The sequence below is a fragment of the Oncorhynchus kisutch genome, linkage group LG14 (genome assembly GCF_002021735.2).
Source record: "Oncorhynchus kisutch isolate 150728-3 linkage group LG14, Okis_V2, whole genome shotgun sequence".
Classification (NCBI taxonomy): Eukaryota; Metazoa; Chordata; class Actinopteri; order Salmoniformes; family Salmonidae; genus Oncorhynchus; species Oncorhynchus kisutch.
In genome coordinates, this window is record NC_034187.2 from 68,492,114 (window position 1) to 68,725,218 (window position 233,105).

General features: G+C 43.3%; 1 protein-coding gene across 1 annotated transcript; it reads left to right on the forward strand.

The window, feature by feature from the left end:
* Positions 1-737: 737 nt before the first annotated feature.
* Positions 738-158,131, forward strand: LOC116353477 (uncharacterized protein DDB_G0271670-like). The gene is made up of 4 exons (XM_031789257.1): positions 738-831; positions 1,643-1,934; positions 156,500-157,199; positions 157,976-158,131. Exons 1-4 carry the CDS (start codon positions 738-740, stop codon positions 158,129-158,131), a joined length of 1,242 nt encoding a protein of 413 aa, XP_031645117.1.
* The last annotated feature ends 74,974 nt before the right edge of the window (positions 158,132-233,105 follow it).

Here is a 233,105-nt window from a genome sequence, read left to right on the forward strand (position 1 = left end):
GGTAGAGTGGCGGGTGAACGTCTCTTCCATCTGAGGCAGGGGACGAGGAGCGCCCAGGAGTTCGCCATGGATTTTCAGACTCTGGCCGCCGGCATGGGATGGAACGAAAGGGCCCCGATCGACCACTATCGCTGCAGTTTGCGCGAGGACATCGGTCGGGAGCTGGCCTGAGGGACACCACCCTCACCTTCGACCAGTTGGTGGACCTGGATAACCTCCTGCGTTTCCCGTGATGCTATGCATACTCTGGTTAGCTTGTCATGACCCCACTGTTTCTTGGCAACGGAGGGCTCTCACCGGGTGGTCGCGAGAGTGCTCAGGGAGGTGTTTAAGGGTTTCCGTTGGTGGTACTACGGTGGAAAGTCCAGACCAGGTCTCCACCATGCATATTCCCTCTGAATATGCCGATTTGGCTCTCGCCTTCTCCAAAAATAAGGCGACTCAATTACCACCCCATCGATGGGGCGATTGTGCGATAAATCTCCTGGTAGACGCTGCACTTCCCAGGAGTCACGTGTATCCCCTCTCACAGGCGGAGACGGCGGCTATGGAAACATATGTCTCCGAATCCCTGCGTCAGGGGTACATTTGGTCCTCCACAATCACCCGCGTCCTCAAGTTTCTTTTTTGTGAAGAAGGAGGGAGGTCTTTGCCCGTGTATTGACTACCGAGGCCTAACTCAGATCACGGCGAGGTACAGTTACCCTCTACCTCTTATCGCCACGGCGATTGAGTCAATGCGCGGGGCGTGCTTCTTCAACAAACTAGATCTCAGTAGTGCTTACAACCTGGTGCATATCCGGGACGGAGACGAGTGGAAGACGGCATTCAGTATGACCTCAGGGCATTATTAGTATCTCGTCATGCCGTACGGGTTGATGAATGCTCCATCAGTCTTCCAAGCCTTTGTAGACAAGATGTTCAAGGACCTGCACGGGCAGGGTGTAGTGGTGTATATTGACTCCGCTACATGCTCAGAGCATGTGTCCCTGGTGCGCAGGCTGTCCATGACCTGTTGATCTATTGGGCCCACACGTCACCCTCCTCCTCTCATCCTGGGATCGGTCGGACGGTGCGCTGTTTGGTTGGGAAGTACTGGTGGCCTACCTTGGCCAAGGACGTGAGGGTTTATGTTTCCTCCTGCTTGGTTTGCACTCAGTGTAAGACTCCTAGGCACCTGCCCAGAGGGAAGCTACACCCCTTACCTGTTCCACAGCGGCCTTGATCACACCCGTCGGTGGATTTTCTTACTGATCCCCCCCCCCCCACTCACAGGGAAACACCACGATCCTGCTCGTTGTGGATCTGTTCTCTAAGTCCTGCCGTCTCCTCCCTATGCCCAGTCTCCCTATGGCCCTAGAGACTGCGGAGGTCTTGTTAACGTACGTCTTCCGGCACTACGGGGTGCCTGAGGATATAGTGTCTGATTGAGGTCCCCAGTTCACTTTGAGGGTCAATCAGCCTTACCTCTAGGTTTCATCCTGAGAGTAATGGGCAGGTGGAGAGAGTGAACCAGGATGTTGGCAGGTTTCTGCGGTCATATTGCCAGGATCGGCCGGGGGAGTGGGCAGTGTTTGTGCCTTGGGCCGAGATGGCTCAGAACTCGCTACGCCACTCCTTCACTAACCTCTCTCCCTTCCAGTGAGTACAGGGGTACCAACCGGTTCTGCGGTGGATGACTGGTTCAGGCGCGCGGAGGAGACATGGGACGCCGCCCATGTTCACCTCCAGCGCGCCGTGATGCGCCAGAAAGCCAGCGAAGACCGTCACCGCAGTGAGGCGGGTCTGGCTCTCGACCCGGAACCTGCCCCTCCGCTGCCCTGCCAGAAGCTGGACCCGCTTCGGTTTGTGGGGCCCCCGGCGTATTCCGTTCGCTCTATACTGGATGCGAGGTGTCGGGCGAGGGGCCTTCTGTACCTTGTGGAGTGGGAGGGGTACGGTGCGGAGGAGAGGTGCTGGGTTCCGGAGGAGGACGTGTTGGACCCTTCAATGCTGCAGGAGTTCCACCATCTCCGTCCGGATCGCCCTGCGCCTTGCCCTCCAGGTCGTCCCAGAGGCCGGCGTCAAGTGGGGGGGTACTGTCACGACTTCCGCTGAAGTCGGGTCCTCTCCTTGTTCAGGCGGCGGTCGGCGTCGCCGGGCTTCGAGCCATCGTCGATCTACTTTTCATTTTCTATTTGTTTTGGCTTGTTTTTCCACGTAATTCCCTCATTTACTTGTTGTGTATTTAACCCTCTGTTCCCCCATGTCTTTGTGTGGGATTGTTTATTGTAGTGCTTGTGCACGTTCCCCGTGAGCGACCGACGGGTTATTTTTGTGCCCATTTATCTTGTTGTTCTGGATGCCGTTGGTTTTGCTTCATAAATCTCCGGTTATTACCCAGTTCTGCTCTACTGTGCCTGACTTCTCTGCCGCCAATTACGTACCCCGCTACAAATACAACAATATACAAACAAAACAACAAAACAATTGTGTGTGTTTTAGAGTGTGTCTGTGTGTTCATGTGTTTATGTGTGTCACCTCACAGTCCCGCGATTCTATGGGATATGTTTTAATCCGTTTTTTAAGGTAATTTTGCTGTTTAGTTGGAGATGGGAGTTCCATGTGATCATGGCTCTGCATAATACTCTGTGTTGTCTTGAATTTGTTTTGGACTTACTGTGGCGACATGTCTTGTGGGGTATGACTGGGTGTCTGAGCTGAATGTTATTTGATTATACAGACAATCTGGAATTTTCAGCACAGTAAAATGTCTTATAAAAACTAGAAGAGAAGCAGTTAATCTCTCGTCAACCCTCAACCAGGAAAGTCTGGCATGCAAGTTGTTGATGTTAGTTCTGTATTTGCAGTAAAGGGCAAAGCGTGCTGCTCTTTTTTGAAACAGCCGCAGCTTTTCTAGGTCTTTCTTTGCTGCATTTGACCATTTTACCGGACAGTAATCAAGACCAGAGCCTGACTAACTACAGTTGTGTGTGTTACTAGTTCATTAGTGAGTCAGTAGTAGCTGATTAGGGAGTTATTCGTGCTTCCCTAGGATCAAACTCAAGTATTCCTAGTAGAAGGCAAGAAAAGGACAATACAACACCTATCTGTAAAACCTCTTATAAATTAAGTTCCTTTTTACAATAAGTAGTTTTACGCTCCTGTTTTAATTTGACTGAGTATCTGGCAGATAACATAGACTCACTGAATATGATACCATATCTGTCTCTAAATCATAGCCTTCCTCTATGAGATAACCTATAAGTCCTCGGGTCCATAGACTGTGTGTTAGAGTAGATTCCATCCAGAGGTTATGAGTCAGTGGCCCAGGCTAGCATGGCTTTGGTGATCCATTCTGTGTCCTAAATGGTACGCTATTCTCTTCATACTGCACTACTTTTGACAAGAGCCTTCAAGTAGTGCCCTATATAGGAAATAGGGTTCCATTTGGAATGCACATCAGTAAGTGTCCTTACATGCTCCCCTAGATAATAGCTTCACTACAGCTTAATTTACACACCTCCTTAATTGTCGTCTCACCTCGCAACTCTGACAAGGTGCTGGTAGGGGAGTGGCGGTGCTCCTGTACGATTGGGAAGGATGCATTCCCTTATATATATATATATGTGTGTGTGTGTGTGTGTGTGTGTGTGTGTGTGTCTGTGTCAGCAGATACACTTATCTGTGCTCGGCATGCTTTGCCCCTCAGCACTCGCCTTGCCTCCCTCCTCCTCACTTCCTCTCACCCTCCTCTGCTGGCAGGTCTTTAAGTGAAGCTGGAAGGCTCTGTGGAAGGATGGAGGGATGGCACGAAGGCAGGGGTGACGTGAAGGGGGTCCTAAGAGGGTTTGTTTCGCACCGTGGCAACTAAGAGGATGAAAGGGCCTAATGCTGCTAATGACTTGCAAAGGTCATCAAAATTGTTAAATGGTCATTTTTTTAAAAGAAATGCAACAGTTGGACAATAGATGAGGATACTCCAAACTTGTAAAAAAAATTATACATCAGATAGTGACTGAATTAGAGCACATAAGATAATTTACTGGCACGGACAAATATTGAAGATCAGGGATTTTGGTGGGAATTCATGTTTTCAATTTATTGTCAAATTTCACTTTTGTTTTCTTAGAATGCAGTCATATATACTTGTTCTAATGGTATCAGGTATGTTTTTGTACAAATATTTTGTGGTAAAATAAAGAAAATTATATGTGCCTCATTTGCATAAATACATTGGATGTATTTGCACATTTGAAAAGATGACCTTAAAGGTGTGGAGAAGGGCTGCAGCCACCTAAAACATGCTCTGTCTATGCTACCTGCACACACCTGCGCTGTCTAGACTACCTCAGTAATCAAATCACATCAAAATCAAATTGTATTTGTCACATGCGCCAAATACAACAGGTGTAAACCTTACCATGAAATGCTTACTTACAAGCCCTAATTACTGTTGTTGTCACGTTCTGTTGGATAATTCAACAAGTGTTTCAATGGCAGGATACCCTCAGATTAAATATCAACAGGCTTGGCTCTAGATTACACCTATCTATAATACTTTACATTGTTTGTGAGATCAGACATAATATCACAATAGTGTTCATTTTCGGAAGTTGCTCTAATTTCAATGCATCTAATTTGTAAACATTTCAACTGTATTAAATGATAACTTTTTTAAAGTCCACAAAAATGAACACCCATCAAAATAAAGTTATCTTACTTCTCTTTCTTGTGATGTAAGTGTCTAGATGATGCGTTAAATCCCATATGGAGTGTTCTTATAGATGCAACAGAAAGACAATGTATTCCATTGAGCCCATTTCAGCCATTACCAGGGTGTGTTTGACAGATTACAAACATTTCCGCTGATAAAGACAGATCCTCAGGTGGGCGGGGCATGCACATTGCTACTCATAGACAAGCAAACAGACTAGCCATGATCAACACACATACGCATGCACACACACACACACACACACACACACACACACACACACACACACACACACACACACACACACACACACACACACACACACACACACACACACACACACACACACACACACACACACACACACACACATACACACACACGCACACAAACACACACACACACACACTTCTTCAGCTGTCGGTTAAGCAGCGACTACACTGGCTCATTGAGTGACTCGGTGCCACTGAGCATGGTGTAAGGGTGCATGTGTGTGCATGCGTGTGTGTGTGTCTATCAGGGTTTGTTGATGAGGGAATCAAGTAAGAGAGAGAGGGACAGAGAGTGAGACAAAGAGATGGGGTGGTATCTGTGTTTAGCTAACTTAGCCAGTCTTTTAGTAGTGTTCTCAAAAGAGAGGAGAGGAGATCACCCTCGAGCCAGACTCAACTCCACTCCTCCCCTCTCCGTGGAGAACAGAAAAAAGAGGGAGACAGTGGGAAATTAGTGAAATGCACTAGGAAAAGAGAGTTTACAAATGTGAGATTAGTTGAACCATGGAATTACTAAAGTGATGTTAAACCAAAAGCTAGAGCTCTCTGGTCTGGAAGGCAAATTCCAAATCACAACGGCTCCTCTCATGCACGTCTCCAAGGTCATGCTAGCTGGTGTGATTCTAATTAACAGTATAAGAGCACATCAGAGACAAGAGCCAGAGTTCAATCAGAGGCAGCAGCTGCTATTCAGTATGTATCCCCCCCTCCCTCACCCATCCTGATCACAGGGCAACTACAACAAACACAGCCACCCAGCCTGCCCTGCAGTGACCTGCGTTCTCACCCCAGAGAGACCTCTATGTTCTGGGCCAGCTGACTCCAACAAGAGGGTCGAACGTTCTGGTCATCCATCCATTGCTGTTTGACGGCCTGTGTCTGGTTCAGCCTGGAAGAATGCATTGGAGATGTGGGAGGAGCTAATTAGTGTCATGGCAACGGAGGCTGCAGCAGAAGTTGGAACCTAATATCGCCACGGTAATATAGCTAATGCTATCACCATGTTACTCTCTAATTAGTTGCTAATGACCCGTTAATGAACTAGTGACACACACACACACACACACACACACACACACACACACACACACACACACACACACACACACACACACACACACACACACACACACACACACAGAAACTCTTAACACTTGACTGTGAGTGAAACTGGTGTTCTTGTTTGTATGTACAGTATGGCTTGTTGCTGCTGTGTGTGTCTCTCTAGCCTGCTAGCTCTCCAGTTGTTCTGGGTGAAGCCTAGCTGGAGGTAAAGTTGCCAGAACAAAGCTCCTGTGGACACGTACACAAATACTGGCACCACTGGCTGCCTATTGAGCTGCTAGCCTCATACCCCCTTAGCCCAGTGCCCAGTCAAACGTGAGGGGTTGTGTGAATGTGTGTGTGTGTGCGAGAGAGAAAGAGAGAGCATGTGTGTGTGTCTGTCTGCACTATCCAGTCAGACAGGGGAGCATGTCAGAGCAGAGCAGGGTAAGGCTGCTGAGTTACAAACATAATTGAGGGGTCTTTGAAACATATTTGAAATGTTCAGAGATTATTTTAGTAAATGGGTGGAAATAGAGGATCTGGCCCTTGATCCACAGTCCAAACAAGGTAACACAGTTTCTTATCAGGTACAGCTGGTCAGGACAAGCCCGATTGATTAAAATGGGACTGTCCTTTATTGCCTCAATGGGAGCTTGGAATATGTATGATAATTTTGACTTGTTTCAGGAAACTAGGCGTATGTCGTGCGTCACTACTTCAGAGGAGAGCCATTTGAACATAAACGTAAAAAATCAAAATGTGTTTTTTGAAAAATATATAAACAGCCTAACCAGCTCTGCTAGGGCAAGTAAAATGGTGAGAGTGAGCTGTTCTCTCATTTGTGTCTGGAAGTAGCTAGCAAGTTAGCTAACGTTAGCCAGTTAGCTTGTGTGCTTGACTGCTGTTTTTAGGTCAGAACGCTCAAATCAACCCTACTCCTCTGCCAGAGCGTCCAGTGTGATCTCGGAATGCTTCGAGAGCGAAATGCTCTGAATTTACGAACGGGCAATCTGACAACGCTCTGAGTTTGCGAACGCCCAGAAAACACTCTGGCACTCCAGATTAAATTTAGGAACACACAGTTTAAGAGGGTGTGAACAATTCTGAATGGGTGTAGACAAAGAAGAGCTCTCCAGTATATGTACCAAAATATTCAAGGGACATTTTCTCAAAAGTGATTTTACAAGATGATCAACTTTCAAAGCAGAATTATTTTCCTATTGTTCCTCAAGTGTGGTGTATGATATACCATGTTCTAGCTCAGATTCTCTACTTTTATCCAATGTAAAAAACACAATTTCAAATTTTGCTTCATAAGACCAAATATGTGCCCTGATTTCCTATCTAAGATTTATGCAGGGAACTGCACTTAATGCTGCCCCTTACTTAATTCTTAGCTGATCTCATGGGAACTGACATAAATTGTGGAATCCTCTACTATTTCCCTGCTACCATGATGACTTGATCTTCTTCTTCTTCTTCTTCTTCTTCTTCTTCTTCTTCTTCTTCTCATTTACATTTTAATCTGCACCGAGACCTTCTGGTTTCTGTCTCTTTTCCCAGGCTGTGTCTGGGTCATCAGTGAGGCCCATATGAGAGGGTTGACCGGAGTCGCGGGTTCCCAGAAACTGCCTTATCACCGCACCCGTCCCTCCCTCCTCCTTCCCCATCCTCCCCGTTCACCACAGATGACTTTCTAATGGTGGGCCCCTCTAGTATGTTATTGTGCTGTGTGTTATTTTCAGGGGCCCTGTGTGTCATAAAAACAGGCGTCTCTCCTCGGTCTGCTGACAGAAAGCAGAGTTGGTTTGGGATGTCTGTGTGTGAGGCATGTGTTTGTGTGTATGTTTGTGTGTGTGTGTGTGTTCGAGATGCGTGTGTGTGGTTTGGGTTTACTATCCTTGTGGGCACCAGAAGTCCTCAAAAGGATAGTAGAACAAGGCAAATTCGGACAAGTGGGGACATTTCGCCAGTCCCCACAAGCAAAAAGGCTATTTTAGGCTTAGGGGGTTAGGTTTAGGGTTACAGGTAGGGTCAGGGGTTAGGTTTAGGGTTAGAGTTAGGAGTTAGGGTTAGGCTTAGTTTTAGGGTTAAGGGTTAAAGGTTAAGGGTTAAGGTTAAGGTTAAGGTTATGGTTATGGTTAAGGTTAAGGTTAAGGTTAAGGTTAAGGTTATGGTTATGGTTATGGTTAAGGTTAAGGTTAGGGTTAGGTTTAGGTTTAGGGGTTAGAGAAAATATGATTTTGAATGGGAATACATTTTTGGGTCCACACAGGGATAGTAAAACAAATGTGTTTGTGAGGGATGTGAGTGAGGTATGCTGTTTTCTCAGTCAGTCAATGCTGGGTTTTGGGTTTGACTCTGGGCTGAGGGGAGTTACATGTCTCTGTCTCTATCTCTCTCTCTCTCTCTCTCGCTCGTTCTCTCTCATTCTCTCTGTCTCTGTCTCTCGCTCTGTCTCTGTCTCTCGTTCTCTCTCATTCTCTCTCTCTCTCGCTCGTTCTCTCTCATTCTCTCTGTCTCTGTCTCTCGCTCTGTCTCTGTCTCTCTCTTTCTCTCTCTCTCTCGCTCGCTCTCGCTCATTCTCTCTGTCTCTGTCTCTCGTTCTCTCTCATTCTCTCTGTCTCTGTCTCTCGCTCTCTCTCGTTCTCTCTGTCTCTGTCTCTCGTTCTCTCTCATTCTCTCTGTCTCTGTCTCTCTCTTTCTCTCTCTCTCTCGCTCGCTCTCGCTCATTCTCTCTGTCTCTGTCTCTCGTTCTCTCTCATTCTCTCTGTCTCTGTCTCTCGCTCTCTCTCGTTCTCTCTGTCTCTGTCTCTCGTTCTCTCTCTTTCTCTCTCTCTCTCGCTCGCTCTCTCTCATTCTCTCTGTCTCTGTCTCTCGTTCTCTCTCTCTCTCTGTCTCTGTCTCTCGTTCTCTCTCTCTCTCTGTCTCTGTCTCTCGTTCTCTCTCTCTCTCTCTCTCTCTCTCTCTCTCTCTCTCTCTCTCTCTCGCTCGCTCTCTCTCATTCTCTCTGTCTCTGTCTCTCGTTCTCTCTCATTCTCTCTCTCTCTGTCTCTCTGTCTCTCGTTCTCTCTCTCTCTCTGTCTCTGTCTCTCGTTCTCTCTCTCTCTCTGTCTCTGTCTCTCGTTCTCTCTCTCTCTCTGTCTCTGTCTCTCGTTCTCTCTCTCTCTGTGTCTCTGTCTCTCGCTCTCTCTCGTTCTCTCTCATTCTCTCTGTCTCTGTCTCTCGTTCTCTCTCATTCTCTCTGTCTCTGTCTCTCGTTCTCTCTCATTCTCTCTCTCTCTTTCTCTCGTTCTCTCTCATTCTCTCTCTCTCTTTCTCTCTCTCTCTCGCTCGTTCTCTGTCTCTTGTTCTCTCTCATTCTCTCTGTCTCTGTCTCTCGCTCTCTCTCGTTCTCTCTCTTTCTCTCTCTCTCTCGCTCGTTCTCTCATTCTCTCTGTCTCTCGTTCTCTCTCATTCTCTCTGTCTCTGTCTCTCGCTCTCTCTCGTTCTCTCTCTTTCTCTCTCTCTCTCGCTCGCTCTCTCTCATTCTCTCTGTCTCTGTCTCTCGTTCTCTCTCATTCTCTCTGTCTCTGTCTCTCGCTCTCTCTCTTTCTCTCTCTCTCGCTCGTTCTCTCTCATTCTCTCTGTCTCTGTCTCTGTCTCTGTCTCTGTCTCTCGTTCTCTCTCATTCTCTCTGTCTCTGTCTCTCGCTCTCTCTCGTTCTCTCTCTTTCTCTCTCTCTCTCTCTCTCTCGCTCGTTCTCTCTCATTCTCTCTGTCTCTGTCTCTCGTTCTCTCTCATTCTCTCTGTCTCTGTCTCTCGCTCTCTCTTGTTCTCTCTCTTTCTCTCTCTCTCTCGCTCGCTCTCTCTCATTCTCTCTGTCTCTGTCTCTCGTTCTCTCTCATTCTCTCTGTCTCTGTCTCTCGCTCTCTCTCGTTCTCTCTCTTTCTCTCTCTCTCTCGCTCTCGCTCATTCTCTCTGTCTCTGTCTCTGGTTCTCTCTCATTCTCTCTGTCTCTGTCTCTCGCTCTCTCTCGTTCTCTCTCTTTCTCTCTCTCTCTCGCTCGCTCTCTCTCATTCTCTCTGTCTCTGTCTCTCGTTCTCTCTCATTCTCTCTGTCTCTGTCTCTCGCTCTCTCTCGTTCTCTCTCTTTCTCTCTCTCTCTCGCTCACTCTCTCTCATTCTCTCTGTCTCTGTCTCTCGTTCTCTCTCATTCTCTCTCTCTCTGTCTCTCGTTCTCTCTCTCTCTCTGTCTCTGTCTCTCGTTCTCTCTCTCTCTCTGTCTCTGTCTCTCGTTCTCTCTCTCTCTCTCTCTCTCTCTCTCTCTCTCTCTCTCTCTCTCTCGCTTGTTCTCTCTCATTCTCTCTGTCTCTGTCTCTCTCTCTCGCTCGTTCTCTCTCATTCTCTCTGTCTCTGTCTCTATCTCTCTCTCTCTCTCTCTCTCTCGTTCTCTCTCATTCTCTCTGTCTCTGTCTCTATCTCTCTCTCTCTCTCTCTCTCTCTCTCTCTCTCTCTCTCTTTCTCTTTTAATCCCACTCTCTCCTCTTCTTTTTTGTTTACCTTGCTCTTGCGTTCTCTCTCCATTCCTCTTCCCCTTTGCTCCCACCACTTCTCTCTCTTATCCCCTTCCTTCTTCCTGACATAGGGATGTATGAGACAGACATGATTGACAAGTAATGAGTTGTAACCTCTCAGAGCTGCACTGCTTAGCACCGCTTAGCTCTCCTAATTGGCCAAGGTTCTGTGGTGGAGCCCGCTGCTAGCTTTGGGGCATAGCATTTAATTGACTGCGATTCGGTGTCCTTGTTGCCATTGGGGCTTATCTCTCTCTCTCTCACACACACACACACACACACACACACACACACACACACACACACACACACACACACACACACACACACACACACACACCACACACACACACACACACACACACACACACACACACACACACACACAGACTTTAAGCACTTTAAACACTTGACTGTAGAAGGTGAATACTGTACTTAAGTAATAATGTCCGAGAAGCCGGTTTTTGGAGGATATATTGACAAGGGTGTTGTTAGGCCTGAGACGAAGTTGAGGGCTGGCAAACCGTGCAACTGTATCCTCCAAACACCGGCTTCAAAGACATTATCACTTATTTACAAAGGTTTACCAACATATTCAAATGATGATTGTTATATTTTCCAAATTTTTTCCTAAACCTAATTTATTTTATTTATACTATTTCATCCTTCCACAAGACATAGTTCCTACACAAATCTAGGGTTGCTACCCAAGCCGTCTGGTAGTTCATTCTATCGGTTCGGTTGCCAGAGAAGTGACCCAGTCATTCAGTCTTTTTGTTCTGTATTTACTGTATGGAAGCAACTCGGTCTTTCGTTCTAAGTGTTCCATTGCTATACTGGCTGTCGAAGTTCTTATCTCTTGCTTGCTAGCTAGCCAACTATGGCTAACTTTGGCTACAGTCAATTCAAGAAGTTCAGCCAGAATAACAGTGCATAATAGTGCATTTGCGTTTGTTTAAGCTGTTTTCTAGTGACATTTATTTGGATGCATCCATATCAATGAGCTAATGAGGCGCGATTTCGCCTGACATAAAAAATGTGTTCACTCATCAAGAAACTGTTGTTCAGAGGAGCTAACTAACAACACAGCTAACACAATCACTTCAAACTGATGCTGGAAAGACTGCAAACTAGCTGCACTTCATTTCGTTTGACCTTTTTTCAATTTACATTTCTTTGTATATACAGTATATCCATAAAAATTGTGCCAGCAGATTCATGATTTCGACTGGCTGAGAAACGGTGTCTGTCTGTCTGTCTGTCTCTTCCCGATTCCCGACATGTTAATCACTATGGGACAGCTGGAGATCTAATTTGAATATTGAAACAATGTTGCAAATGTCGGCGAGACAGACAGCAAGGTTAATACAAATCTCTTCATTGAAAATGACATGTTAGTCTAAAATAAATGTCAGATAATGTCTAGCTAACTTTTACAGTGGAGATGAAGTTTATAAATTGTCTGGCTGGGCTAATGAGACAGTGGACTGAGCAGTCAGATGGAACAAGTGGTTACTTGTGGAATAGACACTGGCTGGAATGCCGTTTTAACCAGTCACCATTCATGATTAGACTCACCTGTTGTATAAATAGTGAATAACATAGAGATCCCAGTAAATTACTAGAAGGGCTATGTCATCATCCCTAAAAGTTCCCGGAATTGTGTCAAAATGGCAGCCATGTTGGTCAGGGAGAAATCCAACCCAGTCTAATTGGAATTAATGGCAGTAGAGGCATAATTCTGATTTTACTTATGCAGAAAAAGAAAAATAAGGAATATGATATATCAGAAATTGTAAGTATTATTGCCAACAATAAATATTGTCATATAAGTACATTTTATATGGGTTTTATACACATTTTCTGTATAAATAGCCTCTAAAATATATATGTACAGTAAACTGACCATAAATGTCAATTTTTTTGTTTTGTTATAAGTGCTATTATATGATGCAATATCAGTACTTGTCTAAATCCTATCCTCAACTGATTTCAGACAGTGTACTGCTGTGGATTTACTGCATTGTTTGAATGGAATGTTGACATATTGGCAGTTAATTTGGCTAGCTAGCTAACAAACATACAGTGCAGATAAATTCTTCAAATGCATTATTTTATACAATATCTTATCATAACACTGGCAAACCAAGGTTGACCATCACCCTGACCAACATGGCTGACCTTTTGACCATCATAAGAAGTTTCATCGCCGTTCTAGTATTCTAATTCCTAATTATATGGTGAAGAACTGCATTATTCCACACAGGAGCATTGATAATGTATACAGCTGTGGGGCTTCTATCTGTTAGTATGCATAAAGAGCTGAGAAAACCCCCCCCTTATTCCCCCATCTTTCTCCCTACCCCCAGTCATACTAATTTCACACAGATTCACTAGCTCCTTGGTGTGTAATGCCTCAACATTTGCTCTTCATGTCTTCCTGTTAAGGGCCAGGTCCCAGGCTGGTTGTATAGATCGCCCTTTAGGTGTTCTGACCTTCACCCAAACTAGTCATCTACTTCCCCCTTACTCACTCCTCCCTCCCCCACCCCCTGTCCATACCATAACTAGACTTCACTTCCTCCTTACTCCCTCCTCTCCCTCACCCCTGTCCATACCATAACTAGACTTCACTCCCTCCTCTCTCTCCTCTCCCTCACCCCCTGTCTATACCATAACTAGGCTTCACTTCCTCCTTACTCCCTCCTCTCCCTCACCCCCCTGTCCATACCATAACTAGACTTCACTTCCTCCTTACTCCCTCCTCTCCCTCACCCCCTGTCCATACCATAACTAGACTCCACTTCCTCCTTACTCCCTCCTCTCCCTCACCCCCTGTCCATACCATAACTAGACTTCACTTCCTCCTTACTCCCTCCTCTCCCTCCTCTCCCTCACCCCCTGTCCATACCATAACTAGACTTCACTTCCTCCTTACTCCCTCCTCTCCCTCCTCTCCCTCCCCCCTGGCCATACCATAACTAGACTTCACTTCCTCCTTACTCCCTCCTCTCCCTCACCCCTGTCCATACCATAACTAGACTTCACTCCCTCCTCTCTCTCCTCTCCCTCACCCCCTCTCCATACCATAACTAGACTTCACTTCCTCCTTACTCCCTCCTCTCCCTCCTCTCCCTCACCCCCTCTCCATACCATAACTAGACTTCACTTCCTCCCTACTCCCTCCTCTCCCTCACCCCTGTCCATACTATAACTAGACTTCACTCCCTCCTCTCTCTCCTCTCCCTCACCCCCTGTCTATACCATAACTAGGCTTCACTTCCTCCTTACTCCCTCCTCTCCCTCACCCCCCTGTCCATACCATAACTAGACTTCACTTCCTCCTTACTCCCTCCTCTCCCTCACCCCCTGTCCATACCATAACTAGACTCCACTTCCTCCTTACTCCCTCCTCTCCCTCACCCCCCTGTCCATACCATAACTAGACTTCACTTCCTCCTTACTCCCTCCTCTCCCTCCTCTCCCTCACCCCCTGTCCATACCATAACTAGACTTCACTTCCTCCTTACTCCCTCCTCTCCCTCCTCTCCCTCCCCCCTGGCCATACCATAACTAGACTTCACTTCCTCCTTACTCTCTCCTCTCCCTCACCCCCCTCTCCATACCATAACTAGACTTCACTTCCTCCTTACTCCCTCCTCTCCCTCCTCTCCCTCACCCCCTCTCCATACCATAACTAGACTTCACTTCCTCCCTACTCCCTCCTCTCCCTCACCCCACTGTCCATGCCATAACTAGACTTCACTTTCTCCTTACTCCCTCCTCTCCCTCACCCCCTGTCCATACCATAACTAGACTTCACTTCCTCCTTACTCCCTCCTCTCCCTCACCCCCCTGTCCATACCATAACTAGACTTCACTTCCTCCTTACTCCCTCCTCTCCCTCACCCCCTCTCCATACCATAACTAGACTTCACTTCCTCCTTACTCCCTCCTCTCCCTCACCCCCTCTCCATACCATAACTAGACTTCACTTCCTCCTTACTCCCTCCTCTCCCTCACCCCCCTGTCCATACCATAACTAGACTTCACTTCCTCCTTACTCCCTCCTCTCCCTCACCCCCCTGTCCATACCATAACTAGACTTCACTTCCTCCTTACTCCCTCCTCTCCCTCCTCTCCCTTACCCCCCTGTCCATACCATAACTAGACTTCACTTCCTCCTTACTCCCTCCTCTCCCTCACCCCCTCTCCATACCATTACTAGACTTCACTTCTCCTTACTCCCTCCTCTCCCTCACCCCCCTGTCCATACCATAACTAGACTTCACTTCCTCCTTACTCCCTCCTCTCCCTCACCCCCTCTCCATACCATAACTAGACTTCACTTCCTCCTTACTCCCTCCTCTCTCTCCTCTCCCTCCTCTCCCTCACCCCCTCTCCATACCATTACTAGACTTCACTTCCTCCTTACTCCCTCCTCTCCCTCCTCTCTCTCACCCCTCTGTCCATACCATTACTAGATTTCACTTCCTCCTTACTCCCTCCTCTCCCTCCTCTCCCTCACCCCCTCTCCATACCATTACTAGACTTCACTTCATCCTTACTCCCTCCTCTCCCTCCTCTCCCTCACCCCTCTGTCCATACCATAACTAGACTTCACTTCCTCCTTACTCCCTCCTCTCCCTCACCCCCTGTCCATACCATTACCAGACTTACCCAGGGATGGGTACTGAGGTGCAGACATTTCCTTTACACCCAGAGTAAGCCTCCTCCACAGTGGTAGCTAGCTACGCCCCCGTGCCCAGCAATGAGTCAGGTACCTACCTGCGAAGCTGAGAGGAGCCTGGGTCTAAAGCCAGGGTCTTTACTGTACCGATGGTGGTGGTGGTGGATGAGATGATTTCTCCTATGAGTACACTACAGTTCAAAAGTTTGGGTTCACTTAGAAATGTCCTTGTTTTTGAAAGAAAAGTTCAGTTTTTGTCCATTAAAATAACATCAAATTGATCAGAAATACAGTGTAGACATTGTTAATGTTGTAAATGACTATTGTAGCTGGAGATGGCAGATTCTTTATGGAATATCTACAAAGGCATACAGAGGCCCATTATCAGCAACCATCAGTCCTGTGTTCCAATGGCACGTTATGTTAGCTAATCCAAGTGTACCATTTTAAAAGGCTAACTGATCATTAGAAAAACGTTTTGCAATTATGTTAGCACAGCTGAAAACTGTTGTTCTGATTAAAGAAGCAATACAACTAGCCTTCATTAGACTTGTTGAGTATCTGGAGCATCAGCATTTGTGGTTTTGATTACGTACTGAAAATGTCCAGAAACAAAGCATTTTCTTTTGAAACTCGTCAGTCTATTCTTGTTCTGAGAAATGAAGGCTATTCCATGTGAGAAATTGACAAGAAACTGAAGATCTCGTACAACGCTGTGTACTACTCCCTTTACAGAACAGTGCAAACGGTCTCTAACCAGAATAGAAAGAGGAGTGGGAGGCCTGGGTGCACAACTGAGCAAGAGGACAAGTACATTAGAGTGTCTAGTTTGAGAAACAGACGCCTCACAAGGCTTCAACTGGCAGCTTCATTAAATAGTACACGCAAAACACCAGTCTCAGCGTCAACAATGAAGAGGCCACTCTGGAATGCTGGCCTTCTAGGTAGAGTTGCAAAGAAAAAGCCATATCTCAGACTGGCCAATAAAAATAAAATATTAAGATGGGCAGCATCAGGCCTCCAGTGCACCTCCACAGTCCAGAGCTTCCGGCGACAGTCCCCAGTCCAGAGCAGTTCCCAGTCCAGAGCTTCCGGCGACAGCTCCCAGTCCAGAGCTTCCGGCGACGTTTCACAGTCCCGGAACCTCCAGCGACGGTCCACAGTCCGGAACCTCCAACGACGGTCCACAGTCCGGAATTTCCGAGACGGCCTGCAGTCCGGAACCTCCTGAGACGGTCCGCGGTCCGGAACCACCAGCGATGGTCGGCAGTCCAGAGCCTCCAGCGACGGTCTGCGGTCCAGAGCTTCCAGCAACAGTCTGCGGTCCGGAGCTTCCAGTGACGGTCTACGGTGCAGAGCTTCCTGCGACGGTCTGCGGTCTGCGGTTCAGAGCCTCCAGCGACGGTTGGCAGTCCAGAACCTCCAGCGGGAGTTCCCAGTCCAGAACCTCCTGCGAGGATTCCCAGTCCGGAGCCTCCGGCCTCGATCGGCAGTTCAGAGCCTCCAGCGACGGTCTGCAGTCCAGAGCCTCCAGTGACAGTCTGCAGTCCAGGTGTCACCAGCGTGGGTTCCCAGTCCAGAGTCTCCTGCGAGGGTTCCCAGTCCGGAGCCTCCGGAGACAGTCCATGGTCCGGTTCCTCCGGCGACGAGCCACGGTCCGGTTCCTCCGGCGACGAGCCACGGTCCGGTTCCTCCGGCGACGAGCCACGGTCCGGAGCTTCCGGCGACGATCCCTGCACCAGAGCTGCCATGGAAGATGACGTATCTGCGAGCGGAGTGGGTACTTCGCCCCACACCAGAGCTGCCCCCGACGGTAGATGCCGCCGGTTTTGCGGTCGGAGTCTGCAGCTTTGGGGTGGGGTTGGGCGGTACTGTTAAGCCCTGACCATAGAGAGCTGTTTATTCTCTATGTTGGTTGGGGCATGACAGTGACTAGGGTGGGTTATCTATGTAATTAATGATCTATGTTTGCCTGGTATGGTTCCCAATCAGAGGCAGCTGTTTATCGTTGTCTCTGATTGGGGATCATATTTAGGCATCCATTTCCCCATTGTGCTTTGTGGGATCTTGTCTAGGTATAGTTGCCTGAGAGCTCTTCATTGAGCTTCACGTTTCGTTTACGCTTAATTTGTTTTTTCTTTGAGTTTCTTTTCCTAATAAAGAGGATGGAAACATACCACGCTGCATCTTGATCCAGTCCTTATAACGATCGTGACAACGAGACCTTCAGTTTCTTGTCAATTTCTCACATGGAATAGCCTTCATTTCTCAGAACAAGAATAGACGGATGTGTTTCAAAAGAAAGGTCTTTGTATCCGGGCCATTTTGAGTATGTAATCAAACCCACAAATGCTGATGCTCCAGATACTCAACTGGTCTAAAGAAGGCCAGTTGTAATTGCTTCTTTAATCAGAACAACAATATTCAGCTGTGCTAATATAATCTCTAAAGTGTTTTACAATGGTAAATTAGCCTTTTAAAATGATAAACTTGGATTAGCTAACACCATGTGCCATTGGAACACAGGACTGATGATTGCTGATAATGGGCCTCTGTACGCCTATGTAGATATTCAATTAAAAATCTGCCGTTTCCAGCTACAATAGTCCTTTACAACATTAACAATGTCTACACCGTATTTCTGATCAATTTGTTGTTAGTTTAATGGACAAAAACTGAACTTTTCTTTCAAAAACAAGGACATTTCTTAGTGACCCCAAACTTCTGAAGGGTAGTGTATATACTGCGTGTGTGTGTGTGTGTGAGTGAGTATGCACAAGCAAAAAAGTATTCACTAGATGGCGACATGACCCCTTCCCTTCGGAGGCTAAATAAGGGTTTAGAAAGCATGACTACAGCAGGAGGCTGGCAGACAGATGGCAGCACACAGTGCCTCTTTAAAACCCCTTCAGGTCCACCTCTTCATCTCCTTTATTCTCCACTCTTCTCTTCTCCACTCTCTCCACCTCTCTCCTGTCTTCCCCTCTGTCTCCGCCATATTGACTGAAGTGTGTATATGTGCTGATATGACAAGAGACACTGGGCCACCCTGACACCAGTTGAGCTACCAAATCCATCTTGCTGGCCACAGCTCTGGAGATTGTTGAGATATGAAAGTTAAAGGGTAGCCTTAGAACATTGCAGAGGAGGATGATTCTCTCTCTCTATCTCTCTCTCTGTCTTTCTCTCTCTGTCTTTCTCTCTGTCTTTCTCTCTCTCTCTCTCTCTGTCTCTCTCTCTCTCTCTGTCTTTCTCTCTCTCTCTCTCTCTCTCTCTCTCTCTCTCTGTCTCTCTCTCTCTGTCTTTCTCTCTCTGTCTTTCTCTCTCTCTCTCTCTCTGTCTTTCTCTCTCTCTGTCTTTCTCTCTCTCTCTCTCTCTCTCTCTCTCTCTCTCTCTCTCTCTGTCTCTCTCTCTCTGTCTTTCTCTCTCTGTCTTTCTCTCTCTCTCTCTCTCTCTCTCTCTCTCTCTCTCTCTCTCTCTCTCTCTCTCTCTCTCTCTCTCTCTCTCTCTCTCTGTCTTTCTCTCTCTCTCTGTCTCTCTCTCTCTCTCTATGGCTCTCTCTCTATCTCTTTCTCAAAGCAACACACAGAACAGAACAATACTGCCCCTGTGGTAAGGAGGCAAGGAGCCATGATGGTGCCTCTGTGCCACAGATCACCGGAGAGACACACAGGCACACACAGCCATGCAGGCACAAAGCCCCATACTGTATGGTAACTGCAGGCCCACAGAACCAGAGGCACAGAAGCACGATGGCACTTAGGGCTGAGCAGCACATCTGGCCTGGGTACACACACATACACACAGGCCCTGCGATGAAGCTGCCAAGAGCCTCTCACACACATCACACAGGAGGGGAGAAGAGAGCAAAGTCTGTCAGTCTGAGGATCTTTGATTCAAAATGGATGGGCATACAGTACAAGGCCACATATGTGTTCAAAACGACACAGCTATGGGGGAGAAGCTGTGAAGAGAGAGGCACATGTATAACACTTTCTCTGCTACATCTTCCACGCTGACATCCTCTTTGATGTTGAGTTACTGGTATGTTCCCAAGTTCACCTACTCGTTTAGCTCTCATACAAAAAAACAGCGGCCACTTTCAGTGAGTCAATTCCTCATTAGCTGAAATGGCACCCTATTATCTACATAGTGCACTACAGTAGTACTCTATTCCGTATAGTACAGTAGTGTCCTTATTCCTTTATAATGCACTACTAGAAACAGAGCAGAAGACACCTTGCTGTTGTTGACCGTAACATATGGACAATAAAGTTGTATCCTATTCTTGTCTTCTATTCTATGAGGAATAAGGTGCCATTTCAGACACACTTATTGGCTTCGTGCGGACCCAGGCAGTGAACAGCATAGAAATAGAATGAATAGAACTGACGTCCCCATTCAAGTTAATGATGGCAAAATGGGTGAACTGGCGGCCATTGCGAGTGTAACCATAGGAGCAAAGCAGGAAATAAAAGCAGGAAGTGTACCCCATCAATTTTTGCTGTGATTTGTTGAATCAACTTCAGTTGAATCAACTAAATCAACTGTTTTTACAAAAAACACATCCCATTGCATGAGTCACATCAGTTAGCATCATTTGAATGAACATTCTACATTACCAATCTAAATGATTGTATCACAAAACCAAGGTTAGAGGTTCCAAGACGGTTCTATTCATTCTATTTCTATGGTGCACTGCGCAACAGTCACATGCTCTGCACTCACATGCAGTACAGCCCCATAGCCCATGGATGAATTTGACACAAATGAGGGTGGCAGTAGGCAAATCTATTTCTCCTACCTCGCCTCTCACACTGCACAGCCACTCTCCTAAACTAATGGGCTCACAATGCAGCCAGCCAGACCAGGCCACACTTAGCACTGAGCTGCTAAGCTATGATCCCCCTATGCAGGGGTTTAAATATACAGCAAGAGCAGCGCTGTTTTCAGGGCTGGGATCCCAGCGAGGCTCCACAGTAATATCATCACCTCCACTGTTGATGGAAGTGTAGAGAATAGAATGAACAGTAAACCTATTTGTATTTGGAGGGAAACTGCCTTTCTCCCTCTTTGCCTCTCAAAACATTGAAAATAGTCTTCACTGGGAAATGTTATGTTAATGTCCATAAGGAAGACGTTAGTGACGTAGAACAGTAGCTCTGCAACTTCATAATGTGGTTAGTGATGTATTCCTGACTGAAAGATCTATCAAGCACAACAAAGGAACTCAGAAGCAGATTTAGGTGAGTGATAGTGGTGTAAAGTACTTAAATAAAAATACTTTGAAGTACTGCTAAAGTCATTTTTTGGGTATCTGTACTTTGCTATTTCTATTTTTGACAACTTTTACCTCACTACATTCCTAATGGTGCTGTCTGTTTTGCTTAATAAAAGGAATTTGAAATTTGTTATACTTTTTATACTTAAGTATATTTTAGCATTTAAATGTACTTTTGATACTTAAGTATATTTAAAACCAAACACTTTTAGACTTTTGCTCAAGTAGTATATTACTGGGTGACTTTGACTTTTACTTGAGTCTTTTCTATCAAGGTCTCTTTACTTTTACTGCAGTATGACAGTTGGGTACTTTTTCCATCACTGGTGGTGTGGCTCAGAGATCACACACACATGCAAGCAGGCAGGCACTTGCACTCACACCCTCTCTGTCGCTTGTCTATTAGCCGTGTGGGAAAAATGTCATCTCTTCTACATCTTCTTTTTGTCCTCTTCTTCATCCCCTTTTGGTCTTCTTATTTCCTCTCCTTCTCCTGGTAGACAATCCTCTCAGACAGTCAGTGAACTGAATCTGGATTGATCACAGGCAACGTGAGAGTGAGAGTGAGAGAGAGAGAGAGAGTGAGAGTGAGAGTGAGAGTGAGAGTGAGAGTGAGAGTGAGAGTGAGAGAGAGATAGAGAGAGAAAGAAAGAGGGAGAGAGAGAGAGAGTGAGAGAGAGAGAGATAGAGAGAGAGAGAGAGAGAGAGAGAGAGAGAGAGAGAGAGAGGATCAGCAGTTGAAGAACCACTAGTAACAATCTCAGACTGCAGTCACTGTTCATCATAACCTAGAGGTTGTTTGGCAAGATTTAGTCGATTTATCAAGAGTCAGTATTTTGTCCACGGTATGCATAACAAATATATAAATGACAAGCAACAATTTTATAGGTTTTACTGAGTTACAGTTCATATGAGGAAATCAGTCAATTGAAATAAATTCAGTAGGCCTTGATCTATGGATTTCACATGACTGGGAATACAGATATGAATCTGTTGGTCACATATACTTAAAAAAATGGGCCTCAGGATCTTGTCATGGTATTTCAGTGCATTCAAAACAGCACATTTTAGAGTGGCATTTTATTGACCCCAGCACAAGATGCACCTGTGTAATGATCATGCTGTTTGGTCATCTTCTTCATATGCCACAGGTGTGGCTGTCAGGCTGTCAGGTGGATGGATTATCTTGGTAAAGGAGAAAAGCACATTAACAGGGATGTAAACAAATTTGTGCGTATGGAAAATTTTGGGGATCCTTTATTTTAGCTCATGAAACATGGGACCAACACTTTACATGCTGCGTTTATATTTATATTTTGTCCCACCTCACCCCCTCCCAAAAAGCACCTTGGAAGCCTGCAGTCAGTGTACTGTAAATTAAGATTTTTATGACAAGCCTCAAACGCCATTTGTAATTTTCTAGTGAAACGCCAATTTCTTACATGTTGATATATGGTGGATTTTGGCTTTCTTTGAGGGTAGTGTGTTCTTACTGAGAATGTCAGATAATTACAGGATGAAATCAGCTAGACTCTCATTATCTTGTTTTTTTGTGTTGTTGTTTCAAATGTTTTGGTGGTTTTCTGGGTTTGGAGTTTTGTCTTAGGCCTACACACATCTAGTCTGTCCTTGAGAAATCTGGGTTGCGGCTCAAATCTATGCAACACATTGGAATGCCAGTGAGGCTAGCCACTTCTGAAGTAGTGTGTGCGTGCATTTTGTAAGACGCGTTGTTACTAGTTTCTCCCTCTCAGATGGCACAGCCAGTTTCCCCTCACACCATGGCAGTAGAATACATGTTGTTGGCTGAAATGAATATCTTGATGCCTGAGGAAATGAGACAAACAACATCTAATCCGCCATTGGTGGTCCCCATTCCTCCCCTAATGTAATTTGCCACAGTTCTCAGCTCTCTCATTATTCCATCGATTGCAAGTCAATGGACCCCATATCATGTTGAACCATTCTAGCTCTTCAGGCTCTCTGATAGCCTATTCTTCACTTTAATTCTGTTTATTTAGTCAGGATGGTCCACTCAGACACAACTGTCCCTTTAATTAACCGGGTAGGTTCTTTCACACCACCCTGTTAGACCAATCCCCACATTTAGAAACAAAGCTTGTGAAGGAGCACTGAGCTCTTGACACTCAAATACACGTTTGACTTTCGATCTCAAGTCTGGAAAGGTTAATAAAAATACTTGTCTGTATTTGTACACTTCACTGTCTGTACCTGACCACACTGACATGTACTGTAATTGGTGGGTGTAACAGGAGGCACAGTGTACGTATTGTATCATGTGGATGCTCCCTCCTTGCCACTCCTGATGTGGCAGCCTGCTGCTCTGTTTGGTGTTTGTGTGTGTGCCCAGCGGGTGGGTGGGTGTACAGTATGCCCAGCAGTGTGTGTGAGTGTGTATGTGCAAATGTGTGTATGTGTGTGTGTGTCCAGTGTGCCCATGGTGCCGTCCGCAGGGCAATTTATGGCTGTGTTTTCCGAGACGTTGCCAGAGTTGGCACGGCGCGTGACGGACAGTTCAGCCCGGATAAGACCACGATACTAAAATATCCACCCTGCAGCCCACAGTCTGCCCTGTCTGTGTGTACTGTGTGTGTATGTGTCTGTGTGTACTGGTATGTGTGCTCCTACAGCAGACCCAGTCCACACAAAGCACCACTGCCCCCCAACCCCCCAATCCTCCCTCCTACAGTCTACAGTCCAGCCCGCAAGGCACCTACTGTCCAAACTGTGCACAAGCAGAAGCCTGGCCCTCCATCTTTCCTTCTTCCACCCTCCCTCTCTCCCCCATCCTTCTCTCCACATATCACTGTTCTGTCAGAAAGCTCAGCTGGCTGGACTGCGCTAGCTGCTTCTTGGGGTCAGCATTGTTGTAAACGAATGGACGGGCAGGCAAAATAAAGACAGGCTGTCCTTAAAAAGCCAAGGGCCTTGCCTTGCCTGGGTCCATACTCCACCTGTCTAGAATACACACAGTGTCTGAGAGGGGATAAAGCAGGGATAGAGGGGATGTCTGTCTTGTTTAGCTTTGCTAGGATGAAGGGACAGATATATCAGAGGGTCATTCCAGACAATCTTATCGAGTCTGAGTGCTTCTTAAAAGACAAGTTCAATAGACTTCCTCATACTCGTTCTGCAGTTGCAGGGGCACAGATAAAGCACGAACAAAGGCTCCAAAAAACACCCAAATACATCATTTGAGAAACGGCAACGCTCTCAGTATAGTGATGCAGGTCTTAAGATGTTGTACACATAAAGTTGTTCAGTGTTGAGGAAGCTACTCTAAAAATATAGTTTACCAAGCTTACAGTTACTTCAAACTGGAAGAAGTTAAGCGACAGTAAAGCTATCCTGAAGAAAAATATAGTTTGCTTAACCAAAGCTACTTTGAAAAAGTAGTTCACAACATCCTAAGTACTTTGTGGTGGCTGGTGGGCAGAGATATCGGAGGATGGGTCATTGTAATGGCTGGAATGGAGTAAAAAGAATGGTATCAAATAGATGGAAACCATGTGTTTGATGCCTTTCCATCCATTCCATTACAGCCATTATGATGAGCCTGTCCTCCTGTATATCTCCGACAACCAGCCTCCACTGAAATGATCATATTTATATCTGAAATGTCATAGACTACAAATTGCAAGAACACATCACTTTGGGGGTCATATGTTAATAGAATGTGTAATTTAGTCTATTAAACACAAAAATGATGTTTCAAGTGAGAATTAGGCAAGTCTGATGCGGAAAAGAAAGGAAATGATTGCCTAGTGTGTAGTTCCAGTAGTTAGCTACACCGCTACATGGCAAAAAGTAATGAACTACTAAAAGGACCTAGATTTGAATTCAGTTCATGCAAAATGTAGTTAATAGTTTAACAACATGTAGTTGTAGTTCACGACTCACTAACACTGAAGTTGTGTCACTCCGAACTTTATCCGCAACGTTATATTCCATTTTGTTAGACCCTTGCATGCACACACTAAAAAGCATCACTCTCGTCCAACAGCATAGTATATAACACTGCGGCAAAAGTTAACTTGTTCTTTAATTTAGAATCCCATCCCTGGGACTGTGAGCCGACTGTCGAACCAGGTCTACTGTGTGATACAAGGCTGCTCTTTAGCCTGCTGAGCTAAAACCTAGGCATTGGCTCAGGTAGTTAAGTCAACCCACCTCTGTTACAGAACTTTACAGTACCCTCTGTAGGATAGGTCACTTGATTAATGTGGGGCAGGAACGACTTTCTGAGGAGATGGCCACTGGATCTGTTTGTACCCCACCAGCCACTGTAGAGCAGTAGAGTGGAGTTTATTATCAGTGTACTGTAGGCTAGTTATTCAAGGTTCTCTAAAAAGCCTATATCTGTATTAGTCTATGGACTCCTGCTTTACCTCTCCTACAGAAGCCTTATCTCCCTCCCTAATTTCTATACTGTACTTATCAGCCCTTTAATAATGACCTATTTTCTCCTTCTTCATCTATCATTGCCTTTTCTTTCTGTCCTCTTTCTCCCTCCTCCCTCCGACCATCTCCATTTTTACTTTCTATCTCTGTCCAAATCTCCACTTTCTGGTCCTTCTCCCTCTCTTCTTTCTTTCTTTCTTTCTTTCTTTCTTTCTTTCTTTCTTTCTTTCTTTCTTTCTTTCTTTCTTTCTTTCTTTCTTTCTTTCTTTCTTTCTTTCTTTCTTTCTTTCTTTCTTTCTTTCTTTCTTTCTTTCTTTCTTTCTCTCGCTCTCTCGCTCTCTCTCCCTCTCTCCTTGGCTGTGCTTGGCAGTCTCCCCTTTGTGTAAATAGCAGGTCAGTGTGTGCAGCAGCCCCAGCAGCAGCCCCGTCTAGACAGGGTTTCCTCCGCTCTGTTTATTTTTCTTGCTATCGGAGTGCTGATGTGTACCTTTAGGAATGCCGGAGGGGTGCTGGCTCGCTCCTGGACCTGCCCCCCTCCTCATTGTGACGGTAGGGACCCTTCTTGACCCTCCATGCTGATGACGACCCTCGTCTCACTGTGGATCTCCACCAGATGTCTGCCTCCTCCAGCCTTCTCTCTGAGGCAGAAAGAGGGAGATGGGTGTGGAGGGGAGGGGTGGAGTGGGATGAGATGGGATGGAATACCTAAAGCAGCATTTATGACATGGCGGACTTATACCCCTCAACCCTTCTCCACCCCCCTTCTCCCTCACGCACCGGCTGCCCACCTACCTCCATCTCAGGTCTCTGATTACTGGACCGATTGTGGAGTGGATTGGGTGGGTAATGTGTGGGGTGGAGGGAGGTACGTGGTGGGGTGGCTGTGTCCAAACACAAAACCCTAACTGTTGTATCCCCCCCCCCCCACCCACCCACACACCCCCACACACCCCTGTCCTCCTTCATCTCCCCTCTCTGTAAGTTTCCTCTCCGGTTCCCCTTGTTCCGATGTTCCAGATGTGGCTCGGTATCAGAGTCTTAGGTCACCCACTTCTTTTTAATTCCATAAGGCAAGGCCTGCAGTAACCATCCCCTCCTTTTCATAAGGCAAGGTCTGCAGTAACAATCCCCTCCTTTCCATAAGGCAAGGCCTGCAGTAAACATCCCCTCCTTTTCATAAGGCAAGGCCTGTAGTAACAATACTCTCCTTTCCATAAGGTAAGGCCTGTAGTAACAATACTCTCCTTTCCATAAGGCAAGGCCTGCAGTAACCATCCCCTCCTTTTCATAAGGCAAGGCCTGTAGTAACAATACTCTCCTTTCCATAAGGCAAGGCCTGTAGTAACAATTCCCTCCTTTCCATAAGGCAAGGCCTGTAGTAACAATACTCTCCTTTCCATAAGGCAAGGCCTGTAGTAACAATTCCCTCCTTTCCATAAGGCAAGGCCTGTAGTAACAATTCCCTCCTTTCCATAAGGCAAGGCCTACAGTAACAATCCCCTCCTTTCCATAAGGCAAGGCCTGCAGTAATAATCCTCTCCCCTCCCCTCAGCCCATCCACCATACCACATGCTCCACACGGACAATAAAGGCATTCAGATGGCCGTTGGGAGTGTGTGTATGTGTATGTGTATGTGGGTGCTGAAACTGCCGGGAAGATTGGCACGAAGGTGACAGATCTCAAAGAAACTAAAATAATGGAGAAAGGACTGCTAGCTGCTACTAGCCAGAGCCCGTGCCTGATTCAGAATGAGCCTTTTGTTTGTTTAGTACAAGTTGTAGATGTAATCCAGTACGGTGCATGTTTCAAACCGATTAGTCCTGTACACTCTGCGAATATATTAAAGCAATATTTTTGGGGCTGGCAACTTATGGCGTTGATGTGTGTATTTATTCATTCGACAAGATATTTAAATACACTACCAGATTAATATTTGTGTGTGTGTGTGCCTTTATGCCATGTTGTGAGGGGGCGCTTGGCAGTATGTTATGTCCTTTTCTGCTGTGTGTGTGTGTGTTTGTGTGTGTGTCACTGGCATCAAGGCAGGTTGATTCTGGCCATAGGGCCATTGCAGCTAAATCCCTGATGTTTGAGAGTGTGTCAGAGAGGGTGTGTTCTCTTCACTATCTCTAAGGGTAGACGTTATCCTCTTTAGTGGCTGCTGCATACCCAGCCATGGATTAAAGGGGCCTGCCTGCTTAGGTAGCAAGGAGAGCATCCATTAGAGTGGGGAGAGGATCCTCTGCCATTCTCACCACCAGTTGATGGTTGAAGGAAAGAGTAGGGGAGGGAGGAGGTATTGTAGAAGTAGCATCACGTCAATGGCGTAGTTACGTACAGTACCAGTGGGGTAAAGTACTTCAGTAAAAATACTTTAAATCACATTTTATTAGTCACATGAGCCCCTAACCAACAGTGTAGTTTAAAAAAATCTGAGGACCCATGCCAAATATTTTCAGTCTCCTGAGGGGGAATAGGTTTTGTCGTGCCCTGAGGAAGGAACCAATGGGAGTGACATATAGTGAAGGTAATCAGGGAGGTGATTGAGTCGTGGTGAGTCTGAAGACACGCAGGTGCACGTAACGTTGGTGACAGGTGTGCGCCATAACGAGCAGCCTGGTGACCTAGAGGCCTGGGAGGGAGCACACGTGACAGCCTGGTTAACTTAATATAAGGAATTTCAAATTATTTATACTTTTACTTTTGATACTTATTTTAGTAATTACATTCACTTTTGATACTTACATATATTTTAAACAAAATACTTTTAGGATTTTACTCAAGTAGAATTTTACTGGGTGACTTTTACTCTTACGTTTTCTAATAAGGTATCTTTACTTTTACTCAAGTATGACAATTGGGTACTTTTTCCACCACTGTACAGTACCAGTTCTTGGAGTTTTCAAGAATTAAGATGACTTTTGAGTAGTAAGACATGATTAAAAGCAACAGATACCATTAATAAGAAGGGGCTAGAAGCTACCAAGTGGCTAGGACAGGTAAGCCCCATACTATTGTTGAGAACTTAATTCTTCCTGCTGCTGTGGATATGGCTGGGACAATGCTGGGGAGAAAGGCCAAAAAAAACATACAGACAAATGCCTTCATCAAACAACTCTTTCATGACGCATCAATGACATGGCAGGAGATGTTCTGAATCAATTACTGCTTCACATACAAGCCATTGAATTCTATGCGTTACAGCTAGATGAGGCAACAGACGTGGTGAGCCTGGCACAGCTCCTTGTATATGTCCGATACGTTTATGGGGGGTCAATTAAGGAAGCCATCCTCTTCTGCAAACCACTGGAAACCAGGACAACAGAATAGGATATTTTTTAAGTACTGGACAGCTTTGTGACATCAGATGGACTTTGGTGGTCAAGATGTGTTGGTATCTGTTCTGATGGTGCAAAAGCCATGACAGGGAGACATAGTGGAGTGGTAATGCTCGTGCAACCCGTTGCTCCCGACTCCACTTGGGTCCACTGCAGCATCCACTGAGAGGCTCTTGCATTCCAAGGGAATGCCTGACAGCTTGAAAGACATTTAGGAAACTTTGTTAAAGCAAGGCCCCTGAACTCTCATGTATTTTCTGCACGATACAATGATATGGGCAGCGACCACGTAATGCTTTTACAACATACAGAAGTGCGCTGGTTATCAAGGGGCAAAGTATTGACACGTGTTTTTGGATTGAGAGATGAGCTTAAAGTTTTCTTTACTGACCATAATTTTCACTTGTCTGATCGCTTGCATAATGATGAGTTTCTTACATGACTTGACTTTCTTGTTGATGTTTTTTCTTGCCTGAATGATCTGAATCTAGGATTACAGGGACTCTCCACAACTGTATTCAATGTGCGGGACAAAATTGAGGCTATGATTAAGAAGTTGGAGGTCTTCTCTGTCTGCATTAACAATGACAACATGCAGGTCTTTCCATCATTGTATGATTTGTTGTGTGCAAATGAACTCAAGCTTACGGACAACGTCAAACGTGATGTAGCAGGTACCATCCCAAAACGGATGACACAAACAAGTGGATTTGTTATGCCTTTCATGCCCTGCCTCCAGTCCACTCCAGTCCACCATCCCAATTTCAACTTTTTTTTCTTTCATCACATTCCCAGTGGGTCAGAAGTTTACATACACTCAATTAGTATTTGGTAGCATTGACTTTAAATAGTTTAACTTGGGTCAAACATTTTGGGTAGCCTTCCACAAGCTTCCCACAATAGGTTGGGTGAATTATGGCTCATTCCTCCTGACAGAGCTGGTGTAACTGAGTCAGGTTTGTAGGCCTCCGTGCTCGCACACGCTTTTTCAGTTCTGCCCACAACTTTTCTATAGGATTGAGGTCAGGGCTTTGTGATGACCACTCCAATACTTTGACTTTGTTGTCCTTAAGCCATTTTGCCACAACTTTGGAAGTATGCTTGGCGTCATTGTCCATTTGGAAGACTCATTTGCGACCAAGCTTTAACTTCCTGACTGATGTCTTGAGATGTTGCTTCAATATCTCTACATAATTTTCCTCCCTCATGATGCCATCTATTTTGTGAAGTGCACCAGTCCCTCCTGCAGCAAAGCACCCACACAACATGATGCTGCCACTCCCGTACTTCACGGTTGGGATGGTGTTCCCTCGGCTTGCAAGCCTCCCCCTTTTTCCTCCAAACATAAAGTTGGTCATTATGGCAAAACAGTTCTATTTTCGTTTCATCAGACCAGAGGACATTTCTCCAAAAAGTATGATTCCTCAAGCATCTTCAGAAGGTCCTTTGTTGTTGTTCTGGGATTGATTTTCGCACCAAAGTATGTTCATCTCTAGGAGACAGAACGCGTGTCCTTCCTAAGCGCTATGACGGCTGCGTGGTTCCATGGTGTTTATACTTGCGTACTATTGCTCCCAAGGATGAACCAGACTGGTGGAGGTGTACAATGTTTTTCTGAGGTCTTGGCTGATTTCTTTTGATTTTCCCATGATGTCAAGCGAAGAGGCAATGAGTTTGAAGGTAGGCCTTGAAATACATCCACAGGTACACCTCTAATTGACTCAAATTATATCAATTAGCCTATCAGAAGCTTCTAAAGCCATGACATAATTTTCTGGAATTTTCCAAGCTGTTTAAATGCTCTTCAATGACTCTAACCTAAGAGTATGTAATCTTCCGACTTCAACTGTACATGTTATTCTATCATTGTACCCACACTAACGAGCATCTGCGTTGCTAAGTGCTAAAATAGTTCTGTTTGTGACACTGAACACAGTGCAAGTCCTGCCTCTCCCATCTCCTGGAAGCAGATACCGACATGCCATCTCCTCATTGGTTGTACCCATGTGGGTGAATGAACGGATGAACTGTGGTCGGTCTGTCGTGGTACTATACCTATGAATGTCATATCCAAATCGCCATATATAGTCCATAGAAGGAAAATCCTGGAAGTAGGAGAGATGACTAGAAATTATTTGGTTGACCGTTTTATGTGTGGATTAGTTGTCGGAGTAGAAGCTTGTGCATTTCAGGTAAAATTCCAAGACAATATAGGACAAATTGCAGCTGCTAGCTAAATTGCCATAAATGTTTAATGCTTTTCGACCTGTCCCCTAATTAATATAATTGGTTCAGGGTTTGTTTTAATATTTCAACTTGCTTGACGTGATCGCGTTTGGTGTGGGGGGACAACATCTTTTTGTGCACGTTGGCTCACGTGCTTCTGGTTTGGGCATGGTGTTAGAGTTAGCTGCACCTCAGATTGCAGCCCAAATAAATCCTTCACAGATTTCAAGTAAGAGACACATCTCAGCACCAACTGTTCAGAGGTGACAGCGTGAATCAGGCCTTCTTCTACTTTGAAGAATCTAAAATATATTTTGATATGTTTAACACTTTTTTGGTGATTCCATATGTGTTATTTCATAGTTCTGATTTCTTCACTATTATTCGACAATGTACAAACTAGTAAAAATAGTTAGAAACACCCTTGAACGAATTGGTGCTGCAGTAGTTTATGTGTCGGGGGGCTGGGGTCAGTTTGTTATATCTGGAGTACTTCTCCTGTCCTATTCGGTGTCCTGTGTGAATCTAAGTGTGCGTTCTCTAATTCTCTCCTTCTCTCTTTCGGAGGACCTGAGCCCTAGGACCATGCCCCAGGACTACCTGACATGATGACTCCTTGCTGTCCCCAGTCCACCTGGCCATGCTGCTGTTCCAGTTTCAACTGACCTGAGCCCTAGGACCATGCCCCAGGACTACCTGACATGATGACTCCTTGCTGTCCCCAGTCCACCTGGCCATGCTGCTGCTCCAGTTTCAACTTCCACCTGACTGTGCTGCTGCTCCAGTTTCAACTGTTCTGCCTTATTATTATTCGACCATGCTGGTCATTTATGAACATTTGAACATCTTGGCCATGTTCTGTTATAATCTCCACCCGGCACAGCCAGAAGAGGACTGGCCACCCCACATATCCTGGTTCCTCTCTAGGTTTCTTCCTAGGTATTGGCCTTTCTAGGGAGTTTTTCCTAGCCACCGTGCTTCTACACCTGCATTGCTTGCTGTTTGGGGTTTTAGGCTGGGTTTCTGTACAGCACTTTGAGATATCAGCTGATGTACGAAGGGCTATATAAATAAATTTGATTTGATTTGATTGGTGTGTCCAAACTTTTGACTGGTGCTGTATGTGCTGTACGATGTCTTAATGAGAACATGTAGATGGGTTATGCACATCTGACTGTGAGCGCTGCTCATCAGTGCAGGAACAAAGCTGTGTGGGCCTGAAATTAAGATAAAACTTGGACTTTTCCTATTCATTTACTCATTCATCTCAACATCCTCCCATCTCTCTTTTTGCAGGGTATATCTTGCAGGGTTCTGTAATAGATAACGTTCACAGGAGGGGGGGTGGGGTTAACCTCTAGTCTACAGGAAATGTCTGAATCTTGTCTTAGTTTGAGTCGGTCGGGAGGTGAGGACAACTGACAGATCTGCTGAGCTGAGCCTAATTGGAAAGTTTATAAAGCCTTATAGACTTAAAGCGTCCTCTTTTTGACAGGCAAATGAATCCACCAAGACTCACTGACAAATCATTTGACACTTGCGACGTATGCCTGTGTCTACACACATCCTTTGGAGCTCGATAACCCAGATTCACATTTTCACATAATAAAGCTCTCCATGTGTCTCCTTAACTGCTATGTTGTTTTCCAGGTGTACATTTGGGCAGATTCATTGGGAATGATGCATTCAGACAAGCTCATCAAAAACCAGGTCTACAGTGGTGAATTAAGGCTCTAGTTGAGTGTTTTTGTCACGTTCGTTATAAGGAACGGACCAAGGTGCAGCGTGGTATGCGTACATTCTTATTTATTTAAAGAATGAACACTGAACAAACTAACAAAATAACAAAATGAAACGTGAAGCTATACAAATGAGTGCTGACAGGCAACTACACATACACAAGATCCCACAAACACCAAAGGGAAATGGCTACCTAAATATGATCCCCAATCAGAGATAACGATAAACAGCTGTCTCTGATTGGGAACCATATCAGGCCAACATAGAATTACAAAAACCCCTAGACCTACAAAACCCTAGACAATACAAAACTAGTGTACCCACCCTGGTCACACCATGACCTAACCAAAATATAAGAAAACAGAGATATCTCAGGTCAGGGTGGGACAGTCTCTCTCTCTCTCTGTCTCTCTCAATTCAATTTGCTTTATTGGCATGATGTAACAATGTACATATTGCCAAAGTTTACTTTGGATATTTACAATATTAAGATAATAAGATAATAAGAATCAAAATTGTCAACGGGACAACAGTAACAACAATAACCAAGGGTCAAAATAACCATACATTCAACAATAACAATAAGCATTCAGTAGAGGACATGTGCAGGTTGATTGGTCTGTCAGACACTGTCCCTCATCTTATGGCAGGCAGCAGTGTAGTGCGCTTCCAACCCACAGCTCTCTGCGTCCTCCCCCAACAGGACGGGGAGCCTATTCTCATCAGAGACGTCTTTGAAACCTTGAATAAGGGTTTCAAATTTGGGGAAATGACACTCTAATTGTTTTATATTTTTTACATTTTGTCAGGAAATGCAGCTCTTTCTCAGGTTCCCTGACAGATTCTGCTGTTGTGCAGTGGTTGCATAGCCTTTCCTCTACAGGGAGCCACATTTTCCTGTGTCTACCCTTCTCAATGGCAAAGTTGTGTCCACCAAGCCTATACTTTGTCAAAGTTTTTCTAAGGTTTTGATCAGTTACCATGGTCAAACAGTTAGCCACGGTGTACTGTCGATTTAATGCCAGATAGCACTGCATTTTGTTTTGTGCTCGTGTTTACCAATAATTGATGTAGTTTTGTTTGGATTGTGTTGTAATTTGTTTTATTCTGATTGGTTGGATGTTCTTGTCCTGCGGCTTCAGTGCTCTTGGCATTGCAGGGCTTGGTAATGATATGAGAGGGGGTCATTATTTTAGATGTTTGCAAAACTGAATTGCTATTTTTTTAGTTTGTATTATTAGTGGCCTAATTCTCTCTCTCTCTCGGGTTGTGCTTTCTCTACCTCCTCTCTCATTCCACTGATCAAATACACTTGGATGTTCTCTTCCATCTGACTATTCAGCACTGAGGGAATCATGGGCTCATTTGATGTAAGTAATGTTCTCTCTATCTTAGCCCCTCAGACCCCTATATCTGGAGGGCAGATCACTCAGACCCCTATATTTGGAGGGCAGCACACTCAGACCCCTATATCTGGAGGGCAGGCAGAGCAGCCATGAGTCCAAGGGCAGAAAGCTTTCTCATATAGTAATTTGACCCCAATTTAACTAGGCAAATATTCCAAAACCCAAATGCTGAATGCTGATAAATCCTTTCTGATGGAATGTATTGCCCACTTTAGCAATGGTATTAACTATATGGACTTCTGTTACCTAGCAGGGTTGGGGAGCAACGGATTACAATTTTTTTCAACTTACTTTACCAGCAAAAATATTGTAATCCGATTACAGATACTTTTGAAAAAGTAGATGATTACTTTGAGGATTACTTTAAAATTCAGAAAGGATGTTTGCGAAAAAAATCTTTGACACTTCTTTGTTTTCTCAATGACATTCAAATCAGCATTGAAATGAGCGCAAGATTCAATTTGTTCCACCTGAGCGTGTCTGACCACAAGTCAGCGACCACTATGGTGCGACTGCTGTCGGCATCCAAAGATTATCCATCTTGAATAAAGGCTTGGAGGTAAGGATGACAGCAGTGGTTTAGTCTACGGCGACACGGATATCACTTATTATTGATATCTACAAGGCGCATTGATGTGAACCACACTGCTGCTCTCTCATTTAGCTATTTGCGCCTTATGGATTGTGGTTGTTGTGGATGGCTGTTCACAAATCTAAATGTGTATTTGAACCCAATAAAGGTTGAATTCAAGAAGTTTAAGCTGCCTATTAATTATTGTTTTTGAAACTAGTGGACAGCCAGTGAAAATGCACTCTTGCAACAGCTGCACAGTGCGGATCCAAGTCTATGGAATAAAAGTGGGGCTTTTATTTCTCAATCTAATTCATGCTGATAAAAAAATTAATCCATAGGTCTAATGGACACATGCTCAAACTCCTACACTTTTGATAGATTTAAAGGGGAAATCTGTAGTTGCTACATACATTTTTGGACTTCTAAATGATATATATTAATGTAAAGATATAATTGAATCATATTATTATATGTAGTAGAAAGCGATGGGTTAGAAGAAGCCTACACAACCAACCCATATAGTAAAATGTAACATCCATATATGGCCAGCTATGTAAACTTTAACATTGATTTATCCTGTAATAGATGTTGTTCAATTGGTAACATACATTTTTGTCTTCTTCCAATGCCTCTTAAGGGGAAAGTAACTGAATGTAATCAGATTACGTTACTGAGTTTGGTCGATGCAAAAGTGACGTTACTGATTACAATTTTGGACAGGAAACTAGTAACTGTATCGGATTACATTTAGAAAATAACCTACCCAACCCTGCCTATCTACTGATAATTACAAGTGGTAATAAGAGGTCATTGTATAATTTCCTGTCTCCATAGTTACTGGGAATAATGCTACTGTGATATAGTGTTAGTGAGGAGGGAGGTGAGAGGTCAGATCTGTTAGAGTTCAGTGTAGGGTTATTATGACTCACATGATAATGTCAACGCATCCAACCAAATGGAGACATTTGCCATAACTGCAGGCAACAGAGATTATAGTGAGTTGCCCTTTTAATTAAGTAGTGTGGTGCTGTCTGTAGATTATGTAGTGTGTTGCCCTTTTAATTATGGAGTGCGGTGCTGTCTGTAGATGATGTAGTGTGTTGCCCTTTTAATTAAGTAGTGTGGTGCTGTCTGTAGAGCTAATACAGTGATGATTCCCCCTGAGGAAGGCTAATTGAGTTTTAAAAAAGTGATGATTCCCCAATAGGAAGGCTAATTGAGCTAATAAAGTAATGATTCCCCAATAGTAAGGCTAATTGAGCTAATAAAGTAATGATTCCCCCTGAGAAAGGCAAATTGAGCTAATAAAGTAATGATTCCCCCCGAGGAAGGCTAATTGAGCTAATACAGTTATGATTCCCCAATAGGAAGGCTAATTGAGCTAATAAAGTAATGATTCAAATCAAATCAAATCAAATGTATTTATATAGCCCTTCGTACATCAGCTGATATCTCAAAGTGCTGTACAGAAACCCAGCCTAAAACCCCAAACAGCAAGCAATGCAGGTGTAGAAGCACGGTGGCTAGGAAAAACTCCCTAGAAAGGCCAATACCTAGGAAGAAACCTAGAGAGGAACCAGGCTATGTGGGGTGGCCAGTCCTCTTCTGGCTGTGCCGGGTGGAGATTATAACAGAACATGGCCAAGATGTTCAAATGTTCATAAATGACCAGCATGGTCGAATAATAATAAGGCAGAACAGTTGAAACTGGAGCAGCAGCACAGTCAGGTGGAAGTTGAAACTGGAGCAGCAGCATGGCCAGGTGGACTGGGGACAGCAAGGAGTCATCATGTCAGGTAGTCCTGGGGCATGGTCCTAGGGCTCAGGTCAGTTGAAACTGGAACAGCAGCATGGCCAGGTGGACTGGGGACAGCAAGGAGTCATCATGTCAGGTAGTCCTGTGATGATTCCCCCTGAGAAAGGCTAATTGAGCTAATAAAGTAAAGATTCCCCCTGAGGAAGGCAAAATGAGCTAATAAAGTAATGATTCTCCCTGAGGAAGGCAAAATGAGCTAATAAAGTAATGATTCCCCCTGAGAAAGGCTAAATGAGCTAATAAAGTAATGATTCCCCAATAGGAAGGCTAATTGAGCTAATAAAGTAATGATTCCCCCTGAGGAAGGCTAATTTAGCTAATAAAGTAACGATTCCCCAATAGGAATGCTAATTGAGCTAATAAAGTAATGATTCCCCAATAGGAAGGCTAATTGAGCTAATAAAGTAATGATTCCCCCTGAGGAAGGCTAATTGAGCTAATAAAGTAACGATTCCCCAATAGGAAGGCTAATTGAGCTAATAAAGTAATGATTCACCCCAAGGAAAGGCTAATTGAGCTAATAAAGTGATGATTCCCTGTGAGGAAGGCTAATTGAGCTAATAAAGTGATGATTCCCTGTGAGGAAGGCTAATTGAGCTAAGAGCTGAAGATAACATTTTACTGGTTACAGCTATCGTTGCTTAGCCTGGACCCAGATCGGTCCTAACTCCTATGGTAATTTTAAGCCAAACGTGTTTTCAAGGCAGCACATACTGATCTGGAACCAGGCTACAACTGTCCTTGTTTATGAAGGTAGTTAGAGTGGATCATGTCCAACTGGTTGTGTTTGTGAGGATAGAAGTACAGGGTGTAACAGGAAACTCAAAGACAATTTCAATAAAGAGGTCCAGAAATTGTTTCTCCAAAAGTAGCAGAAACGACAGTTTTTTTAAATCTAGATTATGCCTTTAGATTTCAAGAAAATGTACAAATGAATGCTCTCAGTGAACATACAGTGCCTTGTGAAAGTATTCGGCCCCCTTGAACTTTGCCACCTTTTGCCACATTTCAGGCTTCAAACATAAAGATATTAAACCGTATTTTTTTGTGAAGAATCAACAACAAGTGGGACACAATCATGAAGTGGAACGACATTTATTGGATATTTCAAACTTTTTTAACAAACAAAAACTGAAAAATTGGGCGTGCAAAATTATTCCGCCCCTTTACTTTCAGTGCAGCAAACTCTCTCCAGAAGTTCAGTGAGGATCTCTGAATGATCCAATGTTGACCTAAATGACTAATGATGATAAATACAATCCACCTGTGTGTAATCAAGTCTCCGTATAAATGCACCTGCACTGTGATAGTCTCAGAGGTCCGTTAAAAGCGCAGAGAGCATCATGAAGAACAAGGAACACACCAGGCAGGTCCGAGATACTGTTGTGAAGAAGTTTAAAGCCGGATTTGGATACAAAAAGATTTCCCAAGCTTTAAACATCCCAAGGAGCACTGTGCAAGCGATAATATTGAAATGGAAGGAGTATCAGACCACTGCAAATCTACCAAGACCTGGCCGTCCCTCTAAACTTTCAGCTCATACAAGGAGAAGACTGATCAGAGATGCAGCCAAGAGGCCCATGATCACTCTGGATGAACTGCAGAGATCTACAGCTGAGGTGGGAGACTCTGTCCATAGGACAACAATCAGTCGTATATTGCACAAATCTGTCCTTTATGGAAGAGTGGCAAGAAGAAAGCCATTTCTTAAAGATATCCATAAAAAGTGTCATTTAAAGTTTGCCACAAGCCACCTGGGAGACACACCAAACATGTGGAAGAAGGTGCTCTGGTCAGATGAAACCAAAATTGAACTTTTTGGCAACAATGCAAAACATTATGTTTGGCGTAAAAGCTACACAGCTCATCACCCTGAACACACCATCCCCACTGTCAAACATGGTGGTGGCAGCATCATGGTTTGGGCCTGCTTTTCATCAGCAGGGACAGGGAAGATGGTTAAAATTGATGGGAAGATGGATGGAGCCAAATACAGGACCATTCTGGAAGAAAACCTGATGGAGTCTGCAAAAGACCTGAGACTGGGACGGAGATTTGTCTTCCAACAAGACAATGATCCAAAACATAAAGCAAAATCTACAATGGAATGGTTCAAAAATAAACATATCCAGGTGTTAGAATGGCCAAGTCAAAGTCCAGACCTGAATCCAATCGAGAATCTGTGGAAAGAACTGAAAACTGCTGTTCACAAATGCTCTCCATCCAACCTCACTGAGCTCGAGCTGTTTTGCAAGGAGGAATGGGAGGAAAGGAGGAAAATTCAGTCTCTCGATGTGCAAAACTGATAGAGACATATCCCAAGCGACTTACAGCTGTAATCGCAGCAAAAGGTGGCACTACAAAGTATTAACTTAAGGGGGCTGAATAATTTTGCACGCCCAATTTTTCAGTTTTTGATTTGTTAAAAAAGTTTGAAATATCCAATAAATATCGTTCCACTTCATGATTGTGTCCCACTTGTTGTTGATTCTTCACAAAAAAATACAGTTTTATATCTTTATGTTTGAAGCCTGAAATGTGGCAAAAGGTCGCAAAGTTCAAGGGGGCCGAATACTTTCGCAAGGCACTGTATATAAATTAACCAGTGACTAGCAATTATTCAAAATCTCTGTATGTAATTTTTCTATCGCATTATAAGAAATGAAAAAAATATGTGTTCTCTCTCAGCTCAAAGAAAAAGAGTTGAATATTTTCAATTAGTATTTTAATCTTTTAATTATGCTCAGTGAGGGCTATGGTTGAGGTGATGCTTTCGGCAATAAAAATATACATTTTCTGTCAGTTTTTTTCTTATTGTCAAAGGTTCAACAGAGGCTGAAGGTCTCTCCTCCCAGCCAACTATAAAGGGAATTTTACCTTTTGATTTTGTCTCTTAACTGGTGTCCAATATAGTTTTCCTTGATCAAAGGGGGAACTTTCTCTGCTCTGTTTAGTGCCTGAACTAATATCAATATTTCCTAAATCTTCTTATATTGTTTAAAGCACCTGTGCAGCACACCAGGATTGGGATCAAATCCGTTTTTAACTTGCAATTAACTCAGGAAGTGATTTCAAATTGAATTAATGAATAACAAAATTGTGGTAGAAAACAAATGGGCATTTGTGTTTCAGTGGACACATGGCTCTCGACCTTCGCCTCTCCCGAGTCCATACGGGAGTTGCAGCAATGAGACAGTAACTACCAATTGGATACCACAAAATTGGGGAGAAAAAGGAGTAAAAATATATATCAATTTTTTTAATTTAATTTTTTTAATAATGTGTTGAATTTCAATGCTCTTCCTGAATTGACTGAGTTGAACACTAAATTGAATCCGTCACATCAACTCATATAATGATGGCACCATCCCCACTATAAGATATTGGGCCCCTGCATTATCTCTAAAATCTCCCTCCATATGTTGACAAATGTGGTAAAGCCAGGTGATTGTGTGTTTATTTGGATTTGCATCTTGGCCTATGATGACCTTTATGGGCTTCTTCTCAATCAGTCATGTATGACATTTGCTCTCTTCGCCAGATGAGAACGTACATTAGATATCTTATGAGGGATTTGGCAATGCACTGATGCAGTATCTCTGCCTCCCTCTTTCCCTATCTCTCTCTCTCTCTCTCTCTCTCTCTCTCTCTCTCTCTCTTTCTCTCACACAATATTACACTCCCTTCCTCTTTATATCTCCATCCTTCTATCTCTCTCCCCCTCTTTTCTCCTGCTGTCTCGTTCTCTCCTCCCGAATCTCTTGCTTCCTCTCATTTCCCCGTCTCTCTCTCTGGGCATTCTCCCCTGCTCTTGAAAGAAAGACTTGAATAACCAAAAAAAGAAGGGAAAAAAACATTCAGACACGGCAGATTTATCAGTGGCTTTTCTCTTTGGTTATTTCCCCGTTTTTCCCTCGCTCTCTCCCACATCTGTTTAAGTTATCTCTTTGCAGTCTGGTGTTACCCTAGAAACCAAAGCAAACAGTGAGCCATTGCAGCCTTGTAGCACAATACCTCCCTGTCTCCCTCGCTCCCTCGCTCCCTTTCTCCCTCTGCTTGCACTCCATCCCAGAGGCTGCACTGCTGATCAGACCTCTAAATGTAATTTATTTTTTTCTCCAAAATAAATGAAAAAATTATTATTAGTTTTACAGTGTGTAGGGGGAGCGGGGTGGAGGATAGCGCCGACTCTGTGGGAATCTATAAGTCTAGGGTTTAGAAAAGGAAATATGAGAGTAGCATTTCAATATACTGTAATATTATACAAACACAACTTTGTGGAGGGCTCTTTCACTCCTAGTCTCCCACTCATTAGTGTTTTGTGTAATACAGTATTCATCCAAATATCTATCACCACATGAATGTCAGTACTGTTCAGACAAAGGTTAAATCCAGGGCCTACACCTCTATCTAAAGTCCTGTGTGCCATGCAGTCTATATGTGTCTATAATCCTTACACCCCCCCTTTCAATGCCATCAATCTTCCAGTATTTTATAAGACTTAGGAGTGGGGAGGGGGTGTTGGGGGGTGTTGTGGGCAGCCACAGGAAGAGGCGAGGGACAGGGAGGAGGGGGAAGAACATCATCTGAAAGTTAAATCAGCCTCATGCATGAGTAACAGATCCATCTTGTTCCTCTCTGTTGTGGCACTGTGCTCGCTCTCTTCTGGTTTCCATGGAGAGGGGAGGAGTGGAGTCTGGCTTGAGTGTGGTCTCTCCTCTCTTCTGAGAACACTACTAAAAGACTGGTTAAGTTAGCTAAACACAGATTACCCCCCCTCTCTATCTCGTTCTCTCCTTTCTCTCCCATTCTCTCTCTCCTTTCTCTCTCTCTCTCTCTCTCTCTCTCTCTCTCTCTCTCTCTCTCTCTCACTCTCCTTTCTTTCTTTCCTTTCTCTCTCTCTCTCTCTCTCTCTCTCTCTCTCTCTCTCTCTCTCTCTCTCTCTCTCTCTCTCCTATCCTATCCTATCCTAAACTACCAGAAGAACTCAAATGCCCCTGGTTGTTGACTTTGCTCGATGATCTGAACTCAGAGTGGACAGGGCTCAGAAGGCTAACTGCTCAGCTGAAAAGCACTCTGTGTTTGTCAAACACCGCAGCCAGGTGGCTTTCTTTGTTTCTGTCGTCCACATAAATTGAGTTGACCACTGAGCTGTGCTGACAATGTTTTCACTCTCGTAAAGCTCCTGGCATAGTTTAAATGTATTTCTTAGAGTCATGCAGCTATGCTATCAGAATATCTGTTGTATTTTTCTCATAATTGTTTTGGAGGGTGGGGGTAAAAGGAATGCGATGGGGTGTCTTCCTGCTACCCCATCCCTGAGGGTCCACCACCCACGCCTCCCATCACAGCCATTTTACCACCTCTATCTTTGTGTCTGTCTCCTCTGCCCAGTTGGCTGTGCCTCTTGATTCCCCTGCCATGTGTTTCGGTTTAAGTCATTGTACACTCAAGCATGGTTTCTCTACTGTCTATTGTGGTGTGTTTGGTATCATGTGTTTTGGTTTAAGTTTAGACTCAAGTCTCTCTGTACTGGAGCTGTTAAGCAGCCTGGGAAAACACCACAGTCTTAAAAACGCCTCAAACGTTCAATCGTTGACATCCTCTGTGAACACAAGAAATGTAACTGTCTGTTGAATGATGTGGAATGTCTCCCTCTTTTCTTTGTTGAGGTGACGTTTATCTAGGAACACACAGTTTCAAGGATATACAGTCAGTAATGGAACTGGATAGGTGGTGTGTGTGTGTGTGTGTGTTTGTGTGTGTGTGTGTGTGTGTGTGTGTGTGTGTGTGTGTGTGTGTGTGTGTGTGTGTGTGTGTGTGTGTGTGTGTGTTTGAATGATGTGGAATGTCTCTCTCTTTTCTTTGTTGAGGTGACATTTATCTAGGAACACACAGTTTCAAGGATATATAGACAGTAATGGAACTGGATAGGTGGTGTGTGTGTGTGTGTGTGTGTACCTTTGTGTGTTTATGAAGGTGTGTACATACCTTATTACTCTCTTCTCTTTGTTTTCGCACACACACACACACACACACACACACACACACACACACACACACACACACACACACACACACACACACACACACACACACACACACACACACACACACACACACACACACACACACACACACACATATATACACACTCACACAGACACTCTCATACACAATACACACGCCCACACACACACACACACTCATTTCCCATCTCTGTCTTTTGGAAAAACTTGCTGAGTAATCTAAATTCATATTATTGTCCAGTGGGGGAAAAATGAAAAGAAACGGATATGAGTCATTGAAGACAAAACGTCTGATTATATTGCAGCCAGGTCACCCTTACAAGTCAGTCTCTAGGAGTTATTGAATATTGTGTAAGTTACCAAACACAGGTCCTACAGCAGAATAAAGGCAGATATGACAGAAAAGTTGTTCCCTAGACATCTGTATAGCTCCACACTAGATAGGACTACAGGATTTCAGGTGCTTTTAAATCCACCTTTCATATTTACTGGGATCCAAACTTTGGAGCTGCAGAAAGTTATTTGAGGAGCATTGTCATGGTGGCTCCAGGAGTCTTCAGGTGTCTTCATACACTAGCTTCTAGGGCTTTCTAACTTTGCTGTATCAAATGGGCTGCGGAGACCAGACTAGTGTAGGCTACATTTGTTGCGGGAATCTGCTGCTGCTGTGTTGACGGTCCGATAAACCATTTAAAGTGGAATTGACCACATTTTAGCAACATGAAATATTGTTAAAATCTGTTCATATATACTAACAGGAAGAATAGGACAGTTAAAATAAAGTTCTGACAAGTGATCACTTAGATATGGTCATTTTCACATTTTCATAAATTCTTAGAATGTTTGGGAATTACATCATCTAAGGCATTTGTGATAATTCTATAGCAATATAGAGTGCGAAAGAGGCTGTGCATTTGGACAATTAATGGACACTGCAGTAAATAAAACCTAATAAAAACATCTGTCTCGTCCAGGACCGGAGTCAACTCAGACTGGTGCACTATAGCCAATCAGAGCTACAGTAGGCCTTTATGCAAACAAGCCATTTGCCACACAGGCCTGCCATCAATCACTTTGAACTGGACTGTGTGTTTACAGGCAGTTGCAACAGCGTGACTTTAGATCATTAGAACGTATTTGCCAAAAGCCACAAAATACACTTGAAAGGATTTCTATGAATACCACAGGAGTCCTCTTACATCTGAGAACTTTGCAGTCCTATTGATCAAACAACCATGAAAAGGTAGGCTATCTCTCCCTCAGTTATGCACATCAACAACAACAAGATCAACAACTAATGCTAGCCAGAGCAAGATGTGCTAAAATCTAACAAAAGAACATTAGATAAACCCTCTCAAATGTTTTCAGCTAGTTGTCCATTGACATTGCACCGATAAATTATGGGGAATTTTAGCCTACTCATCCTTCTGCAGCTTGCCTGCCGATGCATGCTTGTCCTAATCAAGCACCCAAGCTAACTGGCCATAGTTGGCTAGCTTGCTAGCTAGCTACGTCCAGACACAAATGAGAGAACACCTCACTCTGGGTGTTTTCACACTTGGTCCCTTTCAGACAATTTTTGTGAACTCAGTCCGGTTTGCTTTAATTTTTGTGCTGTGTGAACACTCCAAAGGAACTCAGACACTTCAAAAGAGCCCCCGAAGCAATTTGAACTGAGACCATCTCCAGATGTGGTCTGAGTTCGGTCTCAGTTCGGTTCGCTTGAATTCCATGGTCCAGTTCCCTTTTTTAGGGCAATGTGAACGCAAAATCATTATTCCCACACCACACACTAGACTACTGCAACTACGTGTCCCTTGACCTAAACCCTCACATTGGTGTCACAAAAGAGAAAAGATGATGATGTGCAGGTCCGGGTAAAAAAAATCTGTGCTGCTTTTGGATATTGACTAGTGATTGTGAAGGACGCACAGACATTCCAAAATGTGTGGAGTTTTTAGTTCAGATTATTTGTTTGCAATGTGATCTATAGTGTGATCAATGTGATCTGATCTATATGTGATCTATAGGCTAAGAGAGCTTCATAAGCTGTTTATTGATTGCAGGGTTTGAATAGTGTGAGAAGACACCAACATATTGGTTGAGAACCACAAAATAGCATACAAAATCTATTCTAGCTCTTAAAGGGGCAATAGCCTACCTTGGGTGTACATTTTCTTATTACAATAACATTAAATTGATCAGAAATACAATGTAGACATTGTTAATGTTGTAAATGACTATTGTAGCTGGAAACGGAGTCCCAATATCAGCAATATTCACTCCTGTGTTCCAATGGCACGTTGTGTTAGCTAATCCAAGTTTATCATTTTAAAAGGCTAATTGATCATTAGAAAACCCTTTGGCAATTATGTTAGCAAAGCTGGAAACTGTTGCTCTGATTAAAGAAACACTAAAACTGTCCTTCTTCAGACTAGTTGAGGATCTGGAGCATCAGCATTTGTGGGTACGATTATAGTCTATTCTTGTTTGAGAAATGAAGGCTATTCCATGCGAGAAATTGCCAAGAAACTGAAGATCTGGTACAGCGCTCTGTACTACTCCCTTCACAGAACAGCGCAAACTGGCTCTAACCAGAATAGAAAGAGTAGTGGGAGGCCCCGGTGCACAACTGAGCAAGAGGACAAGTACATTGGAGTGTCTAGTTTGAGAAACAGCCTCACTGGCAGCTTCATTAAATAGTACACTCAAAACACCAGTCTCAACGTCAACAGTGAAGAGGCCACTCCGGATGCTGGCCTTCTAGGCAGAGTTGCAAAGAAAAAGCCATATCTCAGACTGGCCAATAAAAATAAAAGATGGGCAAAAGAACACCGACACTGGACAGAGGAAGATTGGAAAAAAGTGTTATGGACAGACTAATCTAAGTTTGAGTTGTTTGGATCACAAAGAAGAACATTTGTGAGATGCAGAAAAAATTCAAAGATGCAGGAGAAGTGCTTGATGCCATCTGTCAAGCATGGTGGAGGCAATGTGATGGTCTGGGGTGATTTGGTGGTGGTAAAGTGGGAGATTTGGACAGGGTAAAAAGGATTTTGAGGAAGGAAAGCTATCAATCTATTCTACAACGCCATTCCATACCCTGTGGACGGCGTTTAATTGGAGTCAATTTCCTCCTATAACAGGACAATGACCCAAAGCACGCCTCCAAACTATGCAATAACTATTTAGGGAAGAAGCAGTCAACTGGTATTCTGTCTATAATGGAGTGGCCAGCACAGTCATCGGATCTCAACCCTATTGAGCTGTTGTGGGATAAGCTTGACCGTATGGTACGTAAGAGGTGCCCATCAAGCCAATCCAACTTGGTGCTTCAGGATGCATGGCGAGAAATCTCTTCAGATTACCTCAACACATTGACAACTAGAATGCCAACGGTCTGCAAGGTTGTAACTGCTGCAAATGGAGGATTCTTTGACGAAAGCAAAGTTTGAAGGACAAACTTTATTTATAACCTTGTCAACATTTTGACTACATTTCCTATTCATTTTGCAACTAATTTCATGTATGTTTTCATGGAAAACAAGGACATTTCTAAATGACCCCAAACTTTTGAACGGTAGTGTACATGTTAATTATATCTTCTGATTACAATTATTATGACTCATATTTTATTTAAATGCAATCTATTAGTTTCCAAAATGTAAGTAGGTATATCTAGCTGTCCGATAACACATTCTGATTGAATGGCTTGTTCTACACTGAGATTGGTTCTTTTGAAGTGGAGTATATGTGAAAACCCCCTTTGACCATTTTACTCACTTTAGCAGAGTTGGTTAGGCTTTTTCAGCCTCCTGAGGTTGAAGAGGCGCTATTGCAACTTTTTCAACACACTGTCTGTGTGGGTGGATCATTTCAGTTTGTCAACGATGTGTACGGCGAGGAACATCAAACTTTTCACCTTCTCCACTGCCGTCCCGTCGATGTGGATAGCGGGGTGATCTCTCAGCTATATCAATTGTTGATGCAACAGCATACCAATCAGGAACCAATAGATTAAAAAAATATATACAGTTGAAGTCGGAAGTTTACATACACCATAGCCAAATACATTTAAACTCAGTTTTTCACAATTCCTGACATTTAATCCTAGCAAAAATTCCTTGTCTTAGGTCAGTTAGGATCATCACTTTATTTTAAGAATGTGAAATTTCAGAATAATAGTAGAGAGATTGATTTATTTAAACTTTTATTTATTTCGTCACATTCCCAGTGGGTCAGAAGTTTACATACACTCAATTAGTATTTGGTAGCATTGCCTTTAAATTGTATAACTTGGGTCAAACGTTTTTGGTAGCTTTCCACAAGCTTCCCATAATATGTTGGGTGAATTTTGGCCCAGTGTAACTGAGTCAGGTTTGTAGGCCTCCATGCTCGCACATGCTTTTTCAGTTCTGCCCACAACGTTTCTATAGGATTGAGGTCAGGGCTTTGTGATGGCCACTCCAATACCTTGACTTTGTTGTCCTTAAGCCATTTTGCCACTACTTTGTGAAGTACGCTTGGGGTCATTTGTGAAGACCCATTTGTGACCAAGCTATAACTTCCTGACTGATGTCTTGAGATGTTGCTTCAATATATCCACATAATTTTCCTCCCTCATGATGCCATCTATTTTGTGAAGTGCACCAGTCCCTCCTGCAGCAAAGCACCCCCACAACATGATGCTGCCACCCCCGTGCTTCACAGTTGGGATGGTGTTCTTCGGCTTGCAAGCCTCCCCATTTTTCCTCCAAACATAACAATGGTCATTATGGCTCAACAGTTCTATTTTTATTTCTCCAAAATATACAATCTTTATCCCCATGTGCAGTTGCAAACCGTTGTCTGGCTTTTTTTATGACGGTTTTGGAGCAGTGGCTTCTTCCTTGCTGAGCAGCCTTTCAGGTTATGTCGACAAAGGACTCTTTTTACTGTGGATATAGATACTTTTCATCTCTAGGAGACTGAACGCGTCTCCTTCCTGAGCTGCATGGTCCCATGGTGTTTATACTTGCGTACTATTGTTTGTACAGATGAATGTGGTACATTCAGGCGTTTGGAAATTGCTCCCAAGGATGAACCAGACTTGTGGGGGTCTACAATTTAATATGTTTTTTAATTAAAAAATTCTGAGGTCTTGCCTGATTTCTTTAGATTTTTCCATCATGTCAAGCAAAGAGGCACTGAGTTTGAAGGTAGGCCTTGAAATTCATCCACAGGTACACCTCCAATTGACTCAAAAAGCCATGACATAATTTTCTGGAATTTTCCAAGCTGTTAAAAGGCAAGTGTATGTAAACTTCTGACTCACTGGAGTTGTGATACATTGAATTATAAGAGAAATAATCTGTCTGTAAACAATTGTTTGAAGTATTACTTGTGTCGTGCACAAAGTTTGGGGCGGCAGGGTAGCCTAGTGGTTAGAGTATTGGACTAGTAACCGGAAGGTTGCGAGTTCAAACCCCCGAGCTGACAAGGTACAAATCTGTCGTTCTGCTCCTAGGACAGGCTGTCCTAGGCCGTCATTGAAAATAAGAATTTGTTCTTAACTGACTTGCCAAGTTAATTAAAGGTAAAATAAAAGTAGACCGACTTGCCAAAACTATAGTTTGTTAACAAGAAATATGTGGAGTGGTTTAAAAACGAGATTCAGTGACTCCAACCTAAGTGTATGTCAACTTCTGACTTTAACTGTACAACTGTAGGCACATAGCCTACCTTAACCGTCCTCACGCTTTCTCGCAGCTTAGATAGAAAGTTTATGTTGTGTAAAACTGCATAGGGTGGCGCACAGTTGTCCAGGTTTGGCCGGGGTAGGCTGTCATTGTAAATAAGAATTTGTTCTTAACTGACTTGCCTAATTAAATAAAGATGAAATAAATATTAGTATGACATTGTTGCCGCCAATAGCATTGAAGGCAAGGGAAGACAGTGAGCATTTGGCCTCCCTTCACAAAAAAAGCTCAGCTGTGAATAGTCCTGGCACATCAAAAAAAAAAGTGTCAAGAGAAGCCATTGAGAGCATACGTCATTGACTGAATTGTTGCATCTTGTTGTGTTGTTGTCCATTTCCTAAATTAGCCATGGATGGAGATTGGGATTTGGACTTGTGGTTTTAGTTCATTCTCCACACTGGCCAATGATTATAATGTCGATTCTGATCCAACCATTAATTCATACATTGCTGTGCCCCTGGCCTGAGAGGATGGAAGTTCAATATGTAGCTAGATGTAGAAGGCTAATGTTAGCGTTGCCCATGAACAGAAGTTAGGCTAGCGAGCAAGCATTTTAGCCAGGTAGCCAAGGACAAAAAAATAAAAATGTGTACTGTATGACAGAGTGATAGACCATTTCGTCAACATGAAAGAGAGGAGGACTGCATTGGCATTTCTCTACAAGTAGAGTCAACATGTTTTCTAATTGCACGAACGCACCCGCACGCATACACACGCACACGCACACACAGAAATCAGAACCATGGACAGCCACATCATATTTAGCTTGGATGATATTTGATGATATTGAAATCTGTGGTACTAAATCCATAGTTGTTTAGTGGCCCAAAAATATCGGAAGCATTAACTTGCTGGACCAAGCTGTAGGTCAAGTAACTGTCTGTTACTGTCAGTTTAAACACTTCGAAATGTGATTTTTGGAATAACTTCGAAATTTGATGTTTAAGAAACATGGATGAACGTCTAATTCTGACGTGAGACTGTAAAAGCTAGTTGGGCTTTCCACTGTTCACAGAAAAGGGTTTGCGCTCATGAGCGCCGCTGGTTCTCTGGAGAGGAGGATTAAGAGGAGGGCTGCAACTCGCACGAGAGGAACTGTCACTATTCTCGAGGGGAGGAAGAAGAGGAGGAGCAAGGCCACTGTCATTGCCGGGCCCGGGCAGTGAGATCTCTGTCGGGACTGGAAGGCTGTTAGGGCTAGCTGCTGCATATGTAGGCCTACTAGCGTCCACCTGCCATCCATGGTGTTTTGTCAGTCGAGGACAAGGTGGTTATCTTTGGTAATTTGGCACGAGCTTGATCAGATAAAGCTTTTTATGCTACATTTTTGTGCACCACTTGGTCTGGTCTTGTCCCCAAAATGTTCCCACCAGACTGTTCCCACAACCGAATTAAACATTAAAGAACAGACAGAATGTGTTCTGAGAATGTTCTTATAACATCAGGTGGGCCCTAAAAGAAACTTGTGGGCCCCCACACTTTCCGCAATGCCAGTGGTGTGTGTGCGTGTGTGCGTGTGTGTGCATGCCTGTGTGTACATTTGAGATTTCTTCAGGTTATCCCTCACACCTCCCTCCTTTCATCCTCTCCTCCTCTCCTCCACACACATCTAACTCTTCGCCTCCTCTCTCCCACACACCACCCACCTCTCCTCCTTTCCTCCTCTCCTTCACATACCTCCCTCCTTTATCCTCTCCTCCACACACACCTTCTTCTCCTCCTCTCCACCACACACCTCCCGTCTCTCCCCCACACATCTCCATCTTCTCCCCCTCTCCTCCTCTCCTAATTTCCTCCTCTCCTCCACATACCTCCCTCCACTCCTACACACACCTCCCTCCTCTCCTCCTCTGCTCCTTTTTTGCTCTCCTCCACACATCTTCCTCCTTTTCTCCTCCATCCCTCCTCTCCTCTCCTCCTTTCCTCCTCTACTAATTTTAAAGGAGGCATCCCCAGTGTCATTTCAGAATTACCCTGTAAGATTAATGGGCCACATTATGGTGGCTAACGTGCTGCTAATGTAGATTCATGTTATATTGAAGGTAAAACTCAGGGCATAGGGTATGTGGAATAGTATAAAGACAGGTAAAGTCCTCTCTCTTCTCATGAAAACACGCTGTTGGACTGTTATCTGTTTGTGCCGGATGATGTGTGTGTGTGTGTGTGTGTGTGTGTGTGTGTGCAAGTGTGCGAGTGTGCGTGCATCTGTGTGTTTGTGTGTGTGTGCATGTGTGTGTGTATGCCTGTGTGTATGCGTGTGGTTGTGAGTACGCGTGTGTGTTTCTAAGTGTGATGCTTGTCTGTGTGGCTGTTCTCTGTCTATGCCATTGTTTGTGTGGGTGTGTTAAGCCTCTGTTATACTCTAACGATGTGTAGATGCTACTGAAAATATTGTTTTGATAGAGTGCTTTCATTAGCAGCCCTTTCCTGCAGTCAAATGACCTAGTGGCCTCATGGGTGGAATGTTATTAATATTTTTCATAATTTAATAATTATTAAACATAATTTATACATAATTTAAAAAGCAGAAAATACGATGTTTCTATGTCAAACGGTTTTGTTATATTTCAGTCTTCTCTGATGTATATAAAGAGTAATAATGTAATACATTTCAACTCTATATCTGACATGGTAGAGGGGTCTTATTTCTTTAAACCCATAACCATGTGTCTGAGGTGTATACCTTTGTTTCAAAGTAGATTTGTTTAAGTCTACCAAGAAACACTCTGTGTGACCCTGATTTACGGTAGCCCACTGCAGTAAAAGGTAATTAATGGGTTCCCAACTGCCTCTTACCAGTATATTACCATTGCAAACTTATGCTATACACGTATATAGGCCTTTTGTATGTAAATATATGGCCTTGGGTTACGGGTGATGCTTTGATGTTTTCCCTTTATAGATTCAGTTATCTTTTGCTCAATAAAGCTGCTCTGTGTCATTTTATTTAACAGTTGTCACACTGGTTTCTATATGGTGCTTTTGGTTTATCTCTATTTATGTTCTCAGGGAGAATTTCCGTTTTGAAAGAGAATTCTGATACTGTCACGAACGTCGTCAGGGAAATGACCAGACCAAGGTGCAGTGTGGTGAGCGTACATTTCTTTTTTTTATGAATGTCGCCAACAAAAAACGAACGTGGCACTTACTAGGGCTATACAGGCCACTAACAAAGTCAGCTACCCACAACTAAGGTGGAAAAACAGGCTGCCTAAGTATGATTCCCAATCCGAGACAACGATAGACATAACAAAATTTCCAAAACGTAGAAATAGAAAACATAGAACAGCTTTTTGTGTTTTTGTAGAAAATAATACAAATAAAGAAAAACCCTTGAATGAGTAGGTTTTCTGAAACTTTTGACCAGTAGAGTATATGTTGAAGAGGGTGGGGCTTAAGCTGCATCCCTTTTTTCACTCCACAGCCCTGTGGAAAGAAATGTGTCTGTTTTTTGCCAATTTTAACAGCACACTTGGAGCTTCCGAGTGGCGCAGCGGTCTAAGGCACTGCCTCTCAGTACAAGAGGTGCCACTACAGTCCCTGGTTGGCCGTGATTGGGAGTCCCATAGGGCAGCGCACAATTGGTCACAGCGTCGTCAGGATTTGGCCGGGGTAGGTCGCCATTGTAAATAAGAATTTTGTCACGTCCTGACCATAGTTCCTTTAAGTATGTTTCTATTTTAGGTTGGTCAGGGCGTGAGTTGGGGTGGGCATTCTATGTTTTGTTCTTGTGTTTATATTTCTATGTGTTTGGCCTGGTATGGTTCCCAATCAGAGGCAGCTGTCAATCGTTGTCTCTGATTGAGAACCATACTTAGGTAGCCTGTTTTCCCACTCTTGTTTGTGGGTGGTTATTTTCCGTTTCAGTGTTTTTCACCATTCGGGACTGTTTAGTTTTTTCTAAATTCGCTTGTTCATTTGTTTCCTGTGTTCAGCGTAATAAATATGACGAACACTTACCACGCTGCATATTGGTCCGATCCTTCCTACTCCTCCTCAGACGACGAAGAGATTCGTTACAGAACCACCCACCACAACCGGACCAAGCAGCATGGTAACCAGGAGCAGAGGGTTCTGGACTCCTGGACATGGGAGGAGATTTTGGACGGTGGGGGACCCTGGGCACAGGCTGGGGAATATCGCCACCCTAGGGAAGAGCTGGAGGCAGCTAAAGCCGAGCGGCGGCGTTATGAGGAGTTAGCACGGCAGCTCAACAGGGACGAGAGGCAGCTCTCAAAATTGATTGGGGGGAGCACACATGGAGATTGGTCAGGTAGGAGACCTGAGCCAACTCCCCGTGCTTACCGTGGCAAGAGGTGGACCGGGCAGGCACCGTGTTATGCCGTGAGGCGTACGGTGTCCCCAGGCATAGCCCGGTGCGCTACATCGCAGATCCTCGTATCGGCCGGGCTAGAGTGGGCATCGAGCCAGGAGCAATGAAGCCGGCTCAGCGCATCTGGTCTCCAGTGCGTCTCCTCGGCCCGGGTTATATGGCACCAGCCCTACACACCTTGTCCCCGGTTCGCCAGCACAGCCCAGTGTGGTCTGTTCCACCCCGCCGCACTTGCCGGGCTACAGGGAGTATCCAGCCAGGACAGGTTGTGCAGGCTCGGTGCTCGAGACCACCAGTGCGCCTACATGGTCCGGTCCATACGGTGCCTCCTCCACGCACCAGGCCTCCAGTGGCAGCCCCACGCACCAGGCTGTCTCTCCATCTCCTCCCTCCAGGTGCTCCCTCCTGTCCAGCACTTCTAGAGTCTCCCTCCTGTCCAGCGCTTTCAGAGTCTCCCTGCTGTCCAGCGCTTCCAGAGTCTCCCTCCTGTCCAGCGCTTCCAGAGTCTCCCTCCTGTCCAGCGCTTCCAGAGTCTCCCTCCTGTCCAGCGCTTCCAGAGTCTCCCTCCTGTCCAGCGCTTCCAGAGTCTCCCTCCTGTCCAGCTGCCAGAGTCACCCGTCAGTCAGGAGCTGCCAGAGCCGCCCGTCTATTCGGGGTCCGCTGAAAGGGTCCCTAGTCCGGGGTCGGCGGCTTTCTTAGGTGTTTGCATTCTTCATTAAACCTTTTGTCATTGTTGTTAATTTTCTTACAGTAGGTTGTCTGCTTGACATTTTTTTATTTGATAGGGAAGCTGAAAGGTCAAATATACTGTTTAGGTTTTCTACTACCAAGTCTAGACCTTCACTGTTACAGTGTAATATTTTGTCCAGGAAATTGTCTAGAGGGGTTTGGATTTGTTATTGCCAAATTGTTTTTTGGTAGATTTCCATGACTCTCCTTCCATCGATAGCATTTATTAATATTATTAATTTAATACTATTTGCCTTTGATGCCTCATGATTGAGCAAAGCTCTGTTCAAGTAGAGTATGCATTTGTTGTGATCTGATAAGGGTGTCAATGGACTGACTTTGAACACTCTAAGAGACTTTGTGTTGAACTCAGTGATAAAGTAGTCTACAGTACTACTGCCAAGAGATGGGCTAAATATGTACCTACCATAGGAGTCCCCTCGAAGCCTACCATTGACTATGTACATGCCCAGCGTCCGACAGAGCTGCAGGAGTTGTGACACGTTTTTGTTGGTAATGTTGCTGTAGTTGTGTCTAGGGGGGCATATGGAGGAAGGAATGCTGTCACCTCCAGGTAGGTGTTTGTCCCCCTGTGTGCTGAGGGTGTCAGGTTCTTGTCCAGTTCTGGCATGTAGGTCTCCACAGACTAGTACATGTCCCTGGGCCTGGAAATTGTTGAACTCCCCCTCTAGGATTGATAAGCTGTCAGCGTTAAAGTATGGGGATTCTATTGGGGGGTATAGGTAGCACACATGAGGACATTTTTCTCTGTTGAGATAATTTCCTTATTCATTTCTAGCCAGATGTAAAATGTCTCTGTTTTGACAAATTAGCATACCTCCTGAATCTCTTCCCTGTTTCAAACCTGGTAGTTTGGTGGATGGGACTAGCAGCTCTCTGTAACCCAGAAGGCTATCAGTGGGTCCATCTCCTTTATAACATGTTTCTTGGAGGATGACATGTTTCTATTTCTAATTTATTTTCCTGTTGCTCTGCTCACAGCCTTAGCTCGCTGAGGTGTGGCTGGTAATGCTGTGGTCTGGGTGTAGGTCCTCTTGGCATGGGTTGTCTCGGTGCTGGTCCTTCAGGAGGGGGTATTGCAGATCTGGGAGGGTGTCTCACTGGTCTATGCAGGGTGTCCGTTGTTCTGTTGCTCCTGTGTGAGGTGCTGGGGCTATGGTTGAGGGTGACGTCCTTCAGGGTTCTGGCAAAAGTTGGGATTGCTGCTTTGTACAGGTGGACCTTGTCGTTAAGGCTGTTCAATTCCAGGGAGGAGTGGTGGGCCAGGTAGACATGAGGTTTTGAGGCACAGTCTCGCAAAATGCTTGCATTCACTGGCTGTATGGTGACAGGGTGAAAGTATTTTCATGGTAGCAGGGTGGAGAGCGGCTGTTAGGAGGGAGTAGGGTCTGTTGGGCTGGTGGGTCCTGTGTTGTCTGTTCCATTGTGGTGTTGAGGTTGTGGTCGGGGTCTGAGGTGGGCTGTTCTGCTGGCTTCTCTGGGGGAGTGTCCTATTCTCTGTCACACATCAGCTTTCTGACCTCTTCCTTTAGTGCCATGTGTGACTCTTTAAGTTCTCTAACCTCAATCCGAAGAGCAGCCAGCTCTCTCAGACAGCCGTCCATCTCTACCTTCTGCCCTCCGGGTCTTGTTGGGGGGGGGGGGGGGGGTGAAGAGGTGTGATGGCCTCTACATTTGGGTGGGGGGGCTGTGGAACTCTCCTGCCATTGTTAGGCTCAAGAGTTTTCACACCTCTCACTTCACACTTCAGTGCCAACTGATCAGGTTAGTTTCCACCTTGCTTAGTAGCATTATTTATTAAGCTTTTTATAACAAAATTCCCTATAGATTATTATATTATACTTATACTTCAGAAGTCGGTTCAGACTGAATATTACTCACTCAGTCTTGTGTTGGATAGTATTTCCAGGTTCGAATGTGTTTCTTCTGCAGGTTTTGGTTTGTTAGAAGTTTTTTCTTGATTGTCCTTGGTAGTAATAGTCCATTCAGGTAATTTTGTCCAAAATCAAGGTTTAAGGTGTGGAGGTTAGTATCCTGTATAAGTCCTTGCAAAAAAATTCAAGTTTGTCTACATTTATCCTTTCTCTAATTCCATATTTTGTTTCAGGAGAACTCAGGAGCCCATGCTCTCGGTGTTTCACTCTCTCTCTCTCTCTCTCTCACCACCTCTCTATTTTTCTTTCCCACTACAGTATTCTTCTCCTGCTGAGAGGCTTGCTGCAGCTACTATGTGGATATTATGAGTTAGGACGTTGTGTACATAACCAACGCCTACAGCCACAACAACCTGAGGTAGAAACAGCAGGTAACTAACTGCCTCTAGTGATACAGCTGTCCACTCTTCCAGCACCCCCCTACCTTCACTCCCATTGGTCTTACATAATCACATCTGAGATGTTAGACTAAAAAAAGACCTAAAATAGTGTGACGTTTGCTTGCATGGTTTTGTTGGCCTAACAGCCATTCTACACTAAGTAGACTGTCAGACAAACTATATTTTATGTTAGAATGGTTGGAGAGTTCTTTACAGAACCTCTTTCAGGCTTTCAATAGTATAGACAATGAGATTCTGAGATCATCATCATCATGAATTTATTTCAGGAGGCAAAATTTGGAAGAAGAACAACAAGAAGACAAAAAGATTTTCAAACTACATCATGAATATTTATCACATTCTGTCCGTCCCAGGTTTACATCTGTGTTTTAAAGATCAATCTGTTAATTCAGGCAGTGTGTTTGGCCTTTTGAATAGAGAAAATAGGAAACTTGAAGACTTTCACTTCCATAGCAGTCCTATCTTTCACAGTGCTAACACTTCTCCTCACGTCGTCAAAGACAATCTGTAGTCTGAACGAGGCATTCAGAGAGTGGATCCAGATTGATTGTGTCGAGGACGTCATCCAGTCCGACCTAAATGTCATTCTCCAGACTTCCTCTTTGACTCTATTGCGTCTCTATATTTGCCCTTGGCCTTTTCATTTACCCAGGTCCATCCATGCAAACCAATTTTCCCACACACACGCAGGCACACACACGGACTCACAGACTCACGGACTCACTCACTCACTCACACACTCACACACTCACACACACAATGTTCTCCAGCAGACTAACACATTTTCTCCTATTACCAACAGGAAATCGTAGTTTAAAGTTTACCTCAGAAGCCTCTGCTGTCGTTTATCTCATCTAATTAAATTAGCTGTCAGTGTGGAGTCGTGGGGCTGGGGAAAAGGGTGTATGGGGACAAGGGCTGCTGGGGCTACGGTGTAGTGGTGCAGTGAGTGCCCCCTGCTCAGATGTATGCAGGGCTGGGTAATGGGAGGACTGCGTCTGATAAGAGGACACGTTTCTACTCTTGTGTGCTTTGATGTTGGTGCACTCTGCTTGTCTGCCATGAGGCCCAGGGACCTGTGACGCACTGAGACAAACGAATGCTGGTACCTCCCCTCCTCTCCTTCCTCTTCCCACTCTTCCCTCTTACATTTTCTACACTTCTACCTTCTGTCATCCTCTTCTCCTTCTTCTTCTCCCTCCTCTCGCTCCCTCCTCTCTACCCCTCTCCCTCCTCTTGCTCTCTGTCCCTCTTCTCCCTCTTTTCCCCTCTCCCTCTTCTTGCTTTCTCTCCCTTTTCTCCCTCCTCTTGCTCTCTCTCGCTTCTCTCCCTCCTCTCCCCTCTCCCTCTCTCCCTCCTATTGTCCTCTCCCACCTCTTCCCCTCTCCTTCCTCTCCCCCTCTTACTCTCTCATCCTGCTCTCCCTCCTCTCTCACTCGACCACCTCTTGCTCTTTCTCCCCCTTTCCCATCCCCTATACCCTCACACCAACCTCTCCATCCGCTCTCTTTCTTCCTCTCCCCTACTAATACTTATTTTCCACCATAATTTGCAAATAAATTCATTAAAAATCCTACAATGTGATTTTCTGGATTTTCATTTTGTCTGTCATAGTTGAAGTGTACCTATGATGAAAATTACAGGCCTCTCTCATCTTTTTAAGTGGGAGAACTTGCACAATTGGTGGCTGACTAAATACTTTTTTGCCCCACTGTATATACTGTACTGTATGTTCAGTCTTAGACTATATGCCTTACTACTCTAACCGTATACATAAACATGAGGTCATGAAAAATGTAAAGGAAATACGTGTGCCATTTTGTACACTGATTTACTTCCTGCTATTATGCAAATCGGCAAACAAAATATACAGTACAGCAATTTTACATTCTCGCTTGCAGATGATATACACACATTTTGGTATTCAAGGTCCCATCATTACTGTCCTACTTGCTAATGCAGTCTTTCAGCATACATAATAATACATAATAAAGCGTTGATATACCATAGTGTTGTGTTCTCTATGGGCTAGTAGGGTGGGTGGTGGTGCTTGTAATTATTCTATAAGGAGGTAGCTAGTGTCCCTGGTTTTGTTGCCTCTTCAAGGCCAGGGTGTGAGTATGCGTGCATGCATGCTTGTGTGCATATGTGTATGTGTGTATGCTTACATGCTGTGTGTGTAATTCAATGCTAACAGGGCCTAGGATCTGTTAGAGTTGCTCAGGGAACTGAGTGCAGTGTAAAATTAAGAGATTTCTTGTGCTATCCTGTACCAAGGCCTTATCAGGGATACAGGGCCGAGGATGAGGGCCAAGGAGTAGCCATGTTAGAGAGTAGCCTGCTGGCCGGTCAGGAATCTGCACTATTGTTGGACGGAGGAGAATCCACAAGTAGCATTGTGCTTCTAAAAAGTGTTCCAAACTTCCTGATTTACCTCTGTAGATTTTTAAAAGATTGGATAGTACAACAGAAGGATACACAATGGAAGAGGAGGAACAAGTTGGACCACCATGGCAGTGTGTGTGGTCCTGAGTTGGGAGCTTAACCACTGCACCAGACTCCGGAAGTGTATTCTCAATAGGAGCACTAACCTATTGGAACTCAATAGGAGCACTAACCTATTGGAACTCAATAGGAACACTAACATACCTTAAGGGAACATTTTGACATTCGCCATATGGTTAGTGAGAACGTCCACATTGCAAAAGTACGGTCCCTTACTAGACGTCCGAAAACGTTTGTAAAATTTGCGGACGGCGTCGGGCCGTGCGGCAGGGCCGGATCATCCGGGAAGTCATCAAACGAACTCTCTCGGACATTCGGTTTCCGTTTTATAAAATAATCAAATTTTGGTCATTTTTCCGCTGTCCCGGTAAATCCCACAAGAGGGCGAATGCAATCATATTGCAAATGTACAAAACATCACGAATCACGACGTGGCCTTATCTCCTAAACTGAAAATATTTCGAAGCCGAAACTTGGTGAGCATAGGTTTGGCATAACGGGCAGTTGGCCCCGAACAAGATGGCATCTAGGCCTCAATGGTTATTGAGTTATGGCCATTTTTCTGGGATTAAAGGTCCAAAATGAAAATATAGCAATTATTTTTCCGCTTCACGTCAAAGTCAAGGAACCTCCAGTGTCAATAAAAAAGAACCAGCCATTTATCTATCGTCATTTAAGAGAAATCGTACAATGTCAAATTGGTGATGTTCAAAAATAGTTACAGATCCAGTTGCAGCGTGTTCATACTAATATTTTTAATGTGTGCTTCGGAGCTCTGCGAGATTTCTGTGATTTTCTGAAATAACACACACTCACTAAACCCTCCCTTCTTAACATAAAGACTTAAAACTCAAAATTCTATAATTGCCTTCCCCAAGGAGGATATGTGTTCACTTTCAGCTTCCTGTGTAAATCGGAAGTGCCTTAAAATGGTGTCATAGGTGCTGGTTCGAAGGGTTAAAAAGGTCAGATCTTTTCAAAACTTCATATGTGTGATTAGGCTACCCCCATGAACTGTAAGTCAGTCATTTCTCCCAACAGGTGTCAAAGAAAAGCTCTCTCACACACACACACACACACACACACACACACACACACACACACACACACACACACACACACACACACACACACACACACACACACACACACACACACACACACACACACACACACACACACACACAGCAAGGATGGAGTGACAAAGTGTGGTGCTTAAAGACACACAGAGCCTGCAATGGCATTTCCATATTCTCTAGGCCGTGCCGAGTTCAACGAGATGCCACTCTTGACCGTAGCTCGCTCTGAGTGCAGCGACCGTGAAAAAAGTAGGCCCAAAATGAAGCCTGGCCCTAAATGTCATTTGCTTTTGGGTGACAGTGAGAGAACCGTTAGGGTGAGAAGCACAATTCGACCTCAGGTACGATCCTAAGGTGCTCCCGATCTGTGCAAGCCGTGTGGCATTGACCCTTAACAGTAAAACAGGGTTTTTTGATCTCACAGATTACAATGACATCTCTCCCCATAGGAATACATTGGCTGCTCCTCTAAAGTCAACCTGAAGCCTATGTGGGTTATGAATGCCTTATGAACCTGTCTTCAATGACAGTCCATCAGGACACTAGGAGGTCTACCTGTGTAGATTCTAAGCTTCCTGAAGCAACCGGAAGTGGTTAAAATCACCCTAAACGTGTTTTTCCATACCCAAACCAGCAGTTTGTGATAAATAGTGCATTCAACCCTGTGTAAACGTAAACACTTAAAACTCAGGATTCTGTAAAGGCATACCCCAATGAGGATATGTGTTTACTTATAGCTTCCCGTGCCAACCGAAAGTGCCATAATTGGTGTTACAGGGGCTGTCTCGAAGGGTTAAAAAAGTCAGATTTTTCCAAAACTTCATATGTGTGATTAGGCAACCCCCATGAACTGTAAATCAGTAATTTCTCCCATAAAATGTCAAAGAAAACTAAATCAAAGGTAACTACTCTGTCTGAGAAGTAGTTGGTGAACCAGGCGAGGCAGTCATTTGAGAAATGAATGCTGTTGAGTCTGCCGATACGAATGTGGTGATTGACAGAGTCAAAAGCCTTGGCCAGACCGATGACTACAGCTACACAGTATTGTCTCTTATTGATGGCGGTTATGATATTGTTTAGGACCTCGAGCGTGGCTGAGGTGCACCTATGACCAGCTAGGAAACCAGATTGCATAGGGGAGAAGGTACAGTGGGATTTGAAATGGTCGGTGATCTGTTTGTTCACTTGGCTTTCGAAAGACCTTAGAAAGGCAGGGTAGGATAGATATAGGTCTGTAGCAGTTTGGGTCTAGAGTGTCACCCCCTTTGAAGAGGGGGATAACCGTGGCAGCTTTCCAATATTTGGGGATCTCAGACGATACGAAAGAGAGGTTGAACAGGCTAGTAATAGGGGTTGCAACAATTTTGGCTGATCATTTTAGAAAGAGAGGGTCCTGGAGGAGGCTTTTAATGTTAACATGCATGAAACCAAGGCTTTTACAGATACAGAAGTAAACAAATGAGAGGGCCTGGGAGTGGGAGTGGAGATAGGCACTGCAGGGCCTGTATTAACCTCTACATCACCAGAGGAGCAGAGGAGGAGTAGGATAAGGGTACGGCTAAGGGCTAACAGAACTGGTCATCTAGTACGTTCGGGACAGAGAGTAAAAGGAGCAGGTTTCTGGGCGTGGTAGAATAGATTCAATGCATAATGTACAGACAAAGGTATGGTAGGATGTGAATACAGTTGAGGTAAACCTAGGCATTGAGTGACGATGAGAGAGGTATCGTCTCCAGAGACATCAATTAAACCAGGTGAGATCACCACATGTGTGGGGGGTGGGACAAGAGGGTTAGCTGAGGCATATTGAGCAGGGTTGTAGGCTCTACAGTGAAATAAGACAATAATTACTAACCAAAACAGCAATGAACAAGGCATTTTGACATTAGGGAGAGGCATGCATAGCCGAGTGATCATAGGGTCCAATGAGTAGCTGGACGGGCTGAAGACAGGGCGATTCAGACAGCTAGCGGGCCGGGGATAGCAGGCTAGCAGAAAGGCCTTAGAGGAACGTCGCAACGAAGAAGTCAGTTGTTATAGCCCCCTCCTGCGGTGACGTCGGCACACCAGTCGTGCTGGATCAGCAGGTGTCCGTGTAGTAAAAGGGACCAGGCCAAATAGCAAAATAAATTGATTGATGGGCAACTACAGCTAACAGTCCGGTATGCTCTAGATAGCTAGAGGGCCGCGACTAGCAGGCTAGCAGATGGGCATTCAGAGGACGTCGCGACGAAGGAGCCAGTTGAAAATCCCCCTCCGGGCGGATTACGTCGGTAGTCCAGTCGTGATGGATCTGCGGGGCTCCGTATCAGCAATAAAAGGGGTCCAGGCCAATTGGCAAAATAGGTATTGTAGCCCAAGGAGTGGCTGATGGTCCTCTTCAGCTATCCGGGAGATGGGTTTAGCATAGGCTAGTTCCAGGCTAATTGGTGCTTGCTTCGGGACAGGGACGTTAGCCAAGAGAAGCCAATCGGATAGCAGCTAGCTAGCTGCGGTGATCCAGGTGAAGAGTTTCAGAGCTTCCGGTGATTTGGAGAGAAACAAGTCGGATAAGGTCTGGGTTGAAACACGCTGTACAGACTGACAGGAGTTGTCCTGGCTAAAGGTTAGTTGATGACTGCTAGCAGTTCCGGTTCCAGTTCAGAGGTAATTAAAATAGCAGATCCATACCACATTGGGTGAGGCGGGTTGCAGGAGAGTATGTTGAAGTTAGGGTTAAGACAAATGTAAAAAAATATATGCGAATGAAAAAAGATAGATAAAGTTATATACACGGGACACGACAAGACGAAGACAAAAGACGTCTGACTGCTACGCCATCTTGGATTTTTGTTGTATGTTATTTTTTTTAAATCAGGATGTTTGTTGTGTGGTTTTGCATATAGCTCTGTCTCCCTCCACACATACACATGGCTGACTTGCACTCACCTTTTCTACAGACCTGTCTCTCTCTCTTTATTTCAGCTCTCCCTCTTCATTACATCTACAGTATGTGTGGTGACACCAGTAGTGCCACCAATGAGGAGGGACGTATTTGTGGCCTGTTGGTACTGGATGAACCGTTAATGATGACTGTGCATGGAGAAGAATGGAAGCGGAATGCCAGAGGTCCGGGGTCACACTATCTAATATTCTCTCTCTTTCCTCTATCTACTCCCTTTCTCCTTCATTGCAGTGACCTCTCCCTCCCTATTGGTGAGGGAGAAGAGGGAGAGCGGGAGAGGGAGGAGAGAAGGGGGAGAAAGAGAAAGGTAAAATTGGATCAGCTGAGGCCACTCTGAGGTTAATGACAAAGAAGAGTGTTATCAGATTAGAATAAACTGTTTGCATGTCTCTTTCTTCCTCCTCCTCCCCTTCTCTCCCCCTCCCTTGCTCACTTCTCGCTCCCTTCTGTAGGTTCAAATATTGTCAGATGAAAAGATCTAATCCATCCACATACCTGTAAGGAAGACATATTACTGTACTAGAGGAGTGCCCCAGAAACATGCCATAAGACACTATTCTCATCACTGGTGAGGTTATCTCTTCACACTATGGTGAATGAAGTGTAGTCTATCAATATGACAACATCCTCATCTGATATAGTCCACCCACTGGACCTACCTGTTTAAAGTCTAGTTCAAATCAAATTTGACTGGTCACATATACATATTTAGAATATGTTATTGCGTTTAATTTACTGCTCTCCTCTACGAGGGTTGAACGACTGAGGAGGTGTCACTGTGAATACGGACATCACCGTGGAGTGTACGCCCATGATGCCACAGTCTTCCAGCTGGCATTGGAAATTCACTATAAACTTTAAATTCATGATGCCTTCTAGGTTGAGTAATGTGCAAAAACGGAGAGTATCACTTTCTACACAGCCTGGAGAGGAGAGTGTGGGGCGATGTTGCAGAGAGACGAGTGGCTGGGCTGACAGTCCGGCAGGCAGTGCGAGAGCCAGAGCGGGTGGTGATCACTGGCTAATAATTTGGGTGAATTATTTTGGATTTGATAGGGATTTATCCCCCACTCTCCTGGAGCATGGTAAGCGAGGGAGGCAGAGTGAGAGAAAAAAGAGGGCGAGGGGGTAGTGAAGGAGACAGAGATACAGACACAAAGAGAGACAGAGAGAGACAAAGACATACAGAGAGAAAGAAAGATACAGAGTGCCAGAGAGCTATTAGACTGCAAATGTTTAGATTTTTTTTTTATTCAACCTTTATCTAACTAGGCAAGTCAGTTAAGAACAAATTCTTATTTACAATGACGGCCTACACCAACCCTAACCTGGACGATGCTGGGCCAATTGTGCGCCACTCGGGAGCCCAAAAGTAGAGAGCTACTAGACTGGAGAGACAGACAGAGACACTGTATGTGTAATGTTTACTGTTAATTTTTGTTGTTTTTCACTTTATATATTCACTTTGTATGTTGTCTACCTCACTTGCTTTGGCAATGTTAACACATGTTTCCCATGCCAATAAAGCCCTTGAATTGAATTGAATTGAGAGAGAGAGAGTGAGCTCATGCGCTCTTGAGTTCCACAAAAATATAGAATTAGAGTTGAATAAATGTAGATAAAATATATTATTTTTTTTGCAAGGAATTATACAGGACAACATGATGGAATATTACTACCAAGGACAATCAATAAAAAACTTCTAACAAACCAAGACCTGCAGAAGAAATGCAGCAGAACCTGGAAATACTATGCAACACAAAACTGAGTGAGTAATATTTAGTCAGAAACTACTTCTGAAACCAAAAAGTAAAAGACAATCATTTCTAGGTAATTTTGTTATATAAAGCTAAGTAAATAACAGAACACTTCAATTAGCACTGACGTGTGAAGTCAGATATGTGAAAACACTTGAGCCCAACAATGGCAGGAGAGTTTCACAGCCCCCCCCCCACCCAAATTCAGAGGCCTTTGAAGCCCCCTTTGCAGAGGTCATTACAATACAGTACCCCATGGATATTAAAAATAACACTGCGAGGAATAAGTACAAAAAAGCTCCTCAAGGACAGTACAGAGACACTATTAGCTGACTGCTACAAAGAGAGGAATCTAAGCAACTTCCTTTTCCACACAGACCATCCCCTGGCATGGCACAGTGCTAAAAGAGCACACTACCCCTATGTCAAGAGAGAGGGTATTGGCCCCGAGTGGAAACTCAGAATACTAGACATTGAGGAAATTGAAACAACCTGTACAAGTCTAGGACAGTAATGGTGCAGGGCATCCTCATGCAGTTCTAGCAGGACTTTTACAGGATCAAAGAGAGAGCATAGCAGGAAAAGTTCTCTGTCTGTAATGACTCCACCATCCTGAGTCTGATCACACCTCTTCAAACTGTCCTGCAGACGAGGATAGTCACCACCCCAGAACTGAACACACCCAGGTCCCACAAATGCACATGCACTGCTGGACTGAGGTGAGAGAACTTAAAGAGTCACACATGGCACTGAAGGAAGAGGTCAGAAAGCTGAGGTGTGACAGAGAGCAGGACACTCCCCCAGAGAAGCCAACAGAACAGCCCACCTCAGACCCCGACCACAACCTCAACACCGCAATGGAACAGACAACACAGGATCCACAAACCCAACAGACCCCACCCCTTCCTAACCGCCCTCCTGTCAGCTCCCCCGATAGCCCTCCTGACAACCCCCCCACATCTAACGAGGACACACACAGATTGTGCTCCTCATTGACTCAAAGGGCAAATACATTCAAGAGGATAAACTTTTTCCCAAACACATAATTCACATGGGCACAAATGACCTGAGGGCACAGCAGGAAAGGGTGGCCACAGCTCTCAAGGGAGTGATTGAAAAGGCTTCTTTCATTTTCCCAAACGCAATAAGTGGTTATCTCCACCCTGCTACCACAAAGATACTTTTACCCTGCCACCATACAGCCTTTGAATGCAAGCATTTTGCGAGACTGTGCCTCAAAACATAATGTCTACCTGGCCCACCACCCCACCCTGGACATTAACAGCCTTTACGACCAGGTCCACCTGAACAAGGCAGCAATCCCTGCTTGGAAGATGTCACCCTCAACCGTAGCCCCAGCACCTCACACAGGACCAACAGAGCAACAGACCACAGCGTCACCAGCCACACCACAACCAGCTAAGACCACCCCAAGCAAACCCTGGCCACACCCTATATAGGCCCCCCCCATATTAGATCTATGCTCCTTCTGCCCACTCCATGCCCCCCGCCCCTGTGGAAAGAACCTCAGTGTGACAGCAGGACATATGCCCAGGCCGTGAGCAGAGAGGTGTGTATCAGATGCTCAACATGCTCTGCTCACACATACTGTGATAGCCCGGGCCTAAACCACACAAAAACAACACTAGAGACTATGGAACACAAAGCTTTTACTATCTCATCCAGGAATATGGAAGGTCTGAGGTAATCTACCTTAGGCCTAAAGAGCAGGAACCCAGACTTCATCAAATAAATTCCGACAAGAAACATGGTATAAAGAAGACAACCCACTGGTTGCCCTCTAGATTACAAAGAGCTGGTAGTCCCATCCACCAAACTATCAGGTGTAAATGAGGGAAGAGACTCAGGTGGTAAGCTAATTTGGTATAAAGCAGATCTAACCCACTCCATTAAATTACTCAAAACAGGAACAATTTAAATATGGATAGAAATTATTAAGGAAATGATCTCAACAGAGAAAAATGTCATCATGTGTGCTACCTATATCCCCCCAATAGAATCCCCATACCTTTTACAATAACAGTTTCTCAATCTTAGAGGGGGAGATCAACAATTTCCAGGCCCAAGGACATGTACTAGTCTATGACAACCTAATTTCCAGAGCTGGAGAAGAACCTGACACCCTCAGCACACAGGGGGACAAACACCTACCTGGAGGTGACATCCTTCCCTGCGCCATATGACCCCTAGACACAACTACAACAACATTACCAACAATAACGTGTCACAACTCCTGCAGCTCTGTCGGAGGCTGGGTATGTACATAGTCAATGGTAGGCTTCGAGGGAACTCTTATGGTAGGTACACCTATAGCTCATGTCTTGGCAATAGTACTGTACTGTAGACTACTTTATCACTGACCTTTACACAGAGTCTCTTAAAGCGTTCACAATCAGTCCACTGACAGCCCTATCAGATCACAGCAAATTCACACTCCGCTTGAATAGAGCTATGCTCAATCATGAGGCATCAAAGCCAAAGTAACTGAATAATTTAAAGAAATGCTATAGCTTGAAGGAAAGTAGAGTGGAAATCAACCAAAAAACTATTAGGCAACAACCAATTTTATCCCTTTGAGACAACTTCCTGGACAAAATGTTCACTGTAATAGTGAAGGCGTAAACTTGGCAGTAGAAAACCTAAACAGTATATTTCACTTCTCAGCTTCCCTATCAAATTTCAGGCAGACAACCTAAGAAAATGACCAACAATGACAAATGGTTTCATGAAGACTGCAAAAACCTGAGAAAGAAATTGAGAAACATAGCCAACCAGAAACGTAGAGACCTAGAAAACCTGAACCTATGGCTTCATTATGGTGAATCACTAAAACAATACAGAAATACATTACGGAAAAAGAATGAACAGCACGTCAGAACTCAGCTCAATGTAATTGAAGAATCCATAGACTCTAACCTCTTCTGGGAAAATGTAAGAACTCTAAACCAGCAACCTTGGCTTGGCTCCTCTGCATTATCATTAACAGCAGAAATACATTTCCTCAGCGAAGACAATGTACTGAACAAATGTCAACTTGGCTTTTTATCAGATTTCTGTATGACAGACCACGTATTCACAATGCACATGTCACGCCCTGACCATAGTTTGCTTTGTATGTTTCTATGTTTTGTTTGGTCAGGTTGTGATCTGAGTGGGCATTCTATGTTGGATGTCTAGTTTGTCTGTTTCTGTGTTTGGCCTGATATGGTTCTCAATCAGAGGCAAGTGTTAGTCGTTGTCTCTGATTGGGAACCATATTTAGGTAGCCTGTTTTGTAATTGTGGGTGATTGTCTATGTTAGTTGCTTGTGTCAGCACAGTTCTTATTAAAGCTTCACGGTCCTTTTGTATAGTTTTTTCAGGTGTTCACTGTTCATTAAATTCACGATGAGCACATACCACGCTGCATTTTGATCCTCCAATCCTTCCAACTACTCCTCCTCAGACGAGGACGACGATCGTGACAGCACACCCTGATTGACAAATAAACAAACCAAAACAAAGGCTATGTTTTCTTATGCTTTGTTGATTTAAAAAAATCTTTTCACTCAATTTGGCATGAGGGTCTGCTATACAAATTAATGGAAAGTGGTGTTACGACATTATTATACGACATTATAAAATCCATGTACACAAACAACAAGTGTGTGGTTAAAATGAGCAAAAAACTAACATTTCTTTCCACAGGGCCGGGGGTTGAGACAGGGATGCAGCTTATGCCCTTCCCTCTTCAACATACTGTATATATCAACGAATTGGCGAGGGCTGCAGCACCCGTCCTCACCCTACTAGAATCTGAAGTCAAATGCCTACTGTTTGCTGATCTGGTGCTTCTGTCCCCAACCAAGGAGGGCCTACAGCAGCATCTAGATCTTCTGCACAGATTCTGTCAGACCTTGGCCCTGACAGTAAATCTCAGTAAGACAAAAATAATGGTGTTCCAAAAAAGGTCCAGTTGCCAGGACCACGAATACAAATTCCATCTAGACACAGTTGCCTTAGAGAACACAAAACTATATATACCTCGGCCTAAACCTCAGTGCCACAGGTAAACTCCACAAAGCTGTGAACGGTCTGAGAGACAAGGTAAGAATGGCCTTAAACGCCATCAAAAGGAACATAAAATTCCACATACAAATTAGGAACTGGCAAAAAATATCCTCAGTGTACAACGTAAAACACCAAATAATGCATGCAGAGCAGAATTAGGCCGATACCCACTAATTATCAAAATCCAGAAAAGAGACATTGAATTCTACAACACCTAAAAGGAAGTGATTCCCAAACCTTCACCTACATTAACCCGGAGAAGAGCCCCCTAATTAAGCTGGTCCTGGGGCTCTGTTCACAAACATAAACAGACCCCACAGGGCCCCAGGACAGCAACATAATTAGACCCAACCAAATGATGAGAAAACAAAAAGATAATTACTTGACACATTGGAAAGAATTTACAAAAAAACAGAGCAAACTAGAATGCTATTTGGCCCTAAACAGAGAGTACACAGTAGCAGAATACCTGACCACTGTGACGACCCTCCCACTCTGTCTGCCGTATTCTCTCTTTGTTCTTGTTTCCTTATTAGGATGCCGGTGGGCGGAGTGGGGAGGGTCGTCAGCTAAAATGAAGGATATCTTAGACACACGTTTCTCTCAGATTACACATACCCACAAAGAATTAGAAAACAAATCCAGTATTAAACTCTCATTTATATTGGGTGAAATACCACAGTGTGCAATCACAGCAGCAAGATTTGTGACCTGTTGCCAAAAGAAAAGGGCAACCAGTGAAGAACAAAACCCTTGTAAATACAACCTATATTTATGTTTATTTATTGTCCCTTTTGTACTATTTGCACATCATTACAACACTGTATATAGACATATGACATTTGAAATGTCTTTATTCTTTTGGAACTTTTGTGAGTGGAATGTTTACTGTTAATTTTTTATTGTTTATGCAAAAATCTCTGAAGCTGGAGACTCACATCTCCCTCACTAACTTTAAGCACCAGCTGTCAGAGCATTTTACAGATCACTGCACCTGTACTTAGTCTATCTGTAAACAGCCCATCTATCTACCTACCTCATCCCCATACTGGTATTTATTTATTTATTTTGCTCCTTTGCACCCCAGTATCTCTACCTTCACATTCATCTTCTAGCATTCCAGTGTTTAATTGCTATATTGTAATTACTTCGGCACCATGGCCGATTTATTTCCTTAACTTACCTCTCTGTCGTCCGGCGCCGACAGAGATGGCCGCCTCGCTTCGCGTTCCTAGGAAACTATGCAGTTTTTTGTTTTTTTACGTGTTATTTCTTACATTAGTACCCCAGGTCATCTTAGGTTTCATTACATACAGTCGAGAAGAACTACTGAATATAAGATCAGCGTCAACTCACCATCAGTACGACCAAGAATATGTTTTTCGCGACGCGGATCCTGTGTTCTGCCTTACAAACAGGACAACGGAGTGGATTCCATGCAGCGACCCAAAAAAACGACTCCGAAAGAGAGGGAAACGAGGCGGTCTTCTGGTCAGACTCCGGAGACGGGCACACCGTACACCACTCCCTAGCATTCTTCTTGCCAATGTCCAGTCTCTTGACAACAAGGTTGATGAAATCCGAGCAAGGGTAGCATTCCAGAGGGACATCAGAGACTGTAACGTTCTCTGCTTCACGGAAACATGGCTCACCGGAGAGACGCTATCCGAAGCGGTGCAGCCAACGGGTTTCTCCACGCATCGCGCCGACAGAAACAAACATCTTTCTGGTAAGAAGAGGGGCGGGGGCGTATGCCTTATGGCCAACGTGACATGGTGTGATGAAAGAAACATACAGGAACTCAAATCCTTCTGTTCACCTGATTTAGAATTCCTCACAATCAAATGTAGACCGCATTATCTACCAAGAGAATTCTCTTCGATTATAATCACAGCCGTATATATCCCCTCCCAAGCAGACACATCGATGGCTCTGAACGAACTTTATTTAACTCTCTGCAAACTGGAAACGGTTTATCCGGAGGCTGCATTCATTGTAGCTGGGGATTTTAACAAGGCTAATCTGAAAACAAGACTTATCAGCATATCGATTGCGCAACCAGGGGTGGAAAGACCTTGGATCATTGTTACTATAACTTCCGCGACTCATAATTTTGCATGCCCAATTTTTCAGTTTTTGATTTGTTAAAAAAGTTTGAAATATCCAATAAATGTCGTTCCACTTCATGATTGTGTCCCACTTGTTGTTGATTCTTCACAAAAAAATACAGTTTTATATCTTTATGTTTGAAGCCTGAAATGTGGCAAAAGGTCGCAAAGTTCAAGGGGGCCAAATACTTTCGCAAGGCACTGTATTGCGTCAGATAACAACATTGACGAATACGCTGATTCGGTGTGCGAGTTCATTAGAACGTGCGTTGAAGATGTCGTTCCCATAGCAACGATTAAAACATTCCCTAACCAGAAACCGTGGATTGATGGCAGCATTCGTGTGAAACTGAAAGCGCGAACCACTGCTTTTAATCAGGGCAAGGTGTCTGGTAACATGACCGAATACAAACAGTGCAGCTATTCCCTCCGCAAGGCTATCAAACAAGCTAAGCGCCAGTACAGAGACAAAGTAGAATCTCAATTCAACGGCTCAGACACAAGAGGCATGTGGCAGGGTCTACAGTCAATCACGGACTACAGGAAGAAACCCAGCCCAGTCACGGACCAGTATGTCTCTCCTTCACTGCAGCCGAGGTGAGTAAGACATTTAAACGTGTTAACCCTCGCAAGGCTGCAGGCCCCAGCCGCGCCCTCAGAGCATGCGCAGACCAGCTGGCCGGTGTGTTTACGGACATATTCAATCAATCCCTATACCAGTCTGCTGTTCCCACATGCTTCAAGAGGGCCACCATTGTTCCTGTTCCCAAGAAAGCTAAGGTAACTGAGCTAAATGACTACCGCCCCGTAGCACTCACATCCGTCATCATGAAGTGCTTTGAGAGACTGGTCAAGGACCATATCACCTCCACCCTACCTGACACCCTAGACCCACTCCAATTTGCTTACCGCCCAAATAGGTCCACAGACGATGCAATCTCAACCACACTGCACACTGCCCTAACCCATCTGGACAAGAGGAATACCTATGTGAGAATGCTGTTCATCGACTACAGCTCGGCATTCAACACCATAGTACCCTCCAAGCTCGTCATCAAGCTCGAGACCCTGGGTCTCGACCCCGCCCTGTGCAACTGGGTACTGGACTTCCTGACGGGCCGCCCCCAGGTGGTGAGGGTAGGCAACAACATCTCCTCCCCGCTGATCCTCAACACTGGGGCCCCACAAGGGTGCGTTCTGAGCCCTCTCCTGTACTCCTTGTTCACTCACGACTGCGTGGCCACGCACGCCTCCAACTCAATCATCAAGTTTGCGGACAGCACAACAGTGGTAGGCTTGATTACCAACAACGACGAGACGGCCACAGGGAGGAGGTGAGGGCCCTCGGAGTGTGGTGTCAGGAAAATAACCTCACACTCAACGTCAACAAAACTAAGGAGATGATTGTGGACTTCAGGAAACAGCAGAGGGAACACCCCCCTATCCACATCGATGGAACAGTAGTGGAGAGGGTAGCAAGTTTTAAGTTCCTCGGCATACACATCACAGACAAACTGAATTGGTCCACTCACACAGACAGCATCGTGAAGAAGGCGCAGCAGCGCCTCTTCAACCTCAGGAGGCTGAAGAAATTCGGCTTGTCACCAAAAGCACTCACAAACTTCTACAGATGCACAATCGAGAGCATCCTGGCGGGCTGTATCACCGCCTGGTATGGCAACTGCACCACCCTCAACCGTAAGGCTCTCCAGAGGGTAGTGAGGTCTGCACAACGCATCACCGGGGGCAAACTACCTGCCCTCCAGGACACCTACACCACCCGATGCTACAGAAAGGCCATAAAGATCATCAAGGACAACAACCACCCGAGCCACTGCCTGTTCACCCCGCTGTCATCCAGAAGGCGAGCTCAGTACAGGTGCATCAAAGCTGGGACCGAGAGACTGAAAAACAGCTTCTATCTCAAGGCCATCAGACTGTTAAACAGCCACCACTAACATTGAGTGGCTGCTGCCAACACACTGTCAATGACACTGACTCAACTCCAGCCACTTTAATAATGGGAATTGATGGGAAATGATGTAAATATATCACTAGCCACTTTAAACAATGCTACCTTATATAATGTTACTTACCCTACATTATTCATCTCATATGCATACGTATATACTGTACTCTATATCATCGACTGCATCCTTATGTAATACATGTATCACTAGCCACTTTAACTATGCCACTTTGTTTACATACTCATCTCATATGTTATACTGTACTCGATATCATCTACTGTATCTTGCCTATGCTGCTCTGTACCATCACTCATCCATATATCCTTATGTACATATTCTTTATCCCCTTACACTGTGTGTAAGGCAGTAGTTTTTTGGAATTGTTAGTTAGATTACTTGTTCGTTATTACTACATTCTCGGAACTAGAAGCACAAGCATTTCGCTACACTCGCATTAACATCTGCTAACCATGTGTATGTGACAAATAAAATTTGATTTGATTCATTTGCACTCACTGTATATAGACTTTTTGTTTTCTTTTGTTCTACTGTATTGACTGTATGTTTTGTTTATTCCATGTGTAACTCTGTTTGTGTCAAATTGCTACGCTTTATCTTGGCCAGGTCGCAGTTACAAATGAGAACTTGTTCTCAACTAGCCTACCTGGTTAAATAAAGGTGAAAAAAAATGTAACTTTTGTTTATCTATTTCACTTGCTTTGGCAATGTAAACATACGGTCTGAGGCACTGCATCTCAGTGCTAGAGGCATCACTACAGACCGCCTGGTTCGAATCCAGGCTGTTTCACAACCGGCTGTGATGGGGAGTGGTGCACAATTGTCCAGGTTTGGCTGGTATAGGCGGTCATTGTAAATTTGAATATGTTCTTAACTGACTTGCCTAGTTAAATTTATAAATAATTATAAATATGTTTCCCATGCCAATAATGCCCATTAAATTGAGAGGCAGGGTGGCTGAGAGGCAGGGAGGCTGAGAGGCAGGGTGGCTGGGAGGCAGGGTGGCTGGGAGACAGGGTGGCTGGGAGGCAGGGTGGCTGGGAGGCAGGGTGGCTGGGAGGCAGGGTGGCTGGGAGGCAGGGTGGCTGGGAGGCAGGGTGGCTGGGCGAGGGACTGGGTTACTGGGTGATGTAGTACACCTGGCCAAAGAGGTAGGAGCTGTCATTCTTCACTCTCCCTTTTAACAGCTGTTAGAACAGCAGAGCGAGTGTCTGATCGTAACCTGCTACGAGCGGCATCCCGCCTTCTTACTCCGCCAAGCAGAAAGCCAATCACTTAAGAGCTGTGGTTGACGCTGCAGCCAAGCCCAGAAACATAATGGAAGGCATTAACACTGAAGCGCTCCACCAACTCTCTCTGTCATAACTCCTACTGCCGACTGCCCTCAAAGAGCTCAGCTCACCTGGGTTTCTGCCCTTTCGCTTTCTCTCTCCCTCTCTTGCTTCTAGTGGCCAAATCAAGCTGATGCTAAAGCTGATGCTTTCAGGAAGTGGTCAGTAGAGAGGGTGAAGCGCCTCGTGGTCAGACACTAGTCAAGGTCACAGGATGACACTGTCTGGATGACAGTGTCTCCTGACCCCTCCTGTCTCAGCCTCCAGTATTTATGCTGCAGTAGTTTATGTGTCGGGGGGCTGGGGTCAGTTTGTTATATCTGGAGTACTTCTCCTGTCCTATTCGGTGTCCTGTGTGAATCTAAGTGTGCGTTCTCTAATTCTCTCCTTCTCTCTTTCTTTCTCTCTCTCGGAGGACCTGAGCCCTAGGACCATGCCCCAGGACTACCTGACATGATGACTCCTTGCTGTCCCTAGTCCACCTGGCCATGCTGCTGCTCCAGTTTCAACTTCCACCTGACTGTGCTGCTGCTCCAGTTTCAACTGTTCTGCCTTATTATTATTCGACCATGCTGGTCATTTATGAACATTTGAACATCTTGGCCATGTTCTGTTATAATCTCCACCCGGCACAGCCACAAGAGGACTGGCCACCCCACATAGCCTGGTTCCTCTCTAGGTTTCTTCCTAGGTTTTGGCCTTTCTAGGGAGTTTTTCCTAGCCACCGTGCTTCTACACCTGCATTGCTTGCTGTTTGGGGTTTTAGGCTGGGTTTCTGTACAGCACTTTGAGATATCAGCTGATGTGCGAAGGGCTATATAAATACATTTGATTTGATTTGATTTGATGACATGAGAGGAGAGGAGGGTTAGGGGAATGGAGGAGAGGGGAAGGGAGAAGAGGACAGAAGAGGAGGGGCGAGGTGTGACAAGGAGAGGAGAGGATGACTACAGGAGTTAAATGAGTCCAGTATCTGGCACCAGAGTTAAGAAATGTATAAAAATGATATTCTCTAGAGAGAACCTGTCAACATAGTGTGTTTGTTAATTAGACTTCTTACCAATAAATGATGAATTATTTTCAGTTTGACTTTCTTCACTCTTTCCAGAGACATTACAATGAGCGCCTTGATTGCCCCCTTAATGGTCCATTTGGTTGCTTGTTTCAGGTTGGAGCCTAAAATAACCAAGATGTGCTTCTGATATAAGAAGAGCTCTTATTTTTGTTCATTGTCCTGTCTACTCTTCCCTACAGCCCAGACAAACTGTCACTGGAAACAAAGGCTTCTTCCACTTCCACAGTTTTTACTGGAGCCATATGGAAAATTAAACACACACATATGATCACAGAAGCACGAACACCCATGCACAAATGGACAAACGCACGCACAGACGGACAGACAGACAGACAGACAGACAGACAGACAGACAGACAGACACACACACACACACACACACACACACACACACACACACACACACACACACACACACACACACACACACACACACACACACACACACACACACACACACACACACACACACACACACACACACACACACTCATCAGTGATGCTCTCATAAATCCCTCTTTGAAGCTAAAGTCTGGTGATAATCATATTCATATTCTATTCAATAGAAAAGGACCAATTTACATCTTCTAAAAATGCAACGTCTGCATGGGTCCCTGTGTGTGTTGGCCAAAGACCAGGGTAGTGTTGAAGTTTATAATTACACAGTCGTAAAAACAACCCCTGAACCTGTCAGCCATTAGTGAGCATTTTGCAACGGGCATTAATTTCTTCCTCCCACGTCTCGCTGTTATGGAATAGTGTCACAACTCTGGGAGTTCAAATAGCTTTCACCTCCTACGAGTTTTTCTTCTTTTTAACTTTTTTTTTTACGGTCTGTGACCAGGTGAGAAAAACGTTTCCAAACCAAACCTTTATATAATAACCGCTAACCGCTATACCTTCTTGCCCTTTGTGCTGTTGTCTGTACCCAATAATGTTTGTACCATGTTTTGTGCTGCTACCATGTAGTGTTGCTACCATGTTGTTGTCACATGCACATGTTGCAAAATGCTTATGCTTCTAGATCCAACAAGCTAGATGGCGCTGACGAACATGGCTGAATTTTAACATTCCCCAACCAATTGTGCAATTTTGTCATTTTTTTCATTTTGTGTAACTTATTTTTTAACTTATTGTGTACATAATGTTGCTGCTACTGTCTCTTATGACCTAAAATAACTTCTGGACATCAGGGAAGCGATTACTCACCACGGACTGGAAGAAACCTTTTCCGTTAACGAGGGTGACGAGAAGGACATTCCGCTTTCACTGGAACAGGCCCAGATCCACACCTTTTGCGTGAAGAAAAGACGCCGGAAAAGGGGACGCAGATCGGGGATCCTTCTGAGAATCCGGAGGCGAGGAAGCAAACTCCCAATGCCTTCTATTCTCCTTGCTAACGTGCAATCGTTGGAAAATAAAATTGATGACCTACTATTAAGATTATCCTACAAACAGGACATTAAAAACTGTGATGTCTTATGTTTCACCTAGACATGGCTGAATGGACAATATAGAGCTGGCAGAATTTTCCGTGCCCCGGCAGAACAGAGACGCTACCTCTGGTAAGACGAGGGGTGTGTGTCTTTTTGTCAATAACAGCTTGTGCATGATGTCTAATATTAAGGAAGTCTCGATGTATTGCTCACCTGAGGTAGAGTACCTCATGATAAGCTGTCGACCACATTATCTACCAAGAGATTTCTCATCTGTATTATTTGTAGCCATCTATTTACCACCACCAAGCGGAGCTGGCCCTAAGACCACTCTCAACCAACTCTATAAGGCCATAAGCAAAGAAGAAGATGCTCACCCAGAAGCGGCACTCCTAGTGGCCGGGGACTTTAATGCAGGCAAACTTAAATCAGGAAACCCAGACAGAAGCTGACCAGTGACGCGAGCCTACCAGACGAGCTAAATGCCTTTTATGCTCGCTTCCAGGCAAGCAACACTGAAGCATGCACGAGAGCACCAGCAGTTCAGGATGACTGTGATCGGTAGCCGATGTGAACAAAACCTTTACAGGTGAACATTCACAAAGCCGCTGGGCCAGATGGATTACCAGGACGTGTACTCAAAGCATGCGTGGACCAACTGTCAAGTGTCTTCACTGACATTTTCATCCTCTCCCTGACCGAGTCTGTAATACCTACATGTTTCAAGCAGACCACCATAGTCCCTGTGCCCAAGGAAGCGAAGGTAACCTAAATTATTACCGCCCCTTGGAACTCACGTCGGTAGCCATGAAGTGCTTTGACAGGCTGGTCCAGGCTCACATCAACAGCATCACATCAATTCGCATACCGCCCAATTCGCATACCACCCAAACAGATCCACAGATGAAGCAATCTCAATCGCACTCCACACTGCCCTTTCTCACCTGGACAAAAGGAACACCTATGTGAGAATGCTGTTCATTGACAACAGCTCAGCGTTCAACACCATAGTGCCCACGAAGCTCATCACTAAGCTAAGTACTCTGGGGCTAAATACCTCCCTCTGCAACTGGATCCTGGACTTCCTGATGGGCCACCCCACCCCCACCCCCAGGTGTTAAGAGTAGGCAACAACACGTCTGCCACGCTGATCCTTAACACTGGGGCCCCAGGGGTGTGTACTTAGTCCCCTCCTCTATTCCCTGTTCACCCACGGCTGCGTGGCCAAACATGACTGCTACACCATCATTAAGTTTGCTGACGACACAACAATGGTAGGCCTGATCACCGACAGCAATAGGACGGCCTATAGGGAGTTGGTCAGAGAACTGGCAGTGTGGTGCCAGGACAACAACCTCTCCCTTAATGTGAGCAAGACAAAGGAGCTGATCATGGACTACAGGAAAAGGTGGGCCGAACAGGTCCCCATTAACATCGACGGGGCTGTAGTGGAGCGGGTCAAGAGTTTCAAGTTCCTTGGTGTCCACATCACCAATGAACTATCATGGTCCAAACATACCAAGAAAGTTGTGAAGACGACAAAACCTTTTCCCCCTCAGGAGACTGAAAAGATTTGGCATGGGTCCCCAGACCCTCAAAAGGTTCTACAGCTGCACCATTGAGAGCATCCTGACCGGTTTGCATCACCGCCTGTTATGGCAACTACTCGGCATCTGACCGTAAGGAGCTACAGAGGTTAATCGATCGGCCCAGTACATCACTCGGGCCAAGCTTCCTGCCATCCAGGACCTATATAATAGCCACCCTACCAGTCACTGTTTTCTCTGCTACTGCACAGCCAGCGGTACCGGAGCGCTAAGTCTAGGACCAAAAGGCTCCTCAACAGCTTCTACACTCAAGCCATTAGGCTGCTGAACAATTCATAAAAATCGCCACCAGACAATTTACATTGACCCACCCCCCCACCCTTGTACACTGCTGCTACTCACTGTTTGTTTGTCACCTATGCATAGTCACTTCGCCCCCACCTACATGTGCAGATTACCTCAACTAGCCTGTACCCCTGCACACTGACTCAGTATGGTGCCCTCTGTATATAGTCTCATTATTGTTATTCTTATTGTGTGACTTTTTATTATTACTTCTTATTTTAGCCTACTTGGTAAATATTTTATTCTTCTTGAACTGCACTGTTGGTTAAGGGCTTGTAAGTAAGCATTTCACTGTAATGTCTACACTTGTTGTATTCGGTGCATGTTGCAAATAAAGTTTGATTTAATTTAATTTAATTTAACAGTGCAGCAGTATCTAACAGGTAATATCTAATAATTCCACAACAAAACCTAATACACACAATCTAGTAAAGGAATGGGATAAGAATATATAACTATAAAAAAAATATATATCTTTTTTTATTTAACCTTTATTTAACCAGGTAGGCTAGTTGAGAACAAGTTCTCATTTGCAACTGCGACCTGGCCAAGATAAAGCATAGCAGTGTGAACAGACAACACAGAGTTACACATGGAGTAAACAATTAACAAGTCAATAACACAGTAGAAAAAAGGGGAGTCTATATACATTGTGTGCAAAAGGCATGAGGAGGTAGGCGAATAATTAACATTTTGCTGATTAATAACACTGGAGTGATAAATGATCAGATGGTCATGTACAGGTAGAGATATTGGTGTGCAAAAGAGCAGAAAAGTAAATAAATAAAAACAGCATGGGGATGAGGTAGGTAAAAATGGGTAGGCTATTTACCGATAGACTATGTACAGCTGCAGCGATCGGTTAACTAAATATATGGATGAGCAGTGACAGAGCGGCAATAGATAGTGAGTGATGTCAGATGTCAGATCATGCTGCAAGAGCTCTGACATGTTGAAGGAAATACTCCAAAAGTTGTCATAATTGCTTTGTAAGTCTATGGAAGGGGATGAGAACCATGAGCCTCCTAGGTTTTGTATTGAATTCAATGTACCCAGAGGAGGACGGAAACTAGCTGTCCTCCGGCTAAATCATGGTGCTACCCTACTGAGTGCTGTTGAGGCTACTGTAGATCTTCATTGCAAAACAGTGTGTTTTAATCAATTATTTGGTGACGTGAAAATATTTACTATAGTTTTATCTTAAAATGATAACTTTTTTAACGTTTCACTATTTTTTATTTAATTTTTATGAAATTCACTGAGGATGATGGCCCTTTCCTCCTCTGAAGACTGCCAGGGGTGGAGAAGGCAGGCCAAGTGTTTCTATCCAAGGTGCAGAGACATCTCAGCTGAAGACTGCCAGGGGTGGATAAGGCAGGCCAAGCGTTTCTATCCAAGGTGCAGAGACATCTCAGCTGAAGACTGCCAGGGGTGGATAAGGCAGGCCAAGCGTTTCTATCCAAGGTGCAGATACATCTCATCTGAAGACTGCCAGGTGTGGATAAGGCAGGCCAAGCGTTTCTATCCAAGGTGCATAGCGAGAGACGACATAAGATATGATGTGCAAAACAGTAGCCTCAACAGCACTCAGTAGGGTAGCACCATGATATAGCCGGAGGACAGCTAGTTTCCGTCCTCCTCTGGGTACATTGAATGTCCTGTGTGAATTTAAGTGTGATTTCTCTAATTCTCTCTTTCTTTCTCTCTCTTGGAGGACCTGAGCCCTAGGACCATGCCCCAGGACTACCTGACATGATGACTCCTTGCTGTCCCCAGTTCACCTGGCCGTGTTGCTGCTCCAGTTTCAACTGTTCTGCCTTATTATTATTATTCGACCAAGCTGGTCATTTATGAACATTTGAACATCTTGGCCATGTTCTGTTATAATCTCCACCCGCCACAGCCAGAAGAGGACTGGCCACCCCACATAGCCTGGTTCCTCTCTAGGTTTCTTCCTAGGTTTTGGCCTTTCTAGCCACCGTGCTTCTACACCTGCATTGCTTGCTGTTTGGGGTTTTAGGCTGGGTTTCTGTACAGCACTTTGAGATATCAGCTGATGTACGAAGGGCTATATAAATAAATTTGATTTGATTTGATGTGGAGGAGAACATGTGGCCAAATGCTGAAGATCGTAGAGTTTAGAACAGGACTGTGCATGTTTATTTCCCTTCTGTGCCTTTTCTTTTACTGTAATCATGTTTTATTTTTACACATTTGGATCCAAAGGCCATGTATGTTGGATGTGTTGTTGAACCAAAGGCCAAATGCCATGTATGTTGGATGTGTTGTTGAATCAAAGGCCATGTATGTTGGATGTGTTGTTGTACCAAAGGCCATGTATGTTGGATGTGTTGTTGAACCAAAGGCCATGCATGTTGGATGTGTTGTTGAACCAAAGGCCATGTATGTTGGATGTGTTGTTGAACCAAAGGCCATGTATGTTGGATGTGTTGTTGAACCAAAGGCCATGTATGTTGGATGTGTTGTTGAACCAAAGGCCATGTATGTTGGATGTGTTGTTGAACCAAATGCCATGTATGTTGGATGTGTTGTTGAACCAAAGGCCATGTATGTTGGATGTGTTGTTGAACCAAATGCCATGTATGTTGGATGTGTTGTTGAACCAAAGGCCATGTATGTTGGATGTGTTGTTGAACCAAAGGCCATGCATGTTGGATGTGTTGTTGAACCAAAGGCCATGTATGTTGGATGTGTTGTTGAACCAAAGGCCATGTATGTTGGATGTGTTGTTGAACCAAAGGCCATGTATGTTGGATGTGTTGTTGAACCAAAGGCCATTTATGCTGGATGTGTTGTTGAACCAAAGGCCATGTATGTTGGATGTTTTGTTGAACCAAAGGCCATGTACGTTGGATGTGTTGTTGAACCAAAGGCCATGTACATTGGATGTGTTGTTGAACCAAATGCCATGTATGTTGGATGTGTTGTTGAACCAAAGGCCATGTATGTTGGATGTGTTGTTGAACCAAATGCCATGTATGTTGGATGTGTTGTTCAACCAAAGGCCATGTACGTTGGATGTGTTGTTGAACCAAATCCCATGTATGTTGGATGTGTTGTTGAACCAAAGGCCATGTACGTTGGATGTGTTGTTGAACCAAAGGCCATGCATGTTGGATGTGTTGTTGAACCAAAGGCCATGTATGTTGGATGTGTTGTTAAACCAAAGGCCATGTATGTTGGATGTGTTGTTGAACCAAATGCCATGTATGTTGGATGTGTTTTTGAACCAAAGGCCATGTATGTTGGATGTGTTGTTGAACCAAATGCCATGTATGTTGGATGTGTTGTTGAACCAAAGGCCATGTATGTTGGATGTGTTGTTGAACCAAAGGCCATGTATGTTGGATGTGTTGTTGAACCAAATGCCATGTATGTTGGATGTGTTGTTGAACCAAAGGCCATGTATGTTGGATGTGTTGTTGAACCAAAGGCCATGTATGTTAGATGTGTTGTTGAACCAAAGGCCATTTATGTTGGATGTGTTGTTGAACCAAAGGCCATGTATGTTGGAAGTGTGGTTGAACCAAAGGCCATGCATGTTGGATGTGTTGTTGAACCAAAGGCCATGTATGTTGGATGTGTTGTTGAACCAAAGGCCATGTATGTTGGATGTGTTGTTGAACCAAATGCCATGTATGTTGGATGTGTTGTTGAACCAAAGGCCATGTATGTTGGATGTGTTGTTGAACCAAAAGTGAAAGAGTTGGATGTGTTGTTGAATCAAAGGTCATGTATGTTGGATGTGTTGTTGAACCAAAGGCCATGTATGTTGGATGTGTTGTTGAACCAAAGGCCATGTATGTTGGATGTGTTGTTGAACCAAATGCCATGTATGTTGGATGTGTTGTTGAACCAAAGGCCATGTATGTTGGATGTGTTGTTGAACCAAAGGCCATTTATGCTGGATGTGTTGTTGAACCAAAGGCCATGTATGTTGGATGTTTTGTTGAACCAAAGGCCATGTACGTTGGATGTGTTGTTGAACCAAAGGCCATGTACATTGGATGTGTTGTTGAACCAAATGCCATGTATGTTGGATGTGTTGTTGAACCAAAGGCCATGTATGTTGGATGTGTTGTTGAACCAAATGCCATGTATGTTGGATGTGTTGTTGAACCAAAGGCCATGTATGTTGGATGTGTTGTTGAACCAAAGGCCATGTATGTTAGATGTGTTGTTGAACCAAAGGCCATTTATGTTGGATGTGTTGTTGAACCAAAGGCCATGTATGTTGGAAGTGTGGTTGAACCAAAGGCCATGCATGTTGGATGTGTTGTTGAACCAAAGGCCAAATGCCATGTATGTTGGATGTGTTGTTGAATCAAAGGCCATGTATGTTGGATGTGTTGTTGTACCAAAGGCCATGTATGTTGGATGTGTTGTTGAACCAAAGGCCATGCATGTTGGATGTGTTGTTGAACCAAAGGCCATGTATGTTGGATGTGTTGTTGAACCAAAGGCCATGTATGTTGGATGTGTTGTTGAACCAAAGGCCATGTATGTTGGATGTGTTGTTGAACCAAAGGCCATGTATGTTGGATGTGTTGTTGAACCAAATGCCATGTATGTTGGATGTGTTGTTGAACCAAAGGCCATGTATGTTGGATGTGTTGTTGAACCAAATGCCATGTATGTTGGATGTGTTGTTGAACCAAAGGCCATGTATGTTGGATGTGTTGTTGAACCAAAGGCCATGCATGTTGGATGTGTTGTTGAACCAAAGGCCATGTATGTTGGATGTGTTGTTGAACCAAAGGCCATGTATGTTGGATGTGTTGTTGAACCAAAGGCCATGTATGTTGGATGTGTTGTTGAACCAAAGGCCATTTATGCTGGATGTGTTGTTGAACCAAAGGCCATGTATGTTGGATGTTTTGTTGAACCAAAGGCCATGTACGTTGGATGTGTTGTTGAACCAAAGGCCATGTACATTGGATGTGTTGTTGAACCAAATGCCATGTATGTTGGATGTGTTGTTGAACCAAAGGCCATGTATGTTGGATGTGTTGTTGAACCAAATGCCATGTATGTTGGATGTGTTGTTCAACCAAAGGCCATGTACGTTGGATGTGTTGTTGAACCAAATCCCATGTATGTTGGATGTGTTGTTGAACCAAAGGCCATGTACGTTGGATGTGTTGTTGAACCAAAGGCCATGCATGTTGGATGTGTTGTTGAACCAAAGGCCATGTATGTTGGATGTGTTGTTAAACCAAAGGCCATGTATGTTGGATGTGTTGTTGAACCAAATGCCATGTATGTTGGATGTGTTTTTGAACCAAAGGCCATGTATGTTGGATGTGTTGTTGAACCAAATGCCATGTATGTTGGATGTGTTGTTGAACCAAAGGCCATGTATGTTGGATGTGTTGTTGAACCAAAGGCCATGTATGTTGGATGTGTTGTTGAACCAAATGCCATGTATGTTGGATGTGTTGTTGAACCAAAGGCCATGTATGTTGGATGTGTTGTTGAACCAAAGGCCATGTATGTTAGATGTGTTGTTGAACCAAAGGCCATTTATGTTGGATGTGTTGTTGAACCAAAGGCCATGTATGTTGGAAGTGTGGTTGAACCAAAGGCCATGCATGTTGGATGTGTTGTTGAACCAAAGGCCATGTATGTTGGATGTGTTGTTGAACCAAAGGCCATGTATGTTGGATGTGTTGTTGAACCAAATGCCATGTATGTTGGATGTGTTGTTGAACCAAAGGCCATGTATGTTGGATGTGTTGTTGAACCAAAAGTGAAAGAGTTGGATGTGTTGTTGAATCAAAGGTCATGTATGTTGGATGTGTTGTTGAACCAAAGGCCATGTATGTTGGATGTGTTGTTGAACCAAAGGCCATGTATGTTGGATGTGTTGTTGAACCAAATGCCATGTATGTTGGATGTGTTGTTGAACCAAAGGCCATGTATGTTGGATGTGTTGTTGAACCAAAGGCCATGTATGTTGGATGTGTTGTTGAACCAAAGGCCATTTATGCTGGATGTGTTGTTGAACCAAAGGCCATGTATGTTGGATGTTTTGTTGAACCAAAGGCCATGTACGTTGGATGTGTTGTTGAACCAAAGGCCATGTACATTGGATGTGTTGTTGAACCAAATGCCATGTATGTTGGATGTGTTGTTGAACCAAAGGCCATGTATGTTGGATGTGTTGTTGAACCAAATGCCATGTATGTTGGATGTGTTGTTGAACCAAAGGCCATGTATGTTGGATGTGTTGTTGAACCAAAGGCCATGTATGTTAGATGTGTTGTTGAACCAAAGGCCATTTATGTTGGATGTGTTGTTGAACCAAAGGCCATGTATGTTGGAAGTGTGGTTGAACCAAAGGCCATGCATGTTGGATGTGTTGTTGAACCAAAGGCCATGTATGTTGGATGTGTTGTTGAACCAAAGGCCATGTATGTTGGATGTGTTGTTGAACCAAATGCCATGTATGTTGGATGTGTTGTTGAACCAAAGGCCATGTATGTTGGATGTGTTGTTGAACCAAAAGTGAAAGAGTTGGATGTGTTGTTGAATCAAAGGTCATGTATGTTGGATGTGTTGTTGAACCAAAGGCCATGTATGTTGGATGTGTTGTTGAACCAAAGGCCATGTATGTTGGATGTGTTGTTGAACCAAATGCCATGTATGTTGGATGTGTTGTTGAACCAAAGGCCATGTATGTTGGATGTGTTGTTGAACCAAAGGCCATGTATGTTGGATGTGTTGTTGAACCAAAGGCCATTTATGCTGGATGTGTTGTTGAACCAAAGGCCATGTATGTTGGATGTTTTGTTGAACCAAAGGCCATGTACGTTGGATGTGTTGTTGAACCAAAGGCCATGTACATTGGATGTGTTGTTGAACCAAATGCCATGTATGTTGGATGTGTTGTTGAACCAAAGGCCATGTATGTTGGATGTGTTGTTGAACCAAATGCCATGCATGTTGGATGTGTTGTTCAACCAAAGGCCATGTACGTTGGATGTGTTGTTGAACCAAATCCCATGTATGTTGGATGTGTTGTTGAACCAAAGGCCATGTACGTTGGATGTGTTGTTGAACCAAAGGCCATGCATGTTGGATGTGTTGTTGAACCAAAGGCCATGTATGTTGGATGTGTTGTTAAACCAAAGGCCATGTATGTTGGATGTGTTGTTGAACCAAAGGCCATGTATGTTGGATTTTTTGTTGATCACTGGCAGCAATTTCATGTTGCTAATAAAGCGTTTACTGCAGCAGTTCTGTCACTTACAAGTTTTTTCTACTGTACATTCTATAAAGTAAAGATGACTCTTTCACTTTTAGATAGTATGAAGTGAATTATAAAAAACAATGGATTTCATATTGTCTATTGTATGCAGGTAGAACTGAAACATGAAAAGTAATACAGTTTTTGTAATGCCATCAGCTGTTAGTATTTTGAAAGTAGTTTTGATAGAATGATTAGCTATTGAGTCAGGTTTGCCGTGTTTTGATAGAGTTAGTGTACGTAGAGAAAGTTTTTTTGCATTTTGAATTGTAGAGTTGGTATTCAACAAAATGTGGTTTTGAGCAGATAATTAACTATTTGGCTAATTGTGTGATGTACTGTAGGTGTGTTGCTGTGTTAAGAGTTTAGAAAAAGTATCTTAAGTATAGGTAAACTCTTGTTAGCAATTGGAAAAAAACGGTAAACCTTATTCCCTATTTACTGCACTAGTTTTGACCAGGGCCTATAGGGCTCTGGTCAAAAGTAGAGCACTCTTAAAAACCTCCACTGGATCGGTGTCTCCCCGCGGGACGGTTGAGCTAATGTTAGCATGAGGTTGTAAGTAGCAAGAAAATTTAGTAGGACGTAGACATATTTGATATGGGCAGGTTTTAAATTCATGTTATAACTGCGCAGTCCAATTTACAGTAGCTATTACAGTGAAAGAATACCATGCTTTTGTTTGAGGAGAGTGCACAGTTATGAACTTCAAAATGTATTAACTAGGCACATTTGGGCAGACTTGACACAACATTTTGAACAGAAATGCAATGGTTCATTGGATCAGTGTAAAACTTTGCACATACACTGCTGCCTTCTATTGGACAAAATCTAAATTGTGCATTAACTGGAATAATACATTGTGGCATTTCTCTTGCATTTTAAATATGATGGAACAAAAACAAAATAAATCATGTTTTTTTCTTTGTATTATCTTTTACCAGATCTAATGTGTTATTTTCTCCAACATTAATTTCACATTTCCACAAACTTCAAAGTGTTTCCTTTCAAATGGTGTCAAGAATATGCATATCCTTGATTCAGGTCCTGAGCTACAGGCAGTTAGATTTGGGTATCTCATTTTAGGCAAAACATTTTAAAAAAGGGTACGATCCTTATTAAGCAAATAGGATGCCATTTGGGCCGCAAGCAAACTACACTGAAGTGAATAAAAGCAACATGCAACAATTTTCTTTTACTGAGTTACAGTTCATGTTACATTTCAAGGAAATTAGTCAATAGAAATAAATACATTACGACCTAATCTATGGATTTCACATGACTGGGAATGGTGCCAGAGGGGATGGCTGCCATTTTACGGACTCCTAACCAACTGTCCTATTTTGTCAGATTTTTCGCATTGTTTGTAGCTTATTTTGTACATAATGTTGCTGCTACCGTCTCTTATGACCGAAAAGAGCTTCTCTACAGCAGAATGATTCTATAATGAGTCCGAAATATACTAAAGGATATACTGTTTCTCTGAGACCAAGCCCAAATCCCTGTCATTCTCGTGAAGAAAAGACAGAGGTACAAGGGGCAGAGATCGGGGTGCCTTGTGAGAATTCGTCGGCGAGTGTGCAAAAATGAAAGCAGGAAGTACCAGTGACTCACTCAATTCGGAAGTGGCATGGCATTAAGGAGTACACGACCTCAGTCACCGGCTCCATCAATAAGTGTATCGATGACGTCGTCCCCACAGTGACTGTACATACTGCACATATTCCAACAGAAGCCATGGATTACAGGCAACATCCGCACTGAGCTCAAGGCTAGAGATGCCGCTTTCAAGGAGCGGGGACACTAATCCAGATGCTTATAGGAAATCCCGCTATGCCCTCAGACGAACCATCAGACAGGCAAAGCATAAATACAGGACTAAGATTGAATCCTACTACACCGGCTCTGATGCTCATCGGATGTGGCAGGGATTGAAAACTATTACGGATTACAAAGGGAAACCCAGACGCGAGCTGCCCAGTGACGCGAGCCTACCAGCTAAATGACTTTTATGCTCGCTTTGAGGCAAGCAACACTGAAGCATGCATGAGAGCACCAGCTATTCTGGATGACCGTGTGATCACGCTCTCCGTAGCCAATGTGAGCAAGACCTTTAAACAGGTCAACATTTACAAGGCTGCGAGGCCATACAGATTACCAGGATGTATACTCAAAGCATGAGTGGACCAACTGGCAAGTGTCTTCACTGACATTTTCAACCTCTCCCTGACCGAGTCTGTAATATCAACATGTTTCTAGCAGACCACCATAATCATTGTGCCCATGAAAGAGAAGGTTATCTGCCTAAATGACTACTGACCCGTAGCACTCACGTCGGTAGCCATGAAGTGCTTTGAAAGGCTGGTCATGGCTCACATCAAAACCAACATCCCGGAAACCCTAGACCCACTCCAATTCGCATACCGCTCCAACAGATCCACAGATGACGCCATCTCAATCACGCTCCACTCTGCCCTTTCCCACCTGGACAAAGGAACACCTATGTGAGAATGCTGTTCATTGACTACAGCTCAGCGTTAAACACCATAGTGCCCACAAAGCTCATCGCTAAGCTAAGGACCCTGGGACTAAACACCTCCCTCTGCAACTGGATCCGGGACTTCCTGACGGGCCGCCCCCAGGCGGTAAGAGTAGGCAACAACATGTCTGCCACACTGATCCTCAACACGGGGGCCCCTCAAGGGTGCGTGCTTAGTCCCCTCCAGTACTCCCTGTTCACCAAGGAATGCATAACAAAGCACCACTCCAACACCATCATTAAGTTTGCTATTGACACAATAGTGGTAGGATTGAGACAGCCTATAGGGAGGAGGTCAGATGCCAGGACAACGTCTCCCTCAACGTGAGCAAAACAAAGGAGCTGATCGTGCACTACAGAATTAGGAGGGCTGAACACGCCCCCATTCACATCGATAGGGCTGTAGTGGAGCGGGTCGATGGCTTTCAAGTTCCTTGGTGTCGACATCAACAACAAACTGTCATGGTCCAAACACACAGATATGCATCTGTTGGTTACAGATACCTTAAAAAAGGTAGAGGCGTGGATCAGAAAACGAGTCAGTATCTGCTGTGACCACCTTTTGCCTCTTGCAGCGGGACTCTTCTCCTTCGCATAGAGTTGAATCCATGAATCCAGATCCTTGCGACATGTGGTTGTGCATTATCAGGCTGAAACATGAGGTGATGGCGGCGGATGAATGGCATGACAATGGGCCTCCAGGATCTTGTCATGGTATTTCTGTGCATTCAAATTGCCATCGATAAAATGCAACTGTGTTCATTGTCTGTAGCTTATGCCTCCCCATACCTTAACCTCACCACCACCATGGGGCTCTCTGTTCGCAATGTTGACATTAGCAAACCGCTCACCCACACGACGCCATACACGCTGTCTGCCATCTGCCCGGTAAAGCTGTATCCATGATTAATCTGTGAAGAGCACACTTCTCCAGCATGCCAGTGGCCATCGAAGGTGAGCATTTGCCCACTGAAGTCGGTTGAAACGCCAAACTGCAGTCAAGTCAAGACCCTGGTGAGGATGACGAGCACGCAGATGCGCTTCTTTGAAACGGTTTCTGACAGTTTGTGCAGAAAGTCTTTGATTGTGCAAACTCACAGTTTCATCAGCTGGTCTCATTGGCTGGTCTCAGACGATCCCGCAGATGAAGAAGTCGGATGTAGAGGTCCTGGGCTGGCGTGGTTACACGTGGTCTGTGGTAGTAAGGCCGGTTTGACGTACTGCCAAATTCTCTAAAACAACATTATGGTAGAGAAATTTGCATTCAGTTATCTTGCAACAGCTCTGGTGGACATTCCTGAAGTCAGCATGCCATTTGCATGATTCCTCAAAACCTGAGACATCTGATTCATTGTGTTGTGTGACAGAACTATACATTTTAGAGTGGCCTTTTATTGTCCCCAGCACTACCTGTGTAATAATCATTGCCTTGATATGCCACACCTGTCAGGTGGATGTATTATCTTTTACAACCCCTTTTCATTAAATCCAATTCGTAGTTACAGTCCCATCATTGCAACTCCCGTACAGACTCGGGAGAGGCGAAGGTAGAGAGCCATACCCTCCCCTAGCCCAGATGACGGTTCTGATAATTGTACGCCGCCTCATGGGTCTCCCGGGCAGGCTGCGACACAGCCTGGTATCAAACCCGGGTCTGTAGTGACGCCTCTAGCACTGCGATACATTGCCTTAGACCGCTGCGTCACTCAGGAGGCCATGAATGGATTATCTATCCGAGGAGAAATGCTCACTAAGAGGGTGTAAACAAATGTGTGCACAACATTTGGGAGAAATACGCTTTTTGTGCATATGGAACATTTCTGGGATCTTTTAAATCAGCTTATGAAACATGGGTCCAACACTTTACATGTTGCGTTCATATTTCGGTTCAGTATATTAAAACCTGTCTTTTCCAGAATTCTTCTGACCACTGCAGTTGAATTATAGTAATCACAGTGCTCACCATGTCCCCCGGTAATTATAGATTATTTCCTGTCACACGGAAGGGAAATGATTGCATTTCTTTTGGGAAATGGAATGACATTTAAAACGGTGGTTATTGAAGATATAACGGACGCCTGTGTCTATTAACAGAGTAAATGTAGCTCAAAGCCATTCGACTCCGAGGCAGGTTTCACCTCTTTCTTAAGCTGACGTCTTCATCACTCCCACAGCAAATGATTATGAATGTGCAGGTGAGTTTCTTTGAAGTCTCTACCACTGATCCTAATTCATACAACTTCTAACTATGACAATGATAGTGTTTTCAAATTTAAAACAACTGACATTTCTTCAGCTGGGTATGATGACGTTCACTTGACAAGAAATTGCCTCCAGGTATGGCATAATAAGTGCTGCTGCATTATCCCATCAAATACAAACAGGCTCAGAATTCAAGTATTGCCTTTATTTGAATTTAACAGAAAGAAAAAATGAAAAAACTGGAGGGAGATTATGACTTTTGCTCTTTTTCTCCAGCATCCAAATAATTCAGGGCAATTATATATTCATTAGGAAGGTCAATGGAATTAAATTCATCACTGTGCTGCCTTTGCCCAATTTCTCATAAACCTCATGGTATTATAAATTGACCGAAATCTCTCCTTATAAACAAGCAGTTTGTTGCCTGTATCACTTGATTCCGCTATTGGGTAGAGGTGTATTCTGTGTGGTTCACAGCATTTGTGTTTATGTGTGGGGGATAAAGTGTGTGTGTGTCTGTGTCAGCGCCCGTGTGTATGTCTAAACAGTCGGGCAGCATAAACATCAGAAAGGAATCCATTCCCTTTCAACCGTTATTGATTTGTTTGTCTGAGAACAATCAGCATCTGTTTGAGCATTGATTCCATGGACAATGTTACCAGGTCTGACTCATACAGTTAGATCTCAATATAGGTCCTTGCATTGCAATATACAAAAGGATGGGTATTGTGGTGTACACCATTGCAGATTGTTAAGTGTATCAGTTGATACTTGCATCTGTAGCACCAACAGCTGTTATGTTCTTTATTGGCCTCTCTCAAACTGTCACTGCATGTTACAACTTCAGAAACACTATATACTGTATCAGGGTCATCAAAGGGGCGTGTGCGTGTGTGTGAGTGGTCAGTGGATCATATCTGTGGTGTTGTTAGCCAGCTGTTTGCCACTTATTGTGTGGGGGAGCACGGTTTATTTGTGTGTGTGTTTCTGTGTGTGTTTGTATGGGTGTATGTGTGTGTGTGTGTTTGTATAGGTGTGTGTGCGTGTGTGTGTGTGTGTGTGCGTGTGTGTGTGTGTGTATTAGAGGAAGCTTTGGACAGTTTTGCAGTCCATCACACAGTGTCACCAATAATCATTTCATCATTGCTTACTACCTATCTCTACTATAAAGTACTAAACTACCACTACTGTACTAAGTCAGTATTCAACGTCCATCTGAGGACGTCGGAAGATGAAAAGAAAACCGCCCACCAGGGTCAACAGTGAGCGCTGTTACCTGCAAGTAAGTTTTGCTTTTGCTAGAGTGTTGTGGATGGGGATGGTGGCTTCCCATAAGCAGCTACCTCCGATTCTAAAGGTATCAAGTTGAAATCTAGTGATAGAAAGTTGATTTGTGATTTTTCTTTTAAAGCTTATCCCAAACCTTAACCCTTACCTTAACCATTCAGTTAATGTCTAATCTTAAAATGTCAGAGTTAAAACTTGTTATGGCTGCAATCCCGATATCGGGATAAGTGTCATCAACAACCGCTGAATAACATAGCGCTACATACAATAAATATGACTATAAATATTTATATTCATGAAATCACAAGTGCAATGTAGGAAAACACAGTTTAGCCTTTTGTTAATCCACCTGTCGTGTCAGATTTTGAAATGATGCTTTACAGTGAAAGCAATCCAAGCGTTTGTGTAAGTTTATCGATCGCACGATAAACATTAAGTACACTTAGCATCAGGTAAGCTCGGTCACGAAAATCAGAAAAGCAATCAAATTAATCGTTTACCTTTGATGATCTTCGGATGTTTTCAGTCACGAGACTCCCAGTTACACAACAAATGTTCAGTTTTTTCCATAAAGATGATTTTTATATCCAAAATACCTCCGTTTGTTTGTCGCGTTATGTTCAGAAATCCACAGGAAAGAGCGGTCACGACAACGCAGACGAAAATTCCAAATAGTTTCCATAATGTCCACAGAAACATGTCAAACATTTTTTATAATCAATCCTCAGGTTGTTTTTAAAATATATAATCGATCATATATCAACCGCAAATGCCTTTCACAGTAGGAGAGGGGAAAACAATGGCTGTCCAAATTCTGTTGCGCGAGCAAAACTCATGTGACCTCTTGACGCGATGTTATCGTTCTGGCTCATTTTTCAAAATAAAAGCCTGAAACTATGTCTGAAAACTGTTGACACCTTGAGGAAGCGATAGGAAAAGGAATCTGGTTCAATATCCCTTTAAATCCAGCAAAGGGAGGCTCTGGATCATGGAGTTTTCAAAATAGAAGCCACTTCCTGTTTTGATTTTCCTCAGGGTTTCGCCTGCAATATCAGTTCTGTTAAACTCACAGATAATTTTGACCGTTTTGGAAACTTTAGAGTGTTTTCTATCCAATACTAATAATAATATGCATATATTAGCAACTGAGACTGAGGAGCTGGCCGTTTACAATGGGCACCTTTTCATCCAAGCTACTCAATACTGCCCCTGCAGTCATAAAAAGTTAAGGCCTATACTGAACCCTAACCTTAAAAGAAATCAGATGTAATGCCTAAACTTGACCTTAAACAGTTAGTTTGACAAAACAACATAATTTGACTTTTTAGAAACATGGATGAATGCCCAATTCTGAAGTAAGACTGTGAGAGCTAATTGAACTAAGCACCCATTGCACAACAACTTCCTCACCAGCCATAGACCCACCCTCACACTAAACCTGTGGTGCTAAGATTCCCTTCTGCTTCACAAAAGACCACTTCTCTCTGCACTTTGTCCAGCACCTTGCCTCTGTTACCTCTGTTACTTCTGTTAGCCCTATTACCTTTGTTACCCCTGATACCTCTGTTACCTCTCTTACTTTTGTTACCCTTGTTACCTCTGTTACCCCTGTTATGTCTCATACACCTGTCACACCTGTTACCTCTGTTACCCCTGTTACCTCTGTTATGTCTCATACACCTGTTACACCTGTTACCTCTGTTACCCCTGTTACCCCTGTTATGTCTCATACACCTGTTACACCTGTTACCTCTGTTACCCCTGTTACCTCTGTTATGTCTCATACTCCTGTTACACCTGTTACCCCTGTTACCCCTGTTATGTCTCATACACCTGTCACACCTGTTACCTCTGTTACCCCTGTTACCTCTGTTATGTCTCATACACCTGTTACACCTGTTACCTCTGTTACCCGTGTTACCCCTGTTATGTCTCATACACCTGTTACGCCTGTTACCTCTGTTACCCCTGTTACCTCTGTTATGTCTCATACACCTGTTACACCTGTTACCTCTGTTACCCCTGTTACCTCTGTTATGTCTCATACACCTGTTACACCTGTTACCTCTGTTACCCCTGTTACCCCTGTTATGTCTCATACACCTGTTACGCCTGTTACCTCTGTTACCCCTGTTACCTCTGTTATGTCTCATACACCTGTTACACCTGTTACCCCTGTTACCCCTGTTATGTCTCATGCACCTGTTACACCTGTTACACCTGTTACCTCTGTTGTCCCTGTTATGTCTCATACACCTGTTACACCTGTTACCTCTGTTACCCCTGTTACCCCTGTTATGTCTCATACACCTGTTACACCTGTTACCTCTGTTACCCCTCCTACCTCTGTTACCCCTGTTACGTCTGTTACCTCTCTTACTTTTGTTACCCTTGTTACCTCTGTTACCACTGTAATGTCTCATACACCTGTTACACCTGTTACCTCTGTTACCTCTGTTACCCTGTTACCTATGTTACCTATGTTACCCATGTTACACCTGTTACCTATGTTACCCCTGTTACCCCTGTTATGTCTCATACACCTGTTACACCTGTTACCTCTGTTACACATGATACCCCTGTTATGTCTCATACACCTGTTACACCTGTTACCTCTGTTACCCCTGTTATGTCTCATACACCTGTTACACCTGTTACCTCTGTTACCCCTGTTACCTCTGTTATGTCTCATACACATGTTACACCTGTTACCTCTGTTACCTCGGTTACCCCTGTTATGTCTCATACACCTGTTACACCTGTTAACCCTGTTATGTCTCATACACCTGTTACACCTGTTACCTCTGTTACCCCTGTTACCTCTGTTATGTCTCATACACCTGTTACACCTGTTACCTCTGTTACCCCTGTTTCCCCTGTTATGTCTCATACACCTGTTACCTCTGTTACCCCTGTTACCCCTGTTATGTCTCATACACCTGTTACACCTGTTACCTCTGTTACCCCTGCTACCTCTGTTACCCCTGTTACGTCTGTTACCTCTCTTACTTTTCTTACCCTTGTTACCTCTGTTACCCCTGTTATGTCTCATACATCTGTTACACCTGTTACCTCTGTTACCTCTTTTACCCTGTTACCTATGTTACCTCTGTTACCTATGTTACCCATGTTACCCCTGCTACCTCTGTTACCCCTGTTACCTCTGTTACCTCTCTTACTTTTGTTACCCCTGTTACCTCTGTTACCCCTGTTACCCCTGTTATCCCTATTATCCCTATTACCTCTGTTACCTCTGTTACCAGTGTTACCCCGTTACGCCTTTTACGATACATCTGTAACCACTGTTAAGCCTGTTCTCTTGTTACCCCTGCTACCTCTGTTACCTCTGTTACCCCTGTTACCTCTGTTACCAGTGTTACCCCATTACGCCTTTTACGATACATCTGTAACCACTGTTAAGCCTGTTCTCTTGTTACCTCTGTTACCCCTGTTATCCCTGTTACCTCTGTTACCTCTGTTATTCATGTTACCTCTGTTACCCTTTTTTCCTCTGTTACCCCTGTTACCTCTGTTACCTGTTACACCTGTTACCTCTGTTACCCATGTTACTTCTGTTATTCATGTTACCTCTGTTACCCTTTTTGCCTCTGTAACCCCTGTTACCCCAGTTACACCTGTGACCTCTGCTACCCATGTTACCTCTGTTACTCATGTTACCTCTGTAACCCTTTTTGCCTCTGTTACCCCTGTTACCCCAGTTACACCTGTGACCTCTGCTACCCATGTTACCTCTGTTACTCATGTTACCTCTGTAACCCTTTTTGCCTCTGTTACCCCTGTTACCCCAGTTACACCTGTGACCTCTGCTACCCATGTTACCTCTGTTACTCATGTTACCTCTGTAACCCTTTTTGCCTCTGTTACCCCTGTTACGATACTCCTGTTACCTCTGTTGCCTCTGTTACTCATGTTACCTCTGTAACCCTTTTTGCCTCTGTTACCCCTGTTACGATACCTCTGTTCCCTTTGTTACGATACTCCTGTTACATCTGTTACCCTGTTACCTCTGTTACCCCTATTACCATACATCTGTTACCCCTGTTACCATACCTCTGTTACCTCTAGTACCCCGTTATCTTTGGTACCCCTGTTACCATACCTCTGTTACCACTGTTACCTCTCTTACCCCTGTTACTTATGTTACCCCTGTTACCCCTGTTACTTATGTTACCTCTGTTACCATACCTCTGTTACCCTTGTTACCTCTGGGGCAGCAGGTAGCCCAGGTGGTAGCCCATCCCAGAGCAAACAAGATTAAAACAAATCTGTCCTTGAGCAAGACACTAAACCCTAATTGCTCCAGGGATGCCACTGATAATTGCAGACACTGGCTGTGACCCATTCTCAGGGGGTGTTGGGATATGTAAATAAGATATTTCCAATTAATACCAAACTTGTACAAATAGGACAAATATAAGCACCCACCAAATTATTATTATTAATATTGCCTGTTACGCCTGTTACCATAATCTCTCTCTGTACCATATCATATGACCCCGAAGGATGCTATTATTTTGACTGTCTGTCTTTCTGACTTTCTGTTGTGGAAATTCCACTTCACTTCAGTTTGCTCCTCAATACCTGCACATTGGTTGGAGAGCAAGGTAGCAGCAGTGTTTCCTTCCCTTCTGTCTGTCTTTCCGCCCAAACCTCTATTTCTCCTGGTCTTGATGATGTCCTCTCTGTCTCTCTATGGTCTTGATGTGGTCCTCTCTATCTCTCTATAGTCATGATGTGGTCCTCTCTGTCTCTCTATGGTCTTGATGTGGTCCTCTCTATCTCTCTATAGTCATGATGTGGTCCTCTCTGTCTCTCTATGGTCTTGATGATGTCCTCTCTGTCTCTGTATGGTCTTGATGATGTCCTCTCTGTCTCTCTATGGCCTTGATGTGGTCCTCTCTGTCTCTCTATGGTCTTGATGTGCTCCTCTCTGTCTATCTATGGTCTTGATGTGGTCCTCTCTGTCTCTCTATGGTCTTGATGTGGTCCTCTCTGTCTCTGTATGGTCTTGATATTGTCCTCTCTGTCTCTGTATGATCTTGATGTTGTCCTCTCTGTCTCTCTATGGTCTTGATGTGGTCCTCTCTGTCTCTGTATGGTCTTGATGTTGTCCTCTCTGTCTCTCTATAGTCATGATGTGGTCCTCTCTGTCTCTCTATGGTCTTGATGTGGTCCTCTCTATCTCTCTATAGTCATGATGTGGTCCTCTCTGTCTCTCTATGGTCTTGATGTGGTCCTCTCTATCTCTCTATAGTCATGATGTGGTCCTCTCTGTCTCTCTATGGTCTTGATGATGTCCTTTCTGTCTCTGTATGGTCTTGATGATGTCCTCTCTGTCTCTCTATGGCCTTGATGTGGTCCTCTCTGTCTCTGTATGGTTTTGATGATGTCCTCTCTGTCTCTCTATGGTCTTGATGTGGTCCTCTCTGTCTCTCTATGGCCTTGATGTTGTCCTCTCTGTCTCTGTATGATCTTGCTGTGGTCCTCTCTGTCTCTGTATGGTCTTGATGTGCTCCTCTCTGTCTCTGTATGGTCTTGATGTGGTCCTTTCTGTCTCTCTATGGTCTTGATGTGGTCCTCTCTGTCTCTGTATGGTCTTGATGTTGTCCTCTCTGTCTCTGTATGATCTTGATGTGGTCCTCTCTGTCTCTCTATGTTCTTGATGTGGTCCTCTCTGTCTCTATGGTCTTGATGTGGTCCTCTCTGTCTCTCTATTGTCTTTATGTGGTCCTCTCTGTCTCTATATGGTCTTGATGTTGTCCTCTCTGTCTCTGTATGATCTTGATGTGGTCCTCTCTGTCTCTCTATGGTCTTGATGTTGTCCTCTCTGTCTCTGTATGATCTTGATGTGGTCCTGTCTGTCTCTCTATGGTCTTGATGTGGTCCCCTCTGTCTCCGTATGGTCTTGATGTGGTCCTCTCTGTCTCTGTATGGTTTTGATGATGTCCTCTAGGTCTCTCTATGGTCTTGATGTGGTCCTCTCTGTCTCTCTATGGTCTTTATGTGGTCCTCTCTGTCTCTATATGGTCTTGATGTGGTCCTCTCTGTCTATGTATGGTCTTGATATTGTCCTCTCTGTCTCTGTATGGTCTTGATGTGGTCCTCTCTGTCTCTCTATTGTCTTGATGTGGTCCTCTCTGTCTCTCTATGGCCTTGATGTGGTCCTCTCTGTCTCTCTATGGTCTTGATGTGGTCCTCTCTGTCTCTGTATGGTCTTGATGTTGTCCTCTCTGTCTCTGTATGATCTTGCTGTGGTCCTCTCTGTCTCTCTATGGCCTTGATGTTGTCCTCTCTGTCTCTGTATGATCTTGCTGTGGTCCTCTCTGTCTCTGTATGATCTTGCTGTGGTCCTCTCTGTCTCTGTATGGTCTTGATGTGGTCCTTTCTGTCTCTCTATGGTCTTGATGTGGTCCTCTCTGTCTCTGTATGATCTTGATGTGGTCCTCTCTGTCTCTCTATGGTCTTGATGTGGTCCTCTCTGTCTGTATGGTCTTGATGTGGTCCTCTCTGTCTCTCTATGGTCTTTATGTGGTCCTCTCTGTCTCTATATGGTCTTGATGTGGTCCTCTCTGTCTATGTATGGTCTTGATATTGTCCTCTCTGTCTCTGTATGGTCTTGATGTGGTCCTCTCTGTCTCTCTATTGTCTTGATGTGGTCCTCTCTGTCTCTCTATGGCCTTGATGTGGTCCTCTCTGTCTCTCTATGGTCTTGATGTGGTCCTCTCTGTCTCTCTATGGTCTTGATGTTGTCCTCTCTGTCTCTGTATGATCTTGCTGTGGTCCTCTCTGTCTCTCTATGGCCTTGATGTTGTCCTCTCTGTCTCTGTATGATCTTGCTGTGGTCCTCTCTGTCTCTGTATGGTCTTGATGTGCTCCTCTCTGTCTCTGTATGGTCTTGATGTGGTCCTTTCTGTCTCTCTATGGTCTTGATGTGGTCCTCTCTGTCTCTGTATGGTCTTGATGTTGTCCTCTCTGTCTCTGTATGATCTTGATGTGGTCCTCTCTGTCTCTCTATGTTCTTGATGTGGTCCTCTCTGTCTCTATGGTCTTGATGTGGTCCTCTCTGTCTCTCTATTGTCTTTATGTGGTCCTCTCTGTCTCTCTATTGTCTTTATGTGGTCCTCTCTGTCTCTCTATTGTCTTTATGTGGTCCTCTCTGTCTCTATATGGTCTTGATGTTGTCCTCTCTGTCTCTGTATGATCTTGATGTGGTCCTCTCTGTCTCTCTATGGTCTTGATGTTGTCCTCTCTGTCTCTGTATGATCTTGATGTGGTCCTGTCTGTCTCTCTATGGTCCTGATGTGGTCCCCTCTGTCTCCGTATGGTCTTGATGTGGTCCTCTCTGTCTCTGTATGGTTTTGATGATGTCCTCTAGGTCTCTCTATGGTCTTGATGTGGTCCTCTCTGTCTCTCTATGGTCTTTATGTGGTCCTCTCTGTCTCTATATGGTCTTGATGTGGTCCTCTCTGTCTATGTATGGTCTTGATATTGTCCTCTCTGTCTCTGTATGGTCTTGATGTGGTCCTCTCTGTCTCTCTATTGTCTTGATGTGGTCCTCTCTGTCTCTCTATGGCCTTGATGTGGTCCTCTCTGTCTCTCTATGGTCTTGATGTGGTCCTCTCTGTCTCTGTATGGTCTTGATGTTGTCCTCTCTGTCTCTGTATGATCTTGCTGTGGTCCTCTCTGTCTCTCTATGGCCTTGATGTTGTCCTCTCTGTCTCTGTATGATCTTGCTGTGGTCCTCTCTGTCTCTGTATGATCTTGCTGTGGTCCTCTCTGTCTCTCTATGGCCTTGATGTTGTCCTCTCTGTCTCTGTATGGTCTTGATGTGGTCCTCTCTGTCTTCGTATGGTCTTGATGTGGTCCTCTCTGTCTCTGTATGGTCTTGATGTGGTCCTTTCTGTCTCTCTATGGTCTTGATGTGGTCCTCTCTGTCTCTGTATGATCTTGATGTGGTCCTCTCTGTCTCTCTATGGTCTTGATGTGGTCCTCTCTGTCTGTATGGTCTTGATGTGGTCCTCTCTGTCTCTCTATGGTCTTTATGTGGTCCTCTCTGTCTCTATATGGTCTTGATGTGGTCCTCTCTGTCTATGTATGGTCTTGATATTGTCGTCTCTGTCTCTGTATGGTCTTGATGTGGTCCTCCCTGTCTCTCTATTGTCTTGATGTGGTCCTCTCTGTCTCTCTATGGCCTTGATGTGGTCCTCTCTGTCTCTCTATGGTCTTGATGTGGTCCTCTCTGTCTCTCTATGGTCTTGATGTTGTCCTCTCTGTCTCTGTATGATCTTGCTGTGGTCCTCTCTGTCTCTCTATGGCCTTGATGTTGTCCTCTCTGTCTCTGTATGATCTTGCTGTGGTCCTCTCTGTCTCTGTATGGTCTTGATGTGCTCCTCTCTGTCTCTGTATGGTCTTGATGTGGTCCTTTCTGTCTCTCTATGGTCTTGATGTGGTCCTCTCTGTCTCTGTATGGTCTTGATGTTGTCCTCTCTGTCTCTGTATGATCTTGATGTGGTCTTCTCTGTCTCTCTATGGTCTTGATGTGGTCCTCTCTGTCTCCGTATGGTCTTGATGTGGTCCTCTCTGTCTCTGTATGGTCTTGATGTGGTCCTTTCTGTCTCTCTATGGTCTTGATGTGGTCCTCTCTGTCTCTGTATGGTCTTGATGTTGTCCTCTCTGTCTCTGTATGATCTTGATGTGGTCCTCTCTGTCTCTCTATGTTCTTGATGTGGTCCTCTCTGTCTCTATGGTCTTGATGTGGTCCTCTCTGTCTCTCTATTGTCTTTATGTGGACCTCTCTGTCTCTATATGGTCTTGATGTTGTCCTCTCTGTCTCTGTATGATCTTGATGTGGTCCTCTCTGTCTCTCTATGGTCTTGATGTGGTCCCCTCTGTCTCCGTATGGTCTTGATGTGGTCCTCTCTGTCTCTGTATGGTCTTGATGTGGTCCTCTCTGTCTCTCTATGGTCTTGATGTGGTCCTCTCTGTCTCTGTATGGTTTTGATGTTGTCCTCTCTGTCTCTATATGATCTTGATGTGGTCCTCTCTGTCTCTCTATGGTCTTGATGTGATCCTCTCTGTCTCTCTATGGCCTTGATGTGGTCCTCTCTGTCTCTCTATGGTCTTGATGTGGTCCTCTCTGTCTCTGTATGGTCTTGATGTTGTCCTCTCTGTCTCTGTATGATCTTGATGTGGTCCTCTCTGTCTCTCTATGGTCTTGATGTGGTCCTCTCTGTCTTCGTATGGTCTTGATGTGGTCCTCTCTGTCTCTGTATGGTCTTGATGTGGTCCTTTCTGTCTCTCTATGGTCTTGATGTGGTCCTCTCTGTCTCTGTATGATCTTGATGTGGTCCTCTCTGTCTCTCTATGGTCTTGATGTGGTCCTCTCTGTCTCTATGGTCTTGATGTGGTCCTCTCTGTCTCTCTATGGTCTTTATGTGGTCCTCTCTGTCTCTATATGGTCTTGATGTAGTCCTCTCTGTCTATGTATGGTCTTGATATTGTCCTCTCTGTCTCTGTATGGTCTTGATGTGGTCCTCTCTGTCTCTCTATTGTCTTGATGTGGTCCTCTCTGTCTCTCTATGGCCTTGATGTGGTCCTCTCTGTCTCTCTATGGTCTTGATGTGGTCCTCTCTGTCTCTGTATGGTCTTGATGTTGTCCTCTCTGTCTCTGTATGATCTTGCTGTGGTCCTCTCTGTCTCTCTATGGCCTTGATGTTGTCCTCTCTGTCTCTGTATGATCTTGCTGTGGTCCTCTCTGTCTCTGTATGATCTTGATGTGGTCCTCTCTGTCTCTCTATGTTCTTGATGTGGTCCTCTCTGTCTCTATGGTCTTGATGTGGTCCTCTCTGTCTCTCTATTGTCTTTATGTGGTCCTCTCTGTCTCTATATGGTCTTGATGTTGTCCTCTCTGTCTCTGTATGATCTTGATGTGGTCCTCTCTGTCTCTCTATGGTCTTGATGTTGTCCTCTCTGTCTCTGTATGATCTTGATGTGGTCCTGTCTGTCTCTCTATGGTCCTGATGTGGTCCCCTCTGTCTCCGTATGGTCTTGATGTGGTCCTCTCTGTCTCTGTATGGTTTTGATGATGTCCTCTAGGTCTCTCTTTGGTCTTGATGTGGTCCTCTCTGTCTCTGTATGGTCTTGATGTTGTCCTCTCTGTCTCTGTATGATCTTGATGTGGTACTCTCTGTCTCTCTATTGTCTTGATGTGATCCTCTCTGTCTCTCTATGGCCTTGATGTGGTCCTCTCTGTCTCTCTATGGTCTTGATGTGGTCCTCTCTGTCTCTGTATGGTCTTGATGTTGTCCTCTCTGTCTCTGTATGATCTTGATGTGGTCCTCTCTGTCTCTCTATGGTCTTGATGTGGTCCTCTCTGTCTCTGTATGATCTTGATGTGGTCCTCTCTGTCTCTCTATGGTCTTGATGTGGTCCTCTCTGTCTCTATGGTCTTGATGTGGTCCTCTCTGTCTCTCTATTGTCTTTATGTGGTCCTCTCTGTCTCTATATGGTCTTGATGTGGTCCTCTCTGTCTATGTATGGTCTTGATATTGTCCTCTCTGTCTCTGTATGGTCTTGATGTGGTCCTCTCTGTCTCTCTATTGTCTTGATGTGGTCCTCTCTGTCTCTCTATGGCCTTGATGTGGTTCTCTCTGTCTCTCTATGGTCTTGATGTGGTCCTCTCTGTCTCTGTATGGTCTTGATGTTGTCCTCTCTGTCTCTGTATGATCTTGCTGTGGTCCTCTCTGTCTCTCTATGGCCTTGATGTTGTCCTCTCTGTCTCTGTATGGTCTTGATGTGGTCCTCTCTGTCTTCGTATGGTCTTGATGTGGTCCTCTCTGTCTCTGTATGGTCTTGATGTGGTCCTTTCTGTCTCTCTATGGTCTTGATGTGGTCCTCTCTGTCTCTGTATGATATTGATGTGGTCCTCTCTGTCTCTCTATGGTCTTGATGTGGTCCTCTCTGTCTCTATGGTCTTGATGTGGTCCTCTCTGTCTCTCTATGGTCTTTATGTGGTCCTCTCTGTCTCTGTATGATCTTGATGTGGTCCTCTCTGTCTCTCTATGTTCTTGATGTGGTCCTTTCTGTCTCTATGGTCTTGATGTGGTCCTCTCTGTCTCTCTATTGTCTTTATGTGGTCCTCTCTGTCTCTCTATTGTCTTTATGTGGTCTTCTCTGTCTCTATATGGTCTTTATGTTGTCCTTTCTGTCTCTGTATGATCTTGATGTGGTCTTCTCTGTCTCTCTATGGTCTTGATGTGGTCCTCTCTGTCTCCGTATGGTCTTGATGTGGTCCTCTCTGTCTCTGTATGGTCTTGATGTGGTCCTTTCTGTCTCTCTATGGTCTTGATGTGGTCCTCTCTGTCTCTGTATGGTCTTGATGTTGTCCTCTCTGTCTCTGTATGATCTTGATGTGGTCCTCTCTGTCTCTCTATGTTCTTGATGTGGTCCTCTCTGTCTCTATGGTCTTGATGTGGTCCTCTCTGTCTCTCTATTGTCTTTATGTGGACCTCTCTGTCTCTATATGGTCTTGATGTTGTCCTCTCTGTCTCTGTATGATCTTGATGTGGTCCTCTCTGTCTCTCTGTGGTCTTGATGTGGTCCCCTCTGTCTCCGTATGGTCTTGATGTGGTCCTCTCTGTCTCTGTATGGTCTTGATGTGGTCCTCTCTGTCTCTCTATGGTCTTGATGTGGTCCTCTCTGTCTCTGTATGGTTTTGATGTTGTCCTCTCTGTCTCTATATGATCTTGATGTGGTACTCTCTGTCTCTCTATTGTCTTGATGTGATCCTCTCTGTCTCTCTATGGCCTTGATGTGGTCCTCTCTGTCTCTCTATGGTCTTGATGTGGTCCTCTCTGTCTCTGTATGGTCTTGATGTTGTCCTCTCTGTCTCTGTATGATCTTGATGTGGTCCTCTCTGTCTCTCTATGGTCTTGATGTGGTCCTCTCTGTCTTCGTATGGTCTTGATGTGGTCCTCTCTGTCTCTGTATGGTCTTGATGTGGTCCTTTCTGTCTCTCTATGGTCTTGATGTGGTCCTCTCTGTCTCTGTATGATCTTGATGTGATCCTCTCTGTCTCTCTATGGTCTTGATGTGGTCCTCTCTGTCTCTATGGTCTTGATGTGGTCCTCTCTGTCTCTCTATGGTCTTTATGTGGTCCTCTCTGTCTCTATATGGTCTTGATGTGGTCCTCTCTGTCTATGTATGGTCTTGATATTGTCCTCTCTGTCTCTGTATGGTCTTGATGTGGTCCTCTCTGTCTCTCTATTGTCTTGATGTGGTCCTCTCTGTCTCTCTATGGCCTTGATGTGGTCCTCTCTGTCTCTCTATGGTCTTGATGTGGTCCTCTCTGTCTCTGTATGGTCTTGATGTTGTCCTCTCTGTCTCTGTATGATCTTGCTGTGGTCCTCTCTGTCTCTCTATGGCCTTGATGTTGTCCTCTCTGTCTCTGTATGATCTTGCTGTGGTCCTCTCTGTCTCTGTATGATCTTGATGTGGTCCTCTCTGTCTCTCTATGTTCTTGATGTGGTCCTCTCTGTCTCTATGGTCTTGATGTGGTCCTCTCTGTCTCTCTATTGTCTTTATGTGGTCCTCTCTGTCTCTATATGGTCTTGATGTTGTCCTCTCTGTCTCTGTATGATCTTGATGTGGTCCTCTCTGTCTCTCTATGGTCTTGATGTTGTCCTCTCTGTCTCTGTATGATCTTGATGTGGTCCTGTCTGTCTCTCTATGGTCCTGATGTGGTCCCCTCTGTCTCCGTATGGTCTTGATGTGGTCCTCTCTGTCTCTGTATGGTTTTGATGATGTCCTCTAGGTCTCTCTTTGGTCTTGATGTGGTCCTCTCTGTCTCCGTATGGTCTTGATGTGGTCCTCTCTGTCTCTGTATGGTCTTGATGTTGTCCTCTCTGTCTCTGTATGATCTTGATGTGGTACTCTCTGTCTCTCTATTGTCTTGATGTGATCCTCTCTGTCTCTCTATGGCCTTGATGTGGTCCTCTCTGTCTCTCTATGGTCTTGATGTGGTCCTCTCTGTCTCTGTATGGTCTTGATGTTGTCCTCTCTGTCTCTGTATGATCTTGATGTGGTCCTCTCTGTCTCTCTATGGTCTTGATGTGGTCCTCTCTGTCTCTGTATGATCTTGATGTGGTCCTTTCTGTCTCTCTATGGTCTTGATGTGGTCCTCTCTGTCTCTATGGTCTTGATGTGGTCCTCTCTGTCTCTCTATGGTCTTTATGTGGTCCTCTCTGTCTCTATATGGTCTTGATGTGGTCCTCTCTGTCTATGTATGGTCTTGATATTGTCCTCTCTGTCTCTGTATGGTCTTGATGTGGTCCTCTCTGTCTCTCTATTGTCTTGATGTGGTCCTCTCTGTCTCTCTATGGCCTTGATGTGGTTCTCTCTGTCTCTCTATGGTCTTGATGTGGTCCTCTCTGTCTCTGTATGGTCTTGATGTTGTCCTCTCTGTCTCTGTATGATCTTGCTGTGGTCCTCTCTGTCTCTCTATGGCCTTGATGTTGTCCTCTCTGTCTCTGTATGATCTTGCTGTGGTCCTCTCTGTCTCTGTATGGTCTTGATGTGCTCCTCTCTGTCTCTGTATGGTCTTGATGTGGTCCTCTCTGTCTTCGTATGGTCTTGATGTGGTCCTCTCTGTCTCTGTATGGTCTTGATGTGGTCCTTTCTGTCTCTCTATGGTCTTGATGTGGTCCTCTCTGTCTCTGTATGATCTTGATGTGGTCCTCTCTGTCTCTCTATGGTCTTGATGTGGTCCTCTCTGTCTCTATGGTCTTGATGTGGTCCTCTCTGTCTCTCTATGGTCTTGATGTGGTCCTCTCTGTCTCTATGGTCTTGATGTGGTCCTCTCTGTCTCTCTATGGTCTTTATGTGGTCCTCTCTGTCTCTATATGGTCTTGATGTGGTCCTCTCTGTCTATGTATGGTCTTGATATTGTCCTCTCTGTCTCTGTATGGTCTTGATGTGGTCCTCTCTGTCTCTCTATTGTCTTGATGTGGTCCTCTCTGTCTCTCTATGGCCTTGATGTGGTCCTCTCTGTCTCTCTATGGTCTTGATGTGGTCCTCTCTGTCTCTCTATGGCCTTGATGTTGTCCTCTCTGTCTCTGTATGATCTTGCTGTGGTCCTCTCTGTCTCTGTATGATCTTGCTGTGGTCCTCTCTGTCTCTCTATGGCCTTGATGTTGTCCTCTCTGTCTCTGTATGGTCTTGATGTGGTCCTCTCTGTCTTCGTATGGTCTTGATGTGGTCCTCTCTGTCTCTGTATGGTCTTGATGTGGTCCTTTCTGTCTCTCTATGGTCTTGATGTGGTCCTCTCTGTCTCTGTATGATATTGATGTGGTCCTCTCTGTCTCTCTATGGTCTTGATGTGGTCCTCTCTGTCTCTATGGTCTTGATGTGGTCCTCTCTGTCTCTCTATGGTCTTTATGTGGTCCTCTCTGTCTCTATATGGTCTTGATGTGGTCCTCTCTGTCTATGTATGGTCTTGATATTGTCCTCTCTGTCTCTGTATGGTCTTGATGTGGTCCTCTCTGTCTCTCTATTGTCTTGATGTGGTCCTCTCTGTCTCTCTATGGCCTTGATGTGGTCCTCTCTGTCTCTCTATGGTCTTGATGTGGTCCTCTCTGTCTCTCTATGGTCTTGATGTTGTCCTCTCTGTCTCTGTATGATCTTGCTGTGGTCCTCTCTGTCTCTCTATGGCCTTGATGTTGTCCTCTCTGTCTCTGTATGATCTTGCTGTGGTCCTCTCTGTCTCTGTATGGTCTTGATGTGCTCCTCTTTGTCTCTGTATGGTCTTGATGTGGTCCTTTCTGTCTCTCTATGGTCTTGATGTGGTCCTCTCTGTCTCTGTATGGTCTTGATGTTGTCCTCTCTGTCTCTGTATGATCTTGATGTGGTCCTCTCTGTCTCTCTATGTCCTTGATGTGGTCCTCTCTGTCTCTATGGTCTTGATGTGGTCCTCTCTGTCTCTCTATTGTCTTTATGTGGTCCTCTCTGTCTCTCTATTGTCTTTATGTGGTCCTCTCTGTCTCTATATGGTCTTTATGTTGTCCTCTCTGTCTCTGTATGATCTTGATGTGGTCCTCTCTGTCTCTCTATGGTCTTGATGTGGTCCTCTCTGTCTCCGTATGGTCTTGATGTGGTCCTCTCTGTCTCTGTATGGTCTTGATGTGGTCCTTTCTGTCTCTCTATGGTCTTGATGTGGTCCTCTCTGTCTCTGTATGATCTTGATGTGGTCCTCTCTGTCTCTCTATGTTCTTGATGTGGTCCTCTCTGTCTCTATGGTCTTGATGTGGTCCTCTCTGTCTCTCTATTGTCTTTATGTGGACCTCTCTGTCTCTATATGGTCTTGATGTTGTCCTCTCTGTCTCTGTATGGTCTTGATGTGGTCCCCTCTGTCTCCGTATGGTCTTGATGTGGTCCTCTCTGTCTCTGTATGGTTTTGATGATGTCCTCTCTGTCTCTCTATGGTCTTGATGTGGTCCTCTCTGTCTCTCTATGGTCTTGATGTGGTCCTCTCTGTCTCTGTATGGTCTTCATGTGGTCCTCTCTGTCTCTCTATGGTCTTGATGTGGTCCTCTTTGTCTCTCTATGGTCTTGATGTGGTCCTCTAAATCTCTGTATGGTCTTGATGTGTTGTCCTCTAAGTCTCTGTATGGTCTTGATGTGGTCCTCTCTGTCTTTGTATGGTCTTGATGTGGTCCTCTCTGTCTCTCTATGGTCTTGATGTGGTCCTCTCTGTCTCTCTATGGTCTTGATGTGTTGTCCTCTCTGTCTCTGTATGGTCTTCATTTGGTCCTCTCTGTCTCTGTATGGTCTTGATGTGGTCCTCTCTGTCTATCTATGGTCTTGATGTGGTCCTCTCTGTCTCTCTATGGTCTTGATGTGGTCCTCTAAATCTCTGTATGGTCTTGATGTGTTGTCCTCTAAGTCGCTGTATGGTCTTGATGTGGTCCTCTCTGTCTCTCTATGGTCTTGATGATGTCCTCTCTGTTTCTCCATGGTTTTGAATGCGAACACATTCTGACTATTCTGATTGGTTCCAGAAACCGATGGGTTGGGCCAGAGCCAGCCTACATTATGACATTATCAACTTGGTTAGATTTGTTAGAGGCAATCCAGTTTTCTACAATGTCGCTCATTTTGAAGTCACGACATCTAGGATGGCGGTTTCAGACTTGCATGTAGTGATTGATTGACCAGCAGAAAGGCAACTCTCTCTCTCTCTCTCTCTCTCTCTCTCTCTCTCAAACACACACGCATGCGTGCATTCACGCTCTCTCTTGTGGTTGAAGGCTGGTGTATACACTCTTGGAAAAATGGGTTCCAAAAGGGGTCTTCGGCTGTCCCCATAGGAGAACCCTTTTTGGTTCCAGGTAGAATCTATTTTGAGTTCCATGTACAGCCCTCTATAGAAACGGTTTTACATGGAACCAAAAATTGTTTTTCAAAGGGTTCTCCTATGGCGACAGATAGGATTTTTTCCCCTAAGAGTGTAGTGACAATGTCCTTTTGGAAAGGAAATTAACTTTGGAGAAGTGCCCCTCTCATTTGAAAACAATATTAACACTGTCATTTTCCTCTCCTATATCTATCAAAAATGTCATGTTTATGCCTTGGTTGTCTGCCATAATTTTTTGTACATCAACAAGTGTCTTGACTGGTATTGGAGAGCTTGTTGATTTGATTTCCACGCAGTTCCTTGAAACACATATTCACTTTGACTGAATTAAAAAGCTTCATACGTGGCAGACAGTATCCCCCAGCAAGTCTTTTTCTCCATATTTCAATTATTCATGAAATCTATCTTAGTTTCACGATTGGATAGAAAAGTTTCTATTTCATACAACTTTCTGCTCATTTTTTCCCCTTTTTATCTGGCAATGGCCTCATACTTAATTAACATTTCAAATCCTTGCACAGAGGGCTCGAACGGGACCACGGGGGCAGAGGATCGGCTTGAACTATTTACAAAGTTACTAGAACGTTTTCGATAGTATCTAACAACCAAGGTAACTTTTGTGAAGCAGAAGGTAGAAGAAGATATCTTGTTAAAGTGTGGGCTGCGTTTGAAAATGTACTTTAGGGTAATTCAATACTGTATTCAGACTGCATATCGGAAGTGGGCTGAACAAAAGATGGCCGTCCACCTCTATAGTTTCTGGTTGGCTGCTTTACAGACAGGATGTGGAGATGATAAGACGTCCTTTGGATGCATCCCGGGTGTGTTCGTGTGTGTATTTATGTGTGTCTATGTCTGTGTGTGTGTGTGTGTGTGTGTGTGTGTGTGTGTGTGTGTGTGTGTGTGTGTGTGTGTGTGTGTGTGTGTGTGTGTGTGTGTGTGTGTGTGTGTGTGATCCAGACTTGAGGGCTTTAAGATGTGTGATCCTGTCATATAGAAGGTGTTACAGGAAGTTGACAGGGATTAGTGGCTGAGTATAGAATGTTGCGTCCCACTCCAGCTTAGTGTTAGTGTACCGTAGGAACAAAAACCCAGAACCAGGATGCTTCAGTCAGGGATACTACAAACAAGTTGCTATAGGACGTATGTGTGTACTCTGTGTGTGTGTGTGTGTGTGTGTGTGTGTGTGTGTGTGTGTGTGTGTGTGTGTGTGTGTGTGTGTGTGTGTGTGTGTGTGTGTGTGTGTGTGTGTGTGTGTGTGTGTGTGTGTGTGTGTGTGTGTGTGTGTGTGTGTGTGTGTGTGTGTGTGTGTGTGTGTGTGTGTGTGTGTGTGTGTGTGTGTGTGTGTGTGTGTGTGTGTGTGTTTGTGTTTGTGTTGATGATGATAACGAAGTAAAGATTATGGCCAGTTGTGGAAAAAAGTGATCATGATCAGCTGATATGAACTCCAGCTTCACTCTATTGTTTCACCAATCTGCAATCTTCCTGACAAAGGTGAACATCTGTATGTTCACAACAAGTATGACAGGAAACTGCCTAGAGTGGATGTCATCAGGGTACTGTATTTGATTCCATCCAACACTACATCCTTCAGAATGAATCAAAACATGTTTTAGCGCATCAGAACCCCAGAGCCCCTTTTCTTGCTTAGTTCTTGGTATTTTTCTGGTGCTCAAGTTTGGCTGCTTTTTGAGATCCTCAATGTTTGTTTTGTTTTCTGTTTTATATTTATTTCCCACCCAGATTAATTCATTGGGGGAAAACTAAATGAGAAAGGAGATGGGGCACGCTAACAAATTCCCTCAATATAAGAACCCCTTTTCCAAGCATTAGAAAAGGGCCAGAGATATGGACATCCCTAATGGTATTAGGTGCACAGAATGCATTTGGATGACAAAGGAAGGGATGGGAGAGGGAGGGCTGAGTGAATGGCAATGAGTTGGTGCAGTGTTTAAGCTGTGTGACAGAATCTAGATTAAAGTTGGACTGAAGTGTGAGGCTACCTGCCAGGCAAAGCCTACAGGACAACAGGGTATATTGATGACGGCTGGGGGGTATATTGATGATGGCTGGGGGGGGGGGGGTAATGATGTGGGTTTAGTGCGGGTCATGGGGATTGGCTAATGAAGACTTATGTGGCGAGGTAGAGAAAGCAGTACTTCAAATCTATTTCAGTCTGAGACCGAGACTGGATCACCTTGGTTCAGAATTAGCAGGAAGACCGTAAATGCTAAACAGTGCCGGAGGAACTGCCTTGTCAGAAGTGCAGCCCCCCTCCCAGCCGCCCCCCAGGCCCAGAACCTCCAACCTTTAATTCCTGAGTCGGTGAAATTACATCAAAAGTGATTTAATGTGTGGTCTGTAAGCTGCGCATGTGCATATGCGTGTGTACGTCTGAGGAAGAGAGAGAGGGAGTGGTGGAAAGACTGGGAGACAGAGAGAGGGTAGTGAATCAACATATCGCTGAAGGTTGACAAGAGCGTCACAGAATGTGAACATTCCTGTCAATACAAAAACTATACAAAAACTCTGACACTGACTGTGGGATATGAGAAAAGGGTGGCCAACTGCTCGTCCTTAATGTAGCTACAGTCGGTATATGCGGACCCCTTGCAGGCCACCCCTGAAGTCTAACACCAGAGAACGATTACAGCTGCATGTCGACTCTCTCTCTTTGTACTGAGTCATCTCTGTGGGGTATATGGGAGGCCTATCCCGGGAAGAGCTGCTTTGATGTGGAGGGGAAGGATATCAGGGAGTCAGTAGTAGTAGTGATCAGTCACCATCGCCTCCCAATCAAATCATGAATACTTTTATCTCTACTTCCACTCTCCTATCGCCATGGCAACAGCCAGAATGTAATGTCAAAGGCACTATAGTTTAAGGTTTCACACACCCATTCTACACTCATCCTGGATATCATATCTCCCTCCAAAAACTTCAGAATGATTGATTACAGGAGAGGGAGAAGAAGAGAAGTGAGACAGATGAGGCAAGGTGAAGATATACAGTACTGCATGTAAGAAAAGGGAAGCGGAGTAGGGTAAAGATGAAGTCCAAACGGTCTAACTGTAAACTCAAAGAGCCTGTAGGTATTATTTACCACATCATAATGTAATACAACTCCAAATGTCAAATGCATTAGAATGCCTCAAATCTGGACAATTAAAAACAATGGGTGTGAATATCCATGTCCTTACATGGCACAGAAGCAGCTTCTATCTATCTATCTATCTATCTATCTATCTATCTATCTATCTATCTATCTATCTATCTATCTATCTATCTATCTATCTATCTATCTATCTATCTATCTATCTATCTATCTATCTATCTATCTATCTATCTATCTATCTATCTATCTATCTATCTATCTATCTATCTATCTATCTATCTATCTATCTATCTATCTATCTATCTATCTATCTATCTATCTATCTATCTATCTATCTATCTATCTATCTATCTATCTATCTATCTATCTATCTATCTATCTATCTATCTATCTATCTATCTATCTATCTATCTATCTATCTATCTATCTATCTATCTATATCTATTCAAGTGGCTTTATTGGCATGTGAAACATATGTTAACATTGCCAAAGAGAGTGAGGTAGATAATACACAAAAGTTAAATAAACCATAAAAATGAACAGTAAACATTACACTCACAGAAGTTGCAAAATAAAAAAGACATTTCAAATGTCATATTATGTATATATACAGTGTTGTAAAAATGTACAAATGACTAAAGTACAAAAGGTACAATAAATGAGCATACATATGGATTGTATCTACAATGGTGATTGTTCTTCACTGGTTGACCTTATCTTGTGGCAACAGGTCACAAATCTTGCTGCTGTGATGGCACACTGTGGTATTTCACCTAATAGATATGGGAGTTTATCAAAATCGTGTTTGGTTTCAAATTCTTTGTGGATCTGTGTAATCTGAGTATATGCGTCTCTAATATGGTCATACATTGGGCAGGAGGTTAGGAAGTGCAGCTCAGTTTCTACCTCATTTTGTGGGCAGTGTGCACATAGCCTGTCTTCTCTTGAGAGCCAGGTCTGCCTACGGCGGCCTTTCTCAATAGCAAGGCTCACTGAGTCTGTACATAGTCTGTACAAAGCTTTCCTTAAGTTTGGGTCAGTCACAGTGGTCAGGTATTCTGCCACTGTGTACTCTCTGTTTAGGGCCAAATAGCATTCTAGTTTGTGCAGTTTTCTTGTAAATTCTTTCCAAAGTGTCAAGTAATTATCCTTTTGTTTTCACATCATTTGATTAGGTCTAATTGTGTTGCTGTCTGGGGACTCTGTGGTGTGTGTTTGTGTTTGTGAACAGAGCCCCAGGACCAGCTTGCTTGGACTCTTCTCCAGGTTCATCTCTCTGTAGGTGATGGCTTTGTTATGGAAGGTTTGGGAATCGCTTCCTTTTAGATGGTCGTCGACTCTTTTCTGGATATTGATCATTATTGGGTATCGGCCTAATTCTGCTCAACATGCACTATTTGGTGTTCTACATTGTACACATAGGATATTTTTGCTTCAATACCTGCATTGCTTGCTGTTTGGGGTTTTAGGCTGGGTTTCTGTACAGTACTTTGAGATATCAGCTGATGTACGAAGGGCTATATAAATACATTTGATTTGATTTGATTTTGCAAAATTCTACATGCATCTCTCAATTTGGTGTTGGTCCCATTTTGGTGAGCGGACCCCAGACCTCACAACCATGAAGGGCAACAGGTTCTAGAACTGAGTATAGTATTTTTAGCCAAATCCTAATTGGTATGTCGAATTTTGTTCCTCTTGATGGCATAGAATGCCCTTCTGGCCTTGTCTCTCAGATCGTTCACATTTGGTATGTCTCTGTCTCTCTGTCTCTCTGTCTCTCTGTCTCTCTGTCTCTCTGTGTCTCTCTCTGGCTTTTGAAGGCTTCAAACCTCTGCATAGCTTCCCAGTTGTATCTCATGAATCTTGTGATAAAAGAAAAGAAGAGATGTGTGGTCTGATGTGCGGGGAAGGTGGGATTAAAAGATGGTGCATGAGGGGATGACACGAGACAGGAAACTCAGCCAGGTCGTGGGTGTCTGACATAAGTTAACTCTCTATCTTTCTCTCACTGCTTTCATTTGGTTTTCATTCTAATAACACTAATGATACTAAGGAGAGGAAGTGAGAGAGCTTTCAAAGTAACAATGTGTGTGTAAGTGTGTGTGTGTGAGTGAGTGAGTGCGTGCATGCGTCCCCTTCAGGGCATCACTTTGAAAGACACACACTAAGCGTGCATGAATCTATACTTACCCTTCAGGTAGCATAGCTCTCAAATCACAACCAACCCTAAACTCAACTCACAACTCTTACCCTCTCCACCATCTGGTCTTCATCCTGATAATCCTTATGTGCACAGTATACATACACATTTGTTCCAGTGTCGGTTGACTTGCCAAATGGACTCGGTCATTGCCAAGTCCCTGTGGAAACTATTTTATCAGCCACAGGCATCAATCGCATACAGGTCCTCTCTCAGTCCGCCCTAGAGTGGTACAGTAGATATACCACTAGAGTGGTAGAGTAGGTACACCACTAGAGTGGTACAGTAGATACACCACTAGAATGGTACAGCAGATACACCACTAGAATGGTACAGCAGATACACCACTAGAATGGTACAGCAGATACACCACTAGAGTGATACAGTAGATACACCACTAGAGTGGTACAGTAGATACACCACTAGAGTGGTACAGTAGGTACACCACTAGAGTGGTACAGTAGATACACCACTAGAGTGGTACAGTAGATACACCACTAGAATGGTACAGTAGATACACCACTAGAGTGGTACAGTAGATGCACCACTAGAATGATACAGTAGATACACCACTAGAGTGGTACAGTAGATACACCACTAGAGTGGTACAGTAGATACACCACTAGAATGATACAGTAGATACACCACTAGAGTGGTACAGTAGATACACCACTAGAATGGTACAGTAGATACACCACTAGAGTGGTACAGTAGATACACCACTAGAGTGGTACAGTAGATACACCACTAGAATGATAGGGTAGATACACCACTAGAGTGGTACAGTAGATACACCACTAGAGTGGTACAGTAGATACACCACTAGAGTGGTACAGTAGATACACCACTAGAATGATACAGTTGATACACCACTAGAGTGGTACAGTAGATACACCACTAGAATGATACAGTTGATACACCACTAGAGTGGTACAGTAGATACACCACTAGAATGATAGGGTAGATACACCACTAGAGTGGTACAGTAGATACACCACTAGAGTGGTACAGTAGACACACCACTAGAGTGGTACAGTAGATACACCACAAGAATGATACAGTTGATACACCACTAGAGTGGTACAGTAGATACACCACTAGAGTGGTACAGTAGATACACCACTAGAGTGGTACAGTAGATACACCACTAGAGTGGTACAGTAGATACACCACTAGAGTGGTACAGTAGATACACCACTAGAATGATACAGTTGATACACCACTAGAGTGGTACAGTAGATACACCACTAGAGTGGTACAGTAGATACACCACTAGAATGATACAGTTGATACACCACTAGAGTGGTACAGTAGATACACCACTAGAGTGGTACAGTAGATACACCATTAGAGTGGTACAGTAGATACACCACTAGAGTGATACAGTTGATACACCACTAGAGTGGTACAGTAGATACACCACTAGAGTGGTACAGTATATACACCACTAGAGTGGTACAGTAGATACACCACTAGAGTGGTGCAGTAGATACACCACTAGAATGATACAGTAGATACACCACTAGAGTGGTACAGTAGATACACCACTAGAATGATACAGTAGATACACCACTAGAGTGGTACAGTAGATACACCACTAGAGTGGTACAGTAGATACACCACTAGAATGATAGGGTAGATACACCACTAGAGTGGTACAGTAGATACACCACTAGAGTGGTACAGTAGATACACCACTAGAGTGGTACAGTAGATACACCACTAGAATGATAGGGTAGATACACCACTAGAGTGGTACAGTAGATACACCACTAGAGTGGTACAGTAGATACACCACTAGAGTGGTACAGTAGATACACCACTAGAATGATACAGTTGATACACCACTAGAGTGGTACAGTAGATACACCACTAGAGTGGTACAGTAGATACACCACTAGAATGATACAGTTGATACACCACTAGAGTGGTACAGTAGATACACCACTAGAATGATAGGGTAGATACACCACTAGAGTGGTACAGTAGATACACCACTAGAGTGGTACAGTAGATACACCACTAGAATGATAGGGTAGATACACCACTAGAGTGGTACAGTAGATACACCACTAGAGTGGTACAGTAGATACACCACTAGAATTATACAGTTGATACACCACTAGAGTGGTACAGTAGATACACCACTAGAGTGGTACAGTAGATACACCACTAGAGTGGTACAGTAGATACACCACTAGAATGATACAGTTGATACACCACTAGAGTGGTACAGTAGATACACCACTAGAGTGGTACAGTAGATACACCATTAGAGTGGTACAGTAGATACACCACTAGAGTGATACAGTTGATACACCACTAGAGTGGTACAGTAGATACACCACTAGAGTGGTACAGTAGATACACCACTAGAATGATACAGTAGATACACCACTAGAGTGGTACAGTAGATACACCACTAGAGTGGTACAGTAGATACACCACTAGAATGATACAGTAGATACACCACTAGAGTGGTACAGTAGATACACCACTAGAGTGGTACAGTAGATACACCACTAGAGTGATACAGCAGGTGAAACACTAGAGTGGTACAGTAGATACACCACTAGAATGATACAGTAGATACACCACTAGAATGATATAGTATATACACCACTAGAGTGGTACAGTAGATACACCACTAGAGTGGTACAGTAGATACACCACTAAAAGGATACAGTAGATACACCACTAGAGTGGTACAGTAGATACACCACTAGAGTGATACGGCCACTGTCTGCCTGTCTGCTACCGTGATGACTGGAGGCTTATAGAAGTTGGTGTGTGTGTGTGTGTGTGTGTGTGTGTGTGTGTGTGTGTGTGTGTGTGTGTGTGTGTGTGTGTGTGTGTGTGTGTGTGTGTGTGTGTGTATGTGTGTGTGTGTGTGTGTGTGTCAGGGAGGAGTGTATACTGTGCAGACTGGGTGTAGAGTGACCTTATACAGTCTGTCTCTGTTTCTTACTTAGTGGTGTCTTACTTCCCATGATGCCAGGGATGCATTATAAACCACCTGTCTGTCTGTGTCCTGAATGCCTGAGAGAAGAGACTCTGGTCTGCAGTAAGAGCAGGTCCAGACACTCTCAGTAACACTACGTAATATTATTAATAGAACAAGCCGGGACACTGCTGCCATTACAGTAGATACAAATATTACATTCAAATTCCTGCTCTTCCATGATGATACCTTACTGGGCTAGGACCATTCTTAGAACTCACTCGGTAGAGATCTGGATTCCTGGGTATGTGTGATTTTTGGGAAAAACTGTACAGTATTTCATATCATATTGAAATGAAGGCAGTATTGGTGTGAGTCTTCCCTACTGGAAAACATGACATGTGAAACGACTTGATAACCTGCTTCCAAAACATTTTGAATGTATTTAGGAAATAAAAATGCAAATGGGCTTTTCAGGTGTAAAGACGGTGTAGAATTACATTTTTACATGTTCCAATTCATATTGTGTTATAACACAGGCAGCCTGTCACCCCAGGTTGTTGGATCAGGCAGCCTGCATGCCTGTCTCTGTGTGTGTGTGTCCTGTTCCAGTGACCTTCTCTTATCTAATTGAAAATGTTCAAATCCATCAGTGGTTCATCACCTCCTGAACTCAGATAATACCTTTTAGGTTCCCATCGTTCTCCTCCGCTCCTTTATCTTCCCAGAGCCCCTCCGTCAAAAATGAGCTTAGCAAATAACCTTGGCAAGGATTATACTCACAGAAAACTTCAGTAGAAAATGAATTGCGGACAATGTAGAAGTGAATTGTTATCATCTCTGTGTTTATTCATTAGCAGTTGCATTATTGATGATTCTGACTGCCTTTGTCTATCTGTATGTCTAGCAGAATGTTTTGTCTGTCTGTCAGTCTGTGTTTAGCAGGATGTTTTGTCTGTCTGTCTGTGTGTCTAGCACAATGTTTTGTCTGTCTGTCTGTGTGTCTGGCAGAATGTTTTGTCTGTATGTCTGTGTGTCTAGCAGAATGTTTTGTCTGTCTCTTTGTTTAGCAGAATGTTTTGTCTGTCTGTCTGTGTGTCTGGCAGAATGCTTTGTCTGTCTGTCTGTCTGTGTGTCTAGCAGAATGTTTTGTCTGTCTCTGTGTTTAGCAGAATGTTTGGTCTGTCTGTCTGTCTGTCTGTGTGTTTAGCAGAATGTTTTGTCTGTCTCTGTGTTTAGCAGAATGTTTTGTCTGTCTGTCTGTCTGTCTGTCTGTGTGTTTAGCAGAATGTTTTGTCTGTCTCTGTGTTTAGCAGAATGTTTTGTCTGTCTCTGTGTTTAGCAGAATGTTTTGTCTGTCTGTGTTTAGCAGAATGTTTTGTCTGTCTCTGTGTTTAGCAGAATGTTTTGTCTGTCTCTGTGTCTAGCAGAATGTTTTGTCTGTCTCTGTGTTTAGCAGAATGTTTTGTCTGTCTCTGTGTTTAGCAGAATGTTTTGTCTGTCTCTGTGTCTAGCAGAATGTTTTGTCTGTCTCTGTGTTTAGCAGAATGTTTTGTCTGTCTCTGTGTTTAGCAGAATGTTTTGTCTGTCTCTGTGTTTAGCAGAATGTTTTGTCTATCTGTGTTTAGCAGAATGTTTTGTCTGTCTCTTTGTTTAGCAGAATGTTTTGTCTGTCTGTCTCTGTGTTTAGCAGAATGTTTTGTCTGTCTGTCTCTGTGTTTAGCAGAATGTTTTGTCTGTCTCTTTGTTTAGCAGAATGTTTTGTCTGTCTGTCTCTGTGTTTAGCAGAATGTTTTGTCTATCTGTGTTTAGCAGAATGTTTTGTCTGTCTCTTTGTTTAGCAGAATGTTTTGTCTGTCTGTCTGTGTGTTTAGCAGAATGTTTTGTCTGTCTCTGTGTTTAGCAGAATGTTTTGTCTGTCTGTCTCTGTGTCTAGCATAATGTTTTGTCTGTCTCTGTGTTTAGCAGAATGTTTTGTCTGTCTCTGTGTTTAGCAGAATGTTTTGTCTGTCTCTGTGTTTAGCAGAATGTTTTGTCTGTCTCTGTGTTTAGCAGAATGTTTTGTCTGTCTCTGTGTTTAGCAGAATGTTTTGTCTGTCTGTCTCTGTGTCTAGCAGAATGTTTTGTCTGTCTCTGTGTCTAGCAGAATGTTTTGTCTGTCTCTGTGTTTAGCAGAATGTTTTGTCTGTCTCTGTGTCTAGCAGAATGTTTTGTCTGTCTCTGTGTTTAGCAGAATGTTTTGTCTGTCTCTGTGTTTAGCAGAATGTTTTGTCTGTCTCTGTGTTTAGCAGAATGTTTTTTCTGTCTGTGTGTTTAGCAGAATGTTTTGTCTGTCTCTGTGTTTAGCAGAATGTTTTGTCTGTCTGTACCTTTTACCTTTTATCCTTAGATTTTGCCATTTTTGTAACTCAACCTGGATTTCGTATTTTCTTTACCATTACGAAATATTCTGTCATTTTCCCCAACACTTTAGTAAAGGGCACTGAGTCCAGCTTGTGGTTCACCAGCCTTACAATGGATACACTCAGAGAGAAAAAAAGAGAGTGGAGAAAGTTGTGCCTTGTTATTGGTGGACCGCCAGGAAAAGGCCCAAGCTATTTTAGTTTTGTTATGATGTGATAATTAGCCACCAGCACCAGCACAACATGCAGAGATGGATGGAAAATAGTCTTGGCTCTTTCATGGCATCATGGCATCATGGCACCCCCCCCACACACACACACACTCGCATTTTTACTTTGACTTGACCATCGATGGAAAAGCTCATATTGACTAATGATAATAATCTTGATAATAATCAATAGCTGGCATGCCCATGTGCTTGTTCATGTTGTCTCCAGGATACTAGTTGTGTGTGTGTATGCCTGCGCATATGCATGCGTGTTTGGGTGCATGTCTGCGTGCCTGCGTGTGTGTGTGTATGTGTGTGTGTGTGTGTGTGTGTGTGTGTGTGTGTGTGTGTGTGTGTGTGTGTGTGTGTGTGTGTGTGTGTGTGTGTGTGTGTGTGTGTGTGTGTGTGTGTGTGTGTGTGTGTGTGTGTGTGTGTGTGTGTGTGTGCGTGCACAAGCTTGTGTATTTGTGTATATGTGTGTGTATTTGTGTGTGTGTTCATCTGTATTCATGTGCATGGTAAACGCAGAGGCCGTAAATGAGATAGGTCAGGTTGACTGATTTGTGGCACATTATGTCTGATATAGAGTCTGTCGGGGCTTTAAAGCTCCACTGTGCTGATTGCCTGAGTGCATGGTTTCAGTGTTTGCATTAGATATGGGTTTTGTTTCAGGAAAACTATGGAGTATGGTATGTGGCTCTCCTCAGGTTCTCAGCTGAATTGAAATGTATTTCATGGAAATAGTAATTGGTAGTATATTATTCACTGATTCTGAGAAAGAAATGTCATTTTCATACCAAATCATAATTGACATTTTCATAGTAATAGCCCAACACAAGCCCATAACGAAAGCATTTGTTTTGGGGGAAATAATAACCTGTATTTGCCTGAAAACATTTTTCAACATAACTGTTTAAAGGGACAGCATTAGGGTGAAGTGGTGGATTGAAGTGATGTTAGCTTGTAGAGAGAAAAAAGAAGGTTGTAACGCAATTTTAGATTCAACTGTTTAATATTCACTGGGGCATGCTTCATATGAGACACAGTAAAGCAAACACTAAACAACGAATTCAAATAATGTCCCCCATCTCTCTCTCTCTCTCTCGCTCCCCCTCCTCTGCATCTACCATAACCCCTCTTTTTGCACCATTCAGCATGTGTGTTATTAATGTAGTGCCTGTTCCTTCTCAAAGACAGATCAATGGGGGGAGAGATCAACCTGCTGCATTTTCGGTGATATAAACCATCCACTACCTCATCCTAAATAAGTACTGTATGCCATGTGGAGATTGTGAGAGTGCACGTCACATTATTCCACTTCAGACATGTTTTTCACTGTTTATTGTCTAACAAACAAAGTTTGACGGTTGACAAAATCAGTGTAGTCGTCCCATTTCATTTGACTGCTGCTCAGGAACAGTCACAGCGAAGCCAAGACCATCTCGTAACAGGATAAGTTGAGAGTGTGGAGGAAGCCGTGAGTGCATTATAATTTGGTAAAAAGCTGTACAGCATATTATAGTGCTATAGTGTGCGTGTGGGGCCCAGAGAGAGCGAGAAAGAGCGAGAGAGAGAGAGCTCACAGGTTTGTTTGTGGTGGTGAGAGTCTTTTTGGCTCCTGCGGTGGCCATGCTAAGGCACAGCTTGCGGCGGAGGCAGGGCCTATTGTCAAGAGCCTCGACTGCTGATGTCAGCTCTTCTGGCTACTGGCTCTTTTATTCCGGGTGATTGCGTGCCCCTTCTCAGGCACTCCAGCCTTGCTTCACAGGGATGATTTATCTGTTTTTTAGTGGACAGGGAAAAAACATATGACGGGCCTACGTGTTCAAAGGCATTAGTTTAGCAGGGCCATTTGACCATTTGGGAAAATTCCATCTGCAATATTATGGAGATATTGTGGAGATATTGTGGAGATATTGTGGAGATATTGTGAAGATATTATGGAGATATTGGGAAGATATTATGGAGATATTGTGGAGATATTGAGAAGATATTATGGAGATATTGTGGAGATATTGGGAAGATATTGTGGAGATATTGTGGAGATATTGAGAAGATATTGTGGAGATATTGAGAAGATATTATGGAGATATTGTGGAGATATTGAGAAGATATTATGGAGATATTGTGGAGATATTATGGAGATATTGTGGAGATATTGGGAAGATATTATGGAGATATTGTGGATATTGTGGAGATATTGTGGAGATATTGAGAAGATATTATGGAGATATTGTGGAGATATTGGGAAGATATTGTGGAGATATTGTGGAGATATTGAGAAGATATTATGGAGATATTGTGGATATTGTGGATATATTGTGGAGATATTGTGGAGATATTATGGAGATATTGTGGAGATATTGAGAAGATATTATGGAGATATTGGGGAGATATCGGGAAGATATTGTGGAGATATTGTGGAGATATTGTGGAGATATTGGGAAGATATTGTGGAGATATTGTGGAGATATTGAGAATATATTATGGAGATATTGTGGAGATATTGAGAATATATTATGGAGATATTGTGGATATTGTGGAGATATTGTGGAGATATTGTGGAGATATTGTGGAGATATTGGGAAGATATTGTGGAGATATTGTGGAGATATTGTGGAGATATTATGGAGATATTGTGGAGATATTGAGAATATATTATGGAGATATTGTGGATATTGTGGAGATATTGTGGAGATATTGTGGAGATATTATGGAGATATTGTGGAGATATTGTGGAGATATTGAGAAGATATTATGGAGATATTGTGGAGATATTGTGGAGATATTGTGGACATATGATGGAGATATTGTGGAGATATTGTGGAGATATTGTGGAGATATTGGGAAGATATTGTGGAGATATTGTGGAGATATTATGGAGATATTGAGAAGATATTATGGAGATATTGTGGAGATATTGTGGATATTGTGGAGATATTGTGGAGATATTATGGAGATATTGTGGAGATATTGTGGAGATATTGGGAAGATATTGTGGAGATATTGAGAAGATATTATGGAGATATTGTGGATATTGTGGAGATATTGGGAAGATATTGTGGAGATATTTTGGAGATATTGTGGAGATATTGTGGAGATATTGTGGAGATATTGTGGAGATATTGGGAAGATATTGTGGAGATATTGAGAAGATATTATGGAGATATTGTGGATATTGTGGAGATATTGGGAAGATATTATGGAGATATTGTGGATATTGTGGAGATATTGTGGAGATATTGGGAAGATATTGTGGAGATATTGTGGAGATATTGAGAAGATATTATGGAGATATTGTGGAGATATTATGGAGATATTGTGGAGATATTGGGAAGATATTATGGAGATATTGTGGAGATATTATGGAGATATTGTGGAGATATTGGGAAGATATTATGGAGATATTGTGGATATTGTGGAGATATTGTGGAGATATTGTGGATATTGTGGAGATATTGTGGATATATTGTGGAGATATTGTGAAGATATTGTGGAGATATTGTGGAGATATTGAGAAGATATTATGGAGATATTGTGGATATTGTGGATATATTGTGGAGATATTGTGGAGATATTATGGAGATATTGTGGAGATATTGAGAAGATATTATGGAGATATTGTGGAGATATTGGGAAGATATTGTGGAGATATTGTGGAGATATTGTGGAGATATTGTGGAGATATTATGGAGATATTGTGGAGATATTGAGAAGATATTATGGAGATATTGTGGATATTGTGGAGATATTGTGGATATTGTGGAGATATTGTGGAGATATTGTGGAGATATTATGGAGATATTGTGGAGATATTGTGGAGATATTGAGAAGATATTATGGAGATATTGTGGAGATATTGAGAAGATATTATGGAGATATTGGGAAGATATTATGGAGATATTGTGGATATTGTGGAGATATTGTGGAGATATTATGGATATATTGTGGAGATATTGTGGAGATATTGAGAATATATTATGGAGATATTGTGGATATTGTGGAGATATTGTGGAGATATTGTGGAGATATTGTGGAGATATTGTGGAGATATTGGGAAGATATTGTGGAGATATTGTGGAGATATTGTGGAGATATTGTGGAGATATTATGGAGATATTGTGGAGATATTGAGAATATATTATGGAGATATTGTGGATATTGTGGAGATATTGTGGAGATATTGTGGAGATATTATGGAGATATTGTGGAGATATTGTGGAGATATTGAGAAGATATTATGGAGATATTGTGGAGATATTGTGGAGATATTGTGGACATATGATGGAGATATTGTGGAGATATTGTGGAGATATTGTGGAGATATTGGGAAGATATTGTGGAGATATTGTGGAGATATTATGGAGATATTGAGAAGATATTATGGAGATATTGTGGAGATATTGTGGATATTGTGGAGATATTGTGGAGATATTATGGAGATATTGTGGAGATATTGTGGAGATATTGGGAAGATATTGTGGAGATATTGAGAAGATATTATGGAGATATTGTGGATATTGTGGAGATATTGGGAAGATATTGTGGAGATATTTTGGAGATATTGTGGAGATATTGGGAAGATATTGTGGAGATATTGAGAAGATATTATGGAGATATTGTGGATATTGTGGAGATATTGGGAAGATATTATGGAGATATTGTGGATATTGTGGAGATATTGTGGAGATATTGGGAAGATATTGTGGAGATATTGTGGAGATATTGAGAAGATATTATGGAGATATTGTGGAGATATTATGGAGATATTGTGGAGATATTGGGAAGATATTATGGAGATATTGTGGAGATATTATGGAGATATTGTGGAGATATTGGGAAGATATTATGGAGATATTGTGGATATTGTGGAGATATTGTGGAGATATTGTGGATATTGTGGAGATATTGTGGATATATTGTGGAGATATTGTGAAGATATTGTGGAGATATTGTGGAGATATTGAGAAGATATTATGGAGATATTGTGGATATTGTGGAGATATTGTGGAGATATTGTGGAGATATTATGGAGATATTGTGGAGATATTGAGAAGATATTATGGAGATATTGTGGATATTGTGGAGATATTGTGGATATTGTGGAGATATTGTGGAGATATTGTGGAGATATTATGGAGATATTGTGGAGATATTGTGGAGATATTGAGAAGATATTATGGAGATATTGTGGAGATATTGAGAAGATATTATGGAGATATTGGGAAGATATTATGGAGATATTGTGGATATTGTGGAGATATTGTGGAGATATTATGGAGATATTGTGGAGATATTGTGGAGATATTGGGAAGATATTGTGGAGATATTGAGAAGATATTATGGAGATATTGTGGATATTGTGGAGATATTGGGAAGATATTGTGGAGATATTTTGGAGATATTGTGGAGATATTGTGGATATATTGTGGAGATATTGGGAAGATATTGTGGAGATATTGAGAAGACATTATGGAGATATTGTGGATATTGTGGAGATATTGGGAAGATATTATGGAGATATTGTGGATATTGTGGAGATATTGTGGAGAGGGAAATAAGAAGTTGTAATGCAATTTCAGATTCAGCTGTTGTTTAATATTCACTGGGGCATGCTTCATATGAGACACAGTAAAGCAAACACTAAACAATTAATTCAAATAATGTCCCCCATCTCTCTCTCTCTCTCTCTCTCTCTATCCAAGCCCTCCCTCCATCCCTGTCTCCCTGCCTTCTCCCTCCTCCCCCCTTTCTTTCTGTCTGTCTGTTATTGGCTGTCATCATAGTGATTAGGGCTTGCCTTGACCCGAGCAGGCAGCACAAAGCTGGATGGCCAGGTCAAACTTTTACAAGATCGGGTCATGTCGGGTCAAATTACCCAATTTCCCTCGGCTGTCCTCGGCAGCGAGGCTTTTGTTCCAACTCAGCTAAAAAAGAAAGAGAAACTGTACTGTGTAACACTGTCTGGAAAATATGAATCCTGCCAAACATGTGCCAGCCGCGGTAGCCTACAGCTCACAGCAGGGCCTTTGTCCTCCGACCGCCCTGCTTTACAAGTTGCACACCTGGAGCAGGGAAGGGGGGAAGTTGAAGAGATAAACGAGAGATCGGAGAGGGAGCGGGCCACTCACGCCACATGCAGGCTATAGGGTCATTAGTAGGACTGTAGAGCACCAGTATGCTCCCACCCTCCCTCTGTAATTAATCACTGCATAATGGAGTTACATCAGCCCCAATCAGCCCAATGTTGATTCTTTGTCCCTTTCTGAATTTTCATTACAATGAAAGGCGGTTTAGGAAAATAGAAGAATGGAAGCCATAGCTTCCAGGTTTAGTGAAGGGTAACGGCATGTAAACGGCTCAAGTCATTTCCTCCTATTTCATCTCAAGATAATTAATATATACCCCACACGGTCTCTTCCCTGCTTTCCTCTCCTCTCCTCTCCTCTCCTCTCCTCTCCTCTCCTCTCCTCTCCTCTCCTCTCCTCTCCTCTCCTCTCCTCTCCTCTCCTCTCCTCTCCTCTCCTCTCCTCTCCTCTCCTCTCCTCTCCTCTCCTCTCCTCTCCTCTCCTCTCCTCTCCTCTCCTCTCCTCTCCTCTCTCCATTTCAGTCAGCTCTGCACTACCAGAAAACATGGTTCTCATTAGCAACAAAAACAAAGCAGAGAAACCCATATGTCAAAACAAGTGCACTTTATTTTCTTTATAAACAGTTCTGACAAAACAACCACAACAAATGAGGGGGAAACTGGGGGGAAATTCTAATGTATCTGAATGTGCTCAGACGTACTGGGATGTCCTTGCCTTGACTATATACAAAATAATCGTTATTTTTAGATTTTCTTCAATTTGCATATGAATCATTTACTGATGGGATTTTATGAGTTCTTTGAAAAAGTATTATTCATTTAGTTATAACTGAACATTGTTGTGACTTTCAATTTGAAATATAGGCTATTTAATATTTCATGGCTGTAATTAAGAGCAGTTTATGTGAGAATGAATACATATACTAATCACACGATAAAAGCAAGATATGAATTGGAATTGACGGAACTGATTTATTGAAGTGAATACGATGATCAGGAAAGTACTTCTGTTCCAATATTTCTGAAACTATTTTTGAAAGATTGTAAAATGCATTTTTTAAGTAATAATACTATGTAAAAAAAATAGTAGCATTTTGTTGAAATAACACAATTTAAAAAATAAAATTATTGTATATTTCTGTCAGAACGAAATTGAATCAGAATTAGAATTAGAATCAGAATTATTTGAGGGTAAATTATACTTCAGAACCTTTATCATAAATTACATGAAATACGCTCAGAAAATGTAAGATACAGATTCAAAGTCAATTAAAAACCATCAAACTGTTCAATATAAATAACACCTGAATAAAATATACACTGACCGAAGACAGTCTCTCCCTCCCTGTGTAGTACTGAAGTGCCACCTCTCCAGGACAGACTGACTGACCAAGGTGACCGGGGGATTAAATGGACCTTGTTAACCCAGAAACTGACCCTTGACCCAGGGCTGCTGCTCTATCCTCTCCACCCTCTCTTGTACTCTCCTATCCTCGCCCTCCTCTGTGTCCTCAACTCTGGTTCACTGTAAAATATCCTACAACAGTTGTTTTATGGCTCCCCCCCCCCCCCCCCCCCCCGAAAACAACCGTCTAATCCGTTTTGAATTGTATGTATTGTTTCACTCCAGGATTTAAATCTAAACCTGGTCCTCAAACAAAGGGCCATTATTAAAACAAAAGGCCTTAGGGAAATAATTGGCTGCTGTACAAACAAACAGGGAACAAGCGAATCAAGCAACATAGCTAACCCCGTAAAATAAATTGACTAGAGTAAATAGTGTCCTGTTTTTTCGAAGGAGCCTGCCGTTGCCTCGTTGTGATGAAGTATATAGATATGCAATTTCCAAGGCCAGAGGCAAGCCCAATAAACTTCATAATAAAGTGGGCAGGTTAACATTGGGGTTACTTTCACCTAGCTCCCCCATAACTATAAATACTGGGGCTAACGGGCTCCTCGCATCCAGCCCAGAGGGTTATTTATTGCCCAAAGCACCTACACGATGGACCCCGTCCCAGCCCCAGGACAGTGTTGTAGCACAGTGTATATTTTATAGCCCTCTTTTAAGATTATATTGTCCTAGGTATAGTGCTAATCAATATGTGCATATCGGACATGTAGACGTTGTCATTCAATATTGAAGTGAGACAAATTTCATTGTACCATTCCAATAAGGCAACAGACAGGGTTTATTTTGTTTGCTAAGGGCACTTCATTATTATTCGGTGTGATGTGATATTATTACTAGAACTGCCCCCACCCTCAACTCTGACTGTCACCCCCACACCTGACTGTCACCCCCCACCCCTGACTGTCACCCCCACCCCTGACTGTCAATCCCACCCCTGACTGTCACCCCCACCCCTGACTGTCACCCCCACCCCTGACTGTCACCCCCACCCCTGATTGTCAATCCCACCCCTGACTGTCACCCCCACCCCTGACTGTCATCCCTACCCCTGCCCCTGATTGTCACTCCTACCCCCACCCACACCCCTGACTGTCACCCCCACCCCTGCCCCTGATTGTCACTCCTACCCCCACCCCTTGCCCCTGATTGTCACTCCTACCCCCACCCATTGCCCCTGATTGTCACTCCTATCCCCACCCCTTGCCCCTGATTGTCACTCCTATCCCCACCCTTGCCTCTGACTGTCACTCATACCCCCTCCCATGACTGTCTCCTCTACCCCCACCCCAGACTGTCACCCTATCTCCCCAATGATCTCAACATGAACCTGTGATCTCTTTTTATCGCACTGGGAGAAAAAGACATGATCATTCTGTTGTTTATCACTTATACTGATGGTCCCGGGCAGGCCTGGTTTCTCACTAGGAGAGAAAGACATGATCATTCTGTTGTTTATCACTTATACTGATGGTCCTGGCCAGGCCTGGTGGAGGGGTGGTTTGGGGCCTAGTGTGCCTGGCTCTCTCTGAGAGAGGGGTTGATGATGATTACTGCTGGGGGCTGGGAGAGGGGTGAGGTGGAGGGAGGACAGGGGAGGACAGGGGAGGTTGTTAGGCCGTGTGGGAAGTGACTGTAGGGACTTATTTATTTACAGTGGCAGACGGGTGCATTTTCTATCTGTCTGTAGGTGGTGCGGTAAATCCGGCTGGCCCCTCGGCTCCGTGGTTTGCTGTGTGTCATGTCGCCCAGTGGCTTGCTGTATTTCATAACAAAGAGTGAGGGAGAGAGAGAGAGAAAGGGATAGAGAGAGAGAGAGAGAGAGAGAGAGAGAAACAGGGAAAGGGAGGGAGAGGGAGCGAGAGACAGAGACAGAGAGAGAGACAGAGAGAGAGAGAGAGAAACAGGGAAAGGGAGGGAGAGGGTGCAAGAGACAGAGAGGGCGAGAGAGAGCGAGAGAGAGAGAGAGAGAGCGAGAGAGAGAGAGAGAGAGCGAGAGAGAGAGAGAGAGAGCGAGAGAGAGAGAGAGAGAGAGAGCGAGAGAGCGAGAGAGAGAGAGAGCGAGAGAGAGAGAGTGAGAAACAGGGAAAGGGAGGGAGAGGGAGAGAGAGCGAGAGACAGAGAGAGAGAGAGCACAGAGGTGAGTGTTGGAAGACACGTTCACTGTTATGTAAAGGAAAGGGAACTTTGTCCATGCTGAAAAATGTGGTTGCTTACTTTTTTTTTACAAACATTTAATTAAATATTTTCAATAAATAACAAAACAAACATACAACATACAACCTAAACACAAAACACAAAATACATAAAACAACAGTGATGTCCAGTTCTTCCAAAAGCAAATAAGAAAATACTGGTATTGTGTTCCACTTAACGTTCTCTTTACGGTTGTCTTCTTTGTTGTTGTGGCTGCTTTTATTCATGGTTGGTTACATATCGACTTGTACACACACCATGTATTCTTGATCAAATAGTTAATTGATTTGCAATAATACAAGGTCATCCATATTGAGTAGGCAAGCATACAAGATCGTCTTGAAAAATGACATAATGTGTTTCAACATGAAAAATGCATGTCAGGCTGTTGCCTTGGGATGCTCATATTGATATTTGCTAGTGAAGATTCTATACGAAGTTTGGATTCCCACAAGGTTTTCGAAATGGGTTCCAATTCCAACACTGCTTCTCTCTCCTCTCTCTCTCTCTTTCTCAATGTCTCTCTCTCTCTCTCTCTCTCTCTCTCTCTCTCTCTATTGCTATGGGAAACATTTGTTTACATTGCCAAAGCAAGTAAAATAGACAATAAACCAAAATGATATAAACAATCAGAAATGAACGTTAAACATGTTAATTTAATTGGCTATGTACAATGTGCAAATAGTTGAAGTAAGAAAGGGAAAACAAATAAACAGATAAATATACACTACCTTTCAAAAGTCTGGGGTCACTTAGAAATGTCCTTGTTCTTTCACAAATTGATCAGAAATACAGTGTAGACGTTGTTAATGTTGTAAATGACTATTGTAGCTGGAAACGGCAGATTTTTGATGGAATATCTACATAGGCGTACAGAGGCCCATTATCAGCAACCATCACTCCTTTGTTCCAATGGCACGTTGTGTTAGCTGATCCAAGTTGATCATTTTAAAAGTCTAATTGATCATTAGAAAACCCTTTTGCAATTATGCTAGCACAGCTGAAAACTGTTGTTCTGATTAAAGAAGCAATACAACTGCCGTTCTTTAGAGTAGTTGAGTCTCTGGAGCATCAACATTAGCATCAGCATGGTTTCTATTACAGGCTCAAAATGGACAGAAACAAAGAACTTTCTTCTGAAACTTGTCAGGCTATTCTTGTTCTAAGAAATTAAGGCTATTCCATATGAGAAATTGCCAAGAAACTGAAGATCTCGTACAATGCTGTGTACTACTCCCTTCACAGAACTTAGCAAACTGGCTCTAACCAGAATAGAAAGAAGAGTGGGATTCCCCGGTGCACAACTGAGCAAGAAGACAAGTACATTAGATTGTCTAGTTTGAGAAACATACGCCTCATAAGCCCTCAACTGGCAGCCTCATTAAATAAAACACCAGTCTCAATGTCAACAGTGAAGAGGTTGTATTTGCAGTGGTGTTTGTAGCTATACTCTCTCTCTTCTCTACCTCTCTCTTTTCTCCCTCTCTCCCCTCCCTCTCTCATCTCCCTCTCTCCTGCTCTCTCTCCTCTCTCCTTCTCTCCTCTCTCCGCTCTATTTTCTCTCCCTCTCTACTCTCTCTGTCTCCTACAGCAGCGGCCGGCTACATAGGTCTTTGTTTCTGGTTATACGACAAAGGCACTAAGCCAGGGTGATGATTTTATTAATACTCAATACATAGCGCGGACAAACCTGTAACACATATGTTTTATATACAGCTGGCTCCCCGATGAATCAAAACCCGCGGCCTTTCGGGAAGGAGAAAATAAAATAAAAATATATTGTAAATAATAGTACAGTTGTCTGCGCTGGGCCCAGGGTGGAATAATATGTTTATTATACTAGCAATCGAGTGCCACTGCCAGGAAATACAGAATACAGTATGTATGTAGAGGCCTGGTGTTGTTAAGGAATATATTACTCATCCCATGTGTGAGTGGCGGGCTGCAGGCTGCAATGCTGCAGGCTGCTAATGGATCCAGCACATGGGCTTGGAACTAATCCGTCTCCGGCTTGCAGTATGGTACCTCCAATGAGACAACCCTCTCATATTACAGATAGCATCTTTGATTGAGCAACAACGTCTGAGGTTACAGCAGTACTGTCAGTCTGAGGTTACAGCAGTACTGTCAGTCTGAAGTTACAGCAGTACTGTCAGTCTGAAGTTACAGCAGTACTGTCAGTCTGAGGTTACAGCAGTACTGTCAGTCTGAGGTTACAGCAGTCCTGTCAGTCTGAGGTTACAGCAGTACTGTCAGTCTGAGGTTACAGCAGTCCTGTCAGTCTAAGGTTACAGCAGTACTGTTAGTCTGAGGTTACAGCAGTACTGTCAGTCTGAGGTTACAGCAGTACTGTCAGTCTGAGGTTACAGCAGTCCTGTCAGTCTGAGGTTACAGCAGTACTGTCAGTCTGAGGTTACAGCAGTACTGTCAGTCTGAGGTTACAGCAGTACTGTCAGTCTGAGGTTACAGCAGTCCTGTCAGTCTGAGGTTACAGCAGTCCTGTCAGTCTGAGGTTACAGCAGTACTGTCAGTCTGAGGTTACAGCAGTACTGTCAGTCTGAGGTTACAGCAGTACTGTCAGTCTGAGGTTACAGCAGTACTGTCAGTCTGAGGTTACAGCAGTACTGTCTGTCTGAGTTTACAGCAGTACTGTCAGTCTGAGGTTACAGCAGTACTGTCAGTCTGAGGTTACAGCAGTACTGTCAGTCTAAGGTTACAGCAGTACTGTTAGTCTGAGGTTACAGCAGTACTGTCAGTCTGAGGTTACAGCAGTACTGTCAGTCTGAGGTTACAGCTTTACTGTCAGTCTGAGTTTACAGCAGTACTGTCAGTCTGAGGTTACAGCAGTACTGTCAGTCTGAGGTTACAGCAGTACTGTCAGTCTGAGGTTACAGCAGTACTGTCTGTCTGAGTTTACAGCAGTACTGTCTGTCTGAGGTTACAGCAGTACTGTCTGTCTGAGTTTACAGCAGTACTGTCAGTCTGAGGTTACAGCAGTACTGTCAGTCTGAGGTTACAGCAGTACTGTCAGTCTAAGGTTACAGCAGTACTGTCAGTCTGAGGTTACAGCAGTACTGTCTGTCTGAGTTTACAGCAGTACTGTCTGTCTGAGGTTACAGCAGTACTGTCTGTCTGAGTTTACAGCAGTACTGTCAGTCTGAGGTTACAGCAGTACTGTCAGTCTGAGGTTACAGCAGTACTGTCTGTCTGAGGTTACAGCAGTACTGTCAGTCTGAGGTTACAGCAGTACTGTCAGTCTGAGGTTACAGCAGTACTGTCTGTCTGAGTTTACAGCAGTACTGTTAGTCTGAGGTTACAGCAGTACTGTCAGTCTGAGGTTACAGCAGTACTGTCAGTCTGAGGTTACAGCAGTCCTGTCAGTCTGAGGTTACAGCAGTACTGTCAGTCTGAGGTTACAGCAGTACTGTCAGTCTGAGGTTACAGCAGTACTGTCTGTCTGAGTTTACAGCAGTACTGTTAGTCTGAGGTTACAGCAGTACTGTCAGTCTGAGGTTACAGCAGTACTGTCAGTCTGAGGTTACAGCAGTACTGTCAGTCTAAGGTTACAGCAGTACTGTCTGTCTGAGTTTACAGCAGTACTGTCAGTCTGAGGTTACAGCAGTACTGTCAGTCTGAGGTTACAGCAGTACTGTCAGTCTAAGGATACAGCAGTACTGTCATTCTGAAGTTACAGCAGTACTGTCAGTCTGAGGTTACAGCAGTACTGTCAGTCTGAGGTTACAGCAGTACTGTCAGTCTGAGTTTACAGCAGTACTGTCAGTCTGAGGTTACAGCAGTACTGTCAGTCTGAGGTTACAGCATTACTGTCAGTCTGAGGTTACAGCAGTACTGTCTGTCTGAGTTTACAGCAGTACTGTCTGTCTGAGGTTACAGCAGTACTGTCTGTCTGAGTTTACAGCAGTACTGTCAGTCTGAGGTTACAGCAGTACTGTCAGTCTGAGGTTACAGCAGTACTGTCTGTCTGAGTTTACAGCAGTACTGTCTGTCTGGGTTTACAGCAGTACTGTCAGTCTGAGGTTACAGCAGTACTGTCAGTCTGAGGTTACAGCAGTACTGTCAGTCTGAGTTTACAGCAGTACTGTCAGTCTGAGGTTACAGCAGTACTGTCAGTCTGAGGTTACAGCAGTACTGTCAGTCTGAGGTTACAGCAGTACTGTCAGTCTGAGGTTACAGCAGTACTGTCAGTCTGAGGTTACAGCAGTACTGTCAGTCTGTGGTTACAGCAGTACTGTCAATCTGAGTTTACAGCAGTACTGTCCTGTCTGAGGTTACAGCAGTACTGTCTTGATCAATCTCTGCCATGAAAAGATGCAGTTTATATATCTACAGTAGAAGTCGGAAGTTTACACACATCTTAGCCAAATACATTTAAACTGAGTTTTTCATAATTCCTGACATTTAATCCTAGTAAAATTCCCTGTCTTAGGTCACTTAGGATCACCACTTTATTTTAAGAATGTGAAATGTCAGAAGAATAGTAGAGATAATGATTAATTTCAGCTTTTCTTTCATCACATTCCCAGTGGGTCAGAAGTTTACATACACTCAATGAGTATTTGGTAGCATTGCCTTTAAATTGTTGAACTTGGGTCAAACGTTTTGGGTAGCCTTCCACAAGCTTCCCACAATAAGTTGGGTGAATTTTGCCCATTCCTCCTGACAGAGCTGATGTAACTGACTCAGGTTTGTAGGCCTCCTTGCTCGCACATGCTTTTTTCAGTTCTGCCCACAAATGTTCTATGGGATTGAGGTCAGGGCTTTGTGATGGCCACTACAATACCTTGACTTTGTTGTCCTTAAGCCATTTTTGCTACCACCGTGCATTTTGCCACCATGATGCTTCCATCACCGTGCTTCACGGTTGGGATGGTGTTCTTTGGCTTGCAAGCCTCCCCCTTTTTCCTCCAAACATAACGATGGTCATTATGGCCAAACAGTTCTATTTTTGTTTCATCAGACCAGAGGACATTTCTTCAAAAAGTACGATCTTTATCCCCATGTGCAGTTACAAACCGTAGTCCGGCTTTTTATGGTGGTTTTGGAGCAGTGGTTTCTTCCTTGTTGAGCGGCCTTTCAGGTTATGTCGATATAGGACTCGTTTTACTGTGGATACTTTTGTACATGTTTCCTCCAGGATCTTCACAGGGTCCTTTGCTGTTGTTCTGGGATTGATTTGCACTTTTCACACCAAAGTATGTTCATCTCTAGGAGACAGAATGCGTCTCCTTCCTGAGCGGTTTGACGGCTGCATGGTCCCATGGTGTTTGTACTTGCATACTATTGTTTGTACAGATGAATGTGGTACCTTCAGGCGTTTGTAAATTGCTTCCAATGATGAACCAGACTTGCTATTTAAAGGAACAGTCAACTTAGTGTATGTAAACTTCTGACCCACTGGAATTGTGATAAAGTGAATTATAAGTCAAATAATCTGTCTGTAAACAATTGTTGGAAAAATTACTTGTGTCATGCACAAAGTAGATATCCTAACTGTGCATGACAGAAATTTGTGGAGTGGTTGAAAAATGGGTTTTAATGACTCCGACCTAAGTGTCTGTAAACTTCCAACTTCAAGTGTATATATATATTAATTTTTTTGGAATACAAAGTCAATAGATGTGTGATTCATGTATCCACCTCATTCTACGTACTCCAAGTCTTTCTCTGGAGAGGGAAAAGTAGTATTACCTTTCCTATGTGATTAGATTCAGTTCTTACCTCAGGACTATTGGGTCCAGCATATAAAAGTACTGATTACGTTATATGATCTAGCGAAACTTTTTTTCAACATGTTTGAATGGAATTGTAATGCAGACAAGTATTTGGTACTCTACGAAGAGATCTTAATGACGTGGTCTCAGTTCACCACGGTCTAGCGCCATATCCAGGGAACTAGGTTAAACATGATAAATAAAATAAATAAAAATGTTTTTCTTTTCATCCATATTCAAACCATTTTGGATCCCCCATAATCCATTGTAGATCAATAACCTGCAGATGAATTTCACAAAGATGATTTTGCAGTACCACTTTAAAAGCATCTTGATAAAAAAAAAAGCACTTAATCTGCCTGATCTCGCCTGGCAGGCTATTCCAAAATCTAGGGGCCCTATTGGCAAATGCCTGGTCGCCTTGGTATTTCAACCTAGACTTTGGAATGGTCGACATTGGCCTGCTAGAGGATCACAGGCTCGTAGGGAGATTAAAGAGCTGAGATATAGGATGGGGCTAAAACAAGCCTTAAAAGTGATTCATAACTTTTAAAAAATCTATTCTAAAAGTGACTGGTAGCCAGTGTAGAGAAGCTAAATTGGGTGTGATATGATTTCTGGTGCCTGTTAAAAGCTGAGCTGCAAAGTCATGAACTAACTGTAGACGATGGAGTGACTTCTGACTGAGACATGTATACAAAGAGTTGCAGTCCTCTACAGTGTATGTGTGAGGAAATAAAAGCATGTATGTTTCTCCAGATCAGTGACAGAGATAAAAGACTTGACTTTAGCTCTACATCTTAGATGATCAAAACAGGAGTGGGCAACCTTTTTTTACATGCTGCCTGAGGTTTAGGTCAGGGTCAAAGAAGGTTTCTGGCCATATACTTTACATTTGTGGACAAATGTACAGTGGACTGTGTCGACTAACACCCCCATGTCGCCTTAATGCCTCCTTATTCTGGCCGACCAGAACAGCCGCTCCATTTGCGTGTCTGCTTCATGAAGGAGAGCCATTGATTCACAAATAACGGCAGCCGTCACATCAACGTTTTGGTCTAGACACCCTTGGCTCTGAGAAAGGGATTTCACAATATGATTTTCCATGCATTTAGGACAAACTTCCTTTAGAGTGTGTGTGTATATATGTGTGTGTGTTTATGCACGTGTGTGTGTTTATGCACGTGTGTGTGTTTATGCGTGTATCTGTGATCATTCTAAAAAACCTGCACAGTAATTACCAGCAGACGTCTGCTTATTTTATTTTATTTAAAAAATGAATTATGCAACGAATATTTCAGCATCAAATCAATTTGATCCAACCTTCTACAGAGAATCAAAGGGTGTCACAGGATTCTCCATGTAGTACAAATGACAGATTTCTTTTCTGATGATTACTCACAGCCTCCAGCTGATAGAACTTTGAAATACATCAAATGTTCTATAGATAGACAGCTGCATCATGGACCCCTTTCTCCCTCTACCTCCCTCTGTGAGGAACCCATTGACATACATACTCTCAGCCACAAGGTGGCGATGTGAGGATTCACAGGGCCGTGAGCACAGTGGAGTGGAGATGTAGAGCAAATCACCACCTGACTCTGCTCTGGTCTCTCACACAGGCAAAGGCTATTCTATATATGAGAGAGAGAGAGAGACAGAGAGAGAGAGAGAGAGAGAGAGAGAGAGACCACAGCAACAGCAACAGCAAACACAATTAGATCCAACCAAATCATGAGAAAACAAAAAGATAAATATTTGACACATTGGAAAGAATTTACAAAAAAACTGAGCAAACTAGAATGCTATTTGGCCCTGAACAGAGAGTACACAGTGTGCAGAATACCTGACTACTGTGACTGACCCAAAATTAAGGAAAGCTTTGACTATGTACAGACTCAGTGAGCAAAGCCTTGCTATTCAGAAAGGCCACTGAAAGCAGACCTTGCTCTCAAGAGAAGACAGGCTATGTGCACACTGCCCACGAAATGAGGTGGAAACTGAGCTGCAATTCCTAACCTCCTGCCAAATGTATGACCATATTAGAGACACATATTTCCCTTAGATTACAGAGACCCACAAATAATTATAAAACAAATCAAATTTTGAGAAACTCCCATATGTATTGGGTGAAATACCACAGTGTGCCATCCCAGCAGCAAGATGTGTGACCTGTTGCCACAAGAAAAGGGTAACCAGTGAAGAACAAACGCCATGGTAAATACAACCCATATTTAAGTTTATCTTTAACTATTTGTACATCATTACAACACTGTATATAGACATTGTATGACATTTGAAATGTCTTTATTCTTCTGGAACTTTCGTGAGTGTCATTTTTACTGTACATTTTTTATTGTTTATTTAACTTTTGTTTATTATCTATTTCACTTGCTTTGGCAATGTAAACATATGTTTCCCATGACAATGAAGCCCCTTAAATTGAAATTTAATTTAGAGAGAGAAGGTGTAAAGAGGTGAGATCAGGACTCTACTGCTGTCACAGACAAGGAGAGAGAGAGAGAGAGAGAGAGAGAGAGAGAGAGAGAGGTAGAGAGAGAGAGAGAGAGAGGTAGAGAGAGAGGTAGAGAGAGGTAGGGAGAGGTAGAGAGAGAATAAGGGAGGGTGAGAGAGAGGGAAAGGGAGAGAGAGAGGTAGAGGGAAAGGGAGAGAGAGAGAGAGGTAGAGGGAAAGGGAGGGAGGGAGGGTGAGAGGTAGAGGAAAGGGAGGGAGGGTGAGAGAGAGGGAAAGGGAGGGAGGGAGGGAGGGAGGGAGGGAGGGAGGGAGGGAGGAGGGAGGGAGGGAGGGAGGGAGGGAGGGAGGGAGGGAGGGAGGGAGAGGTAGAGGGAGGGGTGAGAGGGAGGGTGAGAGAGGTAGAGGGAAAGGGAGGGTGGGTGAGAGAGGTAGAGGGAAAGGGAGGGAGGGTGAGAGAGGTAGAGGGAAAGGGAGAGAGAGAGAGAGAGAGAGAGAGAGAGAGAGAGAGAGAGAGAGAGAGAAAGGGAGGGTGAGAGAGGTAGAGGGAAAGGGAGGGAGGGTGAGAGAGGAAGAGGGAAAGGGAGAGAGAGAGAACATAAATCAAAGGCATGAATCCTTCACTGAACAAGTGCACCTCTGTACATGTCTGTTCTGGTCTCCACACGGTGGCGCGTCTCACTGCTACCATCCTCTGATGCATTCCCTCTGTCTCCACGAAGAAGAAGCCATCTTTGAGGAATACTTTAGAAGATTTCTCCAAAAACAAGCCATCTTTTAAGAATTTATTTTAAAAGGGTTTTTATTCCCTCAACATCTTCTGCTTAGCTCCAGGACAGTTCCAGTGGCTCATTAACTCAACAGTAGGGAAGATTCAACAGTAGTTTTGCCACGCTCAAACATAATTACAGCTATAATGAAAGCTAGTTTGTTCTCTCTTTCTCTGTGATTGTGTTGTTGTAAATACTATACGGTTATTCATTAAATCATGTGAAACATGGTATCCACTGGGCTTCCTATGAGGCTGTCTGTTTTTGCATTTTCCCTTTTTTCAGGGGAACCAAAATAGCCTGACATTTCCCTCCACTTCTCTGTAGCGTATATCCTGCGGCAGTGAGCACTCTTTCTCCCTTTCTCTCTATTTCCTCACACCAGCCCCATTCTGTCTCTCAAATTTGAGATGGTACCTAGCTCTCTTCTCTGACCAGTAAGGGGAAATCTGTTGATGGTGTCCTTCGTGTCCAGGAAATGGGGGTTACCATGGTTACTACAGAGGTCATCATGATCATGACAGGTGACCCTGTACTTCTATCAATCGTTAGTATAGAAGTCTTTTACGTTTATAATAATAATATAACTATATGACAATAAATATAAGTTCATCTAACATAGCCAATGTCAGAAGTTGGAGGTCAGGGTTAGAGATCAGGGTAACTACATTATTGATGTACTGTCAACAGAGCTTTCATGTGCTGTATAACTGTCATAAAAAGCTCCCAAACAGTTTTAAGATGTGGATGATTAAGAGAGAGAGAATATACATCATATTTCTTCCTTTCTCATTTCTTCCTCCATATACAGAGTTTGTTAAGGGAATATGTTTGACATACTGTCATTTCTGTTTACTCATATACAATAGCTACCATCCAGAGCTGGTAAATACAATGTTCGGATATTAGAGTGTCGCGTCTCTCACAGATAAAGAGATTACGCTCCAAACATCAATATCCTGCAAGTGATCTTGGTCCGGAGGGATTTTGTCTGCCTCTTGTTGGAATCCTCTATTAAGGCGGAAAGCAGCTTTTAACCCAAGCCAGCATAGCCTACCTCATTCCCAGTGGCTCTCTAAGCCTTCAGATAGTAATGACACTGTTCCATTTAGAAGTAAAAGCATCTCAATGAGCGCTTCGTCCATTACAGGAATGAAAAGTGCCATGCCTTAGGAAAACGATGACAGTAGCATCAGTGAAAACTCTTACCAAGCAGTAAACACATTATCAACTGACTGGGGTAAGTAACATGCATGCAGATTCATTTTTTTTCAAAATGATATGAGATTTACAGTACCAGTCAAAAGTTTGGACACACCCACTCATTCACGGGTTTTTCTTTATTTTGTTTTCTTCATTGTAGAATAATAGTCAAGACATCACAACTATGAAATAACACATTTGGAATCAAGGAACTGTAGTAAACAAAAAAAGTGTTAAACAAATCTAAATATACGTGTCACCAGCAAAGCACCTCCACACCTCCTCCTCCATGCTTCACGGTGAGAACCACAAATGCGGAGATCATCCGTTTACCTACTCTGCGTCTCATAAAGACACAGCGGTTGAAACCAACAATCTCAAATTTGGACTCATCAGACCAAAGGACACCAGTCTAATGTCCATTGCTCATGTTTCTTGGCCCAAGCAAATCACTTCTTCTTATTGGTGTCCTTTAGTAGTGGTTTCTTTGCAGCAATTCGACCTCTGAACAGTTGATAACGAGATGTGTCTGTTACTTGACCTCTGTGGGTCTTCCTTTCCTGTGGTGGTCCTCATGAGAGCCAGTTTCATCATAGTGCTTCATGTTTCTTGCGACTGCACTTGAAGAAACTTCTTGAAATTTTCCAGTTTGACTGACCTTCATGTCTTAAAGTAATGATGGACTGTCGTTTCTCTTTGCTTATTTAAGTTGTTCTTGCCGTAATATGGACTTGGTATTTTACTCAATCTTCTGTATACCAACCATACCTTGTCACCACACAACTGATTGGCTCAAATGCATTAAGAAGGAAAGAAATTCCACAAATTAACTTTTATATGTACATGTCTTTATGTTTCTCTTCTCTCAGGCCATGGATATATTCGTATCAGTTATACTTGAGCATCATCACCGTTTTCGTAATTGTTCCCATGCAGTTGAATATTATGTGATGATACATACATGAACAAGATGTTGGCTGGTTGTTGTGATGCTGTTCTGTTACTGATTTCAGAGAGGTATTGGAGCCAGGGATAACAAATGTTCCTGATCCACCTTGCCATTACATTGCGTGATTGGGCCTTAGCTGTGTAGAAGTGCAGACCACGTTCAACTATGCGTGACGCTAGTATGTCCCTGTTAATGAACTTAATTGATTCATTGTTTGTAGTGTTCTCTAGTCGTCGTTGGTGTCCCTTCTCCATTATATATTGTGCATATGTATTCAATTGAAGAAACATGGGAGGTGGAAAGAGGTTCACCCGAATGCTTAGAAAATTATTTGTGGAATAATCTGCTTGTGAAATTGATTTACATGCCGTCATTGAAATGGAGATTAGGCATGTTTAGAAATGCCTAATTATTGTCCTACCACAAAGCTCAGCAGAAAATGTTAGGATGAAGTTGAGAACAAAGAATCTGGGAGAGAAACAAGACCATGAGGAACAGTCGACATCAAAGATAGTTTAGCAGCGCGCTAAAACCAAAACTCTGAAAACCAAAACTATGCATAGCAGGGGGAAAAAAAATCCCATAATCATTGCAACATCACTGAGGAAATAATATTTGTAAATAGTTTCTGTATTTACTGTATGTCATCGGTAATGTGGAGCAGGGTGGTGGAGCATATTGCAAATGGATTTAGTGCCTTCAAAGATCCTTCAACGACTTTTATCTTCTAGGTGCTGATGGTGTTTTTCTATGCCTGGGTAACATCTGAAGGGTGAGTGTGTAGATGTGTATATGCATGTGTGCGTGTAAAAACCTTTGTCTGGGCATTGGCTGGTGAAGAAATTCTCTGGGGAGTGTTTTAATGCCTTACCTCGTTTTGCAGCAATTAGATTTTTACTCTTCACTGGGGTATGTGATTGTAAGTGCTGGAGGCGATTGAGTTGCAGTACCCAAGGCAGATGGCTCTCTAGATGTAGCTGAAACCCCTGGAGCTTTAAGAGCTGTCAATCACAGCCTACACAGAGAATACAACCAGCACCAGCAACTGGCTGCTAACTCACTCACTGAGAAGCACTACTAACACTGACAGGCAACAGTCAGTCTTTAGCTGGGTGGTAAATGCTGACCATGTCCAACAACGTGGTCTGAAATCTCTCAATTCAGGAGTATACCCTGTACTGTGGGTATTCTGCAATGTAAAATATGGAACAATAAGGGAAATATGAGGATTAAGGCCCAGTGATCACCAATTTATGGACTAACACAAATGTAAACCTGAATACGTACAATTTTCCTGTTGCTAAGACAGGCACTGTGAGCTTACACACTAAATTAAATAATTTTATTAAACTATATTAAATTATAATTTGATTTATATTGTAACTATTCTTTGACAATATCAGTGAGGAGGAGCATAACTTGACCAGGGCATCTTTTCCCAGTTATAATGTAGCTTAAGTTAACCAGGGCATCTTTTCCCAGTTGTAATGTAACTTAAGTTAACCAGGGCATTGTTTCCCAGTTGTAATGTAACTTAAGTTAACCAGGGCATTGTTTCCCAGTTGTAATGTAACTTAAGTTAACCAGGGCATCGTTTCCCAGTTATAATGTAACTTAAGTTGACCAGGGCATCTTTTCCCAGTTGTAATGTAACTTAAGTTAACCAGGGCATCGTTTCCCAGTTATAATGTAACTTAAGTTGACAAGGGCATCTTTTCCCAGTTGTAATGTAACTTAAGTTAACCAGGGCATCGTTTCCCAGTTATAATGTAACTTAAGTTAACCAGGGCATCTTTTCCCAGTTGTAATGTAACTTAAGTTGACCAGGGCATCATTTCCCAGTTGTAATGTAACTTAAGTTGACCAGGGCATCATTTCCCAGTTGTAATGCAACTTAAGTTGACCAGGGCATCGTTTCCCAGATGTAACATAACTTAACTTAACCAGGGCATCATTTCCCAGTTGCGATATAACTTAAGTGTTTTACAAACAAGCACGTAGAGAGAACGTTTACTAAGTGCAGCATTAGACCGTGTCGATACTGATAGGATCAAAAGAAAGGCAGCGCTGCTCTCAGATCAGCCATATCTTACCTTAACATTAGAATTATTCCACAATACTGACAATGGATCAGCTCCTATAGAGATATTACCACCTATGGCTGCAAATATTGAGGTGGATTATTATGCACTAAATCACAGATCATGAAACATATTGCGGCACAAATTACAGACAGTAGCCTAGTAATGCAGTGTCAGAGCTCCCGTTATTTAGATTGTGCGGTGCGTTAGTTCACAGCTGTGTCTATCTCTGGATGTCTGGGTAGCTGCTGTGGCCTCTCACTATTTCTCTCTGTCTCTCTGTCTCTCTGTCGCTCTCTTTCTCTCTGTCTCTCTGTTGCTCTCTCTCTCTCTCTCTCTCTCTCTCTCTCTCTCTCTCTCTCTCTCTCTCTCTCTGTCTCAGTCACTCTCTCTGTCTCTGTCTCTCTGTCTCTGTCTCTCTGTCACTCTCTCTCTCTGCCTCTCTCTCTCTCTGTCTCTCTGTCACTCTCTTTCTCTGTCTCTCTGTTGCTCTCTCTCTCTCTCTGTCTCTGTCTCTGTCTCTGTCTCTCTGTCTCTCTGTCACTCTCTCTCTCTGCCTCTCTCTCTCTCTGTCTCTCTGTCTCTCCGTCACTCTCTCTCTCTCTCTCTCTCTCTCTCTCTCTCTCTCTCTCAAGTGGGGCTGGTGCTGTGAAAACTCCCAACTAAACAAGATCATGTCAACTGGGGTGAACATGAAAGATGGCCTGCGACCAGCGGCGTGCGAGCCATGCGTTTTATCCTTTCACATGATCGCCGTATAAAATCTGCCCATAAACAAATTAGGGGTGCAGACTTTGCTTTTTTCTCCCTCTCAGATTCCTCTGATGCTAAATGGCCCTGCCCAGTTGGCGAAGGTTGAAAGACGGCAAAAGGGGGAAGCTTAATGCGACAGAGCGGTCAGCTAGTTAGACGAGTGGAAAAACAGAATGGGTATGACAAACACACACACACATACAGACAAGAAAACACACATGCACTCACAAAAACACACACACACAGTCTCACTGTCACAGATCACACAGTAATGTCATAAAAAAGCCGTCTCAGTACAGAGTGGAAGGGAGCCTGGGTTAAAAGGCCGGTGTGGCACTCTACTCCTCTGGGCATGGAGTTGGCAGCGGGAACATGGTGTGACTGATGATATGAAGTTGGCAGCGGCAGCATGCAGTGACTGATGATATGCGTGCCATCCCATCGCAACACCCTGCGTCCCTTGCATGAGAAAGAGGAGGCGTCCCGGGCCTGAGAGAGAAGAGGCGTTTATTGGAAACAAACATCAGAGGGAGCTGCCCGTGCCAGACACAAAGTAAATCACTCTCAAGGCGTGTGTGTGTGTGTGTGTGTGTGTGTGTGTGTGTGTGTGTGTGTGTGTGTGTGTGTGTGTGTGTGTGTGTGTGTGTGTGTGTGTGTGTGTGTGTGTGTGTGTGTGTGTGTGTGTGTGTGTGTGCGTGCACTAGGGGCAGGACGATACCAGTATCTCAATATCTTTTCTGTGTCTAAATTGAAAACACGAAACAGACCAAACTCTGGTCTTTGAAATATAATGTGCTATATAATGTGCTATATCTTGGAAAATAAATAAATGTGACTCTGGATGACAACATAATGATGTTTGTTTTCAACATTAGAGCTGTTTTCCTAAAGACGTTTGGGTTTTGTTTCCTTGCCATGCCACAAACGAGTATTGCGATACTGGTATCTTCCCTGCCCTAGTGTGTACTACGTGTGTGTGTGTGAGTGTGTGTGCACGCGCGCTAGCCAGACAGACACTGCCAACTCTGTGCCCACACCACATTGTCGCTGTCACCATGATGTAACACATTCTTATTCACATCGAGACCCCAGCCTAATTTGGTCACAAACTCTTTTGTTCTGATCTGCCAGAGGATGCCCCGTCCTCTCTGCCAGTACCAGGCTTCATCTCTCTCTCTCTCTCTTTCTCTCTTTCTCTCTCTCCCTTCTCTTTTCTCACTCTCTCTTTCTCTCTCTCCCTTCTCTCCTTCTCTTTCTCTCTCTCTCACTCCCTTCTCTCTTTCTCTCTCTCTCTCGCTTCTCTTTTTCTCTCTCTTCCCCTCTTTCTCTCTCTTTCCCTCTCCCTTCTGTTTCTCTCTCTCTCTCTCTCTCTCTCTCTCTCTCTCTCTCTCTCTCCCTTCTCACTTTCTCTCTCCCCCTCTCTTTTTTAAAAATCATTTTGTCTCTCAAGTTCTGCCTCTCTGTTTCTCCCAAACCTAGAAGAGGGTTGCTACAATATCATCACTCTAACCTACGAAACCGATGTTACTACCCATCTATGCAATGTACTTGTTTGTTACAGTACATGAGGTGAACCATACAACAACATGACTGTTGCAACGATACAGTAGATTTTGACAGAGAGATGGGAGCTTATGGATGTCTGTCATCCCTAACTAACGGTTCACGATGGTCTATCATAATCCTTTAACAGCTATACAGGGTTAGAGGAGGGGAGAGGTTCTTCAAATAATCCCAGAAAAAGAGGGACTGTACTCGGGCAACCCAGAACCAGATGTCCCCTCTGTTTATGTACTTGTACATATTTAGCCGTCCCTTTTCCAGTGATGCAGATTTTGCATGTTTGTTTTCCGATACTAATAAATATGTTTTTGATTTACGTTTTTTAAAAATGGAAACTTTAATTCTCTCTCTCTCTCTCTCTTTCTTTTATCCTTTTGTCTCTCAAGTTCTCTCTCTCTCTCTCTCTCTCTCTCTCTCTCTCTCTCTCTCTCTCTCTCTCTCTCTCTCTCTCTCTCTCTCTCTCTCTCTCTCTGGACTGTGTAATGACTTCCAGAGAGGACTGATCTGTTGTCCTCTTTTAACCCTTAATCGTTTTAACAAGACACACTGTCTTGAAAAGACCCCCTTTGTCTTCCTTAAAGTCAGCTTCATTAAATTGCCTGTTTTTTGTGTGTGTGACATATTTGTATATTTTTACTGAGTCTTTTCTTTGGCCACTTAAAAGCCTCTTTCCAGCACAGACTGAAAGCACAGAAAGATTCTAAAGCTCAAAGAAATTAATTTACCATTGCTTTAACATGTGGTACAACTCCAAACGCTCCACCAAGAGGATATTTATAAAATAATCACCAAATGTTTTAGTGGATCATGCTTTCATAAATATTTAAGACCACTCATCTATCTATCACAGTGCAGTTGAGTTATGAACTTACTCCCTAACACAATATATTAGCATATTTTAATTGCCGAGCTCTGTGCATATTAATGTCACATTACTGTTCACATGGAACTCAGTGGCAATGTTCTCTGTATTTGTAAAACCTATTAATGTAAATACACACCTGACACTGATGAGGCAGCATAACTGAGCATGGGCTAGAAGCAATATTTTATTACGGTTTAATAAACTACTAATAATGAACTATTAATAATGTTATCCAGCTCAGTCAGTAAAATAACAATTAGTGATAATGTTTTGATTTGAAATTGTCTCAGAATTTTGAAAGTGTTAGTAATGAACACTAACATTTAACAAATTTAACGAACAATCGACAAATTTCGATTTTGAAACCCTATGTATCTGCCTCCCCCTCACCCCAATCCTACACACACACACACACACACACACACCACACACACACACACACACACACACACACACACACACACACACACACACACACACACACACACACACACACACACACACACACACACACATACACACCCCTACACATACACAGCCCTACACACACACACACAAACACACAAAACACCTACATACACAAACACACCCCTACACACACACACACACATACCCCTACACACACCCCTACACACACACACACCCCTACACACACACACACACACACACACACCCCTACACACACACACACCCCTACACCCCCCCCCCCCTACACACACACACACAACACACCTACATACACACACACACCCCTACACACACACACCCCTACACACACACACCCCTACACACACACACACACACACACACACACACACACACACACACACACACACACACACACACACACACACACACACACACACACACACACACACACACACACACACAGCCACCATCATTACAACAATCACCACCCCTCCATGTCCCCCCACCCTCCCTCTCCTCCTGTCGCTCCACTTTGGGACATTTATGTTGTGGGCTTGCTGCTTGCCATATTGGAGCTGGCCTGGCAGGATAATTGCCTGTTAAAGTGTTTAAAAAGCAGGTGCAGGTCGGTCTCTGCTACCCCAGCGTTTGGCCCCTTCCACCATTACCCCCTCTCTCCAGATCTGAATGGAACCTCTGTTCACACACAGGCCACTGCTTTGAAAATAAACGGCCTGCAAAAATACGAGAGGTTTTCATAGGTGTGTGCCGAGAATTAGAGTCAGGAAGGAGCCAGCCAGAGGGTGAAAGATTTGGGACTCAAATGCCGCCGGCGTAATTTATTCCTGTAAGTCATTACCGTTACATATACTGAAACTCGCTCGCTGCCTGCTGCTTCAAAACACGACAATAATATCCCAGCAAATGCTAACCAGTTGTGGTTTCTTTCGGCGGTCATGGAATCTACGTTTGTTTTTATTTTATGAAATTGATTGACTAATGCGAGTGAGGTCAAAACAATAGTTCCTTTCTCTCTCCTCAGCTCTATAACGTAGTCCTTACAGCTGGTGTGTCATGCAAAGAAACGATTACATGGTATATAAATACATAAGTGATATGATGTTTAGTTCCACACATGTATTCCATTTCATTGCTGCAGATTTAAGAGAGAATTATCTGAAACGCGCCTCGCGGAAAGTCATGTCATGTTGCAGAATGTTTATGCCTCTTTTCTAGACATATCTTACCATGTCCAGCAAGAGGCATGTTTACAGAATGAGCTAGAAATGCAACAAAAGAAGTCATAAAACACAGTTTAATAATTATTACTACATTACTACAATTATAACCACATTAACGGACACAATTATACAGAGTTCAGAGTTAGCTTTTATTACTTAACAGTTTGTGTGTTTCAAGTTGTATTAATTGTATGTATGGGATACACATGGTATACACCATCCAACAAAATTATTACGTGTGTGTGTGTGTCATTAATCACTGTACAACCATCTGTCGGTCTATCAGAGGCTATAATGAGGCTAAGGACTGTGTAGCTTCAAATGTGTGTTTTGTTGTTGAATATTTTCCCCACCATTCTACTGAAAAGCATAATGTCCTGTTGATTATCAGCACTACTGTTAAAAGATTAGAACACATTTACTTTGTCTCCATTTACAATCCACTACATTGTTTAATTTGAATCTAAAAGTTTAATATGTTTTTAGCTAAGAAAACATTTGGTTTTGCTTAGTATATCTTTGTTCAGTATTTCATTGCATCCTCATATTTATATATTTTTAGATTTAATTTGTGATTGTAAACAGTGTTGACATCGTCTTTGATGGATTGTCCAAACTGGAATACTGCATGTTCTTTATAAAGTGATTCTGGTTTGGTGACCAGACTATGATTAAGATATCAAATATCATAGAAGCAGAAATAACACATGTACTCCGTTTATCCCCCCTGTCATTTACAACAACATTGAACACAAACAAACCAAATGTTTCTCCTATGCAAAGAGATCACCAACTGATTGATTAGTACCTACGTTGAAAAATTATGTCTCCTGAAGTTATGAAAACACTTTTTTCTTGTTTGGAAAGTCAAGACGCTGGACTGTCATGAAAATGTAATAGACGGCAACAGCTGTTAATCATTTTCTAATATATTTTTGGGTTGTTCTAAAATGTTATGATTTTTAAATACATTTTCAGAAGTTAAATCTGAGTTATTTGCTGTTGGAGACACCAAACTCAAACATTCCATTGCATAGATATGCCACAATGGCATTTGCATAATCTACATTCTCGTTATCCTATTGTATTTATTTGGGGTTTGTTTGCAGTTGAAACAATACTATACAGTGTACAATACAATGTCCAGAATGACAACGGAATGAGACTCTATACAGTCAAAGCCTCTTTTTATATTATCTATGTAGCCTCTATGTAGCCCCTATGTAGTCTCAATGTAGCCTTTATGTAGCCTCTATGCTCTATGTATCTCTATGTAGCCTCTGATCTATGTAGGCTCAGTATAGACTCCATGCTATGTGTAGCCTATATGTAGCCTCTATGTAATCTCCGTGTGCCTCTATGTAGCCTTTATGTAGCCACTATGTACCCTCTATGTAGCTCAATGCTCTATGTAGCTGTTTATATTTATATGTTATACACTGGATAATATTGTCCTGCTGCAACTGCTTACAATCAATTCATAGCGTATATTTACAACGTGGAATTGGCGTTTTCCGTGCAAGCGGGTCGAAAGCATGCAGTTAATTCAGCCTAAGGAGCGTGTTCTAGACTGACTTTGATGTGCTCAAGCACGGAGTGAGCAGGCTTAGCATACTCTAGGATTAGCATGGAGAGAGTGTGTACGGTATTTAAATTGGAATGCATTATTATTTGACTTACTCACTGGTATGTAGTTCTAGTAATTAATCTACTTAATCAATGCTCTGAAATAAAGCAGTAAATAGTTAATAAATAGTAATTAAAAAATGTTTTTAACCAAAAGCCAATATGTATTTTTTGTGGCTCCGAGGGTTGTTCAATTGTGTAACAGAATCATGTTGCATGGCTAACTCCTTAAATCATTCACTTGCTGTATGACATGCCATCATGACAAGTAAATAATGCAACACACAAAAGCAACACACAAAATCCTGTTTTCCTTGTCCGTTTTAATTGGGTTTAAACAACCACCATTTTAAAACGCATCATGCTTTGTTACACACAGTTGAAGTCGGAAGTTTACATACACCTTAACCAAATACATTTAAACTCAGTTTTTCACAATTCCTGACATTTAATGCCAGTAAATATTTCCCTGTCTTAGGTCAGTTAGGATCACCACTTTATTGAAAGAATGTGAAATGTCAGAATAATATGAGAGAGAATAATTAATTTCAGCTTTTATTTCTTTCATCAAATTCCCAGTGGGTCAGAAGTTTACATACACTCAATTAGTATTCATTAGCATTGCCTTCAAATTGTTTAACTTGGGTCAAACATTTCGGGTAGCCTTCCACAAGCTTCCCACAATAAGTTGGGTGAATTTTGGCCCATTCCTCCTGACAGAGCTGGTGTAAGTGAGTCAGGTTTGTAGGCCTCCTTGCTCACACACGCTTTTTCAGTTCTGCCCATTTTCTATAGGATTGAGGTCAGGGCTTTGTGATGGCCACTCAAATACCTTGACTTTGTTGTCCTTTAAGCCATTTTGCCACATCTTTGGAAGTATGCTTGGGATCATTGTCCATTTGGAAGAATCCATTTGCGACCAAGCTTTAACTTCCTGACTGATGTCTTGCGATGTTGTATCAATATATCACCATAATTGTCCTCCCTGATGATGCCATCTACTTTGTGAAGTGCACCAGTCCCTCGTGCAGCAAAGCACCCCCACAACATGATGCTGCCATCCCCATGCTTCACAGTTGGGATGGTATTCTTTGGCTTGCAAGTCTCCCCCTTTTTCCTCCAAACATAGCGATGTTCATTATGGCCAAACAGTTCTATTTTTGTTTCATCAGACCAGAGGATATTTCTCCAAAAAGTATGATCTTTGTCCCCATGTGCAGTTGCGAACAGTTGTCTGGCTTTTCTATGGCGGTTTTGGAGCAGTGGCTTCCTCCTTGCTGAGCGGCCTTTCAGGTTATGTCGATAAAGGACTCGTTTTACTGTGGATATAGATACTTTTGTACCTGTTTCCTCCAGCATCTTCACAAGGTCCTTTGCTGTTGTTCTGGGATTGATTTCCACTTTCACACCAAAGTAGGTTCATCTCTAGGAGACAGAACGTGTCTCCTTCCTGAGTGGTATGACGGCTGCCTGGTCCAATGGTGTTTATACTAACGTATTTGTCACGCTCATCGTAAAGAGGAGACCAAAGCGCAGTGTGATTAGAATACATACTTTTTAATGAAGACGAAGAACACTTAACAAACTATACAAAAACAACAAACCGAACGTGAAGCTATATAAAACTAGTGCAGACACAGGCAACTAGACATAGACATAGATAATAACCCACGAAATACCCAAAGACGATGGCTGCTTAAATATGGTTCCCAATCAGAGACAATGATAAACAGCTGCCTCTAATTGAGAACCAATCTAGGCAACCATAGACATACATAAACAACTAGATAGTAAACAACCCCATAAACCTACAAAACCCATAGACAGTACAAAAACACAAACATCACCCATGTCACACCCTGACCTAACCAAAACAATAAAGAAAACAAAGAATACTAAGGTCAGGGCGTGACAGTATTATTGTTTGTACAGATGAATGTGGTACCTTCATGCATCTGGACATTTTTTTCTGAGGTCTTGGCAGATTTCTCTTGATTTTCCCTTGATGTCAAGCAAAGAGGCAGTGAGTTTGAAGGCAGGTCTTGAAATACATCCACAGGTACACCTCCAATTGACTCAAATGATGTCAATTAGCCTATCAGAAGCTTCTAAAGCCACTGCATAATTTTCTGGAATTTTCCAAGCTTTTTAAAGGCACAGACAACTTTGTGTATGTGAACTTCTGACCAACTGTAATTGTGATTGTTGGAAAAATTGCTTATGTCATTCACAAAGTAGATGTCCTTACCGACTTGTCAAAACGTGTCACACCTTAGAGATCCTTTTAATTCTCTATTTGGTTTGGCCAGGGTGTGACTAGGGTGGGCGAACCTATGTTTTCTAGTTCTTTGTTGGCCTGGTATGGTTCCCAATCAGAGGCAGCTGTCTATCGTTGGCTCTGATTGGGGATCATATTTAGGCAGCCTTTCCCATCTGTTGATTGTGGGATCTTGTTTTTGTGTAGCTGCCTGTGAGCAGCCCAGAACGTCACGTTTCATTTTCGCCTTTATTGTTTTTGGTGAGTTGCATATTTATTAAACATTTGGAACTCTAAGTATGCTGCGCCTTGGTCCATTCATTCAGACAATCGTGACAAAACTATAGTTTGTTAACCTTTCTAGCGTTTCTTAACCTTTCTAGTTCCGCTAGCGAAACCCCTCGACAACATTCCGCTGAAAAGGCAGGTAATTCAAAAATATTTTTTGGAAATATGTAACTTTCACAGATTAACAAGTCCAATACAGCAAATGAAAGATAAACATCTTGTTAATCTACCCATCATGTCTGATTTAAAAAATGCTTTACAGCTAAAGCACAACATATGATTATGTTAGGTCATAGCCAAGTTGAAAAAACACAGCCATTTTTCCAGCCAAAGATAGGAGTCACAAAAAGCTGAAATATAGATCAAATTAATCACTCATAGGACATCATGTTACACAATACATGTATGTTTTGTTCGATAATGTGCATATTTATATCCAAAAATCTCAGTTTACATTGGCTTCTTACGTGCAGTAATGTTTTGATTCCAAAACATCCGGTGATTTTGCAGAAATACTCATAATAAACATTGATAAAAGATACAAGTGTTATTCACAGAATTAAAGAGGCTTCTCCTTAATGCAACCGCCCTGTCAGATTTTTTAAAAACTTTACGCCAACTTTACGAATATCCGCCATTTTGGAATCAACAACGTTAGAAACAACACCATAAATATTCACTTGCCTTTGATGATCTCCATTAGAAGGCACTCCCAGGAATCCCAGTTCGACAATAAATAACTGATTTGTTCCATAAAGTTCCATCATTTATGTCCAAATAGCCACTTGTTGTTAACATGTTCAGCCCAGTAATCCATCTTCATGAGGCGCAAACATTTCGTCCAGACAAAAACTTGAAAAGTTCCGTTACAGTCCTTTAGAAACATGTCAAACGATGTATGGAATTAATCGTTAGGATGTTTTTTAACATAAAACATCAATAATGTTCCAACCGGAGAATTCCTTCGTCTTCAGAAAAGCATTGGAACGAGAGGTAACCCTGTCGGGAGTGCACATTATGAGACAGAGGCTCTCAGCCAGACCACTGACTCAAAGAGGTCTAATGAGCCCCTCCTATATAGTAGAATCCTCAAACCAGTTTCTAAAGACAGTTGACATCTAGTGGAAGCCCTAGGACGTGCAACCTCATCCACATCTCAATGTGTATTCGGTAGGCCAAGCTTTGAAAAACTACAAACCTCAGATGTCCCACTTCCTGGTTGGATTTTTCTCAGGTTTTCGCCTGCCATATGAGTTCTGTTATACTCACAGACATCATTCAAACAGTTTTAGAAACGTCAGTGTTTTCTATCCAATACTAATAATAATATGCATATATTAGCATCTGGGACAGAGTAGGAGGCAGTTCACTCTGGGCACGCTATTCATCCAAAAGTGAAAATGCTTACCCCTATCCCAAAAAGAGTGGTTGAAAACTAGTTGTAATGACTCCAACCTAAGTGTACTTAAACTTCCTACTTCAACTGTATATGTATATCCTTTTCTTTAAAAAAATATTATTCAATGAATGAAATTATAACTTTGTATTCCATAAAGAATTATAAAAGAACCGTGCATTTTAGGACATCAAAGCTGTTATCAAAGAAATGGGAATGCTCCATTCAGAAGGCATTTGAGTTAAAGATCCCAAGAGGATTTATCTGCCATTGTAATCCTCTATATCTGGAGGAGAAGCGCAGGATCGTGACTCCCCTGTGGATTCTGTTGAAATGACTCATATTGATATACTCCGATTGTATTTATGAATATATGAACAGCATTGAACCAACATTTAAATCAAATGTTTGAAAAATAACATTATCAATAATTTATTAAGTACTCTCACCCACACACCCACAGGCCCACTCAAACACACACACAGGCACGCACATACACACACATACATTCCGTAACCTTAGTTTCATCACACACACACACACACACACACACACACACACACACACACACACACACACACACACACACACACACACACACACACACACACACACACACACACACACACACACACACACACACACACACACACACACACACACACACACACACACACACAGTACATTCCCAAAGGCATTGTGTGTCATCCTCACATTCAAACTTTTATCATGATTATTTTAGCCATGGGGATGTATGGGATGACTGATGATATCATTAGCCTGCAATACACTCACCCGGGACTAACATGCGAAATATAGCAGCAACGCTATTTCACTTCCTATACCCTCTGCAGGTTTGAAATATGACACTAACTGCACTGTAAGGACTGCCAGACATTAATGGCTCTACCCTTCGGAGCACAGCACTGTCTTATCCTATGCTAACTCAGTTACTATACTTGTGAGAGAGCTACCACTCTCCCTACACCTGTAAATCAGAATACACAACAACAACCCAAGCAGCCTGGATAGCACAGCGCTGTGAGACAGAGGCCAGATCCCAGAGTCCAGAGGCCAGAGCCCAGAGCCTGCTGCAAGCTTGCTGACCTGCTGCATATCACATTTTACTGCCAGGAGCCAGCTGCTTTATGAAACCTGGAAACATGGTTGTGACTGTATCAGAGGCAGGGCCTTCCCCCTGAAGGTGTGTGTGTGAGGCTACATCTAGCTGAATAATAATGCTTTGATTACAGCCAGATACGGTCTGTTGATTGGTCCAGTTGACTAGGTGGTAAGAGGTATGGCTCTGTTCACACATAGCTGCCAATGGCTAGTGCATTTTGAAGGGGAAAGACAGAGGGCAGAGAGAGGCTGGCAGGGAGAGAGAGAGAGAGAGATGAAATCCACAGTGTCAAGACATTTGGAGAAAGAGACAGAGAAAAGGAATGCTAGATCAACAGGGGGCACTCCCCCTCTCACCAATACAGGCCTTCTCTAAGTTTAGTACCTCACCCTCATTCTAATTCTTTCATTTAAAAAAATGTGATTTTCATTTATCAGACTTATGTGAGCAGGCACACGGTTTTCATTACCAGGCCATCTGCTCCTGTTTCAAGGCAGGAGAGACGACGAGGGAGAGAGAGAGAGAGAGAGAGAGAGAGAGAGAGAGGGAGGCCAACAAAACGGCTTGCCTCCCCCTAAAATAATTTGTTTGCTTCTCGGCGCGTATTTTTTAACTTGCAAAACCTTGCTGAAATTGTTAGTAGGCAATTGGAGAAGCAGTGACAGCCTGACCTCTAGTCGCCCAGCCATAAACATTGATTGTGTGCCTCAGATCAATCAGATTAGTGTAGAGAGAGAGAGCTTTGAGGAGAGAAAAGAGGAGAGGAGATGGGAGGAGAGGAGAGGAGAAGGGAGGAGAGGCACCAGGCTGCATGGAGGAACAGATTTTACATCAGACTCACTCTCAGACTCCACTACACTCCACCACAGCCCGGCCTGCTAGACTATATCCCTGGCTGATTATAGGATCTAAAGTGTATTCGGAAAGTATTCAGATGCCTTGACTTTGTATGTTACAGCCTTATACAAAAACTTATGAAAGAGTTTTTTAAATCATAAATCTACACACAATACTCCATAATGACAAAGCAAAAACAGGTTTTTAGAAATGTGGGCAAATGTATCATTTAAAAAAACTGAAATATCACATTTGCAGTAATATTCAGACCCTTTACTCAGTACTTTGTTGAATCACTTTTGTCAGCCATTACAGCCTCGAGTCTTCTTGGGTATGACACTACAAGCTTTGCATACCGGTATTTGGGGTGTTTCTCCCATTCTTCTCTGCAGATCCTCTCAAGCTCTGTCAGGTTGGATGGGGAGCGTCGCTGCACAGCTATTTTCAGGTCTCTCCAGAGATGTTCGATAGGGTTCAAGTTCAGGCTCTGTCTGGGCCACTCAAGGTCATTCAGAGACATCCAGAAGCCACTCCTGCCAGTCTGAGGTCCTGAGCGCTTTGGAGCAGGATCTCTCTGTACTTTGCACCGTTCATCTTTCCCTCGATCCTGACAAGTCTCCCAGTACCTGCCGTAAACATTGCTACAGCATGATGCTGCCACCACCATGCCTTACTGTAGGGTTGGTACTGGTGGGGTGATGAGCGGTGCCTAGTTTCCTCCAGACATGACGCTTGGCATTCAAGCCAAAGAGCTCAATCTTGGTTTCATCAGACCAAAGAATCTTGTTTCTCAGTGTCCTTTATGTTGCTTTTGGCAAACTCTAAGTGGAATGTAATGTGCCTTTTACTGAGGAGTGGCTTCCATCTAGCCACTCTACCAAAAAGGCTTGAGAGCTGCTGCAGAGATGGTTGTCCTTCTGGATGGTTCTCTCATCTCCACAGAGGAACTCTGGAGCTCTGTTTGAGTGACCATCGGGTCATTGGTCACCTCCCTGACTAAGGTCATTCTCCCCGATTGCTCAGTTTGGCCAGGTGGCCAGCTCTAGGAAGAATCTGGGTGGTTCCAAACATTTTTCCAATTAAAAATGATAGCCACTGTGTTCTTGGGGACCTTCAATGCTGCAGACATTTTTTCGTACCCTTCCCCAGATCTGTGCCTCGACACAATCCTGTCTCTGAGCTCTAGGGACAAATTCTTCAACCTAATGGCTTGGTTTTTGCTCTGACATGCACTGTCAACTGTGGGACCTTATATAGACTGGTGTGTGCCTTTCCAAATCATGTACAATCAAATCAAATCAATCAAATCACATCAAATGTATTTATATAGCCCTTCGTACATCAGCTGATATCTCAAAGTGCTGTACAGAAACCCAGCCTAAAACCCCAAACAGCAAGCAATGCAGGTGTAGAAGCACGGTGGCTAGGAAAAACTCCATAGAAAGGCCAAAACCTAGGAAGAAACCTAGAGAGGAACCCGGCTATGTGGGGTGGCCAGTCCTCTTCTGGCTGTGCCGGGTGGAGATTATAACAGAACATGGCCAAGATGTTCAAATGTTCATAAATGACCAGCATGGTCGAATAATAATAAGGCAGAACAGTTGAAACTGTTCAACAATCAATTGAATTTACCACAGATGGATTCCAATCAAGTTCTAGAAACATCTCAAGGACGATCTGTGGAAACAGGATACACCTGAGCTCAATTTTGAATACTTAGGGTCTGAATACTTATGTAAATGTCATATTTCAGTTTATTATTTTTTATACATTTTCCACCATTTCTAAAAATCTATTTTCACGTTGTCATTATGGGGTATTGTGTGTAGATTGATGAGGAAAAATGTATTTAATCCATTTTAGAATAAGGTTGTAATGTAAGAAATGTGGTAAAAAATGTATACTTTCCTAATGCACTGTACATCATCAAGGTCAGTGGCCCAAGAATGACTTACAGTCAGAATGTTACTACTATATGGTGATAACGATGAGGAGGAGGAGGACAAGAAAGAGAATGAGGATAATTATAATGATGATGAGAAATATTGTTATCACTATAAGATAATTATACTATCTCAAGACCATCAGACTGCTAAACAGCAATCAATAACTCAGAGGCTGCTGCGTACATTGAGACCCAATCACTGGCCACTTTAATAAATGGATCACTAGTCACTTTATACAATGCACTCTAAATAATGCCACTTTTATAATGTTTACATATATTACATTACATATACTGTATTTTATACTATTCTACCTTGTCTATGCTGTTCGGCCATCACTCCATATACTTTTATATAAATATATATATATTTTTTTATTTCACCTTTATTTAACCAGGTAGGCTAGTTGAGAACAAATTCTCATTTACAACTGCGACCTGGCCAAGATAAAGCAATGGAGAAGGGGATGAGGTAGTTATTTACAGATGGGCTATGTACAGGTGCAGTGATCTGTGAGCTGCTCTGACAGCTGGTGCTTAAATGTCATGGCTGTTTGAAGGAGAGGACCAAGGTGCAGGGTGGTGAGCGTACATTATCTTTTAATGATCAAAATGACGCCTACAAAACAATAACAATACAAAAACAAACCGTGAAACTCAAAGGCAAAGTGCCATACAGAAAGTCAAATTCCCACCAAGACAGGTGGGAAAAAAGGCACCTAAGTATGGTTCCCAATCAGAGACAACGATAGACAGCTGTCCCTGATTGAGAACCATACCCGGCCAAAACATAGAGATAGAAAATCAGAGAAACACAACACATAGAAATGCCCACCCCAACTCACGCCCTGACCAAACCAAAATAGAGACATTAAAAGGATCTCCAAAGTTTGGCGGAAAATATGAAGCGAGGGCCAGCCAACGACAGCATACAGGTCGCAGTGGTGGCTAGTATATGGGGCTTTGGTGACAAAACGGATGGCACTGTGGTAGACTGCATCCAATTTGCTGAGTAGAGTGTTGGAGGCATTTTGTAAATTACATCTTACATGATACTTACATGTACATATTCTCATTCACCCCTTTAGATTTGTGTGTATTAGGTAGTTGTTGGGGATTTGTTAGATTACTTGTTAGATATTACTGCACTTTTGGAACTAGAAGCACAAGCATTTCGCACCACTCACATTAACATCTGCTAACCATGTGTATGTGACAAATAAGATTTGATTTGATTTAAGAGTAGTAGTATTAGTAGTAGTCTTAGTTGTAGTCATAGTCAAAGCAGTAGTACTAGTAGTAGTAGTAGTAGTAGTAGGAGTAGTAGTAGTAGCAGCAGTCACACTCGCAGCAGTAGTAGCAGTAGCAGTAGTAGTAGCAGTAGCGGTAGCAGCAGCTGTAGTAGTAGCAGTAGAAGGAGCAGCAGTCGCACTCACAGCAGTAGTAGCAATAATAGTAGCAGCAGTAGTAGCAGTAGCGGCAGCAGAAGCAGTAATAGTAGTACTATTAGTAGTAGCAGCAGTAGCATTAGCAGCAGTAGTAGGAGGAGGAGCAGCAGTAGTAGTAGTAGGAGGAGGAGCAGCAGAAGTAGCTGCAGCGGTAGTAGTTGTAGTAGTAGTAGTAGCAGTAGTTGCACTAGTAGTAGTAGCAGCAGCAGTAATAGCAGTAGTAGTAGTAGTAGTAGCAGCAGCAGTAGCAGTAATAGCAGTAGTTGTACTAGTAGCAGTAGCAGCAGTAGCGGTAGCGGTAGTATTAGTAGTAGTACTAGTAGTAGTAGTAGTTGTAGTAGTAGTAGTAGCAGTAGCAGTAATAGCAGTAGTATCGGTAGCAGTAATAGCAGTAGTAGTAGTAGCAGCAGCAGCAGCAGTAGTAGCATTAGTTGTAGTAGTACTAGTAGCAGTAATAGCAGTAGAGGTAGCGGTAGTAGTACTAGTAGCAGTAGCAGTAATAGCAGTAGTGGTAGCGGTAGTATTAGTAGTAGTAGTAGTAGCAGCAGCAGTAGTTGCAGTAGCGGTAGTAGTAGTAGTAGCAGTAGCAGGAGCAGTAGTGATAGTAGTAGCAGTAGTTGCAGTAGCGGTAGTGGTAGTAGCTGCTGTCAAGGCGAGACCCAGATGTAGCCACAAGAGGTAGATGGTTGGAGTTTTACAATGTTTATTAATCCAAAAGGGGTAGGCAAAAGAATGGTCGTGGACAGGCAAAAAGGTCGAAACCAGATCAGAGTCCAGGAGGTACTGTGACGATCGTCATTGGAATGAGGTGAGGACCAAAGTGTATTTATTAAACCGAGAACACTAAACAAAATAACAAAGGAGAAACTAAACGAAACAGTTCTGAAAGGTGACATACACATAACATAAAATAATCACCCAGGTGGGAAAAGGCTACCTAAGTATGATTCTCAATCAGAGACAACTAACAACACCTGCCTCTGATTGAGAACCATACCAGGCCAAACACAAACACACCACATAGAAAAAGGAACATAGACAAGTTACCCAACTCACGCCCTGACCATACTAAAACAAAGACATAACAAAAGAACTAAGGTCAGAACGTGACAGTACCTCACCCCCAAAGGTGCGGACTCCGGCCACAAAACCTGAACCTATAGGGGAGGGTCTGGGTGGGTGTCTGTCCGTGGTGGCGGCTCTGGCGAGGGACGTGGACCCCACTCCACCATAGTCTTTGTCTGCCTGTTAACGTGCCTCCGTGGCCTCTTTAGAGCGGCAACCCTCGCCGCCGACCGGGGACCCTAGCTACGGGTCCCGAATGGACGGGAGATTCCGGCAGCACCGGAGTGACAGGCGATTCCGGTAGCACCGGAGTAACGAACGGCTCTGGCAGCTCCCGACTGACAGGCTGCTCTGGCAGCTCCTGACTGACGGCGGCTCTGGCAGCTTCTGACTGACGGGCAACATGCAACAATTTCAAAGTTACCGTTCATATAAGGAAATCAGTCAGTTGAAATAAATGAATTAGGCCCTAATCTATGGATTTAACATGACTGGGAATAGAGATAGCTTTAAAAAAGGGTAGGGGCGTGGATCAGAAAAACAGTCAGTATCTGGTGTGACCACCATTTGCCTCATGCAGCGTGACACATCTTCTTTGCATAGAGTTGATCAAACTGTTGATTGTGGCCTGTGAAATCTTGTTCTACTCATCTTCAATGACTGTGCGAAGTTGCTGAATGTTGGCTGGAACTAGAACACACTGTCGTACACATCAATCCAGAGCATCCCAAACTTGCTCAATGGGTGACATGTATGGTGAGTATGCAGGCCATAGAAGAATTGGGACATTTTCAGCATCCAGGAACTGTGTACAGGTCCTTGCGAAATGGTGTCGTGCATTATCATACTGAAACATGAGGTGATGACGGTGGATTGATGGCACGACAATGGGCCTCAGGAACTCGTCACCGTATCTCTGTGCATTCAAATTGCCATCGATAAAATGCAATTGTGTTCGTTGTCCATACCTTATGCCTGTCCATATCATAGCCCCACCGCCACGATGGGCACTCTGTTCCCACCGTTGACATCATCAAACCACACGACACTGCCATCGGCTCAGGACATTTGAAAACGGGATTCATCCGTGAAGAGCACACTTCTCCAGCGTGCCAGTAGGCATCGAAGGTGAGCATTTGCCCATTGAAGTCGGCTACGAAGCCGATCTGGTGTCAGGTCAAGACCCTGGTGAGGATGACGAGTATGCATATGAGGTTCCCTGAGACGGTTTCTGACATTTTGTGCAGAAATTCTTTGGTTGTGCAAACCCATAGTAGCTGGTCTCAGAAGATCCCGTAGGTGAAGAAGCCGGATTCGGAGGTCCTGGGCTACACGTCTGTGGTTGTAGGGCCGGTTGGATGTACTGCCTAATTCCCTAAAACAATGTTGGAGGTGGCGTATGGTAGAGAAATTAACATTCACTTCTCTGGCAACAGCTCTGGTGGACATTCCTGCAGTCAGCATGCCAATTGCACGCTCCCTCAAAACTTGAGACATCTGTGGCATTGTGTTGTGTGATAAAACTTTAGATTTTAGATTGGCCTTTTATTGTCTCTAGCACAAGGTGCACCTGTGTAATGATCATGCTGTTTAATAAGCTTCTTGATATGCCACACCTGTCAGGTGGATGAATTATCTTGGTAAACAAGAAATTCTCACTAACAGGGATTTAAACAAATTGTGCACAACAATTGAGAGAAATCTACTTTTTGTTGGAATATTTCTGGGATCTATTATTTTAGTTCATAAAACATGGGACCAACACTTTACATGTTGCATTTATATTTTTGTTCAGAGTAAATGCATGGGCCTATTGTAAATGTCCCGAGCTATGAAATTCAAATGAATCCTATGAATCATGCTGCACCTCATGAATCCACTGACTCACTTCTCCACCTGGGTCAATTACCGGACTATTACTGCAGGCAGCCTGGGTTATAGGGACTGGTATCACTGCAGGCCAGACCTGGGTTATAGGGACTGGTATCACTGCAGGCCAGACCTGGGTTATAGGGACTGGTATCACTGCAGGCAGCCTGGGTTATAGGGACTGGTATCACTGCAGGCAGCCTGGGTTATAGGGACTGGTATCACTGCAGGCAGCCTGGGTTATAGGGACTGGTATCACTGCAGGCCAGACCTGGGTTATAGGGACTGGTATCACTGCAGGCCAGACCTGGGTTATAGGGACTGGTATCACTGCAGGCCAGACCTGGGTTATAGGGACTGGTATCACTGCAGGCCAGACCTGGGTTATAGGGACTGGTATCACTGCAGGCCAGACCTGGGTTATAGGGACTGGTATCACTGCAGGCCAGACCTGGGTTATAGGGACTGGTAGCACTGCAGGCCAGACCTGGGTTATAGGGACTGGTATCACTGCAGGCCAGACCTGGGTTATAGGGACTGGTATCACTGCAGGCCAGACCTGGGTTATAGGGACTGGTATCACTGCAGGCCAGACCTGGGTTATAGGGACTGGTATCACTGCAGGCCAGACCTGGGTTATAGGGACTGGTATCACTGCAGGCCAGACCTGGGTTATAGGGACTGGTATCACTGCAGGCCAGACCTGGGTTATAGGGACTGGTATCACTGCAGGCCAGACCTGGGTTATAGGGACTGGTATCACTGCAGGCCAGACCTGGGTTATAGGGACTGGTATCACTGCAGGCCAGACCTGGGTTATAGGGACTGGTATCACTGCAGGCCAGACCTGGGTTCAAATACTTAAAAAATCTATCAAATACTTTTAGCATTTGCTTCAGCCTGTCTGGAATGCGAGGTGGGCAGGTTTGGCTATTTTGTGACTATTCTATTGGTTCCATTCCATTGCTAAGGTCAGTTACAGTAAGCACAGTATTTGAAATGATATCAAATGAGTATTTGTACCCAGGTCGGACATTTCTGAGCTTGGTTACGGCAAAAACAGAACCAGGCTGACGTGGTAAAGCCACTGACCTTTCCTCTAATCCCAAGACATCTCCATTAACAGTACAGTATGTGTGTGAGAGACTAACTTCGCATGTTGCTCCTACGGCCTGCCGGAGACAGTGCAACTCAACAACAGATTCTTCATCCAAAGTGACATGCCCTCAACCTAAAGAGGTCCCACTTGAACCATAAAAATGTTATCTAGCTGTGATTGTTGGTATGATTCTCCCTTGAGAATTTCTCAGAGCAAATGGTATGGCTTCTCTCCTTACTATTGTCTGTTGAGTATCAAATACAAATCCGGACATTCTAAGTGTGGTGGGTACTGTTCTTCACAATATAAAATTGAGCTGATATTTTTATTTGTCTAGTTTGGTTGTTTGGTGCATATTTTCAGATCCATCCATGAACTTCCAGCTGTCACAGCTATGAGAGATGAGGACGTATACTACAAATGCCGTCTTAAACCAGTTCTGACGCAGTTCAGAAAGCCCCCAAAGCCTGAATGTCTTGCAGGCCTAAGTGAGATCCAGCTTATTGTGTTATTATCATTTTTTCCCTTTGAATTCCATTGTGGTTGTATGTTTTCTGTTGCCACACCATGTAATGTTTTCCTGAAAAATGTGCTGCATAAATGATTGGCCTAGACTTCATTTATCATTTGAGATGCACGGACAAAATATCCTTCTTCCCTGCGATGAAAAAACTATGTTATCTTCAATAAGCAAACTCTTTTCCTGGGGGACTTTCAGACTTCATCAGTGGCGCCTTATTGTTGAATTTCCATTCTCTTGGTTTTGAAGATAAAATAAAGGCTGTCTGATGCTGTGTGATGTGGTTTAGTCCAAGAGCAAAACAATCCTTTATTTTTTAAGTAAATCCCATATTCCCAAATGAGTTGATAATTACAAACAGGATTGACGGGATCTGTGGCTTGTGCAGGGCTGAACAATATGGTCGCTTTGTTGGAGGACATGTTTTATGAGCTTGAAAGGGGGAAATAATTAGAAATCCTTATGACAGTTCTTGAGAGAAAGGGAGAGAAAAAAAGACAACTCACAGCTTGACTTTTGACACTGAAGTGCTTTTGACACTGGGCTTGTGTGTGTGTGCATGCTTGCACGCACATGTGCACGCATGCACACACGCACGCATGCACACACATTCCATTGTGTACAGTACCTGTGCGTGTGTTTGCATTTGTGCGCATAGCAACTCTCCTCACAAGAAGTTCACAGACTAATCCATTGTTGGCTACACTCACTTTTCTTGAGACACTCTGTCATTGTAAATGAATTTGGTTCAGACTGGGTGCATAAAAACAATGCTTTTCCAGCCTGTCAATACCTCAGGAATAATGCCATTTTAATAAGACTAACAAAATTATATTCTAGCCTTGTACTTTCCTTTCTGCTGGGGCAGCAATAAACTAAGAATGCCTGTTTTTCATTGCATAGATTTTGTGTAGGATGAACTTAACACTGTTGGGAGGTGTGGGTAGAGTTGGAAAAGTTCAAGGCGCAGTTGGTGCACTTGGGGCCAATTACGATTTAGGAATTTAGGCCTTTCCTACACTCGTCTTTCCTACACACTTCTCAGTATTTGGTTTTCAGACTTACCTTATTCAGTCACTCAGCAGTTGTGGCTACCTTGAAGGCTCTGAATAAGTTTAATTCAACTGGTGATAACCCTCCCACTTGCTGGCTAGCAGATTTTCTCATGGAGTTTTCATTCAATAGAGTTTCCAATACATTTATGTTAAGCCATCCATATGAATATGGTGTACGTTTAATTACAATTTTGTATAATTAAAGGTTGAGAGAACAGGTTCAGAAAATAGGGATAAATGAAAGAAGGCCATCTATGCATCTTCATCTCAGTTTCAGCACCAAAATTACTCTGATAGTGTAGATTAGTTTGGCACATTTTAGGGTGAGGAAAGTACAGTATGTATGAATCATAAATATATTGATTAAAAAAATACTGTGGTATGATTCATCCTGAAAGTTGTCATATTCATGTTCAATCCCATGAAATATTGGAAGGTGGAAAAAAGTGTACAATAGGGGTTGAACAATAATCCTATAAATCTATCCTAATCCTCACTAATCATGGAACTGTGTGACAACAGTCCAGTCATGTGAACCTCGCACCAGGCTCCAGGTTTAACCTGGTACACGTGGTCTTAGTGTGGTGTCAGGAAAATAACCTCACACTCAATGTCAACAAAGCAAAGGAGATGATCGTGGACTTCAGGCAACAGCAGAGGGAGCACTCCCCTATCCACATAGACGGGACAGTAGTGGAGAAGGTGTAAAGTTTCAAGTTCCTCGGAGTACACATCATGGACAAATTGAAATGGTCCACCCACACAGACAGCGTCAGGAGGCTGAAGAATTTTGGCTTGTCACCTAAAACACTCACAAACTTTTACAGATGCACAATCGAGAGCATCCTGTCGGCCTGTATTACCGACTGGTACGGCAACTGCTCCGCCCACAACCGTAAGGCTCTCCAGAGGGTATTGAGGTCTGCACACCACATCACCTGGGGCAAACTACCTGCCCTCCAGGACACCTACACCACCCGATGTCACAGGAAGGCCAAAAAGATCATCAAGGACAACAACCACCCGAGCAACTGCCTGTTCACCCCGCTATCATCCAGAAGGTGAGGTCAGTACAGGTGCATCAAAGCTGGGACCGAGAGACTGAAAAACAGCTTCTATCTCAAGGCCATCAGACTGTTAAAACAGCCATCACTAACATTGAGTGGCTGCTGCCAACATACTGACTCAAATCTCCAGCCACTTAACAATTCAAAATTGTAATATTGTAATAAATGTATCACTAGTCACTTTAAACAATGCCGCTTTATATAATGTTTACATACCCCACATTACTCATCTCATATGTATATACTGTACTCTATACCATCTACTGAATCTTGCCTATGCCGTTTGGCCATCGCTCACCCATATATTTAAATGTACATATTCTTATTAATTCCTTTACACTTGTGTGTATAAGGTCGTTGTTGTGAAATTGTTAAATTACTTGTTAGATATTACTGCATGGTCGGACTAGAAGCACAAGCATTTCGCTACACTCGCATTAACATCTGCTAACCATGTGTATTTGACCAATGAAATTAGATTTAATTTGATTTGATAATGATTCAAATGGGCTACATGTCCCAAATTATTGCACAATGTCAGCATAATATGATCCACTAATGCTAGCGACCCTCAGGAACAACTTACACGGACGTGATAGAGGAAAGAAAGGTACACGGAATGGAATGATTCAAAAGGTAAGCTACAAATTGAAGAAAGCTAACACTGAAGTGACCGTTATAAATGTATGTGGGTATTAGTGATGGTTGCTCCTGATAGTGGCTGATATTTAACATGATTAAAACGCTCTTAAGCACATGCATCAACTCAGCAGGCTCAGCCCTACAGAAGTCTATATCTTGGGCGTCCAACTTTCATCCACGCAAATTATGAGGGCACACAATTCAAATTTGGAATAACGGCACAGCTATTTATAGCATATTTCACTGTAAAAAAGGGGCCGCAATAAGTTTCGTGTTGAAATGATTTTCAGTTGGCTTCCATACGGCTGGTTTCACATTAATTTCCAGAGTTCACAAGGAAAAATCTTCTAAAACAGTTTCTATGTGTACCTAGCTCTTATCAATAGCTCATAAACCACTTAGAAATGACAGTGCATGGAGAACGCTGTTATTTCTATCAGAAAAAAATTAAGTAGATGCTTTTTCCACTTGGAAAAGGCAGGTTCGCTCGACCTTATTCATGGTTTCCTTGGACGTAAAGTTGATGGAATAATGAAGGAATTAAGTCAAGGTCAGAATACGGCGTATCTGTAGACACACCCCAACAGCCTTTATTTCTTAGATCTCCACCCTGAATGAATAGCGGGTGAATAGCATGCTATTCTCGTGCTTATGTTTAAGGTCAGAATACCGAAAGAGAGAAAAGTTCATAAAAAGGGAATTATGTTCCATTTACTCACGCTCAACTCGGGTCGGAATCGGGGCTTTGAGCAATAGTGTAGTATACATTGGAAGCTGAAATGGCAATGTAAATAAATTGTTCAGATTTCGAGTTATTTGTATTTGAACAAGTTTCTCCCTTAGTCTTGACTATCATCATGGTTCCTCTCTTTTCATATTTATGAGCAGAGTACCAAAATAAACGTTTTTAACATGGACATGATGAGTTATTAAATGTGTGACGTGACTCCATAATGGATACATTTAAAATATTGTTTAACAAGATGGGAAAGCAGTGCATTAATATTAATGGCCTATTATCATTGTATGCACGGATGGTAGTAGAATAGGTCAAAAGCTCACTATCAGAATATGTTTGTCATTTATTTATTTTTCTAGTCTTTTTGAGTTGCAGCTCACAGGTGAATATGATGTTATATGAATTTGTATATTGTACCTGTAACCACCCTCCCATGATTTCTTTCTCTCAAAATAAATACAAATTTGGTATGCTTGTACTCCTATGAGAGGTCAAAACTGTCTCAAACATTGTCCTTAGTACTACAAATGAGCAAAGCACGTCAAAAGGGGAAAATGGGGAGACTTAAAAAACTATAGGCCTTCAAGCTAGAACTCCAACATATTTTCGTGTGACATTTAAAAGACAACAGCCAAGTTTTGCGCATGGACATTACACTTTAAGGGGCCTGGGTGGCAGGGAAAAACGTTTTTCCTCTCTTTAGCATGCAATGAGACATGGATCTGTGGTTTTCAGGGAAGAAGCCAGAAACGGACTGACCATAGGGCAGGTCAGGAACAAATGATGTATGTGCTGGTCCTAAATTGTTGATGTTGTTGCGCAGCATGGTCCCTATCTGGCTAATAATGGGGGCCTCAGTTGTGAGGAAACAAATTGGCGGATGTGTGTTTATTTCTGGTCCCAGTCCATCCCTGGAAGAAGTAAGCATGAGTAAATAAATCAGGGGATTGGAGGGTGCCCTTTAATTGTCATTATGTGTTTTAGCCAAGTGGTGGGAGGTATGAAGATGACCCTAGCTCACCAGAGAACCATTTGCTCCCAATCTGATGGGAGACGCTGCAAGTAAAATGAGGTCAGCGCTGGAAATGAAAAAAAATATTAAAAAAATATATACTCGGTCCAAATGTCAGAGTATAGCATCTCTAGAAGGCCAAAGGCCCAATGTGAAGGTGTAGTTTAAATAATGCATCCACTGTATAGGGGTGGACATGTAGGCGTATGTGTTGTGTTGATCGTATGTGAGGGAAAGGTTGTCATGGTAACCTTTACCATTCACTAATATTCTTCACTGTAATCTATGGTTTTCATTTTCTTCGGTTTACATTTTTTTTCCTGAAAATCTCTTGCTAGACATTATGGTCAGGCAGGCATTTCAGATAGTTTGAGGTTTACTGAATTGTTGGATGGACATTTCGGAAGTCTCCAAGAAAGTTGTTGTTCTTGTTATTTTGACTCACCATTTCCCAAAGCCACTGGAACGAGATGAATAACTTCATTATTTCACAACCACACAGCCTATGCTGTATCGCAGGGCTATTCAACTATATTCTTACCCAGGCCAGATGTAAAAAGGTTAATTGCATTTCCACATGCTATTATTCTTAGGAAGAACTGTATATAAAAAGCAACACACACACACCAATAAAGTACTTTTCTTCAAATGAAATGGTGCTAAAAGTATTAAGGAAAGAAGTGGAGGGCGAAGTTCAGCCATTTTTTTTTATCACCATTGAAAATGCGCAACGCTCGCTCACCATTTTTAAAAAGCTTCTTAAAAGTAAGTTGGACATTTTTAAATAATCAGAAAACTAAGCATCTCAACAAATAACACAAAGATATGTCAAATCAGGTAATGCCAAATTCCAGTCTGAAGGATGTATGCTTTGAATTAATTTCCCTCAGTCATTAGGTGAATTTTTGGTCACACTCCCTTCTAACAAGTACTTGTGAGAGTCAGATAGGGAAACAGATGCTGTAGCCTAGTGGTTAGAGCGTTGGGCTGGTAGTTGAAAGGTTGCTAGATTAACTCCCCGAGCTGACAAGGTAAAAATCTGTAGTTCTACTCCTGAACAAAACAGTAAACCCACAATTCCCTTTTAGGCTGTCACTGTAAATAATAATTTGTTCTTAACTTGCTTGCATAGTTAAATAAAGGTTTTTTAAAAAGCTTTCAGAAATGGGATCATACATTTTGTAGCTTAAACCACTCAAAAGCTAGAGCCAAATGTATATGAAGAAAAAACTATTATTCAATTTTGGAGAATGCCTAATACTGAACACGATTAACTTTTCTCTGTTTCATCATTCTACCGTGTTAATTCAGGTATCTATTGTGCAAAAGTGCAATACGACTCACAAAATATTGAGATAACTTGGTTAACTACATAGTCCATGAGCTTGATGATGTTTGAAGGCAATTGAATGGAGTATGAGTTTTAACCGAGTGAAAAACGTTTTGGTATATTCCCCATTATAAGTAATGGATTTTTGCTAGGTTGCTAATGATTTAATGTAAGAAAAGGGAATAAGAACTTTGTGTATTTTTTCAACAATGTTTTTAGCACCAATTTGGTTTATTTTCTATGAACAAATGTTAAGTTTACTTCAGGTAATATATGTAAATATTGCAATGTGGTGATAGAATGTGTTGAAAATGTTTATATTTGTTAGAAAATAGCATTTAAAAATTCCCTAGCTTTATGCTTACCGAATTTAGCTTTACTAAGCGCTAGCTAGCTCTAGGCTATTAGGCTTAAGCTATTGTTAGCTCACATGTTGATGGTTTAGAATGTACTGGTTGTAGCACTGTTTAGCACAGGCCTCCAGTCATTTGTAGCTTTATGGAAATTGACACTGCTAGTACAGTGAGCTCTGTATAATGTAATTCACCTTTTTATGCACAATTTGATGGTTTTACATGCCAAATATATTTTTTTGCTAAATGCTAAATACTACTGATTGAATAGCCTCAGGTTATATGCACTATTAATTTTAATATTAGTGAAAGGTAATAGGTGAATGTGTATGTATTATATTCAATATGGAATATGAAAATACTTAATACTACCATGCAGTTATAATGTATAATTGATTTTGGCAACAAAATAAAACTCTATTTTAATAGATCTTGGAGAATGCCAAACATGCTTACCACACCGCTCACATCACATACGCTCGCGTTGCAAAATAAATCAATGTTATTCAATCATTGGACCCACATTGCTCGCGTGCGCCACCTAGCGTCGGCTTGGCCAGGCGCTAAAATAGAAATTGGTTCTATTTGTGACGCTCAAGGCGTTAGAAGTCTGACCTCTCCCATCTCCTCATTGTTTTTTAAGAGCATACACCCACGTAGGTGATTGAAAGATAAACTGAGGTCCTCACTCCAGTTGGTTGTAGAAATACACGTAAAGTTGGTAGCCAAAATTCATATAAAGTCCAAAAAAGAAAACGAAGCCTGAAGGAAGGAGGAGATGATGAGAAATGAATTCGGTTTACCGTTTTATCTGTGAATTAATTGTTGTCGTGGACCTTGTGCATTTCAGGTAAAATAACAACCCAATGTTTATATCCCAGGACAAATTAGCTCGCAACAGCAAGCTAGCTAGCTAAATTGCCATAAATGTCTAATCCTTTTTAACCTTTCTCCAAATGTATATAATTGGTTCAGAGTTTATTTTGATATGTCAACCTGTGTGTCCTGATCGATATGTCAACCTGTGGGTGTGAACAAAATCAACATGCGTGCGATGGCGCACGTGGATGCACATGCGCGTCTGGTTTGATCAGCATGTACTACTGAACACTACTATTTTCTCCATCACATCATTCACCTTGTTAATTCAGGTCTATTTTCTGCTGGCCACGTCTCAGTCCGTAACACATCCTACTATTACAACTTTCAGGAGTAAATTGAAAGCTGGACTGAGTTCCCATAGTTTGGGAGCCACTGCTATAGACAACAACCATAGTGCTTGAAAATTTTTGCACTCAACGTTGGATTTTGGCAAATCTTTTAGTAATGTTCAGAATGTATCAAAGGGCCAGTGTAAATGAATAAATAGACCGGATCTGGCCTGCCAGTTGAATGGCCCTGCTGTATCCTATAGTGGTGCTGTTGGCCTTACAAGCCTCCCGAAGCACAGTCAGGTGGAAGTCTGAAGGAATGAGCTGGCAATTTGAGTGACTATCACATATCTCACTCTACGGCAGTGTCATAAATGAGAATGGGCTTCTCTGCCAAGGCCTATTGCTTCTGATTCATGAAAAATGCAATACTTGATCTCATGATGACTGTTACTGAACACATATTGAATTTGTGTTTGGATTCAATTGATAGTTTTCTACCAGATGTGAATACCCTAACTCATTTTGAGAATGGATGACTGTAATGAATGCTTGGTACAAGGTCACACTATCAACACATGCCATCAATCATAAAAACTGGTGACTCAGTTGACCGCTCAATGACAGCGCTGCCAACTCTCAAGCATTGGCCATGAGACACACACATTTGACCCTCTTCTCACATTCTCACGGCACATGCCTTATATATCATGCATTGAAATCCACTGCTTTTATTTTTCTAATTAGTCTATTAGCACGTTCAATTTACAACTGTGCTTCATACTTAACATTTAATCCCCCCCAAATCTCAAAGTACCAAATGTCAAATTTTGAGTGTTTATTTAATGTTCAAAGCATCCTGAATACACCTGGCCTGTGGATGTATTTATTTGTATTTTCCACCATGGTCATAGGCCTCTGCCAGGTCAAAATATGTAGAATTGCAGGAAATTAGCTTTAAAACAGTACACTTTTCCCAGTACCCCTTCTAGGGATTGTGCCAGGTTGGTAATGAAATTCACATAGCAAATCTCACTCCAAGCTTTTTTCAAAAGTTGCCAGCCCCACAATTATATCATGGCAGAGAGATCTAAGGCATGACTCTCTCTCTCTCTCTCTCTCTCTCTCTCTCTCTCTCTATCCATTTCTTTCTCCCTACCTCTCTGGCCTTTTTCATTCTAATTCACCACCAGGCCTGTTTCGGGGTAACGCCGCCTGTCACACAGCGTCACGATCAGGCAGGAAGCTGATTGATGCTCCCTGCGGTCCGCCATGACACAACTAATCTGTGCCTGAGACTCTGGAAGGATCCCCCTGAGAATTACTCTGGACCCCCACCACCACCACTGTCTACCCTTCACCAACCTGGCCTGCTCCACTGAAGCAGGAGCCACTGTCAGGTAGTATACTGTATGTCAGGGCCTAAATGAAGGCCCCATGGCTTCTGGTACTGCTCTCTTGTCTCCATGGGCTCCAGCCAGGTTTGACTTCAGAGGATGTGATAGGTCCATTTGCTATCTGGTTGTTATCCTTAGGGGTGGGGCCTGGTGGGGGGCAGGGAGTCGGGGGTCTGAGGGGGCACTTCAGGACTAGACAAACTACTAATATTTGCTAATGAAGCTAGAAATTATTGAGCTCATCATGACTGAGAACGTATTGCTCCTTGCAGTGCTGTACAGTACTGTATATGAGCTGATGAAGCCATAATTGCTGGGCAACATTTTACAGGCTTGTTTCCACCCTGGGCCGTGAATACATTCCCTCTGACAGTGTTTACTCTTTATAAGTAAACAACACGGCTGTTGGTCTCCTCGTTTGCATAATGTTAATTTATCAGGAGTCTCTATGCGCTGCTGTGACAGTACCACTCTAAACCCCTGTGTCAAACAACATGACGCAATTATTCAGCTCAAGCCTCCATGGCTCCAGCTCGCTGACATGTTAGCATTTGTCTCCAAAATGCCAGGCCACGGATGTGACAACGGTGGACAGGCCGCTGTCGGCCACCGCCTGATGCCTTCCCCGGGTCTGACAGCAGTGATGTGCGTGTGTCGCACCCAGCAGTCCCCACCTCGCCCTCGCCGAATCCCGCAGTGAGAGGCTGCATGTGAACTAGCCTTTGACAAATTGAAAGCCAAAGCCGACCAATCACCAACCTTCAGGTGGCAGATTTATTTTATTAAAGATATATGCTGGACTCAATTTGGTAAATGCCTTTCTGATGAGAGAGAGTGTCCGTGAGAGCAGTGGTGGCCTGTGACAAGGAAGATGAGGGTTAATGTCAGTTAGGCTGTAGTGGCCTGCTGTGCACCAACCAATAACCTTCTGTGAGAGTGGGACAGGACGAACTGCTGGGACAGCTGTGGGACACCACCCAAACCTGTCGTACCTTTAGTATAAAATACTATTTTGTGCAGATTCACTGACAGCTAACAAATGACAAAATACTCTGTAATTAATAGGGCAACACACTCCATAATCTACAGACTCCTCACACTCCTTAATTAAAAGGGCAAAACACTCCATAATCTACAGACTCCTCACACTCCTTAATAAAAAGGGCAAAACACACTCCATAATCTACAGACTCCTCACACTCCTTAATTAAAAGGGCAACACATTCCATAATTAGAAGGGCAACACACTCCATAATCGCTCTTGCTAGCCGTTATCTTAATTTGCTTTTGAGGATGTGTTGAAAATACTATGTAGGAGGAAGTTATATTCCCTATCCTTATTTTGAAAATGAATGCTAAAATGTACAACATAACAATTTATCATGAAAATAGTTATTCATGCGTCAGTCAAATTACTAACCAATGTATCTGTAATTCTGTTTATTGTGAAAGGTAATAACAGCCTTATTACTAGGTAATAGTGCATTTCTAAGCAACATAAACCTACCTCAGACCCATCCGGTCAATACTTCCTCTGCCTACTGTGGCTTTAACACACTTGCAACAGACAAGGGTTCAGAGAATTGACGACACAAACATCCCATTTCGTCTGAAACTCATTTTAGACATGTCTCCATTTGGTATTACAGCATTCTTCCTCGAGTTCCATTTAAACAGTTTCAGAAGTTACTTGTTTCTAAAAGTCTCTCTTTTTCGACAGTTTTGTTGTTGTTTCTTTCCACTTGGTGATTGGTTGTAGTGCTGGCTACACTGGCTGATGCTGAAGGTAGAGTAATGGTACTATAGAGAATCTCGCCAAGCAGGACTGTATTGCAGCCATAAACCTGCAGGGAAACGCACTTTTGTTATTGTTGTTATTGACAGGGTGGAGAGGGTATAATACAATACATTCAGAACAACATGAGAAAAACCTGAGAAAAATAATGTGATGCTGAAGAAAACAACTTGGGCTTTTGTGGTTTTTAAACAGACACCCATTTTTTTTTACTAACAAAAAGAGATTGGTGGTATGATTGTTGCTCTGCTATTGATGTCATCAATGACACACAACAACCCAAACACAATCTTTTGAAGTGATCTTTCTTTTTTTCTTTTTTAATTTCTTTCTTTCTTACAAATAAAAAGCATGTGACCAGAGTGAATTGGGATCAGACAAACACACAGACACAGTCCTCCCTTCTTCCCAGGGAATAGAAACACATGTACTGTACGGGCTGGTCTGACTCAGAGCATAGTTGGCCAAGCAGCATCTTTTTACCTCTGACTGTGCTGGGGAGTCATTGGGGAGTTGATACAGCCCTTCACCTGGAGAGACCAGGATCATGATCCCTTGACTGCATTGGAGAGTGGGTACAACCTTTCAACTGGAGAGGCCAGGATCATATTCTGTAAGACACAGCAGCAAAACATTTTGCAAGAGAAAAATGTGTGTTCTTATTGGGCAAGTTTAGGTAGTACCCTTTATTTCAGGGAAGGGCTAAACCCTTAACCCTGACCCTAACCTAAACCCAATTCTAACCCTATTTCACTCTGTTTTATCCTTACTTAACAGGATCCAGGGAGACATTGGCCAGTCAACAGGCCAGTATGCTGAATATGGTGCTTGAGGCCTGACAGAATGGTGGTCTGAATTTGTGACATAATGGCGGTCTGAAGTCCTGGCATAATGGCGGTCTGAAGTCTTGACATAATGGTGGTCTAAATTTGTGACATAATGGTGGTCTGAAGTCCTGACAAAATGGCGGTCTGAAGTCCTGACATAATGGTGGTCTAAATTTGTGACATAATGGCGGTCTGAAGTCCTGATAAAATGGCGGTCTGAAGTCCTGACATAATGGTGGTCTAAATTTGTGACATAATGGTGGTCTGAAGTCCTGACAAAATGGCGGTCTGAAGTCCTGACATACTGGTGGTCTGAAGTCCTGACATAATGGTGGTCTGAAGTCCTGACATAATGATGGTCTAAATTTGTGACATAATGGCAGTCTGAAGTCCTGACATAATGGTGGTCTGAAGTCCTGACATAATGGTGGTCTGAAGTCCTGACATAATGGTGGTCTAAATTTGTGACATAATGGCGGTCTGAAGTCCTGACATAATGCTGGTCTGAAGTCCTGACATAATGGTGGTCTGAAGACCTGACATAATGCTGGTCTGAAGTCCTGACATAATGCTGGTCTGAAGTCCTGACATAATGCTGGTCTTCCCTTCAGGGGGAACAGGATACTGAGGGTCATACTGTATCTCTTTCTACCTGACACAACACTTCCTGTCTGCAGGAGCTCCAAGACAATTGCTATGTTTTCCACTGCTAGGCTAGAGAGGACAGAGACAGAGTATGGAGTCCACTAGAGAGGAGAGAGAAAGAGATAGAGAGTGGTGGTGGGGGGGGGGGGGGGGGGGGGCGGTGAAATCCACCGTGTCAAGACATTTGGGGAGTCATTTGGGGATACAAGCTGCAGCATTTGCTCCATTTAAAACAAAGCAATGTTTAAAATGAAAAGAGTTGACTCTGACTTTAAAACTCTAAATGAACTTAGCATCACTAGAAGGTTGAATATAGAATTTGATCCAGCTGCTTTAAACAGACAGATTTCCTAGAGATCGATACGGGGATGATGATGTCTTTTGGCTCTTTCCTGCTTGTTTCGTTTCCAGTGATTAGTGGACTTTGCAGAGTGTGTTTAATAGTTTAACTTTTTCTGACTTACTTTATATAATTGTCTTAATGTCTTTCCCCCAGACAGAATGTTATTATTGGAAAAGGTCTGTGTAAAGTGCCTCACAATGTCTGTCCCCGAGGTCCCACATGGCTGTATTGTTTCCCTTGATTTATTTGTCTTATGTGAAAAATGATGGGTTTTCCTGCATTCATTCAATTATTTGTCCAAAATGTAAAATGCATGCTCTTAACATAGATTATAAAGGAGGACAATTTATAGCATCAGACTCACAGGGAAATATGGGCTTAAATACAGACTCCACTGTGATGGAAAGAAATACTACTACTTTTTGGACACAATTGTCCCCCAAAACCAATAAAAAGCACTATTATTTCCATCATTTAACATTGATGAATGGCACCACAATCGAGTCAATTTGAAAGTGAGCAGCCATTTCTAGCTAGCCATATTTCACAGAAATAATTGTCCCTTTTTCAATATACTTTTTTTGTCATTGGTACCCCTCTCTGTGCCATATCCTTTTTCTTGTAATAACCTTCCAAGAGTGGGTTTTGATTCATTAAAGGTGCGCAGAAATACCAACAGAGATTCTGGGAGGAGTTCTGGAATGTGGAACCCCAGTGTACTCTGAAAAATATAATTGGCAGATTCTGATTATTTTATTTACCAGTGATTCTCAAAGAGCACATACATTTCTACCACAGTGTCAAAATAATGAATTGTTGGCTTTGATAAGGGGGATATCAGAGCTCAGAGCTCAACAACACAAAGCAAATATGGAGAGACGAGCAGCGGGAGTTTTGAATACTTATCATTGTCTGGATGGTCCGCGGTAAATGAATTATTGCTTTTATTTGGCACCCTGTGCCCACATTGGATCTGGCTAACTGACTGCAGAGAATACTGGCGGGCCAAATTAAAATTATATATGTACATATGTTTTGTTTTGTTTTTGTTGTGTTTTTTCCGTCTGCTGGCTTCCCGCAAATAGTTTCATTCATAACACAATGCTTAATTGGGTATCAAAGTGTATCCTGCTTAAAGCCTATAGATGTTCTCTTACCTCAACGAACCACTTAATAACCGGACCAAAATCTTTCTTTGATTGTAAGTGCAGAACAGATCCACTGAGGCATTAGAGCCCTCATTATCATCTTCTGAAACCAGACTATTCATGTAAATTACATCTGTATCATATCAAATCTTCATCAGATGATTTGCCATGTGAAAACTTTTGCATTCTTCTGGTTTCTTAAGGGCTCAATCCTGCAGGTCTGTGGACTGGAAACAAGTGAGCTGAGGTTTCTAGAAAGTATTTTTCATTCTGATTGAGACTTTCTCTGAGTGCCTGTTTGTGAAGTTTTCTTATTTACGCAGCAGAGAACATCAATGATCCATTTTCTCGGGAAGCAGGAATTGGCATCTTAGAAACTGTCCAATTCTGCTGCTTCTGCATTGACTGAAATGTCACTCCAAAGAAGCAGTGTTCGTTTAATGGGCTCCTGAGTGGGGCAGTGGTCTAAGACACTGCATCTCAGCGCAAGAGGTATCACTGCAATACCTGGGTTGAATCCAGGCTGTGATTGGGAGTCCCAGAGGGTGGTGCACAATTGGACTAGGTTTGGCTGGGGTAGGCTGTCATTGTAAGTAATTTGTTCTTAAATTATTTGCCTAGTTAAAAAACTGATTTCTCACTATTGTATTTAATTAGAACCATACACTCTCTAAACATAGCTGAGATTCTTTGAAAGCAGTTGATGTCAGTCCAAATCCAGTTAAAGGTGATGAGTATGATGGTAATGCATAGTAAGAAAAAGTAAATTGCTCACAAAAGTGTCTGTCTCTAAAAGTGTTATCCCTGCCATTCAAGTCAGGTAGCAGTGTATTACTGTATAGCCATTATCAGCAATGCATTCATCCATTCTTACTCACTTGGATTATCCAAGTCAGTTCATAGACGTGAACTGATTCACTGTGTCTTTACATTAGACACAGACGGGTCTTTCAGTTCTTTACACCCCTGTGAATACCAACCTGCTAAAGTCATTAAAGCCTGGGAGATTAAACCGTTCCAGGTCTCAACAATCTGACGATTTAATAGTGATCTATAAAAATGGTGTTTGGAGCTCATGGGGAGAGGGGCTAAGACAGCCCGGCGGGCCCGATGAGACTCAGTGGCTCTGGGGTTGAGAGAAGGCGTCTGGAGGGCCGTCGTTGGGCTAGAGCCAGGAGACCAGTATAGTATACCACTGGCTAGGCAGACTAGCTGTATGTGTCTGTCTTTGTGGGGCTCCCGAGTGGTGCAGTGGTCTAAGGCACTGCATCTCAGTGCTAAAGGTCCCTGGTTTGATTCCAGGCTGTATCACAACCGGCCGTGATTGGTAGTCCCTTTGGGCAGTGCACAATTGGCCCAGCATTTGGGTTTGCCAGGGCAGGCCGTCATTGTAAATAAGAATTTGTTCTTAACTGACTTGCCTAGTTAAATAGATAATAGGCTGTTTTTCTTCTTTGGCTCTCTTTCTCTTCAATGTTTTTTCTATCTTACTTTCTTTCTTTCTCTATCTCTCTCTGTCTCTCTCTCTTTCCCTAATCAAGTGAAGGATTGAAGCAGACACCTAACACTGTGTTAGAAAGAAGTAACATATATACAGAGTGACTGACAGGTAGTAGTATAGATAGAGGTGGTTTCATTAAATGTAGTCACACACACACACACAAACATGCACACACACACAATTAAAAGTTGCAGAGAGAAGGAGCTGTAAAAAACTATCACTCTTACTCAAGCGGAATATATCTCTTAAAGTGCGACTGCGCTTCCTGCTTTGGAAGGTTTTTTGATTAAATGTTAGTGTCCATGACTGTGTTATGTTCGCATGTCATATCCTGGCAGGTAGTGTTGTTTGTCGCTCCTGAGTCACCGTAGCAACAACATAGGCATTTCTTCAAAATAGTAACTTCCTTAAAATAGTCCAAATTAATCTAAGATAAACCAAGAAATATATAACCAATTTAGACGTTTTTGCATAAGAGGTCTTAATCGAGCTAAGGTGTTTCGTGCAGTATTTCTCAAGTAAAAGAACGTGCATGAAAAACTAGTGCACTACCGAGTCGGGAAAGTTTGGCTGCATACTCAGAACTGATTTCTGAGAACAACAAGATTTACAACTTCATCTGCAAGCTGTCAAACGATTGTAAATAAATCACAAGCTACACGCTGTTAATCAGTGCCCAAAATGACTTGCTAACTGGCTATGTTCCGACTCTGTGTTTTGTCAATGAAGCTAGCAAGAAGGCCTAGTAGCTAGCAGGCACATTGAGCAGCCGGATGCTCGAGAATGCCTGGGTTATGAAAAATGTACAATTTGCAGTTGCGATACAAGTGCGCTCTGATCGTCTCAATTACAATTTTGCCCAAAAAAGTGGCAGACTCAAGTGATTTACATTATCAAACACATCAGCAAGTGACAGAGGACTCCATGCTGAAAGGTAGAGGCCCCTGAAGCTGGCAAGCAATTTAAGACATTAAGCTAATTAATGAATGGTTAACACACTGAGACAAGTGAAATGTAACACTAATGTTTCCACACTGAAGAGGGGTGAGAATCCCCCTCCATGTCTGCAGAGCTGGCCATTCATAATTAGTGTCCAATTTTGGCACCTTTATTTAATATAGTTTAATAATCCAAGATGGCGTAGCTGTCAGACTTCTTTGTCCTTCGTCTTGTCGTGTCCCATGTATATATCTTTGTATATCTATTTCTTTGCATATCTTTAAAAAAATATTTTTCTAAACCTCAACTTCAAAATACTCTCCTGCAACCTGCCTCACCCAATGTGGTGTGGATCTGTTTTTTCTAAAGTATTTTTATTTACCTCAGAACCGGAATCCCCCAACAGAAGTAAGCCAGCTCACTAGCTACTAGCTAGTAGTCATCAGCTAACCTTTATCTGGGAAAGCTCAAGCTAGTTTGTACAACGCGACTCATACCAGAGCATACCGGACCTATTTTCTCTCCATATCCCCGGAATCCTACTGCAAGCTCTGAACCTTTTCACCGGATCATAGCAGCTAGCTAGCTGCAACCAGAGAGACTACTCCTGGCTAATATCTGTCCCGAAGAAAGCACCAATTAGCCTGGAGCTAGCCCATGCTAGGCCCATTCTCCGGGCTAGCTGAAGAGGCCCATCAGCCACTCCTGGTCTACAATAGCCGGACCCCTTCTACTGCCGGTACGTGGCACAGAACCCCGCCGATCCTTCACAACAGGACAACCGATGTAACCTGCTCAAGGGGGTACTCAACTGGCCCCTACGCCGTGACATCCCCTGAATGCCCACGCTCAATGTCCTAAACAATATCACAACCGCTAGCTGTCTAGAGCATATTGGACTGTTAGCTGAACAGATCCATCGGCCAATTTCTTGGGCCTCTATACCTATTTTGCCAATTGAACCCCTCTGCTACTCGGAACCCTACTAATCCATTACGACTGGTCTATCAACGTCACGGCATGCGGAGGCTAAAACAGACTTTCCTCCGTCGTGACGTCCTTCGAAAGTCCTTTTGCTAGCTTGCTAGTCCCGGCCTGCTAGCTGTCTGAATCACCATGTCTCCAGCCAGCCCAACCACTCACTAGGCTACGCATGTCTCTCCCTAATATCAATATGCCTTGTCCATTAATGTCCTGGTGATTATTGTCTTATTTCACTGTAGAGCCTCTAGTCTTGCTCAATATACCTTAATTAACCAATCATTTAGTTCCACCTCCCAAATATGAGGTGACAACACCTGTTTTAAACGTCTTTAGAGACAATACCTCTCTCATCATTACTCAAAGCCTAGGTTTACCTCCAATGTACTCACATCCTACCATACCTTTGGCTGTACATTATGCCTTGAACTTATTCTATCGCGCCCAGAAACCTGCTCCTTTTACTCTCTGTTCCGAACATGCTAGACGACCAGTTCTGTTAGCCTTTAGCCGTACCCTTATCCTACTCCTCCTCTGTTCCTCTGGAGATGTAGAGGTTAATCCAGGCCCTGCAGTGGCTAGCTCCACTCCTACTCCCCAGGTGCTCTCATTTGTTGACTTCTATGAAACTCCTTGGTTTCATATATGTTAACATTAGAAGTCTCCTCCCTAAGTTTGTTTTATTCACTGCTTTAGCACACTCTGCCAACCCGGATGTCCTAGCCATGTCTGAATCCTGGCTTAGGAAGACCACCAAAAACCCTGAAATTTCCATCCCTAACTACAACATCTTCCGACAAGATAGAACTGCCAAAGGGGCGGTGTTGCAATCTACTGCAGAGATAGCCAGCAGAGGTATGTCTTACTATCCAGGTCTGTATCCAAACAATCCAAGCTTCTACGTTTAAAAATCCACCTTTCCAGAAACAAGTCTCTCACCGTTGCCGCTTGTTATAGACCAACCTCTGCCCCCAGCTGTGCCCTGGACACCATATGTGAATTGATTGCCCCCCATCAATCTTCAGAGCTCGTGCTGTTAGGTGACCTACACTGGGACATGCTTAACACCCCGGTCATCCTACAATCTAAGATTGATGCCCTCAATCTCACACAATTTATCAATGAACCCACCAGGTACAACCCTAAATCCTTAAACATGGGCACCCTCATAGATATCATCCTAACCAACCTGCCCTCCAAATACACCTCTGCTGTTTTTAACCAAGATCTCAGTGATCACTGCCTCATTGCCTGCATCCGTAATGGCTCTGCGGTCAAATGACCACCCCTCATCACTGTCAAACGCTCCCGAAAACACTTCAGCGAGCAGGCCTTTCTAATCGACCTGGCCCGGGTATCCTGGAAGGATATTGACCTCATCCAGTCAGTGGAGGATGCCTGGTTATTCTTTAAAAGTGCCTTCCTCACCATCTTAAATAAGCATGCCCCGTTCAAAGAATATTGAACCAGGAACAGATATAGCCCTTGGTTCTCTCCAGACCTGACTGCCCTTGACCAGCACAAAAACATCATGTGGCGTTCTGCATTAGCATCGAATAGCCCCCGTGATATGCAACTTTTCAGGCAAGTTAGAATCCAATATACACAGCCAGTTAGGAAAGCCAAGGCTAGCTTTTTCAAGCAGAAATTTGCATCCTGTAGCACAAACTCAAAAATGTTCTGGGACACTGTAAAGTCCATAGAGAATAAGAGCACCTCCTCCCAGCTGCCCACTGCTCTGAGGCTAGGAACCACTGTCACCACCGATAAATCCACGATAATTGAGGATTTCAATAAGCATTTTTCTACGTCTGGCCATGCTTTCCACCTGGCTACCCCTTCCCCGAACAACAGCCCTGCACCCACCACAGCAACTCGCCCAAGCCTCCCCATTTCTCTTTCACCCAAATCCAGATAGCTGATATTCTGAAATAACTGCAAAATCTGGACCCCTGCAAATCAGCCGGGATAGACAATCTGAACCCTCTCTTTCTAAAATTATCTGCCGAAATTGTTGCAACCCCTATTGCTAGCCTGTTCAACCTCCCTTTCGTACCGCCTGAGACTCCCACAGATTGGAACGTTGCCGCGGTCATCCCCCTCTTCAAAGGGGGAGACACTCTAGACCCAAACTGATAAAGACCTATATCTATCCTACCCTGCCTTTCTAAGGTCTTTGAAAGCCAAGTTAACAAACAGATTACCGACCATTTCAAATTCCACCCTACCTTCTCTGCTATGCAATCTGGTTTCAGAGCTGGTCATGGGTGCACCTCAGCCACGCTCAATGTCCTAAACGATATCACAACCGCCATCGATAAGAGACAATACTGTGCAGGCATATTCATCAACTTGGCCAAGGCTTTCGACTCTGTCAATCAGTCTGTCACAGTGCCATCCGTTTTGTCACCAAAGCCCCATATAGTACGCACCACTGCGACCTGTATGCTCTCGTTGGCTGGCCCTCGCTTCATACTCGCCACCAAACCCACTGGTTCCAGGTCATCTATAAGTCTCTGCTAGGTAAAACCCAGCCTTTTCTCAGCTCACTGGTCACCATAGCAGCTCCCATCCGTAGCATGTGCTCCATATCTCTCTGGTCACCCCCAAAGCCAGTTCTTCCTTTGGCTGCCTTTCCTTCCAGTTCTCTGCTGCCAATGACTGGAATGATCTGCAAAAATCACTGAAGCTGGAGACTCATATCTCCCTCACTAGCTTTAAGCACCAGCTGTCAGAGCAGCTCACAGATCACTGCACCTGTACATAGCCCATCTGTAAATAGCCCATCCAACTACCTCATCCTGATACTGTATTTATTTATTTATCTTGCTCCTTTGCACACCAGTATCTCTTCTTGCACATTCATCTTCTGCACATCTACCATTCCAGTGTTTAGTTGCTATATTGTAATTACTTCGCCACCATGGTCTATTTATTGCCTTACCTCCCTTATCCTACCTCATTTGCACACACTGTATATAGACTTTTTCTACTGTATTATTGACTGTATGTTTGTTTATTCCATGTGTAACTCTGTGTTGTTGTATGTGTCGAACTTCTTTGCTTTATCTTGGCCAGGTCACAGTTGTAAATGAAAACTTGTTCTCAACTAGCCTACCTGGTAAAAAAAATATATATATATATATATATATATATATATATATATTACTGTCTCTTTCCCATACTTGACAGACTGGGAGGAGGCCTCCTTCTTTGTCACTCAAAACACTTCACAGTACTCAATGTACTGTGCTTGATAATAGCCTAAAACAAAAGGTTTTATGTGCAGGTAACTTACCCATCATGGATGGAAAAAGTGATCCTCTCTTTATGAAATACCACAATTCAACAAGTCTAGGACCCTATTTCTTTAGGGTCTTACAGACCATTAATGCGCGATTCAATCTTTATGAATATTTGAAATAGAAAAACCCAGTACTGAAAGTGAATAGATAATTATTATCACGGTCACTAATAACATCAATTATACTTTTGTCTTGCTGCTCATTCAATCTCATGCTGACACTATGATATATGTGAACTCCTAGAAATATGGCATTCATTTCCTTTTTATACAATATACTTTATTTCAGAGGGAAGCCCCAACTGCTGATTTGTCTGTTTTCTGAGGAAAAGTTGAGACCCTGTCAGACATTTACCATGGGATCAATTTCTCCTGGCGCTGTAGTTACATAACTCACTGGATAATGGATACAGAAGAGATGTGACGCTTTATAGACCTCCTCCCCTTTCCTCTCTTGCTCTTGCTCTTGCTCTTGCTCTTGCTCTTGCTCTTGCTCTTGCTCTTGCTCTTGCTCTTGCTCTTGCTCTTGCTCTTGCTCTTGCTCTCTCAATCTCTTTCTCTCTCCTCTCTCTCTCTCTCTCTCTCTCTCTCTCTCTCTCTCTCTCTCTCTCTCTCTCTCTCTCTCTCTCTCATTCCATTCTTTCTCCCCTCGCGCACTGGACCTCATTAGGCTATCACTAGGATGAATTAGCTGGATTGCTGCACAAGTGAATAATCGCGGTCTAAAAGACGTCATCCTGGTGTTCATCATTAATTGAGGAGGGATTGATCGCTGCAAGGCGTGGTGGAAGAAGGAAGCAAAGGTTTGTCTGGAAGTTGGCAGGCTCACCGCTAGATTTATGCGAGAGACTGCCTGAGTGTTGAGTAGGAACACCTCACTGACCCACCTCACACACCCTCCCGAAGAAGTCCGCAGGAAGGAGTGCCTGCTGAGAATTTATTAACACCCTCTTCTAGTCCGATTGACACTGTTGCTTCACTCCCCACCTGCACACAGAGTAGGACGTGAACTCAGAAGATAATCACACATTTATACCTCACAGAACTCATTCTGACAAGTTGTTGTTAACAGCCACTATCATTGACCAGCATCTTGGTTCTCCTCATCAATCATTAGTATAAGTGCTTGACCAAGGCTCCATCAGTGTGTTGGTTACACTTACTGTAAGACAACACAACACAGAACAACACGAGTAAACATCCTTACTTGGGTTCGTAAGCTATACTGTATGCTATGATTACAACACAGTGCTAACCCAGACTCAGCTCTGGTCTACAGACTCCTTACCAGCCTGAATAAGTCAATATCAACCAGCCGCTGGTTAAACAAAACCCAACTCTTACCCCCGAAGTCTGCCTGGAAAATATTAGCGACCTCTCTATGGCCCACCTGTCAGCCAGTTGCTCTCTTAAATCTTTTTTCGTTCTACACCAGCATAACATGCCAAGACACATTTATCACCGTCTTAATCTGCATGGAATAGGGCACTTTTTATGACATAGTTAGGGTTACCATGGTGAGAGAGGGAGAGCAGCGCAGGGCTGGATGGTTGGACTGTCAGCTTCAATTAAGCCAGTAGCTCTTCAGTTGCCTGCCATGCACACACAAGCCCAGACCAGTGGCGGTTAGTGCCGTTCAAGATTAGGGAGGATGAATGCTTTGTTATGAGCATGGCCTTATTTCTATTACAGCATATTGGATGACTGTCATTTATGTTCCATTCACCCAGCTAAATGTAACATCGTTCGGTTTAAGCTACTACATGACTCTCAAATTGCCCCATACCCATCATGAGGTTGTTTATATTTGTATTTATTATGGATCCCCATTAGCTGTTGCCAAGGCAGCAGCTACTCTTCCTGGAGTCCAGCAAAACTAAGACAGTTAAACAATTTCTACAAACGTTACAGCGTGTGAACTCAGGCCACTACTCTACTACCACATATCTATACAAAATGTTTGTATGTTATCAAGTGTGTGTGTATGCATGTGCCTGTGCCTGTGTGTGTGTCTTTTCACAGTCCCCGCTGTTCCATACGGTGTATTTTTATATATTTTTTTATCTGATTTTACAGCTTGCATCCGTTACTTGATGTGAAATAGAGTTCCATGTAGTCATGGCTCTCTGTAGTACTGTGCGCCTCCCGTTGTCTGTTCTGGATTTGGGGACTGTGGAGAGACTAGTGGCATGTCTTTTGGGGTATGCATGGGTGTCTGAGCTGTGTGCCAGTGGTTCAAACAGACAGCTCGGTGCATTCAACATGTCAATATCTCTCACAAGTACAAGTAGGGATGAAGTCAATCTCTCCTCCACTTTGAGCCAGCTAAGATTGACATGCATACTTAATGTTAGCTCTCAGTTTACTTCCAAGGGCCAGGCATGCTGCCCTGTTATGTTCCAATTGCACATTTCCGAAGTCCCTCTTTGTGGCACCTGACCACACGACTGAACAGTAGTCCAGGTGTCACAAAACTATGGCTTGTTGGACCTGCCTTGTTGATAGTGCTGCTAAGAAGACAAAGCATTACTTCATTATGGACAGACTTCTCCCCATCTTAGATACTGATGTATCAATATGTGATTCTTTTCCAGATACTAGGTGTATGTCACGCGTCACCACTTCACAGGAGCGGCATTTGAACGTAAACTTTTGGCCAGATATGCCTTCTGGAACATGTGAACTTACATGTGACTTACTAACAAACTTGTGTGTTATCTGTTAATACAAATTAAATTGTTAAATTACGAGCCAAGTTTGTTTACCCACGAGAAAAGTTAGTATCCTGCCCGCTAGCCATGATTGGCTGAGATAATGAGTGGTCTGGACATGCCGAGAGATTCAGATTGGTCTGCCATGTATTTTTTTAAACAGTGGTTAGAGCGTTGGGTCAGTAACCGAAATGTTGCTGGATCAAATCCCCGAGCTGACAAGGTAAAAATCTGCGTTCTGACCCTTAACCCACTGTTCCCCGGTAGGCCGTCATTGTAAGTAAGAATTTGTTCTTAATTGACCTCCCTAGTTGAAAAAAAAGGTTAAAAAAGTGTTGCTCTCCACTTCCTGGAGAACTGAGTTGTGGAATTAGAGTATGATAGCTAAGGAGACAGTGACTGGCATTTGATTGCAAATATACAGATGGAGTCAAAAAGAGGACACCTGTCTCCGGATTACATCTTCAAACTAAGGGCAATCATGGCAACCATGACAGAGAGGTAGAAGTGTCCATCCATGTACACGGGTAAGAGAGTATAGATAGCTACACTTTCAGATATGACACATTTCAAATTTTGTCAGAAAGTACTTTTCATTTGAAGTAAAAGTGAACTGTTAGCTAGCAAGCTAATGTTAGCTGGCTGGCTAGCTAGCTAATGTTATGTGTATGATCTGTGTAATAATATTATTCGTATCTCAGAGCAATTAGTATTTTTAGTTATCCTCTTACCTTTTTTCACCTAAAATGACATACCCAAATCTAACTGCCTGTAGCCTGCTCTGGACCTGAAGCAAGGATATGCATATTCGTGATAACATCTGAAAGGAAACACTTTGAAGTTTGTGGAAGTGTGAAATTAATGTAGGAGAATATAACACATTAGATCTGGTAAAAGATAATACGAACAAAAAACATGCATTTATTTTAGTTATTTTGTTCCATCATTGTTGAAATGTAAGAGAAAGTCGATACTTTCAGATAGGCCACCAGATGGCAGCAATGTGTGTGCAAAGTTTCAACTGATCCAGTGAAGAATTACATTACTGCACAATATTTTGTATCAAGTCTGCAAGGATTTTGCCCAATTGTGCCGAATTGGTCAATTCAAATCAAATCAAATCACAATGTATTAGTCACTTGTGCCGAATACAACAGGTGAACAGTGAAATGCTTACTTACAAGCCCTTAACCAACAATGCAGGTAAAAAAAATATTTAAAAAAATAAGAAAAATAAATAAAAGTAACAAGTAATTAAAGAGCAGCAGTAAAATAACAATAGAGAGACTATATACAGTGCGTGGGCACCGGTTAGTCAAGGTATTTGAAGTAAAATGTCCATGTACAGTTGAAGTCAGAAGTTTACATACACCTTAGCCAAATACATTTAACCTCAGTTTTTCACAATTCCTGACATTTAATCCTAGTAACAATTCCCTGTCTTAGGTCAGTTACGATCACCACTTTATGTTAAGAATGTGAAATGTCAGAATAATAGTAGAGAGAATAATTTATTTCAGCTTTCATCACATTCTCAGTGGGTCAGAAGTTTACATAGTAATTGAGTGTATTGGGTAGCATTGACTTTAAATTGTTTAACTTGGGCAAACATTTCAGGTTGCCTTCCACAAACTTCCTACAATAAGTCGGGTGAATTTTGGCCCATTGCTTCTGACAGAGCTGGTGTAACTGAATCAGGTTTGTAGGCCTCGTTGCTCGCACACGCTGTTTAAGTTCTGCCCACAAATTTTCTATAGTATTGAGATCAGGGCATCGTGATGGCAACTCCGACACCTTGACTTTGTTGTCCTTAAGCCATTTTGCCACAACTTTGGAAGTATGCTTGGGGTCATTGTCCATTTGGAAGACCACTTTGCCACCAAGGTTTAACTTCCTGACTGATGTCTTGAGATGTTGCTTCAATATATCCACATAATTTTCCTCACTCATGATGCCATCTACTTTGTGAAGTGCACCAGTTCCTCCTGCAGCAAAGCACCCCTACAACATGATGCTGCCACCCCCGCGCTTCATAGTTGAGATGGTGATCTTCAGCGTGCAAGCCCCCCCTTTTTCCTCCAAAACATAACGATGGTCATTATGGCCAAACAGTTCTATTTTTGTTTCCTCAGACCAGAAGACATTTCTTGAAAAAAGTATGATCTTTGTCCCCTACAAACCTGATTCACCGTAGTCCAGCTTTTTTATGGTGGTTTTGGAGCAGTGGCTTCTTCCTTGCTGGGCGGACTTTCAGGTTATGTCGATATAGGACTATTTTTACTGTAGATATAGATATTTTTGTACCTGTTTCCTCCAGTATCTTCACAGGGTCCTTTGCTGTTGTTCTGGGATTGATATGCACTTTCCGCACCGAAGTACGTTAATCTCTAGAAGACAGAACGTGTCTCCTTCCTGAGCAGTATGATGGCTGTATGGTCCCATGGTGTTTATACTTGCAGATTATTGTTTGCACAGATGAACGTTGTACCTGCAGGTGTTTGGAAATTGTTCCCAAGGATGAACCAGACTTCTGGAGGTCTACAGTTTTTTTCTGAGGTCTTGGATGATTTATTTGGATTTTCTCATGATGTCAAGCAAAGAGGCACTGAGTTTGAAGGTTGGCCTTGAAATACATCCACAGGTATACCTCCAATTGACTCAAATGATTTCAATTAGCGATCAGAAGCGTCTAAAGCCATGACATCATTTTCTGGAATTTTCCAAGCTGTTTAAAGGCACAGTCAACTTAGTGTATGTAAACTTCTGGCCCACTGGAATTGTGATACAGTGAATTATAAGTGAAATAATCTGTCTGTAAACAATTGTTGGAAAAATTACTTGTGTCATGCACAAAGTAGATGTCCTAACCGACTTTGCCAAAACTATAGTTTGTTAACAAGAAATGTGTGGAGCAGTTGAAAAACAGGTTTTAATGACTCAAACCTAAGTGTATGTAAACTTCTGACTTCAACTGTAGGTAGAGTTATTAAAGTGATGATAACAACAGTGAGTATCAGCGGTGTAAAAGGGGGGTAATGCAAATAGTATGGGTAGCCATTTGATTAGATGTTCAGGAGTCTTATGGCTTGGGTGTAGAAGCTGTTTAGAAGCCTCTTGGACCTAGAATTGGCGCTACGGAATCGCTTGCCATGTGGAAGTGGAGAGAACAGTTTTTGACTAGGGTGGCTGGTGTCTTTGACAATTTTTAGGGCCTTTCTCTGACACCGCCTGGTATAGAGGTCCTGGATGGCAGCAAGCTTTGCCCCAGTTATGTACTTGCCCATAAACACGACCCTCTGTAGTGCCTTGCGGTCGGAGGCAGAGCAGTTCCCTTACCAGGCAGTGATGCAACCATGCTCTCGATGGTGCAGCTGTAGAACCTTTTGAGGATCTTAGGACCCATGACAAATCTTTTCAGTCTCCTGAGGGGGAATAGGTTTTTTCGTGCCTCTTCACGACTGTCTTGGTGTGCTTGGACTATGTTAGTTTGTTGGTGATGTGGACACCAAGGAACGTGAAGATCTCATCCTGCTCCACTACAGCCCCGTCGATGAGAATGGGGGAGTGCTCAGTCCTCATTTTCTTGTAGTCCACAGTCATCTCCTTTGTCTTGTTCACTTGAGGGAGAGGATGTTGTCCTGGAACCACACAGCCACGTCTCTGACTTCCTCCCTATAGTCTGTCTTGCTGTTGTCGGTGATTAGGCCTGCCACTGCTGTGTTATCAGCAAACTTCATGATGGTGTTGGAGGCGTGCCTGGCCATGCAGTCATGAGTGAACAGGGAGTACAGTAGGGGACTGAGCAGGCACACCTGAGGGGGCCCTGTGTTGAGGATCAGCATGGCGGATCTGTTGTTACCTACCCTTAGCACCTGGGGGAGCGGCCCGCCAGGAAGTCCAGGATCCAGTTGCAGAGGGAGGTGTTTAGTCCCAGGGTCCTTAGCTTATTAATGAGCTTTGAGGGCACTATGGTGTTGAACAATGAGCTGTGGTCAATGAATAGCATTCTTACATAGATGTTCCTTTTGTCCAGGTGGGAAAGGGCAGTGTGGAGCGCAATATAGATTGCATCATCTGTGGATCTGTTAGGATGGTATTCAAATTGGAGTGGGTCTAGGGTTTCTGGGATAATGGTGTTGATGTGAGCCATGACCAGCCTTTCAAAGCACTTCATGGCTACAGATGTGAGTGCTTCGGGTCAGTAATAATTTAGGCAGACCATCTTAGTGTTCTTGGGCACAGGGACTATGGTGATCTGCTTGAAACATGTTGGTATTACAAACACGGGCAGGGAGAGTTTAAAATGTCATTGAAGACACAATTGATACATTTTCAAGTACAAAACTGTGGAGAAGATACAAAATGCTACGGTAATAAAAAAGTGAAGTTTACACATTCCCAGGAATGTCATACTTGATGGATAATTAGCTCTAGATGGCCGGGAGGGGTGGGTGTGGAGCCAGAGACTGCAGTGGGTTCAAACTGTGGACCTCAGTTCCTATGCTTGAAAATAAAATGTATTTTATCAAACAAAACTATTCTACATTTTATCTCTGGGACCCTAGGATGACAAATCAGAGCAAGATTACTGTATGTACACTACCGTTCAAAAGTTTGGGGTCACATAGAAAAGTCCTTTTTTTTAAAGAAAATAAAATGTCCTGTGTCCCAATGGAACGCTGTGTTAGCTAATTGAAGTTTATAATTTTAAAAGGCTAATTGATCATTAGAAAACCCTTTTTCACTTATGTGAGCACAGCTGAAAACTGTTGTCCTTATTAAATAAGCAATAAAACTGGCCTTCTTTAGACTAGTTGAGTATCTGGAGCATCAGCATTTGTGGGTTTGATTACAGGCTCAAAATGGCCAGAAACAAAGAACGTTCTTCTGAAACTCGTCTATTCTTGTTCTTGTTCTATTCTTGTTCTGAGAAATGAAGGATATTCCTTGTGAGAAATTACCAAGAAGCTGAAGATCTCGTACAACGCTGTGTACTACTCCCTTCACAGAACAGCGCAAAATGGTTCTAACCAGAATAGAAATACAGTGGGGAGAAAAAGTATTTGATACACTGCTGATTTTGCAGGTTTTCCTACTTAAAAAGCATGTAGAGGTCTGTCATTTTTTATCATAGGTACACTTCAACTGTGAGAGACAGAATCTAAAACAAAAGCCCAGAAAATCACATTCTATGATTTTTAAGTAATTATTTAGGATATTATTGCATGACATAAGTATTTGATACATCAGAAAAGCAGAACTTAATATTTGGTACAGAAACCTTTGTTTGCAATTACAGAGATCATAAGTTTCCTGTAGTTCTTGACCAGGTTTGCACACACTGCAGCAGGGATTTTGGCCCACTCCTCCATACAGACCTTCTCCAGATCCTTCAGGTTTTGGAGCTGTCGCTGGGCAATACGGACTTTCAGCTCCCTCCAAAGATGTTCTATTGTGTTCAGCTCTGGAGACTGACTCCTTAGTTGCCCTGGCTGTGTGTTTCGGGTAGTTGTCATGCTGGAAGACCCAGCCACGACCCATCTTCAATGCTCTTACTGAGGGAAGGAGGTTGTTGGCCAAGATCTCGCGATACATGGCTCCATCCATCCTCCCCTCAATACGGTGCAGTCGTCCTGTACCCTTTGCAGAAAAGCATCCCCAAAGAATGATGTTTCCACCTCCATGCTTCACAGTTGGGATGGTATTCTTGGGGTTGTACTCATCCTTCTTCTTCCTCCAAACACAGCAAGTGGAGTTTAGACCAAAAAGCTCTATTTTTGTCTCATCAGACCACATGACCTTCTCCCATTCCTCCTCTGGATCATCCAGATGGTCATTGGCAAACTTCAGACGGGCCTGGACATGCGCTGGCTTGAGCAGGGGGACCTTGTGTGCGCTGCAGGATTTGAATCCATGACGGCGTAGTGTGTTACTATTGGTTTTCTTTGAGACTGTGGTCCCAGCTCACTTCAGGTCATTGACCAGGTCCTGCCTTGTAGTTCTGGGCTGATCCCTCACCTTCCTCATGATCATTGATGCCCCATGAGGTGAGATCTTGCATGGAGCCCCAGACCGAGGGTGATTGACCGTCATCTTGAACCCAGCCTTGTGCAGGTCTACAATTTTAACCCTGATGTCCTTACACAGCTCTCTGGTCTTGACAATTGTGGAGAGGTTGGAGTCTGTTTGATTGAGTGTGTGGACAGGTGTCTTTCATACAGGTAACGAGTTCAAACAGGTGCAGTTAATACAGGTAATGAGTGGAGAACAGGAGGGCTTAGAAAAACTAACATGTCTGTGAGAGCTGGAATTCTTACTGGTTGGTAGGTGATCAAATACTTATGTCATGCAATAAAATGCAAATTAATTACTTAAAAATCTTACAATGTGGTTTTCTGGATTTTTGTTTTAGATTCTGTCTCTCACATTTGAAGTGCACCTATGATAAAAATTACAGACCTCTACATGCTTTGTAGGTAGGAAAACAAGCTAAATCTGCAGTGTATCAAATACTTGTTGTCCCCACTGTAGGTGTGGGAGGCCCCGGTGCACAACTGAGCAAGAGGACAAGTACATTAGAGCTCTAGTTTGAGAAACAGATGCCTCACAAGTCGTTAGTAAGTATTGATTCTACCTGGATTATGTAGGAGATGCTTCCATTAAAGAGCACCCTCTGGGTTCTGTTAGACAGGTAACTATTTGTCCACAGTAGGTAACACATAGGTTTTTTCAGCAGCAGACAATGATCGATAATGTCAAAAGCTGCACTGAAGTCCAACAAAACAGCCCCCACAGTCTTTTATTATCAATTTCTCTGAGCCAATCATCAGTCGTTTGTGTAAGTGCTGTGCTTGTTAAATGTCCTTCCCAATAAGCGTGCTGAAAGTCTGTTGTTCATTTGTTTACTGTAAAATTGGATTGTATCTGGTCAAACACAATTTTTACTAAGTTTAAAAAAGTTTATTAAGAGTTGGTAACAGGCTGATTAGTCGGCTAATTAAGCCAGTAAAGGGGACGTAATAACTTTAGCTTTCCTCCAGGCCTGAGGGCACATGTCACGCCTTGGTCATTGTATTTTGTGTTTTCGTTATATATTTGGTCAGGCCAGGGTGTGACAGGGGTTTATGTTATTGTATTTCGTATTGGGTTGTAGTATTTGGGATCGCGGCTGATTAGGGGTGTTGTATAGGCTTGGCTGCCTGAGGCGGTTCTCAATCAGCAGTCAGGTGATTCTCGTTGCCTCTGATTGGGAACCGTATTTAGGTAGCCTGAGTTTCGCTTTGTCTTTCGTGGGTGATTGTTCCTGTCTCTGTGTAGTGTTCACCAGATAGGCTGTAATTAGGTTGGTGGGTGATTGTTCCTGTCTCTGTGTAGTATCACCAGATAGGCTGTAATTAGGTTGGTGGGTGATTGTTCCTGTCTCTATGTAGTTTCACCAGATAGGCTGTAATTAGGTTGGTGGGTGATTGTTCCTGTCTCTGTGTAGTATCACCAGATAGGCTGTAATTAGGTTGGTGGGTGATTGTTCCTGTCTCTATGTAGTTTCACCAGATAGGCTGTAATTAGGTTGGTGGGTGATTGTTCCTGTCTCTGTGTAGTTTCACCAGATAGGCTGTAATTAGGTTGGTGGGTGATTGTTCCTGTCTCTGTGTAGTTTCACCAGATAGGCTGTAATTAGGTTGGTGGGTGATTGTTCCTGTCTCTGTGTAGTTTCACCAGATAGGCTGTAATTAGGTTGGTGGGTGATTGTTCCTGTCTCTGTGTAGTTTCACCAGATAGGCTGTAATTAGGTTGGTGGGTGATTGTTTCCTATCTCTGTGTAGTATCACCAGATAGGCTGTAATTAGGTTGGTGGGTGATTGTTCCTGTCTCTGTGTAGTTTCACCAGATAGGCTGTAATTAGGTTGGTGGGTGATTGTTCCTGTCTCTGTGTAGTTTCACCAGATAGGCTGTAATTAGGTTGGTGGGTGATTGTTCCTGTCTCTGTGTAGTTTCACCAGATAGGCTGTAATTAGGTTGGTGGGTGATTGTTCCTGTCTCTGTGTAGTTTCACCAGATAGGCTGTAATTAGGTTGGTGGGTGATTGTTCCTGTCTCTGTGTAGTTTCACCAGATAGGCTGTAATTAGGTTGGTGGGTGATTGTTCCTGTCTCTGTGTAGTTTCACCAGATAGGCTGTAATTAGGTTGGTGGGTGATTGTTCCTGTCTCTGTGTAGTATCACCAGATAGGCTGTAATTAGGTTGGTGGGTGATTGTTCCTGTCTCTATGTAGTTTCACCAGATAGGCTGTAATTAGGTTGGTGGGTGATTGTTCCTGTCTCTGTGTAGTTTCACCAGATAGGCTGTATTAGGTTGGTGGGTGATTGTTCCTGTCTCTGTGTAGTTTCACCAGATAGGCTGTATTAGGTTGGTGGGTGATTGTTCCTGTCTCTGTGTAGTTTCACCAGATAGGCTGTATTAGGTTTCACGTTCCGTTTGTTGTTTTTGTATTTATCGTTATTTCATGTACCGTCACTTTTTTCATTAAAGACATGAGTAACCACCACGCTGCATTTCGGTTCCGACTCTCTCTCAACAAACGAAGAACGCCGTTACAGCACACACCTTCGAGTAGGCTTAAATAGAATATATGGCAAATACGACTGGCAATATCGTCCGCTATTATCCTCAGTAATTTTCGGTACAAGTTGTCAGACTCCGATCGCTTGTCATTGTTGATGGACAACAATAATTTTACAACCTAGTCTAAAAAATGTACGTTTATAGCGTAGGTTGCCAAGCCGAAGGACAAATTGGAGTAATCAAGGTGACAGACAGTGACACATTAAGTACCTCTTTGCACACTCTTGCCTGCATATAGCTTATCTAGGGTGTAATAATTAGTGGAACGTTTCTATTGGACAAATTAATGTATGTCCATCCCCATTTCATTCCGTTTGCTTCCATTTAAGAAATGTTTTGCAACAGAATCGGTGGAATGAATACTCCACTGATCACCCACATAGTTCACTTTCAAAGCAGCCAGATACTGTATCATCACTTTGCACACAGCATCACACACACACACACACACACACACACACACATACACACACACACATACACACACCACTGCACCCCCCACAGCTTTATTGTAAGCCCTGTGAACCATGGAACTCCCCTACATGTTGCGTGAGAGTGGAACTTGCCAAAATTCTATCAGTGAATCTGTCACTCCAATGGTAAGTGCAGGAATCGACTGTAGATGACCACAGGGAGTCATGGTCTCGTTAACCACAAAATCAACAGGGCCACTGGAAATAGTACAGTACTATAGATGCCATTTAACCAGAAGGAGACATTACTATAAGAGAACGTTGGCTGTGCGAAGGTGTTTAAGTTATACAGGAACATGCAAATTAACCAACTAACACAAAAAATGCACAGATAAATGTACATTTGTGAATGAATAGAAAAATTCTCCACAGAGCTTTTTCCCATGAACTTTTTTAGAATATATAAATCAACTACAGGGCTACACACCTGCTGTTCCAACGTTCTAATCATGTTTCTCCTCATTACATGACTGCACACTGCCAGCCATATAAGTAGCACTCAATGATTTGGGATGCCTGCTTTGATATGTATGTACTGTACATTCTGTAACAGCTGCTCCTCATGCCTGTCACTGCAATCTCCATGTCTGTCACTGCAATCTCCCTGTCTGTTACTGCAATCTCCATGCCTGTCACTGCAATCTCCATGTCTATAACTATAATCCCCATGTCTGTCACTGCAATCTCCATGTCTGTCACTGCAATCTCCATGCCTGTCACTGCAATCTCCATGTCTATAACTATAATCCCCATGTCTGTCACTGCATTCTCCATGTCTGTCACTGCAATCTCCATGCCTGTCACTGCAATCTCCATGTCTGTCACTGCAATCTCCCTGTCTGTTGCTGCAATCTCCATGCCTGTCACTGCAATCTCCATGCCTGTCACTGCAATCTCCATGTCTATAACTATAATCCCCATGTCTGTCACTGCAATCTCCATGTCTGTCACTGCAATATCCATGCCTGTCACTGCAATCTCCATGTCTATAACTATAATCCCCATGTCTGTCACTGCATTCTCCATGTCTGTCACTGCAATCTCCATGCCTGTCACTGCAATCTCCATGTCTATAACTACAATCCCCATGTCTGTCACTGCAATCACCGTGTGTTTCAATACAATCCCCATGTCTGTCACTGCAATCACCATGTGTTTCAATACAATCCCCATATCTGTCACTGCAATCACCATGTGTTTCAATACAATCCCCATGTCTGTCACTGCAATCACCATGTGTTTCAATACAATCCTCATGTCTGTCACTGCAATCCCCATGTCTGTCACTGCAATCTCCATGTCTGTAAATGTAATCTCCATGTCTGTCAATGTAATCTCCATGTCTATAACTATAATCCCCATGTCTGTCACTGCAATCTCCATGTCTGTAAATGTAATCTCCATGTCTGTCACTGCAATCTCCATGTCTATAACTACAATCCCCATGTATGTCACTGCAATCACCGTGTGTTTCAATACAATCCCCATGTCTGTCACTGCAATCACCATGTGTTTCAATACAATCCCCATATCTGTCACTGCAATCACCATGTGTTTCAATACAATCCCCATGTCTGTCACTGCAATCACCATGTGTTTCAATACAATCCTCATGTCTGTCACTGCAATCCCCATGTCTGTCACTGCAATCTCCATGTCTGTAAATGTAATCTCCATGTCTGTCAATGTAATCTCCATGTCTATAACTATAATCCCCATGTCTGTCACTGCAATCACGATGTGTTCCAATACAATCCCCATGTCTGTCACTGCAATCCCCATGTCTGTCACTGCAATCTCCATGTCTGTAAATGTAATCTCCATGTCTGTCACTGCAATCTACATTTCTGTAAATGTAATCCCCATATCTGTCACTGCAATCTCCATGCCTGTCACTGCAATCTCCATGTCTATAACTATAATCCCCATGTCTGTCACTGCAATCTCCATGCCTGTCACTGCAATCTCCATGCCTGTCACTGCAATCTCCATGCCTGTCACTGCAATCTCCATGTCTATAACTATAATCCCCATGTCTGTCACTACAATCCCCATGTCTGTCACTGCAATACCCATGTCTGTCACTGCAATCCCCATGTCTGTCACTGCAATCCCCATGTCTGTCAATGCAATCCCCATGTCTGTAAATGCAATCCCCATGTCTGTCACTGCAATCCCCATGTCTGTCACTACAATCCCCATGTCTGTCAATGCAACCCCCATGTCTGTCACTGCAATCCCCATGTCTGTCACTACAATCCCCATGTCTGTCACTGCAATCCCCATGTCTGTCACTGCAATCCCCATGTCTGTCACTACAATCCTCATGTCTGTAAATGCAATCCCCATGTCTGTCACTGCAATCCCTATGGCTGTCACTGCAAACCCCATGTCTGTCACTACAATCCCCATGTCTGTCACTGCAATCCCCATGTCTGTCAATGCAATCCTCATGTCTGTAAATGCAATCTCCATGTCTGTCACTGCAATCCCCATGTCTGTCACTACAATCCCCATGTCTGTCAATGCAACCCCCATGTCTGTCACTGCAATCCCCATGTCTGTCACTACAATCCCCATGTCTGTCAATGCAACCCCCATGTCTGTCAATGCAATCTCCATGTCTGTCACTGCAATCCCCATGTCTGTCACTGCAATCCCTATGGCTGTCACTGCAAACCCCATGTCTGTCACTACAATCCCCATGTCTGTCACTGCAATCCCCATGTCTGTCAATGCAATCTCCATGTCTGTCACTGCAATCCCCATGTCTGTCACTGCAATCCCTATGGCTGTCACTGCAATCCTCATGTCTGTAAATGCAATCCCCATGTCTGTCACTACAATCCCCATGTCTGTCAATGCAATCCCCATGTATGTCAATGCAATCCCCATGTCTGTCAATGCAATCCCCATGTCTGTCAATGCAATTTCCATGTCTGTCATCCTTGAGAAGTTTCTACAACTTCATTGGAATCCACCTGTGGTAAATTCAATTGATTGAACTTGATTTGGAAAGGCACACACCTTGACAGTGCATGGGAAAGTTCCCACAGTTGACAGTGCATGTTAGTGGACCTCTGAGACAGGATTGTGTTTCGGCAGAGATCTGGGGAAGATCATCATGGTGTGGGGATGTATTTCAGCTGCAGGGACTGGGAGACTAGTCAGGATTGAGGGAGAGATGAACAGAACAAAGTACAGAGAGATCCTTGATGAAAACCTGCTCTAGAGCGCTTAGAATTTCAGACTGGGGCGAACCTTCCAACAGGACAATGACCCTAAGCACACAGCCAAGACAATGCAGGAGTGGCTTCGGGGAAAGTCTCTGAATTTGAACCCGATCAATCATCTCTGCAGAGACCTGAAAATAGCTGTGCAGCGACACTCCCCATCCAACCTGACAGAGCTTGAGAGGATCTGCAGAGAAGAATGGGAGAAAATCCACAAATATAGGTTTGCCAAGCTTGTAGCATCATACCCAAGAAGACTCAAGGCTTTAATCACTGCCAAAGTTGCTTCAACAAAGTACTGAGAAAAGGGTCTGAATACTTCTGTTAATGTGATATTTATAAATTCGCAAAGATTTCTAAAAAAAAATTTTTGCTTTGGTATTTTGGTGTGTTTATTGTGTGTAGATTGATGAGGGAAAAAAACTATTTCATCAATTTTCAAATAAGGCTGTAACGTAACAAATTCAAGGGGTCTGAATACTTTCCAAATGCACTGTCTTTGCGGTATGACACCATCATGTTCAACAGATCTGGACATCCCTTTACATATGAACTTTGTACTCTCTCTCTCTCTCTCTCTCTCTCTCACCCTCTCTCTCTCTCTCTCTCTCTCTCTCTCTCACTCTCACCCTCACTCTCTCTCTCTCTCTCTCTCTCTCTCTCTCTCTCTCTCACCCTCTCTCTCTCTCTCTCCTCTCTCTCTCTCCCCCTCTCTCTCTCTCTCTCTCTCTCTCTCCCCCCTCTCTCTCTCTCTCTCTCTCTCTCTCACCCTCACTCTCTCTCACCCTCTCTCTCTCACCCTCACTCTCTCTCTCTCTCTCTCACCCTCACTCTCAGAACCATGCAGTGCTTTCAATTAGGATAGGTTGAATGTTTCATTATGTGTGACATTGTTGGGTGGAAATACGAATTGTTGGGTGGAAATACGAAATAACATGTTTCTGCTCGGTTGTGTATGATTGGAAGATTGGAGAGAATCTTGATAATGAATTGTAAACAAGTCCCTCAGAAAGGACGGTATCTCTATTGTGTATATGACTACTTGACATACAAATACAAATGGATGTGTCAGTCAGTGTCTTTCCTATCTACCTTTAAATGATGTGAATAATATTGCAGTTAGCTAGCTAAGGGAGATTTAAAAGATCATTAGATGTGGCCTTGCACACACCCCGAAAAAACCTAAATCAGTAATAGCTTTATTAGTTTGCAGGAGGATTCAAACTCCACCTACAGTATATAAACACTTTGGACTTTGTGATTTGCAGACTCCGTGCAGTGGCCAGTCCCCCCAGGCAGCGTCCATTCCCCCCACGCAGAGGCCAGTCCCCCCCAGACAGAATCCAGTCTGCCCTAGGCAGAGGCCAGTGCCCCGCATGCAGAGGCAGAGGCCAGTCCCCCCCAGGCAGAGTCCAGTCTGCCCTAGGCAGAAACCAGTCCCCCGCAGGCAGAGGCCAGTCCCCCGCAGGCAGAGGCCAGTGCCCCGCATGCAGAGGCAGAGGCCAGTCCGCCCCAGGCAGAGGCCAGTCCGCCCCAAGCAGAAGCCAGCTCCCCACATTCTATTTCAGATGAACGTGCGAAGGTAACAGACCTTTTGAAGTGATTTGTTTGACAATCAGTTTAGAACATCATAAATGGTTGTGTTCATGGGACATTTTAAGGTAATATATTTTTACAGCTAAATTAAAGCGGAGCAGAGGGGGGCCTCAAGCGGAGAAATCATTATACAAAAATATTACTAGTATTATTATTTTTAATTATGCCTAGTTCACAAGGCCCCTTCGGCCTAGTGGTAAGTCCGCCACTGGGCCTACACTGCAGACTACAACACCTTAATATGGTAGCAGGGACAACTGAGACAAATCGATTGAGACACTTAGGTGTAATCTTGGCTTTACCATACCATATTAACCGGTTATGAGACATTCAGTCAGACTCTCCCACCCCTCCACCCCTTCCCTTTCATCACGTATAGCTCTCGGACCAGACTTAGGAAGATGGAAAAAAATATATCCTGGACGGAGGAGGAAAAATAACAACACAAAGAGCTGATTGTATGGGTCATTCAGTTAACTAGTCTCGTTTTCTCCAGAAACGTACTACGGCTCTCTGCTCCTAGTTAAGGTGAGGTAATGTTTATGTATCATTATGCCATGCCACTTTCAAAATTACATGAATACAATAGACATATTCACACACAATTTCTCTCAGAAAATGAAAGAGGGAGGGAAGGGGGAAAAAGTCTTCAAATAAACGAAACAAGTCCTATATTTCTCAGTCTAATAGGCATAATTATATTGGTGATATGGTAATGCTGCACTGTTCTCCCCCCAGTCTGGTGCAGTAGAGGAACAAAGAGGTGGTTGTCAGACGTTTTCGAAATCAGATGTTAATGATATTTCAGGACTTTGTTGAGTCTGGACAGAGAGGCTGGAGCACCTAGAGGGGAAATGACTTCCATGCCTAACCTATTTCAGCCTGTCTGTCTGCGCTGCTGCGATACAGTGGAGAGACGGGGTGGGCCCGGCCTGCATGGGAACGGGGAAGGTTGGGGGGTGTTGGCAGCACAGCTCGCCTTTTTTACAATCTGAGTAAAGTGTGAAATAAGGCTTTCAAGGCGACTATTGACACATTTTTTCCAGGCATCGCAAAATTCTGAAGATTTTGGTTCACTAATGTTTAATTTTTATTTTTTTTATTTTACCCAATTAGGAAAAAAGCTTCAAACAGGTAAAGTACATACACTATGTAGTTTAGTCAAATAGTTATTACTGTGTTATTTTTTTCCAGCGTTCATTTTCATTTGGCACAACGTCATTAAGGCCTCGGAAAGTGCCAGATGGATTTTCCACAGTACTCCCCTTGATGGGGCATAGCAATACAGATCAAGCCAAAAGGCCAAATCCAGGGTGAATTTACGTACCACAAAGAGAACTATTGTTTCAGAAAGAGACACATTTCCCCCTTAAACAAGAAGAAAATGCAAGCTGAAATACATCAGGAATGTGATGGTTTCATATACCTATGGTATCTAGGCAACAGTTTTCTTTTCAACACTTTCCACAGTTATTTTTTTGTCCTACTGTAGTACAGGCCTAAGTGACCGAAAATACGTAATTTCTCTCACAGCGCACTCTCAAGATTGAATCCAAGAAAAAAAATGTGATGTCTTACATGTGCAACATACTGTATGTAGAAACGACAACAGTATGACATATATGGTCCTTGAATTTACATACTTACCTCAGGAGAGTCCCAGGAGCATACAATACATTAAGTTAACTTAGCTTTTTTATGGAGTGTGTTTACATCTATGATTAGGACTGAGTCAGGCCCTAGTCAAAAGTAGTGCAGTATATAGATGGAATAGGGTGACAGTTGGTACACAGTTTAAATAGTAGAGGCTGTTATTAATCCCTTACTAAGGCATGGAAGAGCAGCATCACAACAAAGACTCAGACAGGCAGTCAGGGAGGGAGGGAGGGAGGGAGAGAGAGAGAGAGAGAGAGAGAGAGAGAGAGAGAGAGAGAGAGAGAGAGAGAGAGAGAGAGAGAGAGAGAGAGAGAGAGAGAGAGAGAGAGAGAGAGAGAGAGAGAGAGAGAGAGAGAGAGAGAGAGAGAGAGAGAGAGAGAGAGAGAGAGAGAGAGAGAGAGAGAGAGAGAGAGAGAGAGAGAGAGAGAGAGAGAGAGAGAGAGAGAGAGAGAGAGAGAGAGAGCGAAAGAGAGAGAGAGAGAGAGAGACAGAGAGAAACCGGGTGACTGATGTTTAGCGTAGAGGAGTGCTGGTTAAAGGCCTTATTTGTATCAGTGATCCCGATTCACAGAACAGCATTATGGCACATACTCTAATTTCCCCCTGCTCCAGCCACCTGGAGGCTCTTACAGTAGCAGTGTGGGAGCCTGTTCGTCTGGTCTGTGATGTCACTAGGAAGTCATATCAGATCGCCATCTTGTTAAATCCACAGGACAGAAGCAGGATAGAAGGACAATGCTGAAACGAGCCTGTACCACTTCAGAGAGAAAACACAAATTATTATCTATCCTTAGTCTTAATGGCCAACGGCAGGGATAAGATATTCCACATGCTTGTGTTTAAATGCTCTTAGTGGGTGACTGTAGCTTACTAGAGACCTTCCCAATGAGTGATTGTGGCCACTCAGTGATGCCTCATAATATAATGTATCATACCATCATCAAATAACCTCTGATCCTGGCTAGAGGGGTGGGAGGCTTTCTAATCTCTTGTGGACAGACTACGTAACATAAATGGTTCTGCGCATCTGTCCCTTTTGCGCAATATTTTAGTTCTTGGTTTACAGAGATAAGAGGCTTTCAGCATATCTCTCATTCAGCCTTTCCTGAGTTTTTATTAGTAATATTTCTTTAAACATTTCAAGTATTTCCATGATCCACTTGTTCTGAAGGATATAACATGTGTTATTATGTTGAAACGTGGTGATTTTTTGTTGTTGATCACATGAACAAATTCCCTCCATTGTCAGCAAGTAGATTTTTAGGTTGAAGTAGGGAGATCTTTTACAAATATGTTAAGAGGTATTTTATTGAAGTTTGTTGATATGGTTCTGCGTGCCACTTCTCCTGTGGATTTTAACATTATGCAGAACTAACAACTGTAACATTCAATTATTTACAACGCTGGGCACACAATGCGTTCCTGATCTGTTTGCGGTGATGTAATAACATTTGACAATTGAAAAACGATCTGATTTGTTGATAGCCATGGAAGTGTGTCACTTGTACTGTAAGTACTTTGAAGGAATGTGTTTTTTCCCCTCTTTTGAAAGAAAGACTCAAGGACTTTCCATAACAATACAGTATCATTTTATTTCCATTGTGAGAAGTGAACTCAGTGAACTTATGTAGAGAAGTGATCTTATGTAGACACAGCTCACTGGCTACATTCTATGTTCTGTTCATTACTCAAACATTGCAGCTTACTACCGGTATACAGTATTTTTTATTACATGATGCTCTGTTGCTCTTAATTGCTCTTCCTAATCTCTGCCTCATATTTGAATGACTGATTGATTTATTTTCTTTACCAGTTAAAATAGTTTAATATACACACAGTAGTAAATGCATTTTAAAAACTTGACAAGGATAAGTGTAAAAAGGTCATTACTTATTTTCATTGTGATTCCTTAAAGTGAATGGTGAAAAACATTACACAGGTCTACTTCACCTGAGGAGTTTCAGAATGAATGTACCACTTCTGATATGACTCATTATCAGCCTTCTGTACTTCTGTACAAGGAGGCTTACTCCCCTTCTACTCCCCTTCTACGTCCCTTTCTGCTTTTACTTTGTAAATGGATCTTTCATGTGTTGCATTGTCAAACACTCGGTGGAAACTGAAATGTGTTACACCATATGTTACTGCTGCAATTCATTACTTCACTGTCTGCCTTCAAAAGAAGTGCAACAGATTGATCCTCCTCTCTATGCTTGGGCTGAATTACAACGGAAGCAGGATTTCTGGAAGAAATGAGTAGGACCTGAAAGCATATTAATCTACAACATGATGATTGTTTTCTGTTACCATCAAAAATCCTTGAATGGTAATACAAGAGCCTTTGATTCATCTATGGTTTTGAACACAAACAAATCCTAGTCCTTTTGAGTGTTTGTGTCTCTGATGTAGTCCTAGCACCTTGAGCAGTATCCCTGTTGTCTTTATTCCCACTAGCTACTCTGAATACGATAGATATAATAGATTGTTGTGGTTCAAAAGAACATTTCACATGATGGAAAATACCTGAAGCTGAAACAGTTTTGGGATCTGTTAATAATTGATGTGCTCTTAGGAAAGGCAGCACTTCCAGGATTCCATGCATGACCATGCATTCTCAGATACAGAGGATGCCAGTGTAACGCGCCCGTGTGTGTGTGTGTGTGTGTGTGTGTGTGTGTGTGTGTGTGTGTGTGTGTGTGTGTGTGTGTGTGTGTGTGTGTGTGTGTGTGTGTGTGTGTGTGTGTGTGTGTGTGTGTGTGTGTGTGTGTGTGTGTGTGTGTGTGTGTGTGTGTGTGTGTGTGTGTGTGTGTGCGTGTGTGTGCGTGCTTGTGTATGTACAGATAATTTAAAGCTTTAGAGCTGCTCTGAACTGACTTGTCAGAGACAGATGAGTTGGATACCCACAGGTTGTGGGGCTCTTCTGCCTTCCCATCTGGTATATCTTAAAGCCATTGTAACTCTGCTACTTTTACAGGCATATTCATTTTGGGTGAGAAAAATCATGTGCATTACCTTATGACTGTAAAAGTCTCCAAGATTTTTGACTGCTATACTTTCACAAGTGAATGACTGCTGTGTGGAAGAGCCTAGCATTGCAGGTCTCTCAAACCGTTAAAAGTCATTTGAATTTCAAAACGTCATTCTCAATGCAGTTGAACCATATGTTGGCGCTGCTCATTTTGTCTTCCACGTTCTTCCAAAACAGTCTTCCACGGTTAACAGTTTTTCATCCGAATAACATTTTAACCTGAGTTATTCTATCACAGGGACAACGGTGTGAGAGATGACATGAGTTTACATAATATGTGATCATGCAAAATTATCTCATTGGAATATGTAAAAATAGTACCATTTAACCATTGATGTTATATTGCATGCCATCTCTTGGGGTGACATTCTGGAGCACATGCTGGTACGGAGGGGTGTGTGTGTGTGTGTGTGTGTGTGTGCTGTATCAGTGGGGCATTCCTCCAGCCCTAGATTTATACAGTGTTTACATTGAAGCAGATGGTTCAGTGTGTTCTGCTGATGTTACCTGCTGTTTACCAGGGGCCCAGGGGTGGAGCTCTGTATAATAGATTCTTCTTCAACAGAACTATAGGCAGTCAAATATGAATAAACCAATACCCCCCCCCCCCTCCACACACACACAAAAAAAATTGGTTCATCTTCATAAATGTATCAGCTTTAGCCCTGGGTTATTCAACAGTTTTCATTTTCTGAGTGATATTACAGCTGTCTAGTCTGTCTACGCTGGATCTAGTGGACATTCTCAACAGCTGGCATTGGACAGCACAGATATGTTAAAAGGTGATGAGCAGTTGGAATGAAGAGATGAACAAGAGGTGAACAATAGTGAAAACATTCTCACAAATTACATTGACCACGACTTAGGGCAGAGGGTTGACATGTTCAGGCATCTGGCTCCAGAATATGATTTTCTCTTCTTTTTGATTAGAAAACTTGAATCAGCCGCCATCCAGTCCTGCTCGATTTATTCCAGAAATGTGGCTCTTGCTTTTATGTCTTTACACGCACAACTGGGCTCTCTCCAGACCGCGTCTCTGACGTGGCATATCTGTCTGTGCATCCCCCATGAGTAACATATGTGTCCTATTTGTGAGGCCGTACAGTAACATGCCATCTGTGTCTAGGCTTGTAATTGTATGATTAATATTGGAAGTAACATCAGACACTCTGGCTGAGGGATTTAGGCAGCGCTATCAGCATGGATCCGTCTCTCACTTTGATGCACAGCTCTGCAAATTGAATCCAAATGCACTAATGATGTGTTTTTTGAAAATCGGTCTTATCTTCTCATATGTGGTTATTGTCTAAAAAACATTGAGGGGTCATATGAGGTTGCTTTTTCGTCTTTCCATGATTCTGTCGAGGTAAAACAAAATGTTGCTTCTTTGTCAGACATCTTCGCTCACTTTTCCAAAGATAGCAAGGCGTGCCAGTCGTGTCGTGTAAGTCCATCAAGACATTTAAGAAGGAAAGTGTAGCCTGTCGGGATATGAGTTTATGGTCCTGGAGTAATGTAGAACTAAATGTTTAAATGATGACTGTCTACGGTAGGCGTCCAAGCAGTAAGCAGCCATCGTAAAAGTCCAAGAAAGGTGCAATAGGATATGACATATTCAAAAAGTGACTCAACCTCAGATGGATTGGACAATAACAAAAGGACATGGATAATTTAGAAAACTGAGTCACACTAAATATCAATTTAATGACGTGCAAGCAAACAAGCCAAAACCCCTGTGTTGTAGTTTATGGTAAACCTCTTGATGTAAATCTCTGTGTTTAATTGCTTTTGAACAATTAAAATGAGCATCAGCATCTGACGGGACCATTAGTGAGACTGAGCACTGTGCAATCACCAATGTAATTACTGCTCTTATACAAATGGCTATTTACGAGGGGATTGAACAAAGGCCGGCCGCAAAACTTTATGATTGAGATATGATTGTTACTAGTTGCACATAGAATGTCTTTAAAAGTAAAAGTGTTACGAAACCATCAAACCATCACATAAAAAAAATACAGATATGAAACTGTCACGTAATATTAAGTTGTTGTTTATCTTATCCCCTAATGTGCCTGAATTAAAAGTTCAATAATGAATGTAGGCGGACTAAATGGCTCTTAGCCATTAAAGGCACAGTGCAGCCAAATGTATGTTTTTCCTGTGTTTTATATCATATTGTACAACAGCTAATGAGACTAGCACTGTAAAAGTGTGAAAAAATCGGATCAGTGTAATTTCCTGATTGTTGCTGGTTGAAAATACAATCTACACAGGACCTTCTAATTTTCAGATTTGCACGGACGGGAGTTTCGACTTTCGATGGTGACATCACCATGAGGTTAATTAGTTAATAGAGCAATAACAAAGACAGTTCCAAGCTTCTCTGCCAATAGCAGCTAGTTCTCAGTTTTCCCCTCCCCACTCAGACCACTCCCAGTTTTCCCCTCCCCACTCAGACCACTCCCAGTTTTCCCCTCCCCACTCAGACCACTCCCAGACAGTCCTAGCAAAATTCTTTCTTGAGAAATCGTTTTTTGCTAAAAATGTATTTTTGGCCGTTTTAATGGAAATCTTAATCGTTGGTGAGAAATGATTTGGTATCGATATAAAAACGGTTGCATTGGCCTTTCATGAATTCATAATAAGTACTCAGTACTTAGAGCTTCTACAGGGTAATATATTGTATTAGAGAAGTGCAGATTATCAACAACCGGAGAGGTGTGGTGTTGTCCAAACTTTAATGGAAGTCCCTATTATCAGTCTTAGTTTCTGAAATGGGGCTAAAAGAAATACACACACACACACTCAGCTTAACACACACACACGCGCACAGACACAGACACAGACATACACACACAACATCACACACACACACACACGGACACATATTCAGCTGTACACACACTCACACGCACACCCACAAGCACACACATGCACACCCACAAGCACACACACAAGCACACACATACAAATAAACACACAATATCACACATTCCGCCATTTCCGGCACCATTTGACATTCTCCCACCGTGGGGTGCTATTACTGTAGTGGTAATTATCTAGTGGTTAAAGTTATTTAAGTGATTAATTTGTTTAGTGTTATAGAGTACGCAGAGAAATGATCACACAGCGATTCTTTATTGCGTGCTGTAATGTTATAACATTAACCCACAGTGTGAACCAGGGCATAGCTGGGGCCATTCATGGTGTTCTTTGATTGAATGCCCTATGTACAGTAGTACTACACTGTTATTATCAGCACAAGCTCTAATGGATTACGTGCCGTCAACCCATTTTGCCCTGTATGTATGAGTAACCTTATCTTTCGAGAACATAGTCACTGACTCTTTCCAAACTCCTGTGAAAGAGCAGGACTGCATCCCAAATGACATGCTATTCCCTATATAGTGCACTTATTTGACCAAAAGTAGTGCACTACATATATAATAGGGTACCATTTGGGTCACAAGCCAGGGCTGCCTGCTGGTGCCACTCAGCATTCCCCATGCAAACATGATGTTCCTCTGGAATTCATCCTCTTTGTTCACTCCAGTAGTTTTTTACTTTGAAAGTGGGGTAAGGAGGGGGGACTTGATTGTTGGGCACATGTTTGCCAGCCCTATCGCGTTTCTAAGAAACCTCAGAGAACATCTAAACCATGTCCTGTTCTGGCCCCCCTCTTCCCACCCTGCATTGTGTCCTCAGGGCTCAGGGTGCATGGCATCTTCTCTGGGGAAGAAGATCACAAATGCACCCTAATCCCTATATAGTGTAATAATTTTGAGCAGGGCCTATAGGCCCAAGTAGTGCTGCCTTGACATCATAGGAGGATTCTCTTTGGGGGGGAATAGTTTTTTACTTTTTTGTATGTATGTTTACAGTGTTTAAGTGAATTAGTTGTAGGGAGGCATCAATATTCTCCTATGTCGCCCATGATCCTAGAAATTGAACACACATGCAGAGACACAGACAAGCACACACACGCACTGGTTCACACACGCAAAATACGTCTTATACAGTGGAGAGAAAAAGTATTTGATACACTGCCAATTTTGGCAGGTTTTCCTACTTACAAAGCATGTAGAGGTCTTAAAAATCATACAATGTGATTTTCTGGATTTTTGTTTTAGATTCCGTCTCTCACAGTTGAAGTGTACCTATGATAAAAATGACAGACCTCTACATGCTTTGTAAGTAGGAAAACCTGCCAAATCGGCAGTGTATCAAATACTTGTTCTCCCCACTGTATAACTGACCTTGTGGGGACACACAATTCAGTCCCATTACCTAACCAGGCTTTATCACAACTGACTGTGATTGGGAGTCCCATAGCGCGACAAACAATTGGCCCAGTGTTGTCCAGGTTTGGCTGGTGTAGGCCGTCATTGTATATAAGAATTTGTTCTTAACTGACTTGCCTAGTTTAAAAAAGGTTCAATTAAAAAAATTCAACCCTTACCCTAACCCTAACCTTAACCCTTACCTTAACCCTTACCTTAACGAAAAACCTCACCTTAACCGGAAACCTAACCCTAGCTCTAAACCCTAAACCTAATTCTAACCCTTAAACTAAGTCTAACCTTAACCCCAAACCCCCTAGAAATAGCATTTGACCTTGTGGGGACTAACAGTTTGTCAGATTTTTGTTAATTTACTATTCTTGTGGGGACTTCTGGTCCCCACAATTATAGTTAAACACGTCCACTTCAGACTACAGCCCTTGGCAGCTGGGAGAGCTCTGAATTATTAACCTGCAAAACGCCTTGTTAACTTACAAATCATGTCTGGCTGAGAGAGAATGTCAGGACTTATGATGACTACTCGGGAGGTATCTGACACTCAGAAAAGATGTGATGTTACTAGACTACTGCAGTCTATGAGGTAATGATCATGTGATGTGTGGTAAGGCACATCTTAACGTGTTATAAAAAATAAACAATGTTGCTTGTGCTATATATGCTGCCCAATGCAGAGGAAATGAGGGCTAAGTTTACAAGTTTATCTCAAGGTATTCTCCATAATTATGAAATATAGATTGTCCAACAAATGTATTAATTTTCTGCCAGAACTGTGTGGAGAATATCTATCAGGAAAATAATACCACAGCACCAGGAAATGTGAATTACTATGTGGATTATAATTAATGTACATTGCTGTAGGGGATAATGCATTTTCTGTAAGGGAAATTACAAACTTCAAAAATCTTTTTAAAACCATGAATGCACTACAAGTTGTACATTTCCTGCATTGCAATAAAATGATTCTGCAACAGGGTGATCAAATTAAGATCCTACATCTGTAGTACCCAATGTCTCTAAACTTAATGTGATAACAACTGGCTGATCGACTTTTATTATCAATTACGCCAAAAGAAAATAATTGTTCTCTTTTATTTTGCTCCAGGAATATAAAGATGAAAGTCAAGCAGTAATTCCTTCATGTTTTATTGTAATGGATTTCATAGCTCAGGACAATCAGTGGTGCATTACATTGGGTATCAACAAACACGGTTCCTAAATTGAATAATAGTGTACATTTCAAAGCTAACTTTGAAGATGATGCCTTCTCTTGAACATCATTTTTTTTTGTGACTGGGCATTCGATCACATGATGTTCTTTATTAGTTCCAGACCTAACACGGACCGGCCGCGGGAATCAATGGTGAAACAGAAAATCTGCGTTCGGAGATTGGTAACAAACATCTGGGTCTCTGTGACGGGCCTGATAAAAAAAAATACTTTGGAGTCACATTCCATGTTCAATGATTATGTCCTGATGCTTTGATTCCCATTTCATATACACTATATATACAACAGTATGTGGACACCCCTTCAAATTAGTGGATTCAGCTATTTCAGTCACACCCGTTGACATGTGTATACATCAAGCACATAGCCATGCAATCTCCATAAACAAACATTGTCAGTAGAATGGCACGTACTGAAGAGCTCAGTGACTTTCAATGTGGCACCGTCATTGGATGCCACCTTTCCAACAAGTCAGCTCGTCAAATATCTGCCCTACTATTGCTGCCCAACTTTAAGTGCTGTTATTGTAAAGTGGAAACATCTAGGAGCAACAACGTCTAAGCCGTGAAGTGGTAGGCCAATCAAGCTTACAGAACGGGACCACTGAGTTCTGAAGCACGTAGTACATACATTTTTTGGTCCTCTTGCAACACTCACTACCGAGTTCCGAACTGCCTCTGGAAGCCAAGTCAGTACAATAACTGTTTGTCGGCTATGGAAATGTGTTTCCATGGCTGAGCAGCCGCACACAAGCCTAAGATCACCATGCGCAATGCCAAGCTTCGGCTGGAGTGGTGTATAACTGGTCACCATTGGACTCTGAAGCAGTGGAAACCCGTTCTCTGGAGTGACGAATCTGGGTCTGCCAGGAGAACGCTAACTGCCCCAATGCATAATGCCAACTATAAAGTTTGCTGGAGGAGGAATTATGGTCTCGGGCTGTTATTCACAGTTTGAGCTAGGCCCCTTAGTTCCAGGGAAGGGAAATCTTAACGCTATAGCATACAATTACATTCTAGATGATTCTGTGCTTCCAACTTTGTGGCAACAGTTTGGGGAAGGTCCTTTCCTGTTTCAGCAAGACAATGCTCCCATGAATAAAGCGTGGTCCATACAGAAATTATTTGAAGAGATTGATGTGGAAGAACTTGACTGGCCTGCACAGAGCCCTGACCTCAACCCCATCGAACACATTTGGGATTCATTGGAACGCCTGACCTCGATGAGCAGGTGTCCGCATACTTTTGATCATTTAGTGTATTTCCTTGAGAAAAAACCCTTCATACCTGGGAGCGCAACCATTTCATTGGAGACGGTGTAGGATCTTTCTGCGGAGGAGGGAAATCTTCCTTCTCATCGTTACGTGCTGATTGGTTGATTGAGGTTGTGTACCAATGGAAAGAGACATCTGACCAACAGCCCAAACATTGCAATTAGCGGATGTATTCTCTTGTTGCCTATACTGTTGCCGATATAGGGGGAATAGGATACTGTGTGCTAATGAAAAGCCTAATCATGGCCCATGTGTGTGACGAACTCCTAAATAGAAGCTGTCAGTCTTTATGCATTCATTTTCCACAGCAGACGTATCAATTATCCCATTATCTGTGGATGAGAGCACAGTACGTGGGCCAGAATAGATGGTTTGTGTATTGTAACAGTAATCACAAGGTTGTAAAAGAGGATCTGCGGATGCAGCCTGTTAGGCAGATACCAGCGAAAGATTTTGGAAAGGGAGGAGGTAATACTGAGTTAGGAATGGTGAATATATGGTGAATATATGGTGAATATATGAATTGGTATACACTGAGGTGTACAAAATATTAAGAACAGCTGCTCTTTCCATAACACAGACTGACCAGGTGAATCCAGGTGAAAGCTATGATCCCTTATTGATGTCACTTGTTAAATCCACTTCAATCAGAAATGCGCACTAGTCCTTAATATAGTCCAAAGATGAAGGGGAGGAGACAGGTTAAAGAAGGATTTTTAAGCCTTGAGACAAATGAGACATGGTTTGTGTATGTTCGCCATTCAGACGGTGAATGGGCAAGACAAAATATTTAAGTGCCTTTGAACTGGGTATGGTAGTAGGTGCCAGGTGCACCGGTCTGAATGTATCAAGAGTTTTTCATACTCAATAGTTTCCTGTGTGTCAAGAATGGTCCCCCACCCAAAGGACTTCCAGCTAACTTGACACAACTGCGGGAAGCATTGGAGTCAACATTGGCCAGCATCCCTGTGCAATGCCTTGTAGAGTCCATACCCTGATGAATTGAGGCTGTTCGGAGGGCAAAAGGGGGTCCACTCAATATTAGGAAGTTGTTCCTAATGTCTTGTACACTCAGTGTATATTGTAAATATATTATGGACTAATGCGTATAGGGTTAGGATATTATGTAAATATCTAATAAATACATGGTGAATATAAGGTGAAGGGAATTACAATATCACGCACTGACTTACACTACCCAAACACTATTTTTAAACAGAGAGGGTTGAAGTCTTATTATTGTTTAGAATATTTATGTGTCCAGACAAAAAACAAAACTACTGTTTGTTTAAGTTTAATGTGTCCCTTCAGCTGCTAGCAATGACAATGAGAAGGAAGACACAAATGTAAAGCATATCTAGAGTTCATACTGGCAGATAAAAACTAACAAACAATGGATGAACCCCTGCTGCATTGGAATACATTACATTCTATGGTCCACAACTACCTGCTTATAAATAGACACCTCTATTTGGTGATAGGAGCTACAGTACACATCAGTGGCAATATGCCCCGGACCCGACCAAAGAGTAGGTGGATAGAGAAGTCCTGGTAGTCCTGGTATGTGTTCACACTGGAGGCAGTCTCAGTCACATCTCAATGCACACCCCCCTGGTTCTGGCAACTCTGCAACTCGCTGTGTTGTGTTGACAGTCTACTGGGTGACCTTGAGAAGCTACCGAAAGAGGAAAGAGTCACAACTGTCTGATACATCCAGATCCTCTGTAGATGGATGGAAGAAGTCTCTATGAGATACAAAGCATCATTGTTAAATAAAAGGGTAACACATTGTAAATACCATTACTTGGTAACAGAGTATAAGAGCAATGAATGTAAAGTTTACTTGAAAACTCAGCCCCTTGATGTTAACACTGTGAATGCTGAGTACAGCTCTATGTTAAGACCTCTAACAATGTCCTTTTACATCTAGTCTCACTTTTTCTTCTGTTGACGCAAACACATAACAAGTAGCAGTGCAGTCTCCTCTCCAGGGGGCCACTGTGTGTATTGTTATGCACCAGCTCACTTTACTAGGCCTTTTAGTAGACGCGTTGTCATGCTCTCACAGGGGGAGGTGGGGGCTGGGGTGCAGCAGGGCTGTCGGCACTGTGCGGCGACTGTTAATACGGAGAAGTGAATGACTCTCCCTTCCTCTCCTCTTTCCTCTCCTCTTTCCTCTCCTCTCGTCTCCTTTCCTGCTCTAATTAAAAAGCCTTCTGTCCCCGCTTGTTCATTTCTCTGTTTTATCTTGTGTCACCGCACTACAGGACTCCTATTCCTCCACCTGGTGGGATTCCACTTGACGCAGAGTTCATTTGAGGAAAGGAGACTAGAGCCTCTGTCCTGAGCGATGTTTCTCAATCTCGCCCTCCTCGCTTGCTAGTTACCAATGATGCATTGATGGTAATAATGTTGGGTTGGTTCTCTCTCTTGCTTGCCCTCCTCGTTAAGAGCTTCCCATGATGCACTTATGGTAATAATGATAGACACTCTAGCGCCCCTGTCATCTTGCTCTTCTCACTAGCACTAGAGGCAACCAATGATGCATTTATGGTAATAATGATAGACACTCTAGCGCCCCTATCATCTTTCTCTTCTCACTAGCACTAGGGGCAACCAATGATGCATTTATGATAATAATGGTAGACACTCTAGCGCCCCTGTCATCTTGCTCTTCTCACTAGCACAAGAGGCAACCAATGATGCATTTATGGTAATAGTGGTAGACACTAGCGCCCCTGTCATCTTGCTCTTCTCACTAGCACTAGAGGCAACCAATGATGCACTTATGGTAATAATGGTAGACACTCTAGCGCCCCTGTCATCTTGCTCTTCTCACTAGCACTAGAGGCAACCAATGATGCATTTATGGTAATAATGGTAGACACTCTAGCGCCCCTGTCATCTTGCTCTTCTCACTAGCACTAGAGGCAACCAATGATGCATTTATGGTAATAATGGTAGACACTCTAGCGCCCCTGTCATCTTGCTCTTCTCACTAGCACTAGAGGCAACCAATGATGCATTTATGGTAATAATGGTAGACACTCTAGCGCCCCTGTCATCTTGCTCTTCTCACTAGCACTAGAGGCAACCAATGATGCATTTATGGTAATAATGGTAGACACTCTAGCGCCCCTGTCATCTTGCTCTTCTCACTAGCACTAGAGGCAACCAATGATGCATTTATGATAATAATGGTAGACACTCTAGCGCCCCTGTCATCTTGCTCTTCTCACTAGCACTAGAGGCAACCAATGATGCATTGATGGTAATAATGTTGGGTTGGTTCTCTCTCTTGCTTGCCCTCCTCGTTAAGAGCTTCCCATGATGCACTTATGGTAATAATGATAGACACTCTAGCGCCCCTGTCATCTTGCTCTTCTCACTAGCACTAGAGGCAACCAATGATGCATTTATGGTAATAATGATAGACACTCTAGCGCCCCTATCATCTTTCTCTTCTCACTAGCACTAGGGGCAACCAATGATGCATTTATGATAATAATGGTAGACACTCTAGCGCCCCTGTCATCTTGCTCTTCTCACTAGCACAAGAGGCAACCAATGATGCATTTATGGTAATAGTGGTAGACACTAGCGCCCCTGTCATCTTGCTCTTCTCACTAGCACTAGAGGCAACCAATGATGCACTTATGGTAATAATGGTAGACACTCTAGCGCCCCTGTCATCTTGCTCTTCTCACTAGCACTAGAGGCAACCAATGATGCATTTATGGTAATAATGGTAGACACTCTAGCGCCCCTGTCATCTTGCTCTTCTCACTAGCACAAGAGGCAACCAATGATGCATTTATGGTAATAATGGTAGACACTCTAGCGCCCCTGTCATCTTGCTCTTCTCACTAGCACTAGAGGCAACCAATGATGCATTTATGGTAATAATGGTAGACACTCTAGCGCCCCTGTCATCTTGCTCTTCTCACTAGCACTAGAGGCAACCAATGATGCATTTATGATAATAATGGTAGACACTCTAGCGCCCCTGTCATCTTGCTCTTCTCACTAGCACTAGAGGCAACCAATGATGCACTTATGGAAGGGTCCCCAAGCTTCTTCTTCCTTACTTCCTCCTCAGGGGCACTATGTGCATAAAGGCAAGATTACAATTGTATCACCATCTGCTCTGGAGTGAAGAAGTATTCTGCCTCTCATTGGTCCCTTTCAAACATGTTGAAGGATAGACTTGGCCAGCCACTTTGGGGACAAATAAATGTATAGATTTTTTTGCTGTTTCTATGGCTGCGGTCGGTCTGCTCAATGTGCACCTGAGAGTTTCCGTCATTTCCTTCACCCCAACAGTCCGAAGTCATCTGTCCTCCCTCTCTTCCCTGATGTTAGATCACAAACACGTAAGCAGCGGTCCCCAAGGCCACAAACACAGGATCGCTGTAACTTCAAAAAAAATAAAAAATAAGAAAAAATTATTTATGTTTCTTTTTGTACAATGGCCAAGCTCATAAATCATTCTCTCAGTGATTTCAGAGGCATATGAAGTCAATTTAGCATCAGAGCTACAAAGGCAGGCAGTCAGAGCAACTACCCTACCATCTTCTGACTCTCTCTCAGGCATGGAGAGTCTAAGCTGCCTGATACACTACACAGCGTAAAATAACAACCAATTTATTCAATTTGATTGATTTGTAAAGATTTTCCATATAGGGTTTTTTTCCCCAGAAGGAAATCAAGTCTGCGCTGAAAAAGGCAGAAATTCACTTAAGCCAGGGTGCAGTGGATGGCTATTGTTGAAGTGAAAGAAAACAGATGACAGAGTGTCTAGATGATATTTGTCAGCAGGACACTACAAAGCACAAATCCACAAATGAACACAGAGCCAGCTCTACATTGATGGAATAGAAAGAGTGTTCGATGCCTTACAGAGAAGGCATTTCAACTAGGGTCGCAAAACTCTGGCATCTTTCCCAAAACTCCCATGTTTTCCAGAAATCCTGGTTGAAGGATTCTGGATTTCCTGCTTATTCTCTTCTTATTACGGGAATCCTACAACCGGGATTTCTAGAAAACCTGGGAAGTCTGGAAAAGTTACTGGAAATTTGCCCCAAAAAATTGCTGATAGCTGATTTCTCTCTTCTACCGCATGGCAAGCAGTACCGATGCACCAAGTCTGGAACCAACGAGACCCTGAACAGCTTCTACAGCAAAACAAAAAGACTGCTATATAGTTAGTTGAAGAGTTAGCCTATCGGCATGACCCATTTTGCACTAACTTTTTTGGCTCATCACATATGCTGCTGCTACTACTGTTTGTTATCTAGCACTTAATTCCTAGATATATGTGCATATCTACCTCAGTTACCTTGTATCGCTGCACATCAACTAGGTACTGGTACCTGTGTTTATAGCCAAGTTATTGTTACTCATTGTGTATTCATTCTAACTTTTATTATTACGTGTTTTACTTTTCTATTATTTCTCTATTTTCTTTCTCTCTGCATTGTTGGGAAGGGCCACATAAGTAAGCATTCACTGTTAGTCTACACCTGTTGCTTACAAAGCATATGACAAATAACATGTTGTTTTATTTAGGAAAATGTGCTTACAACTGTGATATGTTGTTGTTTCTCGTAGCTACATTGAAGGCACTAACTCGAAGTTGTTTTGGATAAGATTGTCTGCTAAATGGCTAAAATGTAAATACACTGAGTGTACAAAACATTAAGGACACCTGCTTTTTCCATTACATAGACTGACCAGGTGTATCCAGGTGAAGCTAGGATCCCTTATTGATGTCACTTGTTAAATCTATTTCAATCAGTGTAGATGAAGGGGAGGGGTCAGGTTAAAGAAGGATTTTTAAGCCTTCAGACAATTGAGATATGGATTGTGTTTGTGTGCCGTTCAGAGGGTGAATGGATAAGATTAAATATTTAAGAACTGTCAAGAACCACAAGGCTGCTGTATCAAGGATGGTCCACCACCCAAACGACATCCAGCCAATTTGAAACAACTGTGGGAAGCATTGGAGTCAACATGGGCCAGCATTCCTGTGGAACGCTTTGAGGCTAAGAGGGCCAGGGTGGTGGTGTTAGTCAGGAGAGGGACTGGGCAGTGCACGTTCCTTTGGTGTACAATCACACATCCGTTGCTAAAGACTCTCACTCACAATAGGAAGGCCAATATTCTAGTACTCTATGCCAAAAGTACTATATAATAACAATGCTGTTACTATAGTAATTACATCATACTGTAAGAGCAACTCAAATTATTACCGAAGCTATTACCTTATCTCTAAGTTTGCACCATTTTTCGGGGGGAGGGGGAACGGTTGGTCACAACTTGTAATGGACATTTTTTTAAATGGTGGAAACTCACCAAACACTCACAAACACAAACTTTGTTGGACACAGATGCTACACTTTCAAAGTGAAAAGTATGACCCAGTCATGTCTGTGGTTGGTATTCTTAGAAAAGCTTGGAATGTTCTGATGTCTCCCAGCATGTCCTTGTCCTTTTCCTGGCCCCGGCATCCACATTGATTTTCCTGCTGAAATGTTCATCAAAAGGCCTCATGCGAGCACCACTACTCTCAACCAATCAGCCAATGGTGATGGTTCTGATTGGACATGGAGCGTAGTTTGACCATTGGACCTCGGCGGCACCAGACGGTGGCGGCAAAGGGCAGGGGGGAGGGGCATTTCAGACAACGTTTTCAATCCGGTTAGAGAAGCAACCTGAGGACATGGAGAATAAGAAGCAAAGGCAGGTTCATTCACAGAGTTGGCAGTACAGAGGTTCCAATTTGAAAGTTAAACCCTATGTAGCCGACAGCTGTCTTATGAACAGTGATTTCTCCTGTGCAGGTTTCCTTGGAGATGAACGGACGCAACACACAGTTCAAGCGGAACGCCACGGTGTCCAGCGGCAGCCGGAGATCAAAGTCTGGGCTCAGCAACTGGGGCCTTTTGTTCTCCTGAAGCCATGTTAAATGCACTATCACAGGAAGAGAGGGAGAGCAGGAAAAGAGCATAAGAGAAAGGTTTTAAAAGAAATGAACGGGAGGGACTCTACCCTCATCTTCTCCCCTCTCCCCCCCCCCCCCCGCTCTTTCTCTCACTCTGTCCCACCCACTCTCTCTCTTTCCCTCTCCTGCTCTCTCTCTCTGCTGAAAACATTCTCCAGTTCTATATTTCATTTTGAATGTATGGATGAAAGGGAGCGCGAAGCACCAGGAGGGTGTTCTCATCTCTGAAGCTTCTCTCTCTCGACGTAGTCGGATTCTACCTCATATAGGCTTATAGCATACTGTATATGATTTATTAGTAAGCGAGGATGCAGGTGGACTCATTCTGCTCTACAGTGACTGCATTATTTTTATATATTGAAGCAAATTACATACAGTACCATCTCATTTACATTAAGAAATTTGAAAAACTCTGAAAGGAAGGAGAGATATCTCTGGCTGTCTATGACTTGCCAATGGATTACAAATCAAGAAACCATGACTGTAATGAGAACAGTAAAGGCTGTACATGTACATATGAGGTATTGCGTGAAAATGTACATAAAAGGCATTTATACCCAGTGATATACTGTATGTTGACAACACACACATTAGACTTCAAAGTACAGTGTCAACATAAGTGGGAAAAATTATGTGAGGCCAATTTACTCCTCTCTCTGTTTTCTCTCTCCTCTCCCTGTTTTCTCTGTCTTTTTCCTTCTCTCTGTCGCTTGTATCCGGCTTGGCATGGCCTGCCATAGAGGCCTGACATGCTGATGAGGATTTGTAAACAGTGTGACAGGACGAGCGTGAGCTCTCGTCTTGTCAGCCTCACCATGTGGCTCACACTCAGATCGTTTAATGTACTGGGACCTGACAGAGTCGACAGGCAAAGGTTAGAAAGCTCATTATTTGCTAAAGATCAAGCTTTTAGCATGCGTGCAGGAAAAGCATTGCTGTTAAGTAATGAGAAAATGGAATCCATTTAGAGTGGGGATAAAGCTTTGCTCCATCTGTCAGGAGCGAGGCGAGTGATAGAATGAGAATAATTTGTTTAAACACATTGAAGTGGGTTTTGTTGGTGTGTGTGTGTGTGTGTGTGTGTGTGTGTGTGTGTGTGTGTGTGTGTGTGTGTGTGTGTGTGTGTGTGTGTGTGTGTGGTGTGTGCACCCGTGTGTCTGTGCATGCTTGTGTGCGTGAGTGCGTGCGTGCGTGTGTGTGTGGGTGTGTGTGTGTGTGTGTGTGTGTGTGTGTGTGTGTGTGTGTGTGTGTGTGTGTGTGTGTGTGTGTGTGTGTGTGTGTGTGTGTGTGCATTAGGTAAATTAGCAAGGGAAGAGAGTTGAACTGTCACATCCGCTGTCAAATCTGAGTACTGAAGTCATTAGCAAGCAGTGGCGATGGGTCCTGAATTATAAAGTGTTAACTGGCCATCTAAATGTGTCCCAAATGACTGCCTAATCCCTATAGCATTGTTTCCCAACTCCAGTTCCCCCAACAGACCAACTCCAGTCCTCCAGTACCCCCAACAGACCAACTCCAGTCCTCCAGTACCCCCAACAGACAAACACCAGTCCTCCAGTACCCCCAACAGACCAACACCAGTCCTCCAGTACCCCCAACAGACCAACCTCTGTCCTCCTGTACCCCCAACAGACCAACCTCTGTCCTCCTGTACCCCCAACAGACCAACCTCTGTCCTCCTGTACCCCCAACAGACCAACTCCTGTCCTCCAGTACCCCCAACAGACCAACACCAGTCCTCCAGTACCCCCAACAGACCAACCTCTGTCCTCCTGTACCCCCAACAGACCAACCTCTGTCCTCCTGTACCCCCAACAGACCAACCTCTGTCCTCCTGTACCCCCAACAGACCAACTCCTGTCCTCCAGTACCCCCAACAGACCAACACCAGTCCTCCAGTACCCCCAACAGACCAACTCCTGTCCTCCAGTACCCCCAACAGACCAACACCAGTCCTCCAGTACCCCCAACAGACCAACACCAGTCCTCCAGTACCCCCAACAGACCAACTCCTGTCCTCCAGTACCCCCAACAAACCAACTCCTGTCCTCCTGTACCCCCAACAGACCAACACCAGTCCTCCAGTACCCCAAGCAGACCAACTCCTCTCCTCCAGTACACCCAACAGACCAATTCCAGTCCAGTCCTCCAGTATCCCCAACAGACCAACTCCTGTCCTCCAGTATCCCCAACAGACCAACTCCAGTATCCCCAACAGACCAACTCCAGTCCTCCAGTACCCCCAACAGACCAACTCCTCTCCTCCAGTACCCCCAACAGACCAACTCCTGTCCTCCAGTGTGTTTCCTGGTCCTGGTTCCTGAGTGTTTCGTGGTCAGGTCACATGGTCACCAAAACTGTTGCTGCAAAACCACCGGAGGCTCTGAACTGAACAACCTTTTGAACCTCTGCAACCACTCCTACCGACCTCATAGACAATACCATTGGAATACACTTAAAGCAGCAATCAGAAATTGCCCATTGATTCTTGAAGAAAGTACCTGGTAAATGCTTCATGAGCTCTGTTCAACTGACATACCCCTTCAGAACCCAAAATATATGCTTGTTTTACTCCATTGTTTGTAAACAATGTAATTGTAAACTAACACTGTATAGCCTTAGAAGATGGTTACAACTACAATTTTGATATCATGGATGGTCAGTCCATGCATCCATAGGTCTGCCTCTGAATTAGAGTGGTTCCATGATTCCAGACCCATCTCTCAGCGTTTTACCCATTCAGTTGCGAGTGACAGCTTTGTTATTGTTCGAACTGCAGATGAACCCATTAACAAGACACTGTCATCAGCTATACAGCGGTAGTGACAACAGCACTACGATGTGCCAGAACACTTTTTGTCATGGCATATTTCCTGCCTAATGGATGTTAAATCTGTTTTCTAATTGACATCCCATGACAGATATAACAGACATGGACTGCTTTCACACAGACAGACCAATTCTGATGTTTTTTCCACTAATTGTTCTTTTGACCAATCACATCACATCTTAAAATACCAATTAGGGGGGGGGGGGGGTTGAGGATTTGGGCTGCCTTTCTAAACGTAGCCATGATGACACTGGGAAAATATACCTGGTGATTTTGAAGCCATGAGAAAGCTGTTTCTGGTGAAAAAAAGACCACTGTTGTACCTGTTTCGTACAGATGGATATGAATATGAAAATCACTGTATTCATTATTGACATCTAACTATTAATGAATTAATATGCATGCCAGAACTGTGATGTTAAAAGCTGTCCTTCCCTCATCAGATAGCAGTAATATTGCAAAGACTGTTTTGGCAGAAGGCAATGTTTGGCAGCAAGGCATAGCAATGTTTTTACAGAACTCAATGTTATGCACCGGTTAAGTGATACCAAAAGAGATTTGTTTGAGTCATTCATAATATCAACCTTTCAAACTGTTACAGAATGATCAGACACCTTCAAGAGGGACTATTGTGATGGACCATGATATTTCGTTAAGTGTGGCTGACATTAAGTCCTGCTGTGTCTGAGATTGAAGATGATTATTTTAGACACAGTTCTCAGTGAGATATCCGGGGCACTTCATTACTCTGTATATGTAAGTCTGTCCCAAGCTTTGTAAAACAAAATACCACGAAACACCACACATTTACCAGGTTAGTATCAATCGGCCCAGCTGTGGGCTTTTGGAGTAAAACCAAAGACTATCATCAGAACAATTCTGATTGAATGTGACGAAGAGAGTTGGGACAGTGGGTAAGCCTGAACAACGGTAGTTAGGAGATAAATGAATATTTGTTTTGATCCAGTCAAGCCACAGTAGATACAAACAGGAGTTTAGTTCTACCCTGTAGCATCGAGTTTCTCTATTAAAAACGGTTTAATTACTGCAGTGGGCTAAATCAGTGTTGCACAGAGTGTTTGTTAGTAGTCGGAAACAAATCTACTTTGAAACAAAAGTTTACACCTCTCACACATGGTTATGGATAAACAAAAAGAAGAAACCTGTACCATGTCAGATATAGAGTTGAAATGCATTCCATTTTGAGTTTGCATCCCAATATTACTCTTTATATACAGTACATCACAGAAGACTGAAATATAAAACTGTTTGACATAGAAACACCGGATTTTCCGAACAGTTATTTTTTAATGTTTATTAATTATGAAAAATATGAATAACATTCCACCCATGAGACCACTAGGTCCTTTAACTGCAGGAAAGGGCTACACAATCAATAAGTGCAGGAAAAAAAATCTTCCTCCATATAACCCCAGTCCTTTTTGGAAAATACAGAACTTGCCATACAGAAGCTGTTAACAATTGTCTATTCACCTCACATATTTCTGTTCATATTTCTATACTTCTCCACTATACTGGCGATATAATCGTACCGGTGTGATACCGAAAGGCGGTATGATATGAATGTCTATGTTCTATTCTGTCTGCTCTCTACAGGCATGTGGACCTAATCAGTTGTTAGATGAGTGAAATATTGGTTGTGTCCCAAATGGCACCCCATTCCCTACATAGTGCACTACTTTAAACACTTTGCCCCACTATGGGCCCTGGTCAAAAGTAGTGCACTATGTAGGGAATAGGGTGCCATTTGGGACTCTGTTATGGCTCTGAGGAGATAGTAAAGCTGAATTGCCTCTGTCCCCTGATGTGTATATCATGATTAATGAGTGTGTTAATGGCTACAGAAGTGATAGAAATGTAAGGCAGAGGTTTATTAGAAAACACTTTGGATTCGTCATGGTATCTCAATGCAGACATTGGAGGCAGATGCCTTGAGTCTCTGATATTTATTATAATCCAAGGGGCAGGCAAGAGAATGGTCGTGGACAGGCAAAATATCATAAACAAGGTCAGAGTCCAAGAGGTACAGAGTGGCAGGCAGGCTCAAGGTCAGGGCAGGCGGTACTGGAAACCCCTGCTTCGTGGTTGAACCCTCAAGAGGCATCTCACCGTGTACCCTGGCTGACCGTCAATGACACGTGGGGGAAGGATGGGCCTAGAAACAGAAAACAAAGGACTGTGAGACAAGGGCTTAATCTTGGGCACATGAAGGTAGAGTGAACAGAGGGTACGGGGTAACAGCAGGCGAACAGCAGTGGGACTAAGGACTCTAGAAATGGGGAAAGGACTAATGAAACAGGGGAAAAGTTTGCAGGATTCCAGCCGGAGGGGCAGGTCCCGTGTGGACAACCATGACCGACCCGATAGCGTAGAGCCAGAGTCCGGTGGCGGTCCGCTTGTCGACGATATCTGGAGGTGGTCTTGAGAAGAGCCGCCCGAGCTCTTTTCCAGGTACGCGGACAACTTCTTGCTCTGGGAAGAGCGGAGGCGGATACCTAGTGGAGCATTCGAAGGTGAAGAGTCCAGTAGCCGAGCAGGGAAGAGTGTTCCTAACATATTCCATCCAGACCAGTTTCTGGCTCCAGGTGGTGGGGTACTAGCAACGAGATATTGAAGTGTCGTCTCCATGATTTGATTGGCTCGCTCCAACTGGCCGTGGATTGAGGATGAAACCCAGAGGACAGACTGGCCGACGACCCAATGAGGATGAAGAACGCCTTCCAGAATCGTGATGAAAACTGAGGACCCCGATCTGAGACCATGTCGACCGGGAGTCCATGGATTCGGAAGATGTGCTACACCATGAGCTGGGCCATCTCCTTGGCTGAAGGTAACTTGGGAAGAGGGATGAAATGGGCGGCTTTGGAAAACCTATCCACCACTGTCAGAATGGTGTTGTTACCATCTGACGGGGGAAGCCCAGTGACAAAATCCAGGGAAATATGGGACCAGGGGCGATGAGGGACAGGGAGTGGCTGAAGGAGGACAGACAGAGCTTGCCGCGGAGTCTTGCTTTGAGCGCACACCATGCATGCGGTGATGAAGGCCGAGACATCAGGAGCCATGGTGGGCCACCAGAAGAGTTGTTGGAGGAAAGCCAGGGTACAACGAGCCCCAGGATGACAGGAAAGCCTGGAGGAGTGAGCCTATTCCAGGACCTGAGGCCAGGCCGAATCAGGAACGAACATCCAGTTAGCCGGTACCTCCCCCAGGGTCCGTCTGGGAACGTTGTGCCTCAGTTTAAGAGTGTGTTTGCCTATGTGTATGTCTGTGTGTGTGTCTGTGTGTCTGAGAGCATGTGTGTGCGTGCATATTTGTGTCTGACATGGCATGTATGCATGTCGGTGTGCGCGTGTGTGTGTGCATGCGTACGTCTGTGTGTTAGACTCCCCTAGTGCATCATAACAGGCTTGAGACTTCACAACAATCAGATCTCCAGGGTGACAACCAGTGCTTATAGGTAACCTCATAACCCCACAGGTCCAGTCTGTAAAGGGAATAGACGATATGAAAACCCATATGAAACATCAGGTAGTAGAGGAAACAAGAAACAAGAGTAATCACCCCTGAACAACAAAGCAACAGCATGAATCATCCCCTACTACATGTACCAGTACTTAATGAAACCACCCACTCGCTCTGTATATGTTACTTCTTTCTAACAGTTTATTTTAGGTGCCTGCTTCAATCCTTCACTTGATTAGAGAGAGAGAATTGAAGAGGAGTCAGTCCTTGGACATGTCTGTATATATGGTTAATGAGGAGCCAGGGAAAGGACGTGAAGGGATATGGGCTTACTGTACAGTGAGACTCTAGTCTCTGGTATGAATGGAAGGATCAGGATCCGATCAGAGCCACTCCATCAGACAGACAGACACAGGCCACAGCAAACTTCGATATCCCTCTCATCACCAGGAAGGATCAGAGCGCAGGGAATAATGGCAATCAGTCTGGGCCCAGAGGAGAGAGATGACAGAGAGTATAAGTAATGACTCCCAGGCTCTGACCACACTGCACCTCTACCTGTGACCACTCTGGAACCACATCAATAGCTTATGTCTGGCGGTGCCCCATTTGACTATTTAATGTAGCCCGCGGAGAGGCGAATGACTCTGGTATGCAGACTGTGAAGGGAAGGAAGCACAGGGAGAGAGAGGAGGATAACTCTGGTATGCAGACTGAAGGAAAGGAAGCACAGGGAGAGAGAGGAGGATGACTCTGGTATGCAGACTGTGAAGGGAAGGAAGCACAGGGAGAGGGAGGAGGATGACTCTGGTATGCAGACTGAAGGAAAGGAAGCACAGGGAGAGAGAGGAGGATGACTCTGGGATGCAGACTGTGAATGAAAGGAAGCACAGGGAGAGAGAGGAGGATGACTCTGGTATGCAGACTGAAGGAAAGGAAGCACAGGGAGAGAGAGGGGGAGAGAGGGAGGGGAAAAACCGAGGGACAGACAGAGGCAAACAGAGGGAGTGCAGGAGAGAGGAGACTAAAATCTGAACACAGGATCTGTCAGCCTATTTAGTTAGGCTTGGAACAGTTTCAGGTGCAAAAATAGGTAATACATGTATTTAACTGTGTAAGCGATAAGACTGGATCCGTTTATTTATATAGACTAGGAAACATTATGGAAATGTTTGACAGAAAATTCTTAACTTGGTTGCAAAAAGTATACTAACTTAAAATAATAATTTGATTCCAGTATAAAATGACTCTAACAAATACAGGGAAAACTGTATAAACTCACAGTTTTGAGGGAACATTTTGTTAGAGTTCTGCCAGTTAGCACACTTACTGGAGTCAAATGATTGTAGTATTAACCAAGTAAGTTTATTATTTTACAACCAAGTTAAGTATTTTCTGGATTTCGTACTTTTATTCAACAAACATAACATTTGAAGGGACTAGTGATAGTAGAGTTAGATTGGATTGATTAGTAGCCTACTGTTTGTGTTGAGAATGGAGGGAAATGTCAGACAGCGTCACACGACCGTTACAGGCCCTGCTTCTTGGGCTTTTATAATCTATTTTACAACCATTTAGGCCCAAGAGATCCTTCAGTCTTTGCATCAGACACCTACTGTACTATCGATTTTAACTATAGACGTTCAGCATGGCCTTGCTTAAGTTTACTTACTGAACATTATTCTCCAATGTAAGCAACTAACCCAATACATTTTATTCAGCAAACATTTTTAAGATCGTAGTCAGTAAATCGTAGTCAGCAAATGCTCAATGGGTATACTGTAGTCGATACAGTCTGTGAGTACATGTGAGAAAAGGGAATTTATCTTACAAGACTATCTGGTAGTCAAGTCTGCACTCCCAGTAGACACCCAGACAGCTCTCATAAATCTCAACAGTCAAGGATTTATATGAAGTAAAGTTTCATTCCGCCAACATTCTGAAAAGTACAGGATCAGTGATACGGCTACGTTTTATGAATAATACATTTTAGTATTAGTTTAATCACAAAATATACATGTGACTCACCAAATATTCATCATCCTTTTGGATTATAAACACAGCATATCAGTTCTGAGTCAGTGCTTTAAGTCATGGTTTAGGTATTGCAAAGGATTATTGCCAATCAAACCAGTTAAATATGACTTAAAGGCCATGTTTCATTTTCAAATCCCTGAAACAAGGAGTAGTGCATATATGTATGAATTATCCGGCATTGTAAATTGGAGATATAATTGATGATATACTTCTGGGCTGCACGCGCACCATTAAATATGAAATAGAACGTTGTTCAGGCTTGATGTAGATTCAGTTGAATACTTTTGTAACGCTGAGCCATTGACTGCAGCAGATGGCAGTGTGAGAGTAGATTTCTTTTGAAAAGGAAGCACTAGACTACAGCCATATCGTTTTTGAACCTAGGAGACCTATAGACGGGAATAGGTAGGGAGTCAGACTAGGTTGGCTAAAGTAATGTCTTGCTGGTCAGAAAAGTATGGTAAGTTACAGAGTGAGTGTCTTTAATAAATGCCTTGTTGGTTAGCTAGCTAACTAAGTGTAAAATGCAAATAATGAACTAACTGCTAGATAATTAACTAACTGCAATTGTCATAAACCATTATTATCTAGCTAGCTACAGTAGCTAAATATCTGTCAGATGTAAAGTAAGCAGGATCGTTGCATGTCAGAAACAATGCATGTTGGCTAGCTAGCTCATGTTAGCTACACTGATCAAAAATATAAACGCAACATGCAACAATTTCAAAGATTTTACTGAGATTATTTAAGGATTTCCAAGATGGCCTAGTAATAGGACATCTGTTTTGTCCTGTCCCGTGTATATATCATTTTCTTTGTATACATTTTAATCTCAATATCCGTCTACGGACTGAACATACTCTCCTGCAACCCGCCTCACCCAATGTTGTACGGATCTGCTATTTTTATACTTTAGAACCGGAACCCCCATCAGCAGCTAGCCAGCTAACTAGCTACTAGTTAGTAGTCAGTTAGCCACTGCTAGCGTTCATCACTGTTAATTCGGACATCAGCCAGCCTCAGCCCGGTCAATTCCTGCCAGTCTGCCCAGCGCGATATTAACCCAGAGCATATCGGACTGCTTTTTCTCCACCACATCTCCGGATTCCGACCCAGCTCTGAACCTTTACACCGGCACGGATCCATCACGGCTGGTCTGCAGAAGTAACTATCACGTTCATTGTAATGATGAGACCAAGGCGCAGCGTGATAAGAATACATTATTTTTTAATTAACGAAGACCACTTAAACAAACTAACCAAATGAACGTGACACTATGGTAAACCGAGTGCTGACATGCAACTACACATAGACAATAACCCACAAAACCAAAATGGAAAATGGCAACCTAAATAGGATCCCAAATCAGAGACAACGATAAACAGCTGCCTTTAATTGGGAACCAATTCAGGCCAACATAGACCTACATTACCGAGACATACGCACCCCAGGGCAGCCCATAGATGTACAAAAACCCTAGACAAGTCAGAAACACACATACCACCCTCGTCACACCCTGACCTAACTAAAATAATAAAGAAAACAAAGATAACTAAGTTCAGGGCGCGACAGTATCCCCCCCAAGGTGCGGACTCCCGGCTGCAAACCTAAACCTATATGGGAGGGTCTGGGTGGGCATATAACCTCGGTGGCTGCTCTGGTTCTGGACGCCGCCCTCCATCTTTTCACTGAGTCCGCTCTTGTAGCACTGACCCATGGATCATCGTCGGAGGCTCTGGACTGCGGATCCTCGTCGTAGGTCCCGGGCTGGGGACGCTCGCTGCGTGGATCATCGCTGGATGTTCTGGAATGGGGACCGTCGCTGGAGTCCCCGGGCTGGGAACTGTCGCCGGACGCTCTGGACTGGGTACTGTCGCTGGACGCTCTGGACTGGGTACTGTCGCCGGATGCTCTGGACTGGGTACTGTCGCCGGACGCTCTGGACTGGGAAGGCGCACTGTAGGCCTGGTGCGTGGTGCCAGCACTAGTGGTACCGGGCTGGGGACACGCACCTCAGGGCGAGTGCGAGGAGCAGGAACAGGGCATACTGGACCCTGGAGGCGTACTGGAGGCCTGGTGCGTGGTGCCGGCACTGGTGGTACCGGGCTGGGGACACGCAACTCAGGGCAAGTGCGAGGAGGAAGAACAGGGCGTACTGGACTGCCGAGGTGCACTGTAGGCCTGGTGCGTGGTGCCGGCACTGGTTGTACCGGGCCGGGGACACGCACCTCAGGGCAAGTGCGAGGAGCAGGACCAGGGCGTACTGGACTGAACAGAAAACACCGGGTTGTGAAGGTACACTGGAAACCTGGTGTGTATAGCCGGCATCAATTGTTCTGGAACTTTAACAAATGTTTCAGGATGAGTACGAGGAGCTGACACAGGTGGCATCGGACAGCTAACACGCTCCTCAAAAGGGAAATGCCGTGCTTACTACGCCACACCAACAGCTCTCTCTCTTCACTCTCCACCAATTTCATCAACAACTCCTCGAATAATCTCCCCTCCATCCCCTCCATTCACTCTCCTCAAATCTGTCCAATAACTCCTCGACAATCTCAGACTCACCCCTCAACTTCGCTGATTGCTCCATGTGCCCCCCCAAAAAATATTATTGGGGTTTCTGTGGCCTACCTCCCCGACGTCATTGCTGTCCCCTCTTACTTCGCCATTCCTGTCCTCTCTTACGCTGATTGGTCCTTTTTTGGTGGGTTATTCTATCACGTTCGTCGTAATGATGAGACCAAAGCGCAGCGTGATAAGAATATATTCTTCTTTCATTAACGAAGACCACTTAAACAAACTAACAAAACGACCGTGACGCTATGATAAACCGAGTGCTGACATGCAACTACACATAGACCATAACCCACAAAACCAAAATGGAAAATGGCAACCTAAATAGGTCCCCAATCAGAGACAACGATAAACAGCTGCCTCTGATTGGGAACCAATTCAGGCCTACATTACCTACACTACTGATCCACCTCTACGCAGACGACACCATTCTGTATACTTCTGGCCCTTCTTTGGACACTGTGTTAACAACCGTCCAGGCAAGCTTCAATGCCATACAACTCTCCTTCCGTGGCCTCCAATTGCTCTTAAATACAAGTAAAACTAAATACATGCTCTTCAACCGATCGCTACCTGCACCTACCCGCCTGTCCAACATCGCCTGGCCCACATGCAAATTTAAATAATTGTAAACAAAATTACCCGATTTAGTCATTTAAATTATTGCTATTATACATTTTATACATACAAATTATACCCATCCACAAAAATATGTGTGCCTCGCGAGAGGAGTGCATCCTCCAAAACACCGTGTCACCGTGCATGCGCCTGGCCCGCCACAGGAGTCGCTACAGCACGATGGGACAAGGACAACCCGGCCGGCCAAACCCTACCCTAACCTGGACGATGATGGGCCAATTGTGCGTCGCCTCATGGGTCTCCCGGGCGTGGCCGGCACGGGTATCGAACCAGCATCTGTAGCAACGCAGTTTGCGATGCAGTGCAAAGTCTCAAAATACTAAAATATTACTTAAACAGGATTCTTTAAGAACTCAATTTAAATGTTAATTACATTTTGGGATCACAGAAACAAAGAAAAAATATGGAAAAATAAATAAATATTGAAATATTAATTAAAGCAGCCAGTGTAATCATCTGCCAGAGATTAGCCACAATCGGTTTGAGCCCCAAGTAATACAATTGGGCCAGATAACTCACACCGGAATCGGCCCGAGCTCAATCCCCGCATCCTAGCCATATGTAATACTGCCAAAGGTGGCTCAGGCCACATGATATCATACTGCCAAAGGTGGCTCGGGCCACATGACGTCGGCAGAATCTGACTCTTAGCCGAGTGCCCCGACTCTCAGCAGGAATTGGCCCATATCCACTGTGCTAGCTGGGTAGCTCAGATTGATGGTGGGAACTAGGTAACATTAGCTAACTTTCCCCCAGTAGCTTCAATCTAGCTAGCTAATGGCATTTTTATCAATTTTATTTTTTATTTATTTTACCTTTATTTAACCAGGTAGGCAAGTTGAGAACAAGTTCTCATTTACAATTGTGACCTGGCCAAGATAAAGCAAAGCAGTTCGACAGATACAACGACAGAGAGTTACACATGGAGTAAAACAAACATACAGTTAATAATACAGTATAAACAAGTCTATATACAATGTGAGCAAGTGAGGTGAGAAGGGAGGTAAAGGGCTATGGTGGCAAAGTAAATACAATATAGCAAGTAAAACACTGGAATGGTAGTTTTGCAATGGAAGAAGTAGAAATTAAAATAATGGGGTGCAAAGGAGCAAAATTAATTAATTAATTAAATACAGTTGGGAAAGAGGTAGTTGTTTGGGCTAAATTATAGGTGGGCTATGTACAGGTGCAGTAATCTGTGAGCTGCTCTGACAGTTGGTGCTTAAAGCTAGTGAGGGAGATAAGTGTTTCCAGTTTCAGAGATTTTTGTAGTTCGTTCCAGTCATTGGCAGCAGAGAACTGGAAGGAGAGGAGGCCAAAGAAAGAATTGGTTTTGGGGGTGACTAGAGAGATATACCTGCTGGAGCGTGTGCTACAGGTGGGAGATGCTATGGTGACCAGCGAGCTGAGATAAGGGGGGACTTTACCTAGCAGGGTCTTGTAGATGACATGGAGCCAGTGGGTTTGGCGATGAGTATGAAGCGAGGGCCAGCCAACGAGAGCGTACAGGTCGCAATGGTGGGTAGTATATGGGGCTTTGGTGACAAAACGGATTGCACTGTGATAGACTGCATCCAATTTGTTGAGTAGGGTATTGGAGGCTATTTTGTAAATGACATCGCCAAAGTCGAGGATTGGTAGGATGGTCAGTTTTACAAGGGTATGTTTGGCAGCATGAGTGAAGGATGCTTTGTTGCGAAATAGGAAGCCAATTCTAGATTTAACTTTGGATTGGAGATGTTTGATATAGGTCTGGAAGGAGAGTTTACAGTCTAACCAGACACCTAAGTATTTGTAGTTGTCCACGTATTCTAAGTCAGAGCCGTCCAGAGTAGTGATGTTGGACAGGCGGGTAGGTGCAGGTAGCGATCGGTTGAAGAGCATGCATTTAGTTTTACTTGTATTTAAGAGCAATTGGAGGCCACGGAAGGAGAGTTGTATGGCATTGAAGCTTGCCTGGAGGGTTGTTAACACAGTGTCCAAAGAAGGGCCGGAAGTATACAGAATGGTGTCGTCTGCGTAGAGGTGGATCAGAGACTCACCAGCAGCAAGAGCGACCTCATTGATGTATACAGAGAAGAGAGTCGGTCCAAGAATTGAACCCTGTGGCACCCCCATAGAGACTGCCAGAGGTCCGGACAGCAGACCCTCCGATTTGACACACTGAACTCTATCAGAGAAGTAGTTGGTGAACCAGGCGAGGCAATCATTTGAGAAACCAAGGCTGTCGAGTCTGCCGATGAGGATGTAGTGATTGACAGAGTCGAAAGCCTTGGCCAGATCAATGAATACGGCTGCACAGTAATGTTTCTTATCGATGGCGGTTAAGATATCGTTTAGGACCTTGAGCGTGGCTGAGGTACACCCATGACCAGCTCTGAAACCAGATTGCATAGCAGAGAAGGTATGGTGAGATTCGAAATGGTCGGTAATCTGTTTGTTGACTTGGCTTTCGAAGACCTTAGAAAGGCATGGTAGGATAGATATAGGTCTGTAGCAGTTTGGGTCAAGAGTGTCCCCCCCTTTGAAGAGGGGGATGACCGCAGCTGCTTTCCAATCTTTGGGAATCTCAGACGACACGAAAGAGAGGTTGAACAGGCTAGTAATAGGGGTGGCAACAATTTCGGCAGATAATTTTAGAAAGAAAAGGTCCAGATTGTCTAGCCCGGCTGATTTGTAGGGGTCCAGATTTTGCAGCTCTTTCAGAACATCAGCTGAATGGATTTGGGAGAAGGAGAAATGGGGAAGGCTTGGGCGAGTTGCTGTTGGGGGTGCAGTGCTGTTGACCGGGGTAGGAGTAGCCAGGTGGAAAGCATGGCCAGCCGTAGAAAAATGCTTATTGAAATTCTCAATTATGGTGGACTTATCAGTGGTGACAGTGTTTCCTATCTTCAGTGCAGTGGGCAGCTGGGAGGAGGTGTTCTTGTTCTCCATGGACTTTACAGTGTCCCAGAACTTTTTTGAGTTAGTGTTGCAGGAAGCAAATGTCTGCTTGAAAAAGCTAGCCTTGGCTTTTCTAACTGCCTGTGTATAATGGTTTCTAGCTTCCCTGAACAGCTGCATATCACGGGGGCTGTTCGATGCTAATGCAGAACGCCATAGGATGTTTTTGTGTTGGTTAAGGGCAGTCAGGTCTGGGGAGAACCAGGGGCTATATCTGTTCCTGGTTCTAAATTTCTTGAATGGGGCATGTTTATTTCAATCAGATGGATAGATGATTATATCATTAGAAATAGATGGATAGATGGATAATCAGATGGATTCAATCAGATGGATAGCTTAGCAAATAGAGCTATTAGTTTTCCCCTCACATGTAAAGCTGCTTTATACAGTTTATTTTTTTAACTAGGCAAGTCAGTTAAGAACAAATTCTTATTTTCAATGACAGCCTAGGAACAGTGGGTTAACTGTCTGTTCAGGGGCAGAACAACAGATTTGTACCTTGTCAGTTCAGGATTTGAACTTGCAACCTTCCGGTTACTAGTCCAACGCTCTAACCACTACCAGTTGACACCCCAGTTGCTAGTAAATGAAGTAGGATGTAGGATGAAGTCAGAAGCCAACTAGCAATTCCAAGTTCATGCCTTTTACCAATAAAAATTATGTGCACGTATAAAAGAGAATTACCTTCAAGTTGATAATTGTAGTTTTATTCTAGGACTTCAGGCTGAGTAATAATAGATACTTGTTTGTAGAACCAGTGTTTTCCCACCAGATGTTGTCCACAGTCTTCACCTGAACGAACATCACAGGCAAAATCACAGGCTGCGTCATGCACTTGAGTGGGCGTGGCTTACTAGCACACGTGCTTACACGTTTTTTCTTGAGCAGCCTGGGGGTAAAAAAAAATACTTCAAAATCTACAAGGGGTTAGTATATTCTATTGATATTGGCAAATTGTACTTGCAACATGGCCTTTAAGGATAAATAATGCTTTCAAGCCATTCCACTCCACATGTGGATGGGTGATAGCCTAGTGGTTAAGAGTGTTGTACGAGTAACCGAAAGGTTTCTGGTTTGAATCCCCAAACTGACAACGTGAAAAATATGTTGATGTGCCCTTGAGCAAGGCAATTAACACTAATTCCTCCTGTATGTTGTTTTTGGTTACAACATCCTGTCTATTCAAATGTCTCTGACGGCATACCATCCTCTGCTTCATCCCATACTGAGATTTAGCAGTACAGTATGATTGTATAATGTGTCAGGTAGAAAGTGACGAGAATGTTAAAGTCAGGTCTGATAATGGTGTCGACTGAGTGAATGAATTATGTAAAGTTTTGTGATGATGTGATAAAGTAGGGCCCGGTGCGGCAGGACCCGGACGGATGTGGGGCAGCTAGCTAGCTCTTTGAGTAGTAACATTAGCTCATGATGATGATGACAGCCATTACTGAAGGGAGGAATCGCTGTGCTATGGCTCTTTCACACATTCCCTAACACCATCTCCCAGAGGGGAGTGGGAGCCAGTTAATAGCCAATCTTGGCATGAGTAGCATTCAGCTGCATTGTGTCATACGTACTGTACTTAACCATGGGTCCTCCCTCACTGGTTACTGCCCTGTGTGAGCACAACAGCACCTACCATAGGCATGCAGTACAACTACAGAATGTCTCCCTTTTTCTCTCTCACTCTCCTCAGCTCTCTTTCTCTCTCTCTCTCTCTCTCTCTCTCTCTCTCTCTCTCTCTCTCTCTCTCTCTCTCTCTCTCTCTCTCTCTCTCTCTCACTCTCTTCATCTCTCTCTCTCTCTTCAGCTCTCTTCAGCTCTCTCTCCCTCTCTCTTTTCAGCTCTCTCTCTCTTCAGCTCTCTCTCTCTCTTCAGCTCTAGTTCTCTCTCTCTTCAGCTCTAGCTCTCTCTCTCTTCAGCTCTCCCTCTCTCTCTTCAGCTCTCTCTCTCTCTCTTCAGCTCTCTCTCTCTTCAGCTCT

Bases quoted from the DNA above. Each gene is read 5' to 3' on its own strand.
- LOC116353477 (XM_031789257.1), top strand. From the start codon at position 738: ATGCGCGGGGCGTGCTTCTTCAACAAACTAGATCTCAGTAGTGCTTAC. The intron at 832-1,642 runs GTATGACCTCAG...TCTCCCTTCCAG, and splicing joins CGAGTGGAAGACGGCATTCA to TGAGTACAGGGGTACCAACC. The intron at 157,200-157,975 runs AATAGCAGTAGT...TGGCCTCTTTAG, and splicing joins GTACTAGTAGCAGTAGCAGT to AGCGGCAACCCTCGCCGCCG.